Raw genomic sequence first — 279,612 nt, 5'->3', positions numbered from 1 at the left:
ATTTTAACTTTTACTTGTAGTGGAGTATTTTCACAGTGTGGTCTTAGTACTTTTACTGAAGTAAAGGATCTGAATACTTATTCCACCGCTGACTTTCAACCTGTTTTTTATAAATCAAATGTGATTTATTTATCTTGAAGTGGGTCACTTAAGAAACCTCAGCTTGTAGGGCCTAGAAGTGTACGTGTTTTGTTATTAATTCCAATATTTCTAAAGCTTTCAGCTTTTTTTGTGTAGGGTCACAAGGTCAAAGGTAATTTTTATGTATTACCAAAGGAGCAGAGTTATGCGTTCTGTTGACTGCTGTCATTTTTGTCATTACAGCAGGGCAATATACTTTGGATTGTTTAATGATACATTCAGTATTGTGTCATAGTTAATAGTCATAGTCATAGTCATAATAAATGCTTAAAGTGGACTGTAATCGAGGTGTTCAGCACACGTCATAAAGCCGATTATAAATTTCTGAAACAGACGTCTTAATTATATTAATTAGGGATCCTAAATATTTAAAGAGCATTTTTACCTCACAAAAAAAATAAAACCGCATTAACGGCAATTGATATGATATTTTTTATTTTTTTAATTAATTTTTTTTTTTTGCTAGAAACATCTGGCACCCAATTTAGACAGCCCGGATTTAATATAATAAAATAGTAGAAATGGGATTAATAATTCTAATCATTACCACAGGCTATCACTTGGCTGTCAATTATGTGACACACTTTGCATGCTAGACCTCCGGCTAAGCCAGTCCAAATTTGACCTTGTAGCAATACAGAAATATGGAGGTCATGTTTTAGTAAACAAAAGCAAGCAAGAGAGCTCTCCAAAAAATGTGTCCAAACAGACCCACTGTGTCTAATATTAAGTATACATAAACATACTGGAACATTATAGTTTGTCATTAAATGCAATGACTTAAAGGACCCATATTGTAAAAAGTGAGATTTTCAGGTCTTTTATATTATAAAGCAGATTTAAGTGCTATATAAAATACTGTTAAACTTTCAAAACGCTTAATATACGGAAAAAACACACACAGCCCATATTCGGAAATTGCGCGTTTGAAACAAGCCGTTCTGTTCTTTTGTGATGTCACAAATATACAATATTTAGACCATTACACGGTTTTAAAGGTAAACATTCTAAATGTGTCCCAGTTTATTTCATGTTGCAGTGTATGTGAATGACATCAGCTGACAGGAAGTAAACATGGACCCAAACTGTTGCTTAGGAACGCAATTCCGTTGAAATGCACTAAAACGGAACGTTTCAGACAGAGGGTAAATACAGGTATATTCAGGCAGACAGTATGAGGAAAATAATGTGTTTTTTGAACATTACAGCATTAAAACATGTTCTAGTAGAAACACAAAATACAAGTATGAACCTGAAAATGAGCACGATATGGGACCTTTAATGTTTTAGTAGCCTAAAGTGACACTGTGGGTTTTGCTGAAGAGCTCAAAAATCCTACATTTACTGCAGTATTTGAATGCAGCAGGTGGGCCGTGTCCAAACAAAGTTTTCCAGGGGAAATGACGCACTAGTCTGTGCGGCTTTCAGAGCCTGTTGAATTCGGTTTTTCTGGCTTTCCAAAACCTGCATGCGCTTGTTTCACTTGGCGGGCAGCTCAAGTCAGTAATTCCCTCCTGCTGCTGGTCGAGGAATTTAACCCTTTAGCTCCTTTCTGTCTAGGTAAAAAAAAAAAAAAAAAATTCGAATTCATATTATTTTTAATCAAATAAAGGATTCGTTACAAAAGTTTCCTACTTGTTTCACCTTTTAATGCGTCACACCATGTGCCTTCAGGTGTGGGAGTGGTGCAGGTAATAAAAAAATCATATACCTACATTGACATTTAACGGTCCCTGTTTAGCCTATCATTACTGGGTTATTAATGTTTGCATAACACCTATATATACCCTGAAGTGTTGACACATGAAATAAATCTCTTACAGGTAATTCCTCTCATTTATATCTCATTTGCAAAGCTTTTTTTTTTATCAGCCCACGCAGTCGTGTTGAGGTCGAGCAGGTTTCTTCTAGCTCCTTTAAAACCAAAACAAACAGTGGCCCTTAGAATAATAGTCTGTCGACCGAAAAAGCCCATAAACTGCAGTTCGCTTCTTTACAAACAAGCCACCAGAGACAGAGAGCAAAGTCTTACCATGTTTCTGCTGTTGTCTCCGAGGATAAACCGGTCAAATGCTGCAGCCTGCTGTATAATAAGCCCTCATAAAGTAGAGTAGGAGCTGCTCCGTCGGTGAGGTAAACCTGTCCTCTCCTCACTCTGAAGTCTGCACACAACACGACCTGATTAATATTTAGCACGCTTAAAAAATAGAGAAAAGTATCCAAGGCTTACTCTTGGGAGTGTTGCCTGTAGACGCCACATAGATGCAATTGTGAATGCAGCTTTGGAAGTGTCATTTTGTTTTCTTTTTATTCCCAGGGTTAATGAGGGCTGAGGTTCAGGAGGAATCTGGCCGGGCCAGGTAACACACCCCGAGGCTTTGAGCACGGTGACACAGCAGGCAGGCAAAGCAGCAAAGGGCGGGTAGTTGTGCAACTGTGTCAAGGCTAAACAAAGGGGCGACTGTGGTTGAAGGATATTCCCACATAGACACTATATGGACCCACTTTTATTGAATCCACACTGGGTTTTTTTGTATGTTATAATACTGATCTCATGCATTCTGTTTCAGCAGATTTTAGGGTGAGTTGCAGTAATGTGGGATGCTGCTTAATGTGGGACACCTTATAAGCTCCAGTGGGTGTAGGTCTTCCTCAAACAAATAAAAGTCAATAAAACTATTGGTTAACACAAGCTGTCAAAGGTCAATGACATAGTGTTTAGACAAACTTAAAGGTCCCATATCGTGCTCATTTTCAGGTTCATGCTTGTATTCTGGGTTTCTACTAAACCATGTTTACGTGCTTTAATGTTAAAAAAACACATTATTTTTCTCATACTGTATGTCTGAATATACCTGTATTTACACTCTGTCTGAAACGCTCCGTTTTAGCGCATTTCAACGGATATTCCCACATATAGACACTATATGGACCCACTTTTTATTGTCTTAAGTAAAGAATCCACACTGTTTTTTTTTTTTGTATGTTATTGTGCAATTTTGGAATTGCAACGGAATTGTGTTGCTAGGAAACAGCTTGGGTCCATGTTTACTTCCGTCGGCTGATGTCATGCACATTCACTGCAACCGGGAATAAACTGGGAGTCATTTAGAATGTTTACGTTTAAAACTGTGAAGTGGTCTAAATATTGTAGACTTGTGACATCACAAATGGACAGAAATCCTGACGGCTTATTTCAAACGCACAGATTCTGAATACAGGCTGTGTGTATTTCTCCATGGATTGAGTGTTTTGATACTTTCACAGTATTTATATATCACTTAAACCTGCTTTATAATAAAAAAGACATGAAAATCTCACTTTTTACAATATGGGACCTTTAATGTTAAGGGTATACATTTCTTATAAATTAAACAATGCTATTTTTTATCAGGATATGTTTATGATATGTTTTCTTAGACTTTTCAGTCCAACATTTCAGACATGGCTGTCCCACATTGGCACTAATAGTACGAATATATCTACCATTTCTTTTATGAGTGTGATATCTGCATTTTCTGTTTTTCTTTTTGTTTGATTAGAACACATCCATGGGATTTTGGAGTGGTTCTGGGTGTGGATTTAATGTATTGGCTTCATATTACAATATATTCCAGAAGTCTGAAATGCAAAACAAATGTCCCACATTAGGCTAATTCACGCTACACTATCATCATTTCAGGCCTCTCAGTATCACCTACATGACCTTTATCTGGCCCAAAACCCAACTTTTAAAACCAATGTTACACCCAAAAACCTTTTATTCACACCCACAAAAATTATGCAGGTTGATCACACCTGCAGCACATTCACATGCAAATGCATTCTCTCTGTGGTTCCCTGCCTTTCTCTGTCTTTCCCATTACTTATTAATGTGCTACAGGAGCTGAAACCTGTCTCATTATCCGCCCTATGAAACATTTACACATCGCTTTTCTTTTCTCATAGCAAACCGCATGGGTAAAAAAAACTAAATGTTGATAATCCAGGCCATTGATATCTGTTCATATATTTTTTTACTTTAATAGAAAGAAAATCTGTCTTTTTATTTATTTTATTTTATGCATTTCCTCTCTTAGCGTTTGAAGGCAACATGTGAAAATTACACCAATTATCACTCAAAGGAGTGGAAGTCTAGTTTTTCTGGTTTGGCAGCTAATTACACAAGCAGTTGGTGAAAAAATACAGACACGTTAAAAAACATCACTGTGGTAAAAAAAACACCGTTCAGTGTGTCTTCACCTCTGCTGAACTCCAATAATTGACCTTGTTTAGCTCTGGAGCTTGTTAAACACTGAGACTGCAAATGCGTGGGGGGCTGCCTGAGTCACACATTCTACTTTACTGAGCAACTTTTATTGACTCCAATTATAATATGCAGTGTAATAAGAGGTTATATAGTTGTTTTGAGGCATTGGTGCGTTCGGGGATGAGTTTTACAGTATGTGCCAAGAATGGTTTTGCATCCATACAGCTACAGACACGCTCACCTGCCAGCTGCTCACTGCAAGCGGCCTCCTTTAGTTACACAGAGCAGCTCCACTATGTGTAAACAGCTGCTTTGGTCTTGCTGAGGGGGAGAAAAATACTTACTCATTCTCTGTGTCCACCCAGATTTCCCCAGCTTGGAGAGAGACTTGAATCAGCAGGCTGCTGCATGGGGCCAAAGCCATCTGTAGTTAAAGTAAGAGTACGTTTTAGGCTTTATGGTGCCACAGAAAGGCTCTAGGGTGTTGTTTTCCAGCTTTTTTTTTAAGATTAGTTCCATGTCTCGACCTGACGATTTTTATTTAGACTTTTCAAACTTGATTATAACTGTGATGTAAGGTTGTGTTCTTTATAGCTGCCAAATTTAGAATAAGTTATGTTTAGGATATGGGAAAAGACTGACACTAGGAAGTGTGACCATTGAGTACTCCTTCTTTTAATGAGACATATATATATACATCATAGATGGGCCTACTGTATAAAATAATGACATGCCAAGTTTAACATTACGTTTTGGATTGGGTTTGATACAGAAAATGCTCTTCAGTGCAATAATTTAAAGACACATGGATGGCTATCTTAAAGGAACAGTGTGTAACATTTCGGGGGATCTATTGGCAGAAATGGAATTTAATATTAATAAGCATCTTTTCTTTAGTGTATAATAACCTGAAAATTAGAGGCAGTGGGTCCTCTTCACGGAGTCCGCCATGTTGCATCGCCATGTTTCAACAGTAGCCCAGAACAGACAAACTAAACTCGGTTAACTTTTCCTGCTTGGGCCGGAGTCGATAACGTTACTCACTGCCGTCCCCGTCTCTCTCTCTCTCTTGCTTCACCACTCACTTCCCACGTAAACACACACTCTATGCACTTGCTCTCTTACAACAACTGGCTCATTTACGTTTTTGCGTCGGCCACCGTAGTTCTTCTACACGCTTGGCACACGGGAGAAGTTTCAGTTGGTGGCAATCTGCCACCTCACCGCTAGATGTCGCCAAATCCTACATACTTTACCTTTTAAGGCAAACTTATGTAAACACAAAGTACAGTGTGACCTTACAGAAGTTGCGCTACAAATAGAAACCAATGTACTGCTAACAATACTAAAAAAAAACACGAGTAGCCTATGATGTATAAAACAAAAGCTATATGTCATTATTTATCTGTTTGCTGATGTGCATAAGGTAAAAAGGTCAAACTCAATGAGGACTATTAAGTTTAAACTATAACTAAGATGAGTGGAAGACATTTCAATCTGCTGTGTGGCAGAAGGTGCGCCCATCACAGGATCCCTTTAGGTTTTCCATCATGAAACAATAAGAAAGACGAAAAATAAGAAGTCTGATAGGTGTGTTTAAAACTTTAAAATTGTTTTATTGGAATAAATGGCCCATATCCCTTCCCTATATAACACTCGGCGCCAGAAATAGAGCAAGATGAAGAGACTTTGAGCCTTGTTTATATGTGGGTTGATGCAGTGAGTCATCAGTTGTACTATTCAGAGTGTATTTATATTGTACCTGTGCTATATGTTAAATCTTTCACCACTACTGATGAGAGGAAGGATGCTCTAATTCTCAGACAACACACAACCAGCAGTCATAGTTGGTTATAGGTAGACTAACCCTCTAAAACAAGTATACTTAAAAAAAATATTTTGTGACGTTGAATGAGCTTTATTGAATTTTCCTGAATTATACGCTTCACATTTGAGTGGCTAGTAAAGAGCTAATAGAGGATCAGAGCTTCAGTGATACTTCAGTGAGTTAATAGCATGAAGCTATTGAGGAGGCATTCCTCTTCAGTGAATTTCCTCTTCAGTGCTTATCTTTGAAGCAGGGGTTAATTTTTTTTCCGCAGATATGCTTACAACATTTTCCTTGCTCATATCATGAAAGCATTAGTGACACAAAAATATGTTGCATGTCTTGTTTTCATGCAGCCGAATATGTAATTACATTAGATTGACATTGTGTTTTTTGAACACCCACCACATCCCAGAGAATTTTCTGCGTCAACAAAATGTTTTCCCTTCTCCCTCCTCCGCCTCTCGCCCTCAGACGCTCCACCCGATGCAGCTCACCAACTGTCAACCACAATGCCAGCAGAGGCGGTCTCTGCTGGCATTGTGGTTGACAGTTGGTGAGCATTTAGGAGAAAGAGCCAATGGGATCGATTTAACTCCATTGCCCCCTCCCCTGGTTGTTGATGCTCACTGCACCCTTGGAGGCCCTTTAACATTTAATATCACGCGAGTTTAATAATTGATCTCTAACACTATTCCCCATGACAGCTGCCATGACATTTCATTGGTGATAAAATAATGAATTGCAGCTTATGTAAAAATGTGATGTTTCACAAAAAAGTTGAGAATATCATTTCCCTACTGGTTGGCTTGGTGCAGATAGAAGAACACTGACCAAATTGCGAAAGCCTTCCCTGCAAAACGGTTCTCACATTTCACATTTCAGCCCACCTGCCTGCCCTTTTAATGGACGTGAGATATGTGAGAGGACAGAAGACTGAGTGCTTGAACATTTACTTTCCCTGGCACGTCCTGGACATTATTAATGGGCTGTTTGTCTAAAGACTGATCTGGTGGAGTCAGTGTCGCGTTAAGGTTGATAGACTCTTTGGCATTCCCAGCACATCCCTCCGTCAGCTGAATAGGCTATACCTAGCAGTTGATGATTAGTGACAATAATAGCAAGCAATGTTCCCTTGCATAATCATCACCTCAAGGAAATGGCTCAAGGTAATTGAATTTGTTTTGACTGCAAAGGAGATTTCTACATGAATTACGACCCAGACAGTGCTGCTCAGTGCGTCTTTGTATATCTTATGACTCGTTTCTTATGTCGAATCTCCCCAAACATTGAAAATATGACCATATTCACATATTTTAAGGACATTTCCAAACTTCACTTTAATTTGATCACACATGTTCACCTGTAAAGCTGCATTCATAATTTTGTATTTTCACATCCAGCAGACACGAGGCAACATTAGCATTTATTTGGAGTTGTTCAATATTCACTCTCCTTTCAGCTCCACCAACTCCTGAGGGAAACATGTGGCTCCAAGATGACGCCTATTCAGTCCAATGAGAATTGCTCGCCTGGCTCATATGCCCAAATTTTTTCTAACTTCCGGGAATACTTTCAGGGTATGCGGCCCACTGAATATGTGTATATTGGAAGTGGACGTAGTCACCGTGATGTCATCCATTGGTTTGTGGACTGCCGTTTTGAAGCCTTGAGTTTGGCATTTTGGCTTTCGCCATCTTGGATTTGGCCGTTGCCATCTCGGTTCTTTGCTACCAGAAGTCACACAAGAACGCAAACGAACGCTGAATATGAATGTGGAAGTTGTAAAACAGAAACAACTCCCAGACCAGACAATCACAAGGTAGCCACGCCCTAAAGCATACCCTGCTTTATGGTCTATTTGACTCTAAATGGGACCATAATTTACTAAATGAGCATCATGCTGTTTTGAAGAAGACTTGAAACTAGCAATTGAGACCATAAACTCATGTTTACAATGTTTACTGAGGTAAATCAAGTGAGAAGTAGGGACAATTTCTCATAGACTTTTATACAATCTGACTTCTTTTTGCAACCAGAGGAGTCGCCCCCTTCTGGCTACTAGAAAAAATGCAAGTTTAAGGCACTATATATTGGCTTCACTTCTCAGACCGCTCGGCCCATAGACTTTACATTGTGATGACGTCACAGATGTTTAAATCCCTTTCTCGGCTTGACGAAAGTTTACAAACATAAAACCTCCATGGATCAAAAAATCATAATAGAAAGGGTCATAATTGGCATTGTTTGCTGTTTGAGGTGTCCTGTCAACCGCTTTACAGACATCTCTTCTACAATGGTGGACTATGAGAAAAATACTTTTTGGGCCGCAGAGGGGGATTTTTCGTTGCAATACAGCGAGTGGCCACTGAAAAAAACTGGGAATCCAGGTCTTATTATACATCCATACGCTTTGGTTGCTAAATCCTCCACTATGTTCACCAGCTGGTCGTTAATTTCTCTGTGTGCCATTTGTTACTGGGCAGCTAAAACAGAGTTTATTATATATATTTTTTTCTTCGCTGGAATCAGCCACCTCTTTCAGTTGGCAATATTGTCAATGAGAGCCGTGAGAGTGAACCAAACCAGTCAATTTGTGGGCCATAAAACCAAGATGAAAAACTACAAGACGCTAAAACGCATTTTAAAAGTTGATAAGAGCAGCTCAAGTTCTTGTTTATTGTTACCTCTGACAAAGCATTATGAAATAGTGAATCTGAGTGTGATCTTATTTCATAATGTGTAATGTTAAGAAATGCTACGCCACACCAGTGTTGAGTTGAATGACCATTTAACCACTTAGGCTTTATTCGGACAATCCAAAATCACTTCTGATTCAAGAGATCTGTCTACAAAAGTATTATATCACATTTGTCATCCAAGGTCTCAGGTTACCTACCCCGTAATAGAAAGATGATATGTTTGATTTGTGCTACTAATCACATGGTTAAGGTACACTTTTGTAATGGAGGGCACTTCATTTTTGAACAAAAAACATTGAATTCCATGCTTTTAATCTTGTTGGTAGACCACCTGGCATTTGTGTCCTGTTCAGCGTTGTCAGGTGTATGATAATTATCGTATTTGTATGATAATTTTGCCCTCTGTATGAGGTGCAATCAATAATGCAAAAAGTGCCATAATGTACGATAATTTACACCTCTTATAAAAGCCCAGTCTGCTGTGATTGGTCGGCTGGCCAACTCTTTGGACTCCGCTCCAGCTCTACTCTAACTAGCTTTGTTTGACGGTGTGCAAAAAAAGTTGTTAAGCAAATGTGTTACTTGGTGACATCACCGCATTACGAAAGAAAAAGCAGGACTACAATCAAGGCGTTTCAGGCAGTTCAGTAGCAGTGTTTCTGTGGGGGGAAAGTAACTCCCTTTGGTGTGGACTTTGGGCTTTGTAACTTTGCAGACCTTTTACAAGCACAAAAAAACTATATAAAACACTAATGGAAAGGGAAAAAGCAAAAAAAAATAATAAGTCCCCTTTAATTCTTTTTCCGGATGGATCCGACATCTGTGTATTCACGGTTGATATACTTGACTCGCAAGCACAGTCTGTCGTTTTCTCTCCCTCCTGTCTTGTACTGTAATTTTATAATTGTAGGCTATTACAACGACTGCCAGACGGACATGGGCACATACCCCATTCCACGCATCATCAGCTTGCTTTAAAAGAAAAAAAACGAGGTCCATAGATTGGTAGGCGTGTCAAAAAGTCATCGAAATATGTGTTTTTTTTTTTATTATACATTTACGCCTATTTTTTCTCGTGGTTATGACTCGTGTGCAATATTTTTCCTCAAAATACGATAATTCTAAGCCTCTGGTACGATAGTTTATTATTTCCCATCTGGCAACGCTGGCCCTGTTAGAGAGATAATTGTCAAGAATTGCACAAGAGAGCAAGACAGCAATAATAGCAGAATGAATTGGACAAAGCGCCTCTGCCTGGTGAGACAATGGTCTCTCTGTTTTTTCCTGTGTGGAAGGACATGCAGTCCAGGCACAAATGGACGCTAAATGTGTTCTTGCTGAAAAGGCTAAAAACTCTCCAAGCAGAGACACTTTTTGGGGGATAAAAGTAGCTGTGTGGCAGATGTGTGCGTTTCCCAAAGTCAGATCACAAATGGCCATGTGAAAGGAAAGCAAATATTACAAATATAACAATAACATTATGTCCACGCCTGTGATATCTTTGTAGAAACAGACTTAGCGAATGTCACAGTGGCCATCCTGAGAGTGAGACTGGCGCTCCAGTATGGCGGACGGCTCATACAGCAGATCATCCTCTCCAAGTGTTGAACTGTGCTCCAAATTCACAAAGTTGGGGATGTTGAAGTGGGAAAAGAAGGCACATTCTCTGTCTGTCTTACTCTCCTCTATCAGTCCCTTGAGAGGTTGGTGTCCCTCATCTTCCTCAGCGTCCTCTTCCATCTCGTCCATCCCCGAGGAGCTGATGCCTCTGGTCCCCTTCTGGGCTCGGGCCCCGCTGTGCTTTCCAACTCTCTCCTCATCTGGTTTTCGCTTCCCATGACCCTGATCCTCCTCGTTGATGTAGAAATGAAAATATGAGCGGGACTCTGTTAGCAAAGGACGAGAGAAGGCTTTGTCGTTGTCGTCCTGTGGACTGCCGATGTCTACTAGACAGCTGCCTGGTCGATGGCGCTTTTCAGCAGAGTCTGGGTTTCTGTAAAGAAAGAAAGATCACAGCAGCGATGTGAGATTGAAGCAGAGAAATGCTTTGAAAATATCGAGGTCTTTTATTCCTATGTTAGTCCTGAATGAACCTGTAGCTGAACACTTAAAGGGTGACTTGGGTATTTTTCAACCTGGACCCTATTGTTCCATGGTTTTGTGTCTAAAAGACTAATGGGGACAAAAAATTTTAAATTGACGCTGACAGGTTCAGATTGTTATTATTAGTGCCTGACAACATGATGGAAAGAACTCTACAGAGAATAAAACGTTTTTCTTACCTTTGGCTTGATTCGGTCTGTTTGTTATTGTGTCCAAGTCCCTCTCAAGGAGAAGTCTTGTTATGAAATCTGAATATCCGTATACTTGGAATCACCTAAATATTCAGCCATGACACTGAAATTCTTTAGATAATACTAAGCTACGCTTTCTGTACTCCAACACAACAAACTCTGCCCAGCTGGCAATCACGTTTCCACCATGAATGTATTCCACTATTCCACCGTTGTCTTCTCGCAACACGTCACCTCGCAAGATCTCTTTCCATAATGTCAGACACTTAATAATAACAATCAGAGCCTTTCATGGAAAAAAACAAGCACTTTTAGTGGACGTAAATGATGGTGCTAGCTTGCCCTAATAGGATTGCATTGCAGCCCTTGAGCAACTGCCATCTACAGCGCTCTCCCTCAATACTGGACCTAGTATCGACAAAAATATCGAAGTATCTATAATGAATATTTGAAACAGTTTTAATACTCATTTTAAACAGTATTGATACACAGGTACCAGCTACGCTTTCTGCTCTGTCTTATCTCCGACAGCGCGTTGACACACACACACACACACACACACTGCTATTTATCTTTTAATAACAATCTAAAATGTTATGTCTCTCAATTTTCCCCTGTGGTATCAAATATTGATATTTTTCAAGGTATTGTATTGAAGTTATAAATCCCAGGATCGTGGCAACACTAACTTGACCAATTTCACAAATTGTTGTCCCTATTAGTCGGTTAGAGACAAAAACATGGGAAAATAGGGTCCGGATTGAAAAATACCAAAGTTACCCTTTCCATTTCTTGTCTTGTTATCCTCTTTTTCATTATTGTTCTGTCTGGAAATTAATACTTAATCTCCCCAGCACCCTGTTCTGAAAAGAGAACGGTGGGAAAAGACATGAAGCCAGACAAGAAATTCCTTATTACATCTGTGCTCAACCTCAGTGCCGTATCATTCTGACCTTTATATAAGTGTTTTCTTTCCATTTCACGGCTGATTTTCATTTGAGCTTGCAATGTGTCTTTGGCCATATGGAGCTCAGCTTCAAGTCAAATGGCGGCTTTCCACAAAGCACAATAATGCCTATGAGAACAGCCACTGGCTACCCAAATTAAAATGCCTTACAACTTAATCTGTTAGAAAAGCAAACACATCCCTGAAGCTCATTACAGTCCTGTCTCTCTCTGCCTTCGCACACATCACGAGTTCAGCCTCACACATGAAACGCTGCCCCAGCTCTTAGATGAAATTGTGAGAGCTGAATTGCTTGAGCTCTCCGTGGTGCTGAAACTATCCCTGTGGGGCCAGATGTGAGAGTGAATGGATACATGGGCTGTAGACCTGCTAATATACTCACTCTTGGTGTGGCGCTCCTGTCTTTGTGAGCAGCGTGAGGACAAAGAACATGAAGATGACAAACACAGCAAGTCCGACCCAGAAGCCGATGACGATTGAGTCTGAAATGTCAGAGAGGAGAGAATTTTTATTATAGTACATATTTTAATGATTAAATCCATCTGCTCCTCTCTCTGTACTTTTATTAATCTATCTCAGGGGCCCTCAAAATCCTCAATTACTCAGATAAATGGTAACTTTGGTATTTTTCAACCTAGACCCTATTTTCCCATGTCTTTGAGTCTGACTGACTAATAGGGATAACAATTTCTGAAATTGGTCCAGTATTGAGGGAGATTGCTGTAAACGGCAGCTGCACACGAGCTGCAATATGGTGCCATTGGGGCAAGCTGGCATCATCATTAACGTCCATTAACTGTTTTTGCCATGACAGGCTCTGATTGTTATTATAAGTGTCTGACATTATGGAAAGAGTCTGACTCAAGGAGAAGTCTCGTGAAATCTGGCGAGGTGACGTGTTGCCAGAAGACAACGGTGGAATAGTGGAATACGTCCGTGGTGGAAACGTGAGTGCCGGCCAGGCAGCATTTGTTGTGTTGGAGTATAGAAAGCGTAGCTTACTGTTATCTAAAAGAATTTCAATCTCATGGCTGAATATTTAGATTATTTTGACAATGTGGATTTGAATTTGATGGCCACCCGTATTTGTTTGAGCCAGAGTATACGGATATTCCGATTTCACAACGAGACTTCTCCTTGTGCGGGGACACTTGGACACAATAACAAACAGACCGGATCAATAAAAAGGTAAAGAAACACATTTTGTTTCTCTGTAGGGTCCTTTCCATAATGATGTCAGACACTTATAAAAACAATCTGAGCAGTGTCATCTGCAAAAACAAGCACTTTTTAGTGAACGTAACGTTACAGTGACGTTGCTCACTTGCCCTCACAGCTCGTTTCCCAGTAAAATAACAGTAAAGAACTGGCAGCAGGGTTTGCCTTTATGTTACTGTAAAATTAACATTATTATACTGTCGCTGAAATTTACAGCTTTGTACTGTTAATGAAAAATACTGTTTTTTTTTAATTAATTTCACAGTATTTTACAGTTAATTTACTGTTTAAAGATACATTATATAGCTGTTTTTCACCTTTCTTTTACATTATCTTACTGATTTGTTTTAATGCACTATTTAGGTTTTATTTTTTACATACATTTTAATAAACATAATTTTTTTCCTAGATGAATAGACTTAGCAGGTTACAGACATAGGAATAGTCACACTAAATACAATTAAAGGCAGTGAAGAACAATAAAGCTAATTCACTGATTTTACAATCATGTACAATGTACAAGCCTCACATGAGCAGATCAGGTCCCCAAATTTAACAAATACTGCATGAAACTGTTACTGATGATACTTTAGACAGTTGATCAGCAGTATAGTGCTGTTTTTTTAAGAATGCATTATAGTTCAGTTATGAGCGTAATTTAACAGGTTTTCTTTTGTATTAACAGTAAAGCACTGTTTTTAGCAATAACAGGTTAATACTGTTGAAATCCTGCTGCAAATTAACAACAATTGTTTACAGTGTGCATGCCTGAAATATTGCTGCCTGCATTTAATGTGTTTATTGAGAGGCTGGTTGCGCGTCACCATCCAGCTGAAGCAATAAAGATAGCAAGAGGTGAAATGTGCAGGGAGTAATGAATCATTACTTATTAAAAGCCTTCAGGGTGAGTAACCCTCTTTGCTGACACACATAAACATCCCACACACACACAATAAAGTAAAAGCAGTCAAAGCAATGGAAGATTGTCTCAGTGATGTATTTATAGTTGTGTTCATCTTACATCTGTGCGCTTTGAGTCCCTCAAAAGACACTGGCTCCTCGTCGTCATAATATTCATACTGCCACACGTAGTCACTGCGACGTGCGCTGGTTTGGCTCCGGTTGTGGAGGTCCGACATTTCAAAACCGATTTTTACGCACCTTAACAGCAGAAAACATAAATGCAATCAACCCCCTCAAAGACGCTATACATCAATGCGTAATGTTGCTATAAAGCCATAAAGTTTACAAACCAAAATAAGCCTCTCCGTGTTGTTAGAAAACTGCAGCCTGTGATTTTCTTCTGCAAAACAACTCCTTAGATGTTATGTCCGTCTCCTGGAATTTAACAACGCCCCAACAATGTGATGAAGAGCAGGGAAATCCATCGCTTTATACCGTTACGCATAAACTCCATCCATCCTCATGTAAGTCCTGTAAGCGAAGCAGCAGCAGATGCAGCAGCAGCCTCTTTTGGTGCGCATCACCGTCATCCAGCATCCTATATACTGTTGGTTCGGCTCACTCACTCACTGAGATACACTACTGAGATTACACTGCAAAAAAAAAATGCTTATCTTCATCATCTTGAGTGTGGGGATGGGGACGAAGATGCTGGTTTCCTACAATACCTGTGTCCAATGAAGTTGATTCTTTTATATACATTCTCATTCTTGAGGAAGGTATATTTGTAATTGAAACCATGTGTGATTTAATGGTGTTATTGATAACATTTTTATTTAGACAATATAAAAAAAATAAGAAAAAAAATGTTTTTAGTTTTTAGAAAGGTGCCATATAAAAGCATGACTTTTCCTAAAATGTCATTCCTAAATTTTTTTTATAAAACATTTATGTATATATATATATAAAAAAAAATAAGTTAAAAAAAAGAGAAAAAAATAAAATAGTTTTTTATTATTTTTACATATATATTCTGGATTAATCATTTAAAAAATGTTGACCAAAAATAAATGACCAAAAATAAATGTATTGTTTAACTCTGTGAAAAATATCTGACGTTTGGTTCCAACTTCTAATGTGTTGTCACCACACACACACACACACACACACACACACACACACACACACACACACACACACACGCACACACACACACACACACACACACACACAGACAGACCATAAAATATGCAGGTTGTACATCGAACTGGCAACCACTTATTGTGAAGTGATTGCATTGCAACGGTGGAGGGAGAATGTGACATCTAGTGGCTGAACGTTATCAGTGTTACCAATTTTGATTCAATTAAATATGTAGACTATACTATAGTTGATAAGAACAAAAGAAGACATATTTGCGCACAAGAATATGACAAATTAACATTTTGAAAAGCCATTAAGGACAAATAAGGTAAACTAGTCACACCTTTTCCCAATTTAGTTTCCTGTAAAAAATATGATCAACATCTTAAAACATAACAGGCTAATGGGATTCAAGTATCCGTGATAAATAATGTTGAAATGCAGGGAATAAGACATAAGTGCTTACATCCAACCTGCCAATCAAAGCCAATCACTCGACTCTAAAAATCCATATGGAATAATCATACTATACATTATGCATGATTGCATTGCATTTTACAGTAGGATAAAACAACACTTGAATTGATGAGATAAGAGCTATAGGTACATAATAAAGCGTTTGTCTAGAATGATTCATTAGTGGAGAGTGTGCAGACTTCTAGGAACCAATGAAACACAGCGAATATCAGACAGCGTGAGGTACAATTAATTACCATGAATTATAGTCCTTGACTAAGGGTTATTTTGGAACACCTTGTTAGCTATTTCATTAAGCCAGTTGCCTGATTTGTTCTTTCCTCATTCCTTGGTAACTACTACCTTGGTGACTACATAATTGTGAAGCGTTACTGTGCACACTATGTGAAAGTATGGACAGTGCATTATTAAGTTATCACACAAGAATTCAATGTACTTTATTGTTTTGCAACCAGAAGTGACATACAAGGGTGGAGTTAAGTACAACTGAATGCTGAATAAAACATTTTTAAAATGTTACAATTTCATGAATTGAAAACACACTGTGAAAGGGTTAAAGTTTTTAAGACGAAAATACGGACAATTCTCAGACCGGACAACGCCGTGGTAGTGACCTGTCAATCACAAAGTAACCACACCCTAAAGCATCCCCCGCTTTATGGTCTATTTGACTCTAAATGGGACCATAATTTACTAAATGAACATCATGCTGTATTGAAGAAGACTTGAAACTAGCGATTGAGACCATAAACTCATGTTTACAATGTTTACTGAGGTAATAAATCAAATGAGAAGTAGGGGCATTTTCTCATAGACTTCTATACAATCAGACTTCTTTTTTGCAACCAGAGGAGTCGCCCCCTGCTGGCTAGTAGAAAGAATGACAGTTTATAGCACTTCCCTCATTGGCTTCACTTTTCTGAACCGGAGGTTGCCCACTGAGCAGAATACATGAATCAATAATTAAAATATTCCTCTTATTTGATCTATTTCCCCAAATATGCCAGTGTTATGTACATCAACACCACACTTACGAATAAAACCGTTTTATTGTAACGTTATCCCAGCACAGTTGAGTTTCATAAGATCTTTCTAGAATGCATTTCTAGCTTTGGGGACATTATTGGGCACTGAAACGAAATCAGCCGGCGAATCTTTCATAAAATATTCAAATAACATGCTGTTGAACCGCTGTTGGGGGACAATCCAAATCTGTTTTGAGCAATCAATGGCAACGTCTCAGTTGTGCCTTTGGGACTTAGTGGTAAGTTCTGTGAAAGCCCCAAGTGCAGTTATATAATTTGCCACATACCAAGTCTCTCGAGGAAGCGCATCTCTGAATGGCCTGACCTTTAATGGAGTGAGGGATTGTAGAAATGGTGTAAACGAAGCAACCATGACTAATGGTTTTAAACTTACTTCCACTGAGGAGAATTAAAAAAAATGGGTCTACTTGAGGCAAGGCTTATTAAAACACCACATCATTATGCACTCTTTTCATCCTTTGATAAATCATTCAAGCAACCGGCTTCATTAGTAGCCCTGTATTACTTATAATTATTCTAATCTTTGAAGTACCTCTTCAGTAAAGCCGCATCGGGGCTCCATTCATTCACGGATGTGCTACCAAAATGAATTTTCATAAAATGTTATAAAAATAATCAGAATGATCACAAATGCATAAAAAACATTAATATCCCGGTAGACCTAGAGTGTTAATAGTGCATTTTTTATTATGTAAATTTGCTGGCGCTGTGTTAGTAACCCTTGTCAGATCCACACACAAACATGTCTGGACGCTTCAGCTGCAAGGTGCCTCGTTTTTGGCAGAGCTGGTACTGTTTTTGGCTCTCACCACAGAATGTTGATTAAGCCAAGTTTGGCACCATCCATATAGTTTTAAACACAATCCTATTGCAGATCCTTTAAATTAAAGGTGTTCAATACGAAATTCAAAGCATATCTATTGGCTCCACACGGTTCTCAACATGGTGAAGGCTGAGCTGGCGGCTATAGCAGCTCAACAGTGCCGTTAGTCGGGACGGCGTTATCAGCTGTAAAATCGATAGAAGGAATCTAAAAAATGAGTCGGACAGTGTGTTCACTGTAAAATCAATGAGTGTCTTCGTCGAGTCCTATTTTTGCTCTCCAGATGTCTCATCTTCTGTTTCTCTCTGCTGCTCAGTTAGAGGAGATTTGCTCAAGTTAAGCTATACAATAGAAATAACAAAGGCTTTTGTAGTGAACTCAACTCAGCGGATATTTCCCCTGGAGGCAGAGACTTTCACAAAAGAAAATGAAAAGAAATCTATGCTATCAGATGATGAATTATACATTCACACAGTGATCATATAAAAGCACCAAATACTATTACTAGATTAATTAGATTGAAAGCTAGAAGGAGTGGAAGAGCCGCATCAAAGCTCGCTGTCTACGGTATTATGTCTTGTATTCATCTGCAGATCAATGATGCGTATTTCAATGAAAGCTGCCAGTTTGTTTTCTTTGGTCTGTTATTATCTGGGCTGTTGCCTTGTTCTTCTTAAGCCATCACGGTGGTGGTCATGGTGAGATGATACGCTGTGCTGTTTTCACAGTCAATGCTTTGATCTATAAAGAAATGTGTCCAATAGTAGCTGGCGGCTACATGGTCAAAGTTACTTGTCAGGAGTGAAAGCGCTGTGTGTCATCAACTGATGTGCTGAATGCAATTACCAACTTTAAAGAAGACGCCTCTTCAATATATGATACTGTTTTCTCTATGCACCTATAGCCTTCTGAATTTAATAACTGTTAAGCTCCAGCTCCTCATCTACAATGGATCTCCAGTCTCTAATAAAGTTATGTTTTTATTGCTTTGCTTTCAAAATGTCTGATTTGTTTTACTGGGTGTCTTTATTTTTACAGCAAGGTTTAGTTATTAAAAATGCACTTTACTTGTACTAATTTAACTTCAAAACAGGCTGCTACATTTGTGAAAATAATAGGAATGATATTCTCAAAAGCAGGTTTCAGTGTGGATTTCTAACACAGTGCCAATATACACTGATAATTTGAAGCCCCATTGTGATGGTCATACCCGTCGTCAATATCATGCTCAGCATAATCTATCGCTGACCCAGACTGATGTACGGTCGGACTCAAAACTCAGATCAAACGGAGAAAATGAGAGAGTTGTGACCCGGCAGCCGTGTTGAGAACAGCAAACGTTCTCATTTTACATCTAAACAGTACACTACAAGACGTTTCTGAAAACATCTGAGACGAGAAATAGGCATTACAGTAACAGAATATTGATTCATATTTGATCAGCGCTGCCTAGTTTGATCGGAGTTCGCGAATGATTGACAGCTGCCTCCGTTGAATGAACAGCCAATAGGAACGCGCTCTCTCTCTGAAATGACCTGTGATTGGCCAAAGTCTCCCGTCACGGGTTAGAGTTTTTAATGCCTGAAAACGTCTCCTGGTGGCAGAGCAGTGACAGGGAACGTCTTCCTGCCGCCCCCTGCAGCTGACTTTTGGGTTAGATGTTCTTTCCCCACCATTTGTCCTCAGCCCATGTGGCCAAAAGCTGCCCTTCTCCGCCTCCACTGTCAGTCCCTTTGTTGCCTTCTTCATCTTTCCACCTGTCACTGCTGCATCCCTCAGCAGCTGGATGGTTGACAGCCCCACGAAGCCATAGCAACCAACCTCCACTGGGAAGATGATGGTCTTCCAGCCAGCCTTTCTGCACTCAGCAGACGGTTCTGAGTACTTGGTGGTAATCACGCTGGGGAAATGGAGCTGCCTGCCAAGATTCACTCGCATTTTCCAGTCCTGGTAAGGGGAGAGTGCTTCTCTCGGCCTGGTGCTTCATCCCCTGCTTTCATATCTGCGCACCTCCTGCACCTCGGCCAGCTTTTTCGGGACCTGGTCATGACCTCGCCACCTGTAGCAACCCTGTGAAAGTGCGGTCTTGCAGCTTGACAAGACGTGCTGGAGGCTTGCGTTGGGGGCGTTGCAGAGCAAGCAGCGTTCCTCATTCTCAAACCACGGTTCCGAAGACTGGGAAGGGTGTCACAGGTTGACTTGATAAGGAAGCTGAGTCTTGCCTGTGGGATCTTCATCAAATCTGACCAACTGACTTTCCGGTCGACAACCCCGTTCCAGGTTGTCCAGCCTCCTTGTTGGCCCTATGGCCTTGATCTTGTAGCGCTACCTGGACCCTGCCAACAAGCTCTTGGCGCTTGATCGACCACAACTTGGGCTTTCCACTTCCGGCCAGTAACGCTTTTGGCGTTTGCGTTCCTCACCGACTAATCGGTGGACTCTCTTAGATCGAGAACCAGCCTGCTCTTTTCCTGCTTGTAGCCCAATTTACCTTCACTTGCTTCATTTACTCAATTGCATTCTGGTCACAAATCTGCTCTACAGCTTTAAAGCTACTACCGCCCACCCACCCAGTCAGAGACTGCTCTGAATCTGTCTATTTGGGAATAGGGGAATAGAATCATTCAAGACTTCATAAGAAGTATTCATAGGTTCTGCATCAGCGATGTTGTTGCGCGCGATGCATAACTCTGATGTTGCTGGGATAGTCAGTGAAGTCTCAGCCTTCACTGCTCAAGATAATAGCTCTTTTGTCCTGTCTTGTCTTTTAATTTCTTCCTGTCTTTTTCCCAAAGAGAAAATAAACATTCACTCACTAATTAATTGGATCCTAATTCCCCTATCAGTCTCGACCTATACAGAACAACAATCTCTACAAGCTTGAATTCATTAATACTGAGGCTTCCCTGTTGCACATCCACTTTCACATACAGCACTCAGGCACACACTTAAACCGGCACTATTTCCCTTCTCTCGCTCTGCAGCATCCATCTTACAGACTCTCTCTTTCCTCTTTGTCATCTGCATTGACTCTCACAAGTGGCATACAGTATTTCAGTGCATCAGCTGTTGATGGATGAGCCTTCCAAATCTGTTTTTGTCAGCATAAATCCACAACCTGGCTGCACATTGAGCAGTTGCTGAGGTTAATCCCAGTGCAGAGCAGAAGGGAAAAGACTTCGGCGCTGTCATTTTTACCCTCGCTCTGGGATTTTTAGTCTTTGCTCTGTGGTAGAGGGTCAGTGACTGAGATGAAGAAAGAAACACAAGTTATTATGGCATGCACACCTTACCCTCATAGTGTTGTAGCTCTCTAACTAGAAGCATAGCTGTATAGAATAGTCTCGCTCACTTTGTGACCATGGTACAACGTCTTGTTTTTTTTAGTTATTGATTTTTTGTTTCATGCTTTTTATGGTTCGCAATGCAATTTACAGTATTTGTTCCTGTTTTTCTCATATTTTGACTGCTTCTACTCACCACGCACTTTCATCCCGTCGGATCGTTTCCAAGGGAACCCTCAGGACTTCAATTAAACCAGAATACGGATCAGTCTGACCTTGTGTATAGCCTATTCTCAGAACTCAAAGCTCATAGAAAGCCATGTAAACACACATAAACATGTTCTGTGTTATCTCAGGTAAATCTTTAAAGGATGATATATAGATTGTTTAAAGTGCCATGGATAACTGATGGATGGACAATGCACTGTTCCTTCAGCAGCTCAGTTGTTATTAACTACCTCCAGGCCCAGCGCCTTGGTGGTCACTGATCATTTAGTATTCTGGAAGGATCATGCACACGAAGAAATGCTCTCTCCAGAATGCAAATACTAAAAGGAAGACATCCAGTGTCTCACAATCAGTACTGCGTGTTTACAATCTACATCTCAATGGAAGCTGATGTGTGAATGAAATGAGCTCTTGTGAGTCCACGAGAGGAAATCATGATGACGTTGTTTAGCAAATTTACTCCCAGTATGAATCACATGAAAATTGATTATGAGATGGGACACAAACAGCTCTTTATTGATTAGATGGTGATGCACTTTTTAAAAAAGGACTGTTCGCACCAACAAAGGCTTTTTCCTTAAAAAGAACCCATACATAATAAGCTCTATAATTGCAAGCAGGAAGCAGGAAGGTGGTATTAGCGTGCCGTGCAGCAGCAGCATCTCCTCCACACAGTAAATGAACCGGGTCTCGCTTCTCCTCCCTCCTGTTGTCACATGGAGGAATGTTTTCCTTGTTAGGCCAGGAGTCACCCTGAGCCCCGGCATTACTCACAACAGTAACGAGAGCAAAGTTCAACTCCCTGGAAGACATTTAACAAATAGTCTATAGTGTGACTGGAATATTTATTTGCACATTCTTCGTTTTCAACACTGAACAGCTCTTTTTTTATTCTTAAAAACAGATGTATTTTATTGTAAATTGTTATTTTATATTTATGATTCTTGACTTTTGCAGTACTTGTTTTTTCTTTTTCTCTTACTATATTCATTGGGACTGTTATGCATAAAAATAATGAGGCAAATTCCTTCTATGTGAAAACGTACTCGGCTGTCAAGCTGATTCTGATTTACTGTCGGGCATATAGGGCATATCATATAGGGCATATATGTTAGGTCTTACTGTATCATCAGAAGTCCATGGAGAATCTAAACATAGACCTAACTTATAGGTTTTAATAAGGAGAGCTTGACAGTGCGAGGTTCAAGGTAGCCTTTTTTTCTCAATTTTAAGGGCATCCTAAAGGGCACTTTATCACATTTTCTACACTGGAAGGGCACCCTAGAGGGCATTTCATCATGTTTTTTTCCACTGGAAGTGCACCATAGATAACATTTTATCATGTTCTACCATAGGGGCATCCAAGAGGGCACTTTTGCTGTGGTTTGCATTGATGTCCACAGTCTCTGGGTCCTTGCAAAGGGATTTTGACTCCTCAGATTTGTATTTTTCTGTCTTGGATTGCAACTTGATATAAAATGAATAACCTCCAAACAGAACCGATAAAAGTCCTCTCCAGTTTGGAGAGTGTGAATTGTTTCACTTCAAGTGGAAAATATTAGATTCTGAAAAAGTTTGCTTTTCAGATTTGTGTTATGGTTGAGCCTGCTTCTCCATTATTTTAGTAAATAACTCCAAGCTCTGTTCAATAAGGACAAAACAGAACTCAACAACTATACTGCGTGTTTGGAGGAAACTGTTGGAGTGTGAATGCAGGCCAGGGAGGAGGAGAGCAACAACATCTCAACATGTTCTCTCTTCATTAAAGATGAATCTTATAGATAGATAACTTCTCATTTCCAGGAAAACAACAGGGATCGTTCAGAACATTGTGTTGTTTTTTATCAGTATCCCAGCATGAACCAACCAACACTGAAAATATCAATATAAGCAAACCCTAAAAGTACTGCTACCTCTAGTGCATGGCATCAACATGTTTTCCATTCAGTATCACAGAGTGCAACACTGAGGTGAGTGCGTCAAATTAGCCTCTCAACTAAAACACAAAAATGAATTAAAAAGAGGAGCCCAGCACAAAAATATGACTGGAAGCTGGACCGTGGGAACCATGGGAACCATGAAGGTATCATTATTAGACATTTTCTGTCTAGGCTGTGTGATGAACTTGATTTCTAGTTGGTGGAGAGAGAATGAGTTCATGAACATTTTTTGGAACACATTTAAATCTGTGACTGTGACGGCGCACCTAGCAAAGATAAAAAGATAAGGCTTTACTGAATGGACGACTAGAAAATGATGTTATTAGAGCTTGACTGTTGCCATGGAGAGGGATTGTTTTTTTTTTAAGGGAAGTATTGAGAGTCTTTGTAAGTGTTAAATGACTTTAGAAAAAAAGAGGGAATATAACCTACGAATAAGAGGCCACAGAGAAAGGAAAAAGTGAAAGCGAGACAGAAGCGGAGCACTAGAGGTGATGGAGGTTATACCAGGAGAAGCTATATAAGGAAGGGGTCTTGGTAAATGGTGAACTTTTCAGTCAGGCAGGTCCAGTCTCTTGGTTAATTTCAGCAGGAAAGAAACAGCTGATGTCTGAAACATTCAGACATCTCCCAGATGTTGAGCTGCAGCTTCTTTTTTGTACAATCCAACTCTTTAAAACCATCAATCATCTTTGTCTCTTTATCTCCGTCTCATCCTTTGTTATTGATTTATTTTAATTAGGGCTGTCAAAGTTAACGCGATAATAACACGTTAACGCAAATTCGTTTTAACGGCACTAATTTCTTTAACGCATTAACACGATTGAGCTTTCGGAGGTTGTAGCGGGCTCAGTTTTAAAGCTAGATGATGCCTGATGATACTGGTATCATATGAAACTAGAAAAAACATAAAGAATCCATTGGTACCAACCATGTCATTCTGACTTGTTGAGGTTACAATTTAGCTACATTTTGGCAAGGAAAACTGTCATGGCCATTTTCAAAGGGGTCCCTTGACCTCTGACCTCAAGATATGTGAATGAAAATGGGTTCTATGGGTACCCACCAGTCTCCCCTTTACAGACATGCCCACTTTATGATAATCACATGCAGTTTGGGGCAAGTCATAGTCAAGTCAGCACACTGACACACTGACAGCTGTTGTTGCCTGTTGGGCTGCAGTTTGTCATGTTATGATTTGAGTATAGTTTTTATGCTAAATGCAGTACCTGTGAGGGTTTATTTGTCATTGTTTTGTGTTGTTAATTGATTTCCAATAATAAATATATACATACATTTGCATAAAGCAAGCCTATTTGCCCACTCCCATGTTGATAAGAGTATTAAATACATTTTGAACAGATAAAAAATGTGTGATTAATTTGCGATTAATCGTGATGAATAAGACAATCATATGTTTAACCGTGATTAAATATTTTAATTTATTGACAGCCCTAATTGTAATCAAATAGGGATATTTTTTCTCCATGATGAGTGTCCTTAGTATTTTGTCCATTCTTACATGTGTGTGTGTGTGTGTGTGTGTGTGTGTGGTAGTGTGGGCTGTATTTTCCAAGGTCTTGGCAGGGAATTTAAATTTTGCTTCATTCAGAGCTGAGTGACACCTCACATTTACTCTTCCTGCTTCTTTTGTATGTTTTTTCTCTTTATTCGCTGTGTGACATACTTTGCAGTGTTCTGTCAAAATGTGCAGTGTGTGTTTTGAAGAGCTGTCACTACAATGTCCAAAACATGCGAGATGTATCTTTTTGATGAAGAAAATACATGAAAACACTCTGAACATGCTGCCCTAGTTTTACTATAATATAATATATATATGGCAAAAATCTTTTCACAAGTATTGCATTAATGTGCCCATTTTTTGAACATCAAGGCAAGGGTCCCATTTGCGCATGTGTGTTTGAATCGTAATGCGTCCATATACAGTATGTTTTTTGTTGTTGTTGCCATTATAATACAAAGTATAGCAAAGGAGTGAATAACACAAAAGAAACCAGCAGTGTGTCCAATTAGCTCAAGAGCAGAAAAAGAGGAGAGAGGTCTGTAAGAAGACCTCAGTGATGCCAAAGCTCTGACTGCTTGTTCCCTGGAGAGCCAGAGTGTTGTGATGTGGATGGATGTGGATGGACTTTAAAGACATTCAATGCTGGTCATCCACAGTGCACCTTTTAGATGTAGACACTCTCTTTTCAGGCTTTCTACAGTATACGTTTTAACAAGTGCTACTTACAAATGTGGCATACTGGGGCCTACTGTGCTCTCAGGAAGCTACTTGCATTGTATCTTTGGGCAGATATTTGCAACAGTAGTTAAAATGAGCACAACCCTAAACAAGTACAGTAGTAACATGTGGCAAAATGTGGCAGTAATATTAATTCAAAAACACAATATATATAATAGTAAGACACTGACAACAACACTTTAAGTCTTTGAAACCAACATAGACCCATTTTTGTCTTTCTTTTAGGGGGGTACAGAGGATCTTTAAGGGGAGATAGCAGGTCAACAGTTGATGTCATATAGAAGTGGTGTACATCATCTGAAAGCTGGAAACCTGAAGATTGATTTGAGATGCTCAGACCTGAATGTCAAGTTGTTCTGGTCATAAATCAGAAATAAACATGAATTAATAAATAAATAAATTATAAAAGTGCATAAGGGTTTAGAACATGATGATAGAAGTATCATTCCCATGCTCTATTATGTCTCATAAGATGTTGCAGCTATTTTTGGGTTGATACCATTCATTATGCAGATTTGGTGTTAAATTTAACCATTTTTTACCACTTGAGAATTGATAGAAATTATCAATAATCCCTCCAAAATACCACATTAAGACACCAAGACCTTGAGGGAACGCCATAGAAAAAGCCATGCTGTGATTTGGTATCAAATACTCTAGACATTTTGAGATTTCTGCAAGAATTAAAATACCCAATTTATGCAGTTCCCAGACTGTTTAGGGACCCCAGTATGCAGAAATATTCAAACACACCATTTTTTAGAATAGGTGAAAATAACACATTTGTACTGCATGCAAACAACTGGATAGTTATTGCCCAAAGCTGCATGGGATTATCATAAAGGCTGGCATAAAGGGGAGACTCGTGGGTTACCCATAGAACCCATTTTCATTCACATATCTTGAGGTCAGAGGTCAAGAGACCCCGCTTTGAAAATGGCCATGAACGTTTTTCCTCGCCCATGGTTGGTAGCAATGGATCCTTTAGGTTTTCTAGTTTCATATGACATCAATATCTTCCCCTTAGCTCTAAAACTGAGCCTTTTACAGCCTCTGAAAGACAGTAAAGTCTCTCAGAGGATACATTTTGCTGATCATATTACATACTTTAACTTATGTACTGAATGTAGTGGAGTATTTTCACAATGTGGTATTAGTACTTGACTCAAGTAAAGGATCTGACTAGTTCTTCCACCACTGACTGGATATTTTTTAACACCAATGTGTCAAATATTCTCCCATTATCATCTCATCCCAGCATGCAGCAGCCCCACACTGCCCCCCACTGGTGCAATGACAGAGAATCACAAAGAAAGAATTAGGCAATGAACCTCCCAAGGTCTTCCTCACAAAGGGCTGAGAAGTGGAGCTCTTATAGAAGCTGTATAACATATACTTATATTAGGTTTCAATATGGGAGTGTGTGATGCGTTCAGGCTTTACATCCATCTGTTGAGATGCAGCAGCTATCTATCAGCCTCCTGCTGCTGCTGTGTATACAAAAGGCTGGCGCGTGTCAACCCCCCCTCACTGCGCACGAGCCTTCTTCCATCATCCCACTCAGCGTGCACTGACAGTAGGGCACGTGTTTCTTCACACCTCACACACACAAATGGCTGCACAGACGGAGGAGACACTGAGAGGTGAAGGGGTTAAAGAGTTTAAAGAGCAAAAGTTTTTTTATCAACAAGAAAGTTAAGGAACCAAACTGAACTATTTGTTTGTTTATTTTGTTTATTTGTTTTGCACAATTTAAGACTATACAACATAACAACAACAAATAAATGAATAATATACAGTACAGGAAGAGGCAAAAAACCCACTGGGTTTATCTGAAGCCTCCACCTATAGAGACAAGATTAATATAAAGAAATAAGATGACTACATAATAGTGATAACAAACAATTAGGACAAGATATATATATAATAACAACAATAACAATACGGTAAATATATAAAAAAAGACAAGTGTGTGTGTATGGTTGGTGTTTGTGAGGAGGATATTGATTTAAATATCTATAAAGACTTCTGGGAAATCATAACCAAACAACATTGCGAGTGGAAAAAAATAAAAAAATATAAAAACAGATACATGGACAACTATTGTTGGATTTGAATTTATAAGCACAAACCTTATTGACATCATATCAATATTATTTAAGCCTGTTAGAACTCAAAATGATACTTCTACGTTATGCTCAACCACTTAACAGGCTATACATGGTGGATGAAGAGGCTTTAACATCTAATCAGATTTACATTTCATCTCGGAAATGTTCTTCTTCTTCTTTTATTCGGATCTCCATTAGCTGTGGCTGGAGCCCAGCTATTCTTTCTGGAGTGCACTTAAATCACTTTGAACTGTTTTAGGCTACATTTCAGTACACAATCACATTACAATCTTTACCAACAATGACCACAACATCAAAAGTGACAACAACAAAACACAACAATATTTAAGACACAACCCAACACACAACACAGGACCTATAGGTTCAAGTTAATACTATTCACAGAGTACAGAGGTAAATATGATTCATTAGTGGTTGGACCATAGCATAATGTCAAAATACAAAACATACAAAATATTATTAATAATATTTTAAATTGATTTTTGCTATTTTCTTGATTGATATACCCAGGCAGAGTGTTCCACTTCACCATTGCTCTGTACACTACAGTTCTTTTCAATATGTTAGTTTTCACCTTCGGAAGTGTGAATCTTCCGAAGGTGAAAACTTGAAGATGAAATGTGTTCCAAATAGGCCAATCTCTTACAAAAGATGTGTTTTTTTAAACTCTACACTAAGATATTAAGAAAGAAAGTTGACCATATGGCTGGAGTTTGGTTGGAGTTTGCTGAAGTGTGACTTCGCACCTGAACACCGTGGCGCATGGAGACACTTGGAGACACTTGGAGACGCGTCAAAGCGCAATTTGGCACCCTTGGGTCCTGCTGGGACCTGATAAATGATAAATAGGAAGGTTTCCTGCCTTCAGTCTCTCACATCACTCTGAGGACTTAACACAGGACTGACCACTATACGAGGAACCATGGAGACTTTTAATACCAAACGTGGATTAACTTCATCTTTTTCTGGAGACAATGTTTCTCAGCAGTGCGGTCCTATGTGGAGACCATGGACTGGAACAGGAGACACAACTGTGTTTAGGGTGAGTTTCAGACGACTTGATCTGATGGTTTCCAAGTTGAAACTATATACTGCACTAGAGCTTTTACTGTTGTGTGATATATTATATTTTAGCTTCTATCCTATAGCTTTTATTTTTAACTTGTTTTTATTTTCTAATCTTTAATGTTTTTATTAACTGTTTTAATTATGTCTTAATGTTCTTTTGCACTTTGCACAATGTTCTTGAATGTTTATGTAAAGCACTTTGAATTGCCTTGTTGTTGAAATGTGCTCTACAAATAAAGCTGCCTTGCCTTCCCTTCAAACGTGCGTTTGTTTAATGGATAAAAAGATTAACATAGTCGCTTTGTTTCAACTTTCAGACTCAAGGAGAACTTTCTGCTGTTCAACAGCCCAAAACTCCTCAGGTCGTTCACCCAGTGAAGTAAGTAGAGGATTTTTTTTTTTTAATTAAATGATTTTTAATTCTTCTGCAAGTTATTTATTTTTATTAATACTGTACTCTTTTTTTTTAAAGGTTGTACTGGCCCAAATCGAGATGCTTCGATTATCTGTACCAGGATGCAGAGATGATGCTGCGTAACTATCCGGTCCAGGCGACCATCTGCCCTTACGAGGACTCCAGCAGCGATGAAGACACTGATGATGAAGAGGAGGAGATGATGGAGAAGGAGCTGAACTGAAATGTGTCTCTCTCAAGCCTCTGAACGAACTGCTGTTATAATGTCATAATATATTTCTTTTAACTTATTACTGTAAATAAATGTAAATAGACCTTTTTTTCTACTTCTATACCAAACAATGTTTAAGTTATTCCTCTAACATGTCTACCTCTTTTGTACCTCGTTGAGAATTGCAATAAAATGCATAAAATGAAACGTCGTTGTCTGAGGCTTTATTATTTATTGAATCCAAATTATTTTCTGTAGTTATAGTGACAGACTTTTACAGTCGAAATCCAATCAGTTATTACAGAAATAAATAGTGAATTGAGTTGTTGAGGAATTTTATTTGAAAGTCAGGAAATCAGACACCAGGATCATTTATTTATGTCCTTGCATAATGTGTATTTTTCTATCAGCTTTTTCTATTGAAGTATCTTTATTAAGTATAATTTTCCTCATACTTATAGGCTATTTCTTGGAGCTCACAGGTATACATCTTAGTTACTTTATTTCTAAGAAGTTGTAGCAGGGTATAGGATTTATCTGACACATCTGCCTGCTTGTGTCTGAACAGCTCTTTTCCCATGGAGAAGGTGCAAAGGTGGTAAACGCTCCATTTCCTGCGCAGTGTCGCCTGAAGAAGTGTGGAAACTGCAGTGACACGTGGAAGGTGTCAACCAACCGTGTCAGGGGAGCAGAAGAGATCTGCAGTGAGATAGTCAAAAGGGAAAACGTTTGTAGTAGACCTCCAATGAAACCACCAGCTTATAGATAAAAATCACTGTCAGAAAATGATTACTTAATGTGGTTTTCACTTGAAGTATTCTTTTTCCATATATATATATAGGATATAATACTCTCTAGAGATGTGGGTTTGCTATACCAAAAGATTTATTTATGCCATACTATAAAAAAGTGTTTTCTTTCCTCCACTCACAGGGTGAAAACATTTGGGGGCAAACTGGGACGTTACAGTTGCTCTTAAAGGTCCCATATTATGCTCATTTTCAGGTTCATACTTGTATTTTGTGTTTCTACTAGAACATGTTTACATGCTGTAATGTTAAAAAAAAAACGTTATTTTCCTCATACTGTAAGCCTGAATATGCCTGTATTTACCATCTGTCTGAAACGCTCCGTTTTAGCGCATTTCGACGGAATTGCAACATAATTGCGTTGCTAGGCAAAAGCTTAGGTCCATGTTTACTTCCTGTCAGCTGATGACATTCACATACAATGCAACTAGGAATAAACTGGGACACATTCAGAATGTTTACGTTTAAAATTGTCTCAAGGGTCTAAATATTGTGTATTCATGACATCACGAATGGGCAGAAATCCTGACAGCTTGTTTCAAATGCAGAGTTTCTGAATACGGGCTGTGTGTATTTCCCTGTAGATTGAGTGTTTCGATACTTTCACACTATTTATATAGGATTTTAGCCTGCTTTATAATAAAGAAAACGTGAAAATATCACTTTTTTATAATATGGGACCTTTAAGCATGAAGAAATATAAGAAAAATAGAAAATGTAAGTGATGTACATAATGCTACACTACAACACAATATATGTAGAGTAATATAAATAAATAATAAAAATAAGAAATATAAGAAATATGTACAAATATGTGCATCAAACACATACATGCAGAGGCATAAATAATCTGTTGGGCCTCTATTGACCCTTTGTTCCTCCTGCTCGCTGTACATTGTGTATTGATGTATTATGACATCACTACAGACCACACCTGACAAAGTTATATATCACATAGAGATCCAATCAACTAAAACACTATTTAATTTGGAATTGCACCATGGAAGGACAATATCAAAACTATCAAAACTAAAAAAAATGAAGTTTCCCGGAGGAGAGTCCCTGGATGAGGTACTGATGCAGGACTTTATCATGCATTTCCCACCTTATATATACACAGATATACATACAAATGTTTACATACACCTGTACATATGCAGTGGGTTTATCTGCATATACTTACATGATCTTGTGTTTAGTGGTAGAAGTTACACATTGCTGAAATGAAGAAAAATATATAGAGTCACAACACTGTAGCTGTACCAGGCAGTTTCAGGCATAGAATGTGTTTTTTTGTGTTTGAATTGTGAAATACACATGTTATTTGTGATAACTTCTTTTTTTGTTTTTGACCTTTTACATGCTGTCCTATCCTGACATAACTTTGTGAACTTTGGTGAACTTTGCACGGTTTCAACTTTTCCCAGGAGCTGGTGTGAAGTTGGGCGTGAGGACCAAACACCTGAGGGGGTGAACGCTGTTCAGTCACACGGGTTGACCTCTGCGCTCACATGTGTCACTAACTGCCATGCGTCCAAATACATCAGCCTGTAATAATAAATTATAAGTATCAGGTTTTAATGTAGAATATAAAGAGAAGGATATCAATCTTCCCCTGGTCCCCACTGTCTACTTTAGATTTATACCTTTGTAAATCATAATTATCCTTTAAAATCTGCTTATTTTCTAAGCAATTCAAGCTCAAAATCGAGTATTCGTGACTGAAAATCTGACAGATTTGTTTTGTAATCTTGTAATGAAAGCTCATTTGGAGAGTGTGACTGCTGGCCTTCCCCCAGGGAACTTTGACTGGTGTGATCACAGACACCAGAAAGAGGTGACGAAGTGTGGCTGTGAGATAGACTCAGGGAATTGTAGACAATGAAACTACCAGCTTTAGACAAAAGTCAGTCAGAATATGTGGTTCTAACTTTAAATATTCTCTTTCTAAACATCAGGACAGACTCTCTAGAGATGTGCGGTTTGCGAACAAAAAGATTTGTGCCATACTATAAAAAGTGTTTTCTTTCCTCCACTCACAGGATGGAACATGAGAGAATCAGAATCAGAAATACTTTGGGGGGAAATTGGGACGTTACAGTTGCTCTTATATATAAACACGAAGAAATATAAGAAAAATAGAAATACATTTCATTTTAATACTGCTGGTAGATGTGCATATTGTTATACAGTTGGATTTTAAACCACAAAAAATGGTTAATGACCTTTTTTAGAATAGGTGTTTGGACTCATTGCATATTGCAGGTGATCATGATGCTCTTACTTCAAAGTTCCTGTTAACTACAGGAAGCATATTATTTGAATATGATATAGTTAAGTGCACGGTTAGAACTTCAAAACATGTTTACAGACTTGTCATCTAATATGCAGTCCGTGTTCATTAAAGAAATATTATCATGGAAGCTATTGTTTACACATTTTGCATTTCTGTCTTAATGACTTGAACCCTTCAACTCACCCCGGTGCCACTCCTTTACCGTGGGAACCCGTGGGATCATCTCAGGGTGTTTTGGAGCGTGCAAAGCTCAAACACCTTATTAACGTGAAACACGGTGGCCTCTGACTGCCACTGAACTACTGACCTCCACTGGACAGACTTCTGTATTATAATTACAAGGAAGACCTTTATAATAAATGAACAAATTGTTGTTTTGTGTCACATTTTAGTTTTCACACCCACATTGATACAAAAACCCAAGTATGAAGACTGTGGAGGTGTGAAGTAACTATCAAGGTTCTACTGAGTGTTTTCCAGAGCAAGAGATGATGCGTACGGGTGGCTGCTGGGCATCCAGATCAAACTGAATATTCATATGCAGACCTGACATTAGGAGTCGGTGATGACGCTCTGATAACCTCTTCAACCCCGGCTTGCATGGCCGAGACTTTCCCAGGCCCGGGTGTCAGAGCTGCTGCTTTCAGGAGTGTCACTTAACTTGGGTGTGAAATTTACTCACCTCCGGAGTTAAATATAAAACCAGCCAGGGACCGATGCCCTGTCTGATGAACTTATAACCTTTACTGCACAAGCTTTAGGTCAACTCAAGCAGACATTTATTTATTTTTATTTTATTGCAGGAATTAACATAACTTTAGTGTGAAAAAAATGATTGTAAATTAGAAAAAAAAGAAGTACAGAAAATAATAACAGAAATAAAAACAAGGAAAAAATGAACGAATAATCTAAACAAAACAGAAAAAAACAAGAAAAGAAACAAAATAAAAACAATATAAATAAATACAGACATACTGTACATACGAATATATATACATACACCTCACCACTACATACACAGGGGAAAAAAAGAGATTAGCAGACATTTCTTAGTGAGTTTATCTACATATACAAACATTACCTTGTGTTTAGTGGTAGAATACATACTGTTCATAATAATCCAGTCCATGTATATCCATTCAGTATTTAATTCTTTGCACTATTTTTATAGTTTACAACTTAGAACACTGACTTGTATACAGACGTTTTATCTTATTTCATATTTAATTGTTGATAATTGGTGCTTTTTCATATATACCTATTTTTTCACTACTTGTGTTCATAACAGTTTTGTCTATTTCTCACCTTTACTTGTCCACCTTTGTTGTCGTTGTCATTAGCTGCTATGTTATCGTGAGAGATGCATCAAACCGGAGTCAAATTCAAGTTTCAATTTGAAACAGATGACATATAATACATTCATTCAGTGTACATACATATAAACATATTAAGACAGAGTTAGTAATGGCAAGTGTAATCATTAACTCCGCTACACATGCATGGCAAATAAATCTGATTCTGATTCTGAAGTTACACATGCAGGGGGAGAATGCTGAAAAGGAGAAAATGATATAGAGTCACAACACTACATGTAGCTGTAACCGGGCAGTTTAAGGCCTAGAATGTGTTTGCGAAGAAGTGTGAAGCAAAGCAATTAAAATGAAATACCCATGTGATAACTTTCATTTATAACTAACATTTTTTTGTTTTGACCTTTACATGCTGTCCTATCCCAACTTAACTTTGTGAACTTTGGTGAACTTTGAACAATTTCAACTTTTTCAGACACATGCTGTCCTTTCCCGCAGGAGCTGGTGCGAAGTTGGGCGTGAGGAATATAACACAATACGCTGTTCACTCCCAGGGTTGACCTCTGCTCTCACATGTGTCACTAACTGCCATGCACCCTCTCTTTACCTCTGAATACAGTAGCAGATAATAATAAGTTATAGCCAGGTTTTAATATAGAATATAAAGAAATCAATGTCAATCTTCTCCTGGTTCAGTATGTCTACTTAAGATCTACATTATCCTTTAAAAGTTATCATTTTCTAAGCAATTGTCTTAAAAAATATCACAATTTGGTGCCAGTTATTCATGATTATGCAATAATATTGTCAGTGAAGATGTTGCTTTTTGTAATTAAAGCTCATTTGGAGAGTGTGACTGCTGGCCTGCCCCCCCGTGAACTTTGGCTGGCGTGATCACAGACACCAGAAAGAGGTGACGAAGTGTGACACAGCCGAGCTGAGGCTGAACCTCATGCAGCAGCTTCTCAGTCACACCTCAGCTTGGCACCGAGGACAGAGCAGGGCTTGCTTATGTCAGACCGGTTTTGATAGTTGGTTAGTCTATTTACAGTATATGGCTTGTTGTGTTTTCCAAGGTAGTTCAGTTGTAGAACCAAAAGGGGGCACTGTGTTTGTGCATGCAGACAGGAAGTGCTGCTTTATTTGGAGTAGAAAGTTTATTTGATGATACAGAATGTTTCTGCTCTGCATCTATGAATGAAGTGATTAACCATGCACTGATGGATGATGATGGAACAGAACAGTAAGTACTGCCTTTCTCCAACTTTAATGCTGTTTGCAGTGGATGTCAAGGAAGATTGTTTGGGGGTACAGGAATTATTTCAAAATACTGTCAAAGCAGTGACACAGTGAATATTAAATAATGTGCCTTGGATGCAAACATCTGCTGTCAAACAACCAGTTTGGTGATGTGTTTGTCGGCTAGTGTGTATGTACCGGTGTCACCGAGCTGTCAACATTTAGCCGTCTGTGTGTGAGCACCAGTTGTTGCTTGTTCCCAGTAGAACCAGTACAATTAAAGTTCCCCTCTTCTTCTTCTTGTTCTTCTTCTGCTTCTTCTTCACATTGAAAAACTGGAAAATCCTGACAGGGCCCATAATCACTTCTCTTGTTGCCCTTTGGTTGGCTAACAGATATTTGGAGTCACAGTACAATGAGTTTACCTGACCAACAGGTGGGGCAAGAGAGCCAAAAGTGAGATTTCAGCTTGTTTTGGGCCCAGTGATGTAACTTTGCAGCTCTTCCACCAGGGGTCGGTGTTGCACTTGAACAGTAACCATCATTTTCAATTATAGGATGTGTAGACAAATCAAACTCCACATTATATATAAAAGATGAGAGGATTTTGGAAGGTTTGGCATGTGACTTTTTAAGACAAATAAATGCAGACACAGAATATTAAATATTAGATTGCATAAATGTATTTATTTTATGTTTCAAAACTAATAATAAGTGTCTGTAAATTGTTGTGCTACAAAATGGCTAACAATATGTTCCATTGCACCGCAGTGCAGTAGAAAATGTAGTCAACATTTGTATAAAGGAATTAATTTCAAATAAAATAAGTTGTTTTAACTGTAAGAAGATCCCTTATCAGGGTTTAATTATTTCAGTGGGAAATACTGTACTGCTTAAATATGTATTATTTCAGGGTTCAGAATAAATAATAAAAGTAATATAAAAGTAAGTAAAAAAAAAACAAGAAAAAGCTTATTAAGGATTTATTATTATTATTATTATTATTATTATTATTATTTATTTATTATATTAATTTTTTATTATTTTCTTTATTTTTTATTTTGTAATCATCCAAAATGTATAACTCATAAAACATATCTATTTACAGAACATATTTTCTATTTATTTAATTATGCTATGTTCATATTACTTTTATGTTTTATTAGATTACTTATTTATATCTTGAATTTTATATTTATATTATTTACAAATTGTCTCCCTGTTTCAGTATAATTTATTAATGTGGTAAATCCTGTCAAAGCACTGTACCTAATGTAGCACCTGTCATTCATGCATGCTGAGAATGTAATGCACATAAACAGCGGTGTGATTAAGCAGCAACATGACTGAGCAGCACTTTTTGCTGTAATGAGAGAGAGGACATGAAGCATAAATCTGTCAATGGAGTGAACGCCTTCATAGGAGAGAAACCACAGAGTTGCTCTGGTGTTCCTCTCAGCACATAAACATTCTGCCTCACGTCGCCATCTAAGAGATATAGCTGTTGTGCTTTTCTACACCTTGTTACCTCGCCCCTCCACTTAAATAGTTAGTTTGGTCTCCTCTCTCTGAGATGTGTGCAGTGGAGATAATTACAATTTCAGCAACGTTTGCCAGGTGATTACCTCATAATCCCCTATTTCATTTGATAAGTCACGCATTGATTTAACTCCGAGTTGGACCTAATGGAGTATCTTTTCCACCGCCACAGTGATTTGTATGCTGGGGCGAAAGGACAACGGCGGATTGGAGGCAGAAAAACAGCCGCTCGCCATTCCTGTTCACTCAAGATGAGCAACGAGAAGGCGAGTTTAATCACAGCAACCTGAATGTGAACACTAAATCACTGCAATGGCTGATACAGTAACGTGTGGTGGTGGTGGTTTGGATAGTTCCTCTCACATAACAGCTCCCTGTTTCTTTTTTATATTCTCTCCTCTTGCAGGGCGGGGAGGAGGATGGAGTGATGACAGATAAGAAGAGAGACCTGCTTGGTATTCACCTGTCTCTCTGGATCAATAAAGGTAATTTGGGCTGATTCCTCCCTGTAGGCCTCTTAGCAGACAGACGGGGAGAGGGGTCAGCCACTGCTGAGCTGCGGGGAGCTGGAATAACTTAGAAACACACTCTGCAAATTACTGCCCCTGTTTGAGAATCTCTCATTCAGCTATTCCTCTGGCCTGACGCAGAGTCCTCTCACAAATGTTACTGGAGGTAATAAAGGGTATACTGCCCTATGGTTTTACATGTTTGGATATACAGTATGATGTCTGCAAGAAGTGGCTAATTAATATATATGGTGGCTTCCTTTTAAATGCCTTTTCTGGCCATTCTGCATTTTTTTTTTTTTGACTTTTTTTTTTTGACTCAGTCAAACAAAACGTAACAATGTGCTTCGTTCTCCAAAATACAAAATAACTCCATCACAATATACCAATGACCAGGTCAAAGCACATTAATACATTAAAAAAGAGAAGAAGAGGCAAAAATTAAGTAAGTAAGTAAAGTAAAATAAATTAAAAATCAAGAAAAAACAACCAACCAAACAAACAGACATAATAATAATAATAATAATAATAATAATAATAATAATAATAATAATAATAATAATAATAATAAATCCATACTGTTTTTAAAAATATTTTGTACCTATTTTTATTTTCATTTTATTTTATTTTTATTATTTAGTTTGGACCCTGAAGCAATACATATTTAAATCAGTCCAGTTTTTTTTATTTGATTTATTTGAAATTCATTAATATTATTATATGATAATAATAATAATAATAATAATAATAATAATAATAATAATAGTAATAATAATAGTAATAAGTGAGTGGAAAATAAATTGAAATCTATGTCAATTTTGCCAGAATTTTCCCCACAAAAAAAGGACCCAACTTTAACCTTTATCCCAACCTCAACAAAAAACAAAAGTTTCGTCATGACTATCGTTTTTCACATTTTCGACTTTTTTGAAAAAGCTGTGATCTTCTACCAAACTGTTCAAAGAGGTGGTTATGATAGCCATGAAGAAGAAGAAGGTTTTTGGAGGTGGGAGCTGGATGTTCACATTCACAGGTCAGGCCTCATAAATTACCATGGAAACAGGGGTGTCAGGTTGAATGAGAAATAACTCCCTGATGCGAGATCATGGCATGAAATCTTGGATTGTGGTTTTGATCCTTTAGGGTTTGATTAAACCTCATATGTTCCCACTCTGCTGCTCTTATAATTCGCTGAAAACCTTTTCATTTTTCATGCATTTTTTTTTGTTTTATTTTTTTTCCTTCACATTCCTGATCACAACCTCTGCCTTTCCATCTCTTGGGGCTGCAGCGGGTCTCATAGTCAGTCGGTTATAGGCATGGAGGATGCCGTCCGTCATGTGGGGTCACCAGTCTGAGAGGAATGCTCCATGTCAGGGGTGGAAAGTCATTCCCGAGGGAAACAAAAAACTCCACAAAGATTGAACCCCACTTTCCGGCCAATCACTGCTGCCTGCATGTCCTGCTTATGTGGTGCGTTTCATCAAAGTACACAGGTGTGCACTGCACCTGCACGCATCGTCTCTCTCACTTATATTCACGTGCAGGCTCAGTGTTGTGACCTCGTGCTCACATGCTCTCTTTTTTCCCACAGTGCCTCGTATAAAAAGGGTGTAATGTTGACTGCAGACGGTGCAAACATGTTTTTATTGTGTGTTGACGGCAGAAGAACAGAGGTGAATGAGGATGTTGGTGCAAGCTATAGCAGAGCAGGTCCCTTTGAGTTTTCATGCACTTAAAGGGATAGTTTGGGTGTTTTGAAGTGGGGTTGTATGAGGTACTTATCCATAGTAGGTGTATTACTTACAGTAGATGACGGTCGGCACGCCCCCAGTTTGGAGAAACAGACAGGAGTACTGGCACCAGAGCAAAGCAATACAGTGCTGTGGACAGGGATGGCAGAAAAAAATATTTTAGCCACCTAAAAGAAAGACTCACCTAAAAAAATCAATATCAGTTTAAGTGTACACTATATTTAGAATATTTTCACCGCTTTATCTTGCTGTCAGACAGCCCCTTCCTTCTCCTTTCCGACGGGGAACTGAACTAAAAGTGAAACTTATCTATGCTCTCTCCAAAGCCAGCAGGAAGTATTCTAAATATAGCGTACACTTAAACGTATATACATTTTTTTAGCTGAGCCTTTCTTTTAGGTATCTGAAATATGTTTTTCTGCTGCCCCCGTCCACAGCACTGCATTGCTTTGCTCCGGTGTCGGTGCTCCTGTCTGTTTCTCGATGCTGGGGACGCGCCGACCGTCATCTACTGTAAGTACTACATACTGTATTCCTCATACAACCCCACTTCAAAACACCCAAACTATCCCTTTAATGGAGGACAAGAATGACGGTCCACATGCCATGCTCATGTTTTTATGTGGTCGTGCAGCCTGGAAAACTTCGTCCTCAGGGATGCAGTGTGATCCAGAAAACAAAAAAAAACGAGTGATCGCGTTGACATTCAGAGACCTTTTCTGAAGATAGTGTCAAGTTAGTCACTAAATATAAAAGGCACTAAAAAGAACAATTAAGACAAGGCGCTTGTAATAAGTAAAAAAAAATCTGCCAATTGAACAAAATTTGATTGGTAAGATTTTTTGAAATGTACTATTTAGGCCTTTCAAGATAAAAAGAGATCCTATGTGAAAAACTCATTTTGAGCTATATTTCACTATTAGGAAGTGTTGTGTGTTCTGTTATGCTGAAAAGTAGTATTGTTTTCACTTAACAAGAAGAAAAACAAGTCCCTTTATCTCACTGAAATGTTACTTGTTAGGTGATCGTGTTTTATATTAAGTGCTATGATAGTTCAACTAGTAATTAGACAAATATACACGATAAGATTTTGCATTTTTGCAGTTTGAATCAGTAAAAAAGAAGTTCAAATTCACAATTTCACGGACGTTGTTAATACCTCTTAAACATCATAAAGCATGCAGTCATTTATAAATGAAATGAGTGGCTATGTAAAACATATTATAGGATTTTACTACACCATACAGTATGGAGGATGAAAGTGATAGTGTGCTTTTACATACATGTCTCCCTTCTAATACATCAAGTGTCTTGCAGAAATTAGATTAATAGTCTACTTTTGCTTTCCACATCCAACTATCAAACTTCAATTATCTTTCAACATCATTAATTGTTTCTGGAGGAAGCACATATTGATAGTCCGACGTGTGCAGAACAGTTTGAGGCCGACTAAGCTGACAAGTCATTTCCATTCTAGTACCCTGACCTAATCACCATATCTTATTATCATTCACATGAAAACACTAATTACAAAGGCAGGGTGAACCTGATTTATGCTAATGGAAACGTGAATATGCGACGGATGCATTAATCTAGAGTATAGGACCCTGCGCTGGTGTTAACTGTGATTAGCATGTGATTACCATAGCACGGGTTATATCTACTGGAAGCCCTGCGTCTGATGGGCTCGTGAAAATCTCTCTACTCACTTGCAGGGAATGAGACTGTGACTCTTCACGGCATGAGGAAATAATGTTAATAATACAAAATGAACAATTTTGATTGTTTTCCGCTAAACAAAAATATGTAATTAGCAGCGAGTCGATGTGAACATTTTCTGTTTTAGAATGAGTTTAGCAGCTAAAAAGTGAGGGCATTAGAGCTTTTGGTCGTAGGTGTTCAGAAGATTAGGATAGAAAAAAACAAGAGTTAGAGTACCGGAGAAATGTGTTAATGGGTTAGTTCACCCAAATTACAAACACAAAAACACGTGTGAAGGAGGTGTACGGAAAATATTCAACTGAAGCATCTCTTTTCAGAGACATTGTCCATATTCAACGTATCCTCATGCAATAGTTCGTATATCTTAAGAAAAGTTCATTCTTTGTGCGTTTTCCTAGCCCGTTCTCATTCCTAGGGTGTTAAATATTGAGTTTCGGTCACAGCCGTCGGCTTTCGGTACTGCTGCACACGGCACCGTTTAGCGCCGGTATGAAACACACCGAGCGTTCCATTAACTATAATGTAAACCCATTGCGGCAACAGTAAGTGCTCTGACATAGTGCTCCGGGAGTGAGTGGAGGGTCCAACAAACACAAGGCTTTTTTCCAGGAGACCACTGTTCATGTCCCGTGTTCTCAACGTTCAGTGTCATTTAACTGTACTGTACAAACGTAGTAGTTTGAAGCCCAACCATGTAGTTTTTCCTAAACCTAAAGTGGTTTTGTTGCCTAATCCTAAAGACACACCATGGGTAACTATAATGGTTTTAATGCCAAAAATAAAGTGACGCCAAGGGGCGTGACACAGTGGCGGTATGTGACGAGTTGGGATGAGAATGTGTTGGTTTTCAGCAACACGTGTCAATTTTCGCACGTTACATGCATACAGTCTTTTCAAAATAAACTTCCGTCTTCGCAGGAAACGACTTAGTTAAGTTCAGGAAAAGATTGTGGTTTGGGTTAAGTGGCATTACTTAAGTACGGAAGTTGCGTGACAAACTAATCAACGTTGAATTCTCGTTTCACACGTTTTTATTATTGACTAAAATCGAAAGAAGAGTCCAAAACCAACAATGTTTTAGTCTGTCTCTCAATACTTTCTGACTTCCCTACACTGTCTGCGACAGTCAGTCCAGAGCCCACTCCTTCCTACTGACAACATAACTTGTTACAAATATATAATTTCACTTTTAAAAAAAGCTGAGTAGTTTCCTGAAACAGCGGGGCACTGTAATTTTTTTAGCAAACGTTGCCGAAACAAGAGTAAATAGTGTATTTGTTGGGGACTATATTCAGCTGTGGATTAATACACATTTGGTGCTCCAGTAGTGAATATTTATGGAAGCAGTGACAGTGTATACGATGTAGCCTGGAGGTCTCTGGCAGATGAATATCAGGCTTTTGCTTCACAAGCAGTACTTGTTGTTTTCATAGGATTTGCTTCTAATTTGCACATCACTTCACATCATACACTTTATCATGTTATCATATGAAGTATTAAGCTCAAAGGCTCCAGAAAGCAGACATGCGGATGTGTTGAAGGCAGAGTGCAGGTGTCTCCCAGTGGCAGTCCCCTGCGCCATCTGTTCCTCCGGGGCGGACCACCTCCACGCAGCTTCCAGCGGACAGGAGGATGCGTTTGTTTTGGGAGACACGAGAGCACAAAGAGAAGGGGGCCCATCCTTCTATCCCTGCTTTGATCCCTCCATTGAGAGGACCCAGGCGTGGCCCTCTCTCCCCGGCGTCCCCCCGGCTTGTGCCTTGCCTGGATGGCTGGTCTGACGGCTGAGACCGGGGGCCGGCGAGCCCGGCACTCCAGCAGAATGAGCCTATTGACGAGGCAACAGATTGGCTTTGAGTGTATACCTGATGGTTATCCCCCTCTTCTCCCCGCCGGTCCCCCTCTCCCCCTCTCTCTCTTTCACCCAACCAAAGACAATCCCTGCATCTCTATGTTTCTAATCAAATTGCCAGTGTGTAGTGGATTTAAGAGAGTGGCAGAAGCCATTGTTGGGTAATCTGTACCAAAAAGGAGAGGTGATGTTAAGTGCGGCCCTTTTCTTAGTCAGGATTAGGCTTGGGTTTTTCTCTCTTAGCCCTCTTTTGGTAATACGTTTGGCTCGAGTAGCAGCTTGGCAGAGACAGAACAACTCTGTGACGGGTACTAAACCAGCCGGCGGGCTGAGTGAAAGTGTGTGAGGGTGCGTGTGTGTGTGTGAGAAGTTTGTACGAGGGTTGGATTCGTCATTAGCAGAGCAGAGGGTCATCTGGCTTTAATAGGTGTACTCAGGTGTTGCTTCTGATGTCTGCAGCAATGGTGTTGTTTGCTGTTGGGAATCAGATCCTGGCTCTCCCCTTCCCCCTCTGCCCTCCCTCTGCCCTGCTCCGGTCCCTCTGCACCCCGGCTAATACCAGGCTCATTACACCGCTATCGATCGCCCCTCGCTTCGCACCAAAGGGCAAAGAAGTCCTCTCATCCCTTTCTCTCTTTTGTCATTCTTTTCCCCTCTTATACCCTTTTATAATCTGCTCTCTTTCCCCCGTGCCCTTTCTCCTCCATCGACATCCTACATACTGCTGTTTCCTCTCTCCGGCAATTATGTTTCTGTCCGAAAGAAATGAACATTTCGAGAAACTAAGAGTGCATGGGTGAAAGGCACAACCCGGGATCTTTACGAGGACATATATGCATTGAAATAACTTGTTTTTTGTGGTGTTGTTTAGGTCATCTTGTGTGCAGCAATGTAGAGACAAAGATTTTAGACAGATACCGATCCAAGAAGAAGAATTCTCAATGACCCCCAACCCTCACTCATCTCCCCCCCCCCCTCCTGCTGTCCGACCCCCTTCCTCTCCCCGAAGCCGTCACGCTTCTTACTCTCATTTTTTCCGTTATCTCGCAAGAGATTTGGTGTCTTGTAAAATAACACCCAATTCATTATCCAAATCTCTGTAGAAGTATGCAGCCTTGTGTGGGCTGAAGTGTAAACACTGTGAGCTGGCTGTGAATGAAAGGCAGGTCTTAAATTACAGCACGTTCTGGTGTAGTGTGCAGGGGTCGCATCCGACAGCAGATTTGCTCGCATGCACACATAACGTGTATGCATTGCATTTGCAAACATGGGTAAAAGGCGGCATTAAGGGAAAGCTAGTCTGTCATTAGCAACGTTTTAGGGGTCATTCGTAGCAAGATATTTCCAATCTATGTCCTTAAGATGCTGGATTTTCACTTGTAAAGAGATGAGAAGACTCCTTTCAACAAGTAAAAGTAAAAACAAACTTTTACATACTTTTACGAAATCCTAATTCTGTCTTTTTGAAGTCAGTTTAGCACAATTAACACAATTAAACAATCTTTTTTCATGACTGAAGACCTTGATATTGATAGTGTGAAGGTATTTAGGGAATGGCGAATGGTGTTTCAGGACAGTATCTGCACAGAGAAATGAGATTTTTAATATTATTATATAATGAAAACATTGTGACAAAGCAGGGAAGTAGAGGCAAACATTTCATTGCAGGTTAAACAGTCCGAGTTGTCCAGAATTTTTTTTATAATTACAGCAATAAAACCTTAAACATTCAACCCTCAACCTACCAACCTAGTTATAGGACTACCGACTGGGGCCCCTGGGGACCCCAATACAGTGGACTTTTTAAAAAACGCTCATTAAAACAGAAACACAAACAATGATATGAAACCATTAGGAACAACCTAATTGAAAAAGTCATAAACAAATTGGAATGATAGAATAAAGCACCTGTGAGATATGACAAAAAATATACCTCTGGGTAGAATGAGGGTTAAGCTGTATCACCGTCATGATAACAAAAATCCCAAATATTTTCCAGGCTCATAACAATACCTACAGTATACTATATACCAGCTGTCTGTAATGTGATTTCATTTGTTTAAAAAAATGTTTTGATAAAAAGCTCTCCAGTCCTCCATTATAAAGAAATTACACTTAAAACTAAATTATTTGCTCATCTATTTTTTTTCATCCTGGAACCATGAGTGAAATTTCAACAATACTTCCAAGCTTAAAACAACGTTAAATAGTTTTTGCAATGACTTACTAATTTCTGCCTCGGCCTGAATAAAAACAGTTTTTTAAGACATACCAAAATGTGCGCAACAAAGGCCTTCTCTTTCTGTTGACAGCATTTATTTGCATTTCTCCAGCTACAGTACAGTAACTCAGCGAGGGGTTGTCTGTCCTCTGACCTCGCAGCTCTCAAGCTGCATCGCCTGTTTAACCATAATTGCTTGCATACCATATTACACCATACTTCTCGACTCTGCATTTGCATCCTCTGGCACCCTCCCTCAGTGACTTCACCCGGTCTTACAGTATACGGTTTTCTAACAGAGGGGCTGTTCAGAGGTGCTGCTGGGTCTCCTGTAGCTATAACCAGGTTGGCTACCTCTGACCCCCCGCTACCTCTACGTCTTTGTTTCACGGCTGACAGAAGGAGTGCCAGAACTCCTCCAGCTCGGGTGATTTATGACCAACAGCTGCTCTTGCAGCCCATGACCCACACAGCTGGGTGTCAGATGTGGTCTCCCTGTAAGCAGAAACTTATCTGGCAACCCAACATCAGTCGAAGGAAGGCTGGACAGAGAGAGGGGGTAGGGAGGAGGAGGAGGAGGAGAGGAGGACCAAGTGGGAGAAAGATGGAGTGGCAAGACGGATTGTAAGAAAGAAAGAGAAGGAATGAGAGGAAGCAGATGAGAGTTGGCAAGACAGAGAAAAAGAGCTGAAGAAAAAAAAAAAGCCTGAACATGTGAAAAGGGGAAGTCCTGACACAGGAAAAAGTGCGACATGTGGCTCAAGACAATTGATTTGAATGCACCAGCTAAGCTCTGCATTGATTTCTGCGGCTGTAGAGAAAGCAAAATGTTTGTATTATTTCATAAGCCAATTAGCTGCAAGGAGACTCCTCTCCCTGTGTGCCTATTGACCCACAGTCTGTGGCTGCAGCTTTATTGTCTGGGGGGCGCTCTATAAAAGATCAATAACAGGCGAGTGATTGGATTATGGGCTAATCAATGCATTGTACTAATATATCACCAGAGTGATTACAGAGCACTGGCTAATAGGAGGCCTTAGAGAGCTGTAATGACATCACACCCCTGCTGGCGCTCAGGAGGAAACGGCGCGTCTCAAACGAAGTGTGGATGAAATTATTCATGTGTATGTGCAGGTGCATTTCACATGTGTACATATCCCTGGCTGTTTATATGGGAGTGCAGGGGGTAGCGTGGGGGTAGATGATGGGTTGATTTTCTTGATTCTTCAAACAGCTGAAGAACAGTTACTACCAGATGGTGCGTGATAGCTCGCTTAGAAGAGGCCATCATCAGATTCCTGCTGCAGCATGGTGAAGGGGGCTCCATTCTGATGCTGGGCTCGCTGCTGCAACATATGTGGAAGCTGTGAGAATGGTGGCGTTGAAAGATACGTAGCTCGCAACCTCTGCAGGCTTATTTCTTAACCCATTTGTGCCCGCAACTGGCATTTTTTTAATTTCTTGAGTGTTCTCTGGGCTTGCCTCAGAAATTTTTCAAAGTTGGTCAAACCATTTGACTGAAAAGTGAGTTTTTTTTTTTATTATACAACATCTAGTATTTGGGTACTACTGTTTTTGCATTAGACACTAAACAGTTGTCCCATATGTCCAAATACTAAATATAGTATGATAAGAAAATGACTATATCTCAGAAACTACAAGGAGCACAATCAAGTATTTGGTATCTATGAACTCAGAACAAGTTGAATATCAAAAATATGCAGACTAAAAAAATATTTCACATGGAAAACATTTAATAAACATACTGTTTGCATTATTTTTTCTTAATTTTTTCAAAAATCCGGACTTTGACTATTAATAAAAATATGATTTTTCATGTGATCTAAAAATCTCAAAGTTGTTATGTTAGATACTTGCCAAAAGTACGTCTGTACCAAATTTCAAGACGTTTGACTCATCAGAACTTCATCACACTAAATATAATCTTTGGGCACAAATTACTTGTATTTTGTTACATTGTGGATTAGCAATGCATGCTTTTGTAAAATTATTGTTTTGTGTAAATTAATATAGAAACTATTTAAACTCTTATTTGTGGGGGAAATTACAGCCAGATGTTTCATAACAACAACAATTCAGATTGTGTTCATGATGTTCATAAGTTTCTAAGTGATTCTTTTTCTTCATCAACTTAGTCAGTTTCACTCATTTGAAAATGTGGATATTTATTTTTTTAAATACAATTTTGTTGCATTCCATATGTGAAAACCATAAACCTCCAATGCATCAGCTTTTCATAAGCTAAGAAAATAAGTCATGTTTTCAGCTTATGGACTGTGTTTTTCAACCATTCCAGTGTATTTTTAAATTGCTTATTTTAGCATAAGAAATAGGACAATTTTCATAAAGCAACACTTAATCCTAGAAATGAACCAATTTTGGAGACAAAACTCCCAATTCATCCCCAAACACGTGGACAAAATTTGAGGATAAAGAATTTTTTTTTACATAAAGGACCAACGGCAAGAAGCAGCCAGCTTGTGAAGTCGTCCATTGTCTGCTCGACTGAGAGGAGAAACGTGACTGGCAGGCTAATCTTGTTAGACACTCAACACCAGAATGCCAGAAAGTAATGATGTAATGATAATGATGAACCTTTTCACAAGTAATTATCCGTGTTTATCAACACGTGTCAGCCCATTTGCTATAATTGAGTGAGTGATAGCCACCAATCTCGTCCCCGCCTTTCATTACTTCTCTGATTTGCAGTGTTTAAAAGTTCAAGTCTCACTGATATCAGTAGTGTGATGTGCAGTTACTTGCTGCCACACACGGATGGCGAGGAAGGACGGAGTAGTGCTTCTTTATCTACCATTTTCCCCCCTGCAGACGAGAGAAAGTCAAATGAATGAGATGTGGTTTAACACCGTAAATCCTTTTTAAGGTGTCTTTGTTTGGTTTCTTCTTAGCTGCTTTGTCCAAAGTCTCCTGCTCAAATACAAGGCAGAGACATCATCTGGTCTTGGAGACTCGCACGGGGGAGCTTTGGTAAAGTTCCTGTTTGCTCAAGAGTTTAGGAGGCTTTTGTGTGACTGATTGTAAAAGAGCTATTACAGGATATAATAAGAAGAGACATGTTTTAAACAGGGGAGGAAAAAAAATGTGGGTGTAGCCGAAGCTATAAGTTTGACTTATAGCAGAAAACAAAGAGTGGCTCACATTACGCCATTGACTTTATTAATTATTTTTATTTAGTTATTTATATATTTAGTTAGTTATGTGTTTGTTTTCCCCAAAGTTTATTTAGGGAAATGAAATGTATTTATTTGATTTATTTCATTATATATTATTTACACATTTTCAGTTTGATTCTGTAATTGCTGACGTTTTGATGTATTTTGAATAATTATCATAATATAGTCATAATTCCGGCTTTTTCAGTCCCGATACCGATAGCGATACCTGGGCTTTGGGTATCGGCCGATACTGAACACCGATCTGATACCAGTGTTAAATTAATAAGCTGTATGCCTCACTGTGTGGAAGTGACTGGGATCATTCTCAAGCAACATCAGGCCTGACTTAAATATTGCTGTCTTAACTTTGTTAAACAAATTGTAACAAATAAATACATAGTCATAAATAAATTTAATTGTTATTTATTATTAAATTAATAAATTGTACACCAGCAACTTGGCAAAAAAATCTTCAAAATTAACAGGAATTACAATTCAAGTGTAAACATTTTTAAAGGTGCTATTGATAACATTGATAACATTCAGCCACTAGAGGTCGACTCCCCCATTCCATTGCATTTACTTCATAACAAGTCATTGCCAGGCACTCACAGTCAATCTCAGCCATTTATCTGTTTTTGTTCCACACTAATTGACGACCCAGAGATACCACCTGATACCAATGTCGTTTTACTATTGACTCACATGTCTTGTTAGAAGTGGGAACAAAACGTCAGATATCTTCCACAGAGATAAACAAAACATTCATTCTGGATCCGCCAACATGTAAATGATTAAAGTCATTAATTTCAGGAAAATCCATGCTTTTATTTGGCACCTTTGTAAAGGCTGTGTGGATGTATTTTTTTAAAAAATATTTGTCTACATAAAAATGTTATCAATAAGACCTTTTAATGTAGCAACAAATTGGTAAAAACTGAAACAGGAATTCAAATTCCAGTATATAATGTGTAGTAAATAGAATTGAATTCAATACATCGGCCCCATTGTCGCCGATATCCAATCCAGCTATTTGAGGCTGTATCGGCCTGATATCTGATATCGGTGCATCCCTAGTCATAACATTTTGCTAATTTTGTAATATCAAAATTGGCCTACATTACATAATATATTTAAAATATTTGTAACCACCATACAGTATGAAGGCCATTTTTTCTGGAGTACTGTAACACTGACCATAGAAATGACACGCTCTGTATGACATCAGACATGTATTATAAGTTATCTGTATCTATATGTTAAACCCTCGTCGTCTTTCACATGACATGCACAGCCAGGAGCTCTGACGCCCGTTTCTCACTGCTGACAGTTCCCCGGCTGTTTAAGTGTCCGTTTAAAAGCTGCTTCCGTCCCACAGGGCTTGTCTTTTACCCGTCAGCCCTGTCGAAAGCACTAATCACCGCACAAAGCTGAGGGAGCGCGCCATGCGCTTGTTAGCCCTCGTCCCAATCTTCTGCCACGTCCCCCCTTTGACATCCACACAGGCACTTAATTCCCCCCTATTATGTTCTTATGTTTCTATAGCCTCCTAATGAGACAAGAAAGGGGAGTATCAGGTTGTGTCCATTGATGCGACGGGCCCCGGCGTGTGTTGAATGCGTGTGAATGCATGTGCCGGTGCTCTGAGCCATCTGCCCATCACAGGAACATGGCGTGTAATAACAGAATCATGACCGTGGAGATCAGGGCCCCGGCAGGGAGCCTTGTATTCATGGAGCTTTAAAGGCAGCCATCCAACACTGATCAGACACGCCCAGCTCATACCCCCCTCCCCGCGTCTTTATGTGCACCCCGACAGCCTCGCGTACCCCCTGATTCCATCCTCCCGCCGCCACGGGCCTCAGACTCCATGTTGCCAGGGGTGACGTGGCCGCCAGGGTCAGAGGTGCTTGTTGGAGGTGAGGATCAGACAGTGGGCCCATCTGATAGGACCATCTGGACGAGTGACCTGACATAATTAGTTATTAATTCTTCTCCAGGGAGGAGGGGGGGAGAGGAGGTGGTTACACACAGCTAATGCTGCTGTTAGCGCCACGAGCACAGATGTAACTCGTGTTAGAGAGAAATGATAAAAAAAACAGCATCCAACTACTCCTACATTATATTATTTTACTAAATCAGTCAACTCGTCTTCCAAACTGACACATTGCTGTGTCAGTTTAGTTGCTTAATTGCTCTCATTCTTGCACATAATCGGCCTAACTTAAACAACGTGACATCACAGTGAGATGTTTCCATGCATCGGCAATGGTTCAATACACAGTAAACAGCCAACACAGTCTCACGGCAGTTCATGAAATAGTCACGAAATTGAATCTATTTGATTCGTGTTCATAGACGCTCAGCTCGACTTTCAACAATGCATTTTTTGTGCTTTTTCCTACGAATGTCCTGCAACACGTGACGCACGTGTCGATTTCCGCTTTAAAAAAAAATAAAAAATACTTAGGTTTAGGAATAGATCGACTTGGTTAGGCTTAGGCAACAAACTACTTAGGTTTAGGAAAATATGGGTTACGTGACAATTAAATCAACGTTGATTTCTGGTTTCACACAGGGTACGAACACCGGTCTCCTGGGCGAAAGTCCCGTGTTTTTTGACCCACCCATCCACCCCGACTTCCTCCCTTTGCGGCGGTCGTCGCTCTTTATACTTCCCGGTTCACAATTACGTAGATTATATATGAATTGAATTTGTATTTGTAACTTTCACAAAAATTTTTTTTAATTTGTGACATTAAATTTTGTGACTATTTCACGAACTGCCGTGCGACTAGTCTGAATCAGCAGGTTTTGGTGTCAGTTTCTCATAATTAAAGAGAAAAGGCATGTTTCCTGTCAACTTCTTGTTTTTGTCTGATTACACTCTGTTAGAGCTGCAACTAGCGATTATTTTCATTGTCGATTATTTTCTCAATTAATCGATTACTTATTTGGTCTATTAAATTTTAGAAAATGGTGAAAAATGTCCTTCAGTGTTTCCCAAAGCCTAAGATGACGTCCTCCAATATCTTGTTTTGTCCACAACTCAAAGATATTCAGTTTAATGTCATAGAGGAGTAAAGAAACCAGAAAATATTCACGTTTAAGAAGCTGGAATCAGAGAATTTACACTCTTTTTCTTAAAAAATTACTCAAACCAATTAATCGAATCGAAATATTTGTAGTATATTAATTTAATAGTTGACGACTAATCGATCGATTGTTGCAGCACACTGTAGAAGGCATAGCCAAAATGTATGTGCAACATAGGAGCTGGAAACATTGAGGGGAAAGCGCATTGTGATAGATTTGGGTATGCAAACTCTTTCTGTGCTTGCTTTCTTGCCATCACTGTTTTCCAACCAGAAGCCAAAACTAAAGCGCTTGCCAAGAGTTTTTTTTTGGTAAATGACTAAGTGAAGTAGAAACAGGTGAGGAAAGTGCATACAAAGCTAAATTACAACAGGGTGAAATACACTGAACAGTAATCGATATATAATAACAAAAGGCTTTAACGAGAACAGGAAAGTCCTTCTGAAATAATGAGATAATTTGGATTATTGGTGTTAAACAGAGATAATTATCACCAGCATGTTTACGATCATTTCTCAATGTTTTGCTTCAGATATCCATCTGGCGTTCGGCTCTTTGTGAGGAGTGTGTAATGTGACTATGAAGGACTATAGTGGTACAGTGTCAGCAGCCCCGGCCCCTCCTGCTGCTGCTGCTGCTGCTGCTGCTGCTGCAGGGGAATCTCCTCATTGGCATGCAGGCGGCGACTTGGAGCCGTGGAGCACCGGCACCCTCTCTCTAGGGACTCGCTCCTCGCTCTCTCCTTTCTCCTTCTTTCTCCTTGTCTGTCTCCTGCCGCTCTCCCTCTTGCCCCCCTCACGCAGCTGTCACAATATCTGCTCGGTACGAGTGCTAGAGGGATCGTAGGAGTGGAAGAGCCCGGCTGATGTGCCACTTTAGAAGCAGAAGATTTCAAAACAGAGCGGCTGAAAGGCCTCTCATGAGAGGTGTGGAATCAATCTTAAGATTTGTGAACGGTCTGTAGCCGTGCATGCAGTATGGTTGTCATTGCACGGGGGGATTATTGTCGCGACTCTACAGGAAATCATTTAATAAAGATATATTTCCAGTGGCTAACACATCTCCCTAATGAAATTGTTTAACAAAATCGTGTGAAATGCGAAGTGACAGTATCAGAATTCAGTCGGATCTGATTTTGGCAGATTGCTGAGGTGTTTACAGCGAGATGGACTAGGATGCAAACAAACAAACACAACTCCTTGGCATGAGTTGGAGAGCATTTCACAGAGATGTTGGAGCGAACAATGGCAGACAGAGAGAGAGAGAGAGAGGAAGAGAGAGGAGACATGGATCCTGTGTGGCTCTGTGGATTTGGCAGCAGTGAAAGCAGTGAGAAGAGCGCTGATACCAGCCAGACTCAAGCTGTGGGCAAATCAAGCGTGAAATCAGGAACAAAGGGATTCACAGGATTGGAGGGCATTAGATTCACACTGTCTGAGCCTTGCTGGTGTGTGTGTGTGTGTGTGTGTGTGTGTGTAACAGGAGCTCAGGATATTGTACTTGTAGTCTTTTTAATAGCCTTATTGCCGAGGGATTAGTGAGTTTCAAATTAAGGTGGTTTTGTTACGGTTTTGTGAAAATGATTGTGGTATGATTTTTGATTTAAAAAACAAAATTCCTATTGAAGGATGTAACATCTCATCAAAATTACAGCAATTATAGTTTCAAGTTTACTCCAAATGGCCGAAGGGTGTTTGTGGTTTTAATGCTGCCAGGAATTGTGGACATTCTGGGAACCCTGAATGCGGCAGATTCATCTGGTCCAATTTTTTTTTTGCATATTTCACTTACATTTAAAGTCATCAAGAGAGATAAACATTTATCTTTTGCTAAAACGTCCACTGTGGTATAAATGTGGACTGTCAGCCTTCAGCTATTTCGATGTACTTTTGAGAAGAAAAATGGATTCTGAGAAGTAAATGACGTTAATCAAAATTAGGGATGCACGATATATACTGTATATATATAAGGCCCGATAAACTATCGGCCGATAATTGGAAATTTATATTCTTATGTATTATTCCGATTATTCAATTATTTACAAAACCAAATTTCTTTCAGTGACTTAACAAGCGCAGCATCTACACCCTCCGATACATTAGGTATGCACCTTTAAAGTTGGTTTGCAATGAACAACAAGCGCAGCACGCTGACTAGAGAGCCAAACATGTCATTGCCGCCAGTAGTGGATGTTTTTCACAGTTTCAGAGGAAGACAACACGATCGCAATTTGCAAAACAAGGTTTTTCATGTACTTCATAAGAAAAAAATTAACATTTGAAGAGTCAGAACTGTTAGTTGGATTTGGTTCAGTCAGATGGAATTATGAAATCATCTTTCTTTGCTTACTACATCTTAGCCTTTCTTACCCCCAGGTGTGCATAAACTGCAGGTTATGAACTTCTTTTTGAAATACAAAAATTAAATAATCGGTTATCTTATCGGTATCGGCCATGAGAAGCAGGTAGTTATCGGTATCAGCTGAAAAAAAAAAATCCATATTGTGCATCTGTGATCAAAATATCAAACGTGGTAACTTTATACTAATTTGGTGACTTTAAACAATTAATAAATAATATAGCAGAAAATAGGTAATAAATTGTCTGAGTGCTGAAGGGACAAAATGCAGTTTGACAGTGAGATTATAATCCCTGACGTCATTGTATACCACTTGAATAGTGGTTGTGTTTGTAATGTTACTTAAATGTTAAGTCTAGTGATATTCTATATTTTTCTTATTGTTAACAAATCCATAAAAAGATCGAAACTAGCAACTAATATTGCCTGATATAATGTAGTCCTCTGTGCCGTAGACTTTTATTGTTGCCCAAAACACATCAATGAGCCACACTGTGACATGTCCCTTCATTACGAATAACCTGGGAACTGTAGTTTATTTAAGACAATCCCACTCAAACCCTCCTGCAGCTGTAAGTGCTCTCTATCTGCAGCTGCAAATAGTCCACAACAAATGTACTATTTACACCTGCTTGAGTAACTTTTGCTTAAAAACTACAATGCCCAGCTGTTTTAGTAAATTATTAGGCCTTTTTTAAAGATTGATGTAGATCAACCTTCACTAGGAACACATGGAGTTTAAAGCTACAGGAAGGCTGGGGAAGTCAGAAAGTATTGAGAGACGGGATTACACGTTAGTTAGTTTTGATCTTTTCATGGGATTTGTTAACAAAAGAAAAATATAGAACATCCTTCATCCTTTAATTTTTTGACTGAATTGTTTATCGGTTAAATTCGGAAAAAAAAGTCATTAAATAGCAAGAGTAACTGTCTGTAATTAGCAGCATATTTTCACAGCAGCGCTTCCGACTCAGGTGCTGTGACACAAAGAGAAACCTTATTTCCTCTCCACTTTGCAGAATGACCTCAGTCTCCCGGCTCAGCCAATCAGATCGACCGGATGACCTCAATATCCTGGTCCACCCGATCAGAACATCTAAATGTGTTCTGGTGCAGCGAGGTCTGCTGTGGAGGTGTCACTAAACGCCCCGGTTGAATGATTTTCCCAGGTCCTGTGCTGTTTTGCCCTCGGTCGACTCATTTGCAGGTGACTCACAGGCAGAAGTGCACGACTTTATTGCTGCATGGGAAATGTTGTGAGCTCACAGTGGGATGTTTGCATGGTTTCACACTGTGCAGCTGCGTTTTTGAGGCAAGATATGTAGAAGCCGCAATTTCCAAGCTGAAAGAAAACAGATTTATGAGAAGAAGAGGAATTAAGCAATTATAAGATGTCAGTTCACACTCAAAGAGGCCATAAAGAACACACGAACAGAAAACATGTTGAAACATTTTCCTCTGCGCTGCTCCGAAGCTGCTTCATAAGGATGACTCTTCACTAAGCGCCAGCTTGAATTATGGAGGCACTAGTGGGGGAACACTTTAATTGATGTATGAATATGCAATTGTTCCTCAATGCCGGGCCTGAAATCAATCAAGTAGACGTTCAGGGGCTGTTCTGAGCCTCGCCACCTGCACCCTCGTATTCTGCGGTGGTTTGCGAGGTTAGGATCCATTTCTCCTTCGCTGCAGTCGTGAGACCCTGCGGATCTCGCTCCTGCGGTTCTATAGTTTACTTCCACGTTGAGCCAATGGCATGACACAGCCAGCATCTTTATCTCCTCTAACTGCTAATGCCATGTGGTGTAAACAAAGCTGATGCACTCATGCTTTTTATTTGCAGTAGCATAGTAGTTAAATTAACAGCAAATGCTTTAATTTTGTAGCACTGTAGTTCATTATGAGGGGTTCCTGAGAGTGAGGAAATAATTAACATTGCAAATCTGTTCTATGACATCATAAGATCCTTTTGTTTTATTGCTTATTGATTTGACTCTTGGTCCAACATCTGCTATTCTACAGCAACTTCTTAAGTCACCTTTAGAGAGGTCTCTCCTGTTAATGTGTTAACTCTGCAAACTCCTTGTTTTTAGTATTCGGCAGTGATGCAAAGTTACTAAATACTCAAGTACAGTAGTTGAATAACATTTTTGAAGTACTTCTACTTTACTCAAGCATTTCCATTCCATTATACTTTATACTTCTACCTCTACATTTCAGAGGGAAGTATTAGTGTATAACCAGTGTGTGGCATTTAGGGGGATCTATTGGAAGAAATGAAATATAATATTGATATGTATGTTTTCATTAGTGTATAATCACATGAAAATAAGAATCGTTGTGTTTTTGTTACCTTAGAAGGAGACGTTTATAGCTACCTACAGAGCCGGCCACCATGTTTCTACAGTAGCACACAATGAAAAAAGCAAACACTGGCTCTAGATAGGGCCATTTGCGTTCTCACGTTTTCCCGTCGCCAACCGTAGTTCTCCTACACACTTGGCACATGGGAGAAGTTTCAGTTGGTTGCAATCTGCAACCTCACCGCTAGATCCCGCCAAATCCTACACACTGCACCTTTAACTGATCTGTATAACATGTGTGAATTATTTATTTATCATTGATTAAACCATCAATTACAAAGCCTATATAAAGGGTGCCTTAAGAGAGAGTGGTACCGATTTAGCATATCAAACATACTATAATTTAATTTATTATAGATTAAACAACTTAACAGTATATACAGTAGTTGAAATCTAGGGTTGGTAATCTTCTTCAAAAACACTTTTTGTAATATTTGTTGAAATTCTCATTACATCCCGACAGCAATCAATAAATCAAATGCTCTGACATAGACGTATCTGTGGCTGTCGCAAAACTGTAATAAACAACGGGCTACCGGCCAGTCTACATGCGCAGTCTGCCCGTGCACTCATTGCGTGTCACCAGAGTCTTCCACAAGCTGCTAGTTTAACAATAGTCATGTTTGTGGTTGACGTTCATAGTGATCATTTTGGGTGAGTAACTTTGGAGGGAGGCCTGAAGGAACAGGCTGTCAGTGTTGCAGGCTTGGCAACTTTCTCTCTACATTTAGTGACTTGTGGAGCTAGTGCTGCTAGCTACTTTCATTTGAAAAGAGTTGGCAACACTGGACTGGGTTTTTCGGTTTGATAATTACTTAAATCTAGCTTGCTAGTTTCTCAAGCTCACCAACCCTAGCTTTAAATTTGCTCCACCTCGACGAGCTACAGCATTAAAATGCCGCTTACACATTATTTCATCAATGATTTTGCAATGATATTGCATATCAGAATATAATTTCTGCAACTAGCCGTTCTGCATAATTATTACTTTAACTTTTGGCACTTAAAGTATATTTCACTGAAAATACATGCTTTTACTTAGGTAATGTTTTCAATGCAGGACTTTTACTGTATTTTTTTTATTGTGGTATCTGTGTTATTCTTTATGATCTGTTTTTTTTCCTCAAAATCAGTGAGAATCAGTGTTCATTTTCCTCTCTGAGGTGCTATAATGGTCTGTGTCTGTTTACAGGACTGAGGTAGAGAGAGGATTTGGGGTGGAAGGGTGTATGCAAGTGTACAAAGTCTGGGCAAAAGGCCCAGTGTTTGGCTGCATTTGTAGCCGACTCTACATGTGAAAGCCTTCAGGGCACATCAGGCAAAAGCCCCAGTGTTTAGAAGGAAAAAAAACTGTCTCTTATTATTGAAGTATCTCAGCAATAAACACACACTCAGTCACACACACACACACACACCCTTCCTAAACCTCGGCGAGCAGTGGCGTAGTGGTTTTACCTCCTGGAATGACAGCAGCAGTGATATCTGGCAGACCATCACATGGTGGTGTCAGCGGTGACTGATGGGAGCTCTGCATCCAGGCCCAGACTGTGTCCAGGTCCCTCTCAGCTTCGACAGCCAGCTCTCCTGCTACATGTGAATAACTTACATATATTAAAATACATGGCAGTGAAATTGCCTCCGAGCAGAGGTCAGAGCGGCTAAACGTGCAAGTTCAACTGCTCCGAACAGCAGGAACGTGCTGCTGCAAAGCATTTAAAACGTGACAGCTCGGTAGTCACACTAGCAGTTTGCTGTTGTAATGACTTGTACGAGGGGGTTTGGACTAGATGTTTGTAATAATGCACTCCTTTAATTGATGTCAAGTACATCTGGAAAAATCAAAGAATGAGGCTTTTGATATTCTATATTTTTAATTATTGTCAACATGAAAATACCAAAACCAAGAATGAATTGGTTCTACTGCTTTGCTTATTCCTCTGTGCCATAGAGCTCCATTGTTTTCCAAAAACTATTAAAAACACATCTTTGCAATGGGTGACATGTTCCTTCATTTTAATGAGTATGGTTTGTTAATAGTTTGAGTCTATCCCAAAATACACCGTCCTCCTGCCGTAAATACTCACGAGAGCAGAGATTCCCAAAGACTGGGTCGGGACCCACAGGTGGGCCGTGCAAGGTTTTATTAGGGTCGCCAAATAAATTTGCAGAATTTCTTCCATAGATTTTTATTTATGATTTATATGTACAGTACACCTTTGTTCAGATAATTGTATCCTACTTATAACATTTAATCTAATATGACTAAGGCTAGCGTACATGAGAGGAAAAAACGAGAGCCTGTTAACTCCACCTAAATGCATTTATTTATCAAACGTATCTCTTCAACATGGCTCGTTGACCTATTCAAGTTAAAGGTGATGCGGAAATGAAGAATGTTCATTTACGCACAAATTTGATTTAAAGACTATTGTGAATTGGGTCACAGTGGTTTATCTTTTTTAAAAAGTGGTTCCCCAGAAAACAAAAAAAAACACTGCTCTAGAGCACCGAGCGTGTAAAAATCCGCAACTGAAAATAGTCCCCAGAAAATACACTACTGTATTTACTCTTTGTCAAGTTAATCTTGATAAAAACTAAAGTACCCAGCTGTTTTAGTAAACTATTTAGCTTTTTTTTTTTTTTTTTTAAATATAACAATATATTTGTGACCCAGATTTGCATCTTTGCATTGTTGGTTTTGTTTTTTTCATAGGATTTGATGACAATAAGAAAAGTAGGGTATGACAGGATATCAGACCTATCCTTTATGGTTTCAGACTTATGTTTACCAGCTGTCTACAGCGTGTGACTGGTATTATTTTCACCTTATGAGTCTGTGTGGGTGTCGTCATGGCAAAATGTGCTCCTGGAGATACCTATATCATCTTTTTACAAAATAATTAACAATGACAAACAACAACACATGGCCATCAACTTGAAAGATCTGCTTATATTTGTTATCTATATCTATATATTATGTTATATTTTTTGATGTTGTTTTGAAGTTAAGTATCTTGGGATGGGCCAAATGTTTGTCATTACACAGAATTAAAAATAAACTAATTAACTTAGTATGTATTTATGTCTGTATATATTCGTATCCAATGCTATCTCATGGGAAGGCATATAAGTAACAAAAAAAGTACGTAAACTAAGTAAAAATGCGTACGGAAACAATGTAACATAACTACGGAAAACACAAATGTCACATGCCAAAAGCAAGAACAGTGTTGTTATTGCACGCCCAATGCCTTGTGAATTATCGTGTCATTCATACGCCTTTTCATACAACTGGGCTGTTATATCTATCTACATCTATATCTTTACATCTCAAAATACCATGTACAATGTACAAAACTGTCCTGATTGTTCACGATGGATGAACAACAACTACGTATATCTACAGTATGTCTAAATTTGCAGTTCTGGAGTGTTTCTGAGGCAGTGTTATGTGTGTACATTCATTCAAAACACTTTTGACTGATAACAGTTTTGTGCGACAAAAATCAACAGAGACAAAAATTATTTGTTTGCAACTGTATTCAGATTTAAGACTTTTTAAAACCAATTAATAAATAATCTTGTCACTTCTTGTTCAAAAGTTCATTGTGAGATGATATTTACATCATAAATTAAATAAGAAACTAAAGACATTCAACACATTTTTATAAGTTTGTCTCAATTATTTTAACCCTTTAGGCTGTGATGACAAAAAACAAAAACAAATGGTTTTCTTTGCGAACAATTGCATGTGGAGCAGGATTTAAAAGCATACTCTACATATGCTAACAAGTTGGGTAACAGTTAAGGGGGGGTAAAAACAGGAAAAATTATACTCTGATATGTAAACAATATCATTTCAGCCACAACTGTAAGTCGATACATACAATGCCTATATTTAGAGGGCATGGGGAGATTACTAATGTGTTTTTACGCTCTCTCTTTGCGCTCTAAGTGAGGGCATTTCACATATACATTAACACAGCTTCAAGTTGACCTGCTTATTTTACACTTTTACATATCAGAAGCATTTTTTTTCTTTCTGTTTTTCCACTTCATTACATTTTTTAAAATCTAATATTGGTGTAATCCAAACACCAAAACAAATTTTCTGCGACCAATAAAGATTCAACTTGGACAGAAAACAAAAGTGACACATACAGAAAACAGCCCACTGACAAATAAATACCAGGAAACATTGACATCTTACAATAGTGAGACTTTCCCATGTTGCACTTCTCGTGTCAAGCATTGTGCTCTGCGCAATGGAGTTTTCAGGTGAAGGGGCAATGGAACAACACATTTTCTTACTGCCTTTGGAAATAGTGTCCAGGACAGATTAACTCGCATGGCCAATGGTGCGTGAGGCGTTTGGAACAGAAACCCTGGTTTGATGTTTAACCAGACTGAAAACTTGGGTCGTCTTTGCAGTGAGGGGAATTCAGTTCACCATTGAAATAACACTATATTCCTATGTAATGGAGCAAGCCTCCGCTCTGTGAAGTAACATACCAAACAACACTAGTTCCTATCATCCTCCGATGATAAAGAAAAGAGAATGGTATGATACAAATGCTGACAGACACAAATTGTGCTGAATGGGCCACCAATGGCACATCAACCCAGTGCAGGTACCTTTTATTCTTTTTTATATAGTCCGCCTGGTCAGTGTGCATAAAGCACCAGCTTACTATAACATCCTCCTCTAGAGAACAGGACCCGTCTGCACCAGATGTCGTCAGCTCCCGTTGGTTATGATAACTGAGGTGGCCTTGTGTCCCTGCATCTGCTCGGCCTGCATCCTCACATGGGACGCCACGTCGTACTGGACTCCTCCGCAGGCCAGGCCCGAGTAACTCCGCAGGTTCTCCGGGTCGTACAGGTGCTCCAGGGAGTATCCAGTCAAAGCATAGGCTGCTTGCCTGTCCAGCGGCTGCCTCTCCTGGGCCGCGTAGAGCAGCGGGCTCCCCTGGGGCTGTGGAGGGTGGGGGGACAGATCCGTCTGCATGTAGTCTTTGGTGAGCGACAGACCCGACCTGGGGATCCCGTCAGAGCTGGGGCTGCTGAGGCGAGACAGAGACGCCGGGCTGGTCGTGTTTTCGTCGTTGTCGTGCGGGCCGAGCACTTTGACGGCGTCGTGGTGGTGGAGGCGCTCGGAGGGGAGGTCAATGCTGGGGGCTCCTGGACCACGGCACACCACGCTGGGCATGGCGAGCTGGGAGTGGTGCGATAGCGAGGAGGTGAAGCACGGGCTGTGGGCTTTGGCGAGGCCCGAGACGTCCAGCGGCGCCTTGTGCTGCTGCAGGCGGCTCTCTTCCTCTTTGATCATCTGCTGCGTAGCTCGGATCAGGGTCTCCATCTTGCTGGGCTCTCGGGGGGTCGCCCGGAAGTGGTCGCCATGGTAGCGCTCACCCGAATCGCTGGTGGACCCGCCTCCGTCGGGCGAACTCACCACACTGTCTTCATCCCAGTGGCCCCGTCCTGTAGGGAGAGTTCAATGGCCACATTTCAAAACAGTGAAATCAATGAATTACATCGTGTTAATAAGTAATTGGATCCTTTCAGTCTGCATTTACAAAGTGTGTGAAAACTCACAACATGATCTATATCCTTGTCCTATATCCTTATATCCTTATATCCTTGAATCTTGAATCTTGAATTCAATACTTCTGTATATTTTAAGAGCCAGTTGCTAAAACCACGAGTTGCCTGTGTGAGTTTTGCTTTAAATGCGTATAGCACCATGGTCTGTTAGACTTGGCAGAAGCACAGTGGGGGTTGTTTCCCTGTTTGAGGATGTGAAATGTGAAACAACTTGGCTTTCAATTGCAGGCAATTTTTGAACAGATGGTAGCAATCGGCACACTGGCAAGACACGGCGTAAACAACTTAGCATGCCCCGTAATAACATTTGGAAAACAGCTACCACGAGAAGTTAGGCCTGTGCTATTTTCAGAGACAGATGGTTGTGGTCTCAACCCTAACACCTCACCGTGAATGGCTCCGTGGTAGGATGTGATTTCGTAGCCCTCACTGTTCTCCGTGGACGTTTTTGGCAGCGAGAGCACGGAGCGCGTGGCGTCCCACCACACCTCCCTTCCAGACTGGGGGGTTCCGAGGAAGTAGCGGCCGCTCTGGCATCGCACGCGGTCGCAGGTGGTGGTGTGAGGATGCGTTTGGGCATGGGCGAGATCGTCCTCTGATAGACCCAGGCCGTAGCACAGGGAGCCAGAGTCTGGATACAGTCGGTAGGCACAAGAGGCCTCCGCAGCCTCAGCGGGATCCAGCAGCTGTGGGGATGCAGAGTCCGTCAGCGGGCTCCCTCCCCACTGGCTGTCTTGGTCCGACTCTGAACGCTCTGGATTGAAAGCTGAAAACTGCTGACAGAAACAAGAAAATCACAGGTTTGAGAGTTTGTGAACCTCCTTCTATCGAGTCTTTTGTCTGGACTTCGCTTTCTGAACCAGGCTGTTGATTACCTGTGGGTAGGGTGACACTCTGGCTTTGGCCTTGGCCTGGGTCAGACGTGCCTTGGTGCTCTTCCTGTCTTCACTGTGACTTTCAGCGTATGGGAAGGCTGGCTTGGTGGGGCTCATTTGGTCCAAAGACAGCTGCATTCCCTTATACTCAGTATCCCTATTGACAAACAAAATATATGTTAGAGATAAAAAAATATAAGTTTGAACCCATATTTATCCCGGTTGTGACTTTTTAGCGGCTCTAGGAATGTCGGTTAGCCCATCACTTTGGTCGAGACTGAAATATCTCGACAACTATTGGATGGATCGGATGGAAATTTGGTACAAACATTCACGATTCCCCTCAGGATAAACTCTCATAATTTTGGCGATACACTGACTTTTCATTTAGCATCCCCAACAGATCAAAAGCTTAATGGCTTACGACCAAATACCTGCAAAAACGAACAACATTCCCATCAGCCTCAGCTGTACTTTTGTTTAGTGCTATTTAGCAAATGTTAGCATGCTATCGTGCTAAACAATTATACGTGCTAAACAGCAGTATGTTAGCATTGTTAGCACTAAGTGCAACCTCACATAGCTGCTAGCGTCGCAGTTCTTAGTTTTGTTTAAACAGCATGCATCTAAAAAAAAATTATGAACTGTCTGCTTCATGTTAGTGTTGATGGTTGAGTGCCTTGCTCAAGGACACTTTGATTGTAGTTGAAGGGGAGGGCTTGTTCACTTTTCCCTCCAGGTTTCCCCAATCAATTCAGAGCTTCTCAAACCTTTAGGTCAGTGGTTCCCAAACTTTTTCACGTCAAGGACCCCTAAACTGAAACAAATTAGACCACAGACCCCCATTTGATAAGTTTTTTGTCTCAGGGTCCTGATAGGATTTTTGCTTTTAGATGTTTAATTACAGAAAGTTTTATTGCAGAAAGTGTATGAAGCCCAAGACCAAAATAGTCATACATTCTGTCATTGTGTTACTTATGGAGGGAATTATTGTGAAAATAAATGATTCCCCTTTTTGCTGGGGACCCCCTGGAACCCCCTGAAGGACCCCCTGGGGGTCCCCGGACCCTACTTTGAAAACCACTGCTTTAGGCTTGCATTTTCCCCCAAACAATCTGTGCACTTTCTTTCTCTCTTACACAGTCTCGGTGGCAGCGTTGCACCAAGTGACATAATCAGTAATTAGTCTGCAGCAGACGTCTTGGCCAATATTGAACATAGATAACGGCACCGTACAGACTTATTTTACAAACACAGTTTTTTATACCATGAGTGATGTGACGACTATGAGAAGTGAAAACATTTAAGATAAATTCAAGAGAGTCCTCCCACTTCTGAGAAAAAATAACACGAAGAAAGTTAATCATTCTTTTCTGCCGTACAACCATTGCCAGAACCACGCTAGAAAATGTGTGCACCCACACCGACACATGCATGTGCACGCACACTATCTCTGCACTGGACCTCCTTTGCAAGCATCTTAAACAAAAAAATAGTTTTTGTACAATGCAAGTGGCTTTTTCTTGTATATGTGCATACAGCTTGTGCACCGTCTCTGACATTTTAACCCACTGTCCTGCGGCTGAACTCAAGTGTCGCTGTCGAGGGAGTGAAAAGGCTCCTGTGTCAAGTGTTCAGCAAACATGAGCCTATTCTTAACTTATCACATCAACAGTATGTAATAGCAGCTGCCTGGCATTTTAAACCCCGTGGCCCATCCCTGACCCCGCACAGCCAGCCTCTTTAATATGACTCTAAATATGACCCATTCTTTATGTACAACACCTTGGGGGAAAGGCTGTGTTTGGATAGCCAGTACACAGTGTGAGTGCTATTTGCTCTTGCAGGTATAGTTGCGGTGGCTGGTTCTGCATCCTATCTGTGCCCTGGATGACTTATGTCTGAGCCAATAATGTTGGGCCTTTGTGCAAACTCAGCTGTGTTAGCCGAATTCCACCTCAGGGTCAATGTCAGAGCACCTCATGTCTGAAATACGCCACCAGCCAACCTCCCAAACATGATTTATTAATGGATTCTTGTTGGGTTAAAACGCTGTCAGGCCAAGGTGATTGAATTGCTGTTTGTTTTTTTAATGTAAAGGCTTTTTTTTGTGCTCTTCCTGCATGTGGACACTTCTGTGTTATATAGAGCTAATTATGCAGTTGTAAATTCACTGCCATTTTAATGTAGTTGCTTTGTTTTCTCCTTGCTGCATTGGAGAAATCAATACTGCAAGCCATACACATGCACGCACATACTCACACCAACACCCTGTTACACACACTGAAAATCCACATGTGGATCAACCAAACTTAACAAGGAAAATCCAACATGTGCTACAGCTATGAGATAGCTATTGATTCCTAGTTCACCGTTTGATCGATTTTGCTTTCCTTGGACTGCAGATCGATGGTGACAGTAGAGGTTTTTTTGATGGGGTTGAACCCTGGTGTTTGTCTTGCTGTCTCAAAGGGCCTTAGTGTGCTTTGTGCTCTCATAACACACAACTGCCTGCAGCCCTGCAGCCGCAGTATTTGGTGGATTTAGTGCAGAGAGGCTACGGAGGGATAAAGAGAAGGATTTCTCCAAGAGACAAAGAGCCGTCATATCACAGAGTGAGCTTCGAGCATGGATCATAAGGGTGTATGATATGATTTTACTTAATCTAGTTAAATAATCAATGCTCCTCCCTCTGCAAACACCATTAATAATGCAGCTGCTTTTAGCCCCTTAAACCTACTGTGTTTACGTACTTGTGATTTTAGGGATTTCAGTCCAAAATGTGATGAATGTAACAACATTATATCCAAAATGCATGATTCATACTTACAAACCAACCAATTGATATGCACAAATGATACCTTTTCCATGAACAAACGTCTCATATATCTTTTCTTCTTAAATCAATCTCTTTCTTAAGAGTAAATACGTTCTCTCTGATTTCTAGATGGGAATACTAAGTGAGACTTACGTGAGGACATAGTTGACGCTGACTATACAGTGAGGTCTTGAGGACCGGCTGTTGTGGACGATGGTGGCGTAGCTCTGGACCCAGACCCAGCCGCCGTGCTTGGCCAGGAAACGATAATACTTAGTGGTGACTTGGCCTTTTACCAGCACTGAAGGAGATGAAAGAATCAGACAGAAGACAGAGATTAGCGTGCTTAACAGTGTGTGTGTGTGTGTGTGTGTGTGATTGTCTGCAGCAGGTTGCCTGAGCAGTTAGTGTGACAAAGGAAGGTCAGCCAGCCTGTTGTAGAAGCATAATAGTAACTCACAGAGGTGGTGTGCACAGCGTAGGTGGAAGATGTCACAGCCGTGGACATGATGGTAGAGGGTTTTCTCTATCAGGTCCTGGGGCTCATAACCGGTCAGCTCTGCCACCCTGGAGAGGAATTAACCAGTTGTTTTTTTAAAATATGCAGAGTGGATACTTCAGATTGATCTGCTTGTGTTTTTTTTGTAGTTTCTTGGAGAACTAATTCAACCCTCCTAAATGAAAAATATACAGGCTTTACAGTACACAATAAATAACATTGGATTAGAATGAAAACACCTCATAGAGAAACAATTAATTTCATATACAGCCAACTCTCTGTGTACCTGGAGTCCAGGAAGATGAGCTTCATGTCCAAACTGGCTCTGAACATAAACATGTTGCTGTGCAGTTTGATCTCGGTCACAGCACTGGGCGGCAGGGAGTGACCCACGGCCACCAGACCCACATTCTGATAGCAGCCCTCGAAGGGTGACATGTCCAAACTGTACTGACGGATCTTCAGGTAGCCGCTGCAGTGGATCACCTGTGGTGGAGCAAGAAAGACAGCCAGAGAAACTCAGATTACAAATTAAGGAAATCCTGAAATGTAAATAGCAAGATTAATACTGAATAATGTATATACTGATCACAAATATAGAATTATTATTGAAATACAATATTATAGAAATACAAAAGGATATTAAAATCTACTGTATATGTTGAAGTCCTTATGACACAGCAGCATTACAGGAATACATATTATAAATCCTTATAAAAATATATGAAGAGCAAGGAAAGCCATTTGAATATTGGTCTTAATAAAATGAAATAAAATAAAATAAAATAAAAAAGAATAAAATATAATAAGACAAAATAAAATAGAATCAAATAGAATCAAATAATAATATTAATGATGTATTTAAAATGAGGTATTCTACTGCAATTAAGAATTTTGTTAAATCATAAATAATTAATAATTAAATATCATAGGCCAAGCTTCATTTCCACTATACCTTGTATCCACCACTGGTGAGGCCTGCGTTTCTTTTTGCCAGCACACATTTCATCCGCAAAAAGAAAGAGCGCTCAGCTTCATATTCTGAAGGAAGAAAAACAGTTTTATAAAATAAAAGTCAACTCAGAAAAATCTCATAGGAGGAAAAATGTGGACTATAGGCTGCCTGCTGCTACCTCTACGTATTTAAACGCAATCTCAACGACCACCATGACGTTCTGCATTTTAATAATAATATGCATTATTTATGTTACATAATCAAAAAATACATACATGGAAAAATATTTATTTATTGTTTCAAAATGCTGCATTTCTGAGACGCGCACATTTGATCAAACTAGATTCGAATCTGTATCTGCTACATTTGCTCGTTCTAGAATCACTGCGATGGAATCGAATTGCAAACATTCGACGTTCGGTATATTTGTGAAGCTTCAGAGAGGAAATGTATTTTTATTTATTTTTTACCTTGGACGAAATGTGAGTGGTAGGGCTGATGTGGCGTCAGCACAGCTGTCATCTCGTCGTGGTCGGCAGGATGGACATATTCATAAATACTGTTCCCAGTCAACTCTACCTGTTGACAATAACTCATGTAATTAACAGGTAAAGACGGCTGTGATGATGATTTCATTTGCAAGAGCAGTGTCAACAAGATGTCTAAATTTGTATTAAATTAGCTTTAAATTGTATAAGAATAGCAGAAATGCATACAAATAAATATAGATAAATAAATGTGATTGTTCAAACGGACCTGAGACAGTCCTAAATGGACCGACGCTGTCTCTGAAATGTACATTATTTTCCCATCTGGAGCCACAACAAAGATGAATCCGTCCAACGTCTGCAAATAAAACGACAGTTATACCTCTCAGCATTATTTCACACGACTATACATTCCTCTCTTGCATATAATTAACAGTTAATTACGGTGGTAATACATATAATAATAATAATAATAATAATAATAATAATAATAATAATATAATACCTGCAGTAAATGAGCTCCCAGTTCTCGTCCAATATTGTCCAAAGATCTTGTCCGACTTGCATGACCCCAGGCCTCACCCAAACCTGAGGAGAGTGGAATAAATAATGCTGTTGGGCTGCTCGGTGACATTATATACTGACATGGAGAAGATGTTTTAGTTTTTATATTGATAATAAAAAAAAACAATACCATATTTTGTTATTGGTTATTTAAATCGACATTATTATTGTTATTATTTTTTTATTATTATTATTGCTCTTCATATTATTATTGTCATTATTTTTTTTTTTTTATTATTATTGCTGTTGTTATTATTGTTATTACAGTTAGGCTACTGAAAAAGTCAGGAGGACACACACACCCTCGAGCCAGAGGCATGCCTGTTAAAAAGGCCTATTTAGTGTTAAAGCATTTACGGTGTTCCTTCATGTCTGTCACATGTTGTCCAGGCTGCAGACACGAGCCTCGATAATCTGTTGCTGTTTACAAGGTGCCTCTTATAACAGCTGCAATATAGACTCTCAATTTGGAGGATTAAATATACCAGGATGATATTTTAATTCATCATGTTGCTCCAGGAAATATTATTTTATTATTACTGCAGTATAAAAAAATGCAGATTTGTAATGCCTCCCCACAGATTATGTCCATCTTTTAGATGTTTGGTCCAGTAAATCAGTGTAGGCCACTGGTTTCAGTGTAGTAAGTGCTGGAAATAACAATATGGTCTCCGAGGATGTAGAAAAAGTAATTACAACAAAAAAAGTGTTTTTTCGGCGGATAGATACATAATATAAATAAAAACATGTAATTTTTCCCTACAGTTTTTAAAATCGTCTATGTTACATGTTATGACAGCAAAATATGAATATGTCTGTTATTATAAGGCAGCATAAACGTGGACTTCTGGTTAGATTTGTAATCATTAGTATCATTTTTCTTCGGTTGTATAAGATTGTGTGTGTGTGTGTGTGTACCTCCTGCTTACATGGCTTCAGGTGATTAGAAGCCGTGCAGGGCCTTTTTTAATAATAATTGGTTCGTCTTGTTCTCAGTCACGCAGTCAAAGCATCCTGCAGAGACCTGTATGTATAAAAGATGGAGGCAGATCGTCTCCTTTAGACATACTGAATTAAAAACGAGCATCTGCATAGACTCCCCTGCAGATCAGTGAAAAAATTACATTAATGTTCCTTTAATATTTCTTTATGACTCAAAGTATGAACGCACAGTATCCTACTTAAATTTCAGTATCTAGTATCCACAGTATCCTACTTAAATTGAATTTAATTTAAAAAAAAAATCTTAATCACAACAGTGTTAATAGGACTAAAGGGATTTCTGATATTATTTATTTTTTTTATATATTTTTATAATTTTATCGTGGGATTACTAGCATAATAGGCTACTATTGTTTTTATATTATTATAATATAATAATATAATATATTATATGGTGCTTTTTTTATATGAGCGCACAGTATCCTACTTAAATTGTATTAAAAAAAAGTAATCTTAATAACAACAGTGTTAATAGGACTAAAGGGATTTCTGATATTATTTATATTTTTTTTTTTATTTTATCGTGGGATTACTAACATAATAGGCTAATTTTATATTATTATAATATAATAATATGATATATTATATGGTGCTTTTTTAATTTATTTTTTATCCCTCCTTGTAATTTTCTGTTCTGCTCACCCTGAGGGAAAACAATTCTCATCTTCAGGTAACTCGTTGTCAGTCTTATTATGGAGGCTTTGTCCAGCTGGGAGGTGATGGCCGACGGTAAAGGCAACATTTTGGCCAGCTCGTAAAATTCACTGTTCTCCTTTTCCCGTCTAGTCCTTGCGGCCGTTTTGGATTTCTCCTTCATCTCGACGTCTTTTCACTGTATCCTTCCTTGGAGACGACGGTCATGCAAATCAAATCAGCACTCTCACTGATTCCTCTCCACTTTCACTCCTTTTCATTGCAGATTTTTTATCAACTAAAAAAACGAGTTTTAATGTGAATCCAAAAAAGAAAAGTCTGAATATCCCCTTTAGGTAGGTAGGTAGGTGGGTACTCCTTCAACTGGTTGTCGTTAAACCTCCTGCACGGTGCTGCGTAATCTCATCCATGACCTGCACAACACAGACAGAAAAAAACACACATTATTGTCTCATCCAGCAGGAAAAAGCATCATTATTGCATTGCAGAGGTTGACACTATATAGAACCGCCATGATGGATCTACTGTTATTTTTTTGATGTACTGTATAAGCTGCATGGCGCATGCAGGCCTGCAGCAGATCAGGTGGAGCTGAGGCTGCATGGAAAACATTAATTTACGCATCAATCATCTATCAAAATAAAAGACTAATTTATTGAAGAAGATAGATTCAGAATCAGAATCGTGTTTATTGCCAGGTGTAAGAGTATACACTAGGAATTTGCTTAGGTTTTGTTGGTGCAAGTCCAACAGTATAATAACAAAAGAATAGATAAAAACGTTAGAATAAAAAAATTGAATTTATACCAATATACAATATACAAAATAAGCTATAAACAAAAACAAACATGATATAAAGAAGCATCAAAAGCCACAAAAATGGATATAATAAAAAAAAAAATCATAAAATTACAACAGCAAAAAAATAAAATAAAAATAAATCAGTGCAATAAGAGATCACTGTCAATCCTCTGCATATAGTAATTTAATATTATGAAGATATAATTTTAGGCCTAAAAAAAAGAAAAAAAAACTTTTTTTACTGCTTTTACTCTACTTATAAAACAAGCACCCTATCCATGAAGGGCACACTGCAAACATGTCCATCTCAGCCTTTTTATATTCATCCTAAAACAAGTCAAACTTCTGCACAATGAGGTGAAATAAATTCTGCATTTTCTTTGCGTTTGCTTCAGGAATGACGAAAGCAATGCATCATATTGCTCGATCACTGCATGCATCGAGGAAAACAACAGGAAACGTGTGCATGCAGCTGCTTTGGGAAAAAATATATATATAATCTCACCTCACTAGCTGATTTTTTTTCACTTGTTTTAAGAAAAATAAGATGTTTTAACATCTGACAGGCTCAGTTGACACGGATATATTTGCAGTATTCCTACCCAAGCTGCAGATACACTGTATTTTCCAACATCTGGATCGATCCTGTGGCCTTCCAGTGGCAGCCTGCTGGGAATTTCACCTGTCCTGATCCGGGTTCACCAGTCGTCCCAGTTAAGTTTGGTCTCAGCTCCTCCTGGATTTCCACCTGGAAAGGCGAACAGGACCGTGCGCTGCATACACCTCTCCAAATTATAAGGGACGCGCGCAACGAGTGGCATTCGTGCCCAACAAGCCTCCTCTCCTCAACTATCTCAATGTCTCTCTCTGGAGCTGCTCGAGGACCCGCCCACCTGTGCGCTCTGCCTCGCTCTGATTGGACGACAGCGCTGAAAGTCGCTTCCTGATTGGACGCTCGCTGTGGGCGTCAACTTGGTGTATACGGAGAGGTATGAAGTGAGCTTAAGATGTGATCTTGTTGTGTTTTTGTCATTAACAGTGGAGATCACGGATCAAGCTGAAATAAATAGATAAATACGCATAAAATAGCTGCAGCAAAGGGGATGTTCTGCTCAATAAAAGACCTTGGGAAAAATATCCAGAATAAAACAAAAATTGTTTTTTATTCCAGAGACAAACAAAAAAACATTTATTTCCACAATTGAATCAGGAAATCAAACAATTTTCTCCCTCACATTTCATATCATGACTTTTCTGACATAAATGGACATAAATGGAAAATAATCATAATTTGTACACAGGATGAAAGTATTTTTCATTATTCGCAGGCCAAAATGCATTTCCTCAAATATTTGGTAAAATATGGATTACAGGTAGAATATAATAAAATAGAAAGCTTTAATGTCATTGTATTAAATACAACGAGATTCACAGTTGCCACTTCTGGTCAGTGCTTTAAAACAAATACTTGACAAGACTAAACGAGGCAGATAAAAACATATATCAGATAAAAACACAGACGGTTATAAAGTAAATAAAACAGGCAAAGTAGATGTAATATATAAATATAAACAGAAGTGTTACACTAGAAGTATAAAAATGAATGTAAACAGAGGTAATTGCACTTGTAAAATAGGTAGAGTAGTTGTAATAAATAAAATTTAAACAAAGTTGCACTTGAGGTGTATATTGCATCAAGGATATATATATATAGGTGCAGGTTGTGACGTTACTAGTAATAAAAACAAAGGGTGTTAATGATACTGAAAAAAAACATCTGTTGATGTTCTACTCGTGCTGCTGCTGTTAGTTGTCTAATAAATCTGAATAAACAGGCCTTAAATCCGCCCCCTGATAGTAATGATTTTATAGGCTCTTTTTAATTATACTGACTTCTGTTTTAGTGGCTAAATATTTCACTTGTTTTCAGGTGGATTACCTCCCTCTGGATTCAGATGCATTTAATGGGTTTGTTGTTGGTTATTCTTAAACATGGAAACCTATTGAAGCAGAAGTAGCCCTATGAGTCATTCTATAATTAGGGGTACATTTCATGTCAACCAAAAAGTGAAGAAATCAGTTTTTATTTTTTGATAAATAATTTAGTTGTTACCATAATATACCCCTTAAATGGATAAATTGCCAAGCTTTAAAAGCTCTAATGACTTTTTAAATATTTTAAAGAAAATAAACATTTGATTCATTATTTTGTCAACTGTGTTACAGACAAATGTTATATGTCATATAAAACATGAACAAGTTACTACACATTTGATAACACACTTAAGAGCACGTATAGATACAGTGCTCTTAAGAGTGTGATGTATTTATTCTTAAACTTGAAAAAAAAAAAATTGAAATAGAAATCTTGAGGTCACATGATTTTTTTTTTTTGCGCATGGAAATTATTGGAAATGATGATATTTCTAATTGACTGTTTTTGTCTTGAGTTATTTCGGATTTTCTTCTTTTTTTAAAAAAGCCAAAATGCAAAAAACAGTTTACTGAGGAGAGCATAGTGCGCGCGCCTGCAGCCCAGGGCTCATGCGCTAGTTTTGGTGTCCGTCAAACACGTTTATGTGAGGATTAATTTCCATGGTGTGAATCAGATGAGAGCGCCGCTGCGCATGTAGTTTTTTAATTAGGTACCGAGCGCTCAGATGGAGGAGGAGGGTGGTGGTTGGTGACGGGGGCGCGGACGCATGGCGGTGAGCTCATTACGCACATAATTAGCCCTTAAATTGATGCTGCATCCTGCCATAATTGGAGATCCTCCTGCTGTCTCCTTCCTTCTCTCTCTCTGTGTGTGTGTGTAGAGAGAGAGAGATGTGTGTCTATCTATCTAAATGGCCTCTGCTGGACTCAAAATTAGCCCTACAAGGCTCTACCTTTCTATTATTTTCTCATTTCTGACAGATAAAAACAACAAATTGGCAATTAGAGGACAGCCCCCAGATGCTGAATGGCTCTCAGGTTCTCCCCTTTAAAAAGCAACACATCCTTCACATCTGATGCTTCTTTAGACAGGTATTTTCCTATATCAAGTCTTTAAAGTGAACACACTCTCTGCTGGATCTGCTTGACATCATCTCTCTGCATTTGAGGGAGGAGTATCTCAAAACCTCAGCAAACACATCAGAAACTATGTAGTCTTAAACTAGCTTAGTGTCTCAGTGTTCCAGGGATGTCCTCAGGTTTTCTGTTTTTGTTTCATCTGAGCTCACCAAAGCAAATTCAGAAAAGAATCAAGTATCTTCAACCTATCTTGATGCCACTAGAGGTAAGTGAGAAAATATGCTTTTTTTTTTTTAAAAGTTCCTTTAAGTGTCTTGCTCAAGGGCACCAATCACTGACCCAGATCATGAAACAGGAACTCATTATAAGAGCTCATTAGAGGAAATGATGCACCATGTTCCTCATTGAGCACCGACCTTCATCCTCTCACATCCTTCACATCTGATGCTTCTCTAGACAGGTATTCCTATATCAAGTCTTTGAAGTTAACACACGCTCTGCTGGATCTGCTTGACATCTCTCTCTCTCTGTGACAAATCCCTCATGACTGGATCTCATTTCCTTCTTGTTTTTTGTTTTTTTACAGGAGCCACCCAAAGGTCAGAGGTCACCGCGGTTTTATTCTCCTCATAGATCCTTCTCCGTTTTAATTCCATACTTCTTTTAAAAACCATCAACTCTCTTGTCACATTCGATGCTCTAAACCTCTTTTTTTTATGCAAATTAAACATTCTCACAAATAAAACACTAATCTTTAATGGAGATTCAGCTCCTACAGATCAGGCTTATAAGGCAGCCTACTATCATCAGTGCCCCCTCCGCAGTGACTGACAGCCTGTCAGGCATTGGGGAAGTTCTCCGAGGTGAGCTATGAGCTCCGAGCGGCTGGTAGAAGATTTACCCTTCCCGGACATCCTGTTAATGCCCCACCACAGGCGGCCACAACAGGGGAGCTCGCTTTGCTGTCCTTCCAACCCCCCCTCCCTCGCCACCCGAGTCTCACCCATCTTTCCATTTTTATTGTGTTTTTACAAATCACGCTTCTCCGTGGGAAGCCGGGCCTGAAATTCTCCCCAGCATGAAAAAAAGGAGGAGGGGGGGGGGGCAGGTTAGTGAAGGTTATTTAGGGAAAGGATTCGAGGAAAAGGTGGGACGGAGGTGAGAGGATGAAGGTCGGTGCTCAATGAGGAACATGGTGCATCATTTCCTCTAATGAGCTCTTATAATGAGTTCCTGTTTCATGATCTGGGTCAGTGATTGGTGCCCTTGAGCAAGACACTTAAAGGAACTTTAAAAAAAAAAAAAGCATATTTTCTCACTTACCTTTAGTGGCATCTAGTCAAGCAGATAGGTTGAAGATTCAAGATTCAGTACTTGATTCTCTTCCTTTAATTTCCTTTGATACATGAATTTGCTTTGGTGAGCTCAGATGAAACAAAAAACAGAAACCTGAGGACATCCCATGACAACACTGAGACATGAAGCTAGTTTAAGACATACATAGTTTCTGATATGTTTGCTGAGGTTTTGAGATACTCGTCGCTCGAATGCACAGTTTAAAAAATTAGATCAAAATCGATGCCAGAGATTTGTCTTTTTTATTCCACACATTTTTGTTCCTTGTCAAACCTGGTGTCTACATCACCCACAATGCAACTCGTCCGCCGATAGTTCGTTTGCGGATTCTGGTGTGTTATGCTAGTAGCGGCTAATGTAGCCTCGAGCCGGTTAGGTCACTTCTTTCTAACTCCACACCCCCAGATTATTTTCATTTTCAAACTTGTAGTCTTCAGCCCCAACCGTCGCTGACCCAAATGACATCACTCGAGGCAATTGATCAGACTTTTTTTCACATGCATTATGCAGTAACACTCCCCAGGACTTGTAAACAGACTTTGATGTGTAAAATATGCGGAGTTCCCCTTGAAAGCCTTCAAAAACTAAACGCTAACATATCTTAAAAGTTTTACCAGTTACTCAGAATAATACACAGACCTCACTAAGTACTTCTTTTTTTTTTATCTGAAGTGCTTTCTGAGAATTGATTCATGAGCTGACATTTGAAAAATGGGCCACCAAAAAGCAGTGCATTTATGAACTAAATTGACCCTGGAAGACAACCAATAATCTAACACGGAAAATGTGAAAATAATAATGTGAATCTGGTCATTTTTTGCATTAAATGTTTGGTTGCTGCTCGATTACTGACCCCATGCTACACCCTTCCACCAAGTTTCATGAAAATTGGGCCAGTAGTTTTTCCATAATCCTGCTGACAAACAGACAAACAAACCAAACTGAAAACATAACCTCCTTGGCGGAGGTAATGAAAATAGTTTTGCAGGTTTTAAAATATGACATCGGAGCATTGAGTTGACCACAAGTGACCGTACCGCTCCTCGTCTTCCGTGTACAGTAGTTTAATTTGTCGGTGAGACCACGCTGCCATGGAGATCCACCTCTGTATTTATAACCTCTCCTCCACTTTCTCTCATATCTCCTCTCTTATACGCTCAAGATAACTTCATTGTGGACTAATAAACCGCCAGTACAGATTCAAATAACTTGGTTAAATGTCAGATCATATCTACTGGGAATGAGAATGGTGGGGGAGGTATATAGTGTCTATATATGTGGAGAAGAAGAAGAGACGTATATAACTGTAAGAAAGAAATTGTGGAAATGGCAACAAGAAGAGAAATGAAAAAAAACCTGTTGATTTTAAATGTGTTAGTGAAAGATTTCACAGAAGGAGTGAAAAAGCAATGAGACTGAGGCACCATGTCGAGTTACACTCTGTGCTCCGAGATTGAAACGGTCGGGCATATGTAAACAGGCTGCATGTTTGACCAAGATTTGCCAGTTGTGTTTTCTGTAAGCTATTACCGACTCTTTGTGTTGTGTTTTCCCCCTAAAAGATGGAAATATTATTTAGTACTCCCCGCCTTCTTTAGCTGTTGGTTTTGAACCAGCCACTTTATTTGGAGAGTGATGGTCGGCAAATTTTTATATTGTGTTCTTTTTCTCCCATTAACAGTGACTCTTTCCCATCAATTCTCGCTCCCTGTGTCTCTTTCTGTCAGGCCCTTCACTGAGCCCATCTGCTGTGTGCGAGCGTTAATTAACCACGCTGCCATTTCCTCTGTGTGCGCCGCGTTTGGAGGTGCTTGGAGTACATGAGTCAGCCCCGCAAGTTCATCAAAATGCTAATTCAGCCCAAATTAAAGTTGTGATTAACATTACACAGTTTCCTGTGCAGACAAATTGATCCTTCTACGAGCTCTCTCTCTCTCTCTCTCTCTATCTCTCTCTTTCTCTCTGGGTGATGAGTGTCTGGGGAGAGACAGACTTTCCTCTTGGGTGTTCTTGTCATCATTGCCAAAGTGGAAGAAAAACAGAAAACAGCCCATAAATGAAGCTAATGGGCAGTGAGAAAGATTTAAATGCTAACAGTTTTCTTTATAACATAAATATAAGTCACAACACAACATTGCATTTTGCCCTATTAGAAATATGGATTCCCATTATCTTTTCCCCCTGCTTTTCAATACCTCACATGCATATCAATCCATATTTGTTTGTGTGCATATACTGTACCTGTGGGTACGTTCCTGAATCGTCTCAGACTGTGTACCAACCAATAAGCTGCAGCGCTGATGCTGTGACACAGTTATTTACCCTGCTCTCCAGCTGCCCCTGCGCCTCCCAGACACCGATAGGCGCACGAAAACAAGGTTTTAAAACAGTCCTATCAAAATAATAGTATTTTTTTTTCACCCAAATCCAATTGTATTTTCTCCTTTAATTTTGTAACTGCTTCTATTTGTTTTGTTTTTTATCACCTTGCATTTGACCTCAATCACCATCCACATTCTCCCATTGCTGCCGTCTACAAGCTGTAAAATGTTAAAGGTGCTATTGATAACGTTGATAACATTCAGTCACTAGATATCGCGTTCTCCGTCCACCATTCCATTGCATTTACTTCACAACAAGTGGTTTCCAGGCGCTTACTGACAAAACTCAGCCAGTTGTTTTCCACACTGACTGGCAACTTGATCGCTGACAACAGAGATACCACGTGACACCACCGTCGCTTTACTATTGGCTCACAAGCCTTGTTAGAAGTGGGAACCAAACGTCAGATATCTTCCACAGAGATAAACAAAACATTCATTTTGGACCTGTCAACATTTTTTAAATAATTAATTCACAATCATAATTTTTTTTTTTCCGGAAAAGCCATACTTTTATTTGATACCTTTCTAAAAGCTCTATGGATGTTTTATTATTATTATTTTTTTTTAAATATTTGTCTATATAAAAATGTTATCAACAAGATCTTTAAATATGAAATTACAGCTAAACTGGCTCTTGTCCAAAGTTAACAAAATCCACCTACCAGCACCTCTAAAGCTCATAAATTAAGCACCCGATTTGACTGTTATCAGCTCATTAAATGTGCGTTATCAGTCATTATAAGCCTCATAGATGTGGGTCAGTAGGGCCTACTACACCTACTACGTTGTAAAAGTGAAAGCAAAACTTAAAAGCAACATGTTCTAACACATAAAACTGAATGAAACATTATATTTTGAACACAAACAAAACAAAACTACAACTTCTTTAGGTCTAGGGCAACAAAACCACATAGTTAAGTGTTGGGAAAAAGATTGTGTTTTGGCTTAAAATAACTATGTTTGAAAAATTAAACTTAAGGTTGTGAACATAAAGACAACTGCATGTTGTTTTTTTCCACACTAACTGATGTCCCAGAGATACCACTTGATACCAACGTAATTTTACTATTGGCTCACAAGCCTTGTTAGAAGTGGGAACCAAACATCAGATATCTTCCACAGATGTAAACAAAACATTCATTTTGGCCCCGCCAAAATTTTTTAAATGATAAATTCACAATCATAATATTTTTTTTCAGGAAAAGCCATACTTTTATTTGACACCTTTCTAAAGGCTCTATGGATGTATTATATTCTTTAAAATATTCATCTACATGAAAACGTTATCACTAAGACCTTTAAGAACAAAATAAACTGCTGAAAGACAGATTAGCGGCGTCTCCAATAGGTCAACTGTGTTAATTCATGAAAGACTATCAGCAAACCACATGCTCCTGGTGCAACAGAGGCGGTGCCATATGTATTTTTTTTAAAAACAACAGCAGTTTGACATTCCCGTTGGGTAAAATGACGGTGGAACGCTTATTTCGGTACATACGTACTGTAGTCTCTCTCTCTCTCACGCACACACACACGGATAAACTGGTCGTGGTAATGAAAGCCCCCGGCGTTCATCACTCTGTCTTAAGCAGTGGTTATTGAGGCATTAAATATGTCTACACAGGGCTCAGAGAAAGGCTGCCAGATCAGTGTTCTCCTCTGAGGGGGGCTCTGTTTGCATACAGACAGGTTGGGGGATTGGGAACGTGCGCCGAATGGAGCCTGGGAGTCGTAACTGGGTGCCCACCACTCTGGCGTTAGTGCCATTATGGGATGTCACTGTGGGAGAACTGCGGCTCTTCAGCGGGATTACTGAGATTCTTGCTGAAATTGAGCGGAATTGGAAATGTGGCCGACGGATTCTCTCCCGAGTGATTCGTGCACAATGCTGACACACACACACACACACACACACACACACACACTCACACGCACACACACACACCCTTACATTCATGTTCAAACAAATGCAAATGTGCATTTACGCAAACATTTTGCCACAACGGGAACTCTGATGGTGTTTGTGAAAGAAAAGTAGGCAGACTGCTACAGGAGGCTTTGAGCAAATGTCAGTTTGATCAACTATGAAATTTCTCATCGTCCTTTTGTTTTGATTTCGTCTTACAGCATGACGACAAAATGCAAAGCAGCACTGGCGCATACCTCGGCAGCCTCTACTGTCTTTGGTGCATGTTTGCATAGTGTGAAATGTGGTGGTTTGTTGTGTATTTTAAAACTCTGCTTGCAAACCAAATTTCCCATAAGGAACAATACAGATTTGAATTGTATTAAAATGGAGTGAACATGTAGGACAACGGCTATTATGTAGGGATCTTCGAAGCAACATTTGGCATTTGAATGTAGTCCAGTAAACTATTGGAAAACTGAGTTAGTTTCGTTCATCATGGGAGCAACTTTTTCTATGCTACTGGTGGACAGTAGCCCCAACATGAGCACAGGCCAGTGCAACTATGACTCTGGCATAAGAAAAGGCCTTTTTTACAGCTCAGTAGCCTCCTTTCTAATGGCTTTGGGGGTCAATGTGCTGAGGCCACACTCCCTTCTCCTGTGTCATAAAATAAACATGCTGGGTGCGACCCTGTTGAGGGTGAACATTAACACCCCAGCCGCTGGCCCCGAGGGTCGGCCAGGGGTCAGCAGCCTGCGGTGGAGGGAACGGACGGAGATTATTCTTCCGCACTGACAGACGCACCAACGCGGCATCTGTAAGAAACTCACACCCCTGCTCTTATGTAAATTCTGTCTGAAGGATTAATGGCAGCAAACAGATTCTCTTAGGTCAAAATGGTGTTTTGTTTACTCTGAGCAGGCGGCGGGGCGGAAGATTTACAGACCTTATTTATTTGATTAAGTTATGGGTTGTTATCGAATTGGATTTTATAGGTAGAAATAAGTTTTCCTTTTAAATACTGTGCCTCAAAGTTCAGCTATATATTTTTTCATTTTTACAATTACAATTCTGAAGCAATGAGAGGCTCCTACATGCTACAGCTTCAGAATTCACAAAAACTTAAATTTCTTAAAGCCGCAATAACAGATTTTTTGGGCACATTGGGGCGGAGGCTGCAAACACAACGACAAGGACAACAACAACGACAACGACAACAACAACAACAACAACAACAACAACATATTACCCTTTAAGTTGATATGGTGAACTGAACATGTTAGCAAACAGGTGCTTGACATCCGACACCTTTAGCATTCAGTTGGAGTCGCTTTCTTGACCACCTAATGAATGTAAGTCCAATATTCACTCTACCCTTTTAGTTTTGCTCCACCAACTTGTGAGGAAAATATCTGCCTTTTCAGCAGCTAAATGCTCCATTATGTTCAGCTAACTTGATCCGTCTGCTATTTGGTGCTGCGGCCGAAAACAATGCTGATGAAAGCAGTGAGAGTGAACCAAAACAGTAGTTTTGAAAAGCTCCATAGAGCTAAAGGGGGAACGGCATGGTTGGGTACAAATTACCTCTTTCAAATACAATTTGGTCGGTTAGACTGCTCTCAGGTCATTAAATGGGCGTTATCGGTGGTTAAAAGCATCATAGATGTGGGTCAGAGCGGGCCTGCTACACCCACTAGTAGACAACAGCAATTCACATTTCAAACGAAGTTCTTTTAAGCCAAACCATCTTTTTCCCTACGCTTTACCAAATGGTTTTGTTGCCTAATGCTCTGTTCACACTACCAGCGACAAAAGCAACAAAATGGCCAGCATGACCAGCTACATTGTTGGCAAGTATTGACGTAGTTATGCCGTAAAATAGCACTGGGAAATGGCAAACAACATTTTTTTTAGATGGAACGGAACAGGGTGAAACAAAAACATATGATTGGTTGATGCTTCACCGCGTCATTGGAAAGCTGAAAAAAGTTGAGATCAGCTTATTTGTAGTGCATCATGCCCGTCACACAGCGACAAGTGTCTGGAGTCAGTTTGTAGATTCACCGGCTTCCATTGAAAATGGCTTGTAGCCTGTTGCTGTGTCGCTCATAGTGTGAACACAGCGTAAACCTTAACAAGCCGTTTCATTCAGTTTTACAACGTGTTAGAACGTGTTGCTTTTAAGTTTCGCTTTTACTTTTACAACGTAGTAGGTGTAGTAGGTCCCTACTGACCCACATCTATAAGGCTTATAACGACTGATAACGCACATAATATGAGCTGATAACAGTCGGTGCACAAGTAGTCACGTGATCCACTGTAAATATAAAAATATTGATTATAGCCATTTTAAGTAACTACATCCAGTAGTGTGCATAATGCGTCCCACAGTTCAAGGTGTTTCCATGAAGTGTTTGTCACAGATCCAGAAACCAGAAGAGGCAGAGCAGAGTGGCGTGTGCCTCCCCCAACAGTGGCGCCCTGGTGCATTATTCAGCCTCAGCCTGGCATTCACCCTGACTGTGGGGAGCCACAGATGTCAGACATGGCTAACCAGCTGTTGTTGAGAGCAGACACGGACATCAGACCAGCCAAGACTGGTCCAACGTGATAGTGAACTACATATTCTGGACAGTAAGGAAAGAGAGAGTGAAATCTAAGAAATGATTGACAGCCGTTCAGACAGGTCAGACAACACTTGTAAATAATTCTTAAAGTTTGTATTGTGTTTTGCAAAAATATGCAATTTGACGGTTATTGTATGCAAATCTATAGGTTTTCTTGGCAAACAAAGCCATTACAATGCAGGAAAACAAAGAAAGTGAGGAGTTGTAAGCAAACTACGAGCCGTAGGATTTACAATGTGCTTATAAAACCTCCTCCTGCAACAATTAGGGGGGCATAGATCACATTCATGCCTTAGCAGAGGCCAGATAACAGCACAGGGCTTTGGGACATCTCATTCGCATTGGGAACGGTCTGGAAGATGCTTTACTAGATGGATTTATACGTTGCCCGCGCTGCTTTCCAGTGATTGAATGTCTGTGTGCATGTGTTGAGCCGACTCTGTGTGGATCTGTCAGGGGACTCATAAGGCAGGTTTGAATTAGGCATGAGATAGGAGGAGGACGTGTGTGTGTTTGTCCGGGTGTGCATGTGCGACTCCGAGTACTTTATGGTGAAAGAGCGTGTAAATAGTGACCGGAGACAGATGTGGTCTCATCCCTGAAAGGCCGAGGATAAAAGATTATCGAGACGAGACCTCAGGATCAGGCCAGAGCGGGACATTTCTCAAGATAACATACTTCCAGCATGTTCTATAGTGGAAAGGAGGCAACACATGTAAATGGCACAAACACACTTCTTTCTCTGTATAACGGCATTACTGGCTGATAATATCCAGTTGCACAAAGTGAAATCAAATCTGGGAAAAGTCCACACAATCTTATTCATCTGCGCAGCTCGCAGCTTTACCTAAGAGGTTAGCTAGAGCTCTAAACACCACAAAGCCTATAAAACATGAGCTGGAGAGTTGTGAGAGACATAAAAGCAGTTCCTTTTAATGTTATATTGATTTACAAACCGCATGTTAAAACACCTCCCGGTCATGGGTCATTACTGTCGACCCCTAACGAATTGCGCTCGGTGCTGAACTGGAGCCAGTGCACATTGAGGCACTGGATTTTTTTAGATCCGCATGCACAGGTTTTGGGTGTCCTGGTGTCTAGACGGTAGCAGCCAGAGAGTAAAAGCTTGAACTGAAGAGAGACATTGAAGTAAAGCAACAGTATCTTGATAAGAACTTGTGAAAAAGTGCTATTAATCACGCAGTGCCTTCGAACTGCTTAAATTTACAATTGTAACCAATCTCTTAAGGTCACATTTCCTTTTCTTAGATATGATGACAGAGTATTGGATCAGCTGTGAGGATCTTTTATGCCCTGTCTGATGTGTATATTCACTGATATCATCCAAGCATTTTTACATGCCCCTATTGATTAGTGCAATTACAACAATTAGGCAAAATGACTGTCTGCGTTTTGACCTCACAACACAGTGTTGTGACAGAAGGGACAACAACGGGGGGAAATTATACCAATTAATTTGTTTCACTCGGTTAATGTTTTGATGGTGTCAATGTCAGAAAGAAAAGCAAAATGTTGAGACGCACTAACAGTTTGGTTTACTCGAAACAATGCAATACATTTATAAAGATACAACATATCAGACTTTGTCCAGAATAGAACGATATAGTTCATGACTTGTTTCCATTTATTGTTTACACAGTCCAACAATCAGAGACACACCAAAAAGTGTAAAATAAAACCATTCTGAAATAAGTTTAAATTGAAAAGATTAGTGAACAGTGTATATTATTAAAACTAATTAAAGATGATTATTATTCTATAAAGGAATATTGGGAACATTTTAAACTAGAAGTAAAGTATTGCTGGAATACTACTGTATCTAGTAGCCCTTGTTTAAAAGCAGGACAGAACGTAACTTAATTGATGCAAGTACACTCTTTAAACTATTGTATTAGGACAACAGACTGTTTGATCTAAACATGTAATTCAACTGTTGTAATTAAATCAATGCTTTTGTATTTTATTAAATAGTGATAGTTTCCTATAGATGAAACTACTGCATTTAAATTACAATATTTTGATCTGACGTGTAAAAACCAGACAGAGTTTCATGTCTGATATTGCAAATCGGTTTTCCTATATTTTCCTATATTTGTAATAAAATATGTTAAATGTAGAAATTGCAAAAAGTTAGTTTTAAAAAGTGAGGTCATGCGTTGGATTTTTTTTTTTGGTATTCTGGGGGGTTTTACATTCTACATATACAAAAGCCACATATGGTGGGAATTTAATTGGATAATAACAGTCATTTTAAACTAAATATATGTAAATTTGACTACTTTTAGGCCAATGAAAATAAATAGATAACAGAGTCAGCATTTGTACAACAGAATTTTATTCTTAGCAAAATGTAGAGAGCTTTGAAACAACATTTAGACCTTCATGTTGGGAAATAAAATACAAAATATAAAAAATATAACTGAAAAAAAGCAAAATCCAAATAATTAAAAAAAAGAAGTATTCCTAAAGCCTGGGCTACTTGGAAGTAGTAAAAATACTTGTAGTAGTAGTTACTTAGTTATTTAAGCTGTATCTGCAAAACACCATGAAGAGCGTAATTCTTCTCCTGAATTGTTTGAATAGAAAACAGACCGTTCACTGTGTTTTTTTACTCTCACTAGACACTAAACATGCAGCCGGCAAGATGCAACAGCAAATATGGCTCCCATTTACATTTTAACTCACCTACTGGTAAATGCTTCCACGTGAGACGTTACCCCTGGAGGAAAGTTAGTTCTTCATCATCAACTATCCTTATTTGTTTAGAGGTGCACACAGTATTTATTTATAGGCACTAGCCAACCAACAGCAGCAGCAGTAGCAACAACAACAACTCTATTTTCCACATCTCATGCAAATGTCTGAGTAACACCCCCTTCACTTCGCTTTGTTTTCCATGTGGTAACGTCGCATTTACATTTCATGAGCTCACTAACCTTTCTTCCCCCCGCCACCCGTCCCTCAGCATTGACTTGTCACTGGGGCTGATTTACTGGACCAGTCATTTCCATGCAGGCCAGTGGCTCAAACGCTCTCCCCGCTGCAGATGAATATTTACATGGCAGTTAACAGGTGGCGAGTAGTTTAATGGTGGTAATTGCTCCGTGGCACGTGTAGCAGGAGAGAGGAGGTGTAAGAGTTGTGTTGCTCGGGGCTGCTGTCCCACTTCTGTGATGATGCATCCCAGGGGATAGATCTGCATGTGTGTCTGTGTGTGCACCATGTGTTAGTTCAATATGCTGTCCAGCCGATATACCATTAAAAAGAGCGTTATGCACCGTGATATGATGCAATAACATCAGTGTTTCACTTTATATTCCTATTTGAATATGTCAGTATTTGTCCTTACCGTTAATTTTGCCACAATTTAACAGTTGTCCGTGCGATAACTACTATTTTCATTTAGTGTCCTGATGTTAAAAAGAGGGCTGCATGGTGGTGCAGTGGTTAGCACTGTCGCCTCACAGCAAGAGATTCAAACCCAGCTTGGGGCCCTTCTGTGTGGAGTTTGAATGTTCTCCCTGTGTTAGCGTAGGTTTTTCCCGGGTGCTCCGGTTTCTCCCACAGTCCAAAGACATGCAGGTTAGGTTGATTGATGACTCTAAATTGCCCGTAGATGTGAATGTGAGCGTGAATGGTTGTCTGTCTCTATGTGTCAGCCCTGTGATAGTCTGGCAACCTGTCCAGGGTGTACCCCTTCGACCCAATGGCAGCTGGGATCCCCGAATGGGATAAGCAGTTACAGATAACGGGAAAAAAAATCTACATATTCAGGTTTCAGTCCACATATAAGTAGACGATCAAGACATATCCTCCGTTTCCTACATTTAAGAAGATAGAGATATACCTTTTCTAGATCTGTTATTTCACACCAGCTTCATTTTTTTCCCCGTTCAGTGAAGGGAGATTAGGTTTTATTGTCTGTCTGACAGCCATGCAAATGTTAAAGCACTGGAATGTTCCACAGACCGGAGCAGATGGACACGACAAGGCCCGACCTTTCACTCTCAAGGAACATGACATCACCACATATGGTCGCAGTGATTGATCCGTCGTTAGGGAGCGATGGCTGGCCGAGTGTAGAGAATGGGGAAGGGATATGCGCCGGAGTAATGTTTTCCATGGCAAAACTCATACAGTCGTAAAGATGAATGTGTCAATTTTAGTGTTTTTAAATTGGTTTCCTGAGTGTGTGTTTGCCGTGTTTAATTTTTTTAATAATTCAATTCAGCCTTCATGCTACTCCCATGAAATGCTTCTAGGTTTTTCATGCATTTGTGTTTTTCTTCTCCAAATGTTGCTCTCCTCAGAGAAGACATTGTCTTTGCAACATCAATGTCCCTTTGGATAGCATAATAGCCAACATGCATTTTACACGGTACATGTGTATGTATGTATTTAAAGTCAAAGTATATCATTAAAATAAATTGTCATTAAAACAGAAGATTTTCACCAAGTTTGGTAGTGCAGAATGTAAAATACAGTGTAGAGGCTGTGGATTAATAATGATGACGGATGGAAATGTTACGGTTAGCTCCATTAAGCAGCAGAAACTTGAGTTATTATTCAGCGGTTGGTGCAACATGCAGCTAAAGTGATTTATCTCTATTCAAAAAGTCAAACATTGCAACTGTGTAACCGGAATCTAAAAAAGATGCAAATGCTGAATAAGAGTGAGACAGAGAGCGAGAGAGATGATGTTGTGGAGAAAAGCAATAGGATGGATATGCAGCTCCAGACACAGAACAGAAGCTGGGAGCTTGTCTTGTCCTGCTGTGTGTCTGGCAGATTGCTATGGAGCCTGTCATTGCGGCCAGCAGGGTGTCCAGCCACTACATGGCATTCAGCGGGGGAGCTGAATAAATCACTGGAACACACACAGTCCGGCTTACAATTCGCCTGGCGAAGCCGAGGCTGCCCTCTAGTCACACCTGTACTTTGTATACGGCTGTAGAACTGACATTATCCTCCTGACAGCTAAAGTAGCACCGTTTATTTAATTGAATTTACACAGAAGTGGGCAAACTGAAAGTTTTTTGTAATGCCCAGAATCAAATGTCATATGAAACATCAATGTTAGCTTAGATAGTAGAAGGAGTAGATTGCCAATGGGGGAAAATAGAAACAAAGGAATATTCATCTCTATAACGTCAGCAACTCATTTATACTGAAGCTGCTTATGCATGTTCAGGTTTGGCCCCGCCATGTTGCTCAACAGGGGTGGACTTTGGGCATAATTTGGGGTCCATTGTGGGGCCCCTTGAATCCAAACATTGACCCATTTCAATCCATTTTCTATAAATAACCTTCAAGATGTAGCGAAGCAAAATATGCAAAGACTGCCTTCAACTCTGACATTGAATTATCAAATCATATCTGGAAGTTTACTGAGTAATGTCATCATTTAAAGGAAAAGTTAACTTTAAGCAAAACCCTTGTATTTTTCATCCAACCATAATTTACTAATCCAAATGTTAATCCTCACCTTAATGAACGTTCTTCTATTACATATTTAATTTATGCATTTGTCACAAGATCCAAGTTCAAAATTTAGGTTCAACTGATTTATCTGTGTTTTCAGAGTTTGTGATCATTTCACAAAAGAAGTTGACTCTTGATTTACTTTTTTAATATAATTTCCACATAATACCACGAGATTCTAGTCTACCCGCAGTCATTTCATTGGTTTTCAAATGCGAAAAGAAATTCCTTTAAACGTTTCAAAAATTTAAAGTTGCATCATAAACTATACCATCTCTGTGTAATAGTAAAAAAAAAAATGCTGCAAACATGATATTTATGTCTTCTGGCAGAGCATTTTACATCCAAATGATTGACCTGTGAAACAGCTTCGTCCCAGCTCATAAAGAATAAACTGTCCTACAGATCGAGTTTCACAACATGTCCTACAGGGTTAATGCATAACTGACGTTAACACTACTACGATGGGTGTAACTACCAAGTGTTTATTGGAAAATTTGCGATAATAATAACGCATAACTTAATGTTGTGGGGAGTTGTATTTTGAATGCATTTAAAGCTATTACATCCAACGTTATGCCACTTGCCAGGCATGTGGGCAATAAATCTAAATCGGCTTCAAAGCATTTCTTCAGACACAATGACCAATTTTCAATATTCTACAGTTTGCAGAAACTTTAAGCTCTGGTTGCATATTTGCAGTGTGATTCTTTCTCCCTCCTTGCCCCTGCTATACTTATGCTAAATATATATGACAAATGTGATAAGTGTGCACAGCATTTTCAAAAAGATTAAAACCAAACAACGGTTCTACTTTTACCCAATAAGCCTGTTTTAATCAAAAACATGAATATCTCTATCATCTGTTAAATGCAGTTACATTTCAGGGAGAATTAATCAATTGATTTATTTTATTATCAACTATTTAAAGGAACAGTGTGTAACATTTTGGGGGGTTCTATTAGCAGTTAGATAGCATTAGTGTTTTCGTTAGCATAGAATGAGCCGTTTATATCTCCAGAGGGAGCGGGTTCTCTTCACGGAGTCCGCCATGTTGCTCCGCCATGTTTCTACAGTAGCCGAGAATGGACAAACCAAATTCTGGCTCTAGAGAGAGCTTTTCGTGTTTCTCTATTACCTGAAGGCCACCGTAGTTCTCCGACACGCTTGTGAAGCTGCGGTAACGTGAGCCGCGGAGGGCAAAATCGTGGTACCGCAAGCCGCCGTCTGACTTCCGTTGCTCCTAACGTAGTGTAATTATGGTAAGGATGGCCTCTGAGCGAGGCGATCAATGGTTTTGCACTCGGCGACTCACGTTACCACAGTCTTGGAAAGGCAGGAGTGAGTGAAGGGGTACTCAGTTGGTTGCAAACTGCAACCACACCACTAGATGCCGCCAAATCCTACACACTGTACCTTTAAGGCATTTAATTAATTGCACATATATTGCATAGTTCTAGACGTTTTCTGAAGCTTCGGTAGATTTAGAGTCTCTATGACAGACAGTATCACTATGAAACTAACTCAACATCCCCTTTAGATAATAATGAATGCTACGTGTACAAATCTAACTAACTGGAGGGAAGTGGAGTTGTGTGGTCCCAAGTTCACATGCTCCATTTCATAGACAGGCTTACAGGGCACTGAGATGTCAGTGTCACCTCGTTTTATCCTGGAATGCAACAAGGAAAAGCATGAAAACCCTGCAATTGGGCCAGAAAATAATAGACTGTGCTCCTGGAAAGAGTGGCTCATTGGTTTGGATTGAGGAATGGCATGTATTTACGTGAGACACCCACACAAGCCTCCATAATCAATCTTCCAATCTCTCAGGGTGCAGACGCAGCCAAGAATCAGTGTGCGGGATGGAAGTCATGGTAAACAGCATGACTCTTTGCCAGCAGTCTATTTAAAACCTTTATTTATCCACACAACTGCAAATCTTTTCCTGCAGTGTCACACTAAACATTAAAGTTATGCACATGCTGGCATTTGGGGATTTATGTTTGCCATCTTACCCACAGACAGATGACAAGATTTCCATTTCATCTAAGTGTCCACAGAGATTAAACACATAGGTTGGGGATGTGTTTAGCCTTCTCTGGAAGCAGAAAAAAACATGTTTTTTATCTTGTGTCAATGATACATCAAAGAGGGATTTCTTTACAGTTAAGTGTGCAAAATTGGCATCCTCACTCTGAGGAGGACTTCAGCAGTCACTATGGTTGGACCAGCTGTTGTTGGTCAGGGAATAAATTGCTCCTAAAACCACAATCATTTCTATACATCTTAATGTTTGTGACTATTTCTTTACCGGGCATATTAACTTCTTCAGGCTAAGATAAGCTTTATATTTAATGTACAGATTCAAGAGTGTTTAGAATTTAGCAAGTGGGGTAGCTCAGCGCACTGCACACATTGACCTACAACAATGTCATCGTTATTAAACATAGAGTAGTGATGGCATAGGCATTTTTATCAGCTGTTTGATTTTGGATTTATAAGATAAGATAAGATAAGATAAGATAAGATGGACCTTTATTAATCCCCGGAGGGAAATTCAGGTGTCAAAGCAGCAACATCAGCAAACAGAGTGAATCACAGGAGAGGTAAAGGTATACAAAAATTCTAAAGACAATAATAGAGATATAAAAGATACAGAGTGAATGGGTGAACATAGTGTGTACAGTCCGTCAATAAATAAATGTAGTATGTACAATAAATAAATAAATAAATAAATGTAATATGTACTCAGCATTTAGCAGTGATTGCAATCGGTCCAGGCGTTGAGTAATTGGAGAAGGTGCTTCAGTGGACAAAACCATTTCTAAGAAAGAGACAAATATAACAAGAAATAAAGCCTCTTGTCCTTACCCTAGTTTTTTTTCCCTCTCTCAAACTTGTTGAACAAGGGCAATGACATGTTCTGTCATTTCATTAAACCGTCGTATTTTGCCTGTGTGAAATCTGATGTGCTCACAGATTCACTGACATCTTGAAATAATCCGAAGGCATATTGAGAGATATAACTGGGGAAGAAAAAAGCAGCCTGCCTCATCGCTCATCTACATTTCTCTGAAAGGCCAATGTAAACATCTCTATAAACATCCCTGCCGATGAAGAATAACGGGGGCTCACACGCCGCTGTGGTGACAGACTGTCAGACACCGGCTAACTAGAATGCAATTTTCAATATTTTCCAAGAGCACTCTGAAATACACATCTTATGAGGGAGACTGATGGTGAGCGTGGAGAACAACACAATAACGAAGTAATCACCAAGCGAAGACCTGGGGAGGGGGAAAAAAAAGTAGGATTAAAGGATGGAGGAAACGTATGAGGAGTAGAGACGCTATAGCGGTCGTTTAAAATGACCAGTCATGAACACTTTAGGGTGAATGAGTTCTCTGGTGCAATTACCAAGCAGATCGCTGTGTGACTCACCAGAGCTTGGCTTTGCCGGTGCAATAACAGGCGACATGAGGGAAACATGAGTATTCATGTGTAAAAGGCAAGTGTTTAGACGGGTGAGAAAGTGGAACAGGTCGATGGTGTCATATAATAATTGCTTATTGCTTATTGGTGTCCTTCAAGCTGTCTCATTTTCTCTTGATCTCTGTTGTCACCTCTTTCTGTCTCTCTTCCCCCCTCCGTCCTCATGCTTCCTTCCTCCTTCCCCCCTAACTTCAGCGAGTGGCAGCTCAGCAGACCATGTTTTACATAATCTCAAAGCCAAAGCAATAGATTTGCCAGTTGATACAGGGAGCTGCATGCCAAACAGTTCCACCCAGATTTATGACTTGGCACAATCAGCAGAGCTGACAAACTAATACCTGTTGCCCAATACATCCAGTGTCCAAATCCTTCCTTTCCCTTTCACAGTTGGCCAAGCAGCATCGGCAAATGCATCTACAGTTTGTTTTGGCCTGCAGGTGGCAGATAGTTGACACTACTCTGAGCCCCAGTGAATTTAAAATAACCTGCATGGAAGTATGTAAAAGTATGACTGAATGTTTTGTTGTTCCGGTATGGTTATTTACAACCATTTGGTATTCCACTCCAGTAAAAACTAATACTCAGTGTGGTGGCAAAGAAGCCAGACGGTCACAGGCTCTATTGTCACATTGTGTACATCTGGACTCTGCAAGTCGATCTGAATAAGAGTGCAGTTCTTAAAATGTTATATTGCTAATATTGGACTTATGTTTGCGGGGCAGACCAGAGTGATTAGTATAAATGTATTGAATTTGAGAAGAGAAATACTGGAATAAGCGACAAGTCCTACAAATATGTCCATGTCCTGGTGAATGACACATACTGTAGAAGCGCTTTCTAATCTGACGCATTTCTATCACAGCATAATTTGTCTGTGCCTTTCAAACCCATTAAATCATTAGGTTTAGGCACAAAACCGACTTTCTTAGGTAAAGGAAAACATTGTGGTTTGGGTAACTGCATGAGGTTGGGGGACCTGCGTTGTCATGGTTACAATATGTTGACTTGGCTGGTTTGAAACTCCTCTCGTAATTACTATGGCCACAGGCCACTATGTTGTTTTCTGAAATGATTGATGGTGTCGTTCTTCTTGGGAGGACAGTCTTGACATTAGGGATGGGTATTAAACTTTAATACCTTTTTTGGTAGGGACCAGAATGTGGCCGGAAGTTGGCACCTAATGCTTGGTCCAATTATCAGTCTTGTTTCCTGCATCTTTAAAAGAACATTGTGTACCATTTAGGGGGATCTATTGGCAGAAATTGGAATATAAAAATGTTTTCTTTAGTGTGTAATCACCTGAAAAAAAGTCCTCAACCTCACCGCTAGATGCCGCCAAATCTTTCACACTGCACCTTTAATGAGATATTTTTGAATTTGGACAATCATTATGATCATTCTATGTATTTTGGTAAAAAAAAAAACCTTGTACAGCAGCTTCGTGTTCAAACAAAATTAAACACTTATGCGAGTTTTATGAAATAAAAAGGGGGTTCATTAACATTTTATATTTCTCAAAGTAAGGCATCTAACCGTGAAATAATAAACAAAACATCCTGGACACTATCAATCGCATGTTTCACTTTAAGTCAGAGTGTCTGACTTTCTGGTGTGCTAAAGGTTTAAGAATTGTATAGTAATTGTTACTCAAATTAAAGTAGCCTATCAAAAAAGTATTGTTTGGTATCAGTAATGAAACGCAGTTCTATCAAAAAAATCTAATGATATCGAGCTGTGGGATTTGACACTTCAGAGTCTCTGTAAACCTTTACATTCATATTCTGGATTATAAATGTCAACTCATACGGCAAGATAAAATACAATTGACAACGTTTTTATTTTGAAGTCATCTTGTACTTTCCGTCTGTGCTTTGCAACTACGCCTCATTTAACATCGTTTACACAAGGAAGTGATTATTGCTCGCTAGCTGACACAGCTCAGCCAGCTCATGAATATAAAAAAAAATGCAACCCACTTGCTAAACTTTTCCAACCATTATAAACACATCTTCTTATATGTTTTCTGGGAAAGCTTTCTGAGTCATTTTGACATTGTTGAGACGAGTGTGAGTAATTTGATTATTCTTAAAAACATTTATGCTCCATTTGTGAGGATGATTAACACCATCCACTTTCTAAAAGCTCATGTTGTTATATTCATGCTGTTATATTTTGCGATCCCACTGCCCACTAAAGTGAAAGCTGAATTATTGAATCTAGTTTTTGTCCTTAAGACTGTTTATTTTCATATCCATGAAATTTTTAAATTTACTCAAATGAAAAATCACAATATTTTCTCAATTTGCCAAAGACTCATTTGCGTATGTCTACTTCATTTTTGATCAACCCTCCTGTTCTGGTTCCAGATGGAGCGCCGCCAGCCCAGAAAGGTGTTCGCTACAAACCCAGCTGTGTAAATTGTTAATTTTGAATCAGTAAACAAAAACCTGAGTCCTCCGCTGAGGCAAATATGATAATTGTTTGCGGATTATGGAGATCTGGCTGGCAACTCGGCAGAGGCTGTGAGTAAACGGGAAGAAAGCTCAGCTCAAACAAATGCAGTTACTCAGCCAATGGAGTGGTATAAGGCTCATGGCACACACTGGCGTGATCCATGGGGGAATATCCAGCACGTGGGCTCAGGAGGGTCTCTGCTGGGATGGTTGGTTCAGTCATTAAGACACACATGAACATCTAAAAATAACTGGCTTCTATATGGACCCTTAAAGCAAAGAACAATTTTAAAGCATGTGGTAAACATAATCCACGTCAGGCAGTTTTTCCTCAGATACTGACGGGACTAATCAATGGCAGACTGAGAAAATTGCTGTTGGAGTTGTGTGGAAAAAATCTAGTGGATGTGTGAAGATTTGTAGTTGCTTTTATTTAGGAGAAACTAGTAAATAATATAGATATTTTTTGTGAAATGATGAGTGCTATATGTACTTGGCAATGAAGTTCAGCATTCACAGTAAAGAGGAGGTATGTGTCTGACATCTGATCATATTATGAAACTTAATGTCCAATGTGAAGAAAATAAACTGCTACCTGGCATTCAAATGTTCATTTAGGTATTCGAGAATAACATTTTTGGGAATACTTTGCTTTATTTGCTTTCTTCCCGAGAGTTAAATGAGAAGCTCTCATGTATATACAGTTAATATTAAGCTACAGCTAACACCTGGTTAGCTTTAGTTTAGCACAAAGACCGGAAACAGCTAGCTTGGCTTTGTACAAAGGTAACAAATTCCACCTGCTGGTGCACCTCTAAAGCTCACTAATTCACATTATATCTCGTTTGTTTAATCCATACAAAAACTGTAAAAAGCCAAGAAATAGTCCAGCGCATAACCCCACTGAAAACCACAATGTATCGTTTTTGCACATCAGTTGTTGAATGGGCTGAACAAAACAGACATAACATGTTGATTAGTGAACTTAAGATGTGCTGGTAGGCAGGTTTTGTTACTTTTGTTTCTCCCTGTTTCCAGTTTCTATGCTAAGCTAAGCTAACCGACCACTGGCGGTAGCTTTGTATTTACTGTACAAATGTGATAATGGTATCAATCTTCTCATCTAACTCTCGGCAAGAAAGCTAATATGCATGTTTCCCAAAATATTGAACTATTGCTTGAAAGATGTTTTTAATATTTATGGAAATTTGCCTTTATTTGATTGTATATCAGGATTGAGAGACAGGAAACACAAGGAGAGAGAGAGGGTCAATGACACGTCAAAGGTTGCAAGCTTGAATTTAAGTTGCAAGCATAGACTGTATATAAGAAGTGGATGTAGTCACAGTGACGTCACTCATTGGTTTTTGGACTGCCGTTTTGAAGCCTTGAGTTTTGCATTTTGGCCGTCTTGCAACCAGAAGTGACAAGAGAGGGTGGAGCTTAGTAAAACCGAATGCGGAATAAGACATTTTTAGGCAACCAAAATGTTATAATTAACTTTGATGAACTGAAAACACACTGAAAGGGTTAAAGTTGTAAGACGAAAACACGGACAACTCCCAGACTGGACAACGCCGTGGTTGTGACCTGTCAATCACAAGGTAGCCACGCTCTAAAGCATACCCTGCTTTATGGTCTATTTGACTCTAAATGGGACCATAATTTACTAAATGAACATCATGCTGTATTGAATGAGACTGAAACTAGCGACCATTAACTCATGTTTGCAATGTTTACTTGGGTAATAAATCAAGTGAGAAGTAGGGTCAGTTTCTCATTGACTTCTATACAATCTGACTTATTTTTGCAACCAGAGGAGTCGCCCCCTGCTGGCTGTTAGAAAGAATGAAAGTTTAAGGCACTTCCTCATTGGCTTCACTTTTCAGACCCGGAGGTTTCCCACTGGTTGCAAGGTCAGGATTATAATGTGCATCTTAAACTACTCAACCCTTGCTTTGCTATTTTAGCTACAGAGTGTGGGGATAGAAACTTTGCCGTAAATAAATTTGTCTGCGTTTGGCTGCATAATGCAAACTTCGTCATTTTAAGCATGACTGACATCTTCCAACGCAGCGTCTACTGACCTTTAAAGTGGTTGACGTTGAATAGCTGCTCTTTAAAGAATAATTGTCTATCTGATCCTTTTCTTTTCAAGATTGCCGATAATTCTGTTCAGTGGTGAGACGGTCTAATCTCTCCACCACTGGGGCCACAAAACCTTTGGATCAAAGCCTACAAGGGACTCCTCAACATGGAGTCCCTTGATCGCCTTTTCTATCACAAAAACAAAATGCCCCCAAAGAGTGTGTGAACTGCCCACTCTGGGGTTGAAAATGGAAAAGAGACTTTAATGTATGGAACGACGTAAGTAGAGTTGCTCGACACTCTGGTCATTGACACACTGCCGCTGTTGCTGTCTCCCCTCTCTGTGTGTGAGGCAGTGGTCTTCAAGGATGGGTGGTCCGTCTGGGGACTGAAATCGGACGTGTGTGTAGGGGTGTGTGAGCTCCCTTTGTGTCAGGGGAGAGGGTCCTTTGTTCTCTTAACCAGGGAGGTGGGACCGACAGATTAAGCCTTTAGAAGTGCAACCGACCACCATGAGGGCACGCCACAAGGGAGAATGTGTTTGCATGTTGGTGTGTATATGTGTGTGTTTATGTCTGTTGTATGTCTCTGTATGCATGCACAGTATGTGTTGTGGATTATTTGTAGTAAAAAGTTATAAAAAAAAAAAAGATTGAGAGAAACCGACAGAGAGAAAAAGTCAGAGTGGGCATTTGTACCAATTTGCATGTGAATTAGCATTAGTTAGTGAGAAGCTGATGCAGGTCAGCAGGTCAATAGTTCTTATCCATCTGTCCTTCTGATGGCATGCCTCCCAGGTCAGTTTGATTCCTCTGTGAGAGAGCTAATCTCACCCCAGTGCTCAGTGAGCCTCTACAGCGTCCTCTGATCTGCTCCTTCAAACCCCTCTGCTCCCCACACACACAACAAAGTGGGCCTGAGCTGAAGGGAGGAGGGAGTCACACTCACAAACACACACACAAATGTGTATAAATGCAAAGACACACACAAACAGATGGTTAAGATACTAGTTTCTATCCAAACGATTCACATGAAAAGCTTCAGGAAACTAAATTAAGACTGTAAATCTCTTAAATTTGCTGCAGACAATTTGTAGATGTTACTATTTCTAAAATATTTTTTTAAAGCAGTAGGCAGAATTTTTGGCTTCATTGGGCAAAGATTCCATGATTACTTTTCAGCATATTGTAATTCAAATGTTCTGAGAGATAACTAGACTTCTGCACCTCCTCATGGCTCTGTTTTCAGGCTTTAAAACAATCTAGCCCGTGACGGGAGACTTTGACCAATCACAGGTCATTTCAGAGAGAGAGAGAGAGAGCGTTCCTATCGGCTGTTCATTCAACGGAGGCAGATGTCAATCACTCGCAAATTCCGATCAAACGGTCAAACTAGGCAGCGCTGATCAAATACGAATCAATATTCTGTTACTGTAATGCCTATTTCTCGCCTCAAATGTTTTCAGAAACATCTTGTAGTGTACTGTTTAGCTGTAAAATGAGAAAGTTTGCTCCGGCTGGTGGGCGGTGCTTGGTATTTCCTCAACTGATCTCAACATCGCTCACAAACATTCTCATTTTACAGCTAAACAATATACTAAATATGTTTCTGAAAACATTTGAGGTGAGAAATAGGCATTACAGTAACAGAATCATCATATTTGATGAGTGATTGACAGCTGCTCAGAGACGGCAGACTCCAGCTCGGCTCTAATTGGTTGTTTTCCCCCGGTCTGTGAAATCTTGCAGATGCCATTAGGATCACCGGAAGACACAGAGGCACATGATTTTTTTCAGATCACCTGTCTCATGCACTACTGTCAGGATATAGTGACCGTTTTATAAAAATAACTGTTTTTTAATCGTATTTGCTCCAATTCTACCCACTGCAGCTTTAAACACATCCCTGTCGTTGTCTAAATTTCCTCCCGTGTGGCGTATTTCGTCTTTTTAGACACCAAGCAGGTTACAACATATGCTGAGAATTATTTTTAAATACTGTTCGACCCATGCCTGCAGAGAGCAAAGCTTTAGGGAATAGGACAAGCACACCATCTGTGGTGTAGTCCTCTATCAGTCCTCTATCACATGAAGCAGCCCGACCGCCTCCTCCTCCTCTTCTCCAGTTCTTGTTCCGTCTCTCTCTCTCTCTCTCTCTCTCTCTCTCGTTCTTCAGATTTCTCCCTTCCCAGTGTACCTCCGTCTGTCATGGCGGCTGTCTGAACAAACAAACACACGAGGGTCCACGGCGAGCCAGACGGCGTGATGTGGGATTGTTTGCTTTGGTTGCTCCCGTGCGGGAGAAAGTTTTCTTAAGAGGCACACAGAGGTCTGGAGCTCAACGGAGAGACCACAAAACAAATATTTACCCTCCTGCCTCCAGCGCCTGGGCCCTTTCCTCGCTTCCTTGGACGAGGAACAAGAGAATGGACCCACTCTTGGTTCCGAGGAGAGGAAGAGATGTGGTCCGCAGATACAGAGAAGCTTGACTCTCAATTTATGGGCTGTGATTGGTTTTCTAGATGATCAGTTGATACAGTTGGAGTGATTGTGCAACCATACAGCCAATCTTGCAGTCAAACACCATTCCTTGAATGTGAAATACAGAACAACAGGGTTGTAATACTTTTTTTTCCCAGTCACTAACCCCTTTCACCCAGTGATTCCTCTGACTATACCTTCCCAAACCTGCCATGCTCTCACACTCCTATTTATAATCTCTACTCTTTCCATGCTCTTCCTGCTACGATCAAACAGAAATCAACAGATATCACCGTCCCTCCAATGCAGCCATTAAGCTCAGCCTCTATCTGAATTTAAAGTGTTTCTCCCGGCGCTCCCCTGCCTGTAAATATGTACATGTTTGACTGCAGGGTCAGCGAGGGAGACAGGAACTGGGCAGAAATGCCTACTTCCTGGAGGAGACAGCCGCAGCAGGGGGGTGGTGGGTGGGGTGGAGGGGGCTCTACCAATCATGCGTCAGCACAGAGACATTCTCGGATGCACGCCGCCACACATCAGAGATGAACAATAAAGCGTGGAGGTGAGCGAGAGGGCGCTCACAGGAAGTGGATGATTTCACTTGTTGAGGTGTGAGGCCTGTGATGGACAGATATGCAGGTGTTCATATCCTGCAGAAAGGAAATAGTTGTACGCTTTACTGACCTCCACTGAGCAGGCGGCTGTCCTCAGTTTGGCCACAGAATGCTTAATGCCTGCTTCTCCTTCAGACATAGAAAGGGAAAGCAAAATGCTGGAGCAGTGTTAACTCATTTTTAGTGGAACTATATGAAAAAGAAATGTTTTATGCTGTATACATTTACAGACTGGACATAGCATGAAGCAGAGAAGCCATTGAAACACTCCTTTGTTTTTGTTCGACAACATGGAGCACATGAGGCTCAGGAAAAATAGCAAGATCACCAGTAGAGCTATAGCGCCCTCTTGTGTTATATAATGGACCAACTTTGTTTCCAGCACCTTCACAGTATATTTTAGAGCATGCTAAAGAAAAACGAGACAGATTTAAGGTGAGACACTACAGGCAAAAAGAGTCAATTTTGAGAGTTTGGGCTCCTTTGTCTTCTTTCAGACTATAGTGGAAAGAAAACATCCAAAATACATATTTAGGTGTTTATTTTACTACTTTGTCTGTATGCGTCTGTAGAATTCTCCTAAATTCACCAGAGGTTAGCATTAGATAATGCCTCATTTGCATATTTATACATACAATTTCAGAAAACTTGTCATACAAAACGTAATTGTCTTAATGTAAGAAATCAACTGGGGAAGTTTCATGGTGATATCTATTCGTTAACATTAAAAAATTTTACCCTGTTCACCTTTAGTGTCTTGCAAAATGTATGGGATTTTAATATACATATCTTTTTAAAGGAACAGTGTGTTACATTTAGGGGGATTTATTGGCAGAAATGGAATATAATATAAGTATGTTTTCCTTTTAATCATCTGAAAATACAAATTGTTGTGTTTTTGTTACCTTAGAATGAGCCGTTTATATCTACATAGGGAGCGGGTCGTCTTCACGGAGCCGGTTGCCATGTTTCTACAGTAGGCAAGAATGGACAAACCAAATGCTGGCTCTAGAGAGGACCATTCACGTTTTCACGTCGGCTATCGTAGTTCTCCTACACACTTGGCACACAGGAGACATTTCAGTTGTTGCAATCTGCAACCTCATTGCTAAATGCTGCCAGATCCTACATACTGCACCTTTAAAGGACTTTTTCTTAGACTCCGAGCCAGAAATGTTCACTTACACTAGCACTTACATACACCAAACTGTCCAGTTGTATTCCTGTCAATGTTCTGAAGGTTTTTACAGAGGGGTTTGTTCATATATCATTCATAGCCTGATTTATAGAACATTTTATTCCTAAAAACATGGTGGAAATGGATTTTTTTGACAGTATTTTCTGATTTATTGAGCGATAAAAAGAGATATAAAAAATTCCCTCTGTTAAAACCTCTGACTCTGTAATGTGTCAATAAAATGAGACAAGAATATTGAACCTGGCTTAATCCAATGTTCAGATTTCTGTTCTGAACATTTATGCACACATTTAGCACATATTTAATAAGATAGGGCCTCATTTGCATATTTAAACATACAACATCAGAAAACTTGTAATTCATAAAATAATTGTCTTATTGTAAGTAATCAACTGGGGGAGTTTCATGGTGATAGCTATTAGTTAAAATGATTTACCCTATTCACCTATACTTACTTTTGGAGTGAAATGTGGGTGTTTCATCATGTTTTCATGATTCTCAAAAATCTATGACTGATGTTTGTATTTCTCAGGGTGGAATAATGTTGGTGCCCCTGGAATACAGTAAAGTATATCCTCTGATATACAGTATATCCCTCTGTCCATCCAACATCTACATTTCATTGATCTTTGCTAAACTTGCTTCACGACCATCATCTCTTATGATATGATTAATTTTCGTGTGTCTTCGACTGTTTTTACGATGGCTGCTCTCTGAAAATTATATTATTTTCTATTACTGTCGTAATGTCATTAATGACACTGAATACCTGTCTCTGTCTTGATAAAGGTTGGTGGACCAGGAACAATGATAGAAAGTCGAGACTTTATCATTCTATCTCTGACAAAGTCTGAAATGTTGTATTTTTATAAATACATTAGCCTCTGTGCCCCTATATAGCCTAGTGTTTTTATGCAAATACCGAACAACTCTGGTTCAATTGTGATCGAGGACCTTTGTTGCGTATCATCCCCCTCACTCCCTCCCCACATTTCTTTTCTGTCTCTGTATCAAATTATAATATATTATATTTAAATAAGCAGCCATTTCATCCCATGATCAAAATGTGCAAAAGTTGTTTGCGTTCCTTGAAATCAGAGTAGTCCAATCATGGACATAGACAATTTTGTGTTTTGTAAACCTGGGTGCTGTATGCCATTATACCACACTAAATGTTCAAAATATAACGAAGCAGAAATGCTTTAAGCAGTGGAAATGGTAACAGAACAGTTAATTTACATGCAGAAACCAGAGCTGGGCTCCTGAGGCACCGGGAGGGTGTGTGTGTTTTTGTCTAGGGGGATTCGTCCTTCAACCACAGAACAGGGTTCGTCGAGCCCTGCTGATTTGTCCTTCGATAAGAGGGAAGCTGTTCAGTAATTAATCCTGACCTCAGATCACCCAGGTGGGTGGCAAACAAGACGAAACTTCCCTACTGGGATCAATAAAGTACTTAAATGTAAAAGAGAGAAGTACTGTGCAGCATCTGGTGACTGTTTCCACCACTAGGTGTCAGCTCAGTTGTACTGTAGAACTGCAGAGGCACCGGCAGGAGTCGTGAACTTATTGCTTCAGAGCTTGCAAAGAATTAGTGCACTGCTTTACATCCAGTGGGATGATACACTTGCATGAGATGACACACCCTATATGACTATTTTATTATGATTTTTTTTAATCTTTAATCTCTTTGCTTCTCTTTGTTTGCAGTTACTGTTTGTCTCATATTACAATCTTTGTAAAGAGCTTCTAAATGTTAGATTCCTCCATTAGGCGAAGGCGGAGTACACCCTGGGCAGGTCGCCAGACTATCACACGGCTGACAACCTAGAGACAGACAACCATTCACGCTCACATTCACATCTATGGGCAATTTAGAGTCAACAATTAACTTGGTACTAATTAATTTGGACTGTGGGAGGCACCCGGAGTAAATGCACGCTAACACTGGGAGAACATGCAAACTCCACACAGAAGGGCCCCAAACCGGATTCAAACCCTCTTGCTGTGAGGTGACATTGCTAACCACTGCACCACCGTGCAGCCCTGTATATGTATATGCTTATGTTTATGAGATGCAGTCTATATTTAGAAGTAGCAGGTAGCAATCAGTAGCTGAACAATTTGGGTTTCTTCTAATCAGTAATCATTTACTTTAATGGACTTGTAATCAGTTCAGACAACACTTATCAAGAACTGATTGTAAACACTGTCTATCAACCAGCAGTTTCACAATCGTCTCTCAGCATAATTAACATGGATTATGGTTATAAAACGCTGGTGTAGAAATATTGCAGAAGAACAATATAATGGGGTGTGATATGAGTAAAGGCAGAGAGACACATGATAATAATTATCTGTGTCAAATAATAAATGAACAGACGGTGTGTCATTGTTTTGCAACACTGTCATATGCTCCTGTCATCATGGGAAGTTTATGATGTGACCATGATAGTAATTATGGTTTCTCTGCATACTTTTCTTTTCACTACAACATAACATACAGGTTTAACATCCAGTATCGTATTCTCATTCATAATTAAAGGAGTAGGGCGTGCTTCCTGTTGTTGTGCGACAGGCGTGTGAACGTTCTGTCGTAGACTTCCCCCATCTCCCTCGGAGTCGGTGCCCGTCAGAGCGTTTTTAGGCAAAGAGGCCGCTGAGGAAGGGCTGTCAGCGGATACGGATGCTTCCAGAGCTCATTAAAGGGCTGTCTGCGGCATGCCAGGCTCTGGGAGACAGAGCCGGAGATAGAAAGCAGCATCATAAAGGAATTCCATCCATCATGTTCCTCCATGACATTAATATCTGTCACACACCTCTGACAATGCAATACTGCGCCCCTGGAGTGAGACATCTTTCTATCATAGAGTTGCAACGCAAGCCAAGGGGGATACTGGAGTGTGTGTGTTCATGTGTCCCTGTGTACTTACACATTTGTTTGAAGGAGAGAGGGAGGGTTTACGGATGTATTACCTCTCCTGCCTTGTTCCTATTATAAAACATTGACTGTGATATTGCTGCCAGTGTATGTGCTTTCCCCCACCAGAATAGCTTCAGTGGTGCGCTGCACAAAGGCACAGCTTTCAACACACAAACCACTTTGGGCTGTTGTACCAAATCTGGAATTTGGAGCACCACTGCGGGATGTTTACAATGAAATGATTCATAATGCGCAATATCAGGGTGGAGCAGCAAATATTAAGGTGAAAGCACTGCACTCATGGATTTAAACGTGAGTCCTTGCTGTAGGACGTCCTGTCTCTTCACTGTGATGAAGCAGAAATGTCCTCAAAATAAATTTTGTGAATTTTTTTTTCTCTGAGACTGAGCTTGATTCCCAGAGGACAGATTCACTTCTGCGTGACTTTCCAGCTCTGCCTCTCCCTCGCAGGGATTTTGTGTCTTGCTCGAGGACACATCAGCAGCAGGAACTTGAACCGGATGAGGGGCTGTTTTGCTGTTTACTTTGCCACACTGATCCCCAGTGGTATAGAACAAATATAAATAATCCAAACACTTTGTAAAATGTACTTTTTAGTTGCATTTCAGCCATGGTAACAGAAATATTCCAATCCTTTATTTGAAGGACCAGTGTGTAACATTTCAACATAGTCTCATGGCAGTTCGTGAAATAGTCACAAACTGTAATCTATTTGATTCGTGTACATAGACACAGATTTCCCTTTCTTTTGTGACGCTCAGCTTAACTGTCAACAACCTTTTTGATTATTTTCCTATGAATGTCCAGCAACACGTGACGCACGTGTCAATTTCCGCTTGAGTCTTTTCAAAATAAAACTTCTTAGTTAGGTTTAGGAATAGATCGACTTGGTTAGGCTTAGTGCGGTAGCTTAAGTATGGAAGTTACGTGACAAATAAATCAACGTTGACGTGTGGTTTCACACGGGACACGAACACCGGTCTCTTCCTAAGCATCTTACTCTTAAAACAACTGGCTCTAGAGAGGGCCATTCAAGTTTTCTTGTCGGCCATCGTAGCATTCCACGCTTGGCACACTGGAGAAGTTGTACTCCGCAACCTCCACCGCTAGATACCGCCAGATCCTGCACCCTGTTCCTTTAAGTAAAAGTGATGTGAAAATACTCAATTACAAGTGAAAGTCAAAATTCAAAAATTGACTTAAAGGTTCAGAGTGTAAGATTTGGCAATATCTAGCGTAGAGGTTGCAGATTGCAACCAGAGAGCAGCGGCGGCAGCGAGTACCGTTATCGACTCTGGTCCACGCAGGAAAAGTTAAGTGTTTGGTTTGTCCGTTCTGGGATACATGGCGGAGCAACATGGCGGACTCCGTGAAGAGCTGACCCGCTCCCTATGTAGATATAAACGGCTCATTCTAAGCTAACAAAAACACAACGATTCTTAGTTTCAGGTGATTATACACTAAAGAAAACATACTTATTAATATTATATTCCATTTCTGCCAATAGATCCCTCTAATTGTTACACACTGGTCCTTTAAGTCTACCATCTCGAACATAATAAATTAAATATTGATGGCGGGTAAGCAAATTAAAGATGTGCTGCTTCTTGGCAGAAGTATCTTCCATATCTGAGCCCAGCCTCTTACCCTTTTACTCTTCTGGTAATACTCCCCCGACTGAAATCAACCATTGAGGAATATAGCTCACGTTCACATTATGGGATTATTAGATATTTTATTCCTCTTGTGCCAAACATCAAGCCTCCATTTGAACCTTTACTCTCTGTCTCTCGCTCTCCCTCCCTGGATCATAACCAGACTCAGTCAGCAGTTTTGACCCGAATAATCAGTCAATAAAACTGTAAATCTAGCTGGGGTGGATGGCTTTTCAATTGCTCACTGGTTAACCCCCCAGGCAGATGCATTTGCTATAGAGGTAGCTTTACGCCAAGGCCAGTGAGTTGTGATCATCACTGAGCATTCTGCATCTTTTGCTCTTGTAGTGCTGTGTGCTGCCTGCTGCATCCAGTCCAAGGAATTTATCTGTTTTTTTTTGCGAATCCTTTTCAGGCACATCTGGAGCACCAGCATCTTGTTAAAGGATGTTTTGACAGAAATGTATTGAATGTTGCAGGAAGTGAACCTATGTAGTTTTTAGTGAACTTTTTAAGGGTATATTTTGTGAACATTTCCTTCTCTCTGTTCCCCCCCCCCCTCCATTATCTCCTCAGATTGCTGCAGCAGCATAGCGTTGACTGGCTCTGACAGGACTCTCCTTGGACCTCTCCTCCGGGCCATTTGTCAGCAGGCAAGCCCCGCACAACAGAGTACAGATTGGCAGTTGGCTGTAACGCCGTTCAACGCGAACAGGCATAGGCACCGTAGGGGCTGCGAGTGAGAAATAATACAGAGCCGAGCTGAGTAAACATGATCCTCCGGCGTAATGAATCAGTTCACAGCACTTCCTTGACAACAGAAGCCTGTCGGGTATGAATGAAAACACATGCATAAATATTCTCCCTGGTTAATATTTTATCAGTTATGCATCCGCAGGAAATGCCAAATGTGATGAACCAGCATCCATCTGAACGGTGCCCATATGTTGTTCCACATTTCTTGTTCACTGTCTGTGAGAGGCTTGTTTTTTTTTTTACAAGTTTCTTCTTCCAGGGTGATTAATCATAATTTCAGACATAACACTGAAATGAAAAAAAAAACACCTTAATTCCCCTGAGTGTTGTTTTGTTTGCTGTTCAGCACCCTTGAAACTCCTGCAACAAAAGGGTTTCATTTAACAGCCATTATTCTGCAGCAGTATACTTAAATCACAGCTGGTGTAAAAGCATGGGTGACGAGTGTTTTTATAGATGAGAATGGAGATATGTGGTTCTAATTAGACCACTGGCTATCTCAGCGGACCTCCTGTCACTGGCTGTGCCCAAACCCTCGCTTTAATTACTCACAGAGAAAAGAGGATGTCAAGTGAAAATAGTAAGTAGGCTCCATGTAAGACTTGCTGGATGATTTCTGCTGTGGGGCAAAAGAGATTCAGACTACAGCACCGGGAAGACATGGAATCCATCACAGAGAGCTGAAACTGTAAACTAATAATTATCATTATTATAATATAATTATCCTACTTATTATAATATAATTATAATTAGGATTACTATTGTGACAATAATAATTGTGGTTGTAGCATAAAAGGGTTTTTAATTATCAAGAAATGTATTCTAAATTACAGAAAGTGGCGTGGCTCTATAAAATGTCTGCCGGCCGGTCAGTTGGCCGGTCCACCACTTTTATCCAGACTGAAATATCTCAACTATTGGATGGAGGAAATCTTGTACAGACATTCATAGTTCCCATTTGATAAATCTTAATGATTTTGAAATAGATTGTATATAAGAAGTGGACGTAGTCACCGTGACGTCACCCATTGGTTTGTGCTGTTTTGAAGCCTAGAGTTTGGCATTTTGGCCGTCGTCACTTTTGCATATGGACGTCGCCATGTTGTTTTTTTGCAACCAGAAGTGACACGAGAGGGTGGAGCTAAGTACAACCGAACGCTGATTAAGACATTTTCAGGCGACCAAAAATGTTATAATTAACTTTGATGAACTGAAAACACACTGTGAAAGGGTTAAAGATGTAAGACGAAAACACGGACAACTCCCAGACTGGACAACGCCGTGGTAGCGACCTGTCAATCACAAGATAGCCACGCCCTAAAGCATACCCTGCTTTATGGTCTATTTGACTCTAAATGGGTTCATAATTTACTAAATGAACATCATGCTGTATTGAAGAAGACTTGAAACTAGCGATTGAGACCATAAACTCGTGTTTGCAATGTTTACTGAGGTAATAAATCAAGTGAGAAGTAGCGTCATTTTCTCATAGACTTCTATACAATCAGACTTCTTTTTGCAACCAGAGGAGTCGCCCCCTGCTGGCTATTAGAAAGAATGCAAGTTTAAGGCACTTCAGCATTGGCTTCACTTTTCAGACCTGGAGGTAGCCCACTGGATCTGGGTGATTCCCTGACTTTTCCTGCAGCGCCACCATGAGGTTGACATCTGTGGTTTGCATGAAATGTCTCAACTGGTATTGCTATGACATTTGGTACTCACATTTATGCCCCCCCCCCATCCCCCCCTTCTGATTCTGACTTTTCATCTAGTGATATCATCAGGACAAGATTTTAATTTATCCAATAATTAGGTTACTAACATCAACCATGGCTTCAGACTTAATCTACCTTCTAATCACATTTGTGAAAAGCACATGCACTCTGTCTTGAGCATTTTTACTCAATTATGATGATACTACAGTATCCATTTTTGGAAATCATCTAAATGTCATCACCACGTTTCACAGCTCCGTGTGGATATGGCACTGCACCAGCCTGTTTTTGAAAACTGGTGTGGATATTTTCCCGGCTGACAATTGATGGGCTGACAACTGAAACCTACTCTGACACACCTGTGCCACATCACAATTACCCACAAGCCCATGAATCGTCATTGAGAGCGAGAGGCACATACACTCACACGGGGGAAGAAACCAGACAGAAAGAAACAGAGACAGATAAACTAACACAAAGTTGATGTTTTTTCAGGGTAAAAAAACAAGACAACACTGCATTCTTTGTTGGTGGGTCGCACACACACACACACACACACACACACACCTCCTCGGTTACCATGGTAACAGCCGTCCCCGCGGAGAAGGGTTCCGGCTCAATCCCGGAGGCCAGTGTTTGATTGAATGGTTGTCAGGATGTAAGACGAATGATGACGTATAAGAGCACTACTGACAGCCACACTTCACACAGAGGCACAGTTAAAAGCAATAAAAGGTTTGTGTGTGTGGGTACGCACAAGTGCAGACGTGTGTGTGTGTGTGTGTAGCCTATATCATGTATTAAAGAGCATTTTTGCTGGCCTGAGAAAAATATTAATGAGTTCTCACACTATATCTAACTCCTCATCCTGGAAATACACATATGCATATTTTATGGCATTAATTCCCTTGTAATTAATGCATGCATTAATGAAATAACCTACCACATGTACATGGATTAGATATTTACTGCAGTCACTATTTGCATGTGCAGCAGACACATTGGCTGCATCTGAAATCACTCACTATATACTCTACGGTGAGTTCGCCATTTTGTAGTGCTGTCCGGATTTATAGTGAGAATTATTATATATGGGGGACTCAACGTATCCCACAATGCATTGTGAAAATTAGTGGACAACGATGGTCACTAAACAGGCACTATATACACTATATATCTTTTGCTCTCAACCAGGTCTGGGTAGAATAAGACCAGATCAGGTGGATTTTGTTTGAATAAGTCTGCATACTGAGGTCCCCTAAAAAGTCTTGGATGCAACAAAAAGACTCCAGACCGCTAAACTTTAAGCAAAATTGCATTGTTTTCACTCAAATAGAAATTCCAAATCAACCAGGATTAAATCTTAAGGATTGATGAGCAAAAACTCACACTAAGGGCGGGCGGTGGATGGGCCCAACAAACACAAGTAGCCTCCACCGGGCGGAGCTACACCACATTCCGGCTGTGATGCTCCCACCGGAGCTCATCGCGTCCCCTCTAGACCAGTGGTTCTCAACCTTTTTTGTGTCAAGGACCGCTAAATTGGTTCACATTAGGCCCCCATTTGATAAGATTTTGTTTCAGGAACCTCCATCTGAAAATATTTTGGTTGTTAGATATGATTATTATTATGAGGAGATAACCATGGAGGGATTAAAACCTCAATAGTCTTATGACTCTTGCTGGCATTGAACATTACAGAAGGTCATAATTAAGACGGATGACACACCTCATTCCACTCTTCAGGTACAACGAGATCTCTAATGTAACAGTTTGGACGAAATCCATCGTTAATTATCCGATGAGAAAGAAACACAAAACATTTTGCAGTTTGGATATAATCCAGAGTTCATGCAGTTCAACTTTTGTATGTCTACGTCACAGTTTTTCTCCTTTGCTTTGGCTCAGTTCTTGAATGAGAAGCTCACATCTCTGAACAATTAGTTTGTTGTTCTCAACAGATTAGAATTTCTCATTTATTCAAGCAAATTGTCTATAATTGGCACAATACTGTTGACTCTCAGGGAAATCGTCGTACTCTTCACAACTTTCATTGTTGAGCCATCACATGCAAAATAATCCATTCAATTATCAAAATCTGTCAGACATACATGTGTTTGACGTTACATGAAAGGTAATTTACTGTATAAACACAAATGTCCATATACTTTTCCTGAGTACTACAGTATTGTACAATATTTACTTTTCCCGATAAACTTTTTCTTACTGTGACGAAGACTCTGTGGATGGCACATGGTAAAGAAGACACTTTGCATGCATGTAATATACCAGCCCGGTTGCACCAAAAGGCGTGTGATTGACACGACAATGCACAAGGCTAATCCTTCTTGCTTTACGTCAAACTGATGTCAGAATTGGAATCCTCATAATCGACTTATGGTGCCTTCAAATGAAACTTGTGAGCTTGTGTTTACAACATGGGAAGTTGTTTACACAATATGCTTGGCGATCAAGAGGTTAAGTCATGAGAACACCGCTGCTAAGCAACAATATTAACGATACTGTCGGCGTCTAGAAGCCACAGAGGCTAACAATTTAGCAAGCTAGCAAACGGGTAACATAATGCAGGAAATGCAAAGACATAATGACAGAGGAAGAAGATGAGGTCGTTTGGAATATCAACATTTTCCTCAGACATATTATAAAATTACAAAGAAAAACTATATATGACTAAAATTACAATATATTAAAGGGACTGTTTGTAACTTCTTACACGTATAAATCACGCAGGCGTTCATATGGACTCGTGAACACGGTAAACACGACCCCATTTGAAGGCACCATTACACAAAAAGGTGTCTTCATATATGATTCTAGGTGCTCTGGTTCAAAAGTAAATTTTTCAAGATGGCACCAGTGAGCATCTCGGATTTGGCCCTCTGGCATAAAGTCCTAGGATTTTGGGGAGGGACCTGGGGGCTACATTTTTTATAAAAGGTCCACTCAAGTCAAATCAATCAAAACATCTTAGCCAGAGAATGCAATTGAGGTTCCAGACCCTACTAATAATACCTTTTTAACAATAGTGTGCAAAGGTTCACCGAATACCATTCTCCAAATTGAAAAACGATTGCTGTCGTTTCTGGTAACAGCCTGAATCATTCTCCTGTTTCTTGCCAACTTCTTGCTCGCGCACACTAATAAGCAATACCAATAAATAAGCAACAAGATATCGGTAGATGAACATTTTGTGCGACTAGAACATGTGCCAGACACAGGGTGCTGCATTTAAAAGGCACATTATCAAAATCTGTGTCTCATTAAATGCTGCGTCTGTCTTGCTTTTATGCAATGTGAGGTTCAATTCCGGTGGTAATTAAAGCCTTTCCACATTTTCATCTCCTTACCTCTACTTTACATAATTATCCTGCAGGCCACTTTCTACTTCATGGAATTTGAACAGCTGGATACTGAAGACAAAGCTACTTTCAAAGGATATAATGTGTATACCGAGAAAATAGACTTCAGTTCATGGCTATCATTAATGACCAAATTACCGTATAGGCACATATGGACGTTAATTATGGCACTTAGACCTTTAGCTTCAAATTAGTTGATTATAATAAAAAAAATTTCCTCTGTTTTTGTTATTAGGTCATGATGACTCTGGCTAACACCCAGGAACACTGTCATCAACAATTACAAGTAAAATGGGGATACAAAACAGTCCAAGTCAACAGATATTCCCCCTATCTCATGTATACCATTTGTACCATCAGTTACTGACTGGGAGCAGCAGCCAATTACATGAGTGGTTCGCTAATGCTGTGGTTAAGTTTATGACCCTCTAAACAGCCTGTTTCATTAGAGGTGAGTGTGGAGCACAGGAAGGTCACATACAGTACCATAGGAGTCTTAATACATCGTGAGTGCATGAGGAACATTTCAGTTGTGAGACGCTACAAATGGCCTTGCTATATTCAGTAAATACAAAGATGTGAAGTGCATGTGTGCTGTGTGTGTTTTGACTTTTATTCTGATGGGAACCTGCTTGAGTTTTATACACTTTTGTCAGATTGTAGTCAAGGTTTGTACTTTTCTAAGCAGTTAAGTTATGAGTTGAAGTAACTTTCGCTCTGTGATACCCTACATATCCCAAACATTTCATGTTGCATATCGTATTTATAATGCTTAAAGGGTTATTTCACCCAAATAAAATATTTTGGCCAATGCAGATCATTTTGGTTTTATTTGTCCAGGAGGTGAATGGAATTTTGTTTGTGGTGCATACAGCATTGAACAACATAACATTTAAAGCATCTATAATTAATCTTATTTAAAATGGATCACAAGACTACTTATAAGTGAAAGATGTCGCTTATATTGATGAACCTATGAGAATTATCACCCGACTCTGCAGTTCCCAAGAGCTCTATGGAGCTTTATAGCAAATTTCATCTTATTATTTTGGTTAGCAGCCCGTAACTTTAGGTTGTTTACTTTTATTCGTTCACTATTTTTTTTTTATCTTATAAACAATGCCCCCAGTGGATAATCTACAGACCTTTCTTTAAAAAAATTATTGGAACTAATTTTAACAAAGAAATTGTATAAAAACTGTTGTCTACGTGCCGTTGGATCATCATGTCCCTGTCATTTACTTGCTTGTCTTCTCAATTAAAACAAGCCTTGCGTAAGTAAGTTTCACTGCTGCCTGATAACACTGTTGCCATGACAGTTGTATAGGGTGCAATTAAATCAATTCCTGGCAGAGACTAAAGGGCAACTGTAAAGTGTAACCGCCCAGTCGCACGAAAAGGCATGTGAATGACACAATCAGTTGAATTTTTTTCAGCGCAAGGCACACAGAGCCGATGAACGCGAGGCAGCAAAAAGCAGCATGCAAAACGCTTCAGTCTCATTGAAAACAATTACAAAAAATCCGCCCCAGGCTGCTAAAACGCACTTTCTTTGACCGGGGCCAAAGACTGCTTATGGCGGGTGGGAGAGGTGGTAGATTGGTCCAACAAACACAGGACTTTCAACCAGGAGACCAGTGTTCAAGACTGGTGTTTTGTTTTATCAGTTACGTTGATGTTACATTGTTTCCATACGTATTTTACTTAGTTTATGTACTTATTTTAAGCCCAACAATGATTTTTTCCCTAAACCTAACTAAGTGTTTTTGTTGTCCCCTTTACTACACCTTAATACCCCCGTGTAATATTCACGCCTCGGCGAGGCAAAACGTGACACTGACACGCAATCCTCTGATGGACAGGCGGGTCTATTACACGCTTTGGGGTGATACAGGGTTGGTGTAACAAAACACATTCACTAGTACAGAGACACAAATAAATAACAAAAAAGCAAGATAAAACCAAATTTGTTTTTTCCCCTGAATTACTTACAATTATCCCATCATCATGACCCTGTCATTTACTTGCTTGTCTTCTCAATTAAAACAAACCTTGTGTAAGTATGTTTCACTGCTTCCTGATAGCATTGTTGCCATGACAGTTGTATAGGGTGCAATTAAATCAATTCCTGGCAGAGACTAAAGGGCAACAGTAAAGTGTAACCGCCCGGTCACACGAAAAGGCATGTGAATGACACAATCAGTTGATTTCTTTTCAGCGCGAGGCACACAGAGCCGATGAACGCGAGGCAGCAAAAAGCAGCATGCAAAACGCTTCAGTCTCATTGAAAACAATTACAAAAAATCCGACCTAGGCTGCTAAAATGCACTTTGTCTGACCGGGGCCAAAGACTGCTTATGGCGGGTGGGAGAGGTGGTGGATGGGTCCAACAAACACAGGACCACTTTCAACCAGGAGACCAGTGTTCAAGACTGGTCATTTGTTTTATAAGTTATGTTGATGTTACATTGTTTCCATACGTATTTTACTTAGTTTATGTACTTATTTTAAGCCCAACAATGATGTTTTCCCTAAACCTAACTAAGTGGTTTGGTTTCCCCCTGCTGGTACTGCACCTTAATACACCAGTGTAATATTCACGCCTTGGCGAGGCAAAACGTGACACTGACACGCAATCCTCTGATGGACAGGCTTTGGGTTGATACAGGATTGGTGTAACAAAACACATTCACTAGTACAGAGACACAAATAGATAACAAAAAAGTAAGATAAAACCATAATTTAGTTTTTCCCCCGAATTACTTACAAGTATCAGGATCAAGATGAAGATCAGTGCATTTGTGCAAATCAATGTTGACTACAACAGTGTACACTCATCCTTCACTTGAGCTACACATCCTCACTGATTACTCCACTTCATTACCATCACATTACTTCCTGTATTAATTGGTCGCATAATGAATGTGGCGGGCATTAGGTGCATGCCCCTTTGACGTTTGATGAGCTCTCACAAAGATGGAGAAGAGAGTGTGTATTTATTTGAGATGCTCCTAAAAAATGGTGTTTTCTCAGAGCTCCATCTGTATAAACTAATGGTCAACCGACTGGCGGTGTGTGGGGGGAAGAGATAGAGGGAGGTGTGTGCACGTTGTGTGGTGGTTAGGGGGGATGATAAATGAGTCTACACCGTGCTGTCATTTGTACTTTGGCATCCAGTCCAAAGCACAATTTAGTGTAAAATATTACACTGGCCCCTTCAGATGACAAAGTTTAATGCTGATGTATGAATAGACAGAGACTATCCCCAGCTGCTATTGAACAGAGGGAGGTAGGTACACTGTAAAAAAAACAACAACATTAAAAATAACATAAAAGCACTGGGAGCAAAGTTTCTAGACAGATACCATCAAATTACAGTAAATAACCGTACCACAAAATTACATGTAACAAACTGTAAAAATACAGATCACGTTTTGCAGTCAAAATGAATTAAATTACAGTATATTATTGTTGATAAATGCTCATTTAACTGTGGGAAAACATAAAACCAAAGTCAAACAAATGTCTGCACATTTACAGTATTTATCTGTCAATTTAAAGAATTGCTAGATTTAAAGTTGTTCATTGGACAATGGAAAAAAAGTATAGCACATCAAAAGTAGATATATTTAAGGCCAATCACTATAAATTTAGGCTATTTAGTAGTTGCTTTATGAAACTGCTTTCACCATGGTATCCTGTGGTTGTGTGTGCCTGTGTGTCATCAAGCAGTTTAATTAATTGTAATTTTAAACTTTTAAATTACTGAAAATATCAGTAAATCTACAAACAATCATTGCTTTATGGAAAAAAGGATAAAATATGTAAAAAAAAAAAAAGAACATTTCTATTCTTCTCAAAGGGCAATTAATCAGCTTAGGCTGCAAACAGGCCCTGCAGAGATGGACACTGAAAAAGGGCTGCACTGCTACTCTGGTTACTGGTGTGTAACAGAGCAATGCAGACAAGTCAATGTAGTGATCGGTGATTTGATTAGAAACACCTGAGAACAAGTGGGAACCAAAAAGAGGCTCTGTCTATGTGAAAACACTTGAGAACAGATGAAATATAGCATTTTGACACAATGCATCATACATTTCTGACACATAAGTAGAAGTTGTCAATTTAAATGGTCTTTCCTAGAAATGAATTATTAATCATTATTTCTTTCATTCTTTTAAACTCACTTTGCTTTGGGGGGCGCGTCGGGGTCCACCTGCATCGCCCTGTTGGGGTTCATTTAGAAAAAATGACCCGCTACCTATACATTATCCTGCTTATTACAAGGCTACTTACTGAAGAAATCAATAATTTGACACAAAAACGGTCCGCCAGAAGTCAGAATCAAGTATTCAACAAAGCTGGTTTACCACCAGCTGTGAATAATGGGTTCTTCCATATGGGACAAACCACTGATTTTAAGACGTTTATGTAATTCTTTAACCACTTCACACGAATCAGGATTAGAGGGCTTTTTTGATGTGCTTATCATATTGAGGGCGATAAAGGAAGGAAGCTAGCGAAACAATCTTCTGCTCCAGCCTTCTCCAGCTACCTGCCTCTACATGATTTGCCTTGTAGGCCCAAGATATTGGATACACATCTTCTCTGACAGTTTTCAACAGCTTGAGCCGTTCAGCTCAAACAGGCTATCGATTGGAGATCTGATGTTAACTGTGAAATATTTCATGCTCTGTGACTTCCACACAACAGCGTTAGAGGTCAGATGACCAGGCCATGTAAGACAATTTAAAGAGACAGACTCACTCTAAGACCAATTGATTTTGTACTCAGAAAAAAGGTCCAAATCACTGATAAGTTTAAGAAGATGTGGAACTGAATCTTCTCACTAAGGTATCATCTGCATAGAGGTTAGCTTTAAAATCATGATGGAAAAGTGTGATACCGGTTATGTACTGGTTAGCTCTGGTAGCACAGGCAAGGGGCTCAAGTGCTAATGTGAAGATAACTGGTGAGGCTGGGCATCCCTCTCTGGTGGATCTGAAAAGCTTGAAAGGGGGTGATATTAAACCATTAGTCTTGACACATGCAATTGGGTTATGGTCGAGGGACTTAATCCATATGCATGTTGGACCAAAACCAAACTTTGACAGTATGTGAAATAGACGACCACTCTATCCTGTAAAATGCTTTTTCAGCATCAAATGAGATGTAACATCTGGGTGCTGAAGAGATGATGCCTGATATTACATGAAAGAGTCTTCTCATATTATGAGCAGCATGGCATCCAGCATTAAAACCCACTTGATCTAAATGAATAAATGAAGAGATAACTTTCTCAAGATGCAAAACGAGAATCTTAGACAGCTGTACTCATAGTACTGGACTGAGTGCCAATAGCCTTTTATGATCAGCATCGGAGACAAGATGTCCTTAAGACATCTATAGAACTGATACTTGTTTGTCTTCTTAATTAAAGCACACCTTGTGAAAATTCCCCACATAATTGACAATAGAGTTAGACTGTCTCGACCTTTTATAAGGTTCATAACAGTTCAGTTCGGTTCATCTTTATTTGCAGACTCAATGTCCATTAGAAAAACATACAACACAAACAACAACGCTTACATTCATACATGCATACATACATACCTACATACCTACATACATACATACATACATACATACATACATACATAATTACATGGCAGAGACTTTTTTTTAAAGCGGGTTTCAGGTGACCGATTAAAAATAAGGAGAGTGTAACATAACACATGCACTAATACAGAGACACATTTGGCACAAAGAAATAGCAAAACAAAGTTGGTAACACAGGTCCGCAAATTTCATGGTAATTAGGTGATAATTAGCAAGTAACCTATTTGAAATTTCTTTGAAATTACTGACAAATTACCCAATTATTTACCTCCAAATGTACAGAAAATTACTTTATCATAAACATTATTTAATAATTATATACTAAAATAGCATATAATCGTTAAAATAGGGCCCTTAGGCTTGAGAAGCGGCTGTGTGCGGCTCTTCATCGGAGGTAACCAAAACTAATAGAAGACACTTCTGATCAGGCACAAATCTCACCATTGTGTGACTTATTGTGTACACAAATGTAACCTGGTAGCTAATGTAATAATTCCGGGATTTTATTTTAAGAAATTTCAAATAAGTTCCTGTAAAATGCTTTTTCAGCATCAAGTGACATGCAACAGCTGTGTGCTGAAGAGATGATGCCTGATTTTATATGAATGAGTCAACTCATATTATGATCAACACGGTATCCAGCAATAAAATCCACTTGAACTAAATTAATAAATAGCACTCGACATCTGTACTGAGTCTCTTCAAATGTCTGTTGTGGCTAACGTTTGATGATAGCCTGCTGCATTAAAAAAAAACGTGCATAGAAAGGAAGTGCTTCTTAATTAAAAACTGCTTGATTACATTAGTTTGGATTTACTCAATATTCTCTCTATTTGGAATCACATAAACATAATCTTTATGTTTTTATTAAACTAGAATAAGTATTCCAAATTTTTTTTTGATAATTACTTAAAGGGACAGTTTGTAACTTTCAGAAATGCTTCTTAACAGCGACACCTGTGGCCGTGAAATCAACGAAAGTCAGCGTCGGGCTCGCGCTTGCTCGCTCTCAATATACCTGAACGAGCATCGCTCAAAACAGTGAGGCGACACACGTCAGCTAAAACCACAATATCACTCTATATTTCAGCTGCTTGGCAGTAATGTTAGCTGACCAGACGAAGGTCTCTCCATGAACATGATTTAGATCTGATCCTAGTGTTGGCTTTTCCTGCCTCAGCACAGGCTGAGGCAGCGGTGCTCTGCAGCATGTCTCCCTGCTCTCTCCGCCCGCAGCCGGAGAGAGCAGGGGAGACACAGGCACCCGGTCGGTAACGAGAAGACAACGTAAAGCTCCGTCACTTCACAAGACACGGAAAACCTCTGTTGGTCTGGAGGAGCTGCAGCAGTTATACAAACGTCCCCTGTGCATTCACTAGATATTCTCAGAGCTAAACTAACTCTTCTGCAGTGTGGAGTGAGCGCGCGTTCACGTCTAGAGGTGGAGCGAGCTGAGCTGTTTGAGTGAAGGAGAGCAGGCAGAGGAGGAGGGTACAGCGGCTACACGCGAACGCGCATATGCGAGCGCGCATGTGTGACGACCCGCTACATTTATGCGCGTACAAAGTTACAAATAGTCCCTTTAAATAATTGTCTCAAAATCAAATATATACACAATTATATGATAATAGTACAATTGAATATATTTTATCAAATAAAACATTTAATTATGTAAAATCTATTTGATCTGAGAACCATTTATTGCAAAGTACTTAAAGGTCACCTATTATGCAAAATGCACTTTTCCATGTCTTTTAAACATCAATATCTGTCCCCAGTGTGTCTACAAGTCACCATAGTATCATAAAAGACCATCCTCTCTCTTTTTCTCCTGCTCCGTTTGTCCGGAAATGGGTGTCGAAACAACGCTGCGCAGCTTTTCTTTTCTTCTGACGTCGTTAGAGAATTAGCCATATAAGGGTTTCCTGGTCGAACCAGAGAGAACCTTCAGTAGCTGACCCCGCCCCACAGCGCGTCACTGTCTCTCCTCCTCAACCGAACTTGAGCAAAGTAGCTCCTACTGTTAGTCTGCAAGAACCAGCAGAACAGGCTTCATGTACTCCAATCATCTAAATATAACATGTTCTTTCACAAAGGCTTTATGTAATTACACTGTTTAAACAGATGATATTTATATATTATATATATTTGATGTCATGCATGTAGCAGAGTACAGGTAGTAAATAGTGACTTGTAAGCAACACAACACATTTCTGTTTCACAGTCAAACTTTATTTGAGTTGACAGATGACAATATTAATTATTCACAGCATTTGTAATCATCTCACCTGTTAGTTAGTTATGATGACATGGTACAGGAGAAAGTCTTCAGCTCTGGTAAACTATGGTAAGCTAAGCTCCGGTGGTCTGTAGTCATGGTAACACAGAGACTGCTACTACTGTAAATAATATACCATTACTCTGATCTTCCATACATTTATCTTTTAGCAGAAATAATGAACTGACTACTGTTTCACATCTTCTATTTTCCACCCTGATGGTCGCTGTGTTTACACACCGTGTCATAGCGGTAGCATGTAGCTTCTCCGGGAGGGAGGGGGAGGGTGACGCTGTTGTTGAGGACGTTTGATTGACAGAAAACGCTGACCAATCAGAGCAGAGTGGGAGGAGACAGGCTGTGAATCAGGGGTTTTCAGACAGAGGCTGAATTAGGCTCTGAGGCAGGCAGACTCAGGCTGCAGTATGAGAAGAATAAAGGTTTTTTTGAACATTGCAGCATGTAAACATGTTCTAGTGCAACATTAAAATACATCTATGAACCTGGAAATGAGCATAATATGAGACCTACAGAGCTACAGACACAGAAATCAGCACTTTTGGAAATGGGCTGAAACAGAGGTTATAGAGACATGCTGGAATGCATGATCTGATTGTTTTTTTGAAAAAAAAACTTCAGAGACATGGTTTGGAGGTGTCTGAGACCTATAATAACTAGTTTAAATGGAGTATAATATGTGACCTTTAAAACCGCCAACAGTAGGTGTCTCCATGTAGAACCACATTTTGCCATGATGACTCACAGACTCACACGGTTCAAACAATGCCCACATTGTCATGGGTGCGGCTGGCAAACAGGCAAGTATTAGTACAAAACAACCACCCAAAGAACAGTATGTTCTCAAAAACAATGACTACAATTAATAAACTATTTATGGGCGGAGTATCCGATCAAAGTGCAACCAAGTTTAATCTGCAAAAGTGGGTCATATTTCATAAACTGATCACACGGTATGTTTTGTATGCCAAGTCAAGTCAATTTTATTTGTATAGCCCAATATCAATGCAAATCAAGGGATTTACATTGTTATTGACCTTATTTGTTATTATCTAAGTTTTACTTGATCATATTTCATTATTATAATATAACTACTCCATTTGGAGTCAAAATTATACAATTTACTATAAATTGTATATCTGATAGGATTTTTGATTTTAGATGTTTTATAAAGTGGTGCAAGAATGAATCCTAAAACCTGGAAATGGGACAAAATCTTATCAAATGGGGTTCTGTGGACTAATTTGTGTCGATTTACGGGTCCTTGATGTGAAAAAGTTTGGGAACTAATGTGTTAACATATGCTGTTCAGTTTTTTTTTTAATGGAGCAAATATTTTCTTTGGGTGAGGACAACAACACATGCTTCCGGTGAGAGTGATTTAAGTAGAGTGACAGGAGAGAGGCTCATTAAGCCACTCAGAGGTTCTTACTGGGTACCATACTGCTCAACTGAGAGGTCCTGTGGGTGAGTCTCTTTTGTTTTTTGCACAGAAAGGTAACATAATGTAATAATAGATACTCTTATTTAACAATTCATGTCATTATGATGTGTCATTTTTTTGTGAATGTATGTTTTAAATGAAAATCCAGTATTCTGTATGTATAAATAAATATTGAATAATTGCAATTTTGTACATCTCAATAAATGTTCTAACTTTCCCCACAATTCTAAAGGTCCCTCAGTATCTGCAATCATGATCAAACTGGTAATGTATTACTTTGTATTATATGTCAATTTGTTTCTATATAGATTTACAAGTACTGTATTTGCAGTTTGTTATTTTCTGTGATTGTAACTTTTTTTCATTTTCTATTTCCTCTAATAGTTAAGTGTTGCCATTATTGCAGGATTGATTTCTGGTAGGTTCATCTCAAAAACTGTTGGATCACATTTACAATTTTGACTACTCTATCAGTAATATATCAGTATACTATAATATACACAGTTACAATATATAACATTTTTCTGATTTACTTTAACAGAAAGCACCCAGCAACCAGCTCCGGGATACCGTAAGACCATTCACTGAAGTCTGATAATATTCAAGAAAAATGTGTAAATCCAGTGTTTGCAAGTCTGATTGTTGCATGCAGTTGAGAAAACATAATTACTCAGCTTAACACCTTAACAGCTGTGTTAAGCATATTATAGCTTTTGTTTTTACATTTACATTGCATCTGTCTTTGTATCTTTTTTGATAATTGACAAATGACAACATGTGCAACTGAAGAAATAATTCATATGTCTTGTTGCTAATTTATCTCATTTAAATACCTTGATCCAGAATGCTGGACAAGATGGTTTAACGGAGATAACCCCGGTGGATCTGGAGACTTTGAAACCCTCGCCAATCTTCATAGAGTGTACCCAGGACAGATCTGCTCGAATCCACTAGAAATTGAGGTCACAACTCGATATCGACTCTGTGCACATATGACAGGAGAAGTGTTTTTTAAGTAAGTCCTGAATGAGTATGAATAAGTTTAGTGTGTTTGATGCAATTATTCTTATTGTATTCTACTGAAGGTGTTGCACTGATGTTGCTACTGTATGTGTTTGTGTACCTGGTGAGACTAAAGTGAAGCCAATGCTGAAGTGCCTTAAACTTACATTCTTTCTAATAGCCAGCAGGGGGAGACTCCTCTGGTTACAAAAAGAAGCCTGATTGTATAGAAGTCTATGAGAAAATGAGCCTACTTCTCACTTGATTTATTACCTCAGTAAACACTGTAAACATGAGTTTATGGTCTCAATCGCTAGTTTCAACTCTTCTTCAATACAGCATGATGTTCATTTAGTAAATTATGGTCCCATTTAGAGTCAAATAGACGATAAAGCAGGGTATGCTTTAGGGCGTGGCTACCTTTTGATTGACAGGTCGCGACCACGGCGTTTTCCAGTCTGGGAGTTTTCGTCTTACAACTTTAACCCTTTCACAGTGTGTTTTCAGTTCATGAAAGTGTTCAGTTGTACTTAGCTCCACCCTCTTGTGTCGCTTCTGGTTGAAACAAACAAAGTGTCCATTTCTTAAATACCGTCTTTGGAACAAAAATATTTCCAGTGTTTCCATTTTCCCATTCTGTTCTGTTATTGATCAGACATGTATTTGGTACCAATGAGTGTCCAGTCATTTAACTGTCAGAATATTGTATGTATAATATTGAATATATTTTGAAACAATTGTCTTTTTTTATTATTTGATGTGTTTTATACCACACACAAAACATACAAATGCTAGCTCTATGAGGCTGTACTTATGAACAACGGCACAATGACAATAGAAACATGCTGATATTACTGATATATAATGTTATCTGCTAATTGGCACTAAACACAATTGGTACAGCTGAGGCGGACGGTAATGTCATTGGTTTTGCAGGTGTTTAAAATTTAAATTTTGACCTGATGATAATGCTTGATTGAAAGTCAGGGGATCACCAAAGTGGTTACACTTAACCTTAAGGAAGACATGAATGTCTGCACCAAATTTCATGACAATCCATCCAATAACTGTGGAGACATTACACTCAAAACCACAAATGTCAACTTGCTGGTGGCGCAAGAAGAAATGCCAGGTGGGATGACCTAACTCAGGGGGATTCATCCTCTGGGGAGAAGGAATGTCTGTACAAAATTTCATGGCAACCAATCCAATGTTTTCGGGGATATGTCACTCTGGACCAAAGTGGTAGACCGACAGACCAACACAAAGATTGACAGACTGACATTGCCATCCTTAGAGCCATGCCACTCACATGGCTAAAAAGGCAAACATTTAAGTGGACGCATCCCTTAGATTATTTTTAGTAAGTGCCACTCTGTTTCTTTTTTTTTTTAGAAAAGACACAAAAGTAGGATTCATCTGCAGAAACAAGGACCAAACCAAGTTCAGAAGATGTCAAGATTATCGCGTTCGTTTCCGCTGCCCTGTGGCTTTCTGTCAAGGTACAGTATGAGCACATTCATCTGCATTGTTAAACAGATTACACCTTTTGTTTTTACAATCACATTTTATCTATCTTTGTATCTTTTTTGACATTTGACAAATATGCAATTACAAAAAGATTTCAAATGTTGTTGCAAATTCATTTCAAATTAAATACCTTGGTGTAGGATGTTGGACACCATGGAGTGACAGAGATAACCCCAGTGGAAAAGGAGACTGGGAAGACCTTTACAATCTTCATAGAGAGTACCCAGGAAAGATCTGCTCTAATCCAGTGGGAATTGAGGCCAGAACTCTAACTGGACTCAGTCCGGCTGCAGCAGGGAATGTGATTTTTCAGTAAGTACTGAATGAGTATGAATAATTTGAATACGTTTGAGGCAATGATTCATATTGTACTCTACTGAATATGTTGCATTGATGTTGTTATTGTATGTGTTTGCGTACCTGAGGAGACCAAATATTAGGGTTAGGTTGTGGTACAATATACACATCTCTTCTATTAAAAGAGTGTCCAGTAATTTGGCGGTCACAATATTTTACATATAATAGTGAATAAGGTTTAAAACAATTATCTTTTGTTAAGTATTCATTTTGATATTTACCACACAAAACATACAACTGCTGGCTCTGTGAGGCTGTACTTACGAACACTGATGCTTTGAGCTACCTGCTAACATTGGGATGCTATCATGCTCACGATGACAATAGGATATAATATTTACGATGTTCATTATCTTAGTTTAGAATATTAGCATGCTAACATTTGTTAATTAGCATTAAACACAATTGGTACAGCTGAGGCTGATGGTAATGTCATTAGTTTTGCAGGTGTTTGAATTTAAATTTGGACCTGATGATGACACTACATTAAAAGTCAGGGGATCACCAAACTGGTTACACTTCACGCTGAGGAGGACATGAATGTCAGAACCAAATTTCATGACAATCCATCCAATAGCTGTGGAGACATTACACTCAAAACCACAACTGTTAACTTGCTGGTGTCACTAGAGGAAAAGAGAAAAGACCAAAGTGGTAGACCAGCCGATCAACACAAAGATTGACAAACTGACATTGCCATCCTTAGAGCCATGCCACTCACATGGCTAAAAAATGCAACCACTTAAGTGGACGCATCCATTAGATTATTTAGTAAGTGCCACTTTGTGTTTCTTTTTTTCAGAAGTGACACAACTGCAGGATTCATCTGCAGAAACAAGGACCAACCCGGAAACAAAAAATGTAGTGATTATCGCGTTCGTTTCCGCTGCCCTGCCGCTTTCTGTAAAGGTACAGTATGAGCACATTCATGTGCATTGTTAAGCATATTACACCTTTTGTTTTTACATTCACATTTCAACTATCTTTGTATCTTTTTTGACAAATCACAACATGTACAATTACAAAAAGAGTTCATATGTCATGTTGCTCATAAATTTCAAATTATATACCTTGATCCAGGATGCTACACACAATACTTCGACAGAGATAACCCCGGTGGAGTAGGAGACTTTGAAATCCTTGCCAAACTTCGCCAAAAGTACCCAGGAAAGATCTGCTCTAATCCACTAGGAATTGAGGCCAGAACTGTAGCTGGACTCAGTGCGGCTAGAGCAGGGGATGTGATTCATAAGTAAGTACTGAATGAGTAGGAATAATTTGAGTTTGATGCAATGATTCATATTGTACTCTACTGAATGTGTTGCATTGATGTTGCTAAATCTACCCTTTACAGACATGCCCACATTATGACAATCACATGCAGTTTGGCACAATACCATACAGTTTTTGCATGCAGTATAAATGTGTTATTTCTGCCTATTCTAAAATGGTGTGTTTGAATATTTCTGCAAACCGGGGTCCCTAAACAGTCTCGGAATTACATAAATTGGCTATCACTACGCTATTTCTATGGTGTTCCTCAAGGTCTTGGTGTCTAAATGTGGTATTTTGGAGGAATTATTTTGATCAATTCTCGAGTGGTAAAAAAAATGGTTAAATTTAGCAACAAATCTGTGTAACAGATGGTATCAACCCCACAATTGCTGCAACAACTTATGAGACAAAATAAAGCATTGGAGTGGTCATCACATACTTCGATCATAATGTTCTAAACTCTTGTAAACTTTTATAATTAATTTGAAATTATTAATTATTGAAATAATTCTTGTTTATTTCTGATTTATGACTAGAAGAACTTGACACACAGTGCCGAGCCCCATCTCAAATTTATCTTCAGGTTCCCAGCTTTCAGATGATGTAAACCACTTCTATGTGACATCTACTGTTGACCTGCTATCGCCCCCTAAAGATCCCCTGTACCCACCAATAAAAAGACAAAAACTGGTCATTGTCGGTCACAGAGGGTTAAGTGGACGCATCCATTAGATTATTTTTTAGTAAGTGCCACTCTGTGTTTTTTTTTTCAGAACTGACACATCTGTAGGATTCGTCTGCAGAAACCGGGATCAACGCAGGAACAAAAGATGTAGTGATTATAAAGTTCGTTTCCGCTGCCCTGCCAGTTTCTGTAAAGGTACAGAATGAGCACATACAGTATAAATGCACTGTTAAGCAGATTACACCATTTGCTTTTACATTCACATTTCATCTATCATTGTATCTTTTTTGACATTTGACAAATCGCAATATGTGCAATTACAAAACAATTTCAAATGTTGCTAATAACTTTCAAATTAAATGCTTTGTTCCAGGATGCTACACACAATACTTTGACAGAGATAACCCCAGTGGAACAGGAGACTGGGAAACCCTCTACAATCTTCATAGAGAGTACCCAGGACAGATATGCTCTAATCCAGTGGGAATTGAGGTCACAACTCTAACTGGACTCAGTCCGGCTGCAACAGGGAATGTGATTTTTCAGTAAGTACTGAATGAGTATGAATAATTTGAATATGTTTGATGCAATGATTCATAATGTACTCTACTGAATGTGTTGCATTGATGTTGCTATTGTATTTGTTTGTTTACCTGGGGAGACCAAACATTAGGGTTAGGTGGTGGTACAATATACATATTTATTTTATCTAGAGTGTCCAGTCATTTGGCAGTCCCAATATTTAACATATTATAGTGAATAAGTTTAAAAAAACTATAATTTTTTAAGTATTCATTGTGTTTTATACCACAAAACATATAAATGCTAGCTCTATGAGGCTGTACTTACTAACAACGGTGCTTTGAGCTAACTGCTAAAGTTGGCATGCTACCATGCTCACAATGACAATAGGAACATGCTGATGTTAAGCAGATATAATATTTACAATGTTCACTATCTTAGTTTAGAATATTAGCATGCTAACATTTGCTGATTAACACTAAACACAATTGGTACAGCTGAGGCTGATGGTAATGTCATTAGTTTTGCAGGTGTTTGAAATTAAATTTCCACCTGATGATGATGCTACATTAAAAGTCAGGGAATCACCAAACTGGCTACACTTCCCGCTGAGGAGGACATGAATGTCAGAAAAACATTTCATGACAATCCATCTAATATCTGTGGAGTCATTACAGGAAGACTAGGAATTTCTATAAATATTTTCATGGCAACCCATGCAATGTAGATGGAGATATTTTAGTCTGGATCGAAGACGTAGACCGACCGATCAACACAAAGATTGACAAACTGACATTGCCATCCATTCGATTATTTAGTAAGTGCCACTTTGTGTTTCTTTTTTTCAGAAGTGACCCAACTTCAGGATTCGTCTGCAGAAACCAGGACCAACCACCGCACAGAAGATGTCAAGATTATCGTGTTCGTTTCCGCTGCCCTGCAGATTTCTGTGACGGTACTGTCTGAGCACATTCATGTGCATTGATATGCAGATTACACCTTTTGTTTTAACATTCACATTTCATCTATCTTTGTATCTTTTTTGACATTTGACAAATCGCAACATGTGCAATAACAAAAATATATAAAATGTTTTGTTGCTAATACATTTCAAATGAAATACCTTGGTCCAGGATGCTACACACAATACTTTGACAGAGATAACCCCGGTGGAAAAGGAGACTTTGAAATCCTGTCCAGTCTTCGCACAGAGAACCCAGGAAAGATCTGCCCTAATCCAGTAGCAATTGAGGCCAGAACTGTAGCTGGACTCACTCCGGCTGCAGCAGGGGATGTGATTTCTAGGTAAGTACTGAATGATTATGAATAATTTGAATATGTTTGATGCAATGACTTATATTGTACCCTACTGGATGTGTTGCATTGATGTTGCTATTGTTTGTGTTTGTGTACCTGGAGAGACCAAACATTATGGTTAGGTGGTGGTACAATATACATATCTCTTCTATTAAGTGTCCAGTAATTTGGCAGTCACAATATTTTACATATAATAGTGAATACGTTTTAAAACAATTATCTTTTCTGAAATTTTCATTGTGTTTTATACCACACACAATACATACAAATGCTAGCTCTATGAGGCTGTCCTTACGAGCACTGGTGCTTTGATCTTACTTCTAACATTGGGATGCCATCATGCTCACAATGACAATAGGAACATGCTGATATTAAGCAGATATAATATTTACAATGTTAACTAACTTAGTTTAGGTCCAAAGCGGTAGACCGACCGATCAACACAAAGATTGACAGACTGACATTGCCATCCTTAGAGCCATGCCACTAGCATGGCTAAACATGCAAACACCTAAGTGGACGCATCTATTAGATTATTTAGTAAGTGCCACTCTTTTTCTTTTTTTCAGAATTGACACAACTGTAGGATTCGTCTGCAGAAACCAGGACCAAACCGGGAACAAAAGATGTAGTGATTATAAAGTTCGTTTCCGCTGCCCGGCCGCTTACTGTAAAGGTACAGTATGAGCACATTCATGTGCATTGTTAACAGATTACACCTTTTGTTTTTACATTCACATTTCATCTATCTTTGTATTTTGTTTTACATTTACATACAAATCGCAACATGTGCAATTACAAAAAGATTTAAAATGACTTGTTGCTAATATATTTCCGGTTACAGTCCCTGCTCCAGGATGCTACACACAATACTTTGACAGAGATAACCCCGGTGGAACTGGAGACTGGGAAATCCTCTTCAACCTTCATAGAGAGTACCCAGGAAAGATCTGCTCTAATCCAATAGCAATTGAGGCAGTAACTCTAGGTGGACTCACTCCGGCTGCAACGGGGGATGTGATTTATAAGTAAGTACTGAATGAGTATGTATAATTTGAATACGTTTGATGCAATGACTTATATTGTACTCTACTGGATGTGTTGCATTGATGTTGCTATTGTTTGGGTTTGTGTACCTGGAGAGACCAAACATTAGGGTTAGGTGGTGGTACAATATACACATCTCTTCTATTCAGAGTGTGCAGTCATTTGGCAGTCACAATATCTTACATAAAACAGTGAATGAGTTTTAAAACAATTATCTTTTATTTTAAGTATCGATTTTGTTTTATAACACAATACATACAAATGCTAGCTCTATGAGGCTGTACTTACGAACAACGGTGCTTTGAGCTAACTGCTAATGTTTGCATTCTACCGTGTTCACAATGACAATAGGAACATGCTGATCTTGATATATAATGTTTACGATGTTCACAATCTTAATTTAGAATGTTAGCATGCCAACATTTGCTAATTCGCACTAAACACAATTTGTACAGCTGAGGCTGATGGTAATGTCATTAGTTTCGCAGGTGTTTAAAATTAAATTTTCACCTGATGATGACGCTACATTGAAAGTCAGGGGATCACCAAACTGGTTACACTTCACGCTGAGGAAGACATGAATGTCAGAACCAAACTTCATGACAATCCATCCAATATCTGTGGAGACATTACACTCAAAACCACAAACGTTAACTTAATGATGCAGCTAGAGGAAACCAGTTGGGATCACCTAAATCAGGGGGATTCATCCTCTGGGGACCAGGAATGTCTGAACAAAATTTCATGCAACCCATGCAATGTTTTTCGAGATATTTCAGTCTGGACCAAAGTGGTAGACCGACCGACCAATACAAAGATGACAGACTGACATTGCCATCCTTAGAGCCATGCCACTAGCATGGCTAAACATGCAAAGACTTAAGTGGACGCTTCCATTAGATTGATTAGTAAGTGCCACTTTGTGTTTCTTTTTTTTCAGAAGTGACACAACTGTAGGATTCGTCTGCAGAATCATCGACCAACCCAATAACAGACTATGTCAAGATTATCGTGTTCGTTTCCGCTGCCCTGCAGATTTCTGTGACGGTACTGTCTGAGCACATTCATGTGCATTGATATGCAGATTACACCTTTTGTTTTAACATTCACATTTCATCTATCTTTGTATCTTTTTTGACATTTGACAAATCGCAACATGTGCAATAACAAAAATATATAAAATGTTTTGTTGCTAATACATTTCAAATTAAATACCTTGGTCCAGGATGCTACACACAATACTTTGACAGAGATAACCCCGGTGGAAAAGGAGACTTTGAAATCCTGTCCAGTCTTCGCACAGAGAACCCAGGAAAGATCTGCCCTAATCCAGTAGCAATTGAGGCCAGAACTGTAGCTGGACTCACTCCGGCTGCAGCAGGGGATGTGATTTCTAGGTAAGTACTGAATGATTATGAATAATTTGAATATGTTTGATGCAATGACTTATATTGTACCCTACTGGATGTGTTGCATTGATGTTGCTATTGTTTGTGTTTGTGTACCTGGAGAGACCAAACATTATGGTTAGGTGGTGGTACAATATACATATCTCTTCTATTAAGTGTCCAGTAATTTGGCAGTCACAATATTTTACATATAATAGTGAATACGTTTTAAAACAATTATCTTTTCTGAAATTTTCATTGTGTTTTATACCACACACAATACATACAAATGCTAGCTCTATGAGGCTGTCCTTACGAGCACTGGTGCTTTGATCTTACTTCTAACATTGGGATGCTATCATGCTCACAATGACAATAGGAACATGCTGATATTAAGCAGATATAATATTTACAATGTTAACTAACTTAGTTTAGGTCCAAAGCGGTAGACCGACCGATCAACACAAAGAATGACAGACTGACATTGCCATCCTTAGAGCCATGCCACTAGCATGGCTAAACATGCAAACACCTAAGTGGACGCATCCATTAGATTATTTAGTAAGTGCCACTCTTTTTCTTTTTTTCAGAATTGACACAACTGTAGGATTCGTCTGCAGAAACCAGGACCAAACCGGGAACAAAAGATGTAGTGATTATAAAGTTCGTTTCCGCTGCCCGGCCGCTTACTGTAAAGGTACAGTATGAGCACATTCATGTGCATTGTTAACAGATTACACCTTTTGTTTTTACATTCACATTTCATCTATCTTTGTATTTTGTTTTACATTTACATACAAATCGCAACATGTGCAATTACAAAAAGATTTAAAATGACTTGTTGCTAATATATTTCCGGTTACAGTCCCTGCTCCAGGATGCTACACACAATACTTTGACAGAGATAACCCCGGTGGAACTGGAGACTGGGAAATCCTCTTCAACCTTCATAGAGAGTACCCAGGAAAGATCTGCTCTAATCCAATAGCAATTGAGGCAGTAACTCTAGGTGGACTCACTCCGGCTGCAACGGGGGATGTGATTTATAAGTAAGTACTGAATGAGTATGTATAATTTGAATACGTTTGATGCAATGACTTATATTGTACTCTACTGGATGTGTTGCATTGATGTTGCTATTGTTTGGGTTTGTGTACCTGGAGAGACCAAACATTAGGGTTAGGTGGTGGTACAATATACACATCTCTTCTATTTAGAGTGTGCAGTCATTTGGCAGTCACAATATCTTACATAAAACAGTGAATGAGTTTTAAAACAATTATCTTTTATTTTAAGTATCGATTTTGTTTTATAACACAATACATACAAATGCTAGCTCTATGAGGCTGTACTTACGAACAACGGTGCTTTGAGCTAACTGCTAACGTTTGCATTCTACCGTGTTCACAATGACAATAGGAACATGCTGATCTTGATATATAATGTTTACGATGTTCACAATCTTAATTTAGAATGTTAGCATGCCAACATTTGCTAATTCGCACTAAACACAATTTGCACAGCTGAGGCTGATGGTAATGTCATTAGTTTTGCAGGTGTTTAAAATTAAATTTTCACCTGATGATGACGCTACATTGAAAGTCAGGGGATCACCAAACTGGTTACACTTCACGCTGAGGAAGACATGAATGTCAGAACCAAACTTCATGACAATCCATCCAATATCTGTGGAGACATTACACTCAAAACCACAAACGTTAACTTAATGATGCAGCTAGAGGAAACTAGTTGGGATCACCTAAATCAGGGGGATTCATCCTCTGGGGACCAGGAATGTCTGAACAAAATTTCATGCAACCCATGCAATGTTTTTCGAGATATTTCAGTCTGGACCAAAGTGGTAGACCGACCGACCAATACAAAGATGACAGACTGACATTGCCATCCTTAGAGCCATGCCACTAGCATGGCTAAACATGCAAAGACTTAAGTGGACGCTTCCATTAGATTGATTAGTAAGTGCCACTTTGTGTTTCTTTTTTTTCAGAAGTGACACAACTGTAGGATTCGTCTGCAGAATCATCGACCAACCCAATAACAGACTATGTCAAGATTATCGTGTTCGTTTCCGCTGCCCTGCAGATTTCTGTGACGGTACTGTCTGAGCACATTCATGTGCATTGATATGCAGATTACACCTTTTGTTTTAACATTCACATTTCATCTATCTTTGTATCTTTTTTGACATTTGACAAATCGCAACATGTGCAATAACAAAAATATATAAAATGTTTTGTTGCTAATACATTTCAAATTAAATACCTTGGTCCAGGATGCTACACACAATACTTTGACAGAGATAACCCCGGTGGAAAAGGAGACTTTGAAATCCTGTCCAGTCTTCGCACAGAGAACCCAGGAAAGATCTGCCCTAATCCAGTAGCAATTGAGGCCAGAACTGTAGCTGGACTCACTCCGGCTGCAGCAGGGGATGTGATTTCTAGGTAAGTACTGAATGATTATGAATAATTTGAATATGTTTGATGCAATGACTTATATTGTACCCTACTGGATGTGTTGCATTGATGTTGCTATTGTTTGTGTTTGTGTACCTGGAGAGACCAAACATTATGGTTAGGTGGTGGTACAATATACATATCTCTTCTATTAAGTGTCCAGTAATTTGGCAGTCACAATATTTTACATATAATAGTGAATACGTTTTAAAACAATTATCTTTTCTGAAATTTTCATTGTGTTTTATACCACACACAATACATACAAATGCTAGCTCTATGAGGCTGTCCTTACGAGCACTGGTGCTTTGATCTTACTTCTAACATTGGGATGCTATCATGCTCACAATGACAATAGGAACATGCTGATATTAAGCAGATATAATATTTACAATGTTAACTAACTTAGTTTAGGTCCAAAGCGGTAGACCGACCGATCAACACAAAGATTGACAGACTGACATTGCCATCCTTAGAGCCATGCCACTAGCATGGCTAAACATGCAAACACCTAAGTGGACGCATCCATTAGATTATTTAGTAAGTGCCACTCTTTTTCTTTTTTTCAGAATTGACACAACTGTAGGATTCGTCTGCAGAAACCAGGACCAAACCGGGAACAAAAGATGTAGTGATTATAAAGTTCGTTTCCGCTGCCCGGCCGCTTACTGTAAAGGTACAGTATGAGCACATTCATGTGCATTGTTAACAGATTACACCTTTTGTTTTTACATTCACATTTCATCTATCTTTGTATTTTGTTTTACATTTACATACAAATCGCAACATGTGCAATTACAAAAAGATTTAAAATGACTTGTTGCTAATATATTTCCGGTTACAGTCCCTGCTCCAGGATGCTACACACAATACTTTGACAGAGATAACCCCGGTGGAACTGGAGACTGGGAAATCCTCTTCAACCTTCATAGAGAGTACCCAGGAAAGATCTGCTCTAATCCAATAGCAATTGAGGCAGTAACTCTAGGTGGACTCACTCCGGCTGCAACGGGGGATGTGATTTATAAGTAAGTACTGAATGAGTATGTATAATTTGAATACGTTTGATGCAATGACTTATATTGTACTCTACTGGATGTGTTGCATTGATGTTGCTATTGTTTGGGTTTGTGTACCTGGAGAGACCAAACATTAGGGTTAGGTGGTGGTACAATATACACATCTCTTCTATTTAGAGTGTGCAGTCATTTGGCAGTCACAATATCTTACATAAAACAGTGAATGAGTTTTAAAACAATTATCTTTTATTTTAAGTATCGATTTTGTTTTATAACACAATACATACAAATGCTAGCTCTATGAGGCTGTACTTACGAACAACGGTGCTTTGAGCTAACTGCTAACGTTTGCATTCTACCGTGTTCACAATGACAATAGGAACATGCTGATCTTGATATATAATGTTTACGATGTTCACAATCTTAATTTAGAATGTTAGCATGCCAACATTTGCTAATTCGCACTAAACACAATTTGCACAGCTGAGGCTGATGGTAATGTCATTAGTTTTGCAGGTGTTTAAAATTAAATTTTCACCTGATGATGACGCTACATTGAAAGTCAGGGGATCACCAAACTGGTTACACTTCACGCTGAGGAAGACATGAATGTCAGAACCAAACTTCATGACAATCCATCCAATATCTGTGGAGACATTACACTCAAAACCACAAACGTTAACTTAATGATGCAGCTAGAGGAAACCAGTTGGGATCACCTAAATCAGGGGGATTCATCCTCTGGGGACCAGGAATGTCTGAACAAAATTTCATGCAACCCATGCAATGTTTTTCGAGATATTTCAGTCTGGACCAAAGTGGTAGACCGACCGACCAATACAAAGATGACAGACTGACATTGCCATCCTTAGAGCCATGCCACTAGCATGGCTAAACATGCAAAGACTTAAGTGGACGCTTCCATTAGATTGATTAGTAAGTGCCACTTTGTGTTTCTTTTTTTTCAGAAGTGACACAACTGTAGGATTCGTCTGCAGAATCATCGACCAACCCAATAACAGACTATGTCAAGATTATAAAGTTCGTTTCCGCTGCCCTCAAGATTTCTGTGACGGTACTGTCTGAGCACATTCATGTGCATTGTTAAGCAGATTACACCTTTTGTTTTAACATTCACATTATATCTATCTTTGTATCTTTTTTTACATTTGACAAATCGCAACATGTGCAATTACAAAAAGATTTCAAATGTCTTGTTGCTAATACATTTCAAATTAAATACATTGATCCAGGATGCTGGACTGGCCCCTTTGACAGAGATAACCCCGGTGGAACTGGAGACTGGGAAATCCTCCCCGCTCTTCGCACAGAGAACCCAGGAAAGATCTGCCCTAATCCAGTAGCAATTGAGGCCACAACTCTAACTGGACTCAGTCCGGCTGCAGCAGGGAATGTAATTTTGAAGTAAGTACTGAATGATTAGGAATAATTTTAATATGTTTGATGCAATGATTCATATTGTACGCTACTGAATGTGTTGCATTGATGTTGCTATTGTATGTGTTTGTGTAGCTGGAGAGACCAAATATTAGGGTTAGGTGGTGGTACAATATACATATCTGTTCTATTAAGAGAGTGTCCAGTAATTTGGCAGTCACAATAGTTTACACATTATAGTGAATGAGTTTTAACAAAATTATATTTTGTATGCATTCATTTTGTTTTATACCACACACAAAACATACAACTGCTAGCTCTATGAGGCTGTACTTACGAACACTGGTGCTTTGAGCTAACTGCTCACATTGGGATGCTACCATGCTCACAACGACAATAGGAACATGCTGATGTTAAGCAGATATAATGTTTACGATGTTCACTATCTTAATTTAGAATGTTAGCATGCTAACATCTGCTAATTAGCACTAAACACAATTTGTACAGCTGAGGCGGATGGCAATGTCATTAGTTTTGCAGGTGTTTGAATTTAAATTTTTGATTTGATGATGACGCTACATTAAAAGTTAGGGGATCACCAACCTGGTTACACTTCACACTGAGGAGGACATGAATGTCAGAACCAAATTTAATAGCAATCCATCTAATAGCTGTGGAGACATTACAATCAAAACCACAACTGTTAACTTGTTGGTGCCACTAGAGGAAAAAACAGCTGGGATGACCTAAATCAGGAGGATTTACGTCTAGGGACCAGGAATGTCTTAACAAAATTTAGTGGTAACCCATCCAATGTTTTTCGAGATATTTCAGTCTGGACCAGAGTGGTAGACCGACTGACCAACTTAAAGATTGACAGACTGACATTGCCATCCTTAGAGCCATTCCACTAGCATGGCTAAACATGCAAACACTTAAGTGGACGCATCCATTAGATTATTTAGTAAATGCCACTCTGTTTCTTTTTTTCAGAAATGACGCAACAACAGGATTCGTCTGCAGAAACCAGGACCAACCCGGGAACAAAAGATGTAGTGATTATAAAGTTCGTTTCCGCTGCCCTGCAGCTTTCTGTAAAGGTACAGTATGAGCACATTCATGTGCATTGCTAACAGATTACACCTTTTGTTTTTACATTCACATTTCATCTATCTTTGTATTTTGTTTTACATTTGACAAATCGCAACATGTGCAATTACAAAAAGATTTAAAATGTCTTGTTGCTAATATATTTCCAGTTACAGTCCCTGGTCCAGAATGCTACACACAATACTTTGACAGAGATAACCCCAGTGGAACTGGAGACTGGGAAATCCTCTCCCATCTTCGCCCAGAGAACCCAGGAAAGATCTGCTCTAATCCAATAGCAATTGACGTCAAAACTCTAACTGGACTCAGTCCGACTACAACAGGGGAAGTGTTTTTTAAGTAAGTACCGAATTAGTATGAATAGTTTGAATATGTTTGATGCAATGATTCATATTGTACTCAACTGAATGGGTTGCAGTGATGTTGTTATTGTATGTGTTTGCATACTTGAGGAGACCAAATATTAGGGTTAGGTGGTGGTACAATATACACATCTCTTCTATTAAGAGAGTGTCCAGAAATTTGGCAGTCACAATATTTTACATATAATAGTGAATACGTTTTAAAAGAGTTATCATTTCTTAAGTTTTCATTGTGTTTTATACCACACACAATACATTCAAATGCTAGCTCTATGAGGCTGTACTTACGAGCACTGGTGCTTTGATCTAACTGCTAACATTGGGATGCCATCATGCTAACAATGACAATAGGAACATGCTGATATTAAGCAGATATAATATTCACGACGTTAACTAACTTAGTTTAGGACTAAAGTGGTAGACCGACCGATAAACACAAAGATTGACAGACTGACATTGCCATCCTTAGAGCCATGCCAGTAGCATGGCTAAACATACAAACACTTAAGTGGACGCATCCATTAGATTATTTAGTAAGTGCCACTCTGTTTCTTTTTTTCAGAAATGACGCAACAACAGGATTCGTCTGCAGAAACCAGGACCAAAAGAACAAAAGATGTAGTGATTATAAAGTTCGTTTCCGCTGCCCTGCCGCTTTCTGTAAAGGTACAGTATGAGCACATTCATGTGCATTGCTAACAGATTACACCTTTTGTTTTTACATTCACATTTCATCTATCTTTGTATTTTGTTTTACATTTGACAAATCGCAACATGTGCAATTACAAAAAGATTTAAAATGTCTTGTTGCTAATATATTTCCAGTTACAGTCCCTGGTCCAGAATGCTACACACAATACTTTGACAGAGATAACCCCAGTGGAACTGGAGACTGGGAAATCCTCTCCCATCTTCGCCCAGAGAACCCAGGAAAGATCTGCTCTAATCCAATAGCAATTGACGTCAAAACTCTAACTGGACTCAGTCCGACTACAACAGGGGAAGTGTTTTTTAAGTAAGTACCGAATTAGTATGAATAGTTTGAATATGTTTGATGCAATGATTCATATTGTACTCAACTGAATGGGTTGCAGTGATGTTGTTATTGTATGTGTTTGCATACTTGAGGAGACCAAATATTAGGGTTAGGTGGTGGTACAATATACACATCTCTTCTATAAAGAGAGTGTCCAGTAATTTGGCAGTCACAATATTTTACATATAATAGTGAATACGTTTTAAAAGAGTTATCTTTTCTTAAGTTTTCATTGTGTTTTATACCACACACAATACATTCAAATGCTAGCTCTATGAGGCTGTACTTACGAACACTGGTGCTTTGATCTAACTGATAACATTGGGATGCCATCATGCTAACAATGACAATAGGAACATGCTGATATTAAGCAGATATAATATTTACGATGTTAACTAACTTAGTTTAGGTCCACAGTGGTAGACCGACCAATCAACACAAAGATTGACAGACTGACATTGCCATCCTTAGAGCCATGCCAGTAGCATGGCTAAACATACAAACACTTAGGTGGACGCATCCATTAGATTATTTATTAAGTGCCACTCTGTTTCTTTTTTTCAGAAATGACGCAACAACAGGATTCGTCTGCAGAAACCAGGACCAAAAGAACAAAAGATGTAGTGATTATAAAGTTCGTTTCCGCTGCCAGGGCGCTTTCTGTAAGCGCTGACGCCACAGCAAACACTGACACGTATAAGAAGAGACAACGTTCACAGTTTTATCACTCAAATCATTGTCTGATTTTTCTTTCCTGTTATAATTTATTTCCTACTGCGCCAGATGGAGGAATTGTCCCTTTTCACAGCAGATATTTTGACTAGCAAAGATGTTACTAGTAACATTACCGATGGCTCTGTTATATTGTGTGTCCCAGCGAGCCTATATGTGTGATACCAGGACCTTGAAACCTATATGCAGCTAAATGGAATTCAGCCCTAGTTCATTGCCTGTGCTTTTACCATGTCAACATGTTTTCTGTGGGAAAAATAGCCTATTATGTGCTTCATCAGTCTATCTTTTCTTTCTAGTGATTATGAAATCATTATCTTGTATCATATATAATCTATCAATACTCAACAGCAATAAAAAATGCTAATTAACAGCAAATCCCTTTTGTCATTAAGTTTTACTCATAACAACTCCACCCAGCTCATTAGGATCATACTAATGAGCTCACATGCTTACATGAACTCATGATTCGGTGTGTTTTCAAGAGATGGTGGGAACTGATATGATATGTAGGAGGTGCTGGATAGCATTTCAACAGCAATGTGGGAATGTAAAAAACAAAAAAAACATACTGTATGTCAGTGAATCTGAGTTTCATATCAACATACAGTAAATGCGTGCACTAATAAGCACAGGTATAGTTTTGTTTTCTTTCTCTCTTTCTCAACCCATAACTTCCTCTCCTCTGTGTTTTCAGTACAGATTTAGTGTCCTCACAAACACTCTCTCTTCTCTCTGACCTAAATCACACCTCAAAGTCAAATGCTCCTGATGTGAGCCTACACCAACACCTGTTCCCTTGAATGTAAACATAAGCGAACACACACTTACATACCTAAAATTAAAAGAAATGAAAGAAATTAATGAAAGAAAATTAGTGTTAACTACATTTGCAGCAACTGCTACAATCATTCGATATTTGGTTTGTGAGGGCAGCATTTTTTTTAAAGCTATTCTAATTATTCTTATATGTACAACAGATTAGGGGTTGGCGATACCGCAATATTGGATTTCACTCTCACAGCTGTTATAGTAGCTGTTCCCTGTCGCCATCTCAACTTTGTTAGGTGATAACATGTCAATGTTGTGTTTATAGCTTGTTCCGCTGCACCCAAGTGGCCAAAAACTCTATGAATGCAAGTTTAAAAAATATAAGGAATTCAATTATTTCTCAAATTGTCCTACCATGACAGCTTGTTTGGACTCCTTGTTCAAATAGATAGACAGACTGGTTGGAAATTACTCTGGAACAGTCCACGAACAGGTCTTTGTTTGAAAGTAGAACCCATCAGGAAGATCTTTACAAAACCAGTTAAGTTTAACCTCTTAAACATAATGAGTTGGGATGTACCCAGGCGTTAAAGATGTTCTCTTACAAAGTATCCACCTTATATAACCACAACACCTAAACACTCTAAAATAACTGGTACAGGTGCTATGCACTAATTCCTATCAGCCACTTGCACCTGAATCATCCTTTTATAATTGCAGAGATAGCATGACGGCTGCCTTTAACTGCAAGAGGCAGCCAAATTTCTGTCTGGATTATGGCACTCGCTGCAGCAGCTGTGCAGTTTCAGCTGTCACCCACCGTTCAGTAAAGGACAAGAAGGTAACTGCTCCAGTTGTAAATGTTCATTATCTTTCCCTCCCCGGTTTGGGGATATGATCTGGTTGACCTCCCAACACATATTCTGTGTCTATTGAGCTTTTCAGTTCTTTTTACAATGAAGAAGCTGAAATGCTGCAATCAGAGAATTTGGAAACAGGATATGTTTTTGAACCTATTGTGTACCTACATGCATGTATACCCTTGTATTTGCATGCAATAGTTTGTAGGTCAGTTCATATTGTTTTTTATGAGTATCATTTTTCTTTTTCTTTAGAAAAAAGCTGCTCTAATCAGTATTCTTATATGCACATATGGATCAAATAACCACATTTAATGTGAAAGGGGTCATTCATAGTGATAAACACACAAATAATTATCACCTGACTGCAGTTTCCCCCAAATATGCAACGCTTTTTAGTATCATTGTTTTGGTTTTAATGCCGGTACTGTTTTGGTTTACTCTCAAAGCTCTCATCAGGGCCGTACCCAGATATTAGAAACTGGTCCAGATTTTTTTTTCCTTTTACATCCCAATAATTTACACACGTTTTCTGAAAGAATACCTCATATTCTCAGAACTCTAAATCCAAAAACACACACAAAAGGCAAAGCTCCACAAATCTCCTGCAAAATGAAACTCTGTCTTCAAAATAATGTTGTCTTTTCAAATTGGTATTTTGTGTTCAAAGGACACACACCATCATATGAACAGACATTTCTAAGAACCAACTGAACACTGATGTGCTCAATGTAAAACACTAGCATGAATTCGTTATCAGGAGACTTAAGCCTTTTCCATGTTCAGTGTTATTCCTGTAAAATAGAATATGTAATGTTGTAAAATATTTTTTGCGTAATGTTTTTATGTTAAAATTCAAAACACACAATTACACTTAATATAAATAAAAACATGTTTTATTTTTTTCCCAAAATACTCTATACAGCCCAACAAAGTTGGATGTGTAAAGTGTTCCACATATAGAACAAACAATAGAAAAATATACGTACAATACCACAGTAAGCATGTATTGATGCAGTACTACAATACTGTAATGAGAGTAGATTTCGTACCTAACCTACTGTGAAACTTGCTTACAAAAAGGCATGTAATTTGCTTGACAACTTGGGAAATTTGAATCTGTTGTGAAAAACAAGCTACATTGTCTATGTGAAACTAATATGTATGAAAGGTTTAAAATGACCACAGAAGAATGGTGCAGTTGTACACCCTACATTCATGCATTGTTTTTTCAGTTAACATATCTTGTTCAGTTTTTTAAATGGGGCATTGATTTCTTTGGGTGAGGTCTGCAACACATTGTTCCAGTGAGCGTGACTCATTACCTGTGTCAGTATTTAAATATCTTCCACAACTGCATTTAAGTGGAAAGACAGGAGAGAGGCTCTTTAAGTCGCATAGACGTTCACGCAACCATACTGTTCAACTGAGAGGTCGTGTGGGTGAGTCTCTTTTGTTTTTGCAGAGAAAGGTGACATAATATCTCTTCTGAAGTTAATTTTTAAAATTTATAAACCTAATTTAACAATTAATGCAAACATAAAATGACATTTTTGGTGAATTTATGTTGTAAATGAAAATGTATTTAAAATCATTATTATTTCATGCACCTCTTGAAAACTTATTGTGATAATGCACACATTTATTTATATTCCTAAATGCAAACAACTTCCTTTACAGTTTTTAAGGTCCCTCGTTATCTGCAATCATGATCAAATTGGTAACGTATGACTTTGTATTATAGTTAAATTTTTTTTCTATATATATTTACATGTTCTGTATATACAGTATGCCATATTCTGTAACCCTTTTTTATTTTATATTGTCTCTAATAGATAAGTGTTGTCATTGTTGCAGGATTGTTCATTGGTAGGTTCATCTCAATATCAGCAATGGTCAAGATCATTATGTACAATTCTGAATACTCTACAATCAGAATTATACACAGTCACAGTATATAACATGTCTCCGATTACCTTTACCAGAAAGCAACCAGCAGAAACTCGCCAGCCTCCTTCCAGTGAAGCCAGGTTAGAGATTATTTTCATTGCCAATCTTGACATTCAAAGTAAAGACTAAATCATTCAGTGGTTCACTTTCTAAAGAAAGCTCTGACACCCATTGTTTGTTTTTTTAAATTCCATTCAGGATGGCCCTGCTACTATCCCACCCACATTCGTAAGCAGATTACACCTTTTGTTTATACATTGTATCTGTCCTGGACAAATCACGTGCAATTACAGAGAGATTTAAAATGTCTTGTTGTTAATTAATTTATGTCAATTTAAATACCTTGCTCCAGAATGCTGGACAGACTGGTTTGACCGAGATGACCCCAGTGGAACCGGAGACTGGGAAGCCCTATACAATCTTCGCAATGAGAACCCAGGAAAGATCTGCCCTAAACCAGTAGATATTGAGGCCCAAACTCTAACTGGACTCAGTGTGGCTGCAACAGGGGATGTGATTTATAAGTAAGTACTGTATGAGTGTGAATAATTTGAATGTTTTTGACGCAATGACTCATATTGCATTCTCCTGAATGTGTTGCATTGTACCTGGTGAGACCTAACATATTTCCACATTCTATTCTGTCTATTGATCAGCCATTGTACTTGCTAACCAATAAGCATTGGGAAATAGCAGCACAGCTGATTCGACTGTTAACAGGCCATTAAATAGGTGTTATCCGTCGCCATAAGCACCATAGATGTGGGTCAATAGGGGCCTACTACGTTGTAAAATTCAAACATGAAAGCAACACGTTCTAACATGTTGGAAAACTGAATGAAACATTACATTTTGAACACAAACAAAAAGGTTTCTTTAGATTTAGGCAACAAAACCAATTAGTTAAGTTTAAGGGAAAACATTATGTTTTGGCTTAAAATCATTAAATGGTAAATGGACTTGCATTTATATAGCGCTTTTCTAGTCTTCCGACCACTCAAAGCTCTTTACCCTACATGTCAGCATTCACCCATTCACACACACATTCATAAACTGATGGCAGAGGCTGCTATACAAAGTGCCAACTTTGCCCATCAGGATCTAATCTAAATACTCATTCACACACCGATGGCTATGCCTTCGGGAGCAATTTGGGGATAGGTGTCTTGCTCAAGGACACATCAACATGTGACCCGGAGCAGCCGCGGTTCGAACCACCGACCTTCTGATTGGTGGACGACCTGGTGAAAGCAAAACCTTACGCTTGTGAGCACAAAGACAACTACACATTGTTGTTTGCAGCCGGGGTTCGAACCACCGACCTTCTGATTGGTGGACGACCTGGTGAAAGCGAAACCTTACGCTTGTGAGCACAAAGATAACTACACATTGTTGTTTTCACACGGGATGCAAACCCTGGCGTTCTGGGTTAAAACCCTCTGTTTTGTGTCCCGTCCATCGCTCCCGACAACCACCCCATATGGAGTTTCACGCTGTCTATACTACAGCGCCTGACTTCCGCTTCTGCTCCTGTCATAAGTACTGCGGTCACTAGAGGTCGTTATTGTGTTCTTTTATACCTTCTTTCGGCGATCTATCATGTAAATAGATGATAAAACCTACTAGCGGGCATAGAAGGCCCCTGTTGACCCACATCTATGGAGCTTATAGCGACTGATAACACATATTTAATAGCCTGACAACAGTCTGATCAGCTGCCAAAGCAATGTATCTTAAAAATTGTTAAATATAGAAGATCTCTTTAAGTGGACCATTAGATTATTTTTAGTAAGTGTCACTCTGTGTCTATTTTTTCAGAAGTGACACATATGCAGGATTCATCTGCAGAAACGGGGACCAAACCAAGACGAAGATGTGTAGCGATTATCGCGTTCGTTTCAGCTGCCATCCCCCTTTCTGTGGTGGAGGAGGTACTGTATGAGCACATTCATATGGTGTTAAGCTGATAATGCGAAGTGGATTTCCCCTTCTCTTTCATTGTTTGTGTGCATAAGCGTTCATTTAGAATGGTGCATTGGCTCTGCAGTTTCCCCACCAGTCATCCTCTCTCTCTCTTTTATTGCTCCTTGCAGTGTGCTGGACCAAGTGGTATGACCGGGACAATCCCAGTGGAACAGGAGACTGGGAGCTTTTGAGTAACCTGAGGACAGAAAACCCAGGACAAATCTGTGCAACACCTCTGTACATCCAGGCTGTTACCACTGATACAATGACGCCAGCCATCGCCACAGGGGAGATCCTCCATATGTAAGTTGCCTCCTAGGGAAATATTTTAAATGTTTGCTAATTTTACTACCAACATCCCAAAAATAAATCAATACTTCACACTCAACATTAAAACCTCTTTCCCAAACTTTCCAAATCATCAAGCTGTACTGCCTGGAGCTACCGCTTAAACAGTGAATAGAAACTTTGTAGATGCACATTTACATTAGATGAGATGAAATTTTAATGAGCCCCACGAGGAAACTGGGTAATAGGCACATAATGACTGAAGGTTTTAGCTGAGCCTTACTTTATTCTTTTGCTAACAGCTTTGTTTGAGAAAACAGAGTCTTTGTGGTCTGAGGAGTAAGAAATGCGAATAACCCAATTTATTGGTATTTCTTATGATTATTTTCTTATATTTTCATTGGATATTTAAAAGCTGAAAAGAAGTCGCACCTGGCATCAAGAAAAAAATGAGAATAGAGATGGGGATAAAGAGATTTAATTTGTATTTGACCAACTATATCATGTTTTTTAATCACAGATAAACACTAATTTGTGGTTTTATCAATGTACCCCATTAAAAGAAGTTCTTGTTTGGTTTCAATGTGATCTCCTCTGCTTTATATAATATCATACTGATTCACTAACTGCTTGGAATCATTTTTCAGCCTCAATCCAACTCAGGGATTTGTTTGCCGCAATATGGACCAGAAATCTAGCACGTGCCGTGACTACAAAGTTCGGTTTGGGTGCCCATGCTAGGATTAAGCCCTGACGCCACAACAAACACTGACACGGATAAGAAGAGACAACGTTCACAGTTTTATCATTTGTTTTGGTCTGATTTTTCTTTCCTGTTATATTGTACTTCTTAGGCATTTTTCACAGCAGATATTTTGACTTGTAGGAAAAGCAAAGATGTTGCTAGTAACATTAACGATGGTTCTGTTCTATTCAAGTGTCCCAGCGAGCCTTCATTTGTGATACCAGGACCCTGAAGCCTATGTGCAGCTCAATGGAATCCAGCCATAGTTGATTGTATTATTAACATCTGTGCTTTTACCATGCCAACATGTCTTCTGTGGAAAAAATACCTATCATGTGCTTTATCAGTCTATCTTTTCTCTTTTTTTCTAGTGATTATGAAATCATTATCTTGTATTGTAGGAAATTAATCAACAGTAAATAGCAATAAAACTGCTTATAAACTGCAAATCCCTTTTGTCATTAAGTTTTACTCATAACAACTCTGCCCAGCTTATTAGGATCATACTAATGAGCTCACACGCTTACATGAACTCATGATTTGGTGTGTTTTCAAGAGATGGTGGGAACCAATATAGACAGTAGGAGGTGCTGGATAGCATATCAACAGCAATGTGGGAAAGTAAAAAAAAAACATACAGTATGTCAGTGAATCTGAATTTCATATCAACATACATGCGTGCACCACAAACTGTATATAAGAAGTGGATGTAGTCACCATGATGTCACCCATTGGTTTGTGGACTGCTGTATTGAAGCCTCGAGTTTGGCCAGAGACAGTTCAGAAAGGAGATGTGCAAAGGGAGTCAGTTTCCTGTATGTGTGTCACATGGGATTCTCCACTGCCCCGTCCTTTGAAGAGACGAGCAGCATGTCCTGAGTCTATTAACTCCAATGGGAGAAATGAACGTGTATACAGATTATGACAGATTATTTTGCCCTGTAGTCACCAAAGTAAATATTGGACCCATTTTTCACAACATTCTGACACCAGCAACACACTCTCGTGAGAATTGGCAACTAATGTCCGCTAACGCCCTAGCTAACTCATTTTCATAATGCCAAATAGGGCTATTAGCTGTGTAAATATCTAATGTCAGCAAAAAAAAAAATACAAATACATAATGCAAATATAACCTTGGCACATTGTGTGGAGTTTGCATGTTCTCCCCGTGTTTGCGCAGGTTTTCTCCAGGTTCTCTGGCTTCCTCCCACAGTCCAAAGACATGCAGGTTAGGTTAATTGTGGAATCTAAATTGCCCTGTAGGTGTGAATGTGAGCGTGAATGGTTCTCTGTCTCTATGTGTCAGCCCTGTGAGAGTCTGGCGACCTGTCCAGGGCGTACCTCACCTTCGCTCAGCCCCCCCGCGACCCTGAATATAGGATAAGAGGTTACAGATAATGGATGGATGGAAATATAACCCAATCTGCTTTCAGCCATCCATGCAACGTTCACAACACTTCCAAACGAGGTGGAGGGATGGGGGGCGGGGGGCCCCCCATCCCTCCACCTCGTTTGGAAGTGTGGAGAGAGGGAGGAGAGGGAGAGGGAGAGGGAGGCGAACACGCTATGACCAGGTCAATACAGGTTTCAGTACAGGTTTAGTGTCCTCACTAACTCTCTCTCTCTTCCCTCTGACCTTAATCACGCCTCTGTCATGTTTCCCTCAAAGTCAAATGCTGCTGATGTGAGCCTCCACCTACACAAGTTCTCCTGGATGTACACACATACGAGCGCAGACACATATACACAGCGAGGGGAGCATTGAGATACAAGGTGATTCCTTCTACATCAACACCGTCAACATTTCCTCAAGAGATAAGCACTTGCGATAGGTGCCGAAAAAGGAACGGTGCAGTGCATCATACAGAATGTGAAATGAGGGGAGGAAACTTTTTCCGCTGTCTGCTGTGGGGAAACCTTGTGTTCTTTGGGTGTTGTTGCTAATGCTTGCATGCTTGCACGGCATCAATATTTCTGCCCTTTTGGTGGCATTTAGCTGTGAGTATGCATGTCTGTCCTCCAGTGTTGCAGTGGAGAAAAGAAAAGACAAAGAAGAAGAGGAGGGACGGAGTAAACTGGATGCAATCTGGAGAACGTCCCCTCTGCACTTTTTTTATGATAAAAATGAAGAGGAGCGGTAAAATGAAATCTGCACTGAACTGAAGTGCAACAGAAGTGCTGAAGTTCAGAGCATTATGGTGTTCCATTCTCCTCCATTAATCTCCCAATATTCCATGGCTGTGAAGGCCTATTTATAGACCAGGGGATGATTAAGTGGTGAAGCACTGTGCCACACAGGGAACCAAGCTCATTTTCTTTTTTCTCGTCCTCTCTCTTCCTTACTCATTCTCTACCTACTTCTCTTTCTTCCCCTCCCTCGGCGACTTTATCTTCCTTCTCGCTATCTTCTCGCTCTTTCTCTCCGTCCTCCTCTTTTTCATACAGTATATTATATTCCTTCACATAGTTTTAGTTGCCTTGCAGTGAAATTATGTTAGACTCAAGGGGGTATGGATAAGTCCTTCAATTTCATTTTTTCCCCCTGTTAAGCATGTGACAAAAGGGTTTATGGAAGTGTTAATTGTTATGAGGCCACACGAGGAAGAGTGACAGCCTTAACAAGCGAGGCTAAAACCCCATCCAGCATGTTTTCACAGCTAAGTCAAGCTGGATCAAGACTGAAGGATGTCCATTAGGTGGAAATGCAGGAGGGAAAATATGCACAGAGAGATCCTACTTATACCTATTGCAAGGTGTCCTTGAGTGGAAGTAGAGCAGTGCGCGGGGAAAAAAGGGTTAAGCTCATTTTCATGTGTAAGACGTGATTAATGGGGGAGAGGGAAGGAGGAGAAGGAGAGGAGAGGAGATGAGAGGAGAGGACTGACCTCGCCGAGCTCAAGACCGGCCTCGTTTTATCACCTCCAGAACAGTGGGGGCATAAATGAGATCAAACCCTTCTTTATGTTTCCACACGGACGCTCTATCTGCTGGTCTCCGTCCAGAGTTTTCCCTGGGTTTTTACACAGGCTTAGGTGGCAACATTTTACTGCAGGGTGGATTTTGTACAGGGCTTACTGTAGATGCTGAGGACCTCATTCTAACAAGTATTTGTCTATTAAAACCACTCCAAGGATTTGTGCAAGGAAGCCACTGAAAGTAATTCAGAAGACTTTTGAATATGTTAAAATTACCATTTTGTCTGCCAGAAAAAAGCAGGTGTCTGCGTATAATTGTGAGTTGGATGCTTAGAATTTCATACTGAGAGTTTATGCAACCGTTTCTCTATCTAATGCAATGAATTTGATTGTTTCGTAGGAGCAAAAGAGACGTCCGTCTTTCTGTCTATTCAAGTTTTGCATTGAAAGTAGCTAAACGTATTGCGACATCTCATATGTCTTTAATCTCTCAGAGTTCTTTGCAACCATTAACAACCGGGTGCTTGACAGATTCGTCACACTATTTAGTATTTCTGTTTATCTGTCCAATATATTTCTGTACCACTGCAGTCTTGGCAACTCATGAAAACACTTGAGCTGTAGACGGCACAGTCCATGTACCTTGAGTTATTTTTAATAAATCCCTAACCAGGCACTTTGATAATTCTCAAATCCATGCGTCAAATGCCATTTAATATAAAGACACGAATTTATCACATTTATGACGGTATAAATTTGATTCATGCTGAATTACGTGTAAATGAATAGCTCCATAACCTCACATCGCTACACTCTGTGGGTAGTGAAACAGCAACTTTAAATCCCTCTTACCAAAGCAATATGAGCCTGGAAAGCTATTAGAGCATGACTCCTTCGAGATGAACAAGACAAAAGCATTATGCCAGTACCTTTCCGGAAGGTGAGAACAATACCGGGCTATTTTCACTCTGACAAGCCATATTAGTCGTGCCAGCTTTTGCCTGGCGGCAACTCCTGCATGATAGCTGTCTGGGACATTTTGTTTCCAGTCACAGTAGCTGATCCCTTGATTGAAAACATTGAATGCTGAGAGGGTGTTATCCCTGTTTGGAGTTTCTGATCCTGGATGTCTGAGGCAACTGCTGGGCCCTTTCATCCCCTTCTGCAACAGTTGATCCCTGGATCTTTGTGGAAACAGAGTGGATACTGAGATGGAAGCATAAAAAGGTCGACAAGACTTTTTTAGGTGTGTAACTGTTTTCATGCATCAATTACATTTTCAGTAGGGAGAACGTTTTTGGCATCATTGGGCAAAAATTCCATAATACCCTTTCAGCATATTGTAATTTGAGTGTTCAGAGAGAAAACTAGAATTCTGCACCTCATCACGGCTTTGTTTTCAGGCTTTAAAAAATCTGTGACAGGAGACTTTGGCCAATCACAGGTCATTTCAGAGAGAGAGAGCGTTCCTATTTAGCGTTCCTATTGGTTGTGCGCTGGCTGAAGGGCGGTGCTTGGTATTTCCTCAACATCGCTGCCGGGTCACACATTTTCTCATTTTACAGTACACTACAAGATGTTTCTGAAAACATTTTAGGCGACAAATAGACATTACAGTAACAGAATATTGATTCATATTTGATCAGCGCTGCCTAGTTTGACTGTTTGATTGGAGGTTGTGAGTGGTTGACAGCTGCTCATAGAGATTCTGATTGGATGTTTTCCTCCGGTCTGTGAAATCTTGCAGATCCCATAAGGAGCATCGGAGGACACCGGAGGACACAGAGGAACATGATTTTTTTCCAGATTACCTGCCCCATGCACTACTGTCAGCAAATAGTGACCGTTTTATAAAAATAACTTTTTTTTAATCATATTTGCTCCATTTCTACCCACTGCAGCATTGTGTCAACACAGGTCTATGTTTATATAACATGCTGATGTGTTGGTGGCATTCACATTTACAGGATGTCTCTTTTCTCAGTGGTCTGTAAAATGGTGAGAATTAGATCAAGCCCTAATGAGTCACTAATAGGCATCAAGAGAGCCCATTAACAAAGCCCCAGATGTATGAAAATCACCGAGCGTGTCCGCTCTTTGTTTACACTTCCATGTCTTGCTCCGGAAAGGCCCTCCTCCTCTCGCTTTTGTTCGTGGACGATGGAGATGTCTTTGCAGAAAGAAAAGTTTATTGGAGGCTTTTCCTGTATCAGAATGTAAAGCCTCTCTTATTCTCTACTCTGTTTCTCTGCAGGCAGACCCTTGGCACCGACTAGTCCGATGGGGAAAGTCACTTTTTGCAAGCATTGCCAAGATTTCTATTTGATGGCCAAACTATGTAGGCAGACGGATGCATCTGTCCACATTCTGTCTATTCCTCTCTTCCAAACTTTCTCTCTTGGGTCTCTATCAGTCTCTCTCTCTCTCTCTCTCTCTCTTATACACACACATGCGCGCACACACACACACACAGTGGGCTGTTTCCTCATCGTTCACACTGAGAAATGCCCTGTAAGGACGTCCTTATCCTGCAAACCAGACTCTGCTGGATGCTCTGTAATAACAACTCCAGCCGTCCACCATCCAATCAGCCGGGCTCTCTGCTGTGTGTGTGTGTGTGTGTGGTGTGTGTGTGTGCGTTGTTGTGGGTCTGTGTCTGTGAATATGTATGATTTCTTTCCTAAGATCTGAAACCACAAAGAACAGAAAGCATTTATTTTCCCGACAAGAACAAAGATATAAACAACTCACACAAAATAAAGAAGAGAAAAAAAAGAAAGATATTTATTTATTTCGACTTATTTGTGTTGTTATGTTTAGGGGTTCTTATTAGAAAATCTCAGCATCTTATATTTCTCTCATAAATAATGCTGTTGACATTCAGACATAACTATTCTGAGAGCCATAAATAAAATGGAAATTTATAATAAATGAGTGCTTGGAACAGACGGAAGTGGATTATGCTGCTGGAGAAGTTTGAGAAGTTTCTATGGACAGTGTGACTTTTTTAACAACAGGAAACTGGGTCAGTTTTGCAATCCAATGTGAAATGTTGTGAATCCAAAGTGACTACAGCTGCCACAAACTTTTCAGACCCACCTCACAAGCCTATGTGTTTTGGACTCAAAATGTAGGGTTCCTTTGTGGTGGCATTTAAAGAAGCAAGATACAGATATGGGTTAATAAAGTCACCAAGAATCATCATTTTTAATTGTTGAATACAAAGTCTTTGCTTTTATTTTGAACTTTTGTGAAAATGGATATGGGTCTTTTAGGGCTATGAAGCATAATCCTTCATTGGTAGCCTTGTTCATTCTTGTCTGAAATTGCGATGCTATCTTTAACTCAAACTAATTAGAAATTATGGATCCAGAGAGTGAAGTAGATTTAATTTAAGATATATAGTGTAAGTCAAATCAGAACAGGAGCCAATTTTAAGGCCCCACTATGCTCTATGCACCCACACCTGTGCGGCTAATAACAGTAACGATGGCTCAGTTCCATTAAGTGTCCCAGTAAGCCATGACAACGCTCCAGCATGCACGATACCTGATAATCTCAATGTAATGCAATTTATCTTAACAATTATTTTTATTGTTGATTAATCTGTTGATTATTTTCTGGATTAATTGATTAGTTTGTTTGGTTTATGGTAAAAAAAAAATGTCGATCAGTGTTTCCCAAAGCTCAAGATGACGTCCTCAAATGTCTTGTTTTGTCCACAACTCAAAGATGTTCAGTTTACTGTCATAGAGGAGTAAAGAAACCAGAAAATATTCACATTTAAGAAGCTGCAATCAGAGAATTTGGGCCTTTTTTTCCTTTAAAAAAAATCTCAAACCGATTAATCAATCATCAAAATAGTTGGCGATTAATTTAATAGTTGACAACTAATTGAATGTCTGAAAAGAAAAGGTCCATATTGGCATCATTACAGATCTTATTGTCCAGACAATCACCAGTATTGATTTTGTTATCATTAGGATACACTGCAATACAGATGCACTGGACTACACCACAATAAACAATTTACAAATGATAACAAAATCAATGCATGACTCAAAACGTGGCACTACATGGAAACAATGTCACACAATCATTTAAAATACCTCTATATTGTGCGAAATTACTGTTGTTAATGTAATCAAGTTGTTTGTAAAATCATGCTGACAATTGTCCCGCCTACAGATAACCTGATTGGACAGGCTCTCGAATCAGCCAATCAGTGAACAGCTTTCGTTTTCCTGCTTTTTCAAAACATCCAGCAGTAAGAACTCTGGAGCTAACTTCGCTACAATGAGGACGTCACAATAAGTACCAAATTGCGGAAGTATTCCTGATTGCCAATGTCAGGTAAGCTATAGCTTTATACTGTGGGTGCATTTGCTGAACCAAGAGAGTTTCCCCCTGTTATATATTGAAGCTGTGTTTTCTGTTGTGATGCCTTTTTTGACTGCAGAAAGTGAAGTGCTTTGTACGAATATCAACTTACATGGAATAGTTGTGTAATTAATATTAGTCAATATACACATGTTTTTTTTTAAATTCATTTTTATTTGGAGACAAGAGTGTTTCCATTTTTTTATATATATATATATATAATTCAATATTCAATATACAGATGTTGTATGGCAGTGCAGTGCTTTTTCCATAATGCTACAATATAGTGGGACTCATTTAGGGCTGCCCCTTCTTAGTCGACTAATCGGTCCTTTTGATCTTAGCTTACTAAGGTTTCTTTAATTGATTAGTTGTTTTTTTGTGTCCTGTTTTCATGCTGAATGACTTATTTCTAAGAAACTTGTGAGTATATCTCTGGTAAACACAACTTTTGGTGATTTTAAAGTGGTGCTTTTATGTGAATCTTTGTTGAGAAACTCAGTTTTACAGATCTGTCTATTAAATCAACTAATCAATGTTAGTGTTAGTCGACTAAGAATTTCTTTGGTCGAGGACAGCCCTAGTTGTATTAAAGTCTATTAGGGCTGCAACTAAACATTACTTTCATTGTTGATTAATCTGCCGATTATTCTCTTGATTAATCGATTAGTTGTTTGGTCTATAAAATGGTGAAAAATGTTGACCAATGTTTCCCAAAGCCCAAGATGACGTCCTCAAATGTCTTGTTTTGTCCACAACTCAAAGATATTCAGTTTACTGTTATAGAGAGGAGTAAAGAAACCAGAATATATTCACATTTAAGAAGCTGGAATCAGACACTTTCTACATTTTTTTCTTAAAAATGTACTCTAATCAATTATCAAAATAGTTGCAGATTAATTTAGTAGTTGACAACTAACCAATAATCGTTGCTGCTCTAAAGTAGTTGTCAGCTAACTGGTTGGCTAGAATGAAAGGAGCTCATTTTACATTTCATTTACATTTCCAAATGGAAATAGCGCTATGTGATCCTATTTATTTAATCATGTATTTGTGTTAGTCGACCTTGGTCGAGGATAGCCCTAGCCTTTTTAACTTCTGTAGAGCTCTAGCATGGTAATTTAGTCACTACAGTAATGATAAAGGACTACTGTATAGTACTACCACAGAGGTTAAGTGACAATGGTGATTTGTTCATGACCATGATGGCACATGACTTTATAGAGCTGGTAGTTTCCTTTACCATCATGCTACTGACCATACTGTATTTCCATGCCACGTTTTGAAAGAAACACCATGGTAGACAGAAGTTACAGATGGTTGTCAACAGTGTGCGGCTCCAGAAGTAAGTCTGCCTGACTGCAGTTGCTGGAGGGGGGGATTTGCGGGCATCCGTCAGCACTAACTGGAAGTGACAGTGTGCAGAGAGGTCCTAATTACTGTCTCACTTGACTAATTGTCGTCTCTGAAGAATGTATTCCCACTGAGGTCCCTGGGATCTCATTGACAGCACTTCTCAAGACATATATGGCAGGCCAGTGCTGACTTGCGGCATGCTGTTATGTTCAAAGGCATTTTCTGAAGCAAAGCCACAACTGGGAAATGTAAATATGTTGAACTCAAAACTGTGATGATTACAGGCTCAAGAGAGGCGCGCATGGTGTGCTCCATTTGCAAGGACGACTGCTGTTTTATAGTAGCAGGGAAAAAGAGCAGGTTTTGAATGTGTGAGTGCAAAAGGAGTAAGTGGGGTTTTTTTTTTGTAGGGCCCTTCTTCAACTTGCCAAAAATGTTAAGACATCCTTAGCTACAGTCATCCTGACATAATGGGCTGATGAAGTGAGACCATTGTTGGCTTTCTGGAGCCAAGCATGTTAGAATAAACTTGTAGCATTCAGAATAATGCAGTCGAGATGAGCCTTTAGTACAGGGCGACTGAATTGAATGAATGTCTTCTCTTTCAGGGTCTTACCATTCAAAGTGCATCAGCTTCTCGTTTCCATGGTTTCCCCTCCCTGTGCCAATGCTATCTTTCCACCAGTCTGCCTGCGCGAGAGAGTGAACGAGGGCGGGAGAGAGCGAGAGAAACAGAGAGAGAGAGAATGACAGAAGGCTTTTAGCAGTGGTTATCTCTCCTTTGCATAAAGTCCCCTTTGCATTACCCAGTGCATGAATGGCGTCTGAATAAACACACCAGCCAGCTCATGTGGAAGCCTCCCTGGGTTACAAGCAAGTGGGTGTGTATAAAGTAATCTAATTTGTGGTCTCCTTTAAAAAGCGACACGGTTTGATCACGGATGAAAAAAAAGGAGTACATCTCCCAAATGGTATTTTCCTATTAGTCACAAGGAGCAGGAGTCATTTTAACATCATAATGAGGCCATTCCCATCACCTCCTCTTTTCTAACTGGTTTACACACGCAGTTATGTTATGCTGACTGGCTTACTGGGGAGTTTAAAGTGTGTTAAACTAAACTGCAAACAGAAAATGAACTCGGGAGACTTAAAGGGGAGCATAACTGATTCGTTCGTCCTTAAATGCCCTACGCTGAGGCACAGACAAAACTGTTTAGATTCATATTAGAAGATTAAATCAGGATCATTTGTGGCAGCCTTAATTCTATTCCGTAAATTAAATCTTCGGTGCATTGACTGTGGGGGCACCTAAGGGCTTTTTCTTAGTGTAATACCTCAGTGTTTGGCCAGAGGGCGCTGTGACTTTAAGACCAACGATTGATGTCTTCTCACTCTGAGCTCAATAAGTATTCCTTTCATGCTGTGTGAAGCTCTGCTGACTTATACGGGAACCCTGTTTTTTTTCCATAATTATGCTAATAGTCCAGATGGTGGCATGATGAGTGCCATTCTCTTTGATATTCTCACACATTGCTGGGGTGCAGACCCACGCAAACTGACACGCGTTCAAAGTTGGTGTTCACACCACCTACTTGATCCCATGTAATTACTCTGTGTTTCCTTTTTAGCTGATATGCAAGCGCCCTCTTCACTATTAAATGCTTTTTTTATTTGTGAATTGGTTGGATTTGACAGATCCGGTAGTGGAGTAGCACCAGGTGTCAGTATTCTTTGCTTATCCACACATTTACTTTTTAATATCACTATAAGATGCAACAGCAATGCAATACTTCAAAGACATCTTTAGTGACATCAGGGGAGATACATATACCATAAAGTATCTATTTTAAATACAGGAATATGGTTTTATTTTTGGAGTACACACACTCATACACACACAGGCCATTCAGCCACACAATGACGGTGTTCATCCAGGCTTTGGACTCTGGTGGTGCCGATCAAAGACCTCCTTTCACATCCCCCGTTGGGATTAAATGGCCCCTCCACCCTGTTGGGGCGGGGGTGCACACCACTGTACCTACAGCTCCAGCTGATGCACTGGCCCGTGCATGAAGAGCTGCTCATTGGGCTGATAAGGTGCATGTAGTGTTAAATCGATAGCGTGTATAGACCCACGCAAGAGCTGCAGATATCCATCTTCTTGGTGCCTCACATCCTATAGGATTTATCAGCCTCGTTTGAACCTCAAATCAGATAGAAACAAACGCAATCTCCAGTCTTTCCCCCGTGAAATGTATGACCAGAGCCTTTGTGTGTGTGCCACACACACACACACACACACATACCTCCACACCGGAGAATGGCTCACACTCGAGAAATAGTCTGTTGCTGGAAGGCTTTCAAGTCTAAAGTGGAGTTATTTGCATAGGTTAAATATTCACGCCTTTCAGAAGGCTTCTGTCGATATTACGCATTCTGCCAATTTTAATTCCTTTCATCCCACTCCTCCCACATTTCTGGAAAAGATGGTGGAAATTGTTGAAAAGGTTGTTTGCTTGAAATCCCGTTAAGTTGTGAATGACAGAGCAGCACGCAAAGTGGGCCTATATAACACAACCAAAATGATATCCTGCAGGCATGAGATCATCACATCGCTATAGTGTGTGCAGAGGTTGGCCAGGTTGTTGTGTGCAGTGCAGTGTGGTTATTTCTGTATTTGCCTGTATACAGGAAAGTGCCTCTAGAATTAGCCAAAGCTTAATCATTGCTGGCTGTTTTCTGTTTGCTGTGTCTCTGTCCATGGTGCTGAATAGAGATCCTGCGTTAACAAACAAGCACAAAAAAATATAGAAATATGTTGTTAACTATAGAGGTTGCAGTTGCCCCCTTATCACACTTCATTACAAGATGATCATAAGTTTATTTGAAACATCTGAGAGATGCTTTGCATTTGCAAATGGATCCGTATTTTGTGGTATTTATTCGGATGGATTTGCAAGTGGTTCACACTGAAGTTACTGTTGCTGTGCACACTCACAAGATTGCATCCTCGACGCGCAAGTTTTGGGGGTAACAGAGAAACTAAGTTTCACACTCCTCCTCCTCCTCCTCCTCCTCCTCCTCCTCCTCCTCCTCCTCCTCCTCCTCTCTTTTTATTCCTCTCTGTCTCCTCTCCTTTATCCATCTCCCCCTCTCTACATCCCCCATCCTCCCTCTTTTTTCCATTTCTTTCTATCTGTATATGCATACAGGAAAGTGCCTCTAGAATTAGCCAAAGCTTAATCATTATTGCTGGCTGTTTGAAAGCTTTCTGTTTGCTGTGTCTCTGTCCATGATGCTGAATAGAGATCCTGCACTAACAAACAAGCAACAAAATATATAGAAATATGTTGTTAACTAGAGGTTGCAGTTATCACACTTCATTACAAGATGATCATAAGTTTATTTGAAACATCTGACGGATGCTTTGCTTTTTGTAAATGGATCTTTGTGGTATTTATTCGGATGGATTTGCAAGTGGTTCACACTGAAGTTACTGTTGCTGTGCACACTCAAAAGATTGCATCTTGTAAGTTTTGGGGGTAACAGAGAAACTAAGTTTCCTCCTCCTCCTCCCTTTTTATTCCTCTCTGTCTCCTCTCCTTTATCCACCCCCCCCCCCCTCTCTCTCTCTACATCCCCATCCTCACTCTTTTTTTCATTTCTTTCTATCTGTATATGCATCTCCCTTCTCTCTCTCTCTCTCCCTCACTGACTCTCTCTTTCTGTTTGCTGTCCATGGTGCTGAATTAGAGATCCTGCGCTAACAGACAAGCAACAAAAAAATATAGAACTATGTTGTTAACTAGAGGTTGCAGTTGTCCCTTATCACACTTCATTACAAGATGATCACAAGTTTAATTTAAACATCTGACAGATGCTTTGCTTTTTGCAAATGGACCTTTGTGGTATTTATTCGGATGGATTGCAACTCAAAAGATTGCATCCTCGACTGGCAAGTTTTGGGGGTAACAGAGAAACTAAGTTTCCTCCTCCTCCTCCTCCTCCTCCCTTTTTATTCCTCTCTGTCTCCTCTCCCTTATCTATCTCCCCCTCTCTCTACATCCCCCATCCTCCCTCTTTTTTCATTTCTTTCTATCTGTATATGCATCTCCCTTCTCTCTCTCTCTCTCCCTCATTGACTCTCTCTCTCTCTCTCTCTCTCTCTCTCTCTCTCTCTCTCTCTGCTGCGCGTTCACAACACTAACCTTGGCTCGACGTCAGAGCCTGTGCAGCAGTGCAGTATAATGGGAGCGCAAGCTACCCAGAGCGCCTCATAGGGGGCTGTATATCGCTGCCGTGTATCCTCTGCTTGCTTGGCTCTCTCTCTCTCTCTCTCCAACCAACCCATCTCCACTATATCTATACCTTCTACCTTATTATTACAGCCCATGATTGGGCTCCCCCCCTCCCCACTGGATCCGGACCCTTCGACATGGATGTCCCGCCGTCCCTCGACCCGGAGGATTGTTGTTTCTTGGCGCAGTGAAGGAGAAGGAGGAGAAGGAGAAGAAGGGGAAGGGGAAAAAAGGAATCATGCCGGGACTGCTAATGGATCTAGGGAAAGCGCAAGTGACCATGCCGTGATCTTGCGCATCCAGGGCCGCCCGTCACCCTGCCTTGCCCAACGAGCGTAGAAGAAATCACGGGAGGGGGGAATCAAACCCGCGCACCGGAGGAGGGGGATTTAAAAACCACTGTGCATTTTTTTCCTCCAAAACAACATGAAGATTACCTCCCATCATCTGATGATAAGCAGTCTCGTTTTCAGGTCCAACCTCAGGCTGATCCCGCTTCTGCTGCTGTTTCTTGGTTACTCTCGCGGGATGCCACACGTTTTAAGATTCGGTAAGAATCCCATGTTTGTTTATTATAATGATAATAATACGGTGTCATCATCTCTAACGGTGTCTGATCACTGCGAGCTGAGCTGACTGTCGGCAGTGAATGAATACAATCACGGGATGCAGAAGCAGATGTGTCGAGACATTTTGTCCCACTCTTATACCTTGTTTTTAGTTGGCAATTGTTGATGAATAGTTTACATTATAATCACATAATAATAGTATTTTTTTAAAGCTTTTTACTGAGTGCATCACACCATCAGTGATGAATAATGTCGTCCACAAAACAGTAACTTTGAAACAAAATCCCCCCCCCCCATGCACTCCCATGCAACAGTTCATGGCAACTGATGAAACTCAAAGAAGAATATCACCATGCAGACTCGTGTGCTGAGTCTTGTATCTCCACGGCTCCTTTTAAACTGCTGACACCCCCCCAACATGTCCTCTGCAGTAAATGTTTACATGTAAACATTACACCCGGAGTGTGGATCAATCACTCTGATCTGTCACAAGGGCCCAATCGATACGCCGGGCAGTAGCCTTTTACTCTTCATCCTTAATCCCACTGAAGTGCTATATGCCAATAAGGGATACCCCGTGGTTTTTGCTTATTTATACCCTTTATTGGCATCCATAAAACTAATATAGTTCCGGTTCTTGGTGATTGGCTGAGTCACGTTGGAAGCTGGAAATCATCTCTCATACTGATTATTGATTATCAACTTCTCTTTAAAGAACTATATCCTTGTGGAAGAATGCTATAATTAATGTTGTTTATTAAAGTAGTTCTTCAACAGTTGCCACTATTGCTGATTCATAACTTTAAAATGGTGCTCTATATATAAAAACCAGCCCATCTCGGCCTCCTGAGGTTTTGTCTGCTGCTTAATTAGATCAGGATGGCGTGTGTTATTCACTTTCTGTTGAATGTACAGAGAGCATCTTGGAGTGACAGTAAGGGGAGCCCCCCTCCATCCCCTTCCCCCCAGACAGCGGATGTCATCAAGTGTTGACAACACATCCTTACAATCCCCCCTGATTCCCCCGAGGGTCCTCCTGTTTAAGAGTCAGGCCGCGTCCGCGAGAGCCGCCGCTATGGCAACGGGATGTTGCTTCTCTTCGTGCAGCATCCTCAGCATCCTCAGCCCGTCTCACACGTTGTCTGACAGTCAGTATAGTAATCCTTTGGGGAGGGGATATGGCATAAAGTCCCTTCATATAGTATAGCATTTGACACGAAAGTTTCCAAGCCAGCCAAAATAATGAGTAAATTACTAGGAGGGATCATTTATACAGTGTTTGATACACCTTGGAGGTGTATTTTGGTGACTGACACCATGGTAATTCATTTGTCAGATAGTATAAGATTAGATTTGGAGTCAGTAGTTGACTGTATACCTCTCCATATATCCCAATATGTCGCTTACTGTATATGCTGACTCCCAGGATCTGCAAGGCACCCGGCGTCATAGCACCAGAGACAAAAAACCATGCGAGATAAGAGATGAGATTCATGTCCCTGTAAGATCTGTTGCTCTGAGTATAGAGCTCATGCTTGGATTTTGTTCTGGTGGCAGTGAAATAAAGGTTGAAACGAGGCTAAATGAGGCGGGTCGTTGTCCGTGGTCCTGAAAAAGCCACTTCAGCACCACGGACAGCTCCCAGACCACCGAGCCACTGTTTCAGCACCACGGACAGCGACCCTTGGCAGCTCGGCCTGCTGCCTGTTGCTGACTTAAAAAAGGCACAATGTTTATGCTTTCATAATAGACCAAAGCTTTAGTCTCTACAGCATTATCTCTGTCTGTCAAGCAGCAGCCACTTCACATCTCCCCTGTTGTAAGATGGCTCAATTTCGTGTAGTGTAATTCATTCCCTTTAGAAAAAGATGCTACGCGTATCTGTCTGTGTTTTCTCTTGTAAAGGAGCTGAGCTTCCACAAAGAGAAAGATACATGAAGATACACTAGTGCGTGTGTGGGCGATTTCATCAAAAAATGTATGTCAGTGTGTGTGTAAGAGCGTTTTGATGTGGAGCGAAAGGAGAAAAATTGCCTTGAGAGTCAATGGAGCCCCATTGGTGTCCTTTTCCCCCTGTGCACTTCCTGTCCTGCAGGATGTGCTTGCTCAGCAGATATGATCCCAGCTGTTCCTGCAGGAGGCGGACTAAATGAGGAGGGGGGGTCAGCTCCCCTGGGTCTGTCTGTTCCCTCTTCCTGCCCCGCAAGTCCCATTCTGCCCAGACAGGCGGCTCACGTTGTAAAACCAGTGTTCTCCTGTCAGGCTGAGACCTTTACACACATACACACACACACACACACACACACACTGTAACACCAAAGCATAGTCAGCCCTTTGTATGCACGGCGTCGGCCTCGCCGTGTAGAGCGACAAGTGTCAGAGGAAAAAAAACAAAATCAAGAAGTGCTCTGGCCACCAGCTGCAGGCGGAAAATGCTGAGCTAATTTCCACACAGGAATGAATCATTGCGTTGGACGTTCCTCATTTATAAATCTTACAGGTAATTCATTTACTTTGATACTGGAATGGGCCCGGTGCAGCCCTTACAAGGCGTAATAAGATACGCTTGAGATAAGATTCTCCTTTTATAATAATTTTACACTTGCCTTTTGGGAGCACTGAAGGAGACTTTGTAGCTACTGATGCTGCTAAGGGTCTCCCAGAACAATTGCCACATTGATTTTCTCTCCACATCCACCCCGTGCAATGTATGTAAGCTAAAGAAAAAGCTGCAAAATGCCCACTTCAAACGTGAAATGTAACAGCTTAGTTGTGTGGCACGAAAACCTGAACTTTGTTTTGAATTTGCAAGCTGAACTATGGTTTGCTAACACCAGTTTTTCCCCTCGGTTGTCATAGATGAGATGGGAATTCAGGGTTGCATTTAGGGCTGTCCCCTCTTAGTCGATTAGTCGACTAATCAGCCGTTTGGTCTTAGTCGACTAACATTTCTTTAGTCGATTAGTTATTTTTATGCCTTTTCATGCTAACTGACTAATTTCCCAGATATATATGAGCACATCTCTGGTAAATATAAGATTTAAAATGATGTTTTTGTGGGTTTCTCTGTGGAGAAACTCAGTTTTACAGATCTGTCGATTAAATCAACTAATCAATTAGTCGACAAAATCGTATGAGAGTTAGTCGACTAAGAATTTCTTTGGTCGAGGACAGCCCTAGTTGCATTAAAGTCTATTAGGGCTGCAACTAACGATTATTTTCATTGTCGATTTGATTGATCGATTAGTTGTTTGATGTATAAAATGGTGAAAAATGTTGATCAGTGTTTCCCAAAGCCCAAGATGACGTCCTCAAATGTCTTGCTTTGTCCATAACTCAAAGATATTTAGTTTACTGTCATAGAGGAGTAAGGAGACCAGAAAATATTCACATATAAGAAGCTGGAATCAGAGAATTTGGACTATTTCCTTAAAAAAATTACTCAAATCGATTATCAAAATAGTTGGCGATTAATTTAGTAGTTGACACCTAATCGATTAATGGTTGCAGCTCTAAAGTCTACATTATTCATAGACTAACTGGTGGGCTAGAATGAAAGGATCTCATTTGACATTTTTCCATGGAAATAGCGCTATATGATCTTATTTTTCTTTGTAACAAATGCTCAGTCACACAAGCACAATGACTCATCACATCTGCCATTCCGTCAGATCTAATTGAGTTTCACTTACGTGTGTCTAATCTATAAAACGCCTCAAGTTAAACAGAAGGAAGATCAACAATGAAATCAGTGATTTAATTCTGGTGATGACCACAGTTGGTGTGTGGCTGTGAGGTTGAGTGATAACGTTATCACCGCCATCTTCAAACCTGCATTGGCAGACGCAGTGTATGTCCCTGGGCTGTCAACTGCTGCTGAAAGCTTTGTTGACTCAGAGATGCTCATTTTGTTTGTTTATTTCCTGGATATATATTTATATTTTTCCCAATACAGACGTGTCTGGGGATATTTATAAGTAAAAACACAGCATTGTTTTTCATTTTGGAAAGGAAATCAAGTCATTTTTTTCAGTCCTCTGGCAAAAGACTCTTATCGTCTCTAGTGAAAGCTTTATCTAACTACTTCCACAATGCTGCGCCAGGATGAAGGTCTTTTTATTCTTATATTTAACACTCTTTTCATTCCTTCAACTGTGTTTATGGAGGTGATATTACAAGGTTGTCAAGAACAAGCAAGGGCAGAGGGAACAAATTCAAGGGGAGTTTGTCGTTAATTGACTTTATTTGCTTTTCGCTTTTTTTTCCGCCAGCCTGAATTATCAGCACGGAGTTTAGTTTGGGATTGCGGGAATTAAGGATAACACCCTGTGCCCTGGCCCACCGCCAGCCAGCACGTTCACAGCAAACACATTTAAATAGGCACAAAGCTGCTTAAAATATTCATGTGTCACTTGGCCGCGCTGTAGCTTATAGAAATATGAAACTATCTCCTCTCCACTGGCAAATGATTTCCACGGTTTAAAAATACCCACCGTGGGTTTCAAGAACAAAAAGGAGATCCGTCTTGCATTAGCATGCGGCACCACACATGGAAGCAGGGAACTATCTAGATGGGTTTCTTAAACATGTTTACATTCCTGAGACTTTGAAGGTCTTGCTGTCATGCCTCAGTTACAAAAGGCGCAATGGTGGTGATTAATTCGGGGTGCAGATTTCTTGGCATTTTGAAATGGAAAATATCTGTGAGGTATGAAATTAGTTTTCCTGTTGTGCTTCGCATTTAGTCAATTTTTGAGATTTACCAGCTACATTGGAGAAGATTATTTGCATGAAGGAGGCTTTAGATGATTGACCTTGTTTGCAGGATGCCTCCTCTGACTATTTTTAAAAATCAAATACATCTTATATTCCGCAGCCTTGTGGAGGGCTTGGCTTCAGCATTGGCTTTCATTATTCACAGCCTACCACTCCTTGTCATTGCCACTCAGGCATTTCCCTGCGTATCAGAAGGGTTAGGGGTTATATGTGCAATTGTTCTGTGAAACTGTCCCTTGAGAGGAGCCCTGCAGCGTGTCTCGCTGCCTGGCTGTCTGGCTCAGAGCTGACTGAAGGTCAGAGCTGAAAACGCTCACAAGGAATCTTTTCTTTTCTTTTCCTTTTTTTCCTTTTTTAACACATGTGGAGCTATCCTTCTCACAATCCCACCAGGGGAGATGGAAGAAAATCTGAAGTCAATGAGAGGTGTAAGAAAACAAGAGTGTTTTTTAGAGAGGGGAGAAAGAAGAGAAGGAGGGAGTGTGTGTAAAGTGTGAGCGTGAAGAAAAACAGTGAGTGTTGAGGCCAGCAGATACCAAAGTAAAGATAGATTAGTTTGCCTCTGAGCAGTCCACTCTCAGCCCACTCTCAGTCCTGGTCTTTTATTACTGTTTTTCTGATGGCTTCTGTGAAGAGAGACAGAAAGGACAGTAGAGAGTGTGTTGTGGAAATATAGTGGGAGGCCAGGAGTCATGCTCTGCAGCTCTGAATAAATGTCAGCAGCAGTATAGTATTAGTGAGCCAGGACTGTATGCATGAAATAGCTTTTACAGGAAAGAAAAAAAAACACTGTAACACAAAGATCCTCTTAGGTTGTTCCAACACAAAATGTATTTTTATTAGGATCTCATGAATTATTTATGGATGCACCGATCCAACTTTTTTAGTCACAATACCGACAGCGACAGCTGGGCTTTGGGTATCGACCGATACCGAGTACCGATCAGATACCAGTGTATAATTAATAAGCTGTATGCCTCACTGTGTGGAAGTGACTGGGATCATTCTTTTATATGTAAGTCAACATCAGGCTTGATTAAAATTGCTTTCCTAATGTTGTAAAACAAAATGTAACACAAAAATACATAGATACAAATTTACTGAATTGTTTTTTGTTATTAGAACAATAAATCGTACACCAGCAACTTGGTAAAAATTAGCAGGAATTATTATTGAACTGTAAATCTCTCTAATGCAGCAAAAGATTGGTCAAAACTTAAGCAGGAATTAAAATTCCAGTATATAATGTATACTGTAAAAAAAAAAAAAAAACGTACAACATCCTAATTCAGATAAATATCAAAAACAATAAATTTACAGACAGCCTGATCGGCCTGATATCTGATCCGGTATCGGTATCAGTGCATCCTTAGAATTCATCTATATCATCTCATTACATAGTTGGCTGTCTCCACTTCCAGTAGTCTGTAAAATGGTGGGAATCAATAGAAATCAATATGTTTGTACAGTATTGCTAAGAGGGATAATGAAAAAAGGGAAGCAACTGGCAGCACAGCAGGTAGCCAGAGCCAAGTCCCGGGCGGCCTCCTCCTGTGTGTATCTATCACAGGTTACCATCTGTGACAATGCAAACACTAAAAATTAAAAAACAGAACAAATGTGTGCTATAAGAAGGATGTGTGGGATTGGATAAATAATGCATGTTACTGTGAATTAATGACGAGCTGCAGGGACTTCTGTAAGCCTTTATGATTTTTATGTACATTATCACGTTTCTATTACACGTCTGACACCTTCCAAACTCCGTTTTTCATTTATGCTCCGTGTGATATACGTCGTGAGCTTGCTGCGCTTTAAATGGTGTGATATATATGTATATACACCCTCCACTTGCTGCAATGTTGCACCACGCTTTGCATCATGTGCGGGAGCAATGTGAGAGACTTTTAACTTCATATAGGAGCTCAGCTGTTGTAATTAACTATGAAGTGTTTGCATAATGGAGGGAAACAAACATGGCTTGTCAATTGTTTATTATGGAAGCTGGTGATGGGGCTGATTGGGAGCCAGAGTAAAATGTTTACTGTGAATTTGCTCTAATTGTTTATGCATGCAGGAGGTCATTTGAAGTGCATGTTGCTATAGTGCTCAGTGGTGGTAATTTCATCCATGCAGCGATAAACATATATATACTAGGGGTGGGGAAAAAATCGTTTCACATATGTATACTATCTTGTTTTTAACAATTTTGAAATAGATTTATTTAATGCCAGAATTGATATATTTGCTTCGTTTGAGTCTATGCCGAGGTAGAAGGAAGTTACCGCTTTAATTGTTGTAGTCTGAGTAACGTGACGTCATATCCGTTCCGTATCCGTCAACCAAAACAAACGTTAACTGGCCGCAGCGAGCAGAAACCAGCAGATACGACAGAAAACAGCAGAAAACAGCGGAGGGTTGGCGTAGATACGACCTGCACCCTCACATGTTAAATCCAACGTGGTAAACACTACACATACAGTAAAGTATGGAAACACTTTGGGTTTCACACATTGCCAGGAAAAGCAGAGCTAGACATCATGGCTAAAGCTGCATGCTAACTCTGTCATGGACAGGAAACGTTATCGTATACCGGTAACGTGCGGTCAAACCAGCCATCACTCTCATCTCTGTGGTTAAATCGGCCGACGCTACACCTGCAGAGCACCCATATACTGACATTTATGTTAAATAAATTCAAACAGCGCTGAGCATGGATGTATAAAGAGAACGAAGCTGACGGGAGAGCTAGCGACGGACTTGGCGAAGTTAGCAGAAGTATACACAAGTGAATACATCTGGTTTTCAAAATAAAGTGTTAACAAAGGGAACTGTATATACAAAATATATATATGTAAAATAAGATTGATTGGATTATATTCACCAGAAGTATAAATCATTACATGTCCCTTATAAATTAAATAGGAAATACCTCTAATTTGTGAGGAAAATGTCTTTTATTTTTACATTTTTGGGTTGCCGGAAAAAAATGTAATAAATAATGGCTGAAAATTTTGACTTTAGGAAATCTCTGATTACATACTTACTGAAAATCAAACATTTTTACTGTATTAATTTAGAGATTTTCCAAAGTAAAAGTCACTAGAAGTGTATGATTCATCTTATTCCTTTGGTCTGGTGTTAAAAAAGTTAACAAAAATCGCAATAAATCGTAATATCGAATCGCAATACTTAAAAATTGCAATACATATCAAATCGGCACCAAAGTATCGTGATAGCATCGAATCGGGAGACAGATAAATCGTCCCAGCCCTAATATATACATTTAAAACTGTGTCCAGGAAACAAGCAATTTGGTGTGAGCTCCAAGATATTTTGAGGCACATAAATGAAAGCACTGACGTCCAAACTACAGGGGATCCAGAAGTCAATCGATTACAGAAAGCCTTCCTATGCTGTGAGATGATATGAGCCGCCGATCAGGTTATAGGATGTGGTGGTTCACCTTCGTCTCCAGCCGGCTAAATAAAGGAGTGAGAGGAGGAGGAGGGTGAGCGGCTGACTGACAGAGAGAAAGCAGAATTCGGGCTCCCGTCGACAGCACAGCCGGGTCGGATGTATGAACGTTTCTCTGTGTGAACCAAGGACACGGGGGGAAATGGGCTCTGTGGGAGGACGTATTGAGGCAGGCTTACCTAAAAATCATGTTCTTTGAATCAGCATGACACTTCTATTGTCCACGAGCCACGCAGGGCTATGCAAAACGCCTCCCCCTGCTATGGTGAATTTCATTTTTCTGTCCTTCCTCTCCTTTCGCTCGGAGGATTTTTGAAGTGTTTGTGTGTATAGCTTTCTCTAAATCAGTCTTCCAGTATTTTTTTTGCTTTGAAGGTATTTGTGCCGGGAAAAGGTGGAGGTGAGAGGAGAAATATGCACAGGACAGAACGCATTTGTGTCAGCGCTAGCTAATGGAAATGGAGAAGAGCACAGAAGTCAGTGTCAAACAATCTAATTTAATTTTGGTAAACAAGCCGTAATGCTGAACTAACTGCATTTTTTTAGCTGCAGGAGCCTCCGTCGGGGTTCTGATGTTAGCCGCCCACACTCGAAACAACGCTTGATATGACCCTCCAATTCTTTATCCACACGCAAAGCATTACAGCAGAACAGTCTTGGATGGATTTCCCATCATGCACAATCTGTTTTAAGATTTTTAGGAGACATAATAAAACCAATCGCCTCCGTTCCCCTCGCGCAGCTACCGATGAGATATGCCCACACCCGGCCATTTGAACATGACAAAAGACTGAATTTTCTACCCTGCAGGGTGTGAAATTAATGAATGTGAGAAATAAACAGCAGACTGCAGATTAGAAGAAAAGAACAGGACTCTTCATTTCCCACCACTTCCACCTCTGTTGTCTTTTTACATTTATCCTCAATAGATCTTATTTATTGAGAACAAAATGAGCAAACATATTTGAGGAACTTTCGGTAAGCCTCTGGCTATTTTCCTCTCTGAAGTCAGTGCACAGGTCTCTCTCATGTCTTTCTCTCTCTCTGTGTGCAATCGCCTGCGTGTGTTTGTAGAACAAGCGAGAAAAATCGACACGCCTTTGCAGCGGAGTGTAGCGTATTGACTCGTACCTGTAGCTCTGATTATCAGCCAGCTTGTGTACTGCAGTGGCTGATGGGAGGCTGATGAACCCAACGCAGGAGCTGACATTTTCCTGCCCTGTGGCTGAAGAAGGAGCTGAGGAGGAGGAGGGGGGGGGAGGATGCAGGTGTCCGTTCAGGTCTAATGGGCCATCCATTCAGTCGTTTAATTGAGTGTCTTTTATCTGCCTCCGGTGACCTCTTTTATTCTCCATTTCTCCTTCTTCGTTTTCTTCGCTCGTCTATTGTTTTCGTGCCCCACCCCTCCTCCCTTCCTCCCTCTCAAACTCTCCTCTTTTTTGGTCGTCTGACAGCAGACTCTGCACCATCTGCGTGTGTCCTGCAGCTTACTCTGACTTTAGACATCATGGCCATCACCTGTTGTTTTATAACCCCATCTGACGGGCTGCACTTTCAGCATCAAATCAATATGCAAAATCCCCCAAAAAATGTCCATTTTCTCATTCCTTTTTCCCCCTTTGTCCTCCGCTGTCCTTCTCTCCGTGTCGTCTTTGTCTCCCTTTGGCTCTCGGCTTGTCTGCTGGTCCTTCCCCTCCACTTTGTTCTCTCTCCTACTATCATCAGGCCTTGTTCCCCTCGTCCCCTGGTCTCAGTGTCCTTGCACACAAAAGGCACGAATCCTCATATGACACACACATACCGAACCTCTTTTTCCTTTTGTACCTTTTGAATTTCAAAGCAAAGAATACCTTTTTTCAGTTCTCATTGCACTCCCCTCCGATCCTGGAATAGAACGCCGTGCTGTCGCTTTCATCACCACGACTTACTTTATATATACTCATTTGTCTCAAGGCTTAAAACCAGCCCTTCTAATGCCTCCTCTATAGTCGCCATATTCTTTTCATGACAGAAATGGCTTTGATGAGGCAATATAGATACCATATGGATTTACTGCGGTGAAGGAACTCTAGTTTGAATGCACTGCAAACCAGCTACCAATGACTCTCTGCATGATTGTAATATGTCTGTGTAAGAACATTATCGCCCGACATACTGTATATATTTATATTTTTCTTCATGGCCTATTAAAGTCAGTTGCTTGTTGTTACCTATCTGAAAATAATAACCTACCTTCTCGGCAAGTATCTCTAAATTCATGAAGATTAAAAATTATTCTAATCAGATTACTGAAATCCTGTAAAACGTCTTACCCCCCCCTCTCTCCCATCGCCCTACAAAAACTGTGAGCTGTGAGCATTAAAGAGCCGGCTCCTGAATTAATTCTTGACCTTTTGGCTCCGATGGAGATAACATCTGCCCTTCTACAAGAACGGGAGTCTAATTTTACAGCCATTTTGTTCGAAAATGACAATGGATAGAGTGTAATACAGGGCCATTTTGATGAGCGGGAGAATTGGAATGAGGGCGGCGTAGGGAGCGAAGAGGGCGATGGAGTCTTGTCTCATTTGCTGTGACCTAATTGCAACATTATAAATTAAACTTCTTTTTAGCTCTAGTCCAAGGTTGGCTGCGTATCGTACATGCTAAATGCATGTTGTAATGAAAGTTTATCCTCCCTATCGCACTCTTTTCGGATGGTTCCATGTCAGAAATGGCACAATAGTGTGAGAGTCTTTTTTGGCGAGCGTGCCGAGAGACAGTTGGAAATCCCACTGCTTTACTTTCGGAGAGTTTGTTTTAAGACTCCAAGATTACTGGTAGTCAAGTTCTCATCTATATTTATTTTGGTGAGCGATACAGCTTGAGGGCTCGAGTGTTCAGGGACGCGTGAGACACCCAGTCCATCCTGCCTTCTCAGCTGCGGTGCCATAAATGAATAATAATGCGTTTTTTTATCACAATGGGGAAAGTGATACAGCAAACCCAGAGACGCACACGCATAGTAGCAATGTTGGCGAGGCTGGACTCCTGCCTCTCTTAGCCTGCAGTGGATAATTAGCATCTCTCACACGTGCTTAGGCTTGATTAAAACTCATTTTACAGTGAGCAGCGCTGTGAGGTCGCCATCTGTCACCTGCCGAGGCCACCAGGAGACGTACTCTAGTCAGTGGGAACGGGGAAGGCTGTGTGTGTGTGTGTGTGTGTGTGGCCGTTTTGATAAAGGAGAGGAAAAGATGGGGCACGGAAGGAAAAATGGCAGAGACGGGTGAGGCATGAAGCATCAGGAAGCATTCTGTTCAATAACCGGTCCCACTCGCTCCCTATGGCCTGTTTATTAGAGCCAAATCACATATTTTTCTGTGTTGGCAGGAAAAAGACTCCCGAATGCAGTTTTGGGATTTGTGTTATTTACTTGAACTTTATAACCTTGTGACGGCTGTTTTGGGAGTACTCGTGTTTATACTTGGAAGTCAGATATGAAGTGTGGGAGCTCGAAGGCTCATAAAACCCACAACTGTGTAAGTCACTGTATTTTTTCCCAAAATGCATGTGCATCCATCAAATACTAGGATTTATTTTCACTAAAATGCATTTTCATGCCACAGCTGTGATATTTAAAATTATATTTTGACACATTTCACCTTTAAAAAATATTGCAAGTTCCTTCTCATCCTGCAATTTGAAAATTTGCAGTAGGACATATTGCGATTTCGCTAAAATTTTGATTAATTGTGCAGCCCTACTTGATAGCGATATACAGTATATCACGATATAGCATGTTTTCTGGTAATTCAGTAAATAAATATTCTAATAACCACATGGTAAAGCCCATTTTTGTATACTCAAATGTTAATTAAATACTTTACAAAAGAAAAGTACTGAATATTTTCTAATTTAATTAGTGCAAAATGAACAGTTTCAAGTGAAATTATAGAGAAAAAATTAATAAATATGTCCAGCTATACACTGACTATACATGCACAGAAATACAAATATCAGATTAAGACAATAGTTTGATTTAATTACACTGGGGTAATCCAATTAGTATAATTCTTATCAATTCAGATTTTCTGAGAAATCTGAGTTAGTATGTGCTTGTTATTATCAATTTAGACGACGTTATTGTGTATCACGATATCTCGATATATGATTTCATCACGATACGATTCCAATGAAGTACGATAAATTATCATATTGAATTATCGTTAAACCCTGTGGTGTATATTTGTTATGATGATGACAAACTTTATTGCCACATTTATTGAGTGCATTTACACACCGTGTGCTATTGTGGCAACCAGGATGACAAACACGCCTATTAGTTATATACTAATAGGTATGTTCGCCTGTGATTTGTATAACTCTTGTTTCCATGGTAATACCCCTGAATATTTCATGTTATACCCAGGAATATTTGGGCAGGTGAGATGGATGCGTTCAAAAATCAAACAACAAACTCTTAGCTTTGGTACCTGTCAGATACAGACATGAACATAAAGACAATTGAAAACTCTTTGCTTGCAAATAGCTCCAAACGCCTCGCCACCTTTTCTGCATGTCATGTTACAGTCTGTCTGCTGCTCCGTGAGCTTCTGTTCATTTGTGCATCGAAAGCTTTAATAGATATTTTTACTCTTTGCAAGTAAGGTGCTCACAGTTTCCTTTATGTTGCAACTCCAGGTTTGGAAAATGGTTGGTAGTAACATAAAGTATATGTGATTTGTACTGAATGAGCTCCTGCATGTTTCACCTAAACAAATAAGAACGACAATTTGGTACAGTATTTATTAGATTTTAAATTTCCACAGACTAACAAACATAAATTTCCATAAAGGAAAACTGATTGATTGCATTTTTGAAAAAGACTAGGCTGTGTATTAGCAATAATCTGGCAATACAATACTTATCATGATACAGGGGTTACGATTCAGTATATTGCGATACTGTAAGCAAGGTGATTTATTGCGATTTCTTAAAAAAAATCTAATTTTAGGAAAACTGTCATATAAAGTTATGTAAAGAACACAACACCACATGCATAAAATCTGAGTTAAAAAATATATTTTTTATGCAATCAGTACAGTGGGATCTGCATTTGCATTTATCACAGTCCCTGTAACATCCAACATCATAGCACTACTATGAGAGGGCTCATACACTGAGAGGGTGCATCTCTTTGCAAATGAAATTAAGTATTGTCTGAAATAATATTTGCATGTAAACTATTAATTAAAAATCAATAGTTTTCATCAATTTGTGAGAATTGATACAGTATCACAAAACATAATATCGCGATATTATCAATATTTTCGATATTTTCTTACACCCCTAGATGGCTTTTGCTTGCCAAGTACTTTACTTGAGTATTGAAAAGAATTAAAGCCAAAAAGAACTCATTAATGTTGAGTTGATCAACAGAACATTATTTGGAGGTCGTACAAAAACAAGCTATTTTAAGACATCCTCTTGTGCATTAGGGAATTGTGATGGGCATATGTATTTTTTTAGACCAAACAATTAGTCAATCAATCGAAAGAATATTTGTCAGATAAAGCAACAATGAAACTCATTTGAAGTTGCAGCCCTAAATAGATTTATCTGCCCGTTGTAAAATATTGTTTGACGATTTTAATGAAATTCTTTTTGGACATGTAGAAAAAAAAAAAAGCTTCTCTTTTGTACTGACACTACAAAACCTCTCGCTGTTTCTATGTTTGTCTAAGTAGGTAAAACTCAAGTACGGTCCTCTAAATTGTGCAGCTTTCTATTCCAGCAAAACAGTTCATTTTAATAGAACACATCATCACAGTAAACTACAGTTATGACCTTGTGTTCCTGTAAGCAGCTTTTTTAATCTGGGGAACAGGCTGTTAGTGTGTGTTTGATGATACTACACAACCACCACAGCGTTTGACTCTAGCTGCACTCCTATGTTTCTTTAAGGAGCTCGTCTAATCTCGAGAGCAGCCGCATATTTTTGTGTGTGTGTGTGTGTGTGTGCGAGCGAGCCTTTGCACTTAGTGCTTATACGTCTTATTTTCACAGTGGTAAGTATTTCCTTTCAGCGGTGGAGAGGCTGGAAACCGCGAGCAGACAGAAGTCATTTGGGACTTCAGCAATTCAAGGCCTGTGGAAGTGTACTCACAGTTTGGCACAATTAGTACCGAAAGGGGGTCCCTGCTTGACAAATTAGCACACAAAATGTCAGCCGGTAGTTTCGCACATCCACAATGAGCTCTCGCAAATTAGCACATATTTTGAGGAGGGAGCTGGCACATTATATTGTGAATAGAGAGAGCCGGGCAAATTAGCACATCTGTTGCCAACGCTCCGAATTAATACATGTTATATGATCACTGGTTTCCTACTTGGAGCCGGGTCAGGGACGAGGGTGGCAGCACACATGTCTAATTGAACACCGTGTGTGTGCTCATTACAGGAGATTGATGAAATTGACCTTTTGGCAATGGTAGAGCTAATTATTATTAGTGTAGCTGAGCTTATAGGTGTGTCTGAATGCCGCAGGCGTGGGCCTTAAATTCTCACATCAGTCACATTTTCTCTCCGAGACTCGCTTGTTTTCTTACCTGACGGGTGTGTTTAGGCTCAATCTGAGGGCTGCGTGATTGTGTGTGTTCACACGAGTATGCTCGAGTGTGTGAGTCAGCCTGAGGGGCTTAGCGTCGCGCAGTGGCAGGTGACAGTCCAGTCCAGTCCAGTGTCAAGAGGCTTTAGGGTGACAGGAGTGATTCTATCCTGGAGAAAAAAACACACACAACAAGTCAGATAACAACAGCTAAACTGTTGTTCACGTAAGCTGCTTTCTAGTGGTTTTCATGCTCAGTTTCCATAACTCTTAACAGGGTGATTGATTAAGTTATTGAGTGATTGCTGACTCAGCACATTCATTGACCTTTTTATTATGCTTTTTTAACTGGTGGATCCTTTTTAACGTTTTTATAGCTCGCTCTATCATGCTATATAACACCTGAATTCTTCTAATACTAGTATTTCACCCTATTGATTTTACTTTTATGTCTCTAATTGGATTTAAGCTAAAGTCTGGCTCCTGAATATGTTCACTAGACTCTAGCAAGATCTCCATCTTCTTAGAAAAATTTACCTCTTTTATGCAAGTTTCTTCTTTCTTTATATTGCTCGTGCAATACCAAGTTATTATATAGTCTGAGCCAAGGCCAGAGAAGATGTAGCTGGTCAAATAATACCGTTATGTATCGACTCTGCTACTAACAGTATTAAAGCAGCATTTATGTAATACATTGTCAGTCTTCAGCAAACAAATAATGTTAAAAGGATGACTTTTTATGAGACATAAGGTCATACATCAGGACTTAATTTCCTTGAAAATAGCTCTCAGATGAGTTCTCTACAGATTACATTGATGCTGGTTTGTTTGTGTGATATCATAGCACCGGCGAGCATCCTGCACAGTTGATGTATCCCATGCCCCGGTCAGATTTCTGCGGGATTTTCAGCGTGAGAGAGAATTGGCCCTTGTGCGGCGGAGGAAGGTCAGTCTACCGCAAGGGGATCTTCAGATTAATGACCAGGGGCGGCGACTCTCCGCAGGCCTTCATGCATCATGTCCCATTCACCGCCAAACATGTCAGGGAGCGCTCCCATCGGGAATTTCGGGGGATATTTACGGAGCGTTTCCATCACTTTTGCCTCCTGCCTCTTGGCTCCGAGCACTGATGCTCACCAGCTGAGAGACGGAGGGAGACAGAACCAGGCCAGGGGTGTAGGGGTGTGGTGGGTTGAGGTCTTGGAGCCTAACTGAGCTACTTCACGTTCATACCTGGGCCACTTGCCCTAGCGACAGGGTGGCTCGCCGGTTGCCATGGCACCCACCCTACAGCCCAGCACTATCCTGCAGCTGCGCTGTTGGTCATTAGTCACAGAGACAGGCCGTCTGCACTATCACAACGCCCTTCCTCCACCAATCAGCTGCCCAGATTCCAGAACTGCCGATGCCTCTCAGCCATAGCATAGATGCACGAGTCGCCATGGCAACATATCTGACTACTATCTCTCAGTGTACAAAAGCATCCTTGAGTAGAGAGGGCTAATTGTGTTTTCATTCATGCTTTAGTAAGTAAGCCTTTTTCTGTTGGTAGTAAATGCACTCTCCCTGCTAGTATGGTCACAGAATTATGGGGTCCGTTTTAATCTTTGTTAAGAGCAGCAGAATTATGTTTTACCAAAAGGTAAGGTATGTTCATTTATATTGTTTGTGATGTATGAATGATTTCTATTTACAGGAAATCGTTTCAATTTGAATTAATTTCTTACAGAAATAAAGCCGGCAACAAAGTCACTTTATAATAATCAATCCAAAATGTGCTTGATTAACTGTGAACAAACATTAAAAGGGAGTCAAATTTACATAGAGGAGACGCCTCCCCCCCCCCTCATGCTTTTCATTTCCACTTTCTACTCAGGCTCTCTCGCTCTCTCACATCCACACACACAGACACACACACACACACACAGACACACAGATCAGCAGGCCTGTTTTCTCGTCAGGGTGATTATCCAGCTCATAACTCACTCAGAGCTTTCATTTGCACTATAATTCACACCAGTCCCAATGATGGCGGCACTATAATTCACGTACACGCTGATTATCTCAGCTGTAACTCACACACCTGCAATCAGACGGACCACGACGCCAAGTGCTCAGAGGAGGTCGGACAAGACAAGACCGAGTGTCGTTAGCAAGCTAAATATAGATTACAGCCAAAATCCAGTTTGGTTGGGAAGAAATCTTAATGTTGGATTCAGTTTAGGGCTGTCAATTGATTCAAATATTTAATCGCATGATTGTCTATGATTAATCGTGATTAATCGCACATTTTTTTTTTTCTGTTCAAAATTTACATTAAAGGGAGATTTGTCCAGTATTTCATACTCTTATCAACATGGGAGTGGAAAAATATGCTTTCTTTATGAAAATGTATGCATATATCTATTATTGGAAATCAATTAACAACACAAAACAGTGACAAATATTGTCCAGAAACCCTCACAGGTACTGCATTTGGCATGAAAAAGACTCGTGGGTACCCATAGAACCCATTTTTATTCACATATCTTGAGGTCAGAGGTCAAGCGACCTCTTTGAAAATGCCATGACAGTTTTTCCTCGCCAAAATTTAGTTTAACTTCGTAGTGTTATTTTGCATTCTTCCTGACAAGCTTGCATGGCACGGTTAAAACTGAGCCCTCTACAACCTCTGAAATTATTATCATGTTAACTTTGACAGCCCTAATTTAGTTTAAACAATACTGTGGAAACATTCTCGTGTAGCATGCTACATTGAATCAAACAATAACCATTTCGTTCTCTGTGTTCTCTGTAATGTAATGCTTGAAACCTCCATGGGAATACTAAACGTAACCCTTTGTGGACTTAATTTAATGCCCCTGCTCTCCAGTGTCCTCAAACGTATATGATTAGTTTTAAACCAGCATGTCTGAGCCATACACAGCGTGCCAAAGAAATCCGATGAGCATAACTTAATATCCTTATGCTCATTTTCAAACTCGTTGAACAGGCCAGTAGAGCTCTGTCTGCTCCCTTGGGGCAATAGTGTAATAATTATCTATTAGGTCAGACTGACATGATTCCAATCATCTTTTAATGGTGATTCTCGGGTTTTCGCTCTTTTGCAGATTAATGTGCAATTTCAGTGAGATGGGATGCCATGAATAGCAGCATGTTCACATCACATTGCTGTATGGCAGCTCATTATTATCACTCAATGACAGCGAAGCACAAAACATGTCCTAAAGTGCTTTTATAGGTTTACTCTCATCTTCCGCTGCGACATCCGTCTCTCCTTTCGTCTCCATGTCTTCAATTCTCTACTGGACTATATATATAAAAGAAATTGCTATAACATAAAATAAAGAAGCCCAACATATGGGTGTGTCATGACAGTGATAAAGCTCAAGTTAATGACATCTCCTTTACCCCTCCCGCACCCCTTTTCTATAACTCCGGCCAATCGCTATTTATAGCTGCTGTGTCTGTTACTGTACAGCTCTCACTCTTTTAATAAATGCGTCACTCTGTCTTTTTCTCTTTCAGTCTCACTCTTCCCTGTCTCTCTGTAATAGAATCGATAAACAGGCTTTAAACTTTTTTTCAGTTTGGATTTCGTCAAACCGACTCTCTGTCCTCCGAGAGGATGCGAGCCGTGGATGGACTGTTGAACTCTGCTCTTGACTTTTTCTCAGTTTTTCTCAGAGCTGCTCTCACAACCCGCCTTTCATCTTTTCCCCCCGTCATCCATTCTCTTTTAAGTTTGATTTCTGTAAAGCTTTCTCAGGATTTAGCCCGTCCTCTAAGGTGTACCAGCTTTCGTAACGTGGGGTTTGCCCCTTTTTTTTGTTATGTTTATTTAGAAAGTTGAAAGTAGTTGCTCGAGTCTACAGCTGTTTCAGAGGTTTGACATAGAAACATTCTCTTTGAAACTGTAATATGGGACATATACTCCGTCATAATGCACCGCCTACAACATGACTCCACCTCTTTCTCATGACGGATGTGTGAAGCTACTGTGATCGTTCTTACTGGCACCATTTACACCTAAAATAAAGTATGCCCTTGCATTAAGATAAGATGGATCGAATAAAAAAAATGATATATTTTGTAGGCGTCACCCAATTAAAATATGAAATCGCGATAAATAGCATGATTGTCCATAGTTAATCGCAATGAATCCTAAATTAATCGCACATTTTTCTGTTCAAAATATACCGTAAATGGAGATTTGTCAAGTATTTAATACTCTTATCAACATGGGAGTGGACAAATGCACTTCCTTTATGCAAATGTGTGTATATATTTATTATTAGAAATCAATTAACAATACATGACAATGACAGATATTGTCCAGAAACCCTCACAGGTACTGCATTTAGCATAAAAAATATGCTCAAATCATAACATGGCAAACTGAAGCCCAACAGGCAACAACAGCTGTCAGTGTGTCAGTGTGCTGACTTGACTATGACTTGCCCCAAACTGGATGTGGTTATCGTAAAGTGGGCATGTCTGTAAAGGGGAGACTCGTGGGTACCCATAGAACCCATTTTAATTCATATATCTTGAGGTCAGAGGTCAAGGGACCTATTTGAAAATGGCTATGCCAGTTTTTCCTCGTCAAAATTTGGCGTAAGTTCAGAGCGTTATTTAACCTCCTACGCGACAAGCTAGTATGACATGGTTGGTACCAATGAATTCTTTAGGTTTTCTAGTCTAGAAACTGAGCCCGCTACAACCTAAAAATCGTGTTAAAGAAATTAGTGGCGTCTAAATGAATTTGCGTTAAGGCCTTATTATAGCGTTAACTTTGACAGCCCTAATATTTAGAGCATGTACATTTGATCGTTGTTCATGTACATCGGGGTCAAATTGACTGACATGCATTTTTTTGTGATTGCCAAATGCATGCAGGTAAATTATGTCTTGACACAATCTTGAATTGAGACACATTACTCTGGTGTTCAAACATTGCCTTCCTCTGTTTAGGATTCTGAACCACATTGGCGGACCATCTGGAGCTTTAATCGTCTTTGTTCAGCTCAAAATAATTGACAAGTCTGAAGGGAGCTGTTTTAAGTTGACAACACCTTACTTGGTAATTATATTGTCTGGCTCGTGCGGCGTGCCGAAACAGCGTGTATTGTTTATTTTTATGTCGAGGCTTTTACTTTGACAATTAATGAGCATCGCGAGGTGTGATTCGCAGATATATCCAAAAGGTAACAAGATTTCTCGGGTGGGCACAGCGTGAAACTCCCATCGGGACGCTCCTCCATTAACAATCAACCACAGTAATAGTCAAATGTGATGCAGAGATAATCATTTGAACTTCTGAGTCGATTTGTCTTTAATGGGTGTAATTAAGCTTCCTGATGTTTTCTGATTTGATTGGCCTCCTCCTTCTCTACGTCTGTCTTTTCTCTTCTTGCCCCACTTTAAATATCTGTCTGATTCCTCCCTTGGCTTTTTTCCTTTCCTCTACCTTTTTGCCTTTTTGCCCTCATTTCTCTGCTCCCTGCGCTCTCGTGTCTGTCTTCGCTCTCCTCTCGTTTGAGAATCGCTGAAATCAATGGGACAAAGTGGAAGAGTGAACCTTTCTGTCAAGGCTGAGTGAGGGAGTTAAAGAAGGGCACTCACCCCTGAACTCACCGCCCAATGTAACTAATTGCCTGTAATTACGCCGACAACTGCCACAGAATGCAAATCAGCTGAGAATCCAAATCGGCACTGTAAATCAGTTTCATGACGGCGTCTGGCTGAGCCGTGTAAAGCATTGAACACAATAGCATCAGTGTTAAAAATGATAGCGCCGCTTGAGCTGTAATTGCCCGCATCATATCGACCATTTACTTGAATGACAGTGTTAAGGAATCTGATTTGGAAATGGATACTCAGAGGTCTTGTTTTTTGTTTTTTTCTTGACCCACAGGAGGAATATTTGAGTCCATTGAGAGCGGCCCTTCGGGAGCAGAGGAACTAGCCTTTAAATTTGCCTTGAACACAATCAACAGGAACCGCACCTTGCTCCCCAACACCACGCTGACCTATGACATCCAGAGAATAAACATCTTCGACAGCTTTGAGGCCTCCAGGAAAGGTGAGTCAGGAGATATTTAGCAGAACCTCACCATGAGTGCTTGTTACTTTCCTATGGAATTGTTTTTCATTGTCTAGATCTGTTTAGTTGCAGCAACATATGTCAGAAATGAAGAAATAAATGGTTTGTCATATGGCTCCCATGCATTTAAGAAAGGTATTCTTAACAGTGACAAAGTAATGAAAATGACAACACTTGACATGAAAGAGTTTAAACATTTAGTACGAGGAACAAAGTTTGTTTCTGCAAATCCACTTGAAATGTTTGCTGATGACTGTTTGGTGTAACAGCTCACAGATTAGGTGGATTGAACATTAACTATCAAAGACTGGAGTCAAACACAGAAAATCCATTTAGACAATCATTTGCTGGGATCACACTCTATTTACTCTACAGTGCACTGTATTTACTGTCCATTATTGTATTATTTAAATGTGAAATGTACGCACTATACTGGAATAGTAGTCTGACGCCATCTTAACACTAATACAGTCTGAACTGTCTAAATGGCCACAACGGCTTGACGTTAAATTGATAAAATAGGCTTCTACATTTACATTTGATAGTTTTAAAACCTGCATTTTTATATAATTTTTTTCCTCGCTAGCAGTTTTCTTCTTCTCTGCCTTTGCTGGCACAGTGCTGCATTTGTTGGCACATTACAGCCACCAGTAGATAAGTGGAATTGTATAAAAGCATTGGCAGAAATGTGTTTCGCACCACCCATTATGCTCGTGTGCGTGCATACATGTCCCCCCTCCCCATCAGCTGGGCTGTGACCATTATGAAGCGCCTGTTCTGGTTACTTATTGTTTTTTTGGGGTGACACATGTGGGCAAAAATTGAACACCAAAAACGTTTAGAAACAGTGGTATTTAAAAACCCAACAGAAGCATTAAAGCTAGGGTTGGTAATGTTCTTCAAAATCATTAATTTGTTATATTTGTTGAAATTCTCTTTTAATCCCGGCAGCAATCAATAAATCCAATGCTTACTAATGGACTTATGGCATATGAGATGTGTATCTCTCCATCAGCTAAATTGATTTATGTAAACAGAAATGACCACTAAGAGTTCATTTGTCCATTTGTACATGGTAAAGTTTATCTGTAGTTAGGGATTTATCCTATAATGATTATTACTATCAATGTGTACTCTATTTATTATTATTTATTTTATCTTAATTTATTTTTTTAATCTGCTTTTCTTTTCTTTTCTTTCTTTTAAAAAAAATGTTTTAACTTTGTTTTTTGTTCTTTATCCTTTTTGCATCCGTAATGGGGGAGGGTTGGGTGGTGGTGGGAGGGAGCTTTGGGGGAAAAAATACCAAAATATGTAGGGAAAATCATTTATATGTGTGCTCTATTTGTATGTCTCTGTACACCTGATGTTACTCCCAATAAATTATTACGAAAAAAAAAAAAAAATCAAATACTCGAACAAAAAAAAAGATGAAATCTGATATTTGTGGCTCTCACAGGACTGTAATAAACCCGTCCAATTATTTAATTCGGTTCGAATGCTGTTGCTAGTTTCTCAACATTACCAACCCTAACTTTAAGCTAACTTGTTGCTTCTTCTGCTTGTCACCCTACCAGCATGTGATCAACTTTCCCTCGGGGTGGCGGCCATTTTTGGCCCCTCACACAGCTCGTCGGCCAACGCAGTCCAATCCATCTGCAATGCGTTGGGAGTGCCCCACGTCCAGACCAAGTGGAAGCACCAGGTGTCGGACAACCGGGACTCGTACTATGTCAGCCTGTACCCCGACTTCTCGTCCCTCAGCAGAGCCATCCTCGACCTGGTGCACTTCTTCAAGTGGAGGACGGTCACTGTGGTGTACGACGACAGCACAGGTACAGGTACAGTCGGTGTCTGTCTTCCATCTTCCAGTGGTGCTCCTGTTATGTGACAGTGTCTAAAACCTGCAGCCTTTACCCCTTAAAATGTCCAGAAAAACAAGAGGTACCAGGTGGACGACAAAAAGCAGCACTGCTGCTCAGAGTTCAGTGAGTGCTTTGTAACCTGTCAAGTTAATTCAGAAATCAATAGCTTACTGTTCTCCCTCAGTCCTGCAGGTGCTGCCCATGTCAGTCTTCCAGGAGAGTGAGCAGCAGCATGGAAAAAAAAGAGAACCGCATTACCCAGAATGACCCGGTGTCTCTTCAGATTAATGCAATGCAGAATTGTAGTATGTAGGGCTGTGACAACAGACGTTAATAACACGCAGAGACACTTGGTCTCTGAGGGCGGCTATCAAATGTGTCTGGGAGCCATTCCGTCTATCGTGTGACTTTGTGGAGTGGCTCATAATATGCGTTTTAAAAGACCAGTCGTATTTTAGCTGGAGTGCGGCGATATTTTTATGAGGTAAAGTGTAATCGCTCCAGAGAAGATAACAATATTCAAATGCTCAGTCGCAATTTATGAGCTATTTGGCGTGACGTGGTTGACAGCTTAATGTAGGTAAATTAGACAGAGTTGAGAGGAGGTTTAAATTTTCGACAGGTTGCATAATGAATTCACTCCCTACTCTGAGCAAATGAATATTGTCTCGTAGTTGACTTCCTAAATTGTGCCGCTAAATAAAAATTTAAACCATTTTCGGTTCCTTTTAACAGCGTGATAGTTTTTCTTCCTCCATCATCTCTACTTTCACTTTTGCATAGCGCCCGTACCCTAACCTCGGACAATATCCCTATGACTCGTCCCACTTGCCACATTATTCTGACTCATCTCCTTGACCTCTCTTCACTTCCTGCCTCGGAGCTCAGTACGTTAACACCCTCGTTCTCCGGCAAACTGCCCCAGCGAGATGCCAAAAGGTGACCCCTCGCCTCTCTCTCTCTGTCAGATAGGAGCGGCTCGGGCCTCCTCTGTGGAGCATTTCTGCTAAAACACACCTGACGCCCCTGAAAAGTGTGACAGCTGCATAGGCGCGTTGCTTTCCCCCCGCCGCTTCCACCTGGTCCCAGGCTGTAATCACACAGCTTCATGCTCCAGGGCCCCGCGTTGCTGATTGGAGCCTATCTGACGGCTGGCAGGAAAAACTATCGGAGGGGATAAAATATTCACACACAGCCGTTAGAAGATCCAGGGGGAAAGTCTGAAGGCATTAGCCAGAGCCCACAAACATCTACGCTGACAGTGTTTCCCAAACGTTGAGCTCCCTTGACAGATATTTTTTTTTTCTTGCCTAACACCTCCCAAAGTGTCGGCACGAACAAAAGCAGGGAGACGCGGACATGCCCCAGAGTAGGGATCTATTGGGATTACCTGAGGAAAGCTCTAGGTGGTTCAGTATTCCTCCCCACAATGGTACTTTTCACAACAAGACCTGCATGTTCCTATTTCACACCAATCTTTCTATAGGCCTCAGGGAGACCCAGCCCCACTCACAGTAAGACCATTAAACTGCTCACACAGCACTTCATTTCAAAATAAAAAATAGGCTGAGCTATCTTAAAGTGGTTCCACGGGAAAAAAAAAATCGTATCTCCCTCCAGTCCCCTCTCTCAAACTATCCTCGCTGCTCCATCCATTTTTATACCCATGACAAGTAATCATCTCTCCCATCAATCCAGCCTCTTTCATCCCTGCACTCTGAAGTTCTTTACTGAGGGAGAAACTCATTGTAATCTCATCGCAGTATCTCCCGGAGAGCTTTCTACCTGAGTGTGTGGCCCGAGAAATGAAAGGTGAAGATTGTAGCTCAATATGTGACGATGGCGTCAGGCTCCCTGGGGGCAAGTACGAGCCGGGCAAACAGAGCCTCTCTCATCAGAGCACATCTGAAGTGTGTGTGTGAGAGACGGGACCGGGAGAGGCGGGATTGACCGCAGCCCTTCCATCAGGATAAAATTGAACCTATTCCATGCTGCTGTATGTGGTATCGCGGAAGACGAGAGCGAATCAACATTTGGGAGGCTTCTGTGGGATTGGAAGTCTCTGTAGGAGGGTGCACATCGAAGGTTCTTTGCATTTCGTGCTTTTGGTATAAAAGAGTGCAATGTGCTGGGTTGGTGTTAAATTCTCTTGATAGGTCTGTTTGCTTGCCAAGCATGAGTAGGAGGATCAATAGACTGTGGATTAGGAAGGCATGCATATGAGCCCTTTTCTGCTGAGAAAACCTGAATCCAGTTTTTGTTGGCCTCCTCAGCATCGGAGATACTTCAAAATGGCAGCAGATCAAACACGATGTAGCCGCGTCTTTAAAATTCCTTTTTACACGCTATATGTGTCCTCTTTTGTCTGCAGGTCTCATTCGACTGCAGGAGCTGATCAAGGCGCCGTCACGATACAACATTCGTTTGAAGATCCGACAGCTGCCCACAGAGACCAAGGATGCCAAGCCACTTCTGAAGGAGATGAAGAAGGCAAAGGAGTTCCACGTCATCTTTGATTGTGGACACGAGATGGCTGCCTGGATCCTAAAACAGGTATGAACCCAGCTTAATGAGCCGGGATAGTTCATTAAGTTCATTGCAATAAAACAAACCTGGGGGGCTATTTATGGCACCCCAAAGTAATTAATATTAAATTAATTGATTAATTCATAACTATTAAATAAATAGTCATTTGAATAAATTTGTGTTAAATATATAAGTGACATTATTATGAAAAGCTATTAAAAGGTCTTATTGATAAAAATTGTATGTAGACAAATAAATATGTGTAAACAAAAAAAATTAATAATACATTTTAAATCATAAATTTTGCCGGGTCCAAAATGAATGTTTTGTTTATCTCTGTGGAAGATATCTGACATTTGGTTCCCACTTCTAAAAAGGCTTGTGAGCCAATATTAAAACGACGTTGGTATCACGTGGTATCTCTGGGTCGTCAGTTAGTGTGGAAAAGGGATAAATAGCTGAGATTGACGGTAAGTGCCTGGAAACGACTTGTTGTGACGTAAATGCAATGGAACGGGGGAGGGAGAATGCAACATCTAGTCGCTGAATGTTATCAACGTTATCAATAGCACTTTTAATTATTCAAATTCTAATAATAACAGTAGAGTTTTGTAAGTGTTAATTCAAAAGTTTGTTTTATTCACAATAACATTTATTTATATATTTGACACATGTTTATTAAGATGATTATTTATTTCATAATGTCTTTTTTATTTATTTACTATTAGGGCTGTCAATTGATTAAACTATTTAATTGCAATAATTGCATGATTGTCCATAGTTAATTACAATTAATCATTTTTTATTTCTTCAAAATGTACCTTAAAGGGAGATTTGTCAAGTATGTAATAGTCTTATCAACATGGGAGTGGGCAAATATGCTTTCTTTATGCAAATGTATATATATATATTTATTATTGGAAATCAATTAACAACACAAAACAATGACAAATATTGTCCAGAAACCCTCACAGGTACTGCATTTAGCATAAAAAATATGCTCAAATCATAACATGTCAGTGTGTCAGTGTGCTGACTTGACTATGACTTACCCCAAACTGCATGTGATGATCATAAAGTGGGCATGTCTGTAAAGGGGAGACTCGTGGGTACCCAAAGAACCCATTTTCATTCACATATCTTGAGGTCAGAGGTCAAGTGACCTCTTTGAAAATGGCCATGCCAGTTTTTTTGGAGCGTTATTTATCCTCCTTCGCGCCAAGCTAGTATGACATGGTAGGTACCAATGAGCCCACTACGAACTAAAAATCGCAAGTTGCGTTAACACGTTAAAGAAATTAGTGCCATTAAAAATGAATTTGCGTTAACGTGTTATTATCACGTTAACTTTGACAGCCCTATTTAATATTGAACAGTTTGGCTTTAAGTTCAATATGTAAACTGTAAGAGCAGTTAATGGAACAGTCTGCTACATTTATGAATAAGATGAGTGATTTTATTATATTACTTCCTGAATTAAATTAAAAGGGAATTAACTGCAGTCCCAAAATGTACATAATATCCCTTTATAGGAACATAGACTCGATACATAGACTCGTTCATTATGAGTGTGCACTAAAACAATAAGCTCATACTGTACGTGTTCCCTTTATTACTCTCTCTCTCTCTCTCTCTCTCTCTCTCTCTCTCTCTCTCTCTCTCTCTCTCTCTCTCTCTCTCTTTAAGCACTGATGCAAATGATTCAGATACCTACTTTCTGCTCTGTGCATCTTTAATCTCTTTATAGAATATTAGATCTCTACTAGTGACCCGTCATAATGGAAGCTCTCCATTGCACAATAAAGGATTTTTAATTAGAAAGTCTAATTCTGCTCACAGGCATGTTAAATTAATTTTACAGAGGCACGTTATTTATGAGAATGGTGGGGGTTCTTATTGAGCTGAAGTCTTCTCAGAAGCATATTGCACTGTTTGAATCCTTTATACAGCCGCGTGTCTACGGGAAGCAACAAGAATGATTATTTATTGATGCTGAATACTTGGTAGGCACAACAAAACATCAACTGTATGTCAACAGCTCAGTTCAGTGCTTCCTCCAACACAATCCTGACTGAAGTCGGAGTGTACGTTTTTGTACAATAACTGCAATGCTTTCCTGTATTTGTTATGGCCACAAGTGTACTAATAATAATTCAATTAGGGATGTCACATTACCAGGAATCTAGTAGTCAAAACCAATACCAGTAAAATTCCACGATTCTCGATACCAATTCGATACCATGATAAAAAACAAAAGTGAAACAATAAATCCCATGTACTTCAACATCCACTCTTTTGTTACCGTTTGCATACTGGTTGTTGTTAGAAAGTTAAACAGGTCATAACTCCCTCTCTATTATCTATTTTATATTGCTGTGAAAACATCTCCCTCAAACAACTGGATTTATTCAAGATTTAAAAAAAAAAAAAATACATTTTACTTTATTTGGATTACGTTTGAACACATAACACTAGAATTGTTTCACTCAATGCTCATTTTTACTGAATAGAGCCTGAACGTATCATAATGTAAGTCACAACAACAACAACAGCTAACATGAACTAGCTCTCGTCCTGCCGATTTCAACACAGATTTGTTGTTCTCAATGTGGCCTATAAAAAATAGGATGCATCCCTGGGCACGTCGATAGTGAGTTTACTATGTCCCAAACACATTTTCTATCATCCCCGGGACAATGGGACGCCGTTAGTCTCGAGCCCTGACGGTACCTGCGGTACTGTAGAAAAACGAGTACCGTCACGTTACCATCGTTAGAATTTTGGCATCGACTTTTTACCGAAGTATCGGTTCTTGTGACATCCCTAAATTCAATATGTCTTTTAATCAATCACCAACCCAACCTGGACGCACCTCTGGTCTCTTTTAATGTGAAACTTGTTCCTTTGTCAGCAAAGAGATGTCAGTGTCAGACTACACAGGTTAAATAAAAGCTAAATGAAGAATTAAAATTAAATGAATAGAGTAATAAGCTCATTATGCTATTAATCTTTTATTTTGTACTCACTACCGGATGCTCTTTTCTCCCTGTAGGCCCTGGCCATGGGTATGATGACAGAGTACTACCATTATATTTTTACTACCCTGGTGAGTACGCAGCCACTTCTTTTTTTTTATGTTGACAAAATGCAATTATATAGTATATTGTAATTTTTTTTGCACAGCTCTATCCACTTAAATTTGAGTGTGGTTTTAACTGTTTTTGTTTGCTGGAGTGCTCGTTGCGAGGCAAAAATACATCCGTCTGTCTGAAAAGCTGTTTTTCTTCTCTGAGAATAAAATTAAATATGACTCAACCAGGAGCCAGTCAAAGAAAAAAAACACACTATTATTTTCCTTTTGTGTGAAGCATTATGAACCTGAACTACAACCTGAATTCGTGCTGATAGAAATAGATGGCCTTGTAAAGCTGACTCATTGTCACGTAGCTCATTATAAATACACTCTTTGCATTTGAAAGTAGCAGTTGTGAAAGTTTAACTACAGTTTATTCTCTACATTCTACGCCAACCTCCTCGCCCCGTGCGGCTGTCCACAACCCTGAGTGCAGAAAACAAAAGCGGTTGGAGATATTTTATTCTGACTCTGACAGCGATTGAAGTTCTCCAAAAGTTCTTTGATCTAACCACTACAAAGATTGCTTGCTACACTGCCGATGAACAGCAGCACATCTTCGGTGAGCCCAGAGAACAGAAGACTGAGAGCTCAGATAATAGCCCTGAGCAGATGAGACTGTCACCCATTTGGTCCATTATAGCTAACAAACAAATGGCACGCTGTGTTGTTTGGAGCACAATTGGAAAGTCTGAGTGAAAGGTCGGAGAAAACCGACCTAAAAAAGGACATTTACCAGTGCACAGGACGTGTAACGACCCCTTGTGCATCCACATAAGAACCTGGCTAGATGAAAGGGGAGTGAGTGACAGCAGGTTTGTCATTGGGAAAGGGAAGAGAATAGTGATTATAGGCCTCTGTCGGCGGCATGCTGCTGCTTGTCGGGGTGGAAACATGCCTACTTTAACAGTGTTTGGCCGGTCGAAGGCCACGGTGCCGGCCAAAGCTGCTGTATGCTGGTACTGAGCCATCCGTGCTGCTTTCGGAATAGGACAGCAAACATTGACCGTGGCACCCGCTTCCGCACTCGGCGTCCGTCACCTGCTGTTGTTCTGTCAACTGTGTTGTTGCGTCCCAAAGACATCTGCCTGGTGTGATGCCAGACATGCTGTACGCGGGACGATTGGGTTGTCCTTTCACTTCCACATGATAGATGGCAGTCCACCAAAAGCCGGCCTGTAACCTTGAATGCCTTGCCTTCATCAAGGCTGCTGCTGCCTCAGCACGAGATAAAATAGCTCCTGAAATACCTTCAACTGCACTCTTCTGCTCTCACTCAAATGACTGATCTTAATTACTGAGGACAGATGAGACATGTGCAGTAAGCAAAGATAAGAAATTAATTAATTTGGGCGCTCAAACACATGTAGACTTTTATCTTTTACGCATCCAGGACCTTTTTGCCCTCGACATGGAGCCGTATCGCTACAGTGGAGTCAACATGACCGGGTTCCGCATCCTCAACACGGAAAACTCTCAGGTGTCGTCAATCATCGAGAAGTGGTCAATGGAGCGACTACAAGCCCCGCCCAAACCGGACTCAGGCCTGCTGGATGGATTCATGACGGTAGGCTCAAACCAATTTTTTTTTATGCTGCTTACGTAATGCAAACATTATGCTGTGTATGCAAAAAAACATGTTTATAGCTGCACTTTGTTCTAGTATGTCCAAATGACCGAATTAATCTAAAGCCATATCTAATGCAACAGCACCTTTGGGGGTTTTATGCCGCAGGCACTTGTGTGTAGGCCTATATAGAGAAAAAAATCATGTTGTGAAATATACAATATTTTTCGAGGAGAATAAACGAGCCCAAGTTGTCAATCACAAGTCCCATGGTGAAGGGCTCCTGGGGTGGGCACGGGAGCAGCATCAACGCCCTCTGCGTGGTGCTTTCAGGGCCGGTGCTCCTGGGTCTAAATGCTCCGTAATGAGGCGGTGTGAATGGTAATAGCCGTTTATCTGCCCTCCCGCCTCTCACAACTCTCCTCTGGGAGCGTGGCCAAAATATGACAATCTGTCAGTGTTCATGCAGAGAGGGGGAACAAATTGGATGGAAATTATGGCCTTGGATTTTTAGGATGGCATCCAAAAAATCATGGGGATAAGGTGATTTGAAAGTGAAAAAGGGAATGGAGCTCGTCATGGACGTTCAAGGTCCCTCTGAGGGTGTTGTTGTAAACAGTGAATTTACTCCACCTCCCTCACGAAGCCTTTCCCTTGCAGACAAACACCTTTTTTTTCCTTGCTTTCAGTCAGCCGTTCTTTCTTCTTGCCAGACTTCAGATCTGGTATCAGAAATCTGTGTAATGAAAGATGTGTCTTTTCATCAAAGACTTAAGGACAGATATGCCTATTCATATATCAGTCACAGCCTTAATTCACACTGATGAAAAATGAAAACACACACTCCCTCATGTTTTTTCTTTACTTTCCTAATAAAGCCATGTAAATATACAACAGATTACTACAATGTCTTGCCAGAAACATACAGCTATAAATATAGAAATTCATATTTAATTTCCCCATATCCTTTTCTTCATGTGGCACTCGATTGTGCAAGCACAAGCAAAGCAGTTACTGTATGTATGCAAAAAGATTAATGCATCACACAAAGAGGTTAAATCACTTTATTTATTTTTTCTCCCTAAGCCGGAAATTAATGGATATTAGTGGAGAATGTTGAATTGATTCATTAACATAGCATGAATCATTTTGTCAGATCCTATACTACATATTGACATATCTCACTGGACTAGAACCGCCGTTAAATAATGAATAATGCGTCCAAAGGCTCCTCCGAGCCTGATAAAGTACTTCATTAGAGTGTTTCTTTTTATAAATCCCGGCTCTGATGTGTTTTATTCTTTGGAGTGTTTTGCCCTAAGAGGATTCCTTATAATGCGTCAATGAAGAAACAGCTGCGTGAATATAAAAACATCGTCGTTTTAATGGTATAATAAAAGGAATAATGGAGAAACAGTTCTGCTGGTGATTCTGAAAAATAGCCCGTATCTACGTTACGAACGTAGAATAATATTTGGTTTCTCTGCAACTCAAATATGTTTTAATTAATTTATAGATCTTCCTGACATTTAATGCAACTGTGCTCAGGGCCGAGAAGCCACCTTGAAGGGTATCATTAAATTAAAGTGGGCTGCAGCAGCCAGTGTGTGACCTTCCACCCCCGACCCTCCCTCCAGCCTTTTATTCCCCCTCTCTCTCTCTCATACCTCGTTCTCATTCTCTGCAGCACAGAAGCCTTGCTGGGCTCCGGGCTTGTTTGTGCTCGGTGACCAGGCAACAGTTGTGTAGCAATGGTTACCAGGACAACGCCGTCCGTGTCACCTTGTGATTTCATGAAGGATTGATTGACTGAGATGGGAGGAGGGGGGGGGGGGGGAGGGGGGAGGAGGAGGAGGAGGGTTAGAAGGTTGGCAGGGAAGGTGAGATGGCGGCAACAGGAGGGGAGCCGATGAGGAAGGAAAGATGGGGGTGGGGGCGTTACAAGAGGTTCATGCGGTGTTTTATCACGCCACTAGGCTCGCAATAATGCGTGGTAGTGTATAATCACAGTGACACTCTGCGCCTTGGGTGAGGCTGAGTGTTGTCTCTCAGGGAGGGATGCATAATGAGAAGTCCCTCCTCGACCCAGGCAGGCTCGCGGCCACGAACGCACTCGCCTCTTAACTCCGTTTGTCAGAGTATCTCTGACGTGGAGGGGTGCATAATAAGAGTGGGGGGGTGCTAATTAGTCCGGTTCATTTGTGTGTGGACGTACAAGTGTGTGTGATCTCGTTTGTTTGTGTCGACTCTTTAATCATATCCCTGGAGTAATTTGGAGCTCAAATTATTGTAACCCTCGATCTCCATGAGAATTAACAACAGTTAGAGACCCACAACCTGTTAGAAAGATAGATAGATAGATAGATAGATAGATAGATAGATAGATAGATAGATAGATAGATAGATAGATAGATAGATAGATAGATAGATAATCTGATTACTGTTTAGTCCCATCTGTGTATATTAATTGCCTACAGCTAATGAGATATTTGGTTTGAATGCTTCGTAGTAATTTGCATTCTTTTAAATCCCCATTCACTGAGCTAAGTATATACTTGGATTTAATTGAGTTAAAGAAGAAAAAAAAATAGTTTTCCCAGTTGTACGCCTCGCTGAGGCTTTAGGGCCAGATATTTTTCTACATCTGCATCATTTCATTTATGTCTACATTTCACTGAGCTATAATTACCGCAACAGAGGGCGGGATGTTCTCCAGTGTCACCAATGCAATCCTGGTGTAATAGCTCATAATAATGGCTCTCTTATTAATAGAGAGCGGTTGTTTGGGTAATATGTACAACGTGATGGGGGCTGCTGCTGGAGTTCGCATGGGACACTGTAAAAAGCATGTAAGCGTAACACAGGCTAATTGGGAACACAACAGACGTATGACGATGCTCCAGATAGTGACAAACTAGTGAAGAACTAGCAGCTATTGCTGAGATTTCCTTGAGCAGGGCGCTTTACTTCATATCAGCACAACAACATGCATGCTCAGCAAACTTACAGTAAATAATTGCTAATGACAACGATTTTAAAAAACAATTCAGCATTTGTCCACAACACAGAAAAGCAAATTGCTTTTTTTCATCATAAAAACACAGTTTGACTGCATGTAGTACACAATAAGGAAAGCTACTCTTGGTGACATAAAGATGATTAAAGAGGGGAAGAGATGCATAAGGACGCTCAAGGGAACGTTTAGTATATTTCCCATAATAATAATATGGTTATAATCCTTAAGATTTCCATGATATAATGCTGTTTATGGCCAGCATATTTTCAGCAATAGCCATTCAATGTATTTGCATTATCTAACTCCCTCCCTATAGGCTATACTCCGCAGTCAGTCCGCCTTTCCTCCATGGGATACAGAGTGCACTCCCACGCGCAAGGGACTGACAGGAAATGATGCATGCCGGGTCCCATTTCACAAAATTTGCAACATGAGATCATTTCCTCACCTTTTAGTTCTGACACATTTCACTAATCAAAACAAACCCGGCCCGCGATGCTTGCCTGAGCATCCGAGTTCCCTCGCAGATTTATCTGCATTGGTGACTGAGTGACAATAATTTGTGAAACGTGACGCTGCCAGCCGCCCTTTTGCAGTCTGCACGTGAGCGGCGTTTGCAAATCGCTTTTGTGAAACCCTGCACGTTATTTTTGAGACAAAAAATATCAGGAGTGTGTGTGCATTTTACATTAAAGGCAACATACGATCATGAGCTCAGTGGACTTCTTTATTGGACTTAGATTAATGGCACAATGAAGCCTCTCACAGTTGGTTTGGGTGCACTGTAAACACACACAAGGGTTTGCTCATCTTCTTTCACTCAAAGTGCATTTGCTCTCCTCGGTGGTCAATATAAATGTAATTATGGACTGAACTCTGGGGCCTGTATTATTAAAACACACTTGCCGGTACCGCCAGTAACCACCAGATCAATAAAGACTGAAATTATATCAACAGGTTTTAAAGTAATGTTTTAACTTTCAGGGCTGGATGATTTACTAATATTAGGATTCAAAACAGGGCTGCACGATTTTGAAAAATCATTTATTATTGTGGTTGTTTTGATTTATATTGCAGTTGTGATATGATTTGCAATATTAGAGGGAATGATCATTTTTACATCGTTTTCATTGAAAAACATATTAAAATGATTATGGTGTGATTTTTGCAGGGATCTGTACCAAACAAAGATGTTTTCTTAAGTCTGTAGAATATGATATGTTGGCCAGGACATCTCTGCAACACGACTATGTTTAATTTTTACATAAATTTCACCTTTAACAAATATTGCGCCTCCTGCGATTTCAAAATTGCCGTAGGCCATATTGCGATTTCGATAAAAAAAAATGAAAAGTATGCTTGTTAAGAACTACATTATGGATGTTTTTTCACATCTCAAATTAGGGATTGTGTGTACAGAGGAAGAGAAACAGGGAGGGAGCAGGGTTGCAGAGAAATGCACCGGGGGACGGACAGACGGGGAGAGACAAAGAGAGATGGGGGGAGAAAACGGATACCTTGCTGCATTAACAAGCACTGCTGGGAGTAGAGTGGGAACCACCCACACAGAGAGAACGGGATAGAGGAATCTGCTAGTTGGCAACTGCGCTCTGGTTGGAAGGTGTTTTACCATGCATGTTTACATACATACAAGTGTGTGTTTGTATTGTACGTGTATGTAAGTGTGAAGCACACACTGTAAGATGTCTGATTCAGTTTGACTCAGGTTTGCTGTTGGGTAGCACATGGCTGCCATGGAATCTGACAACGGGGAAGAGAATGCCGACACATGAACCTCTCTACTATGCGTCATTCATGCAGCGTTTCAACCAAATGAGGGTCCTCAATGAGGATGTGGAGCCAAATTTGGATATGATATTGAATAGAGGACACATTCTGTCATTGTGCCGGATGAATCACTGCACAAATAAACTCTCCGTTTATGGGGGATTCATTTTTATTTGTTTAAAACTTGAGATTTCACCCTGCAGCTTAAATAGTTCTACAGTAGATGGAAGTGCTCACAGTAAATATCCACACAGATTTGATTTGATTCAGCATCCAACCGATGCATCAGCATGACTATTAATCGGACAATTTTATCTTGTTACAGATATTACTATCAATATATCATATGCTGTTTATGTCAGCTAATTAGTAACAACAGATTGAAGTACATAAATGATGAAAAATGTGTAGAAACAGTGAAGCAATTACATAATTTGTCCACTAGGACTTACACATTTTAACTGTAAAATATCCCACTCAGTACATATCTTGGTTACAATTCATTTATAACCAAATTTAAGGGGCCCTTATCAAAAATAGTTTATTTGTCACGTGTTTAAAAAACAAATACCGGCCTATATATACATGTATATGTATTTTTTTATATGTCTAATTAAGTGTTATTGTAACCTGCTCTCCGGTCCTTTGATAACACACATATTCTTTGCAGCTACATAGATGTAAGCTACCGGGTTGTACTCCACTATTGGTTCACAGGTTGGTTGCGTCCATTACAGCAATGTGATCTCCCTCCCTCTGATCCCAGTTGGCAGAGCAGAGAGCCTTTTAAAGACCGCGACTGTGGAGAGCAGACACTCGATGCCCTGTGCCGGGCACCACCAGCTGGGCTTGGCACAGCTTCAACATTATTAGCACCAATGCTCCCTTGGTCCATAGAAGCCTTTTGTGAGTGAAAATAGGCAGCGGGAGAGAGAGAGAGAAAGAGAGAGATGGAGAGGTGGAATTTAGAAAGAGAGAGATTTATTATCTTTTTCCCCTTGATTTTGTTCCCTCTAACACATTTGACTTTAATGTCTCATTTGTTTATTGTCTTTACATGCTAATAAACTAGGCTGAAAGAGGAAGAAAGAGAATTCAATACCATAGAGTGGTGCAGGAATGAGTCCTAAAACCAGGAAATGAGTTAGCATTTTTTCCCTTCCGGTTGCCTCGTCTGGAAGTCAATGGGTATTTTTTAATGGGTTTTTAGTTAGATGACTGAAATAAGGTCAGGTAATACGTCAGTAAACAATCCACTCGTGAATTTTTAAGCTTTGGCGTGTCTTCAAAAAGGCGGTTGCGAACAAGTGGCTAAATGAGATAACTAAACGTCATCATGCCGACTTGTACGACTTTATACAGCCTCGTTGTGAATACTCGCGCTCATTCGACCATGGTGTAGTTCGTTTTTAGCCTAACGTTAGCTTTTTACTTCTGGCGATTGCATTTACACTTCAATAATCATAAAGTGGTGTTCATTTGTGAGGATAATCTTGCTGAACAAAACGTGTAAGTATCGTAACCGTTTGTGGCAAACGAAGCCTATATAAGAGCTTATTTTCTGCAATAATCCAAAACACAATGGAAAAATCCCATTGGCTTCTTGTCAAGGGAACCCAGGACGATGATAACTTCCGGGTTGGCCGACAAAAAATACGTCATCCCTGTTGCACTCTATGAAGATAAATTAGTCTTGCATAGCTAGACCTTTCTCCACAGCGTTGTGTCAGCGCTAAAGAAAGGAGTTATTCTGCTATAGGGGAAAAAAGCTCTCTGGCTTGTTTATATTTCTTTAAGCCAATCACAATTTTCTTGTTCGGCTCTAAGCACAGGATGCAACGATGGTGCTCTTGCAAGATAGATAGTGCAGATAGCAGAAGAGGAAGAGAATGGCGGCTGAAATAGGCGGCCAATGGCAGACTTATACCTACAGTCTACATCCGGTGAGTCAGACTACAAATAGGTTAAACACCGCCAAACAGATTGCCTAACACTATCCTTTGAACTGTAAAAGCTTTGTCACTCTGGAAATTTTGAAAAGTTTATGTAGCTGATGAAGTGCGGGGAGTGAAAACCCATGGAGTGGGCACCACCTAGCTTCTTTAGCTAAACGTGGCTGGAGGCTGATTAAATATGAGGAAAGGCCATCATGTTAAACAGCCACTTAGTCAGATGTAGGTTAGGCAGCGTGGTGCTAATTAGGGTGGACTCTGAAGTGGACAGTGCTGCCAACAGCATGCTGTTGCCTGAAGGGTCTGGTGGGACACCACTGCTCGGAGCATTCACAACCTCTTTTGTCAGACTTAGTTAGGCACGCATCATATTTGATGTTTCTTATGTGCGGTTACTTACAGTAACAATCTTTGATCGCCCTCCTTCAATCTTTAGCCATGGCTGTAGGGATGGCAATGTAGGTCTGTCAGTCAGTTGGTCCATCAATTTGGTCTAAACTGAAATATAATAATACAAGTAGGGCTGTCAAAGTTAACGCGATAATAACGCGTTAACGCAAATTCGTTTAACGCCACTAATTCTTTAACGCATTAACGCAATCGATCTTTCAGAGGCTGTAGCGGACTCAGTTTTAAAGCTAGACTGAAGATACTGGCATCATATGACACTAGAAAAAGGAATCCATTGGTACCAACCATGTCATACTAGCTTGTCGTGAAGGAGGCTAAATAATGCTCCAAACATATGCTACATTTTGGTGAAGAAAAACTGTCATGGCCATTTTTAAAGGGGTCCCTTGACCTCTGACCTCAAGATATGTGAATGTAAATGGGTGCTATGGGTACCCACAAGTCTCCCCTTTTCAGACATGCCCACTTTATGATAATCACATGCAGTTTGGGGCAAGTCATAGTCAAGTCAGCACACTGACACACTGACAGCTGTTGTTGCCTGTTGGGATTGAGCTTGCCATGTTATGATTTGAGCATATTCTTTCAGGCTAAATGCAGTACCTGTGAGGGTTTCTGGACAATATTTATCATTGTTTTGTATTGTAAATCGATTTTATATAATAAATATAAACATACATTTGCATAAAGTAAGCATATTTGCCCACTTTCATTTTGATAAGAGTATTAAATACTTGACAAATCTCCCTTTTAAGGTACATTTTGAACTGATAAAAAAACGGATGATTAATTTGCGATTAATTGCGATGAATCATGGACAATCATGCGATTAATCGCAATTAAAAATTGTAATTGATTGACAGCCCTAAATAAAAGTTATAATAATAATAAGTTAGGGTTACATATTCATCGTCCCCAGAGGATGTATCCTACAGTACTGTCTTTAAAAGTTAGCTTTAAGCTCAAAGCACTGCTGTTCATAGATACAGCCTCACAGAGCTGCTAGCGTTTATGTAGACTCTTAATCTTGTTATATACTAAATAAATACATTCTGCTTATTGCTTTTGCTTTCACCCAAAATTAGACACAATTTTTATGGATAAATCCGGTTTGCAGGAAAATGTTTCTGGCAGCAGCATCAGGGGTTTGTTTGGAACAAACAGAAGAGGGACTAGGTGGTTAGCACGAGCAGTCTGTGCATGTTTGAACTGCTTCTCCCATTTAGCTTTGTATACACAATGTTTGTTTTCAGTGTTTGATAAGGTCACTAACTCTCTCTCCCCTTCTGGCTTTTTCCCCAAGTTCAAATATACTTTTTATCGGCATTGCAGGAAAAAAACAAAAACCTCCAGTGATGTGGCAAGTTATTCTTGAAACAAAAAGATCACTCAAAGTACAGTGTAAGGTCGGAGTGGAGGTTTTGTCAATATTCAAGCATCTGTCAGTATTTGACAAGATAAGGGTTCTTTAATAGCTCTCCATCAATACTGAATAGATGCATCAAACAGAGTTCAGCTCACTCTCTCACCACTCCCACAGGACCCTTTCTTTTAAACCAGAAAACTCTGCAGTGTAGTCCTTTATCCCCCTTTAAAGTGTGCTTAAATCTACAATAAAACCATGAATGTGCTTTCACATAAATCCAGCACCATCAGTGGATCCGTTGCCCAGGGATCCTCGTCGGAAGGAGCCAGTCTTACTTCCCTGTGAAAAAAAAAAACTCATATAAAAATGAAATGCAACAAGGCCGCTATGTTGCCTCAGCATGTGGAAATGCAATGTGAGAAAGGGATTAAACCTCCAACGCACACAGAAAAAAAAAAGCTGGAAAAATGACAGTGACTGCACTGGCAAAGCCCCATATAAACCCGCACTCTGAGCAACACTCACACACACAGCTCAGTGAAATACTGTAGAGACGAGCAGAGAGAAAGACAAAAGGGATGAAAGGGAGGAGGGACTGCGGAGAGACAGGGGCAGAACATCGACGGCCAGAAAGAAAGAGACGAAGAGAGACAGAGTGGAAAAGTTACGGACAGAGAGAGAGAGATGGCACTATACTGAGCTGCAGTCACCCGAGGGCTTTTTCCCCACCAAAATGATCTGACACTGCCTGCTTTCCCTTCTCTGCTACAAGGCCTGAAACAGCCGTAATATGCCCCATAAATCACATATGTCACATTTCAGTATTTTTCCAACTGCTGTCTTTTCATTTTTTGTCCGAGAAGTAAAAGTTTGCACAATTCCCAATGCACTGTTTCATGGCCCAGGGTCTCATGTAACACACCAGTGCCAGAAATACATGGTTATAGTACATCTTACATAAGAATCTAATTACTACAGTAGTAAAGGCCAAAACATCAGATACATGTGGGAACTGTATCGCTTCTTGGACTTTAAAGAAATTGTTCAACATTTTGGGCATCACGCATATTTGCTTTCTTACTGAGAGCTAAATGAGAAGATTGATACCAAACTCATATATTTATGTTCACGTTCGCTTAATAGCTTAGCATAAAGACTGGAAATAGGGGGAAACTGCTAGCATTGCTCTGTAGAAGGACCAATCACTGTGTTCATGCACCGGGTTGATGGTGCGAAAATAGGGCCTATTTAATGGGCTACGTAGTTATGTTGTTGTGGGCTTTTTTTTTGTATATTTTTAAATAATAGTATTAAAATAGTATTAGTAAAGTATAGTAAAAAAAAAAAATTCTCCCCTAATTTGGGGCGCCCCTATGGATGGATGCCGCCCCTAGCATTCGCCTATACCGCCTATGCCTAGGGCCGGCACTGCGGAGTCTGTTATCAATCTTGTCATCTAATTCTCAACAAGATCCTCATTGTGATTCATTTGTGACAGTGTTATAGAGCTTCATCCATTGTCAGAGAGTCTATTTTTGTCTATGCAGTTAGCCCACCAACTAGCTGCTCTTTAAAGGTGCAGTGTGTAGGATTTGGCGATATTTAGCGGTTGAGATTGCAACCAACCGAAACTTCTCCCTTGTGCCAAGCGGTTAAGAGAACTATAGTGGCCGATGCGAAAACGTGAAAACGCGAATGGCCCTGTCTAGAGCCAGTGTTTGGTTTGTCCATTCTGGGCTACTGTAGAAACATGGCGGCCTGCCCCGGGAAGAGGACCCGCTCTATATGTAGATATAAACGTCTCATTCTAAGCTAACTAAAACACAACGATTCTCATTTTCAGGTGATTAAACACTAAAGAAAACGTACTTTAATTAATATTACATTCCATTTCTGCCAATAGATCCCCCTAAGTGCTACTGACTGTCCCTTTAAGAGGCCGCATTCCTTGCCAAATTTGAAATTCATCACTAATTATGCACAGACATTTCCCACCAGTGTCCATCCTCCTCATGAGAATTTCGTCTTGGCCGATAAAACAAATGCAGCATCTCACTCAGCGTGGGGCGGGGTGAGATTAGGGTTTCTTGATTAAAGTAGAAATTATAAATCATGGCGTAGCTTTTACAGAAAACTGTTACTTGACAAGTGATTTAATAGCTAAAACATAATAAAGTTTAGAAATGCATATCTGACAGCAGAAATTGGCACTCAGATACGTGCGCCGGCTGTGCAGCGAAGCAGCACGAATACATATAAACTATGGAATGAAATGAATAATTACCTCCTTCTTCTTCTATCAAATCATCAAACCCCCATGGGTCTGTCTGCGATCTGAGGGCAGAGTGACTTCGGCTCCAAGAAAACAATGAGCTTCTCTCTCTCTCCCGCTGACACTGTGACTCTGATGCTGATGGCAATGCTGCCGGTGTGTGTGTGTGTCTGTGTGTGCATATCTGTAAGTGTGAGTGTGTATGTGTTTCTGGCAGCTGCGGCCCAGTGATGCATGGTGAATAACAGGTCATCGCTAATCTCATTAGGGCTAATCAGATGTATATGATATGTATAAACAGCGGAGTTCTACTCTACACAAGCAGCCGCAGTACCAGTCCATCACCAGACAGGTAGTAGTGTGTGTGAGTGTGTTTAGATGCTGGGTAGAGGACGACTGATTGAGACGAGGTGAGAGGAGAAAGAGCGATGCCGTTTTTCAGGGTGCAACATTACCAGAGGAATTATGGAATTATGCACAGGTGGAGAGCTGGTGTGAATACTGATGTGGTGAAAAGGAATATATTTGTGTACACACACACACACACACACAGCAGCTAGTTCAGTAGAGTTTGCAGTTCACCTGTTCTAAATGAGGAAACTGCATGCAACTACGACAAATGAGGCACGCCTCTGGGAAGCTCGAGGTTTGTCACTGTGTCTAGTTGTGTTCCCATTTTTTGTGAGTGTGTGTGTGTGAGGTGTATACACACAAGTAGCTAATTGGTTCCTGCATGTGTGTGTGTTTGTGTTACTATTTGTATGTGTCTCACGTGTCATGTTTATGGGAGAGAGAACATGCGGAGATGGACTAAGACATCAAGAGCTGGAAAGGAAGATGTAAGGCGTAGAGGATAAAATAGTGAGTCATTAAATGTTGGAAAAGGGCATCTGGGCTTGTACTTTTATTGAAGCAGAGGGAGAGTGTGTGATTTCAGATGGTTATGTGGGTGTTTGAGCGAGAGAGAGAGGTGAGGAAGACGAGGCAACAAAGGTTTTGGAACCCTTTCCCCTCTCTGTCTGAGTGTCCCAGGGGTTTGAGATTGGTTTCACTTAAAGCACTTAAAACACCCCGCCGGACCCATGCTTGGCTCGGAAATAAATATCAAGATCGCTCTTGGATTGTTTTTAAATTGAATGCAATCTGCCAGAGCTGTGAGCCATCATTTCACGTATCCCCTCCATTCTTCCCCCCCCCCCCCTCCCTCCCTCTTGATCTCTCCTTCTTCCACTTGATGCCAGCCTCTCTTTGTTTCCATCATAAAGGTTTTTTTTCAGGAATTGTTCTGCTCCGAAGGCAAATAGGAAAAAGATCTTTGCCACATAAATCATCCGAGCCAGACAATATTTGATATATCATCGGCAATCAAAAGTTAAAAGATGGAGGAACTATTTCCAGGAACGGTTGTTAAGTCGGAAGGAGAAGCTAATAGAACGACATAAATCCTTTAAACAAAGAGGCTGATGGGGGGGATTCGGTGGAGTGTTTTGGCCTCGGAGTGCAAACACAGCAGCACACACAACTGTGTTTACACTGTAAAACATCTAATAAACTCCCGTTCTCAAATAGACTGATATATCTTGTAGCCAAAATCGATCTTTATGTTACAATAAACAAATTGCTGTCTCTAATGTTGCCCAGAAAAAAAAACGACCTTTTTGCACTGCTGCTGTTACAACTCTATAAAATTGTCACTGTAGCATATTTTAAGGCTTTTTCAAAGTCTCCGTTTTGAAATAAGATACTGCACATACAGTATGCAGTATATGATTCATCATAAAGTAGTCTGCCATTTACTAAATGATTGAATTATCAGCCTTCAGTCTCACATCAAGGTCTTGCTAAAACACCCCAGCTGGATTTCATATTCGGGCATTAGTCAGTATGAAAAGTATAATAGAAATAAACTTCCAAGAAGAACTTTCAAACTCTTATCTGTTTCTACTAGTGAACAAGTTGTCAGATTTCTTTTCCCAGGAGTGTTTTTCATGGAATATATTCATAGCCATATTAATGATTCATTGGAAAATACTGCACATGCTGTAGTTTGACCCTGATGAATAAAGAGTTTATGGATAGAAGACTAGGAATGTGATATTGATTCGATTTTGCGAGGAAAAGGTCAAGGTTATCGAAGGTCAAAAGCAAAAAAGTGAAGATGTAGGCATTAAAAAAAAAAAAAAAAAGATCAGTAGAAGGCAGCAACGATTTCATTTGAATTGCATGAATTCAACCCTCTCAAACTAAAATCATCTCCAAAGTGAATAAATGAATTGAAAATGGAATCGTGTAGTTCAGAAATGGACTGAAAACTGAATGTGATTATTACAATTTTTCTCAAATCAGAGTGAGCCGTGTTTTGAAAATGAATAAATAATAGTTGGTGACACAATAATAGGATGATTGGACATGATGAACTTTCCCTTTCTGTGGAGGAAATAGTGTTTGGACACTGACTGTGTGTAAAACTCCTCCCCGCTATTCAACAAAATAGATTAGCAGAATGACACTATTTTCCTAATCAGCATTCGCCATGAACGCCACAACACTAGCTGCAGTGGGAGAGCAGATATGGCAGTAGAGCTGTCCCCTTTCCCAGGGAAGCAGTGGGGATGAAAGAGTGCAGAGATGGGTCTCCCATCCTCTGATCTGCTGCTGCCTTTGACATCAGCAGTCACCAACTCCAAAAGCACAGGGGGGACGAGCTAAAAACCTGACTATCTGCCCAAAACCGCAACCACACACCACTCCCTCCCTCCCCTCCTCGCTATCTTGAATTTTCCTGCTGCTGGAAGCAAGATTTATTTCTTTAATTGACCTGCCACTATAAATATAGGTTGGATAAATTGTACATGTAGCATAATTTCCGCCCCTCCCAGACCTCTCCTTTTCCCCCACATGGATGGGGTGAACGCTCCACTGCGCCTATAGAGACAACATAGGGAACTGATATGAGCCGAACAGCAGCTCGCTGGTCTCCCGCTGTGCGCCTAGCTGTGCCGAAAGCCCCGCTCATTCTCTCTGACAGCCAGCACATCCACAAAAGACCCTATAGCTGCAGATACTTTTGTGGTCTCAAAGTCGTTTTTCATACTCCCTCGCAGGTTGGTCATCCAGGACTTGTCAAATAAGATCACCGCAGTGTATTTCAGCCTGTGTGGGACCATGGAAAGAGGATCTGAGCCACGCTGTAATGTGTAGCCCTGGGTAAATGTAGAGTGTCTCACACTGTGAGGACAGACGGCATGAAAGGAATTTGTGTGTGCCAGGCAGAAAGTAAAGATGATCCTCAGCATCTCACAGTCTGTGTGAGGAATTTGAGTTCCCTTTGATGACTTGTTACTGGGGTTATATGCACGGCTATCATACGTGCTTTTCAATGCAGTTCGCCATGTATCCCAGCTGTGCTTTGTGCTGTGTGTGTTTACCAGTCAGAGTCGTCCCGTATGCACTGGTGCCTGCTTTGCGTTCCCTCTCCCCAGAGAACAGGCACACCCATCAGGAGCCATTAGTCTTCACAGTGACGGGCCGGCCTTCCGCTGAGAGACTCTCCCTGGCGGAGCTTTCTCATCGCCTCAGACAGTGGCCGGGTTTTTTTACTAACAGGCTGAGACACCGTGCCATTTTGTGCGGGGCATTTACTGCTGGCATTACTCCTAATTTATGTTCTCTTGTCCTGACAAAAGAGTAAAGCAAGTCACCCGAGACTTCACACGGCCTCTTCCGCAGGTGAACAAATGGATGGATTAAAGGTCATGTGCACAGATGTATTGGCAGGTGTTGTAATAAAAAAAAAAAAAAAATGTCTAACGATGTAACCTTCCTGTCCGCAGACGGATGCAGCGCTGATGTACGACGCGGTACACGTGGTGTCGGTGGCGGTGCAGCAGTCGCAGCAGATCACGGTCAGCTCTCTGCAGTGCAATCGCCACAAGCCGTGGCGCTTCGGGGGGCGTTTCATTGGCCTCATCAAAGAGGTACAAGGCCAGCCGTGCCGCCAACACGCACCCAATCTTCACCTCTGACCTAGAATCTGCTGAACACGTAGCTTGGGCATGTTATATTGATTAGTGCAATTGCAAGCATGTCCTTTGTGGAATCACTGGAGCGCTTCCTGGGAAGTTGCACATTCTGCATTATTGTCTTTCATCATGATAAAACCCATACAAACATTTTTTATACACAAGTTTATTTAATCATAACACTCGATAATCTCCATGATAATGTAATCTAAGTAACCATCACATTATCCTCCGCAACTAGATGGTTTTTTTTGTGATGTTTCACTTCCTGCCTCCCACTTTCTCTCCACCCGTGTTTATATCAAAGCCTCTGTGTGTCTCCTTAACTGTAGTCGGGGTCAGCCATCTGCTTTGTTCTGCAAAGCTCTTTCATTCTGTGGATGGTATCATTGCAGGTAATTTTCCGAATGAGCCATTGTAGCTGGCGCTTCCTCCCCCTCCTGTGTCTGCTATCGCTCTCCATGCCCGTCTGTTCCTCCAATGGCTTTGAAGTGAAACTTCAAGCACAATGAACCACATGCATAATGAACTCTTACCTGTCAAACCTGCTTCTATTCCGGCTGCTTTATTGTTTCTTGTTATGTTGTCGAGATAGACAGTGCAGGGGAGAGCCAGACGGAAATCATAATTGGGACAGAAAAAAGTTTTACGGTTAGCGCCTGGATTGATGTTGTCGAGAAAGACGACACCTTAAGGTTAATGGGACGACTGTGCTGGGGATTGTAGTTTATTATGCTGCTCGCTTCTGTCTGCAGGCTCACTGGGACGGTTTGACAGGACGCGTTCTCTTCAACAAGACCAATGGACTGAGGACAGATTTTGACCTGGATGTCATCAGTCTGAAGGAGGACGGGCTGGAAAAGGTGAGTGACACATTGGTGTAGCTGATGATATGTGACTTCTGAGTCTTAAAAGGGAAAAAAAATGAATTGTTGGTGTGGATGCTTTAAAGCATTCTTTTTCCTGTCAGTAGACAAGGTGATATAAACTTGACACTGAATTGTTTCAACAGATTGGAACATGGGATCCTCCCAGCGGTCTGAATATGACAGAGTCTCACAAAAGCAAGACATCCAACATCACAGACTCTCTGGCTAACAAATCCCTGCGTGTATCCACCATACTGGTAGACAAAATGAAAACACAAGCAGCACGCACACACGCAGTCACCAAATACACACAGAAAATAAATATACAGAGAAAACAAAACTTATTTTCCCTACACAGGAGGAGCCATATGTGATGTTTAAGAAGTCAGACAAGCCTCTCTATGGGAACGACCGTTTCGAGGGCTACTGCATCGACCTGTTGAGGGAGCTCTCCGGCATCCTGGGCTTCCACTATGAGGTGCGATTGGTGGAAGACGGGAAGTACGGCGCGCTGGATGAGAGCACGGGCCAATGGAACGGCATGGTGCGGGAGCTAATAGACCATGTGAGTCAAATATCACCAGGGCTGCACACAGGAAGAGGCAGAAAATGGAAAAAAAAAACATGCAGAGATTACCATGAATCTCTAAAAGCAGATTAACAATACACTTACAATAGCCAACAATACAATCATTGCTGAGGCATTTAGGTAATTGATGCTTCAATTAATTTCCACTACTCCACTACTGAGTGGTAGTTTGTTAGTTATAGTGTTCTTTTAACTGTTTTTGATGTTCTTTTGTAACATGAATGAATGAATGAATGAAAGACTTTATTTCGAACATAAAATAAATAAAAACAGATACAAAATAACAACAAACAAAACAAGAGTAATAGTGTCCGAAAAGGAGTAGGTAGAAGTAAAACTTATATTTCCCTACCCCTTTCTCATGTACATGTCATTGTCAAATAAGCTGCTCTATATACTGAATATACGCTAAACTGACATGTATACATGCATAAACTGTACATATCCACCTACGCCATGTACATAAAGCAATCTGTAATTTATTCCATCATATTTGCATTCTGCACCACTGCACTACTTTATTATTGTTTACAATTTACAGAAACAGTTTTATTGTTTGCTTTTTATATATATATTATCTTCTTTCACCTATTGGTATGTACATAATAGGAAAAATGTTTATGTTTGTCCTTGTTTTTAAGCTGTATTTCTTTTTCTGTGAGAGCACAAATTACCAGAGTTAAATTCCTGGTCTCATACTGATTCTGAGCAGTAGAAGAAAAAAAAAAGAGCGCCACCTACAGAATCTCAAAAACCAAGAAGAAAAACTGGCTTTGGAGGGGTTACACAGAAATAACACCAATGACAGCTTATTTTACATTTAAGGGGACACTTTTAATCTCAAAATTGTTGCCTTAGTGACTCACCTTTGACACCACATGAGACGGATCAGACATGTAACCTGTAATTTCCCGAAAAACTCAGCCTCCTACCTGCTAATCCATCCGAACTAACGACCCCAGCTATTTTCTCTCCTCTGTCATCATGGCTCTTCTTCCCGTGCATATTGACCAGACCAGTCGACAGAAATCAGATGTTAATTCGATTGGTCGTTTTTTATTGGTTGACTCCAACACCCCACCACCCCCACCCCCAGCCCACTCAACAACTATTATCTCATTGCAGAAATCAGACCTGGCAGTGGCTCCTCTGGCCATCACCTACGTAAGGGAGAAGGTCATCGACTTCTCGAAGCCCTACATGACGCTGGGGATAAGTATCCTGTACCGCAAGCCCAACGGCACCAACCCTGGGGTGTTCTCCTTCCTCAACCCCCTGTCACCCGATATCTGGATGTATATTCTGCTGGCTTGCTTGGGTGTCAGTTGTGTGCTGTTTGTCATAGCCAGGTAACATGCCAACCCCCCCTCCCTTTCCCTCCCTCCTTCCTTCCCTCCCTCCTTCCCTCCTCCTACCTGTTTGCCTGCTTCCACTAACACACAGCGGTTGCTCCCTCTGGGCCTGAAGAGGGGAATTTATTCACTGAAAATCATCAAGCTGTGACTGGTGGCAAAAGCACTCCTGCAAGAGGCAGTCCATGCCTCATTATTCTGAGATGACTTCAGTGATGTAGATATGGTCTACAACAAAAGAATATTAAATCTAAATATGTATAAAGGACCATACCAGTGTTTCGACACTGTTTGCTTATACTTTACACTACTGTTGGGTCATTTTCCAAAGCATACCGTAGCTTTTAAATGACTGATTTTTGTCAGAGTGGGACTATCATTGCCTTAAAGCTGCAGTCGGTAACTTTGAGCAAATATGATGAAAAGATATTTTTATAAAACGGTGATTATATCTTGACAGTAATGCATGAGACGATAATTTGAGAAAAAAATCATGTTCCTCTGCGTCTTTCTAGCAGAGGAAGATTTCACAGCACTGAAGGAAAACAACCAATCGGAGCCAATGAGTCTCTGGGCAGCTATCAATCACTGCTCGCGAAACTTGCACACTCCGATAAATCTGTCAAACTATGCAGCGCTGATCAAATATGAATCAAGATCCTGTTACTGCAATGCCTATTTCTCGCCTCAAATGTATCAGAAACATCTTGTAGTGTACTGTTTAGCTGTAAAAGCTAAAAGCACCGCCCTTTGGCCGAGACTAAGTCACCAACTGCAGCTTTATTATACAAATGGGAGTGTAGTGTTTTATAAAAAGGTGCGGTGGTTGCCAAAAATAACAAATCTCAGATTTCAGAACCTCCCACCAGCACTTGAACTCACCACCTAAAAAACGTTGTTTTAGCGTCATTATCATAAACCATAAAGTAACTTTGATGAAAACAGTAAAAAGGTATTAAAAAGGATTAAATGTTTACTCAGATTTCACGACCTACTGTACCTCACAGTACAGTAAATGAGCTAAAACAAGGAAAAACACTGGTGTGGTCATTAAATTCAGCTGACTTCTCACACTATTTCGGGCCTATTTTGCACAAGCATCAGCAACTGTAAAACCAGCCACCCGTTATATATCTCTTAATCTGCCTTAAGAAATGTGCAAGTACAGTTCTTACAGATATCTTGATGAACCCACCCCTCCTAAAACCCCTGATGCATGACCGGTAGAGAAGGATGTGTGTTAACCCCGGGGCTCCTCTTCCTCTGCTTTCATCCTGAGAGGTTTGGGTTTAATGCACATTTCATCAAATGTTACCGGCAAAATGATCACATGAGAGGAATTAAAGCAGCAACTGTCACCTAAGTTAGTTCAGAATATGCAAATAATACCCGTAGCCCCTTGTTTCCACGGTTGGTCAGGGTAAGTGATTAGCATGCAATTATATTGATATTCTTCTGCTTGTAATGAAATATGCCTCGGTACTTTTATTAAATTATAACGCTCCTGTCCTGCGTGCATGCATTGTGCCCTTTTTTGCACACCATGGCAATAAATAGTGCTTGTTCTCACACTATGTGGCCAGAAATATTCAGCAAAGTTTAAATCTGAAGTACAGTGTTTTGCTCTTCAGTTCGCTGAGCCAGTTCTCTCATAATTATAGTATTGATCGCACGGCCACCGATTGATTGGTCAATCCCCCAAATGCAGAGTATATTATTTTCTTTAATCCCCTGCAAATAGAGTGAGCGGAGTGAGCTTATGAAGTCCTGGTTTTGCCCAATAAAACACTAAACACCTGAATCACACCAGGGGATTCACGTCTTTGAACTGCTCCCCCCCCCCCCCCCCCCCCCCCACCCCCACACACACACACACACACATCAACACTATTTTTTTCTGACTAAATAAGTTATCTCATTTCAAGCTCCAGAGAAATACATTTCACTCAGTGGTTCCTTCCAGCTCTGTTTGTGGTTGAATTGATTCCTCTCTTTATTAAGAAAAGAAATTCTCTCAGATCGCGAAGCCTTTTTCAGTGCAAAAAAATATCCACCTGCCAAGAAGAATGCATGATTTAAACTGCATTATATAATGTTTACATGTAATTACAGGATGTCGCCGTTTTTGCAGTCCAAGTCTCCTGGACGCCTGTGATTTTAACACCCCCAACACAGCCTCTTCACTCGGCCCTGAGAGAAGAAAGGCAGCAGATCTATAATGCCAGTCAGAGTAATTGAATTCAACGGACAGTTAATGGAAGGAGCGTGTTGTGTTATTGTGGCCGGGGACGGACGAAGGAGAAGAGGAACAGGAGAGGGGGGGAGGATCTTTTTAGCATTCTGTGTGCAATTCGACATGTCCCTCGTGCTCGGTGTGAGGAGGTGACCTTACGTCCGCATGTTCCACGTCCCCTTCTTCCTGGTGATCGGTGTGCAGAACACGGCCCGCAGGAATACGGGCCGGCTGCAGGCAAAGGTCATACAGAGGAGCCTGTCGGGCCTGGTGCATACAGAATACACATGTACACACCGAGAGGGACAATCCAATCAAGAGCGTGGTGTATAGATTTACACAGATTTACCTCACCTATGGCTCATATCTGAATGTCACCCACAATTGGCCTCAGGCTGCAGCTCGGCATTATATGTAACAACACAAATAAGCCATCACAGAAAATATTTGACTTTGAGATGGATTTGATTGAGCAAATGCAAATACGCAGTCGCTACCACAGACAAATGCACACCCACCCACGCAGCTATAAAGGCACATGCGCAAACATTCTCATGCGCCGGAGGCTCGATAAACACACACAGGCATAAAACCATACACATGCGAGCGCACACACCGCATTCTGCACGGCTCCACAAGGCCATTGTGCCGTTGCAGTTGCCTGTGGTTCCAAGGAGAGCGAGCTCATTGACATTCCAGCAAATCCGACATCCTGATGGGGTTGACAGGAAGAATTATAGTGTGTCATCACAACCGTGTCAACGTAGATGATTCTCAAGGGGACGCCATAGAAAATAGCTTTAAAGGAAGAGCAATATGACAAAAGCGTTGCCGCGTTCACGATGCTTGTAAAATAAGGCTGTTAATTAGGCTGCTGCAACGAGGAGAGATCAAATGACATATCTGTATGTAGATCTGCAGCGATCATGCCGTCTCTGTGGCAAATAGCTCTGCCATAAAACTGCCATCAAATAACAGTGGGTTTGATAATGTGAAATGCTGCTCCGTGTCTTGTAAACACGGTATATATTTCTATATTGTCCCTGTGCGTCTCTAAAAGCTGCAGCTGACAAATGGCATCACATTTCTGCCGCAGTCTGAACCTTTAAGGCTTGGCCCATGGGCTTATTAGCATGCGGCATGTTGGGGGGAGAAGCTGCTAAGCAGCCATACCTGATGGGCCCCTCAACTCTGCATAAGCAATGTTCCCGCTATCACCCACTTCAGCACAAACTCAATCAGTTCCTGATGCTTAACACTAACCCAATCACCCTGCGCTAATGCCGTGCCACTTTTACTTAGGATAATAAATGAGAAATGTTCACAACTGACCTGAAGACTGTGACAATCAGCCGAGGCAAGCGGCGAGGGGACTGGGGGTAAAAAGGGGGACGTTCATAGGGGAAGCAAGGCAATCGAGGGGTGTAGGATGTTGGGGTTTGGAATGGTGCAGGATGGGGAAAACAATGTGAGAAAAGAGGAAAAGCAGCTAAGGGGGTGGAAGAACAGAGACAGCTGTTGGGAAACCAGAAGAAAAAAAGAAGACAAGCCCCATATTGGAGGCGTGAGGAGGATCTGCAGCGTAACACAGTTGCCGGGGGAAAACACATAAAGGCTCCTGAGTCAGTGAATCCAAATGAGCTCCAAAGATCATCACGCACTGGGACATTATCACCAGTGACAGTGTTATTCCAGCCTATTGATCTGTTCTCACAATAAACTGATGGCATTTGAATATGCCAATACGTTGATCCCGGCGAAAGCCAGAATGATTTGCTTTGGTCTCCGCAGAAGCTCTGACCCCCGAGGCCACAATACAGGATTCCCACACATTTACATTCCCTTTGTTCCCGCTTTTAAAATGTATGTTTGATGTGCCGTTTAATCTGCAGCAGGGAGCACGCTGTTCTCTGCTTTGTGCTGACATCTCTGTCTCTGTGCTCTCTCCTTTTTTATAGGTTTAGCCCTTACGAGTGGTACAACCCGCATCCATGCAACCCTGACTCGGATGTGGTGGAAAACAATTTTACGCTGCTCAATAGTTTCTGGTTTGGAGTTGGGGCTCTCATGCAGCAAGGTAGTTGCCTCAGCCTGTGGCTGCTGTTGCTCTGCAGAGCTGGAGCTCTCTATATCCCACTGTCTCTGAGGGTTGGGTTGTTTTGTCCAAGCTGGCGGCAACAGAGAGAGACCTCTGGGGGTCCACTGCTAGGAAGACAGAACTTTAAATGTGCATTTTTAATTTAATCAATTTATGTAATAGGAACATAGAATATATATGTATATGAGAGGGATAAATTTGAATAGCAATCAAGTTACCCTTGTTTTAACATGATTAGAATTTGAGGAAATGTAAATCAACAGCAGCTCAAATAGCAAGATTACTGAGATTTATTCAAATAATATACAGTCTATTAATATGCTCTTTATCATAGTAATGATAGTCCTATAATACCCAGCGTCCTCTCCTCTTGCCCTTGGCTTGTCAGCACACAGAGATCAGTGGGATGTGGAGTCAGGATGTGAGGTTACCTTGGGTACATGACTCTCTGGCCCAAACAGCCTGTCACTTCTCCTACGATCGATATGGAATGTGTTTGATTTGACGGGATTGATTTATGCAAACACCGTGGTCTCTTTAAATTGTGTTTTTTTTCTGTGTGGCCTGCATTACTTAAAGTACTCACTTGTGACTGAGACAAGATCATTTATTTGAAATCCAACAATTATCTTGTTTAGAGAGCTCTCTCAAGTGATTTCATCTTGAAGCGAGCGGTGCATCTGCCTTGGCCGAAACCTTGAAGAGAGTTCTTGAAACAAGTTTGACTTATTCTTGTCTCAATCTTATCTTGTTTTTTTGTAACAAAATAATCAATGCCTCTTGCCACCTCGCTCGCACCATGCAGGCTCAGAGCTCATGCCCAAGGCCCTGTCGACTCGAATAGTGGGAGGCATCTGGTGGTTCTTCACCCTCATCATCATCTCCTCTTATACCGCCAACTTGGCCGCCTTCCTCACTGTGGAGAGGATGGAGTCGCCCATAGACTCAGCCGATGACCTGGCCAAGCAAACGAAAATCCTGTACGGGGTGGTGGAGGACGGCGCCACCATGACCTTCTTCAAGGTGACTGGGTGTTTATAGGGGGGTTTTATGAGGAATCTTCCTTTCTCACTTATTGAAGTTATAATCCTTAAGATTTCAGTCACCCACGGCAACAGCAGGTGTTGTTTAATACAGCAAACACTCTTTTAACAGCTGCTTTGTCGTAAATACGACACAAGAGCAACTATTTTTTTATTACCTGCAATATTTGAAAATGATCCTGTTTTGTAGATGCATTTTGATGAAATTGAGTTTAGCACTAACTTTTAGTGACAAATACATTGCATTTCCTGTGACTGCTTCACAATAAAAGCCACCACATGTTTTGCCAGTTGAACACTTTTAATGTGAACCAGTAGCAGCAGGAAATGTTCAGTTTGCATTGGCAGTAACTTAATATGATGTTACGAGAGTGAACTGCAAACAGTGAGGCTGATATCAATGAGATCAAATTAAAAACATAAACGCTGGATTATTCAATTCAATTCAATACAACTGTATTAATCCACAAAAACAATTTGATTTTGGGCGTGAGTAAAAAAAAACATACATATACACAGACAGACAATTACAAGCCAAAGAGCTGCAAAAGGGACTGTGTTGAGCTGATAGTGCAGTTGCATTTAAAAAGTAATGAAAATCATAATTTAAAAAAAAAAAGGCAGATAAAAATAAATAAGTAAATAGTCCACATGGCAGACAGACATTTAATTATTTCATGATGCCAAAGCTCCAGATAGAGCCCAGAATCGTCCTTCAGTTCCTCGTTCACCATGCTGATCATGGCTTCCAGAATGAGCGGTGCTCTGCACCGGTTGGTAGAGCACCTGGGGAGGCGTAGGCGGCGCCCGAGAGGGAGCATCTGGAACTGGTGGTGGAAGACATGGGTACCATCCTCCCATGATGTCATGGGCCTTTTTCTGGACGTGCTGCTCATAGAATGAGGCTATAGGCTTCAGAGGGCGCTCCGGTGATTTTGGAAACAGGTTTTCACTTTGGTTTGGAGACGGTTTCTGTTTTTGACAGTGATGGATGGGAACCAGGAAATGAAGGAGAAAGACAGAATACTCTCGATGAAGGAACCGTAGATGATTTGTAGGTTGGGTTTTTGGCGTTGGTGTGCTTTCTTGATTATGGCTTCTGTGTTTAGCTCAAACTTAAAGGTGTTATTAAAGATGGTACGGAGATATTTACACTAGTGAACAACATCCACCTCCTCGCCATGTATATCCACTGGGTCAGTCGTAGGGGGCTTCCTCCTGAAATCAATGACCATCTCCTTCTTAGTCTTGGTGACAATCAATTCCATCAGGGGATTATCATACCACTCTATATGTAATCATAGAGTACAGGGCCACTCTAGTTTTTGGATTTGGGAGAGAGTTGTTCATGTTTACTAATCTTTTTAAGACAGTCTTAGACCATATGAATAACATTTATGAATTTTGAAAATGGGCGTAGTTCCCCTTTAACAATGAAAGCTATTATATAAAAATTTAATTACAAAATGTCCTGAAAAAATGACAACCGTAAATAGTTTTTAAAATGGGGTTAATTCAATGAAAATCTTAAGGATTATAATTTGAACTTCCTATTTTTGTGTCATAGAAATATGGAGGTATTTCTCTCTTTTGTTTCTCAAGCAAGTTTAGTAACTGCGTTTTGCAATGACATCAAACAAATATTATAATATAATATATTAATATTCCATTCTCTGATATCTTGTAGAAAACAAAAATCTCCACCTACGACAAGATGTGGGAGTTCATGAACAGCAGGAGGCAATCTGTGATGGTCAAGAACATAGACGAGGGCATCCAGCGCGCCCTGACCTCCGACTATGCCTTCCTCATGGAGTCCACCACCATCGAGTTTGTCACCCAGCGCAACTGCAACCTCACACAGGTCGGAGGCCTCATAGACTCCAAAGCCTACGGAGTGGGAACACCTATGGGTAAATAACCTCTATATGTGCTGTTTATAAAAGCTTTAGGTCAGAGAGAGATACTGAAGATACCATGTGACAGATAAAGGTCTATAGTGTGGATGATTGATAAGCTCTGAGAGCGAAAAGGTTGACCTTTATTGATGGGGTCGTGGGTATAATGGTTCAACAGCGCGAGGTGTAAAAGGTTTATCTTAATGAAAGGCGAATGGCTGAAGAGGTTGAATTTATGGATAAGGTTAAAATGTGCCTGAGGCTCAAGAAACAGGCGCCATTTTGGGCTCTGCTTTAGCAAGTGTAAGGTTTTTTTTATAGCCATAATGATTTTCTCACAGGATTATTTACAGAGTGGGGAATCAAACCTGGGTTAAACAATCCCAATACTTTTAATGGCATAGCCCACTATGCAGCCGCATACGGCGGTGAGTGCAAGACACAGAAAGTCAATTTAGTGCAATTCCCTGTGATTTACTTGACACCATCTGAATTGTGTCTGAGCATTAAAACCACAACAACAAAACACTTCAGGGAGTATAAAACCATTAAGAAATTTTCACACCTGCTTATTTGACCCAGCTCCTGTCAAAAAAAAAATCACATTCTGACATTTTAAGGCGCCATTATCCTATGATGAGGCAGAGAGGAACTAAAACCATTTTCCACTTCCTGCATTATGATAACAGTTTCGCTGCATATAAAGCAGTCATTGTCAGGGTTAATAAACGCTCAGCTTACAACCCTGACACTCGTGGGGACCCTCGCATAAAGCCGGTGATGGTTCCAATCCCCGTGTCACAGAGGTTAGAGTTGTCATGACGAGGCCACGGAGAGCACTGCGACCAGCTGTAACGGCCGCATATATCATCAGTGATATGAAGGCCATCAAAATATGGAGGATTAATTCTGGCCATCCACATCTGGACCCGGCTACTGCTGATGAGTATGGGGCGGTTATGGATCTGCAGGGATGCAGTGATTGCCATGGCTGTAACAAAGCTGAGGTGATGCTGTGAAATATAGTCCCACTGTGGCCCCATAAGCGCAGAAGTACTTGCACTGATGCCCTTGAGATGGATACACAGACCTAGTACGTGGGTCAGCTCTATTTCCATTCATGTGGCAATATAGTGCATTAACTATATGACCACAAAATATACCCTAAATCGCTTTAATTCAGCGATAAGTGGTTTAGTATTTGAATGCATAAAAAAATAATGATTAAAGATGTCCGCTTTCAAAGTCATTACTGCCCTCTAACTCATTTCAATCTCTATAGCGCTGATGTTCATTGCTCAATATTTCAGAAATAAAGTTGATCGCAGCCTCTAAAATGTTTCTTCTGTAATAGAAGAGGTCTTCAGATAGGTTATTGCTTCATTAATTCAAAGTGTTTTCTTGCCAGCAGTCCTCTAGGAAAAATAGGAATATTCTTATTTCAGATAGTCTCATTGTTTCCTCGCCCCAAACACCATGAAGACCTCAGCCTTCATGTCAATCTCTAGTCTATAACTTTAGCCCTGCTCAACGCTGTTTAGCAGCGCATTCCCTGTAGGGCTGTTACAGCAATAAACCAGAGCAAGCTCCATAATAAGTCTTAACCTTTTAGTGCTTGACGGTTTTCACACGTCCTGTTCCCAAAACACAAATGCGTCATCTACGGCTATCAACTTAAACTATGATCGCATTAATACTTGAGGCCAGACAGTGCGGGAGTGATGGATGTCCTCTGGTGTTGAACATCTGTCAGGTAGTTGTGTATGCACAGTGTGTCAAGCACAGCGCTTTTCCATTTGCCCGGGCCCGCTCTCCATATCCTCCTCTCTAAGGACCCATCCTATTAGCATTTATCCAAGGCCTGCTTTGTTAGGCCATCATTAATCATTTGAAATATGAGGGGAGCTTGAATCGAGGGACTCGGATACTTGATAGATTTCTCATCTTCAAATGAAGCGAGCATATGCTTTTTCTCATGCACGTGCACATACACGACCGCGTATTCAGAGCTCTGGATATCCGCCGTAGAAGCACAGAATGGATGGATGTATATTCTTTATTATCTCAAAGTGTGGACGTCACAAAGAGCACATGTTAATACGCACACCTCAGGTACACTCACAAAAGTAGACTATTTATGATCAAAGAGGCAAACACTGATACGCTGTTCAACAATCAGCGGCACTTTGTGCAATTTTCAGTTTTAATGTCCCCTTTTTGTCAGTCTAAATACACAGAGAGGTGGAGATGAAAGGATGATGGATGGCAATAGGTAAATGATAGATGAGACAGAGAGGGAAGCATCTAAAGGGGCTGACAGGCAAAACTGTATGAGAGCAGCAGACAAAGTGATGCTACCTGCTACCTGGGGCCATATTGAGTTTGTTTCCACAGGAGTTTTAGCACAAAATGTATTCGTGTAGCGTAAAACGATTTCCATTATGTCTGCATTATAAAAATTTTACATTTTACTACTGTTCCATCTCTTTTAAGTCACTCTGAATAAGCACATGAAATGGAAATGCACAACCAGGCTTCATTATGTATGAGTTCTGTAATCATATAAATACACTAACAAGCTTTTAAACCAGTCCATAAATGAAACATGAACACTCGCAGTAAATATTAATCTTTCCTGGCCTGGTTCGGGCAGAGAGAGTGTGTGTGCGCTGCGCCTCGATCGGCCGTGTGTTGTGTCACACACGCTGTGGATGGGGAGAGGAACACGACCCCACTCGGGTCCTCTGCAGTGATTACTCCTCCTTTGATCAAACCAGCGCCCGCTGCGCCTTAATGCCTTGTCGCTAATTCTGGCGCCTTCCCACTGTCTGTGGATTTGGGTCCTTTTACTCATCATGACATTAACATGCATAAAAAACACAGTGATAGAGCAACCCTATATCAGATACACACATTTAATCCCAAACACATGCACCCATGTAATGTAGACTCCATTGGGCTCCTCTGTTTTTCCTGTTTATGCACCCCATTTATGGCATATGAAAGCGCGTGCAAACAGCAGCTAATTCGTCAGAATCAACAGCAGCTCTGCTACACAAAGCCAAGTCTTTGTTGCCAACTCCCTGTGCATTATAATTCACACACTGCAGAGAGGAGTGCGAATTTTGGAATCACTCTGTGAATATAGGGATTAGTGGGATTTGAAGCAGGGTTTACAAAAAAACTCCCTCTAAGCAGCCAACAATAACATGACAGGTTATATGATCACATGCAAGCCCGAGCGGGTTTCATACACCCACCACCGCTGGTTATATATACACATATGCTCAACAATAACTTTGCGAGGCCTAATCAGGTATTATCATATCCTGCTATTATATCCATGCCCACTAATCCCGTGTTGTGTCCTCGCAGGCTCTCCATACAGAGACAAGATCACGATAGCCATCCTGCAGCTGCAGGAGGAAGGGAAGCTCCACATGATGAAGGAGAAGTGGTGGAGAGGAAACGGTTGTCCCGAGGAGGAGAGCAAGGAGGCCAGCGCTCTGGGGGTGCAGAATATCGGAGGGATCTTCATCGTGCTGGCCGCAGGATTGGTGTTGTCGGTGTTTGTGGCTGTAGGGGAGGTGCTCTACAAGTCTAAGCAGAACGCCCAACTGGAGAAGGTACTGAGTCTTTTCTGATGCATATTAAGAATTAAAGCTTTTGCCATATATTATTTGTTAATAAGGTAAACTAAACTATCAATTTAAGAAATTAAACCATACGATCAACTACAACACACTGATACTGTATTGTGTACTTGTAGTGTGTTTTTAGTTTGCATGTTTGTTCTTTTTTGCAGGTTTCATGAGTTGGACATGAAACAATATTCACATGCCCATATTGGCCGCTGTGATTGTTCCTCTTGTCCATACTGGCCGTGAAGAGATCTCTTGAGCTGAAGCTGAATATGAGGTGTCAGCCATCTGAGTTAGTGGGTGTTTTACAAGCCCCCAGGAAGAGTGCAGGGTCTTGAAGTAACTTTTCGTAGTGGCCAAACGGTGGTACTACAACTTCTGTGTCGGTCACATGATGCCATTGGGCTCAAAAAAAGACTTATTCCCATGGACTTAGAGTGGGAAAGAGACGTCTGTAACTCAGCAGATCATTTATTTTTTTAGGTGAATCAACTTCCCAGTACCAGCACTTGAATAGCCCTTATTTAAATCATTAGGTCTGAAAAGTTGTAAAATGCACTAATAGCTGTATCCAGAGTTATTCTCCTTACTCCGTTCATGTGAATGAGACCCAGACCGAGGCTGGAGCGAGGGCTGGGAGGCGGAGTTAAAGGAAACGCTACTGCACCTGCTTTATGGGCCCAATGGATGCGGAAGATTGACGGATGATCCGGGTACTTTATCGAGCCATTTTGGCTTCATGCACCACTGAGCAACTCTCATAAGAATGAACAGGAGCCCGCCTCCGACGCTGTATCCAGTTCTCTTTATACATCCAGGGTATTTTAAAAAAATGAGTCTTGTTTAGTTTAGTCTAGATTTTTTACTTTAAAGCTATGGTCGGTAATGTTGAGAAACCAGCAAGAGTAAGCTAGATTTTTTAAAATGATCAAACCGAAAAACCCAGCCTAGTGTTGCCAACTCTTTTCCAATGAAAGTAGCTAGCAGCGCTTGCTCCAAAAGTCCCTAAATCTAGAGTCAAAGACGCCAAGTCGACAACACTGACAGTCCGTCACTTCAGATCTCCATCCAAAGCCACTCCCCCAAAATTATCATTATGAATGTAAACAACAAACATAGCTATTGTTAGTCACAGTTGTCAAGCAAGCAGTGTGAAGAAGACGCCGATGATGCGCAATGAGTGCTTGGATGGGTGGGTAGCCCGTCCAATCATTACATTTGGGTCGAATGAAATGATTAGATGGGTTTATTACAGTCCTGCAACAGCCTTTTTCTTTTTTTGTCAGAGCATTTGATTTACTAATTGTTGTTAGGATGTAATGAGAATTTCAACAAATATAACAAAACAATTTTGAAGAAGAAGATTACCGTAGCTTTAAAAAACGTAACTTTGGTAGCTAGTGCACCTACTTCTCATATTGGCCTCTGCTGAAATTCACAATGCATTTTTGCATGGATGGAGGACTTGGAAGGAGAGGATCTCTACACAGCTAGTATGGACGATTACATCATTACAGCAACAAAAAACTGCATCTGAGTGCTGTTTGTAAGACGGACTCGAGAGAAAAAAAAAAAAGCAAACTTATCCTTTAATCTCGAGATTTGTCTGAAACAAAGACATTCACCATGCATACAGTGCAGCATATTTGCAGCTTTTTTTTTCTTCCCCCCCTCTGGTTATATTTCTTTCTAGCAAGAGACTGAATATATCTCATACTGTTCTATCTGTGCTCTATTTTAGTACTGAGTGCGCATGATTCATCACACAGTGTGGAGTATGTATTTTAGTGCTCTTTAACTTGTACAAAGATGTTTCCAGATAGACGTGAAAGTCCTTCTGATAGCATGTTTTAATTATTTACATCTACAGAATTAGCACAGCGCAGCGGAGTGTTACTTTATTGCAACAGTAATTAGTTTCTGGCTTTTTTTACCGTCTGCATATGTTTCCGAGCACATCTCAGCTATCATTAATCAAGAGCCGCAAGACTGGGTTACAATATTCAGATAATTTGCAAATGCCACAATCTCAAGGCTGCCAAGGTGCTAGTAATTTACATGCAGACAACAAGCCTCTCCTTCTCTATTTCCTCTCCCTGCCAACCTCCTCTACCCTGACATCACCAGCTCCCTTCATTCTCCTTCTTTTCTCCATCGCTCTAATCCAGATCCCTCCTCAGTGTTTTTCACCGTTTCTTCTTCTCTCACCCCCTCTGCCCCTCTCTACCTCTGTAATCACTCATCTTCCCGAGTATACAAAATATCTCATTCATGCGCCAGACAAATATATGTAAAAACGGAGAGAAAAACAAAAATACCTGGTGCATAAGCCACCCACAGATATCCATCTCACACACCTCCGCACATACACAAACAGAAAAATAATAGCTTCATACGTTATTGCTCTCCCTCCTCTTTCATATCTCCTCTCTTCCTACACCCTCTAAGAATTTGAATGAGATTTTGCATAATCACAGAGTGAATGTATGGGAATTTGTCTTGGCAACATTGACGCACAAGCATATTGACATTTTATGGGATTTCACACCACATACATACATAATGCAGGGACAACAGAGGCTCATATTACTGATGTTACATAACGCGTGTCACTTTGTGAGGGGGTGATTGATGTTTTAGATGAAGGTACCAATATTTTTGGATTTAATCTGCTGAATTGGATATTTTCTCCTTTGTTCAATATTGTTATATTTTCTGCTTGCACGCCAAAAATTACAAGTGTTGAATGTTTCTCTGGCAGGGTGCAAAATGCTCTGGAGCCGCATTCAGACCTTTGTGTGGCAGTTAAGCTGAAAAGGGGAAAATCTGGGACACATCAGACCTTTTAAATGAAGGTCTATTTTTTATAAACACTATGTGTTAAGACTTTGAATTTGTGAATTTTTGGTTATATAAATAAAACTGACTTTTATGTATACATAATTTTTTGGACTTTTGGTCTGGAACTCTTTTTACTAGGGCTTTCAAATGATATTTAATTGTTATAGTTAATCACGATTAATTGCACATTTTTCATCTATTCAAAATGTACCTTAAAGGGAGATTTGTCAAGTATTTAATACTCTTATCAACATGGGACTGGACAAATATGCTCGGTTTATGCAAATGTATGTATATATTTATTATTGGAAATCAATTAATAACACAAAACAATGACAAATATTGTCCAGAAACCCTCACAGGTACTGCATTTAGCATAAAAATATGCTCAAATCATGACATGGCAAACTGAAGCCCAACAGGCAACAACAGCTGTCAGTGTGTCAGACTTGACTATGGCTTGCCCCAAACTGCATGTGATTATCATAAAGTGGGCATACTTTTTATAGTTTGTTTTTTCATGTTCAATATATGGGGGTACTGCTTGGGAGTCCACATACTTTTGGCCAATATTGTAAAAAGGGAGAAACAACAAGGCCTTAGAACACACCATTTTCTTTAAGGTGCAGTGTGTAGGATCTGGCAGCATCTAGCGGTGAGGTTGCAGATTGCATCCAACTGAAACTTCCGTTTGCCAAGCGTGTATAGGAGAATGTGAAAACGTAAATGGTCCTTTCTAGAAACAGTGTTTGGTTTCGTTCTGGGCTACTGTGGAAACATGGCGGCCGGTTCCGTGAAGAGGACCCGCTCCCTATGTAGATATGAACGGCTCATTCTAAGGTAACGAAAACACAATGACTTGTATTTTCAGGTGATTATACACTAAAGAAAACATACTTATTAATATTATATTCCATTTCTGCCAATAGATCCCCTAAATGTTACACATTGTTCCTTTTAAGAAAACATACATTAAAATAATAGAAGTATGGACATGGACAGCCCCACCAAAATGTTACCATTGAATGTAGGAAAAGACATTTTCATCAGTTGTGTAGGCTAGAATCTCGGCAATGAACCTCACGTTTAGCCAATATTCATTATTTTTTAAATTGCATAGCTTTGAAGCGAACAGCATGGTGTCAGCAGCTTTAACGTTTTCCTCTTTCCTGTCGCCTTCTGCAGCGATCATTCTGCAGCGCCATGATGGATGAGCTGCGTGTGTCTCTGAAGTGCCAACGCCGTCTCAAACAGAAGCCTCAGCCGCCCGTCATCGTTAAGACGGAGGAGGTCATTAACATGCACACGTTCAATGACCGGAGACTCCCAGGAAAGGAAACCATGGCGTGAACGCTGAGCATACCCCCAAACCCATGCCTCGATAAAAACCATGGAGGGGAGACGGGGTCAAGTTAACGCTGACTGAACCACAGACTGAGGTTAGCAGTCAAAACAGGATTCCTTTTTGAACCCACTTGCTTATGTAGACAGATGTTTCCTGTGGAAATATAGATACCTGAGCAGTGTCACCTCACTGTGACGTTCACTTTTTGAAGGGAGCTGGAAAGGACTTAAAAGTATGTAAATTGAAAAAGGGATCCAAGCAGGTTTGGATCAAAACATAAGTCTGGTCCACACTAGAAGTGGACTTAAACACACACACTTATACATAACACATATATACACACACACTCTCATCTGACACATCTGTGTAGAAGGGAAAACTCTATTGTGACAGTAACACCAGATGTAGTTTTTCTGTTGATGTCAATGCCCTTTTGTCTTACCTCCATGTGTGTTTGACCCCATCGGTCCCTCCCGTCAGTGGCTTGAGTTTCTTTCAAATGATTTAAACAAACACTAATCTCACACCAACAAAGGGAACGGTAGTCAGTGCCAAATGGTTCATTATGAACCGATGTGTAAAAATGATATTTAGTTTGGAATCATCTATGCTGACCTTGTCGAATACTCATCGTTTTCTTCTGTAATGCCTTTCTCGTGCCAAAGTTCTGCCATTGTGAAGAACTTTCTACCATGCCTATTATTATGTTCAAAGCCTCTACAAGCAATGTATACTGTCAAAGTCCTTATTCATGTCCGTCCTTACACGCAGTCTGCAGTTTTCACTCTGTATCAGTTGTTGTCTAAAAATGCAGGATTTCTACAAAAATGTTTGTTTTTGTACAAGAACAAGAAGTTTTGTAGTACTTTGTATCATGGTAGCCCCTCCTGTGGACAAAATATGTAGCAGATACCAACTGAGCCCTCGAATTCTGTCAACTGGTGGCGATGGGGCTTCAAACTCTGCTGTGTAGGGTTCATTTCTCACATCAATCAGAGATTCAGTCTTTTGTCTGTCAGTATCATGGGGCCAGCTGTACATACTGTCTGGGGACAATGTGGTGGTTTTTGGTGGGTAAGAATAATGAAACTGTAAACTAAGTGGTGCTCAAAGTAGGAAAGGTGGTGACTCGTTCTGGAAATAGGGACGGGATCTTCTGTCAGCGAACTCCTGCTGACAACGAGTGTAGTTAGCTATGATGAGTCACCATGAAATATGTAGTAAAACATGCAAAAAGTTGCTTGTGTTAAAGTAAACATAACGGTAGTTACCAGGCTATATTTTAGCCCTATAGTAGACTGCAAACAATTCAAGTTTTATCATGGGATCTTTGACAGTATCAAGTCCTAAAAGTCTTACTGAAGACATAATAAGGCAAACTGCTGCACTAGAAGAAGAAAAACATCACTTGATTCCAGAAAATGATTTAAACTATGTGATTTGATTGAAGATAAAGGTTGAAATAATCCCACGGAAGTGACTGATTCTGCTTTAAAATACGACTTTGAAACATTATTGACAAAAAAATGTAGATCTTTGCATTGTGGACAGGCAGTGGAAATTAATAACTGGCTATGAATAAAACAAGGCCCATTCAGTAGCTTTCCTGGAGCTTTCGATCATATCATATTATCTTCATCAGCTGCTAAAATTTGCGCATTTGCCATGTTTGATTGTAATTGTCAACTTTTAAGCCAACATGGATGAGGACATCTACCAATATTACACGGCATTGTCGAATACTCAATTCTGATTGGTCAATCACGGCGTTCTACGGTCTGTTGTTTCTTTATGGCAGACCGTTGCTATGGGCGTAGTTCTGATCTCGGACTCTGGCGGACCGTTTTGGTGTCAAATAATTGATTTATTAAGTAAGTAGCCGTGTAATAAGCGGGATAATGTGCAGCTAGCGGGTAATTGTTGTGAAAGAAACACCTTCAGCGCGGCATCGCCCTGTCAGGGTTTCTATCAAACAAAGGACCCGGCTCGCTGTACATTATCCCTTACTTATCTGATCACCTGATATGATCGACAGCTCTAGAGCAGCTACTAAGTGGTGAGAGTGTTTCCCTCAACTGCTGTTTCCATGGGCAGGAATGAATTCTGAACCTCCGTGACGGGCGACCTGTGAATGTATGTAACAGTAGAACTGCAGTAAATGTGATGTGGGAATAATCAGCAGCTTTGAGGCACCTCCTGTATGTTACCATAGTAAATGTCTCACCTTTGCTCGTGGTTTCACTCATGTTCCCTGAAGGGGACTTGAGCGACCTGGGGGGGGGGGCATGTTGTTGATGATAACCTGTGGGCGGAGCAGATCATTTATCCACTAATTGTCTCCAGATTCTCGTCACAAAGTGACACAATCACGTTTGGCCCCACGACACTTCTTGTCTGTTAACTCTGTCCCATGTTGTGAAATGACAAGCATACTTGGTAGGTTACTTCTTCACTGCCCCTGTCTTCTTACATTACCCAGTTAATCATTGGATCTGTTATTCCAGACATTTCAGAGAGAAAAAAAAACACAAGGGCCATTGCTAGTGATGACATCTCTGCTGTACATGAATGGATTTAGTCAATGACTTATTTAAAACAACCGCATATACATCTTATGAAAATTGACAGGGAAGACATAATCCTGAAACTCGTTGGCGTTTTATACCGGTGTTGCTTGTCATTTTCCACGCAACTAGATCTAGTGGTGCGAGCTGAAGTGATTGAATACCTGGAAACATTTATTAAAAACGACTCCAAAGGCTTGGCTGTCCTATCGAAAAACAAATATGAGCTCGTGGAATTTGACATTGATGCAAGGTTTTACAAATAATGTCATTAAAAATGTCATAATTGTAGTTTTGCCTCACATTATTCATGCAACTTTTTTCATATTATTTTGGTAACAAATGAACTGAAGACAGGATATGTTTTGGTAACTCATTTTACTGATGCCATCAAGCATAATGATGACTTGCAAATGTTCAGGCTCTTCTAATTGATTGAAAGAATACATTAGGTAATTGCTAAATTGTTAATCAAATCAGGATTGTAAGCATGTTGAGCAGCTATTTTTCTGACTAGCTCAGTGGTCCATCTCTCCACCTGGCTGTGTGCCGGGCTGTGTATCACACTCTCTGACCGCAGAGTTATTGAAATACCCCTCTGAGATCCCAGAAATCCAGATGACCGTGAGTATATAGAATTCATAATGATGCACGGGAGACTGCACAGCCTGACAAAAAGGTCCCGAGAATGCTCCACGCCTCCTGACTCTCTGATTTTTCATTGTTTATTGTTATTTCCCTCCCACAGGCGGGCAGTCAGACAGCTCTGGGTTTCTGACAAGGTTTTCTGGGAGTAATGATGAAAACTGTTTCTGCAGCCCAAGCTCGGTCGCCACAACATAAATGGCCACCCTGTCTGCCCTCCAGATTGACAGGGAAGGTCAGAGCATGCGTCAATGCGTTCAGCAGGGACCGTTTAGTCTGTCACACTTATTTCCATCATATTAAGTCCTCTTCCTTCGTTTCCTAAGTGGTCATTGGAAAGGTATCCTTGGATAACATCTTGTTCATTAGGCAATTAATGGCCGAGATTGCGTTGTGGACTGAAAATTGCTTTCTGAATGTGACTTTGGTTTGTCATACAGATATTATAGGCAAATAGCACCTGCCAAGGAAGGTTTTGTGAAGGAGGAAATGTATTCCTCTGCTCATTTCCCAGTGCTTTTAATAATTCAGGATGCCAGATTAAGAATCATGTAAGTCCACTTGTTCCCCTTTAAACAAGTAGCAGAAGATGCACTTGTAAAGTCATTATGGTAGGGGTGAGTGATATAACGATATACAGTCTAACGTGAGATGTTATAAATGCATCAATCGTCAGAGATTTCCATACAGTTTGTACTGTGGTATTCATACCCTTAATGCCAACAGTACAAATTAATGAACAGGACTGCTTTATTTTATTAACAACTCTAGCAGAAGGGCTCTATGGCAATGTCGGTTTGCCAGTTGGTCAGTCCGCCAGTTTGGTCCAGACTGAAATACCTCGATTGAAATATCTTGATTATTAAAGGCAGGGTTGACGATGTTCTCCAGTATACACTATTTGTTGTATTGGTTGAAATGGTCTTTACACCCCGACAGCGATCCATTACTTATGAGCTCTGAAAAAGGACCGGAAAAGAGCCGTCATCTGTAGCTGCTGTAATCCTGTAAAAACGTCTACCAATCACTGCCTCCCGGTCCGCTTGGAAAGAACCAATCAGATGCCTCCCTGCCTCCCTGCTCATACTCTACCCTTGGCGTGCACCAGCCTGAACTCAAAGACTCCAGATGAATTATAATCACTTCAATCCCGAGGCATCGGATCAGATTTTAATTTGTCTAACACACTTTGGTTTATGACCAAACACCTGCAAAACTAATGACATTCCCACCAGCCTCAGCTGTACTTTGTGTTTGGTGCTAATCTGCAAATGTTATCCTGCTATAACATGCTACACTAAGATGGTTAACGTGGTAAACATTATACCTGCTAAACACCAACATGTTAGCATTGTCATTGTGCACATGTTAGCATGCTGATTTTAGCATTTAACTCGAAGCATTGCTGTGTAAAGTACAGTATACAGCCGCAAGCATGGGTGTAAGTCTGTAAGAAAATATACAATATCCCAGTATACAGTATATGGATATGATTAGAGGCCACAGGTCCTTTGGGGTAAAGCCCCACTTGCTGGCAACATGAAAAAGTGTGGTTTTAGTGTGGTAAACTAATGAGTAATTTAGAAATGAATGCAATTCTGGATTAATGCATGACAAAAAAAAACAAATTTGCTGTTATTTGTCATTCTACAACTTAAGGTCAGTGCCTGGATATAATAGTTTGCCTAGAGATGCCCCATGCTCACAATAGAGGGCTGCAAGGATGAAATGTTTTTGTTGGCCAACCCAGAAGTTAGTATTGCACTGGTTCCCTCGACAAAAAACCAACGGGATTTTTACATTGGATTTGGATTATTGCAAAAACAAAGCTCTGTGGCAAACAAAAGTTAATGATTCTTACATGTTATGTTCAGCAAGATAATCAAGACCAAGATAGCGCCGTGAGTGGCAGCCTTGGGGTTGCTCTCTCTCGTACTTTTACTGTTTTAGTTTGCTTATTCTGTTTTCTGCTCTCCCTCTCTTGTTACATGCACCAAGAGGAACTTTTGAACATCCGACAAGTAACTTGTCAAACTTTTTCACAGTTTTCCGTCCAACCCCAAAGTCTTACAGAGCTTTTAGTGGGAGGAGCAGCAACTCTCTATAGGATTACCAGGAGACAGATGAGGGAAACTAGGAAGAACGCTCGTTAAACTGCGACAGCGGGGATTTCTAACTGTGATCCTGTCAATACATCTGTCTAATGTCCGCTCTCAGTCCAAATTTAAAACATTGGAGCCGCGGTCTGTCCGCTCCTCCGTTGTGACTGATAGCAGTTGGTGCAAATTTTTGCAATTTGAGGGTTACCCTGTAGACGCGACGCGTGTGTCTCAAATACTCACTGCCTTGATAACACAGCTGAACACAGACAACAGAGTGATGTGCCGAGGCTTTTCAGGTCGGATAGAATCTAACTTTAATGTATTCTTTGTTGATCGAGTTTGTTTGCTTGCTTCCATGGCTGCAGAAGACTGTGTTTGCATGCCAATTTCTTTCATACGTGGCAATGGGGTCTCGAAATGGGCAGTGGGCGGGATCACACAGATCCATAACAAAAACGGATGTTCTGGACCAGAATGGAAATTTCAAAGGAGAACACAATAAATTTTATGAAAAAAAATCATATTATTGTATGTCGAAAAATTTCATGAAAAAGTCATATGTCGAAAAAATGTCATGAAAAAAAGTCCTGGTATACTATTTCAAAATATTTCATTAAAAAAGTCCTGGTATACTATGTCGATAAATTTTAAGAAAAAAAAGTCAAAGTATTGTTTGTCGATAAATTTTTATTAAAAAAAGTCATATAGTACGTCGATAAATTTCATGAAAAAGAAAGTCGTAGTATAGTATGTTGAAAAATGTAATTAAAAAAAGTCATAGTAGAGTATACCGATACATTTTATGAGAAAACATTCATAGTATAGTATGTCAATAAATTTCATAAAAAAAGTCACATACTACATACTATAGTATGTTGATAAATTTCATGTTAAAATGTCATATGTGGATAAATTTAATGGTAAAAAGTCATAGTACAGTATGTCTAAAAATATGAAAAAATGTCCTAGTACAGTTTGTCGATAAATTTCATGGAAAAGTCATAGAGTAGTATGTCGATAAATTGTATAGAAAAAAGTCATAGTATAGTATGTCGATAAATTTCATGAAAAAAAGTAATAGTATAGTATGTGGATGAATTTCATGTAGAAATGTCATATGTCGAAAAATTTCATGAAAAAAAAGTCATTATAGTATGTGGATAAATTTCATGAAAAAAGTCATAGTACAGTGTGTGGATGAATTTCATGTAGAAAAGTCATAGTTTCGTATATCGAAAAATGTCATGAAAAAAAATCATAGTATAGTATGTTGAAATATTTCATGAAAAAAGTCATAGTATAGTATGTCAATAACTTTTATGAAAAACAGTATAGTCAGAAAAAGTCAGAAAAAAGTTATAGTATAGTATGTGGATGAATTTATTGTAAAAAAGTCATAGTATAGTATGTTGATAAATTTCATGTTAAAATGTCATATGTCGAAAAATTTCATGAAAAAAAGTCATTGTATATCATATCGATAAATTTCATGAAAAAAGTCATAGTATAGTATGTGGATGAATTTCATGTAGAAATGTCATACAATAGTATGTGGATGAATTTAATGTAAAAAAGTCATAGTATAATATGTCGATAAATTTCATGAAAAAAGTCATAGTATAGTATGTCGACAAATTTCATGGAAAAGACATAGTATAGTATGTCGAAAAATTTCATTAAAAAAGTTATAGTAAAGTATGTTGATTAATTTTAGAGAAAAATTGTCATAGTATATCATGTCGAAATATTTCATGAAAAAAAGTCATAGTACAATATGTCGATAAATTTTATGAAAAAAGTAATGGTGTAGTATTTCAAGAAAATTTTGGACATATTACACAATGACCTTTTTTCGACATACTATACTTTGACTTTTTTGTATTTATTTTTTTTGACATGCTATATTATGTCTTGTGAAATAGCTCAGTGTGGTAGGAGGTTGTGGGTTCGATCCTTATGTGGCACAGTCTGTTTTCAGGTCTAACTTCAAATCAAGAAGTCAAATAGAAAAGGAAACATTACATCAGTGGGTTACATCAGGGTTATATGTTATTACAGGTTAGGGTTATACATTATTATAGGTTAGGGTTATATATTATTAAAGGTCATTATAGGTTAGGGTTAAGGTTATACATTATTATAGGTTAGGGTTAGGGTTATATAATATTATAGGTTATTATAGGTTAGGGTTAGGGTTATATAATATTATAGGTTATTATAGGTTAGGGTTAGGGTTATACATTACTATAGGTTAGGGTTAGGGTTATACATTACTATAGGTTAGGGTTAGGGTTATATATTATTATAGGTTATTATAGTTTCGGGTTATACATATTATAGGTTAGGGTTAGGGTTATACATTATTATAGGTTAGGGTTACACATTATTATAGGTTAGGTTAGGGTTATATATTATTATAGGTTATTTTAGGTTAGGGTTATAAATTATTATAGGTTAGGGTTAGGATTATACATTATTATAGGTTAAGGTTAGGGTTATACATTATTATAGGTTAGGGTTATAAATTATTATAGGTTAGGGTTAGGGTTATAATTTATAAAGGGTTATTATAGGTTAGGGTTATATATTATTATAGGTTAGGGTTGGGGTTATATATTATAAAGGGTTAGGGTTAGGGTTAGGGTTATACATTATTATAGGTTAAGGTTAGGGTTATACATTATTATAGGTTAGGGTTAGGGTTAGGATTAGGGGTTAGTGTTAGGGGTTAGGGTTAGGGTTAGGTAAGGGTATGATAACCACGATGATCAAATTGATCATCCTTGATCATCCTCGATAAGGGTTAGGGTTAGGGTTAGGGTTAGGGGGTTAGGGTTAGGGTTATGGGTTAGGGTTAGGGTTAGGGTTAGGTTAGGGTATGATAACCACGATGATCAAATTGATCATCCTTGATCATCCTCAATAAGGGTTAGGGTTAGGGTTAGGTTTTGGGTTATGGTTAGGGTTAGGTGATCCTGTTTTTGGTTTGATTGCACTGGCCTAATGATCTGTTATGATAAAACCAATAAAAGAAAAAGGTAAAGGAATGTACGAGTGTGAAGAATGTGTATATGTGTTGTGTCAGTATGCTTCGTGGAACGGTAGATGAGAGGCAAAGGACAGCTCCCTGCCCCGGGAGACCCGGGTTCGGATCCCGGCTCAGTCGACCCTAGGGCTACGATGATGGAGGAACCGGATGAGGACCAGTGAGCAGGTAAGCCGCTACCTGGGCTGGAACTTATTCATTTCTAGTAGGGTAATACACAGGTTCTGGTAAAAGGAAGAGTCCAGATAAAACAAAGGGGGGGCCCCGTGCTTGCGGCACAGGGCCCCCCCTTTGGGTTAGGGGGTTAGGGTTAGGGTTATGGTTAGGGTATGATAACCACGATGATCAAATTGATCATCCTTGATCATCCTCAATAAGGGTTAGGGTAAAGGTTAAGGTTAGGGTTGGGTTAGGGGTTAGGGTTAGGGTTAGGTTTGGGTTATGGTTGGGGTTGATAGATCCGGTAGAGGTTTATTTGCACTGGCCTGCACTGAAGGTAGGGTCAGGGTAAGGTTAGGTGGTTTGGGGTTCAGGTAGGGGGGTAGGGTTAGGGTTAGGGTTAGGGTAAGAGGGTGGGTAAGGGCCAAGGTCAGGAATTAAATGAGGAAATACTGACGCAACTGTCTGAGGATGAACTTGGCTGTGGTGGGCGTCCAGGTGAGATTGTCCGATTCCGTTATGAAGTCCTGGGGTGGGATTGCAGGGATATGTTGAAGAGTGCTGATGACCTTGTTGATGTGGGTGAGGGTGCTCTTGTGTTCGGGGCTGAGGTTTGGGGAGAAGTTGATGAGGGGTACATATACATCGGCGTTAGGGAAGGTGATAGCTGCATGTCTCAGCATGGCTTGTAGTTGTTTGGGTTAGGGTTAGGGTTAGGGTTAGGGGGTTAGGGTTAGGGTTAGTAGGGTTAGGGTTAGGGGGTTAGGGTTAGGGTTAGGGGTTAGGGTTAGGGTTAGGGGGTTAGGGTTAGGGTTATGGGTTAGGGTTAGGGTTATGGGTTAGGGTTAGGGTTAGGGTTAGGGTTAGGTAAGGGTATGATAACCACGATGATCAAATTGATCATCCTTGATCATCCTCAATTAGGGTTAGGGTTAGGGTTAGGGTTAGGGGGTTAGGGTTAGGGTTATGGGTTAGGGTTAGGTAAGGGTATGATAACCACGATGATTAAATTGATCATCCTTGATCATCCTCAATAAGGGTTAGGGTTAGGGTTAGGGGGTTAGGGTTAGGGGGTTAGGGTTAGGGTTAGGGTTAGGTAAGGGTATGATAACCACGATGATCAAATTGATCATCCTTGATCATCCTCAATAGGGTTAGGGTTAGGGGGTTAGGGTTAGGGTTAGGGTTAGGTAAGGGTATGATAACCACGATGATCAAATTGATCATCCTTGATCATCCTCAATAAGGGTTAGGGTTAGGGTTGGGGTTAGGGGGTTAGGGTTAGGGTTATGGGTTAGGGTTAGGGTTAGGTAAGGGTATGATAACCACGATGATCAAATTGATCATCCTTGATCATCCTCAATAAGGGTTAGGGTTAGGGTTAGGGTTAGGGGGTTAGGGTTAGGGTTAGGGTTATACATTACTATAGGTTAGGGTTATGTTTATACATTACTATAGGTTGGGGTTATACATTATTATAGGTTACGGTTATACATTATATTTATTATGTAACAGTTCAGTCAAATTTGTTACAATTTCTGGTTTTCTGTTGCATAACCCCACAGCTGTATCTAGTAAATTTATCGACATATTATGCTATGACTTTTTTTCCTGAAATTTTTTCGACATACTATATATACTATGACTTTTTTTTCATAAATTTATTGACATATTATACTATGACTTTTTTTCATAAAATTCATCGACATACTTTTACTTTTATTTTCAGTAGCAGGGTCTCTTCCCGTCTGCCTATAGGCCTCCTGACCTCCTGCAGAAACCGCTTCCCGAGAGGGTGGCCAAAGACCGGTCTGTCGCTAAAACCATCATTACAGGAAGAAATGACTGCTGCATACACTTTAATAGTGGCATGAGACAACCCTCTATCCATCAGACACCATAAAAAGGAGAGAATAGACCCGACTGCACAGGACAGGGGATCTAGCCTTATCTCCGGGTCACTGTCATCACAGTGAAGACACACGTCGCAGCGTTAAAAGTTATCCCATCTCTGCTGGCGTCGAATCTTGGGAATCAACCGGCAGGCCAGGCAGTCTGGAGGTTGCTGAACGCGCTCCCCTTCGTGGTCCACTCCGAGGCATAGGAAGCAGGCGTCGTGAAGATCCACCCCAGCGATGAGGCCGGGGCATGACGGGCACCGGCGAGGTTCATGTAGCGGCGACTCCATCCGTGGACATGTGTCAGTGGGCAATCGGCGATTGCTGTAGAGAAATGGTTACCCGGCAGTGCAGGACGCCGCCTTATACTGTAGTCCAGTAGAGGGCGGAGTCTGTGTGAGTTAGAACAACAAAGCTAGTAGCAATTTTTGGTGCAACATTCAGCTTGCGGCAGATGATTCTCCTTCTGTAGACATTTCAGCACTAGAAATGAGCTTTGAACCCTTTCTGTGAAGTTCAGCATGTGGGATATGAAATCCTGGGGAAATGCAATAAAAGGGGAAAAGCAGTAACTGGCTGAGCTGGGCCGGCATTGTTGGTTGAAAAGTGGTGATTTGGTATGCATTAGGATCTTGCCCAGCAGTGGCATGTGTCTGCCCAGAAATATCACTGGTGGGCGTATTAGAAAAACCATTGGCCCCACACGGAGAAATCGAATAGTCACTTATAATAGTAAGTGTATTATCTGTGTGTGTGAGCGTGTGTGTGTTTGTATGCAGTCTCCACCATTTGCCACCTGTATGTGGGTTTCTGCAGTCACACACCAGTGCCCAGGGGGACAAATCCCGTTTCGACTGCAAATGAATATCAATTTAAAGAAGTGATCTTTTGTGTCATATAGCAATTTGTTTGGATGTGCTTTTCTATCTGAATGTTTTTTTTTCCCAGTGGCAGATGTGTTGTGGTGGGTGGCAGCTGCAAAATGGAGGAGCACAGCTTGCTAAGTGATTCACCCTGCTCCTGGCGTCTCCGTTACCCCATGAGTCTTTTTCACCGGCAACGTTTTCATTTCTATTTGCTTTATGTGTAACTAGGATGGTGAGCTTTCGATGCTTTGACAGCTCTGTCAGAAAAATGACAGTGCTGGTTGTCTCTCAGAGAGAGGTGAGAGAAACTAATGGGACGTTTGCGGGCTATTTAATTTTCATGACCTGTTCTGCACTTGTCCTGTAAAAAAACAAGGTTGTCGCTGAATATGACACCAAATCACATTTTGCGATAGACATCTTGATGGTGCTCAGTCTGATAAAAAATCTCCAGACTGATGCAGCAAATGAGCTCACTATCTGATGACATCTGCTGCATTTTTTTTTTATATACACGTACCGGAAATAACAGTGTTGAACCAGTCACATCTCCAGACAGAGGGAATCACTGTGTTGTTCACTGCTGTCAAATAGCACTCTCTTTCCTCACCAAAATCCCCCATTAGGTTCTCTCAAACAAATGTTCTCTCTCTCCGCTCTCTGTGCCTTTGAGTCATTCATACTGTTGATTCCACCTCTGGAGGAATACATCAGGCATAACGCCCTTTTCTTTCATCAAGGCAGCAGCTTTAAAGTAATTTTCCTCCTCTCATAGGGAGCCAAATGGAGACGAGAAGATGTCGATTCTCTCATCTCTTTGTCTGTCCCCTTTGATCTCTTTCAACATGAATCCCCAATGCATAGAAAGTAAATGGGATTTTTTTCCTCTGGAGCATGGTTGATCATACAAAATTGACCACAAATGACTTCTAATGCCCCCTGTGTTTTGCTCCCCAAAAAAAAATATATCTCAAAACACACTCCTGGCTATCATTACTCATAGTGCGTTTTAATGAAGGATGAATATTTCAGGGTGCACTTGTGGATATAATAGCCCAGTGATGCCGATGCTATGAACATCTTTATGGAGGTATGGCCATCTGCGTGTGTGTGTTTTTTGGAGGACGAGGAGGGTTTTGTGAGTAAGGACAAAGGTTTTAACGGTGCCTGCATGCCAGTGTATGTTTTTGTCTGTCGCATTAACAGACAGCAGTTGTGATTTATCATGTATTCCCAGTGCAGGGGCCCCCTCTATCTCACTGGAAAGGTTAAAGCATATAGCCTGGGGGCGGTACTACAAAGGTCAACATGCAGTTTAGGAATGAGGAATAGGACGATGGAGCGAAAAGACGAAGAGGAACTGTACTCTTCTCCTCGGCCTGCTTACTGCCGCCGACATCCTGAAAACACACACCGCATTGTTTGCAGACACGGCCCAGCAATATTCATCCTTTAGCCTTCACTGTCCTTTCTCCCCTGTCTTCTTCTTATCACAACCTCCCCGTGATACCTCCAATATCTCATGTCATAAAAATAGCTGACCTTGACGAAGTCATCTCCAGAGATTGTGTATGGAAAAAAAGGGAGCTGTATAGGAAAATGCTGGTGGGTAACAAAGGGAAACTGTAAACAAAGAGCGTTCATTTAATGGACCCCCTCAAGATGTGCTTAGCAGAGAGACTGAGAGAGAGACAGCTGGTTATAAAAAGCAAGGCGCCGGGCCATTAAAGAGGAGCAGGCGAATAGAGAGAGGGCTGTGAAGAAACACCAGCTTCTTTTGGTGAGTCAGATGTGTTGAGGTGATTAATCTGCTCTGGCTGTGTCCTTCACGGGCCTGAGGGGGAGCGATGATACAGCGGCACTAGGCTGCCCCCGAGTGGAGCTGAAGGGGAACTGATGGGGTAAAGAAATCAATTTTCCTTCACTTTGAACTCTGTCATCACTTTTACTTTGAGTTTCAGTGACAGGTAGGTGCTGTGATTGATGTATCTTACGTTTTCTGTTTTTGAACCGGCTTCAAAAAGCTCTTACAAGAAAAAACAAGCAGTACAGCAGCTCTCTTCAGTGAAAAGGGGCAAATTGCATTTTTTTAGGGACTGAATCGAACAATAATCTTCATTATAAACTAATTATTGATTATTCTGTTAATTAATCAACTCGCCAAATTTCCAGTCAGTTCATCTACGGCACACTGTCCGAAATAAAATCAATGTTTTCTAATTTTAACATTTGATGCAAGAACTCATTTGTGGATTTTCCTGCCCAGAGCGTGCTGATGAAAATTAGCTATCTAGCTAACTCAGGGACAGTCAATAACTGTCCATTGTCCCTGCTAAATAAATAAATAAATAAATAAAATAAAGGCAAAAATTGCAAAATGACTGTTTTTTTTTTTTTTAAATAGCTTGTTCTGTCCAATCAACAGTCTAAAACCCAAAGATATTCAGTTGTCAATTAAATAAAATAAAGAAATGCATCTGCAAATCCTCACATTTGAAAAGCTGGAACCAGCATTTTCTATTTTTTATTTTATATATATATATATACACATATATATATATATATATATATATATATATATACACATATATATATATATATATATATATATATATATACACATATATATATATATATATATACACATATATATATACACTATATATATATATATATATATATATATATATATATATATATGTATGTTTTTTTGTTTTTTTTGCAGGTTATCAAAATTGTTCCAGATGAAATATATGTCAGTGAACCAGTCAATTAAGTTTATTATTTATGTCTGTTAAATATGTCTTGATTTTATGAATTTGTCTTTGACTTCTTAAGTAGTGGTATTTTAGTGTGTGAAGAAAGCCACCACAGGTATTGAAACTAATAAGAACCTTAATAGAAAAATAAGCACATATCTGAGGCAATGGCATTATACCTCTGTAGGTTTCATTGAAAATGTAGAACGGGAGTGAGTTATATTGAATTTAATATGATCGATTATGATTATGATTAGTGGGTATGTTTGGATTAAGGCTTGGAAAATAGGTTTAAAAGGGGTACTGCATTGATTTAGTATTGCACTTACTTACATCGGGTTGGGGGACCTGAAAGGAAACCTGGATCTTATTCTTGTAATTGCGGCCATTCTGAATAATGCATGCTAACTGCACTCACCACCTCCGTTGTAGAGATTTGGGAAACACAACCCCGGCAAAACAACAACATATATCACGGCAAGCCTCCTAAAGCTTTCCACATACATTTTATATAAATAATTTTGCATGCAATCCGAGCTAGCTGTTTGGTTGGCCAAGTAGAAAAATACATATTCATCCACAGTATAACATTATTAATTATCATTGCATAATTACCAAGTTGAAGAATTTTATAATTTCATTTAAAAATAATCAGCACAGGCAGATTTGTCCTGATTTATAGTCCTTAATATGGCTCAAGCTTAAGAAAAGCTAGATCCTACACTTCCCATAATGCAAGTGCAGCATCTTTCATTAGATCCCCCCTTCCTGGTAAACTCCAATATCTTTTAAACTCTAAACCCTGTTAGTAATGCAAGCTTTTTATTATACATTTCTAGTCTCCAAGCTCAGATAAGAACTCATGTTATGTTGTTAGTTCCTCTGTAGATCTGGAGGAGCTTTATCAAGTATATTTTCACAGAATGAGTACCACTTCAAATGATTAGTAATCTTTTCTTGATGTATACAATAGGTGGAATTCTCCTTTAACTCTGAAACATACTTTTAGTAACAGGAAAAATTGTGTTCAATTGTGAATTTTCCAATCTGAATTAGAGAATCATAAACCACCTCAATGTCTAGTAGGAAATTATACATACTTTAATGCCAATATAATAGGTTTATTTTCCAATCAAGTAAAACATTTAAGACATATTTAAAAATCCAATCCAAGATTCACAGAAATAAAAAAGGCAGTACACTTACATTGGGGCTAACATAATGAGTGATATGCACATAGAAGAACATTTTTTCCCCATTCAAAAGCAATCAGTGCTTGGCTCTAGACGTACTCCAGAGAAGGAGAGCACAGAAGACGCCCTCTGGCCACGATGCAGAGAGTAAAAACATAAACAAACATGAGAAATGTGAGGTTATTAGTCATAAGGAGGTATCTGCACTTTAAACTGCCTTGGTTGGATTTATAGGTCCTATCGAGGTCCGATGTTCCAGTATGATTTTCATGTACATAAACACAATATGAATCCGACATAATACAGTTCAGTTAAAAAAATAAACATCATAAATGATCATCCCCTAGAATACATTGTTTCTCCAGTCAAGGCAAAGCACAGAGCAGCTGACAAAGGCAACAAACCTCCTAAACAACCACATGAGGGAGCAGTGAGACTGGCTGCTGAGGTTTCCCTGTCAGGGATCATGGCATAGTACATCCTGTCTGTCTCCAGAGGCTGTTGATACGTTGTTAAGGATAATTCAGGTTTTTTTTTGTCTTCATTATATAAGCCTACATGTGTTTTTTTATTACCAGGTGTGCATGGTTTCATTTTAGCCACTGATCCCACTAGCAGCTGAAAAATGTGGACATGGCTAACAGAATAATAACTCATAATGTAATTGAAGGAGAATTGTAATTCAATTAGGATTAAGTTGCGGTCCAATGAAAACCTCAAATCTAGTGAGTTTTCAAAAAAATATATAAATGCTCCTTTAAAGGTGCAGTGTGTAGGATCTGGCGGCATCTAGTGGTGAGGTTGCAGATTGCAACCAACTGAAAGTTCTCCCGTGAGCCAAGCGTATTGGAGAACTACGGTGGCCGACGCAAAAACGTGAAAATGTAAATGACCCTCTCTAGAGCCAGTGTTTGGTTTGTCCGTTCTGGGTTACTATAGAAACGGCGGCCGGCTCCGTGAAGAGGACCCGCTCCGTATGTAGATAAAAACGGCAAGGTAACAAAAACTAATTGTATTTTCAGATGATTATACACTAAAGAAAACACTTATTAATATATTATATTTCTGCCAATAGATCCCCCTAATTTGTACACACTGTTCCTTTAAGGTTTGAAAAAAGGACGATAAAACCCTTTAAAATTCAACTGGATTATTTCGAAAAGACATTGCCGCGGAGCTTAAAGTAAAAATTTGACATTTTGGGAAATATGCTTATATGCAGAAAGCAAGTAAGATTATTTCCTGTCACGTTTAAGCATTCATTTAGAAACAAAGCTGTTTTTTCTTAACATTTGAAGATACATGGTTTTCACTGGATAGTAACGAAATCAGGCCAATTTAAATATACTTGTATGAAAGTTTCCACAGAGCTAAAACATGCTATCAGATATAAGTTATTTTCTTATGGAGAGTCGAAATGGAACCCGAGCTTCCAGGTTCTGTTCAAAGAGGTAGGAAAACCTCATTCAAAATCAAATTGACATTAGTAACTTACTAAAAATACAGCCTCTCTCAACAGTATGCCGCGTGGCTCGCTTCACATGTTTAGATAAGGACGGTAGTTTTTGAAAAACGATCTAATGTTTATTCAATATCTATGTTTTAGCGGCCTTTAAAGAATATTTTCCATAAGCCCTATAGGCGTTCACGGGCAAAACATCACAGCTCGACAAAAGGAGGTCAAGAGCGAGTGGAAAGGTCACAGCTAGCTCAGACATGTCGGTAATAACTGCAGGAAAGAGAGGAGGGCTGAACGCTGTAGATGGTTTTAGACAGCAGAGATTACAACTATAGAAAGTAGAAAAAAATGCCTTTAGAAAAGAACGTTGTTGTCGCAAATACCCGCACTGTAGTGAATGCAGATTTTTCTTTGAATATAGAAAGGAAACCCTGAACACGCTGAGTTACAGGAGCTAGTGGAACAGAGGCTAGCCCGGATGTGACATCATGACTTTGGCTCTCTATTGAGAGGCAACAAAACCCTGAATTATCCTTTCAACTCTACACAAATCCATTTAATGAAATAAAAAGATAAAACAAAGATCTGATTTATCCCAGTTTCTCAATAAATATCACAATCTTTGTTAACATGGTGTCATGTGAGTGATATAATCTCTACAATGCCTTTGAACACTGCGTAACGCCACATAGCAGGTGTATCCCTCTTCATCGGACATTTCATTTCTTCATTAACACCACTGCGGGGCAGAGATGCACCAGTGCTGACTCTCAGATTGGTGTAAATTCAAAATGAAGAAGTTACCGTGTAGTCATTTGGATTGGGGTCCAAAATAAATGTGACCACACTCTAGATTTTTTCTTGTTTGAACCTTCTGCTGAGACACAACTGGTGCATTCAGGTTCACCAATGTTTGGTCTCGAGTAAAACCCTCTGCAACATTTTTTTTTCATGATTGCATGGATGAGACTCTTTGCTCGTGCCGTCTCACGTTTGCATGATTCAAAACTTAAGACAAGTGGGGAAATATTAATAACACGATTCTACCAATTTGTTATCCTACATGCAGCCTTGACAAGCCTCTACGATAACCATTTCATTATTACTACCTCAAAGTGATCGTTCGGGTGAATTGAAGTGGGGTTGTATGAGGTACTTATGTAGTACATCGAGAAACAGACAGGAACACCGGCACCAGAGCAAAGCAATACAGTGCTGTAGACGGGGCCGGCAGCGAAACATATTTTAGTCACCTAAAAGAACGACCCACCTAAAAAAATGTTTATCCATTTAAGTGTACGCTATATTTGGAATATTTTCCAACGTCAAACTGAGCCGAAAGCGAAAAGTATCTATACTGTTTTTGTCATCTGAGCCTGCTGGCTTTGGAGAGAGAAGAGATAAGTTTCACTTTCAGTTCCCCAGCGAAATGGAGAAGGAAAGGGCTGTCAAACGGCAAGATAAAGCTGTGGAAATATTCTAAAAATAGCATACACTTAAACGGATATGGTTTCTTTTAGGTGGCTAAAATAAGGTTTTCTGTCGCCCCGTCCACAACACTTTATTGCTTTGCTTTGGTGTCAGTACTCCGGTCTGTTTCTCGATGCTGGAGGCGTGCTGACTAGGGATGTGAACATTTTCCAATTACACCGGATATTTTACAAGAAAAGATGGTGGTCAAATGTAGCGTGCTTACTTTGATCTTTAACGTTGGATGGCTTTTTGTCTGGCCTCTCCGGTCGAGCTTTAGCTGCGGTGCCGCAGGTTTCCCCCGGCGCCTCTGCGCCACACCAACCGGCTGTGCCCGCGCCGTCCTCCACACGGCGATAACCTCATTAACGTTACGGTTCCCTTACAGCATTGGGTTTAAATCAGAAATATTGCCAAAAAGGTGCTTTTGCTTTGCACTTTGACGCCAAATCCTCCACCATCGTCTTGTCTGTCAACTCTCGTCCCATGGTTGTGAAATCTGACTCCTGCTACTCTGTGCTCCGTACAGAGCGAACACTTTCAGTTCGTAGTGTCCGTCGTCCGACTATGTATTGGTAACATGCCGCTGATACGCGAAAATGAACTAAATTGGTTTTATTTCTGTAAAAAAAGTACCTCATTCAACCCCACTTCAAAACACCCAACTATCCCTTTAAGGAGATTATTCTCTTGTTTGAGAGGGTTTCTTGGCTGTGTCGAATACTGAACAGGACAATAAACAAGAGATCAATCAGTAGTTACATTGATTGGAAGAAAATATAAAGCTACTAACAACAATAATAACTATATTTTACCGCCGCCGCGTATTTTGTTCAGAACTGGCGTTCAGTTCCATGTGTAGGCCCACTGCAACATGAACTGTAATACTGCGGCCGTATGCAAAATCAATCTTTGATCTCATGAGTTAGTTTTAAAAAAGTACTTTTAACAATTTTCATCTTCATAAACATTTTTTTTTTTTTTTTTAGAATGACGTCTATGCAATGTCACCATTAGTACAAAATCTACTGATTTCAGGTTAACTGTTAACAATGCCGCTCTAAACCACAAATGTAGTTTGCAACGAGAAAGGGGCATCGTCTCCAAACCACACAACTTCTGATTATCTGAGGCTGTAAAAATGGCTGACAAAGGCCATCGCCATGGAGCCCAAAAAGAGGAAATATCTATTTGGTAATAGGGTCAAACAAACAAAACATAGAGATAGGCACTCCTTGTGCGAAGTACAATTCTATTCTTCTCCACCTTAAGCCCATCACGTGAAGTGGTTACAAAAACGGTTATGATAAAATACTTACAAACTAAAAACAAACAGTCCATGTCTTTTCAAAAATGTGTTCACACGGAAATGTTAAATATTTCATATTCAACACGTCTATAGCTAGCCCAACGAACTTGAGGTAAACTCACTGGCTGTCTGCAGCTAAGTGATGAGTGTATACTGACGGTATAACACAGAGCTGGCAGAAAAACTTCACCCTGGATGTGTGAGGCAAAACACGGCCGTTCTGAAAACTTGTGTAAAACCTTAAAAACAAAAAAAAAAGAAGGGCTTTGATTGTAAGATATATTTGGAGTCACAAGTGACGAGCCGTTTCAGGCGTTGAAAATGCGGCGTGACTCTAGTGCGACAAGTGGCAATTTTAATGAACAAACGACTGCATGGAGGAGGTAGAGGGGGTCTGGGAGGAGGTAAGGAGTTTGTGGAGGAACAGCGCATATGAGGTAGGCTTTTGCTGTAAACAAAAAAAAAAAAAAAAAAGCAGTAAAAGAAAACTCATCAAATGTGGGAAGGAAGACCAGGGAGTCTGTGGCAACACTTAGGGAACTTCTCACACAACACCTCAGTACAATAGAGACCTACAGTTAATCATACGAGCTCATCAAAAAATATACAAAACAAAAAGAAATGCACAACTATGTATAACTCAAGAGGTAGTTGCTAATATCAGTACATGAATCGGTTACATATCACCATTGCTTAAACAGAGTTTGTTGAGTCAGTCAGTGGATGATTCCCAAAAGAATAAAATACACTTTTTTGGTTAATTCCCTGAGAACAGTTCATCATCCTGAGAGGAATTGTGTGTAAAAATGTACAAATACATCATACAAAAAGATGTTTTCCATAAAGATTTGAGCATGGGCTGTGCTCCATTATGTGGTTTGGTCATTCACTTGTCATTATTTTTTCCGTCTGCATTGTTGAGATTTGATTCTTTTTTTTAATTTTTTTTTTTAACGCACGCACACATTCAAAAAGCTGTACATTAAAAAAAAAAGTAATAACCGCAGTGTTTGCGCTTTCAGCAATAAGTCCTCTCTTATTGTGAAAGGGCGAGGATAGCAAGCACTTCAGCAAACTTTTAAAATGCCTTCAAAAAATAAAGCCAAACTCTTTGGTATAAGAAATATACCAAAAAAAAGTTGGTTGTCTACTTAGAGCTTTTTTTTTTAAAAACACACAAGCTAGTTTGATATCATCATACAAAGTTATTTGATTTGTCAGAACATTAAGATACAACTCCAAAGCGACCCGACGTGAACTTTGTGAGGAGTCGACTTCAGATAAGCTCTTTTTCACATTCAATATGGTCAGAGAAGAGTTGTTAGGTCACAAGTAAGTGCCACTAAAGCCATGCTTGGGATTCAAGTTATACCAAAAGCAGCACTCCTTCTCTCTCTCTCTCTCTCTCTCTCTCTCCCTCTCTTTCTCTCTCTCTCTTCAGTGAGTCTGAAGCAGCAGCAGCAGTGACGGCCTCTCATCCTAAAGAGGAGTGAGTGTTAACCTGGCTGGTGCTAACTAACAACTGGTAGGCACAGATGGAAAAAGGAACAGGTGGTTCGATCTTAACTGCAACACAGCTGGGAGAGCAAAACAGCTTGGCGTTCTGTGACATTCGTTTCCAAGAGGAAGAATTGGTGAGGTATTACGTAAGTAGAGCAGCTGTGATGACACTGTAATGGTCTGCACCTAGAATCAAACAAGGTGAGTCTTTGTGCTGGGTCAGAAGCGATTGCTGACTATTTTTTTGAACTAGTGAAGAAGAAGAAGAAGAAGAAGGCATGGTGGAGTAAAAAAAAAAAGCGGTCAGTTTGATTCGTCATGGATGAAAACGGTTAAATAGAGAGCGAGCTACGGGTTTTCACACGACAACAAAGAATCCCATGCAATATACAGGGCTATTCACCTATGTCAGAGCTAATTCCTTATATATGCATTACTTAAAGTTAATAGAATTTCAATTATATCTCGTGACTTTACATATATATTAATGACTTATACTATGATTTTATAAACTGTAATGTTATTTTCAACTAATTATGCAACGACCAAAGTGGAAGTCTAATGATCGATTCGTTACCTTTAATCTAAACTAGCTGGATTATACGATGTCTTATCTACGCTGGTCTATCTCTAATAATAGGGAACTGAAAAATAGTGTTGACTCGCACCTGGAGAAGAGGCCAGTCTGACAGCTTTCACAACACACGCACACAAACACTTTCTCTTGCACACGCATGCACAAACACACACATGCTCACTCTGTGACAATCAGTTGGTCCGGTCTATTTCATGAAAGAGAGATGTTTGTAGCGAGCGTTTCAAGATGATAAGAGAATGTGTTCGGCAGCTCGCCGTCTTTTTTTAGAAAAAAAAAATCCCTCTGGAATCCATAATGTTTCCCTAAAGATCTTCATAAACCGAGCTAACAATCCTACGGGTCGGGGATTATCGCTTAGAGTGTCTCGAGCTTTTAAGAGTCTTCTTCTAATCCTTCTTAAACTGAGCTACCGTGTGTGCCAAAAAGGATGGTTTTACGGAATGATTAGGCCTACAGGATAGAAATTTGTGGCTTTTTAAAATCGACAACATCTGTAAGGAAAAAAAGCATTAAAAATGGCCAACACTTAGGTCCAAGGAGAAAAAGAAAAAAAAATTCATACCACGTTGTTTCACTCTTGAGCTGCACTGATTGAAACAAGAAAAAAAACAGTCATTCCCTGCAGTCGCCATTCCAGCGGTGGTTGCCATAGCTGCACCAGATGACTGCAAGTCAGTCACACACATTCACGCACGTCCGTACCCCGTTGATCGTTGCCATAGCTGCGCTGGTTAGAAAAATACGAATAAAATAAAAAGTAAAGAAATCAAGACCTCCCATTTTTTTTCACAGGTGTGAGGTAGATGAGGGGGTGGGTTGGTGTTGAGGGGGTGGGCTTCAGGTATCCTTGATTGAGGGGAGACATGAGGGTCAGGGGGGTTTAGCGGTGAAAGGTTTCACCTCTATCTTCAGGATTTCCTCCACCTCTGGGTCCGGGGGCCGCGGTGTGAGTGTGGCTCCTCGGGGGAGGAGGAGGAGCCCTCCAGGGGAGACGAGCCGGAGCGCTCCTCCTCCTCCGGGGGGCAGAGGTAGGGCCCGCTGGTCCCTGGGCTGAAGGCCGAGGTAGACGCATGTTGGTCCTGAGAGCCTGTGGCGGGCGCCAGCGCCTTGTGGGGACACTGAGCCACCATGTGCGTGATGCTCTGGCAGTAGTGGCATTTCTTTGGCTGGGGGGGCAGGCCACACTCCTTGGCATGGTGATCCAGACCTCCACAGTTATAACAGCTGCAGAGGAGACAAGAGAGGCGGGATGATGACAAACAGTATCCAAGAGCAACAAAACCCGCATCACATTATTCCTTTATTTCATGCAAGATAAGACACCGCTAGGCACACATGCATCATGCGCTGTGCATAGGGCACCAAGTCCCGGAGGAGGCACAAACAGCCGGTCATAACACTGCTGTTTGCCACGGAGGTGACGCAAACCTTGCGGTAAAGACAGCTCAACTTTGGAGCAATATTTAGCCTCTTCCCCAGTAAGTTAGCATGACATGTTTGGTATCAACGGATTCATCACAATCTCAAGATTTAAACTTCAGAGGGTTAAAAGTAGACCAAGTAAAACTGAGGAGGAGAATAATTCCAATTTTAAGATCATGGTGATCAATGGTTCTATTTTTCACTTTTAGATGGTTAAATTATGTTAGAAATTGGCCTACCAGCAGGCTACAGTTTAATTTTTGGCCTATATTCAAACAAGACAATTTTATTTTAAGGATATATATCAGCTTACATTGTTTTTTCAATATGTTAATGGTGCCTTCTAGTCACATTTAATACTTTGTTTTTATGAAAAACAAGATTTGATTTTTAAAAAATCTTTTTTCAAGGAGGAATCTTGAAAAGAAGGAGGTGTCTCCCAATCAAGGTCAATATGGTTACTATATTATAAGCAGGTTAAGAGGCTGTGTCAATTCTGTCTGCACAAAAAATAACACTGTTTAAGAACCTGGCAGGGCACAAAAAATTAACATTTCGCACATACATAGGGGGCCCCAGCTAAAATCTTGCCCAGGGCACCACATTGGTCAGGGCCGGCTCTGGCTTATAGTTTTAAATCTGAGAGCAGTTTAGCTGACAAATGTAACTAGGATTTTTTTAACATGACTCTACTCAAAAAAAGAAAAGAAAAAATCCACACAGTGTATCCTGATAAAACATCAGCACTGCGGAGTTGAAACACCTGCTCCGACTCGGTGTCGCCACTAGATGGCAGTACGACACATGATATTGCTCTGGATCAAATGTGAGGAGCACTCTGTGGCATGCCAAACTACACTGCCTTATTAAATTTGACAAGAAGCAATTGGGTGCTGAAAGAGTGAGAATACAACAAAAAAAAAAGAAGGCGACGGTGGCCAAGATCTCAGCCGGTCAGGATGCCACCAGCTGTTTTGGCACCGCATCAAATCAAATGGACAGATTTTGTCTCTTGTAGGCGTTAAGATGCTCCTATTTTAAGGCTTGGTGTCACTTCAGTGTCTATTTTTTAATTGCTAATTTGTTGGGCAATGCTCAACGCTTCTCAGGCCACAAAGTCAGATGACACATCCACTGTTTTGACTCTTTTTTTTTTCAACATCACTGAGTTTCATGGTGATTTTAATTGAAGGATATGTCAAACAAAGCCTTTACATAGAAGCTGAGAGCACATGCACGATTATGAAACAATGGTTTACCATCAAGGTTTTTATATACATCCAGTAAACCAACATGTTACCGTAGCAGAATGCTGCCACTTCATCAAAAAACAAATCATGCCAGGTTTTTTCTAAAGAAGACTAAAGTCTGTTTCATTGCTTCTGAAGAGGGGCGGAATTATTTCCAGAGAGCATTTAACATCTATCCATTGATTCCCGGACGGATGGATATTTTATTTGATGCGTTTTTGCAATGCAGTAATACACATGATGCATCAATGTGTACATCGGTTTTAATTACAGTGAAACCTGGAGAATATATCGAAGGATTAAGAAAATTATTATTATTATTATTATTTTTATTACAAGTGTGTTTAAATATGCAAATGATACATTATCTTATCAACTATGTGCTAATGTGCATACATTTCCAGAGGAAATTGAATAAAGCCAGGTTGAAAGTCTTGTTTGATTTTCTTGAAATATTAGGAGTCAAAGGTTTTTACAGAGGGGATTTTGGATATCGCTTTTTTATCACTCCATAAAAAAAAATACTGTCAACAGCAGGCATAAAAAAATCCATTTCCACCATGTTTTTTAGGAATAAAATGTTCTGTAAATCAGGCTATGAATGACAGAAAATAGATAGGAATGAAACTGGAAGGTTTGGTGTATATAAGCGCTACTGAAGTGGAGATTTCTGGCTCAGAGTGAGAAAAAACTAATTTTGAGAAAACGTCTTTTAAAGATATGGATTGTAAAAATTAAAACAAAAGACACTACTACTGAATAGGGTGAAAAAAAAATGTTAACTAATAGATATTACCATGAAACTTCCCCAGTTGATTACTTACTTACTGACAATTATGTTTTTGTATTGCAAGTTTTCTGAAAATGTTTGTTTAAACATGCAAATTAGGCATTATCTAATGCTAACTTCTGGTGAATTTAGGAGAAATCCACAGACGCAAACAGATAAAGTGTAGTAAAATAAACACACATAAAATACACTTTTCGTTCCACTAGTATGAAAGAAGGTAGAAGTTATGGAAGGAAATTATCGCCCAAAATCTCTAAATTGATCAGTGCACGAAAAACAATGTTTTTGTTTATGGTGTCTCGCCTTAATGATGCTCACAACCTGGATTCATAAAACAACAACTAAATTCATATAAGAAGAAATAGTTTGAGTAGCATAATTTCAATTAGCAGCCACAACCATAAAATAATGCATCAAATCCAGTGGTATAAACAATAATGTATTAATCCGTCATAGAATTAAGGTTATATTTTGCCGCTTATTCTATCAAAAAATTAATTTAAAAAATCGTCCTTTTATGTGTCTGATTATGCAGATTATGGCTCATTATAAAATAAACATCTTAACCTCAGTTTAAGTGATTCAAAGGCTTACAACATTTCAACATTTACAGAAAACAATGTGTTTGAAATACAAGACTTGTGCAATAAAGAGGTTGTTTTTTATCATCAATTAGGATTATACAGTATATTGTATTCAGTAAAAACTATTTTGAAAAGGTTAATGCCTTTGATAGCTTGTATTTGTGGTGATTCATTAATCGCATCACTAGTTGATGAATTTTATTGATGAAGAAACAGGAAACCACCTCTGATACCAGGCTAATAAGCAAGACAGCTGAAGACGTTTGAATGAATAAAGCACAGTATACCAAAGAACAGTTCTTTACGAGGTGTGTTTTATCTGCACTGCTTTCATAGTGTCTGAATAACAATAATGTCTTCGGTTACTATCTTCCACAAAAGAATAGAGACCTTAAGAGAGCTGACAGCCACAGAGCACTGGTGTAAAGAATGGACTACACAATAGCTGGTTGCATAACGGAGTGACCGGCAGGGGTCAGAGCAGCGGAGCCGCCACAGGAGCCGCTCGCACTGAGCTGAGCGCGCTCACAAAGACACAGATGACATCACAGGCATCTACCTGCCATCCCTGAATCCAATACCGCCTTGCTACCACCTTAGTAGAAGGTAGAGACACTTGACCTAACACCGGATCAATTATCCCAAATAAACTGAATTATTCAGCTGTGTAAAACAATCAGGGAGCCTTCTCTCCCAGATACGGTTTCCTCCTTTCTAACAAAAGCTTTTTTTCTTTTCACACCTTAATAAAACAACAGGATCTCCACTGAAGCAGCTGTGATGCGGCAACATAAAGACTGGCAGAGCTTGGACTTTAATGTAAATGCAGCCCCGTGGTCACGTGACGCCTCTGCCTGGCAGCGTTTGCTATACATCGTTCTCTGTCAACTGGCGAAACAGCCTCCTCTGCGTTAAACCGCCAGGCGTTTTTCAAGGAGCTCCATATGGCTCCCTCTGACAGATTTTAGCAAAGCACCCTTCAGGATTTTACTGAGGACAAAACAATTGATTGAGCCAGTGCTGCATTGAGATGCATATAAGCCCAATCCATCCCTGCGCTAATGCCGTCTCTAATGTAAAAGCTGGCAAATTGATTTAAAATAGCGGCAAAGGCAGGCAAAGTGCCCTATTCAATTCCTTATTATGGTGCACAATAACCATAGCAACAGGCATGTACTCGGGCAGATTGAATAGATTTAATCTATAATCTCAGCCCACTCAGAAATAGCTCGCCGCAGTGAGATGTACATATAACATATGTCTCCTACTATAGGCAGCCCTGCTTTGTGAATGCAAGCTACCAGCGCTCACACATATTCAGCTTTTGTTCGACGAGACTGGCACATAATAGGAATCATTACATTCCTGCAGACGCAGGAAACATTTACAAAAAAAAAAAACATTCTTTATGTCATTTCTATGTTTCTTAGTTTTCTCACACTAACCGGTCTCCCTTTGGTTTGCGTTTCTGGAGTGGGACCTTCCCTTTGGGTCTCCTCTCGCTGCCTGCGCAGGGTCCCCCACCAGGTCCGGTCACCCGCAGGGACTCCAGGCCCTTAGAGGACTTCTTATAGGTGAACTCCACCTGCTCGCCCTCCTTTAAGCTGCGGAAGCCCTCCATCACCAGTTTGCTCTGTTGGGAGACAAAAGCAATTATCCGTTTAAAAGTGGCAGGCGCTTATACTGTAGCTCAATGAATACAAAAAATAATAATGCCTGCAATACACAAGGGTGTGCATTTAAGTCAAGGGGTGCCCAGTTTTGATGTAGGCTCATAGTGTAACATAAGTTAGTGCTCATGAATAGAAAATACTTTATTGTCTGCTTTAAAGGCAGAAATGTGTCTTTGGTTCGCATGTGCAAAAACTGCTGTTAAGAGAGTACATTAAAACAACGTATCACATCCAGACAGGACACATTAAAACACAATACACCAATAGAAGCTACATTAAAAAGAAGCACCAGGTACTAGGACTGAATCAAGGTTAAATAAATAGATAAAATAAAGTGCTGTGTGCTGAAAGTGGCTGTCCTGACATATTAAGATACTTTATGACAACAGGGACAAATGGTTTTTTATGTTTTTCTTTGCACAGGGGACTCTGTACCTTTAACCTGAGGGCAGCATAGCTGGAAGTGGTGATTTAAGGGATGGCTGTGGTCATCTCATCTCATGTTACTTGAAAATTGCTCTAATTTCAGTATCGAAGCATAAAGTTACACCTGTTTCTGTACGTTGTGTGGGTGATTGATTATAACATAAAATCTCTAGGGCCGTCAAAGTTAACGCTATAATAACGTGTTAACGCACATTCATTTTAACGCCACTAATTTCTTTAAAGCATTTGCAATTTTTAGGTTGTAGCGGGTTCAGTTTTAAAGCTAAATAGTGAAGATACTGGCATCATATGAAACTAGAAAACCTAAGGAATCCATTGGTACCAACCATGTCATACTAGCCTGTTGAAGAGGCTAAATAACGCTCCAAACTTACACTTAATTTTGGCGAGGAAAAACTGGCATGGACATTTTCAAAGGGGTCCCTTGACCTCTGACCTCAAGATATGTGAATGAAAATGGGTTCTATGGGTACCCACGGGTCTCCCCTTTACAGACATGCCCACTTTATGATAATCACATGCAGTTTGGGGCAAGTCATAGTCAAGTCAGCACACTGACACACTGACAGCTGTTGTTGCCTGCTTGAGTTTGCCATGTTATGATTTGAGCACATTTCTAATGCTAAATGCAGTACCTGTGAGGGTTTCTGGACAATATTTGTCATTGTTTTGTGCTGTTAATTGATTTCAAATAATAAATATATAAATATATTTGCATAAAACAAGCATATTTGTCCACTCCCATGTTGATAAGAGTATTAAGTACTTGACAAATTTCCCTTTATGGTACATTTTGAACAGGTAAAAAAATGTGCGATTAATTTGCAATTAACTATGGACAATCATGCGATTAATCGCAATTAAATATTTTAATCGATTGACAGCCCTAAAAATCTCATAACAATAATTGTATTTATTTATTAATACACACACACACACTGTGTATGACTCGTATGATTTTGTAAGAGCACACAGCAGTAAGACGATGTATGTGAGTCACTCAAACCCACGTGTCCTTGAGTAATGTTGAATCATTTGGGAGCTCATTTTTAAAGGATTTACATGCACACAGTGGTGTCAAGATGTACTTTACTATGACCGTTCCTATTTTTTAAACCACAAATAATACACTAACCTAACAAAGACTGTATGCTGCTTTACACATAAACGGTCTTTGATAAGCAGGTGAAAGGTAAAGAGCCTCTGTCTAGAGCAAAGGTCATTTTTTTCAATGAAAAGACACAATTTAATGCCTTGGTTCTTAATTTATGTCCACGCAGCATGAAGATCAGCATTAATGTTATGCAATTCCACGCCCATCAGAGCTACACTTAACACTTAAATATTGAACAGTTGCCTGAGAGCATTATTATCAGGACGACACTTTTCATCTCTAAATAATTGTCGCAAAAGAATCAACATTTATCAACACTGGGAAGTTTACCGTGGGGGGGGGGGGAGGTTGTACGCACTGCTGCATGCAGTAGCTCACAGAGAGACATCATTCAAACATGGTGGAGTGACTGTATGTGGTCTGCACCAACTGCCATGACAGTCTGAGCACAGAGAGACCTAATCTCACACACAGCGTCCTTGCTTCACTCCCTTTATCTACTTTTCGCAGCGCTTCCTTATTCCTTCTGCAGGGAGAAAAAGATGTCGCACCCAAGCAATCATTTTCTCCCCGCACATCCACCATCCATCTTATCTGCATGATCGGCATTATTGATTTAGTTACTACATAACCACTGGACAATGATTTATGTGTTGTTGATCGCGCAGAACGGACGGCTGATAGGCACTGTATGTGACCTTCATGGATCGCAGCGAGCCCTGCAGATCTCGGTAGAGGTAAACACACACCCACACGAGCATGCAGTGTGCAGAGCAAACCTACTACCTGCCTACTATACATCGGAGGCCTATAAATAACACGAGGGCTATCTGTAAATTCATGGATGTGTGGGAGAAAGAAGAAGAGAAAGGAACAAATGATCCGAGGGAATCAAATGTGGAACTATACAGGAAGGAGAGAAAATGTGGTCAGTGGTATTTTTGTCTGCGTCTTTGGCAACGACTGCAGTTACAGGAAGGTAAAGGTGCTCTATAGGAGGTCCATTAGTCAATATGAATGAATATGTGGGAGAGTGAAAAGGCGGGAATGAATAAAGCAGGGAGAAAATTAATTACAGACTATGAATAGTGTCTGAACTCGCTGCCCTCTGATGGATATCTATCCAACTATACAACATAACACAACGTTAAGATAGAAGAGTAAGATTGTATGCTTCTAAAAAAAACAAGGTTGTTGAGAATAAACATGAAAGAAATTGTTTTAACCAAGAATCTCTATCTTTTAAACATAATTTATAATAATAAAAAAAAATGAAAATGAGTAATACAGTAAAAAACATTTGTCTTTGCATCAGTTAGTAGAGATTTCAAAATTCACTGCAACATTTTTATTCCAAAACATATAAAAACTCTCAGTAGGATGTAATAATGTGGAGAAAAAAAAAGGCCGAGACTTCCACGTAATGCACAAATAGATTTTCAGGATGTAAAAATGTAATCTCACCAGTTCATATTAAATAAATCAGTTTTAGGTTTTCTTAAAAGTAATTTTTCGTGCAATTCAATTTTTAAAACATTATTTTTGACTATTTAGACAACTTAAATGAGTTAGTTAGTTTTCTATATTAGATTTATACCTAAAAAGTTTTGTATGAAAGACAAACAATTAAAAAAAAAAAAAATTATACTTTTGATTTAAAAGAAAATAGAAAATACATTTCTTCTCCTTTCTACAGTGTGAACTAAGACTTTGCTAATAACGTTTATGGCGGGGCCATGAAATATGCACAGATGGAATTTAACCCCCTATATATGCAATTTATTTGTCTTATTTTAGTTCATTTTAAAGTAATGTGTATATTTAGATATTATTTTATATTATTTTCTTTTACATTAATTTTTTTAGTCCTTTACAACAAAGGTTAAGTGCTGGCTAAAAGCAAAGCAGAGCTGTATCCACGTTTAGCAAATCATTCTGTAAATCACCCAGGTGCATTTGTGTAAGCGTATCGTGTATTGTTGTATGAGTATTTTATTGTATTGTGGTCTTATGATATAAAAAGCTGTATATTCTAATTACATTGTAAATGTAAAAGCCCAAGGGACAAAGGCTGATAAATTAGCAATAGCTATAAACTCTGTTTCATGCCGTGTATTTAACTATGTTAAATTGCATCATCCTTATCAAATAAATTTAATTAAATAAAATCAGTAAATAGGATGTAGCTATAAATGGTGTCAAACTCAAAAGACACTCCACAGATATCACACAGAATAAACCACAAAGAGCAAATGTGGTTCCAATTAGAAAAATTGTAACATGCATAATTGAAACAAATACTCATAACTGTGCCTTAATATCAAACTCCTTTGAAGCAATTCTTCCTCTTTATTTACACACTTTCTATTTCCACAGTTTATAAGAAAGCAAAATTGCTGGTGCTCAATACAAATAATCTGCCAAAAATGTATTTATTCCTTTCTCTTATCTATCAGATGTTCTTTCCGATTGTCTCGCTGCAGTCAGTGAGGGCTACAGCCAAGGCCGCAATGCTGCTAGTCGATCGCTGTTGGAGGACTCGTCCGTTTGGGGCGTTCAGGTATTGGATTTGGCTTTGAGGAAAGGATGAGGATCAGGGAATGGAAATGAGATTTTGCACAACAGATGTATGAGGTGGAATAAAACAGGCGGGATGATGAGGGGAGTCTCAAACTGAGCTCGTGGCTCTATGCAACCGATAAAAGATCGATGTTGAGTTGCTGTGCTGCAAAAACAACGATTTCCAAGATCCGACTATCAATAATTTATTAATGTATCAACCAAAACTGCGACGACAAGCCTGGCTTTCTATTTACAAGAAACAACAAATGAAGGAACCTGAAGCGGTGAGAAGCTGCTCATTCAAATTAAAACCGCAATTGATTTATGATTAGACCATCCAAATGACTGACAGGCACTCCTGCAGCAGAAATCAGTGGAAAGCGAATAAAAAATTGCGCCCATCCCCCACTAAACAAAACGGATTGTGAATAATGATGAATAATCATGGACTCGTCTCTAGACCGTGTGGCGCATGAGCCCTTCCTGTTCCTCTCCTGTCTTCAGTCCACAGGCAGCTCGTCTCTCCAGGTCAAAGTTGAGTGGTTTGTCTCAGCACCCTACCCCCTCTTCAACCCCGTCAATGCCCACAATGCACCAGTGAGGAAACCACACAACCCCTTTTGTTCTGCAGAAATGCAGGAAAACACACGCACACACACACACACACACACACACACGCACACGTCCTCCATATAAGACGTGGTATCACCCCTCATGCCTCGGTTTCATTTCTGAAGGCCTTGCAACAGCTCGGTCGCTCCACAATTACGTAATAAAAGTCAGCATGTGGATTTACATGTATGTGTGTGTGTGTGTGTGTGTGTGTGTGTGTGTGTGCGTGTGTGCGTGTGTGCGTGTGTCCGTGCTGGTGTGTGTGAAAAAAAAAAAAAAAAAAACTTCACAAATCAGAAACCTGTAACCCGAGTCGCCTCCTCTCGAGTGACCTGGCGGGTGTCCTGACCCGTTTCAGTTTACGCACAGAGGTCAGGAAAGGGCACGGCCGGGGAGAGGGAACGAGAGAACGTCAGAGAGAGAGAAAGAGAGAGAGAGAGAGAGGGAGAGCACAAAATGGAGGAGTGGCCTGGAGCAGGGGGGTGGTGGATGAGGGAGGGAGTTTGGAGGAGGAGGAGGAGGAGGAGGAGAGGGGTGGTGGGGGGGTGGTTCATGGAAATGCCTCCAGCGCATTCTGTTCAGCTCCAATGGAGGAGCAACTCCTGATCAGTGGCTGGACCTGGGGGGAGCCCAGGAACAAAACCCCCATTTGATCAGGAGCCCCACAGGTCAGCAGCAGAAATCCGGGGGTCAGCGGTATAACCATCCCAGCACCACCACCCCCGCCCCCCCCCCGCCCGACTGGCGGACCACACCAGCTCTCGGCGCTTTAATTTCTCAGCGCCACCGGCAGCTACTGTCATCCTAAAAAAAAAAAAGTGAAGAAACCGAGCCAACAAAATGGATACCGACTGCTTGATTATGCTTACGAGCTTCCTTATATGTAATAAATATCTTCCTATATGGCTCTATGTGTGTGTATGTGTGTGTGTGTGTGTGTGTAGGAAGGAGCCAGCGATCAATACCGACTCCAACATCCTGGATAGAAATAGCCCTCCTTTTCATCAGCCGGGCCCTCGTCATCACCAGGCCCAGCAATCAATACAGGAAGCTGTAACGTGAGGGGATGGGGAAGCGGCGAGAGAGAGTGAGAGAGAGAGAGAGAGAGAGGAGACCCACCATCCTCCACCAGCCTCCCTCTCTCTCTCTCTCTCTCTCTCCGTGGCGACCACCGGCTACGGAATGGCTAATTACGGGATGCTTTAAATCAGAGGTGGCCCACGCAGAGCCGCACGGCGTTGGATCGTGCTCGTATTGAGAGAGGGGAAGGGGGTGTAGAGGTGAGCGTGAGGGAGATGGCGGTCACCATGTGGCGTGGTGCCATTAAGTAGCTTTTTACACACAGGAAATGCTAAGTGGACAAAGCTGGGCCAGATCAGCTCAGATGGACATAACCCAACAGGACGCATATAAACCAAAAAGAAGAAAGAGGAGAGAGAGAAAAGGAGCGAGAATGAAGAGGAGGAGAGAAAGAAAAAAACTCAAATATGCCGATGAAAACCACCAACAGAGCCGCTCTCATGACGCTGACACCCCCAGCCCTCCTCAACACGTTGTCATTAGTGGCCCTGACCTTTGAACCCTGCCCAACCCCCATCAAACACTTAAAAGCCCTCATGTTTCCCCTGCCTCAAATTAACAACATCCAACACCCCCCGATTATGACTGGGGCAAATATTTGATCTGAGGGAGGAAGCACTAGATCATCTTGCTACGTTTATCAGCACGAGAGGGGAAATGAACCTCGCTGAGGTGACTGGTGATAAAACACACAGCCGGCTAATAACCGGAGCCATTCAAAACAGAAGCACACGCACAAATCTGGTTTCACACAAATGGCTGTGTTCTTTTGGAAAATTCAATATTAACTATCCGAGAAAGTTACACCTACGCATAGGACATTATTAATAGCAAATAATAAAAACATATATATAAATAAAAAGGTTCTGAGTTGATTTTTTTTAAACGTTTTATGATACTAATTTTTCACCGTAACGGATAGCATTAACACAGATATATGTTTTTCAAATATCAACTGCGTTTGTCGTAGTTTAAGTTGTATGAGCAATATTATGGATGCACCACTCCGACTTTTTCAGTCCTGATAACGATAGTGATACCGATCCGATACCAGTGTTTAACTAATAAGCTGTATGCCTCACTGTGTGACTCGGATCATTCTTTTATGTTAAAGGCAAACTTAGCTTTAATATTACTTTCCTAATTTTGTTAAACAAAATGTACTAAATAAATACATTTATGTATATTTACAGAATTATTAAATTAATAAATCTTCAAAATTAACAGGAATTACAATTAAAGTTTTTAATGCAGCAACAAATTGGTAAATTTAAATAAGATTTAAATTACAGTATATAATGTGTATAGTATATAAACATACTGTAGAATTGAATAGATTGTACCCATTGTCACCGATATCCGATCCAGCTATTTGAGTCAGTATCGGCCCATTATCCGATCCGGTATTGGTGCATCCCTATGTAATGTTATTAAAGCACATAAATGAAAATCATAATCTAATTGATTGATTTTGCAGCCGCCTACAGACCAGCAGTTTTTTCTCCTGTATATTTTGGCACTGAACTCAGCCTGCATTAGCATGATGCATGTCTAACATCACTGAAGGGGGATAATGCTTATTAGCGGCTTTGCCTGCTTATGACGTTGACATTAAGAGATTAATATGATCAAAGTAGGTCTATCTGTTCATTACAAAATGTGGCGGATCTCATTTTTACACATTATCCTCTCATCATCTGAGTCTTATGCTCGGTGACAACCGTGTTTTTCATTTGAGAAAAGTTACCATTTTATCTCTTTATTTATTCTTTTAAATAGATTTTGGCTGTGGATGATCTCAATTTCAAACACAGAAATTGCACCAAAACTAAACTCTGAATATTCTTTTAAAATGTAGTTTGTCTTTATCTTTTAGAGATGCAATGATTAGTCAATTAATCGATTAGTTGACTAATAAAAAAACTAATCTGCAACTGTTTTGCTAATCAATTGTTTCAGTCATATTTCAAGCAAAAAATGCCAAATATGTTCTAGTCCCCGCTTCTTAACTGTGAGTAGAGCTGCAATGATTAATTACAACAAGTTGACAATGATTAGTTGAGTATTTTCTTTTAAGAAAAAAAAAGTCTAAATTCTCTGATTCCAGCTTCTTAAATGTGAATATTTTCTCTATGACAGTAAACTGAATATCTTTGAGTTGTGGACAAAAACAACACATTTGAGGAATAATCAACTAATCGAGAAAATAATCAACAAATTAATCAACAATGAAAATAATCATTAAATCATTTGATGCTTTTCTTTTTCTTATAAAATATTAAACTAAACATATTTGCCTTTTGGTCAGATTAAAAGAAATCAATTGGAAGAGGTCATTTTAAAGAAAAAATATATAAATAAAGAAAACAATCTGTAGATTTATCGATAAGGAAAATAATCGCGGGTTGCCGCTGTATTATTTTGTTACCGTACGTGTCTGATAAAAGTAATGGATAAATTCCTCCGCTACAAAATTAAACATAAAAGGCAAGCTGCAGAAAAAAAAAAGCTTCTTTCAAAGACATATCTGAATATGTTTGCATTAGTTTTATTGTGTTATTGTTGCATGTTTCAATCCGTTTAGATTTTTTTGAAATCAAATGAAATAATTAAATGAGCGAGGTGTAAGCGCACCCAACACACTCTTTGTGTTTCAGGTGAACTGCGACTTGTTTTTAGCCCTGCTCTTGCCTTCTACTCCGCCACCTTTCCAATTACCAATCATCTCCGCTGTATGTGGCCAGCTCCTCAAAAGGAAGTCACATGACTAGTCTTTCTTCTTCTTTTGCGTTTTTTGATGTGCAGAGGAGAAGGGTGGGTTGGAGGAGGAGGAGGAGTGTGGGGGGCTGGAGGGGCGTTGGGATAGTGTGGCTGCAGGAGAGACAAAGCCTGATACTGGCTATCTGGAGGCAGAGATGGGTGGGGCCTGCATGCCAAACGGTGACACGGACCAGAGGTTAATCTCACTAGGGGCCCACTTTAACCTCGCTACACAAAACACACACACACTCTCGCGCACGCACACACACACACACAAAACCTCAAACATCTTACAACGGTTCACATGTAGACATCAACAACCTGGTGGTTAAGAGCAGAACGTAGAGGAACCACACACACACACACACACTCACTCGCGGGGGCTCCATAAATTGAACACACACTCTGGAGGTTTCAGGAGAATAGCAGCGGCAGCAGCAGCAAACTGTTCAACATTTCAAACTGATTACCGACAAAGGGCAAGCAGCCCCCCACCTCACCGCCACACACACACCCCTTCACCCCACCCAACCCTCCTGCCTTTTTGTCTTTAAAGAAATTCCTCTTTTTTTTTTAAAAGAATGCCCGAGGAGAGAGCACCCCCCGTGTCCCAGCAGGAACTCACACACACACACACACATTTTACACACACTGAGTCCAGGTAGAGAAGGGGTTGACAAACAGAGATAATGAAATGGCTTTGTGTGGGGGAAATCACTAAGCAGAGAGGTAAAGTGGGCGAAGAAGCTTAATTACTCTCCCTCGCTCGCTCGCTCGCTCGCTCGCTCTCACACACACACACCTTCCAAAAGGAAGTGATCAGATAGGAGCGCTGATGAAGAGGCCTCCCAGGAAGAGAACTCGTGGTCGGGCGGGCGGGCTGGCGGGCGGGGACCCTCTCGCTGACTCACACCCTCCCTCTCTTACCTCCTGCTCTTTCACTAACTCGTCTTTTTCCAACCTCTCGCTCATGTTTTCCTCCTCGACTACCACTAGCACCACCCTCCCCCCGCTCCGCCGCCGCCACCGCCACCACCCCTCACCAACACTTATTTTTCCCACATCCCTCCTCTTTTCCCTCTCCTAGGAAAACTCCTCCTCTCTCCCCCTCTTCCTCCATGTCCTCATGCTCCCTCTTACCCTCCCCATCTTCCTTACCTCTCTCTCTCTTTCTCTCTTGCATATAGGATTGTGCAGGAATAAATCTGCAATCCTTCCACTGTTTTTCTTTACAGCAACTGACAGCTAACCTTGTATCATAAATACAGAAAATATTGCGTGACCTTTCAGACAAGCAAAACTCTCTCTTTCAACAGCTCGTACAATGCTCTGTTATGCATGTCACGGATTTCAAATACCATCCAAACAGCAATATTCCCTTATACCTTTTACGAAATATATATTTCAGATACTGCAGCAACACAGAAAATAACCTGCAGGATGCGTCCACATTGTCCTAAACACCTGGAAAACAGCATCTATACACCCAAATATGTTCATATTGAACGCAGAGAGACACAGAGAGAGGGAGGAACAGTCAGAGATTTAATGAGTGTATATGCAAATACTGGGGTGTTTTGCATCCAGAATGACAATGTGCTTATGAATGCATATTGTCTGCTCTTTGTGTTAAATGACAGCTGTATTATTGTAAACACGTAGCTGGAAACACTGGGGGGGACGCACTAGTGTAAACATGATTCATTGTATGCTGGATAATTCCTCTGTTGGGTTTTTGTGGTATAATTTGCATTTCTTGAACATGTAAAAATGAAACTAGCTGCACACAATTTAAGAAAACCACTAGAACAAAACATCTAGAGCGTAAAGTGGCTTGTATTAATTGCAGCCGCTTCCATCTCTACACCTGTATTCGCTAAATAGCTCACTAGACTGCATGCATTTGACAAATATTCCCATATGGCACATATATGGCACCAGCCTGTCCTGTATTATATGTTACAGACAGACAGCGGTTATTTGACTTCTGCTCAGTCCTTCAGGCTGTTTTCCTTGACTACACCTTCCTTTTTTCCTGCTAATCCACTTCTAAAACATCCCTACTAGCCGGCAGGGAGATTAGGAGCCTCATGGATGGAGTATGTTGATAGATGCAGCGCATTCAGTCAGTCGATGGAGCCACAATATGAAAGTATCAATCAAAAAACTGATAGCTGCAATATGCACTTTCCTGAGCCTCTCCTTCCTCCTTTTCAAATATGCACGCCGGTGCTCGTATATCAAAAACTGGATCCACAAGCAAATAGAAGCTGATAAAAATCTATTAAATTATTTCATGTAGGCACATGATAATCCATGCCATTACTATGGAGATAGATAATGCAAAAAAAGAAAAACAGTGAATTATGTTTAAGCACCTTTGCTCCAAAGTTCACTGTGCAATTTAAATTTTTCTCAATTCAATTTATTTTTATATAGCGTCTAATCATAACAGAAGTTATCTCGAACACTTTTCATATAGAGCAGGTGTAGACCATAATCTAGAGACCCATCAAGAGATCTCCTATGACAAAATATTATATATCAGACGGCTGAATTGATTTTATCGTTAGAATAAATGATTAAAAAAAAGACTAACTTTATAAAGATTAATGGTTCATTTATAATGAATAAAATCACAGAATGAGGACAATAATATATCCTTGATATAAAATATAGTTAAAAGATAACAAAATAAAAAGGGAGGTGAATGCAACAGAAATCATAGAAAAGTGAAAAATATAGCAGTATTAAAGAGCCAATTTCATCACTGCAAACAGTCCCACAGTTGAACAACAAATTGCTTAACAAAAACCTTGTTTTTTTTCAGCAAACAAAGCCAAACTCAGAGGTCCCACTTTCTATTTTTAGACTGAAAAAAACCCCATCAAAAGTTCAACATGAATGGACTGATAAGGAAATAAATGAATGCCGTTATGAAACCGTAATTTACATTTCAGCACTACAAACTGATGCACAGCTGATGCACAACACTTTTTTTTCAGCAAACCATGCCAAACTCAGAGGTCCCACTTTCTATTTTTAGATTTAACTTAAAAACAATCATACCATCAAAAGTTCAACATGATAAGGACATAAATTAATGCCTTTATGAAACCATCATTTACATTTCTCAATACTCCCAGTTGGCCTGATAATGATCAATGGGGCCTTTTTTTATTCACCACTGCTGACATTTGACCCCTAATATGCTCCACCTCCTCTCTCTCTCTCTCTTCCCACCAGTTCAGCACAACATCCACAATAAAGAAGACACCTCTAGAGGAGGATGTCACATGAAATGGTGAAAATGCTTCTCCTCATCCTATATGTCCTTTCCTCCTCCTCGAGGATCTAAAGCCACTTTATAGGACTGTAAAAAAAAAAAAAAGGGAGTGCGATTAAAACGTGGGGCTAAAAGAGAAGAAGGGAGGCTCTTTGTGTAGCTGCAGAATAAAGTGAGGACAACAAAGCCTCAGATATGAACTCCTCCATGCGCAATAAAATCAACACAATGTGAAAAGGATGTTTCCACGAAAACAAACAGCACAAGAGGTTGCACAGTTTGACTTTTGTAAAAAAAAAAAAAGATGCTTTCCAACATGTTTAGCTGGCTGCTCTGCTTGTGCATTATAGAGCCAAGTGTGAAACTAAGCGTGTCATAGCCACACGACATTTCTCCCCTTTCCCTTTACAGTGGAAGCGAGGGAGGAGGGAGAGAAGCTTGGACACATGTGGCTTAAAGAGGGAACTTCACATGTTGGGGAGGGCTTTTTTTCTTTCTGAGGGGGAATCGAACTCGCAACCATGAGCAGAATGCAACCCCCCCCCTCCAGTTGTGTTATTACAATAAAAAAAAAAAGCACAAGCACTGTGTTAGTAATAGCTTCTAACATACAGATTGTACACTGTTTTGATGGTATCATAATGGGTTGGTGTAGCTACATAAGGCTATTATGCTCTATTTATTGCATGAGATGGGATTCAATTAAATTTGAATGATTCATTTTGTGGTCCTTAGCAGCAGGATAAAAAGAAAACATGGAGAGGAAAAAACATGATAATATGTCAAGAAATAAGCAAAAAGTTTGTTTCCCCATTATCATGCATGATCATGCAGCAATGTGTCTTGTGTTTCATAGAATTGGAATCAACTAGAGCTGCAACGATTAATCGATCAGCTATGAAATTAATCAACTATTTTGTTGATCCGTTATGAGTACAAAAAAGTCAAAAATCGCTCCCAGCTTCTTAAATGTGAATATTTTCTTGTTTCTTTACCTATCTATGACAGTAAACTGAATATCTTAGAGCTGCTCTGTTTGTCCATTAGGAGCCAAGTGTGAAACTAACCGTGTCATAGCCACACGACATTTCTCCCCTTTCCCTTTACAGTGGAAGCGAGGGAGGAGGGAGAGAAGCTTGGACACATGTGGCTTAAAGAGGAAACTTAACATGTTGGGGAGTTTTCTTTTTCTTTTTTTTTCTCTCTCAAGCCCCATGGACAACGTGTGATTACACAGTAACATGTTGGGCAATGCAAAACATCCGGATGATACAATGTGGAGGAGAAATAAAAGGGGGCCTTGCCTTTGCCTGTCTTGTCTTGCCTATCTTAAATTTGAGTGATTCTTTTCTTTTTGTGGTCCATAGCAGCAGGACAAAAGAAAACATGGAGAAAAAAAAACATGAAAAATATGTCAAGAAAAAAGCAAAAACAGCAAGTTTTGTTTCCCCATTATCATGCATGATCATGTGTCTTGTGTTTTGTAACTTGTGCTTCATAGAATTGGAGTCAACTAGAGCTGCGACGATTAATCGATTAGTTGTCAGCAATTCAATTAATCACCAACTATTTTGATGATATCTTAAATGTGAATATTATCTGGTTTCTTTACTCATCTGTGACAGCAGAGTGAATATCTTTGAGTTGTGGACAAAACAAGACATTTGAGGATGTCATCTTGGGCTTTGGGAAACATTTTTTCACCATTTTCTGATATGTTATAGACCAAACAACAAATCGATTAATTGAGAAAATAATCAGATTAATCAACCATGAAAATAATTGTTAGTTGCAAAAATAGCAAGTATGTTTCCCCATTATCATGCATGCAGCAATGTGTCTTGTTTTTTTTAATTTATGCTTCATAGAATTGGAATCAACTAGAGCTGCAATGATTAATCGATTAGTTGTCAGCTATTAAATTAATCACCAACTATTTTGATAAGCGATTTCAGTAAAAAGAAAAGTTAGAAATTCTCTTAAATGTGAATATATTCTGGTTTCTTTACTCCTCTTTATGACTTTAAACTGAATATCTTTGAGCTGTGTACAAAACAAGACATTTGAGGACGTCATCTTGGGCTCTGGGAAACATTTTTCCCCCATTTTCTGACATGTTATAAACCAAACAACTAATCGATTAATCGACAGATAAATCAACAATGAAAATAATTGTTAGTTGCAAAAATACCAAGTTTGTTTCCCCATTATCATGCCTGATCATGCAGCAATGCGTCTTGTGTTTTGTAACTTGTGCTTCATAGAATTGGAATCAACTAGAGCTGCAACGATTAATCGATTAGTTGTCAGCTATTAAAGTAAAAAAAAAAAAAAAAATCTCTGATTTCAGCGTTTTAAATGTGAATATATTCTTGGTTCTTGGGGATCAGGATTGGGAAATTGAAGTGACAGTGGAAATTGTTGAGAAAAAAAAAAAAAAAGGAAATGCTTTAGAAAACCAAACACAGCAGATGTTTTTTTGTTGTTGTGCGTAAAAACTTACTTGGTGGACGAAAACATCCAGAGGTGGGTCGACTGGGCTCCCATCGCTGCTGGTCATTGAGGTAAATCCAAAGCCCATCCGGACGTTGAACCATTTGCAGAAGCCAGATCCCGACAGGATCTGAGGTCGAGTCCGGTCCTCCTGATCCTCCTCCTGCTGCTGCTGCTGCTGCTCGGTGGTGGACTTGGCGGGGTCTTCTCCTCCTCTTCCTCCTCCACCTTTACCCGGCCCTCCTGAACAAAACAACAATGCACAAGTTACAACACAACACACCCTGCAGAGTGGCTACTTCCCTGTGCGTAAAAAGGTGTTTTTTATATACAACTTTCATGCGTAAAAGCAACTTCTTCTCCAAGAAGCGTGCAGGGAAATCCCCTCCACTTTGCGGTGCTATATGTGAAGTTCAGGGCCGGTAGAAATTTCCTACATTACTAGTTTTCGAGGACGCATGGTGGTATGGTACAATGTGCGTCAAACATTCCCACAAAAAAAAAAGTTGTTTTGTGTTTCTCTCTCCATGACAGATGACTCGTGCACACACACAATGCACGCTCGTGTGGTGGATTTGTCTCGTGCATTCAAGGTGGAGTTGCACGCTATATAGGAATCCAGAAGGCAGGTGTAACACATGGTTTCCTCGAGCTTTTACTCGCACTGTACACGCTCCAACTCCAACAATGCATGCATGTTAACGCAGAGAGAACATGGAGAGGTATATATGGTGCTCATGCATGCATGGGGTGGTGGTTCAGGTTTTTTCGGATGTTTTTTTTTGGAAAACAACAATGCACCTTGCAAACCAAACACCTCCCCAAAAACCTATAAGAGCAAGAAAATAATAGAAAAAAAAATAATAATTTGCAGAATAACCTTCGGCCATGTTTCCCCGCGGACCCTCTTCTGCGCCCAAGTTGCGATCGAGAAGCTTCCTCTGCGAAAACGGGCTGCGGTAGTCACCATTAATCCGACATCCTCGAGCCCATCGCTCACCAATTTAGCTCGCATGGTACGGCGTGCTTTCTGCCTTTGGATATTTGTGTCATGTCTCTCTTTCTTCCCTTCAATCCAGCTGCCTCTCTCTCTCTCACACACACCAACCACCACCTCCTCTGCTGCTGTCTCTCTCTCTCTCTCTCTCTCTCTCTCTGTTTCTCTGTTTCTCTCGCTCTCTCTCTCTCTCTCTCTCTCTCTCTCCTGCTCTCTCATTCGCTCTCGAGCTGGCTGTGCCCGTTCCCGTAGTGAGAACACGTGACTTTGTCAATTACATGCTTTCTGGCTGCTAATTTCTCTGTGCCTAAGAGTCCACTGGAAGAGGGGGAATCGAACTCGCAACCATGAGCAGAATGCACCAGCAGTTGTGTTATTAGAATAACATAAAAAAAATAAGTTTATAGTGTTTTGTTGGTGTATCATAATGGGTTGGTGTATAGCTACATGAGGCTATTATGCTCTATTTATTGCATTATGTGGGATTCAATTAAATTTGAATGATTCATTTTGTGGTCATGGCAGCAGGACAAAAGAAAACATGGAGAAAAAAACATGAAAAAATGTCAAGAAATAAGCAAAAACAGCGAGTTTGTTTCCCCATTATCATGCATGATCATGCAGCAATGTGTCTTGTGTTTTGTAACTTCATAAAAATTGGAATCAACTAGAGCTGCAACGATTAATCGATTAGTTGTCAGCTATTCAATTAATCACCAACTATTTTGATGATCCAAAAAAGTCTAAATTCTCTGATTCCAGCTTCTTAAATGTGAATATGTTCTTGTTTCTTTACTCCTCTATGACAGTAAACTGAATATCTTTGAGTTGTGGACAAAACAAGACAGTTGAGGACGTCATCTTGGACTTTGGGAAACATTTTTTCTAATCGATTAATCGAGAAAATAATCGACAGATTAATCAACAATGAAAACAATTGTTAGTTGCAAAAACAGCAAGTTTGTTTCCCCATTATCATGCATGATCATGCAGCAATGTCTCTTGTTTTTGTAATTTATGCTTCATAGAATTGGAATCAACTAGAGCTGCAACGATTAACCATTAGTTGTCAACTATTAAATTAGTCACCAACTATTTAGATAATCCGCTTGAGTACAAAAAAGTCTAAATTCTCTGATTCCAGCTTCTTAAATGTGAATATTTTCTAGTTTCTTTACTCCTCTATGACAGTAAACTGAATATCTTTGAGTTGTGGACAAAACAAGACATTTGAGGACGTCATCTTGGGCTTTGGGAAACACTGATCGACATTTTTCATAATTTTCTGACATGTTATAGACCAAACAACTAATCGATTAATCGAGAAAATAATCATATTAATCAACAACGAAAATAATGTTAGTTGCAAAAATATCAAGTGTGTTTCCCCATTATCATGCATGATCATGCAGCATTGTGTAACTTGTGCTTCATAGAATTGGAATCAACTAGAGCTGCAACGATTAATCGATTAGTTGTCAGCTATTAAATCACCAACTATTTTGATGGTCGGTTTGAGTACAAAAAAAGTCAAAATTCTCTGATTCCAGCTTCTTAAATGTGACTATTTTCTGGTTTCTTTACTCCTCTATGACTGTAAACTGAATATCTTTGAGTTGTGGACAAAACAAGACATTTGAGGACGTCATCTTGGGCTTTTGGAAAAAAATTTCACCATTTTCTGATATGTTATAGACCAAACAACTAATCGATTAATTGAGAAAATTATCGACAGATTAATCAACAATGAAAACAATTGTTAGTTGCAAAAATACCAAGTTTGTTTCCCCATCATCATGCATGATCATGCAGCAATGTGTCTTGTGTTTTGTAACTTGTGCTTCATAAAATTGGAATCAACTAGAGCTGCAATGATTAATCGATTAGTTGTCAACTATTAAATTAATCAGCCAACTATTTTGATAATCCGTTTGAGTACAAAAAAGTCAAAGTTCTCTGATTCCAGCTTCTTAAATGTGAATATTTTCTAGCTTCTTTACTCCTCTCTATGACAGTAAACTGATTATCTTTGAGTTGTGGACAAAACAAGACATTTGAGGACGTCATCTTGGGCTTTGGGAAACATTTTTCACCATTTTCTGATATTATATAGACCAAACAACTAATCGATTAATCAAGAAAATAATCAGAATAATCGACAATGAAAATAATTGTTAGTTGCAGCCCTAGAATCAACATTCTATTAACTTGCATTTTAGTTAGTTAGATATGTACATATAAGTGCCCAGCCCACATGGGCTTATTTATAAGACACCATAAATACTTATACAGTGGTGAAACATTCGTCAGACATCACTTCTAACGTAAAACATCACTTTACATACAAAGAAGCTCTGTCCCAGACTCAACGTTTAAAATCTGACACAAAAAAGTTTCCCTCCTAAAACACAACTACATTTTTAATAATCATCCATCTTAGACATGGCTAATACCAAAATAAAACACTAAGTTATTTGAAGATAAGGTTAACAAACTCATAATACCAATAAAACATGGAGACACAAACCTATAAAGAATCCTAGTTTTTAAAGTCTGATTTATATCCAGTTAAATAATCTCACATCTTTGTTACAGAAATACCAACCGACCACACTGAGAGACCTATTCTCTTTACCTGAGACCAAAATAACTTATAATAACAATGCAGAATACAAATGCAATGCTTTCCATGCATGGGACATGTTGTTTTGGAGCTCATGTTCCTAACATACGACCAGTTACCTCCCAGCATCATAGTGGGCACCAGAGGAGAGCTGAACTCACAGCTTTGGAATGTGACTGGAAAACCCAGAAAAACAAACCTGAAAACTGATGTGTTCAGTTGTCAGTAGGAAATCAACCCTCAGGCCAACAACGGACGCTTTGCAGGAGCTTTTCAGAGATACTTAAAGGGATGTACAAAGTGACGGTTAAGTTTGTGAGGAAGGCATCAGCCTGGTGCTTGATTCTTCTTCTGTAATACAAAAACAAATAAAGATGCAGCAAATGAGAGCTTGTGAGGACTAATTTTTGCTCCGAGTGCAAACCAGTAGAGCTGCAACAATTAGTTCAGCAACTATTTTGATAACAGATTAATCTGTTTGAGTCATTTTTAAGATAAAGTCATCTAAATTCTCTGATTCCAGTTTCTTAAATGTGACTATTTTCTGGTTTCTTTACTCCTCTATGACAGTAAAGTGAATGTCTTTGAGTTGTGGAGACATTTGAGGATGTCATCTCGGGCTTTGGGAAACACTGATCGACATTTTTCACCATTTCATAAACCAAACAACTACACGATTAATCGAGAAAATAATCGACAGATTAATCGACTGAAAATAATCATTAGTTGCAGCCCTACAAACCAGTTTACTTCCAGTAAAAGTTTGATCCTAATAAAGCAAAAAAAAACTGCCAATATTAGTTAAATAAAGTTTAATAAAGTTAATAACTTTTTACAAGAGACCTTTTATCTTCACATACATAACATGTGTCTGTTTGATGACGTGTTTGATGCTTATTACTGTAATAAATGCTATGAATATACATCATATATGTCATTCCAACAAAAAACAGAAAAAAAACATGTAAAGTCTTTTCCACAAAAATTAAACTTGGATAAAAACAAGTGTTTAAATAATGATTAGTTGCAGCCCTACAAACCAGTTTACTTCCAGTAAAAGTTTGATTATAATAAAGCAAAAGAAAACTACCAATATTAGTTAAATAAAGTTAAGAACTTTTTACAAGAGACCTTTTATCTTCACATACATAACATGTATCTGTTTGATTACATGTTTGATGCTTGTTACTTTAAGAAATGCTATGAATATACATCATATTTATCATTCCAACAAAACAAAAAAAAAAACATGTAAAGTCTATTCATCCACAAAAATTAAACTTGGATAAAACCAAGTGTTTAAACTCCAAAAACAAGTCTCACTGCATATTCAATATGTCCACCAAACATGAAACAAACAGGAGAGCATGTCTAACCATGAGCAGCGGTTACATGAGGCCACACAGCAGGTTCGATAACAACAAGCCTGAAAAATACTACGTCCATTGAGAAACTTCCCCTCTTATCTCACACATCTACCCTGGTGGGACGTTTCTCCAGAGAGAGAGAGAGAGGGAGAGAGAGGGAGAGGTTATTCCCGGGTACGAGCAAAGAGGAAAAACACGTTGGAGGAATGAAACAACAACAAGCCCATCTCCACCCACCAGGGCTAAAGAGCCCACCCTCTGGAATTCACGAGCTTTACCCCTACCCCCAATCCATCCATCCCAGCCCCCGCGCAAAGGCCTGTTTTTGAAGATGCTTGTAGAGGAGGCCTCTGCAGTGGCCATAGAATTACTGTTTGGGTCACAGGGTTGGATACCAGTGTCAGATGTTATCCACTCACTCATATCCTGACAGGACCTTTCTGATTAGGACAAGTCAGTGGAAATCCCCGTAGTGCAGCTTTACTGACATGTGTGCGAGCTGACGACAAGGAATCATTTAGATATGGGTGGCTTGGGTGTGCCTGTTAGTCAAAGGAAGCAACTGAAATACCAAAACAGAGATTAGTGGAGATTTAAAAAGACACCTTAACTCAATTTGAACACCTTAACATGGATGAGAGACGTCCTTTTAATGGGAAATGAGGGGAAACATCTCAAAGTGACAGGTTGTTTTAAGGGAAAACTTCCATGAATCTTTATTTTACTGAAGCAATAACTTCTTTTGTTCACATTTTGTTTTTTCTTAATCAACACCAGCTAGAAGGAAATACTTCGGCCCAACCTTTTATATATCTTTATGATGTAGGATAAGATTGTTTTCAAACTTGTTTCAACTTCAGATCTTTTTACCCATTTTGTGTTTTCACATTTGTGGAGAAGAGCACATAGACTACAAAGAGCAACTTTTTTTATGAAGTTTTGCATAAAAGTTAGGGATCACCTTCTTTGGTTTACATTGTTGTTTTTTCTTATAATGGAAACTAAACAGAGGCTGACTTTAGCCACCTTTTTATTTGCCCTCTTGCTTCAGAAAAAAAATGTTTTCAAACTTTCTTTAACTTCAGATCTTTTTTCCACTTTTTTATTTGTGGAGAAGAACACATGAGCTAAAAAGAGCAACTTTTCCTATGAAGTTTTGCAAACAAGCTAGGGATCAACTTGTTGTTTTTCTTATAATGAACACTAAATAAAAGTCTTACTTTAGCCACCTCTTTATATGCCCTCCTACTGCAGGATAAGATTGTTTTCAAACTAGTTTTAACTTCAGATCTTTTTTATTTGTGGAGAAGAGCACAAAGACTAAAAAGAGAAACTTTTCTTATGAAGTTTTGCAAACAAAGTTAGGGATCAGCTTCTTTGGTTTACACTGTTGTTTTTCTTAAAAATTAAAACCCACTAGAAGTAATACTTGGGCCTCCCTTTTATTGTTATGCTGCAGGATAAGATTGTTTTCAAACCTGTCATTTTAACTTCAAATCTTTACAAATTTTCATTTGTGGAGAAGAGCACATAGACTAAAAAAAGCAACTTTTCTTATGAAGTTTTGCAAAAACAGGTTAGGGATCAACTTGTTGTTTTTCTTAATAATGAACACTAAATAAAAGTCTTACTTTAGCCACCTTTTTATATGCCCTGATGCTGCAGGGTAAGATTGTTTTCAAACTAGTTTTAACTTCAGATCTTTTTTATTTGTGGAGGAGAGCAGATAGACTAAAAAAAGCAACTTTTCTTATGAGGTTTTGCATAAAAGTAAGCGATCAAATTCTTTGGTTTACATTGTTGTTTTTCTTATAATGAAAACAAAATAAAATTCCTACTTTAGCCACCTTTTTATTTGCCCTCATGCTTCAGAAAAAGATTGTTTTCAAACTTGTTTTAACTTCACATCTTTTTGCCCCTTTTTTATGGAGAAGAGCACATACTGTAATCTAAAAGGTTTTTGCAAAAGTTAGATTAAAGAGAAGAGCACATAGACTAAAAAAAGCAACTTATCTTATGAAGTTTTGCAAACAAGTTAGGAAGCAACTTCTTTAGTTTACATTGTTGTTTTTCTTAATAATCAACATCAACTAACGTACTTATTAACATACTTTGGCCTCCATTTTATTTGTCCTGATGCTGCAGGGAAAATATTGATGTCAAACTTGTTTTAATATCAGTTATTTGTTGAGAAGAGCACATCGACTAAAAAAAGCAACTTTTCTTATGAAGTTTTGCATGAAAAGTTAGGCATCAATCTCTTGTTGTTTTTCTTAAAATGAACACTAAATAAAAGTCTTACTTTAGCCACCTTTTTATTTGTCTTTATGCTGCAGGAAAATATTGTTTTCAAACTTGTTTTAGCTTCACATCAATCTTTTTTCCACTATTTTTTGTGAGTGTGTGGAAGAGTACATCGAACACAAAATAGCAACCGATCCTTTTGAAGTTTTGCAAAAAGTTAGGAAACTAATTTGTGTAACATTGCCATGATTTGGACTATTTTTTTAGATGAACTGAAACTACAAACATTAGATGTTTGTCTTATAATCACCAACAACTAGAAGACAAACTTTTTACACCATTTTATTTCCTTCACATCAGTCTCCTATAATCACCACCAAGTATAAATTATGCTTTGGCTACTTTTATATTTGCCTTCATGCTGCAGGATACGATTGTTTTCAAACTTGTTTTAACTTTTCATCAATCTTTTTTCCACCTTTCTGTTTGTGGAGAAATACATTTAAAAAGAGTCATTTTAATATTAAGTTCTGCAAAAAGTTAGGGAATTCATATTTGTAATATAACCCTGCATCGGTCTTACTAAAGATGAACTGAAAATGAAACTTCTTTAGTTTATTTATTAGTTGTTTATCTTAAAAACACCAGCTAGAAGTCTTTGGCTTTTTATTTGCCTTTAAGCAGGATAAGATTGTTTTCAAACGTATTATAACTTTTCATCAATCTTTTATCCACATCTCTGTTTGTGGAGAAATACATTTAAAAAGAGTCATTTTTCATATTAAGTTTTGCAAAAAGTTAGGGAATTCACATTTGTAACGTAATCATGCATTGGTCTATTTTTTAAAAGGAACTCATCTATTGATTAGTTTTTAATCTTTGATTAAAACCAACTAGAAGTCCTACTTTGGCTATTTTTCCCCACACATACTTGTGGAGAAGGCTATAGCACACATGAACAAGAAGAGCAACTTTTCTTATGAAGTTTTGCAAAAAGTTTGTAACATAATCATGAATTGGTTTATTTTAAAGATGAACTGTAAATACAACTTATTTCATTTATTTATTAGTTGTTTATCTTACTGTATAATCGACACCAACTAGAAGTCACACTTTGGCTACTTTTTTATTTACCTTTATGCCACAGGATAAGATTGTTTTCAAACATGTTTGATCTTCAGATCAATCTTTTTTTTCCCACTTGTGGAGATACATGAACAAAAAAAAGCAACTTTTCTTATGAAGTTCTGCAAAAAGTTAGGGAACTCATATTTCTATGAATTTGCCTATTTTTTTTTAATCTAGTTAACGTTATTTTGATGAAATTTTTATTACTAACTCTAATAATAATGGCATGTAAAGTTGCATAAGAGAGTAAGCTATTTCGGCAAAGTTTACAAGAAGATTTTGATCTCATGTTAAAAAACTGCCTGCATGAGAATATATTATCCACTTATTATTATTAATATGTTAAGGTACATTACTTTTTGTAACTAAAACAACAACAGACGTGTGCAAACCCTATCAAGGTAATATGAATCTCTGTTAGGACTGCATGAAATTTAGCTTTACAATTAAGGCAGTGTGTCTTTGGTTTAACATTTGAATATATTTATAAAATCAGATTTTTCAGGCATATATACCTAATGCTAAAATCCCCTGGTGTTTTCACAGTCATATGGGGTCTTTTAACATAAAGGTTTTAAGAAAAGAGGAAGAAGAATATCCCCTTTTTTTAGTGTAAATCTTTTTACTGAATTTTTCAAAGTACATAGAGTCAAAACAACATGCCAAACAACATAAGGTGCACAGCATATCAAACAAGTACAGAAGTAACTCAAATAATTTAAAAAAAAAGTAAATACAACTAAGGTACAATACTGAGAAGATGAAAATATGGAGTATTTTAACATAAAGGCTTTAAGAAAAGAGGAAGGAAATATCCCCTTTTTAATAATGTGGGTTTGCTGAAGTCACCACTGAAGGTTATAAATGAGATTTTCTTTAATTTATCTCTACGTCAGATTGATTTTTAAACATTTTCAATCAATTATAAGAGCCAATAAGGAAAATGACTACAAACTGAAACCAGTCTGAGATTTAAGCAGTTAGTTATTTAGACCAAAACAGATAATTACCAGCATTTAACCTCATGAGCAGGAGCAGATTCCTGAGCTGTTTGAATACCAACTTTCTGAGCAGACTTTGGACTCCATCACCCCAGCTAACCCCACCCAACCCCCACTGCTCACCCTGAAGGCTCCCAGAGGAAATTTGCCTTTACCCTGTTGCTGCTGTCAATGCAGTTCAAAGAGTTCATTGAGTTCGTCTCTCTCTTTTCTCCTTTTCTTTTTCTAGTCAATAGCTTATTTTTCTGTCGTTTACTTCATGCATTCCAGCCAACCAATCCTTCACTTTTTTATATCCTTTTTGCAGGGAAGTGTAAACAGAGTTGGCAAAGCAGGTCATCTCCTCTCACACACTTGATTTTTCCAAGAAGTGGAGACATGTGAAAGGTTTTACATCGAGTAAGGTCATTATTCTCTTAATTATTTGATTCATTTTTAATTCTAAAACACAGACTTTACTTAGTTTGAAATCACATTCATTAGTATTTCTGCCTCTATCTGTGTAAAAAGAAGGAAAAAGCAATAGTTTTTTGTATGTAAATTAAGTTCTTGATTTAGATTTCGTTAAGGAATATTTTGAATTAACGAAAAAAAAATGCACAAGTCTCACAAAGGCGCAACATGTGCCATGTGCTCCAGACTTCACCACAAAAGTAAAACCAAAAACCTTATGGGACTTTTTCTTCATTTTCTTTTGCTTCATTTAACAAAACTAGCACTAAATAATTCATTTAAAAGCTGATTTAATATTTATATTGTTGCAATAAATGTTTTTTTTAAAGAGACTTTTTAATCCGACATATTTTTAAGAGCTTGTATACTATTTTTTTAACCCAGCAGGATGATTTTCCATTCAGTTTTAGGTGGGCAAAAACGAGAAAAAAATACAAAAAATGAACTTTTTGGGGGTTAAATCACGTGGTTTTAAGTTATTTTTCAATCCCGTAGAGTCTCCTCCAACTGGAGTAAACAGGCTGCAAATATGTGAATGAAATATCGGTGACGTCACAGAGAGAGAGGGGGAGGTTTTGGAGAAGAAGCGCCTCTTGTAGCCGGTGCGCCAAAAACTGCGCACAATGGCACAAAATATCCTCTTACACTTCTCCAATTCACTTTTTATTTCGTGGTTTTATTTTTCTGCTCGGATCTGGCGGGTCAGTATGTTTATTTGCCTTTTTCTTAGGTTAATTTAACCCTTTTCTAAAGTGTTTGTGATTCTGATCTAATGGATCGATGCGTTTCCTTATCGAAAGATCACGCCTATAATATTCCTATAATATTCCTTAGAATAAGTTTAAAGTGTGCAGTGATATCGATATGTTTTGTTTTACTTTTTTTGTTTTCATTCTCTTCTTTTTTTTTAATTATTTCCTTATAAGGAGTTTATAGTTTAGATTTCTATGTAGTCATTTGTTCCCCAAATCATAAATAATCATCAATCTTTAACTTTATTGAATGGGGTTTGATAAAAAAAGAGTCGATCCATCACTTTCCCCATGCATGCTGGTAAAAGCCGGTCATTTCAGGTCAGAGAAAAAAAGCAGGTTCCAGCAGCTTCACATGGAAATGAGCTTATAGCTGCAAACCACATTCACTGCTTTTTAAGAAGTTGAAAGAAAATAGGCTACAAACAAGATAAAAAAAAGTGACTCACCTGTTGTTGGAGATCGAGAGGACATCCTCCTTTTATTTCTCAAGGGAATGAATGAATGAGATGGCACAGAAGCAGAGCAGAGCAGACGTTTCTAGAGCAAATGTGGAGGAAAAGTGGAGGTTGAGCCTGCTGGACCTGAAGCTTTTGCACGACGCTCGAGTTTGAATTACATGTTTATAGGCTGACTTTAACCTGGCAGCATGAAGAAGAAGCCAAGTGACCGGCTGGAATCAAAGAGATTTTCCATGGATGAATATTTTATCACTGTAACACAATGCTTGCTGCAGCAACGTGAAGCTATAAGGGCTATTTTAAATGTGTCACCAACAGATTGCTGGGTGGCACACATCTGGACAATCAGCTCAAAATGAGACATGTTTGTCACTGTCAGCTTCTAAAATTTATCACAAGAATCTGATCTCAGAGTCTCAACATTTTGCATTTATGAGATCCTATAAAGATGAGTCAGAAAGGAGAGTTGAGCTGCAAAATAAAAGCTCATTTTTAAAAAAAAATTCATCACACATCTGGACAATCAAGCTCTTAAAAAATGAGACATGTTTGTCACTGCCAGCTTCTGAATTTTTCACAAAAATCTGATCTCAGAGTCTCAACATTTTGAATTTATGAGATCCTATAAAGAGGAGTCAGAAGGAGAGTTTAGCTGCAAAAAAAAAAGCTCATTCTTAAAGTTTTTTTCCAATAGTCAAGTCAATTTAAACCCCAATCTGCTGCATACCTTAGAGCTTTATCATGCCTCTTCAAAAACCATGTGGCATTCTTGGCCTCCCAGCCATCCCCCCACCTCTTTCTCTCTTGTTGATAAAGATCCATACTTCACATCCCCCACCCAGCTTGTTTACAACCACTATTCAACTATTCAACTATTCAACTATTCAAAACACTTAAAAATGTCCCTGAAAGCAGCATGCCAATAAGTAATTTCACATTTCACACAGAAGGTCTCATACCTGAATGTAAATACTATAAATTAGCAACCACAAAAAGCTTTCTCTACTGATCTGACATCTGCTCTTCACTCACTCTGCCTTGTGTCCTCACTGAGCAGAAAGGCTGCAAGTAAACTGTTCCCAGACCAGTGATGATTGGGGAGTGGAAATAGGACCAAAGAGTCAAGAGAGAAAGAGGATTGAAATAAATAGCGCCATCCATTGGCTCCATACAGACAATCACCTGCACCATTGTGCATCCTTAACATTGAAAAAAACAAAAAGAGTATTTATTTATATGTATTAAATACACTTAATGCATCAAAATAATACACTAAGAATATAATACTGTTAAACATCCAAGTAATTTCAACCAAAGCTCATTTTCCTTATCTTTTTTAATCATTATTTTAAATATTTTTCTGGATATTTCAACAAGCAGGAGGCTCAGCTACCATGTGAAGGATTTTCCATGCTACTTGGTTGAAAGAAAAATAAATAAAAAAGTATTTCTATTAAAAGAAAAGTTTGAATATTTGCTGCTCTTATCCCCTCAGAGTGAAAAAAAAAAGTAAAATTACAACTATTATAGCAATAATGCAAAAAAAGAGTATGTATTTACAGTATATGTATTAAATACTCTTAATGCATCAAAATAAAACACTAAGAAATTAATACTGTAAAAACATCCAAGGGTTTAGCTTCTTTCTGTAATTTCAACCAAAGCTTACTTATCTTTCTTAATCAATTAGTTTAACTATGTCTTGATATTTCAATAAGCAGGAGGCTGAGAATAGAATAGAATAGAATAGAATAGAATAGAATAGAATAGAAAGCTTTATTGTCATTGTATTAAATACAACGAGATTCACAGTTGCCACTTCTGGTTAGTGCTTTAAAAGAAATACTTGACAAGACTAAACGAGGCAGATAAAACATATAACAGGTAAAACACACACAGTTATAAGGCAATATAAAACAGGTAAAGTAGATGTAATAAATAAATATAAACAGAAGTGTTACACTAGAAGTATAAAATATAAAAATAGATGTAATGTAAACAAAGGTAATTGCACTTGAGGTGTATATTGCATACCATGTAAAGGATTTTCCATGCTACTTGGTTGAAAGAAAAATAAACAAAAAATATTTTTAATTAAAAAAAGTTTGGTGCAGTTTGACTATGTGCTGCTCTTATCTCCTCAGAGTGAAAAAAAAAGTAAAATTACAACTATTATAGCAATAATATTGGCATGTATAGTAGGGATTTGTTTAGTTAGTGTGCTCCTCCGCCGAGTAATATAGTCCCTCAGCGGTGGGCGGTGATTTCCGGTTGGCGCATTAATATTTCAGTGTGGTCACAGGTGTGTGCTCATTGGGTAATTTAAGAACGTCTTCAAATGTGTCAGCCAATCAGAAAATAGGAGCCGTTCAGTGCAGTTTCAAGGGACTTTTTAGGATACAAGTTGACAAGAATATAGATAGATAGATAGATAGATAGATAGATAGATAGATAGATAGATAGATAGATAGATAGATAGATAGATAGATAGATAGATAGATAGATAGATAGATAGATAGATAGATAGATAGATAGATAGAAACTTTATTAATCCCAAGGGAAATTCAAGTTTCCATCATCACAGTTCCATAGTGCAAAACATGTTAGTAAAAAGGCAGTCAAAAAGTTAGTAGTGCAAAGTACAAAAAATATACCAGATATAAAAACACAAGGAGATGAAGAAAAACTGTTAAAAGTGAATATAGTGCAGAAGAGACTGAACTGGATGGGATTCATATATGAAATGTGTTAAAACGTATTTGTTTTTTAGAATGCATAATGTTATATAAACTAATATAGGAAGTCTAGAACCTAAGCCAGCTGGTTTGTAGTCTATAGTCCACCAGCTTTGGTTCAGATACTGTGAAATAAGGTCTGTATAGTAGGATGTAGGCCTTTACTGCTGCAGGATGTTGCAGGACTGCAAAGCGCCCTCTGGTGGTTTATCACTCTGTCGTGCACGTGCACGCACGCACATGCATACAATCAACACATAAATTGCTTATGTTTGTTTGTGAGATGGTTAAAGGGAGATTGGGCTGATTATTTTATTTATTCTTGTTTATTTATAGCCTACTTGTCAAGGAAGAAGTGATCAAACTACACAGTAGTCATATTATGTATATTAGGTTATTGTTATGTCTTTTTCATTTACATGTCTTTATGGTGCTTATTAGCTGGAAATGTATTTTTATTCATTATTCATAATTTATTTTTATTTATTAAGTCAAACCCCACATGCATATACCCTGTGTTTTTCAAACCTTTTCAAAGACTTTTAATTGTTCATTCATGGGCTATAATGTGACAAGTTTACAATGTATAGTCTTTTCTTTTTTTAATTAGTTTATTTTTCACATTTTTGACTGTAAATAGTATCTTGTCCACTTACCTTTTGTTTCATTCATTTACTCTGAGAGTTGTTCAGTGAGAAGTTGGGGAACAAGTGGATTCATGTGCATGTAGGAGCTGAAAAGTAAGAAAAGAAAATATTTTAGTTAGTATTTAGTAAGTAAGTTTATTTATATAGCATATTTCAGACACAAAGGTAATTCAAAGTGCTTTATATAAGCATAAACATAAACAACATAAACATACAAAACAAATAAAACAGAAAATAAGACAATACAAAATATGGTTAAAAAAAATGCAAGTGAAGTAATTTGCTTGTTTCTGCCTTCAGTTTTCAGGATTTTCTGTTTTAGTTTCAAACAGTTTGTTATATAGAAGCTGAAGAAACATTTAGATTTACATGTGTATAAAGCAGGTTAATCTATTGCTCTGCATTTGGTTAAAAAGTTTGATGTTTTACAAATAGATTTATTTTAATCTTGTGGAACTGAAGAATCTGAATACTTTCATCAAATTCTTAAAATCTCAAAACTTTCATTAAAATTAATATTTCAGTCTGATTTTTTCCACCTTCATCCAGATGTTTGGAAAAAAGAAATAATAATGTAACAAACATTTCAACCTTACGAATTTTCAGTGCCCCAATTTAAATTTCACTAAAAATGCAAAAATAAATAAATTAATTATGTGCATTTAACTTTTCTTGGACTGAATCGAGAATGACTTATACGTTTATGTTAGTTTATTGCATTTATTTTAAGTTTATATTAAAATCAAAGAAGTGTATTAATAGTAAGAACCTAAGGATCTTTTGTTGAGACAGTTTTATCCTCCTAAATTCTATTTTCAAGGTTCATATTGTGGTTGTCCACATCTGTCTGTAGGCCTAGCAGCCTCTTCACACCCGCCTTTAGTGACTGAAATGTTGTATTTTGAGAAAATATCTTAATAAAAGGAAAAACGTGAGTGAAAATGTGACTGTTGAGGACATTAAAATGGCAAGTTAAAACAAGTTGTTTTCTAATGACTTTTTGTTTTGTAAATCATGTACAGTTGCAGCCTTTAACTTCATTTCAATGTTCATGTTATGCTTTAAATCAAACAGGTAGTTCTGCATTTTAAAATGAAAAATAAAATAAATATAACATTCATGAAAACAGTTTGTCCAAAGTCTTTTGCTTTTATTTTTTTGGTGAATTTAATTTCTGCTCGGAAATGAGTTTGGAAGAGATAAAGTCAGGTTGAGGTTGAGTCACTTGTGGGGTCTTAACTATAACAATTTCCTCCATAAAAATGAATGTGGGACATCAGAGAAGTTCCTGAACATGAAACATGTATGTTGAGTAATCCACATGGGGCCCTCTGTCAGACCACCCTCATTTTCTGCTCCTGCTGCACGTGTTGGTCATTTGCCCCCTGGTGGTGGAAGACCAGAACACAAACAGGACTGGAAACAGAGCCAGGACATAACAGGGAATATCTTAGACACATATGGGAGCAGTGAATATGGTATTAACCCTCTGAGACCCACAATAGACCTGTTTTGGTCTTTTTTAGGGTGGTACAGGGGGTCTTTAGGGAGAGATAACAGGTCAACAGTAGATGTCACATAGAAGTGGTGTACATCATCTGAAAGCTGGGAACCTGAAGATTAATTTGAGATGCAGCTCAGCGCTGTGTGTCAAGTTGCTCTAGTCATAAATCATAAATTAAAAAATAATTAATTTATTGAAATACATTGTTAAAGTGTATAAGGCCTTAGAACATGATGATAGAAGTATATGATGATCATTCCCATGCTCTATTATGTCTCATGTCTCAAGTTGTTGCAGCAATTTTTGGGTTGATAACATTTGTTACATAGATTTGGTGCTAAATTTAACCATTTTTTACCACTTGAGAATTGATAAAAATGATCAATAATCCCTCCAAAATACCACATTAAGACACCAAGATCTCGAGGAACACCACAGAAAAAAAGCCATGCAGTGATTTGGTGTCAAAAAACTTTTGACATTTGGAGATTTCTGCAAGAATTGTATTTTTTGGCGATTGGATGACGAGCGCTTCTTTTGTGGAAACTGCTCAGAAACCCCCTTATTGTCAATCTACCTACGAAAACTATTCATCCTCTGAATGCTCTAGGTCTCTAGTTTGTGGTTGTAAAGTTTTATGAGGCTGTGATTATCCTAGAGGTCACCACAGGTCATTTTATATAGTGAGGTCAAGTTTAAAAAAATGGTCTCAATTCAATGAAATGGCTACTATGGGGACTAACATCATCACACATGAATACAGTTGGGCTCATTTGATCCACAAGAGTCTGAGCTTTACAATGATACCCAATTTATGTAATTCCAAGACTGTTTAGGGACCCTAGTATGCAGAAATATTCAAACACACCATTTTAGAATAGGAGAAAATAACACATTTATACTGCATTAAAAAAACTGCATGTGATTATCATAAAGTAGGCATGTCTGTAAAGGGGGGACTCGTGGGTACCCTAGAACCCATTTTCATTCACATATCTTGAGGTCAGAGGTCAAGAGGCCCCTTTGAAAATGGCCAGGACAGTTTTTCCCTCAACAAAATGTAGCATAACTTTGGAGCGTTATTTAACCTCCTTCCCAACAAGCTGACATGACATGGTTGGTACCAATGGATTCATTAGGTTTTTCTAGTGTCATATGGTATCTGTATCTTCAATGTAGCTCTAAAACCTGCTACAGCCTCTGAAAGACAAGCAGGTCTCAGGGGGTTAACACAAAAAAAATCCTCTTTATCAGTGTTTTGTTCTGGTGCTCATAAAGGTTTAGCAATGAATCCATTCTTGAATCTCCGTCTGTCCTCGTGTCTGAGTCAGATGAAAAGAGACGACAAAGAGTCTCTGGTATAAAAGCCTGTCCTCGGTGCTTATTTTCACTTTTATAATATTATTTCTAGTGTCACGGTCGTCAGTAGGAATATAACAATCCATCTGACTCTGAGGCACTGTACTTTCAACTTTCAACTTCAACAAACTGAAGAGTTTGTTCTGGTCCAGCACACACACACATCGCCGGATTATTCCCTTGACAACTTGTTTAATAGCGGTTAGACAATGGGTCAGTGCTTTAAGAGCTGGCACATTGTGACATTCAGGGACAAACATTTCTCTGTAAATGTTTCTGGAAGATTTTCAAACTGCTACACAGATCACGGTGCTGATGATTCCTTGTTGCGCATAGAGGGCATTGAACATACTAAACCATTGGGGACAGGTTACAAAAACGTTGCCAGAGGGAGACTTTTGAATCCATCGATTGGATGCCTTTAAGTATCCTGGTCTTAATGACGATATAGACTTTACATGCTTTCTGTAAATAAGTAAAATGTGTATATTTTTCTTCTCTCTGTATAGGCTCCCGTGTTTGTTTTATGTTAAAAACTAGTATTTCTCATTGATGATGTACATTAATAACTTGTTTCTGTTATTTATTCATGATATTTTGTAATATTTTATTACGGTGATCATGCGATTGCCTCCCATTGGTTGTCGATACCATATAGGTGAGGCCACATCCGCTTTGTCTGTTTGTTGAATGCCCTGAAGAAGATCTACATGTTGGCTTTTTTAATGATTTAGCCACTACAATAAAGGCTTTTTAATAGATTTCTTTCCTCATTGCCACTTGTTTTAGTATTTTGGAGTTCCTTCCTGTCTACCTACACAGATTTCTTCAGTTATCAGGAAATAAAATGAAAAGGAGAAAAGAAATCATGGAAACCGTGTACACAAACACAATGAAACAGTGAAATGTCGTAGTTACCTGGGTGCTCTGGTAGTCCGACGGGCTGAAGCCTTTGAGATGGACCTCTCTGAAGATGTGGAGCTGCATCGGCTCCTTAGTCGGGTCATAGTGAAAAATCCAGTTCCTGAATGTCTGTTTATTTTAGAGCTCAAGCAAAGATATTCATGAGATAAATGTGGATCATACATGTCACTATTTGATCTTGTTATTATTATTATTATTAATGACAGAATAAATGGGCACGCTAAATCACTGTTTAAAAAGTTGTTTATTGTAGTTGTGGCATTGTGTTTTGTTCCCTTTAAAAGGCAAACAATCAGCACATGTCAAGAGGTAGAAATCATCAGTCTGAAAGAAATGTGGGGACTGACATTTAAACAAACTCACACACACACTCTTTCACATGCACACATGATGCAGTTTTTTTTGTTGTTTTTTTTGCATGTTTTTCATCCACGGCAACACTGTCGCTTTGCGGTGTCATCATTTGCACTATACTTGTACATGCTGGAGTCGTTCAACATCCCACAGCCGCTCCGTTCTGTGCACAAACGTAAAATAAATAATATGCATCGCGTTGAAGCACCCGGAGGACGCAGCAACGAATAAACTTTTGCCACTTCGACCTCATGACTGTTAACTGCTGATTGGCTGATTGCCGATTAAACCGTGAAGGTAACTCCATCCCTTTACACACCCATCACTGATAGTGTAGTCATTCTTTGTTTCATTAGGACTACAAACATGGTCTACAGGAGAGGGTACGTTAGCTTTAGGTGCTGCATGTTGGCTTATAGTTGTGTTTAGGTGCAGCCGGGGCAGATCCTGACACTGAGAGGGGGGAGGGAGGGACAAACACAGATAAACAGAAAGAAAAGATGTAG

The 279,612-nt window shown here is 39.7% G+C and overlaps 8 protein-coding genes across 15 annotated transcripts in view; 4 read left to right on the top strand and 4 right to left on the bottom strand.

Moving 5' to 3' along the window:
• Positions 1 to 10,247: 10,247 nt before the first annotated feature.
• Positions 10,248 to 14,956, bottom strand: LOC141756392 (melanocortin-2 receptor accessory protein 2A-like). The gene is made up of 4 exons (XM_074616066.1): positions 14,653 to 14,956; positions 14,421 to 14,560; positions 12,564 to 12,663; positions 10,248 to 10,913 (listed from the first exon to the last, which is right to left on the bottom strand). Exons 2-4 carry the CDS (start codon positions 14,536 to 14,538, stop codon positions 10,436 to 10,438), a joined length of 696 nt encoding a protein of 231 aa, XP_074472167.1. The 5' UTR covers positions 14,539 to 14,560; positions 14,653 to 14,956; the 3' UTR covers positions 10,248 to 10,435.
• Positions 14,957 to 28,528: 13,572 nt separating this feature from the next.
• Positions 28,529 to 29,455, top strand: ripply2 (ripply transcriptional repressor 2). Its single transcript, XM_074616550.1, has 3 exons — positions 28,529 to 28,680; positions 29,024 to 29,085; positions 29,179 to 29,455. The coding sequence occupies exons 1-3, from the start codon at positions 28,561 to 28,563 to the stop codon at positions 29,342 to 29,344; spliced, it is 348 nt and encodes a 115-aa protein (XP_074472651.1). The 5' UTR covers positions 28,529 to 28,560; the 3' UTR covers positions 29,345 to 29,455.
• Positions 29,456 to 59,122: 29,667 nt separating this feature from the next.
• LOC141756273 (single-minded homolog 1-like) lies at positions 59,123 to 70,706 on the bottom strand. Of its 4 annotated transcripts, none has more exons than XM_074615876.1 (12): positions 70,540 to 70,706; positions 69,045 to 69,469; positions 67,342 to 67,424; positions 67,105 to 67,194; positions 66,819 to 66,927; positions 66,349 to 66,434; positions 65,680 to 65,879; positions 65,355 to 65,461; positions 65,048 to 65,195; positions 62,077 to 62,233; positions 61,590 to 61,977; positions 59,123 to 61,078 (listed from the first exon to the last, which is right to left on the bottom strand). In XM_074615876.1, the coding sequence occupies exons 2-12, from the start codon at positions 69,217 to 69,219 to the stop codon at positions 60,336 to 60,338; spliced, it is 2,286 nt and encodes a 761-aa protein (XP_074471977.1). In that variant the 5' UTR covers positions 69,220 to 69,469; positions 70,540 to 70,706; the 3' UTR covers positions 59,123 to 60,335. The 4 variants fall into 4 exon arrangements, with proteins under 4 accessions (XP_074471977.1, XP_074471976.1, XP_074471978.1 ...); XM_074615875.1 differs by having other exon boundaries at positions 70,460 to 70,598; XM_074615877.1 differs by lacking the exon at positions 70,540 to 70,706 and adding an exon at positions 68,330 to 68,424 and having other exon boundaries at positions 69,045 to 69,181.
• Positions 70,707 to 118,878: 48,172 nt separating this feature from the next.
• Positions 118,879 to 136,540, top strand: LOC141756361 (uncharacterized). 2 transcript variants are annotated; one of them, XM_074616028.1, is made up of 29 exons: positions 118,879 to 119,048; positions 119,169 to 119,202; positions 119,326 to 119,355; positions 119,628 to 119,799; positions 121,182 to 121,288; positions 121,457 to 121,628; positions 122,476 to 122,582; positions 122,754 to 122,925; positions 123,722 to 123,828; positions 124,007 to 124,178; positions 125,004 to 125,110; positions 125,289 to 125,460; positions 126,042 to 126,148; positions 126,317 to 126,500; positions 127,460 to 127,566; positions 127,745 to 127,916; positions 128,498 to 128,604; positions 128,773 to 128,956; positions 129,916 to 130,022; positions 130,201 to 130,372; positions 130,954 to 131,060; positions 131,229 to 131,412; positions 132,372 to 132,478; positions 132,657 to 132,828; positions 133,795 to 133,901; positions 134,067 to 134,250; positions 134,836 to 134,939; positions 135,099 to 135,288; positions 135,874 to 136,540. In XM_074616028.1, the coding sequence occupies exons 1-29, from the start codon at positions 119,037 to 119,039 to the stop codon at positions 135,980 to 135,982; spliced, it is 3,768 nt and encodes a 1,255-aa protein (XP_074472129.1). In that variant the 5' UTR covers positions 118,879 to 119,036; the 3' UTR covers positions 135,983 to 136,540. The 2 variants fall into 2 exon arrangements, with proteins under 2 accessions (XP_074472129.1, XP_074472131.1); XM_074616030.1 differs by having other exon boundaries at positions 118,880 to 119,048; positions 135,105 to 135,288; positions 135,874 to 136,539.
• A 999-nt stretch (positions 136,541 to 137,539) lies between these two features.
• LOC141756607 (uncharacterized) lies at positions 137,540 to 143,038 on the top strand. The gene is made up of 7 exons (XM_074616468.1): positions 137,540 to 137,653; positions 139,508 to 139,541; positions 139,658 to 139,702; positions 139,975 to 140,146; positions 141,441 to 141,553; positions 141,716 to 141,890; positions 142,523 to 143,038. Exons 1-7 carry the CDS (start codon positions 137,540 to 137,542, stop codon positions 142,614 to 142,616), a joined length of 747 nt encoding a protein of 248 aa, XP_074472569.1. The 3' UTR covers positions 142,617 to 143,038.
• Positions 143,039 to 149,812: 6,774 nt separating this feature from the next.
• LOC141756060 (glutamate receptor ionotropic, kainate 2-like) lies at positions 149,813 to 221,771 on the top strand. Of its 3 annotated transcripts, none has more exons than XM_074615508.1 (16): positions 149,813 to 149,891; positions 176,901 to 177,068; positions 178,667 to 178,930; positions 181,326 to 181,507; positions 184,533 to 184,586; positions 186,007 to 186,180; positions 200,819 to 200,962; positions 201,763 to 201,870; positions 202,020 to 202,133; positions 202,235 to 202,441; positions 203,591 to 203,814; positions 208,009 to 208,127; positions 208,954 to 209,171; positions 210,879 to 211,104; positions 214,465 to 214,715; positions 218,757 to 221,771. In XM_074615508.1, exons 1-16 carry the CDS (start codon positions 149,885 to 149,887, stop codon positions 218,919 to 218,921), a joined length of 2,625 nt encoding a protein of 874 aa, XP_074471609.1. In that variant the 5' UTR covers positions 149,813 to 149,884; the 3' UTR covers positions 218,922 to 221,771. The 3 variants fall into 3 exon arrangements, with proteins under 3 accessions (XP_074471609.1, XP_074471608.1, XP_074471607.1); XM_074615507.1 differs by lacking the exon at positions 149,813 to 149,891 and adding an exon at positions 155,466 to 156,122 and having other exon boundaries at positions 178,667 to 178,924; XM_074615506.1 differs by lacking the exon at positions 149,813 to 149,891 and adding an exon at positions 155,466 to 156,122.
• A 17,538-nt stretch (positions 221,772 to 239,309) lies between these two features.
• On the bottom strand, positions 239,310 to 261,741 carry lin28b (lin-28 homolog B (C. elegans)). Of its 2 annotated transcripts, none has more exons than XM_074615739.1 (4): positions 261,438 to 261,741; positions 260,568 to 260,800; positions 245,970 to 246,163; positions 239,310 to 241,708 (listed from the first exon to the last, which is right to left on the bottom strand). In XM_074615739.1, exons 1-4 carry the CDS (start codon positions 261,445 to 261,447, stop codon positions 241,393 to 241,395), a joined length of 753 nt encoding a protein of 250 aa, XP_074471840.1. In that variant the 5' UTR covers positions 261,448 to 261,741; the 3' UTR covers positions 239,310 to 241,392. The 2 variants fall into 2 exon arrangements, with proteins under 2 accessions (XP_074471840.1, XP_074471841.1); XM_074615740.1 differs by having other exon boundaries at positions 245,976 to 246,163; positions 261,438 to 261,738.
• Positions 261,742 to 278,977: 17,236 nt separating this feature from the next.
• Positions 278,978 to 279,612, bottom strand: part of prep (prolyl endopeptidase) — an 8,382-nt gene continuing 7,747 nt past the window's right edge. The window contains exon 14 of the mRNA XM_074615394.1: positions 278,978 to 279,612. This exon is cut by the window's right edge and continues 449 nt beyond it. The gene's annotated coding sequence lies outside the window, so the exon portion shown is untranslated.

This window comes from Sebastes fasciatus, chromosome 18 (assembly GCF_043250625.1).
Source record: "Sebastes fasciatus isolate fSebFas1 chromosome 18, fSebFas1.pri, whole genome shotgun sequence".
NCBI classification, from domain to species: domain Eukaryota; kingdom Metazoa; phylum Chordata; class Actinopteri; order Perciformes; family Sebastidae; genus Sebastes; species Sebastes fasciatus.
The sequence above is the reverse complement of the archived record's forward strand: the minus strand, read 5'-3'. Positions and strand labels throughout refer to the sequence as shown.

What these genes read in the sequence shown, in the direction of transcription:
- ripply2 (XM_074616550.1), top strand. Translation starts at nt 28,561, where the DNA reads ATGGAGACTTTTAATACCAAACGTGGATTAACTTCATCTTTTTCTGGA. An exon ending in GAGACACAACTGTGTTTAGG is followed by an intron (nt 28,681 to 29,023) that starts GTGAGTTTCAGA and finishes TTCAACTTTCAG; the next exon opens with ACTCAAGGAGAACTTTCTGC. An exon ending in CAGGTCGTTCACCCAGTGAA is followed by an intron (nt 29,086 to 29,178) that starts GTAAGTAGAGGA and finishes TTTTTTTTAAAG; the next exon opens with GTTGTACTGGCCCAAATCGA.
- LOC141756607 (XM_074616468.1), top strand. Translation starts at nt 137,540, where the DNA reads ATGACGGCTGCCTTTAACTGCAAGAGGCAGCCAAATTTCTGTCTGGAT. An exon ending in CCTCCTTCCAGTGAAGCCAG is followed by an intron (nt 139,703 to 139,974) that starts GTTAGAGATTAT and finishes ACCTTGCTCCAG; the next exon opens with AATGCTGGACAGACTGGTTT. An exon ending in ACAGGGGATGTGATTTATAA is followed by an intron (nt 140,147 to 141,440) that starts GTAAGTACTGTA and finishes CTATTTTTTCAG; the next exon opens with AAGTGACACATATGCAGGAT.
- LOC141756273 (XM_074615876.1), bottom strand. Translation starts at nt 69,219, where the DNA reads ATGAAGGAGAAATCCAAAACGGCCGCAAGGACTAGACGGGAAAAGGAG. An exon ending in TGGGAGCTCATTTACTGCAG is followed by an intron (nt 67,195 to 67,341) that starts GTATTATATTAT and finishes TTTTATTTGCAG; the next exon opens with ACGTTGGACGGATTCATCTT. An exon ending in CCACTCACATTTCGTCCAAG is followed by an intron (nt 66,435 to 66,818) that starts GTAAAAAATAAA and finishes TTCTTCCTTCAG; the next exon opens with AATATGAAGCTGAGCGCTCT.
- LOC141756361 (XM_074616028.1), top strand. An exon ending in TATTGCAGGATTGATTTCTG is followed by an intron (nt 119,203 to 119,325) that starts GTAGGTTCATCT and finishes TTACTTTAACAG; the next exon opens with AAAGCACCCAGCAACCAGCT. An exon ending in CCCTGCCGCTTTCTGTAAAG is followed by an intron (nt 122,583 to 122,753) that starts GTACAGTATGAG and finishes ACCTTGATCCAG; the next exon opens with GATGCTACACACAATACTTC.
- LOC141756392 (XM_074616066.1), bottom strand. Translation starts at nt 14,538, where the DNA reads ATGTCGGACCTCCACAACCGGAGCCAAACCAGCGCACGTCGCAGTGAC. An exon ending in GGGACTCAAAGCGCACAGAT is followed by an intron (nt 12,664 to 14,420) that starts GTAAGATGAACA and finishes CTGACATTTCAG; the next exon opens with ACTCAATCGTCATCGGCTTC. An exon ending in ACAGGAGCGCCACACCAAGA is followed by an intron (nt 10,914 to 12,563) that starts GTGAGTATATTA and finishes CTTTCTTTACAG; the next exon opens with AAACCCAGACTCTGCTGAAA.
- lin28b (XM_074615739.1), bottom strand. An exon ending in TGGATGTTTTCGTCCACCAA is followed by an intron (nt 246,164 to 260,567) that starts GTAAGTTTTTAC and finishes GTCTCCCAACAG; the next exon opens with AGCAAACTGGTGATGGAGGG. An exon ending in CCAAAGGGAGACCGGTTAGT is followed by an intron (nt 241,709 to 245,969) that starts GTGAGAAAACTA and finishes TCTCCTCTGCAG; the next exon opens with CTGTTATAACTGTGGAGGTC.
- LOC141756060 (XM_074615506.1), top strand. Translation starts at nt 155,999, where the DNA reads ATGAAGATTACCTCCCATCATCTGATGATAAGCAGTCTCGTTTTCAGG. An exon ending in TGCGGGAGCTAATAGACCAT is followed by an intron (nt 202,442 to 203,590) that starts GTGAGTCAAATA and finishes ATCTCATTGCAG; the next exon opens with AAATCAGACCTGGCAGTGGC. An exon ending in TGGGGCTCTCATGCAGCAAG is followed by an intron (nt 208,128 to 208,953) that starts GTAGTTGCCTCA and finishes CGCACCATGCAG; the next exon opens with GCTCAGAGCTCATGCCCAAG.